The following is a 288,358-nucleotide window of genomic DNA, read 5'->3' as shown; positions in this document are numbered from 1 at the left end:
CTGAGTTAGGGCCAGAGCTGACAACGTCTGTACTGGGGAACGTTCTTTTGCTATGTTCTGAACAGTGCCTCCCACCGCCACCCATTAGATTTTACAGCACCCTCTCAGCCCCACTGTGAAAGATCAATGATATGCTAATGACTCTGCAGACACCCCCCTGCTCTGATGAGCTCACGCTGTGTCCTGGTGACGAGCTCCTGTGATTGATTCCGTGCAGTGCTTGTTAAAGGTGCTGCCTTGGTATCAGTTAAGGGATGAAGGAGCGCTGCCTCGGTTAAAGTCAGGTCCCCATGAGTATCGGTACTTTTTTCGTTCTAGAAAATGTGCCGGTACTCAAGGGGAGAAAATGAAAAGGTGCCGGTACTCAGTACCGGCCCATTTAAAGCACTGCTATCAGGTGCTTCACTACGGCACTGCTCATTACTGTGCGCACGCTTGTCTGCGTCTCCTGAGGCCTTCGCCGCTCCCCTGGTTGCTGCCGCGAAGCCTTCCCTGATCGGGCCCAAAAGCTTTTTTCTTGAAATAAAGAGCCTGATGTGCATAGCTTAATTGGGCTACGTTTGGGCTCCTTTTGGGCTATGCGACATCTTCCTTCGAATTCTTCATGGGCTACTTTTGAAGAGGATGAGTATGACTACCATGAGGAGCAGCAAGGGCCTTATTTAGAAGACAAATTAGTGGATGCCCTAGATGCATCTGTCCAACAATCGGTTAACAGGTACATTTAGAAGACCGTCCCCAACACTGTTAACCAGGCTTTGGCGGCGGCTCTGAAACCGATTACAGCACAGATGGAGAGCGTAACCAAGTGCAATGGTTTTCAAATTCCAGAAGGTTCAGGGTCTTTACCAGGCCCTTCAGAAATGGTGGCAAAAGCCAAGCCATCTACATGGCCTCACGCACAGGCATTAGCTAATCTCCCTCCAGCTCCTATAGGGGACCAGGAATATTCAGCCCCTTCTGCTTCAAGTGAGCCAGCAAAGCGCAATGTGGTCCGAGACACCGACACAAATACTGATACCGATTCTTCAGACCGTAATTCTCCTCCTAAGAAGAAGAAATCCAAAATATCACCCATAGTCAAGCTTCCTTCACAAATTTTCAAATGACTACCTCATTTGATTTCAACCTCCAAGACATCGTCCATCCTCGATCCTTCGACTGAGCTACCACTACTGAAGTTGCAGAGTATCTCCATGAAAACCTGCATAAACGTTTTGATAAATGAGGGCTGAATGTTCCCATTCTGAGATTCCCAACAAAGTGCCTGAAACCCCAGACATTAATCCTACCATGTTGGCCTTCCTGAAGAAATTTGCCAAAGACCCGAAGAAGGTATCAACCACGCATGGCGAGGTTGTGAGGATAAACTATTGGATCTAGCTCGACCTCTTGCAAAACTCCTCGAGATGGCCATCGTAGCTAAGGACACAGGTTCACCTGTGGATTCTGCCACTTTAGCAGGCAGTATACAGAGTGCTATGTGTTTTCTAGAAAACACCAACAGCGCTGTCTCAACTGAAAGGCGCAAATCCTAACTTATAAGAATGGATTTCATCCTAAGGGAACTCACTGCCGCAGGAGCAGGCCCATTAGCTGAAGGTCTCCTGTTCGTAGACAGGTTCGTTAAGAATGTGTCCAAATATGTGGACACCTTTACGTCCCTTGACAAGGCTCAAACCAAAATTAAAAAAGTTTTTCAAGCTGCCCTTTTTGACCGGGCCAGGCGAGTCAGAGGCCACTCGCCATTTTCTACACAATGGAGGACTATTACACAAGATGCGTGGATCCTACAGACAGTTCAGGGTTTCCACATAGATTATTATCAGACTCCACATCAAGAGTTCCTTCCCCATCAGTTAAATGTTTCCCAACAAGACTGCGTTTATAGACGCAGATATAGGAGACTTGCTGCAGAAAAACGGCATATTGTGACAACAGCTCTGCAGGTTTCTGCAAAAATGTCTTCTTGGTTGAAAAGAGGGGAGGTGGCCACAGATTCCTAAATTTGAGAGACTTCAACCATTTCTTCATATACAAACAATTCAAGATGAAAGGTATCCATCTGTTGACAGACCTACTACGGGAAGGGGACTGGATGGTCTGATTGGACCTCAAGGATGCATATTTAAACCATCCCAATCTCTCCTCCGCATCACTGCTTTCTGTAATTCTGGTGGAAAGGCAGGTGGCTGGAATATTTGGTCTTTCCTTTCGGGCTTTTTTTCGGCTCCATGGTGCTTCACCAAGCTGATGAAGCCAGTTGTGGCCCATCTCAGGGAGCAGGGAATACGCTTTATAAATTATCTAGACAACATCCTTATCATGGCTCCGTCACCATCCCTGGTCTCCCTTTGTCCGCAGATGATGATTTCCCTGCTGCAGGAGCTGAGGTTTGTCATCAACGAATCCAAGTCAGTTCCCTCTTCTTCCCAGTCGATAGAATTTCTGGGGTTCGACATCAACTCTCAGGCGGCACAGTTGCAACTTTCCAAATCCAAGTTGTGCGACTTGAAGAAGGAGCTGAAGTTGACTCTTTCCAAGCAGGTGGCGCCATGGCGGATTATCGCTCGCCTGGTCGGTCTTCTGGCTTCCTCGATACAGGCTATTTTTCTGGGCACCCTTCATTGTCAGGCCCTACAATGCCTAAAGATACGCCATCTTCAGAGGGGCTTGTCATACACAGATCGGGTTCCCTTAACAGAGGAAGTCAGAGAGGAGCTCTAACAGTGGCTGGGCTATGTGGATACCTGTAACAGCAGAGCTATCTTCAGATCTCTTCAGGAAATGGTGATAGAATCCGATGCCAGCTATTGGGGTTGGGGGGCTCATTGCAGAGAGGTATCCACAGAGGGTAGATGATCCGTTCGGGAATTGTCCCTTTACATCAACTGCCTGGAACTTTTGGCAGGATCCTTTGCGATTCGTACCCTCTCTTCCAAGTCAGTATCCTGTTGCATCCTTCTTTGTATGGACAACATATTGGCAGTGTGCTACATCAACAAGCTGGGGGGCACAAGGTCCCCACTGTTGGTGGAAATTGCAAAGGATTTCTGGCACTATTGTCTCACTCACCATTTTTCAGTGATAGCGGAGTACATTCTGGGTCAGTCCAACACTGTAGCAGACTGGAACTCCCAACACTTGAAAGATTACAGTGATTGGCAGCTACATCCATCACTGTTCTAGATGATTCACTTGATTTACGGTCCATATATAATAGATCTGTTCGCTTTCAGACTGAACAACCAACTAGACATTTTCTTCAGTTGGAGGCCGGATGCTCAAGCGAGAGCCATGGATGTTTTTTCGCAGGATTGGTCTGTGATTCTGAACTACTTGTTTCCTTTTTCTCAGGGTGGTGACTGAGGTCTCCCACCAATCGGTGGAGGTGATCATGGTCACCCTCTGTGGAAAACACAACCTTGGTTCCTGATGCTGTTGGAGCTGGCGTGCGACTGCCCTCTCCTTCTTCCTTAGTCACAAACGATGCTCCAGGGCCCTCAGGGGGATTTACATCCACTAATACTGTTGGGCAGCTGTCCCTGATGACCTGGAGGCTTTCAGGCAACAGTGGACACTGCCAGGAATTTCAAAAACAGCATCAGGTTTAATTCAACAGGCCTGGGCACCTTCCACCAGGAAGCGATACTCGTCTGCATGGTGATGCTGGATTTGTTGGTGCCTGGAACAGCACTTGGATCCCGTGGAGGCAGAGCTATCTCAAGTGATAAACTTTCTTTTGCACAAGCCCATGGAAGGTCTACCTTACAAGCCAGTAAATAATTTTCAATCTGCCATTTCTGCAGGGCATCCCCAGGTTTTTTTGTTTTAAAAAAAAATCTTTTTATTTGCAAACTTAGAAAATGACATAACACAATACAATCATGTGCATCACATCGGATCAGAAATAAGAGATTATAATCCAGTACTGGCATTCCAAACATCGAGCCCTCTCCCTTCCCCCACTGTAAACTTGTATCATATGTGTGGCCTCGTTGGTCCATGTCTCTACTCCGAGGGAGATGTGCAAATATTACCTCTAGACGTATTCCATTTACCCCATATCTTATCCCATTTTTTGGGGCAACCTCTATTCATGTAGACTACTTGTTCCGCCAGCATACACCAGTCAACATCACGTTCCCATTCCACCATTGTTGGTGGGTCTGGGACGCCCCATTTACGGACGATATTACGCTGCGCTATCATAAAACTGTTAGCTGCCCACTGTTGGTCCATGCGGTTAAAGTCAGTAGCTTCCCAGATATTAAGGAGGCAGATCTTAGGGGAGAGCGTTAGGAAAATCCCAGTTACGTTACTTACCACTCGATTGACCTTTACCCAGAACCTCTGTATAGCTGGACATTCCCAGATTGTGTGGTAGAACGTACCCGCTCCCCCGCATCTCCTTCGACAGTCCATAGAATCAATAAGACCCATTGTGACCAGTGTTGTGCATGTGATATATGCTCGGTGTAGCACTTTCAATTGGACCAGTCGCAATTGTGACGGTATGGCCACCTCACGCGGGAAGGACAGTGCAACCCACCAGTCTTCTTCCTCTACGTCACCCAAGTCAGTCTGCCATTGTGTAGGTAGGTGTGTCAGTGGATCGGGTGTGTTGTGGATTATTTTCCGATATGTGAGTGATATTGCCTTATTCTCCATGGCTTCTGCTAATAGTATGTCCTCAAGTGGGGTAAACTCCGGGATCCCCTCCATTGTTTTTGTCACTCCCCGTAATGCATGGTGGATTTGTAAGTATTGAAAAGTTTCTCCTTTGGATAATTTATACTCTTTTTGCAATTCTGTAACCGTCAATATTTTCCCCTTCTTCAATAAGTCGCTAATGTGCGATATTTCGATGGTATCCTATTTATCAAACCCTCTGCGTTTACTCAAATTACCCAGTATGGCAGCATGCCACAGGGGCATAATTTGTGTCAGTTTCCCCCCCAACCAAGTTTTGTAGTGGTTGTGTGCCATATGGTCACTGTGAGCGCAGTGGGCCCGGTAAGCTGTTGTACCCACACTTTTGTGTATAGTGCCTCTCTATAGCCCCCTTGGCCCATCAGCCATTTATCCATCCGGTATGCTGGGTCTTGCTGTCGTCCAAACACCCATCTGTTTATAACAGCCAGATGTGCGGCCCAGTAATAGCTGCAGATGTCAGGTAGAGCAATTCCTCCATCGTACAACCCTCAAACTAGTTTAGGCCCTGCTATATGTGGAAGCTTTCGATCCCAGAGCTAATTTCTAATATCTCCTTCAATTGATTTGAAATATGCATCAGGCACGCCATAGAGGGTATTCTGCAACGCATATAGGAGCCAGGGGAAATCCATAATTTTGCAGAGTGCAGCACGCCCCAATAGCGACACAGGCAGCGTTTGCCAAATGCAGATATCACTCTGCAGATGTGTCTGGGGACCCAGAAGGTTTCGTTCAAATGAAAGCTGAAGATCAGTCGTTGCGTAGACCCTTAGATATCGAAACCCATCTTCAACTATTATGGCTTCACAGGTGGCCGGGAGGGATGGCGCTGGTCCATGAAGTAAATATATAACTGAGTTGGACCAATTTATTATATATCCAGAGTATTTGCCATGATTAGAACACATTTGGAGGATTCTACAGATAGAGGCAGCAGGGGAGGTGACATAAAGTTGAATGTCGTCAGCATAGAGCGAGATTCTGTCCTCCCATTCCTTTGCCCACCTCTGTCTCTGTATCACTGGATCTCCACGTATCCAGCATGCAAGGGGCTCAAGGACCAGAGCAAATATAACAGGGGATAATGGGCAGCCCTATCTTGTCCCATGACCCAGGGCAAATGTGGTGAACACGAGGCAATTCAGACTACACTGGCTGCCCATTAGGAAAAGGGTGCAATTTAAGTCACTTTGTATTGTCTTTACGGCACTACATGGCCAGGGCACTGATTTTCTGACTCACCAGTTGCAATGGTATACTCCCAAAAGAACCTTACGTTCACTAGGAGCTAAATTTGTGAGCGTACCACCCACGAAGCAAGCCTTGTGGGGGGGGGAGATGTTTTATCTACCAGCGCATCGGGTCTCTCCTGAGAGTCAAGCCATGGTATCTTGTCCAGTTTAGGCTGGTGGAATCCACAACTTCCCTTATTGTTAGACATGACGAAGTCCGCAGGGAGTCTGGGTGATGATATGCGGGGGAGGGGGAATCTGATGGCAGGCGTCCCGGGACCTCACCACCGCATGCCCGGGTAGGGTCACCCGTAGGCCTGTTGGCTTAACCCACTAGGACACCCCTCTCCCCACCCTGTGAATGATATGGTGCTGTCTATTGGTGCAGCTTTGCAGCTGCCGGATCTTGTTAGAAAGTGGCACAGTATATATTGCACCAAAGTAAGGTTCAGTGTGCACAGAGTCCACAGTCCACAGAGGTTTGGCAGAGGCTAAAGTTAGATATAACCTTACTCTCTAAAGTGGTCGCTTGGTCGAGCAGTAAGGCAGTATCAGAGGACAGTGTAAAGCATTTGTTGTACACACTCAGTCAGCAAATGGTCTCACACACTCAAGAACTGACCTCTAGGCCAATTGTTTTGTATGTAAAAATATATAGTTGTTTTATTTTAGAACCACAAGTAGGTATCAAAATACTTTCTCAGAATGAGATGCTTTAGTTAAATACTTTCAATAAGCAATAGACTTTTTAAATGCAATAGTTACAGTTGTTGCAATAGGCAACACAAGTTAAACACAATTATAACATTGAGCTCAATGGGGATTTTAAAGTAAACTCAACATCAATTACTTTGCATAGGTTTTTCTTACTCAGGGTTGGATCCTGGATTCAGCCCTGGCGCATCTCCTGTAAACAGTTGAAAGAAATCGTTTTTGTTACACGGGCGATTCTTAAGGAATATTTGTATGTTTCAAAAATCAACAGAAGAATTTATGGCAAAAACCAGGCAATGTTATCCTATGGAGGAAAGTTTTGGTTATCGGAAAATCACAGTTGTAATTGCTTTGTAGGGTCAGTGCTGGCACAAAGATCCAGCACTGGGATCTCTCCTGATAACAGGTGAGTAATTTCGTTTATCGGGTGATTTTTAGTGAATATTTTAAAGTTTCAAAACTCGACACTTAGTAGAATTACCAAGTGAAACCAGTCAATGTTACCCTATGGAGAAAATGTAGGTTATCGGCTTTCAGGTAAGTACTCGACTGGCAGAGTTAAGGTTCTGGGCATAGACTCTGGGGTCTCCCAGGGTCAGGTAGGTACAGTTGTTACACCCTCAGTGGTACAGGGTCAGCCGGGTGCAGAGAGAGTTAGGCCCAATGTTAGCCTATGGCGGGCAGGGGGCCTTTGGTTGGTGGCTGCTAGCAGGCAGGCCACGCGGCTGTGGGAGCTGGGCTCCTGGTCACTTACACAGAGCAAGTGGGGAAGTAGAATAGGACTGATGCTGCACTTCCAGGGGCACTCAGGCGGCTGGGTTCAGGGTGCTTTTGAGGCGTCGGGCGCTCAATGGATTTCAATGGGAAAGCTGCAAGACGCACAAAGGCTGCAAACTCGGGGACGTAGATTCTTCAGGTGCGACCACCACTTCGAGAGGTAAGTTGGGAAGCTGTAGGTTAGGTAGGCACCCAGGAGTTGGGCATAGGGGGCCGTAGTGCACCAGGTGTAGGGGTGTCTTTTGGCGTCGGGAAATTTTACCAGTCGTCAGGAGCGTAGAGGAGGATCCTTGGGTGCCGGATTCTTGGTCACAGTCGCCGGGGGGACGTCCTCGTGGTCTTTGTTCACTCAGACACAGGCCGGGCTCGGTTGGTGCAGAGTGTGCTGGATTTGCGGTTCCTGGCTGGCACCGGGGGTTGTTGCTGTTTGAGCAGAACCACTGCTCGTGGGAGTCCCAGTCTTTAGATGAGCAAGGAAGTCAGGTCCTCCGGGGTTTTCGAGGTTGCTGACCACTGGAGACGCCGGGGTTTAGCAGGAGCAGGTTTGAGGGTCGACAGGCCTGTAGGGCTGGGGCCAAGTCAGTTGGTGTCGTCCTCTTGTTAGCAGCTGCACGGCAGGTCTTCTTTCTTCTAGTTCTTGTTTCGGATTCAGGATCTGAGGAAGGAATGTGCAGGGTGCCCCTAAATACTAAATTTAGGGGCGTTACAGTTAGGTAAAGGTCAGGGACCAATGGGTCCCTTCCCTGGGGTGGGCACACCCCCTATCCTGCCACTCTCCAGTGGGAGGGGGGCAGGAGCCTAGTTCTGATTGGGTAGGGCTCCCCATCCTCAAGATGGCGAGAACCCGGAGTTGTGCTTCACCTCGCCTCCCCCACCTGAGGGGTGGGGTTGGCAGAGGCTGGCACACCCCCTTTCCTTATTTAGGTTTTTCCCGCTGATCTTCCTGCCAGAGTGGGGGTCAGAACCGTTGGGGGCCATTTGTTGAGTACATCAAGTGGCCTGGAGAAGCTCACAAAGGCTGCATGCCTTTGAAGCTTCCCCTGCCCATCCTGGGGGAGGAGACCTAGCACCTCGCCCAGGATGTGCATTGTTACAGACCCACGAGAGCGGATGGCTCTCTACCCAGGGGTCCAGCAACATGTATGCTGGGTGGCAGCCTATGCAGCCTCTCAGTCAGGACACAGCTTGTTGGTTAGTTTCAGGGGGCAACTCTAAGTTGCCCTCTGTCGTGCATTTTACATTAAAGTCCACACTGCCATCAGTGTGGGTTTAATGTGCTGAGAAGTTTGATACAAAACTTCTCAGTCTTCAGTGTAGCCATCATGGTGCTGTGGAGTTTGGGATGATGATTTCCCAGCACCAAATACTCTTACTGGCAGCACTGCACTTACAGTGCCCAGGAATGGGCCTGGGTACTGTAGGGGTACAGGGCTCATGCACCTGTACCCTCACAACTGGCATAGGGCACCCAGCTAGAGGGGTGACTGAGGTATGCCAGGGCAGTGAGTTTGTGGGCATGGCACACAGGGATGAGTATCAAAAACACATGAGCTCCACACTGTGTGGAGGAGGGAACAAGAGGCACGGGGTTTTAGGAGCTAGCAGCCTCCAACTATGAATGTTTAACCACAAAAGAGCTGCTCCTAAAGTGATAACCACTATAAGGTTTGAGTTATATTGTGAGTGGGGACATCTCACAAAAAGTAACGGACTGGTCTCACACACCACCTGGGGTCATGCTTCATCATTGACCAGTCCTCGCCCTCTAAAACCTTGGTTTGATAGAGGGCGGGCATACACCTAACGACAGGGATGCACTTCTAAACTAAGTGGGGGCCCGTGCATGAGTGAGTGAGATTAAAAATCATTATAGTTATCCTCATTGTGTTTTTTTAATGTGAAAGGTAACTATATGATGTTTAAAAGCAGGTGACGGTATGTGGGGGAATTAGTGTCCCCTAACCGTTGTGTTTAGAGGTCGACATGTTTCTGCCGTCTTGGCCCAGGAGGGTTCAGGGCATTCATCAGGACCTAAATATGTAAATGGGGGCTCCGTTCTTACCAAAAGTGGCAAGAGTGTACCACTGTGTGGGCGTGATCACTGTCACACTCCACAATTGGATGGCTCCTAGATTCAAGCCTGTAAAAGAAAATGTAGGGAGAGAAAAAATATATAACAACAGACCGTAATAGTGGCGAATAACTGAACTCAATACATGCACTGATCCAGTTTCTGTGTGAGTGTCTACTCATGTGACATGTGCCACTCAATTTGTGTAAATGATGGGGATGCAAAGGTGAGAGCACGTGTCTCACTGTTCTTACCCTAAAAACCAAAGCTACTGGCCCCATGGGAGGAGGGGAGGGGAAACCCCTGTTTGTCAGAACCTGTGGAAAAAACATATAGATCACAGCTGGCGTAAAAAAAAAAAAAAAAAAAAAAGATCACAGCTGGCGTGAGAATTATGGTTTTTCAAGTTCAAACACACAGAACATTCATCCTCAATTGTGCTAATTGCCCCAAAGTACTTTCATTCAACCCGATCTCATTCACACCCTTACTGCCTCACGGAAAGTTTCCTGCGTGGATCCTAGACGACTGCTCCCATTCCTCCCCGGTGTAGGACTGGGTGGAGAGCCGTTGTGCTTTTATAGTCTGCTCACTTAAGCAAATTGGTTTTAAGTGGTGCTAAGTGAAATCAGGTGCGTGGTTTCCTGTGTCCCTGGAGGGGAAGCCTGATTCATCCATGGCCACACTGTGCACATGCTCAGTGTGAATAAACCCGGAGCACTACTTCCTGTGTCCTAAAGCGCGAGTGCCTGGTTTCAAAATGGTGGAATTACGCACATGCTCAGATTAGAGAAGTTAAGTGCGTGACGGAAATCACTGAGAAAAAGTGCACGGTGGTCCATGCCCTACGCGACAGTGCCTAGTTTTAAATTGGCAAAAGTACACGCATGCTCTTGTGTGCTATTTGTGCGTGACTGCCAAGGCACCCGATGTGGAAACGGGTGGGCGGCCAATTACTGTGATGCAAGGTGAAATTCTACCTAGATTTTTTAGCTGCCCAGAGGGGCTAGATTTTGCAGAAGGGGCAGAAGTACACGTCTGCTCTGTGTGTGACTGGTGCGTGACTGCGAAGCACCCGGTGTGTGAACGGGTGAGCGGCTGATTGCCCAGAACAAAGGGGGGGTATTCTACCCAGAGTCTAGAGCTGCCCAGATGGGCGATGTTGTGCATGTACTAGCGGGCAGTTTTCGGTTGGACTTGCTCTGATGCACTTGTGCAAACAGGTATTCCAAAGGAAGATCATAATAAGGATGATAAGGGTAAGGATGTCAAATGTTGGGTATTAGCGCTGAGTGTCTGCGCTATCATTTCTATTCATGCGTTAAGCCTGGGTGAGAGACTGTTCCAGCTGGGGTAGGATGACTTTGGAGGGAATGTGGCCTATTAGCCTCACGACTTCGGCTTAGTTTAAAAGCTAGATAGGGCACTGCATGTACCGATGGTTTCACAGTGTTGTGTGATAGTATACCAGGTACACTCCGTCTATGTGTTAGTGTGAATTAATCTACTGGTGGTTGTTAGATGTTTCAACGCCCCATTTGGAGCCACGGTATTTCATCGTTGAGCCCTTTGTCTCAGGTTCGTAAACGGAACACCCAGCGTTGTTTTCTGACATGTAGGGCTTTAGTAAGGTCAATCTTTCATTTTTTCATTACTTCCAGAATGGTCCATTTCAGGTCTGTATCTTTATGTTTTTTTTCAGTGAAATGACGAGTCAGTTTGGTGTTGGTCTTTTTACACCGAATCGTGCTCCGATGTTCATTGATACGCACTTTGATTTTCCTGGTGGTCATGCCAACGTAGTTGAGGTTGCATGGGCAGTTCAAGAGGTATACGACGTTCTCCGTGTTGCAATTACTGAATTCTCACAGTTGCCAAGGGATCCCCGTTCCTATGTCTACCTCCTTGGTATTAGAAGTGAGTGCGCAGGATGTACAGTTCCCACAGGAGAAGTGGCCGACGGGCCGTGTTTGGCTCCACAGGGTTTGTTGGTCCTCTTCCCCGGTCGATGGTCTCTTTGCGTGTACTAGTTCGTCGCGCAGACTCCTGGTCCTTCTAAAGGCAAATAAAGGTGGCTGCCACTGGTTTCCAGGGCTATTGAGGATGTGCCAGATTTTTCTCACGATTTTTGGTACTTTGTTTGAGATCGGAGTGTATGTCGTAACGCATAATGGTCTTTTGGTGTCTCCTTTTGTTATATCCTCTAGTAGTGACTCTCTTGGATTGTTCCTGGCATGTTTCCTTGCTCGTCTCACCCTTTTTCTCGGGTAGTGGCATTCTAGAAGTTTATTTTCCAGTTGTTCAGCCTGCTCCTCAAAGATTGTTGTATTCGAGCAGTTCTGTCGGATTCGGAGGAACTGACCTACCGGGAGGTTTTGTCTCAGAGCCCTAGGATGGTAGCTCTCATAGAGAAGTAAACTGTTTTTATCTGTGGTTTTGTTATGAACCTTTGTTGTGAATCCTTCTTGGGTTATGGTAATGTCTAGATCCAGAAAAATTGCGTGGTTCACATCAATCGCGTGTGTGAATCTGAGATGGGTGTCCTTGGAATTGACCCATTGGACAAATTCTGTTGCCTCTTCCTTGGTTCCGTGCCATACAATCAGCACATCATTTTGAAAAAAAAGTAAATCACAAAGTGCATTTAAAGCACAATTGTGGTGTAAATTTGCTAAAATCACTAATGTACTGAAAGGGAATACATGAAATATTCCTGTGCTTTATGTGCCGACTTGGGGAAAGGAGAATGCTGCTGTATATCCTGGTCCCTGTATCTTAGAGGTCAGTCTGAACTTGTGACTTTCTCCCTGTCTAGATCGACCAGATGACCACAAGCGGGGCTTTGTGCTTTTAGGTGAAATACCTACAATAAATCTTTAAAATTGCACATCTGCAGTTCTAGCAATTAGATTGTTGTATTTTTGGTGTCAAATAATGTAATACATTTTACTCTATTGTTCTAAATTGGTGTGGGGTTATTCTTATGTTGTGTTTTCACTTTAATACTGTTTGTGAGAGCTGAATAAATACTTTACACATTGTCTCTATGCCAATCCTGACTGCTTTTGTGCCAAGCTATCCGAGGGTTAAGCACAGATTAATTTAGTAATTTCTAAGGTTCAACCTGACAGGGATTGTGACTGTTGCTTCATAAGGGCTCACACCCTCCCCTTCAATCAACAACCTAATTTTTCACAACAGCCATACAACTTTCATTGTGTACATACACTGCACCAAGATTTGACTGTGACTGTAGTCACTCACCAGGGATAGTGGAACACCCTCTTTAACTAAGTAGAGCAAAACATCAGAGCAATCAGGAGAAGGGACAGGATAGAAAGAAGGCAGTGCGGAGAAGAGAGGGACCAAGGAGAGGGAGGATATAAAAGAAGGGAATACAGAGAACAAAGCAGGTAGGGGTAGGGAGAGTGAGAGAGCAGGCACTGCTGAGGGGAGACAGGGCAAAAGCAGGATACGGGCTGAGAGCAGAAGGTTTGTAGGCAAGAGGTTTGGGAGGAAGAGGGAGAGCAATGATTGCTGAGGAAAGAATGTCCAGGCATGAAGGGATTGAAGAGAGTGAGGTCAAGCCCTTGTGGGAAGAAAGGGACTAGATTGTGGAAGGCAGAGAAAGCAGGCATTGTTGGGCAGAGACTGGAAATCAGTCAGGACCTGGCTCTCACACTGGGACATGCCTCGCGCCTTCCCTGCCTCTAGCCTTCATCCTGAGATATTAAAAAGAGTCATTAAACTATTTAATATTAAACAGGTTTTACCTTGTTTCATTGTTTTTTTGCGTCGATATGTGCAATTGGTACCACCTAAAATATGCATCTTTGATTTTTGCTCCCCAGCCATTAGAGAAAATAGTTTCCATTTACCAAGTTCTCGAGCAGTTCTTTCCTTAGTCTTATAACTAGTTACCTTTTGCCAGCAGTAACTCACTAAAGATACCCAGGTACTGCATGACCTGTCTCCCATCCACCATGAAGTTTGGTTGATAAAAATCACAGGATTGTAGGTTAGAACCTTTTTATATTCGAGCCAAAATAAACCTACCTCTACGGAGAAAAGTATGTAGGTTTGTATGCAAATCATTTTATTCTGAAAACTTATGTCAGAAAGTCAAAGACAAAACGCGTGAGCAAAATACTTGAAATGATGCTCAGACATGAAAAATACCTGGTGCCTCTTAGGGGTCAGAATCACTGAAAAGACAGTTGATGAAAACTATTATTATAACAGACCCACTGAACAACCCCAATAGCCATGGATTTTGGTTCCCTTTCATTTTGCAATTCACTCCTGCTCGAACAAAGCATTACAAATGTAAAAGTAAGGATGTAATACATTGTAGTATAACTGAACTAATTGAGATCTGTGGTGTAAATTGATTGCCACAGGACTTAATACAAAGATGGAAAATAGGCCGCCTATCCCCTGATTGCGTTATAAAAGGACAATATAATTGAGCTTTAGTGGGCCTTACACAGCCCTGGATCCCGGCGCCACTACACCTGCTGCATAAATCATAACCATACCCCTTATTGCGATGCTATTATAAATGGTGCTGGATATTGCCTTCACTTTCCTAAATTGCCTTTATAAATGAATGCACGATTGAAATAGCATTGTCTCTCTGATCAGCTACCATGCCCTTCCTCGTCCATGTGCTTCCAGCCATCCTTTGTATTCCTTGGGTTCCTGCTATCTCTCACTCTGAATTGAAGCCCAGTGCGGAATACACAGAAGTGTTTGCTCGAGTGATTGTTCATCTGTATTGGTGAACAGGTAGAAAGATTAGCACAAGAATGCGAGTGTTACCCGCAGACACCATTCAACACCATCACACACCCATTTTAATTTCAGCAATTATCAGTAAGCGGGGTGCCTGCAGATCAAATCAATGCAGGACAGCCGATGAGTGTTAAAGGGCATTTCACAAAGGGACGCCTACTCACCCCTTGTAGCTTGAGGTAAAGCGGGCTTTTTGTGTGCTTGAATATGTTACACTTGTCCTTCAGCCACAAGATCATATTTGCATACATATAGAGTGTAGGAAAATGGGTACCAAATAGCATAGCAGTCAGATGTGAATGCACCGCTTATCAGCACACAGTGTTTGAAGTTATTTTTTATTTGCCGTTTTATAACATGTAAGATACACACATACCCACCCCATCTCACACAATCAGCAAGCACACATATATTCACACACACAACCCTCCCCCCCCTCCCAGGGCCCATCCACCTCCACTTTTCTGCTCAGTGAGGAGGGTCAGGATAATACGATGATGGCTGGTCACAGCAGGTCACCATCGCGCTCTTCGGTTTGTGATCTAATCAGTGCTGGCCAGGTAGGTTGGTGGCGGTGTCTACAGTTCAACTTAGCTTAATAGCTTGCCATGCATGCTACCCAGCTACTCCCGGTAATGCTGCCCCTGCCAGGTTCACGCAGCACAGCAATAAAGGTGATGGCAGCTTTTATACAGTGGCAGTACAGGGCAGCCGTGCACACCGAGGTTCCACACTGACTATGTCCAACTTCAGCTAGTTTCAGTTCAAGTGTGAGCTGATTAAAATGATGCTACGCACTTTTAATTTTCTCCACAATATCGCATACACAATATCGCATACAGTTTCTCTTGAACTTTCTCAGCCTGCCTCCCCCACTCCAGCTCACCCATCAGTCCCTCCTCAACCACAATTATCCAATGGAATTTATATATTACGATGTTCCATAGGGAAAGGCAGGCATGCACTGCGTCCATCACGCTACCCCCAAAAAACCAGCGTTGGTTTTGGCACGGTCTGTGGCGGAATATTATTGGAATAATCAATGGCATCCCTAGTTAGCTGGCTTTGCTTAGCTACTAGTACTAAAGTTAGTTAGTTTACAATCACTGCTTAAGTGCTTAACTTCTAATCTTACCAGTGCTTAATTTGTGCCACTGCTGCCAGCGCCCTCAAACTAGCGGAAGCAGCTGAACACATGCTAAAAACCAGCGGTCATGCAGTAGATAACATCACAAAACGCAAAACCTGCACTGACGTCATCAAACTTGCATTCTAGAACACCTACTATTGGTTATTGACAGAAAGAAGGAGCGTGGGATTCACAGGACGATCCCCTGTGGCAGCTCAGCTTCATGTGACTGGCCAATAGCTCACTTAATCTCCCCGGCGACCCACAGCACCTTGAAACATTAAGGGCTGATATGCTCACGCTTTACAAATAGGAATTATAATTATAAAGATGCAGGACTCGATAAAGAGAACAGTGTTTTTTCTGTACACTTGACAGTCTCTTTAACACCCTCTTTCGAACGGTGCAGTCCAGCATTTTGCACTAAGCCGCACCTTGAGCTGGACTAAGGTGCTGCACTTTGTAGACCCCTTTAATAACATGTTTTTTCCCCCTTGGTTTCCGGCATTCGTGCTTTGTTTCTCTTCCACCCTGCTTTCCAGCGAGCCTGGCACAGTTAGGCCTCTCTGGCATGGATGTGTAAACTCAGATCCCTAGGGCCGCAGTGGCTGCGAAGTCCCTGGAAACCCCTTTTGTGCAGTCAATCAAAGGGGCCCCTGTCTTGCTGATGGTACCTGCAAATTTGATAATATGGCAGAGGAAGTGCATTAGTGAGTGCCTGTGTGTGTGTGCTTATGTGCCTGTGACCATGAGTGCGTATGTGTGCATCATGCATGCACATGTGTGAAAGCAAGTTTGTGTGTGGGTTTTCATGACTGTGTGCGTGTATGTTTGTGCTTGTGTGCGCATACATGAGTGCTTGTGTGTCTGTATTGTATTGCATTGTAGTATGTACATAGGGCTTCCAACTCCTGGCAAGGTCACGCCGCGCTTGTTAGACATAGGTTGTCATACCAGAGAAGTGTGGGGTGAGGTGTATGAAGTTTGGAGATGTGCTGTAAACCTAGTGCAGCGGCGTTGCTGCACATAATCATGAAGTGCTGCGGAGAGTTCGAGAATGCACACATACACTTATGTAAATAAAGTTTGTAATGAAAACAGTGAGGAATCCACTTACCGTCTCTCGTGGTGGGCCGGCCGGCAGGGACACACACTGGCTGCACTGCACTGCCTTGTGCCTTTTCCTTTAATTAGTTTGATTGATTAGGCGGCGGCGGCCTGGTGCTGCCTACTTGCTACCAGACCGTCAGTACTGTAGTACTACTGGTTGCCAGTTGATCGATGCCTGCACAGGCTGCCCAGCTCTTCCCTTAACGTCGTCGTCGGTCGAGTCAGGTCGGACCGGGACAGGCTGGACTGACAACATCGACGAGGACTCATGGGGAGCTGCAGTGGTTATGCTGGGGCGTGGCAACTGATGGCAAAGTGAAAAAAATCTGCGCATGCTACCGCGCGCACAGCCACTACCCCATCAGAACCTCCAGCATGGCCCGCCCAAATAAATCAGTGTGTGCGTGTGTGTGTTCCGCGGCCCTCCCACTGGCAAGTGGCAAACAGTCAACACTACTCTGACTGAACAAAGAAGGGCCGCGTGGGCCTGCGGCCTCCATGACATATATATATTTATTATTAATTTGACTATTCTCCTGGACTTGGCTAGGGCGGCAGGCTAAGTGATTAAGAAGTGAGTAGCAACAATAAATGCCATGACACTGACTCACACTCGGCGGGATACGTGAAAAACACGCTACTGGCCTGTGGCTGCACCGAGTACAGTAAAGGTACATTTTAAAAAACACCATTGTGGACGTGCGCAGCAGATGCATAGACCCGGCCCTGATAATTAAGTGCCGGTGCTAAGCACAAATTAAGCACTGCTGGTGAGGAACGGGAGCAGTCGCCTAGGATCCACGCAGGAAACTTTCCTTGAGGCAGTAAGGGTGTGAATGAGATCGGGTTGAATGAAAGTACTTTGGGGCAATTAGCACAATTGAGGATGAATGTTCTGTGTGTTTGTACTTGAAAAACGATAATTCTCACGCCAGCTGGGAGCTATATGTTTTTTCCACAGGTTCTGACAAACAGGGGTTTCCCCTCCCCTCTTCCCATGGGGCCAGTAGCTTTGGTTTTTAGGGTAAGAACAGTGAGACACGTGCTCTCACCTTTGCATCCCCATCATGTACACACATTGAGTGGCACATGTCACATGAGTAGTCACTCACACAGAAACTGGATCAGTGCATGTATTGAGTTCAGTTATTCGCCACTACTACGGTCTGTTGTTATATATTTTTTCTCTCCCTACATTTTCTTTTACAGGCTTGAATCTAGGAGCCATCCAATTGTGAAGTGTGACAGTGATCACGCCCACACAGTGGTACACTCTTGCCACTTTTGGTAAGAACGAACCCCCATTTACATATTTAGGTCCTGATGAATGCCCTGGACCCTCCTGGGCCAAGACGGCAGAAACATGTCGACCTCTAAGCACAACGGTTAGGGGACACTAATTCCCCCACATACCGTCACCTGCTTTTAAACATCATATAGTTACCTTTCACATTAAAAAACACAATGAGGATAACTTTAATAATTTTTAAACTCACTCACTCATACACAGGCCCCCACTTAGTTTAGAATTGCATCCCTGTCGTCAGGTGTATGCCCGCCCTCTATCAAACCAAGGTTTTAGAGGGCGAGGACTGGTCAATGATGACGCATGACACCAGGTGGTGTGTGAGACCAGTCCATTACTTTTTGTGAGATGTCCCCATCACAATATAACTCAAACCTTATAGTGGTTGTCACTTTAGGAGCAGCTCTTTTGTGGTTAAACATTCATAGTTGGAGGCTGCTAGCTCCTAAAACCCCGTGCCTCTTGTTCCCTCCTCCACACAGTGTGGAACTCATGTGTTTTTGATTTCGCACATCTGATGGCTGTGGGAACATAAACAGGGGTAAAAACATTCCTAACAATAGGAAAAAGTACTGATTACCCAAGGATCAGACTAATAGGAACTGGCGGATACAGTTAATCCCCAGTCCTTTCCCCACTGATAAAAAGGAACGGATCACAATTTGATCCAGTCCGCCCATCAACTTACTCTATCTCACCTCACTCTACTGTAACCATGGATACGGAACTTTCATTTGGGGATGAGATCTTAGCTGAGATCCTCAGTGCACCATCTTTGCTAGCTGAAACTGTGGTAGCTCAAACAGTTAAAAACTCTGACGAATGGGAAGCACTATCAACAAAGAAGAAAGATCACATACGCACGGCCCTACATGGGGCATTTATGATAGAGTACCTCAGAAAAAACACCGCCCGAGAGGACTCATAGTCACCAACGAACCAAGGTTGTTTCTTAACAACAAAGAGTTCCGTACTAATTGGTCATGCATTGCCTGGAAGTGTACCAAGGATTGGCTCATTTTAATCATCAACACCGCCAGGCTGCTGGCTGATGCCCTCCTTGTTGAAATTCAACAAAGTGAATGCAGATTAAAAACCACGGTACAGTTATCAGTCTTCAAGAAGAAACTTGAAGAAATAACAATGACCACTCCGAGTACAAAGACTACCTCACACAATCGAAGTTAACAAAACTGAGAAAAGATGTGCAGAAGTTTAGTAGAGAAACAGTGTATCCATACATAACGGACGAACACTATGACAAACCTGCACAACAGCAAACAGGCAGAAAACAAAGATTTAGACCTACTCCATTGAATTGGACTTTCAGCTCAGGGGATGAAATGAGTGACACTAGCAGTGATGAAAGCTCAGGACAACAGCAGAATAGACCGCAGGGCTACCGCCAAACAATGGCACCACAACCACCACCCCCTTTGTTTTTTGGCAACAACCTTACTTTCCACCAGGATTTGGCTTCCCACAAGGTCCCCAGCCTTTTTTATACCGGGGCGGGGGCAGAGGCAGAGGCCGACAAAAAAGAAGGAACACAAGGGTGCAGTGGGAGGACCAACCACCCACCACGGTGGTGACCAGGAACAAAGGGAGGGCGAACATGCCCTCAACAAGCAGGGAATAACCAACATTGTTAACCTCAGCAAGCATGTTCTGACTACTGATGAGGAAACAGTCCTATCAAAAGGACTGGGTTTCGTCCCTACACCAAAGAATGACGCCTTTGTACTCCACACAGAACTTGCACAGTTCTTCAGAAAACTTAAGCTACGCGATTACTTTGGTGATAATGAAGACAAGACTGAAGAAGAAAAAACTACAACAGGACTTAGAAAGAAGTCAACATTCCAACCACCAGCCCAGAACACCTCATGTCAAGTACTAGCTTTTGAAGAAGCAGTACTCAACGAAATCAAGGGGATCAACTTCCAGAGTACTAAGGGTTTCCAAAACCTTACGAAAAATGAGCACACAGCACTGCAAAGTCTGAAGAACAACCACGATCTTGTGATAAAACCCGCGGACAAAGGGGGAGCAATTGTGATTATGGACCAGGAGATGTACCAAGAAGAGTGTAAAAGACTCCTCTCAGACACAGTTAGTTACGCCATACACAGAATTGATCTAACCACATCGCTCATGACGAGAATCAAAAATATGGTAGAGGAGGCCCTCACCAATGATTGGATTACTAGACAGGAGGCGGGTTTCCTTATTAATGAGGAACCTAGGATGCCTAGATTCTACACGCTCCCTAAGATCCACATGAACCGGACCCCCCACCCGGAAGACCCATCGTATCTGGGATTGGATCAGTTCTGGAACCTCTTTCGCAGTTTTGCGATTGGTTCCTCAGACCGATTGTGAAAAAATCACATTCCTACCTTAGGGACACCAAGGATGTCCTTTGCCTTCTCCGAGATCTGGAAATAGATCCTACAGAGAACCTTCTCATAACAATGGACATAGAGGCCTTATACACAAGCATACCACAGAGACGAACCTTGGAAATGGTGGAACAAATTATCCTAAACATGGAGTGGAATTTCATCACTCCCCAACATTTTGTGATGGAATGTGCTGAATTAGCACTAACTGAGAATTTTTTCGAATTCGAAAACACCATCTACCACCAGATTACCGGTACTTCGATGGGCAGCACTTTTGCCCCAAGCATGGCATGTCTCTATGTCCAACAATTTGAGGAAGACCACATTTACAATCCTAATAATCCATTCCTGAAACACCTTAAGGTGTGGAAACGCTTTATTGATGATGTGCTGATTGTATGGCACGGAACCAAGGAAGAGGCAACAGAATTTGTCCAATGGGTCAATTCCAAGGACACCCATCTCAGATTCACACACACGATGGATGTGAACCACGCAATTTTTCTGGATCTAGACATTACCATAACCAAAGAAGGATTCACAACAAAGGTTCATAACAAAACCACAGATAAAAACAGTTTACTTCTCTATGAGAGCTACCATCCTAGGGCCCTGAGACAAAACCTCCCGGTAGGTCAGTTCCTCCGAATCCGACGGAACTGCTCGAATACAACAACCTTTGAGGAGCAGGCTGAACAACTGGAAAATAAACTTCTAGAACGCCACTACCCTAGAAAAATGGTGAGACGAGCAAGGAAACGTGCCAGGAACAATCCAAGAGAGTCACTACTAGAGGATATAACAAAAGGAGACACCAAAAGACCAGTATGCGTTATGACATACACTCCGATCTCAAACAAAGTACAAAAAATCGTGAGAAAAAACTGGCACATCCTCAATAGCGCTGGAAACCAGAGGCAGCCACCTTTATTTGCCTTTAGAAGGAACAGGAGTCTGCGCGACGAACTAGTACATGCAAAGAGACCTTCGACCGGAGAAGAGGAACAGCAAACCCTGTGGAGCCAACCACGGCCTGTCAGCCACTTCTCCTGTGGGAACTGTACATCCTGCGCACTCACTTCTAATACCAAGGAGGTAGACATAGGAACGGGGATCCCTTGGCAACTGCGAGAATTCAGTAATTCAAACACGGAGAACGTCGTATACCTCTTGAACTGCCCATGCGACCTCAAATACGTTGGCATGACCACCAGGAAAATCAAAGTGCGTATCAATGAACATCGGAGCACGATTCGGTGTAAAAAGACCAACACAAAACTGACTCGTCATTTCACATAAAAAAAACATAAAGACACAGACCTGAAATGGACCATTCTGGAAGTAATGAAAAAATGAAAGTTTGACCTTACTAAAGCCCTACATGTAAGAGAACAATGCTGGGTGTTCCGTTTACGAACCTGGGACAAAGGGCTCAACGATGAAATACCGTGGCTCCAAATGGGGCGTTGAAACCTCTCAAACAAAAGAGGTAACAGTTCCTATGGCGGGCAGTACCAGTATGGTATATTGCCTGATGGGTGGAGATAGAGTGATAGGGAGAAGGTTCGTGGTAGTCTCTGTAGTGTAGGCCAGATACTCCTGGACGGTGTTCAAAGTGCCCTCACACACCCTTGCGGGTGCAAAGCATCATCATAGGGCGTTGCTCCTCGTGGGGGTGGCGCTGCAGTCCCTCACGGGCCCTTTAAGAGGGCTCTCTGTCGGAGATCTTTTGCTGGAGTAGCCGTAGTTGTGCGTGCGGGTGGGTGGGGATGGTGGGTGAAGTGGTGAAACTAAAAAGACCCTCAGGTACCCCAAACGGTTTATTAGTGAGTCCGTCGGGTCTAGATAAAATCTAACGGGGAGTGGTGCCTAGATAGCACTCTAATGAGTAGGGGAAAGGATAGGTGATCCTACTGCTCTCAACCCGTGTGTGAGGTTTTTAGAGTGAGAGTGAGGATGTGGGGTGGGTGGTCAACATGTTTCGCGCTGCCCTTGGTCCCTAATGGATCCTTAGAGCTTCGTCAGGACCTAAAGTGAAAAAAGTTGAAAAAATCGAGATACAGGAACGAGTGTATCCTATAATCCCATCTTTGAGGGAAGCACGTATTATTCGTGTCCCATACAGCGAACCTAAGGAGAAGAGGGGGAGACAAAAAGAAGCATAATGAGGAGGTCAACGCTATGTCCAGGGTGCGTGGTACAAGTCACCGGTGTGGAGAGCGGACCGGCTCAAAGACATGCTAGGGTTGTGGTTGTACTAAATGCCAGTGAAAGGGGAAGGGAAGGGTACAACCAAGCCCTCATTGGGGCAAGTGCAAGAAAGACTCGTGGCTCTGTGGACTGTCTGGGTATGGTGATCATGCACGTCTGTTGCACTTGGATGGCAGGGGGTGCGAGGCTTTACAGTGCTATGATCATGCATGGTAGCCAAGATGGAATGAGAGCAGCAACTTAATAAATAGTCTAAGCCAACTAACGTCGTAAGAAAGGCTAGGGGTATTAACGTGCCAGGTGTGCGACCGTCAGTGGAGTCCAGATATAAAAGTTACGTGTCTCAGTGGCGTTGATATAGGCAGAGAAAAGTATGACTCAGGCAAAAAAAAATATATATATCAATACTCAGTGACCGTGTGCATAAAACACTATGATGCTACAAAAACGTGGAGATGGTAGAAGACCGAAAACCTACCCGAGATTATGTAGGTCCAGGCTGTGCCGGATAGAGATCAACTGGGGCGAGGGCAACAGCTAGAGAGAGACCATATGTGAAGACAGGTATCGAGCTGTGACTATAACATCTCACACGGGGCAAAAAGGTGGAGAAGAAAACACACGCTTAAATACAAGTAGCAGACAGCTAGCGAGAGACCATATGTAAAGGTAGGTATCGAGCTATGACTGTAACATCTCACATGGTGCAAAAGGGCTAGGAAAGAAAAGCAAACGCTTAAATGCACATAACAGAGCATATGATATCTTAGTCATTGAGCTAAACAAGTAAGTCAGAGGATAGCGGCAGAGGCCTGCCGGTACTTACATCAGCCCCGGGTAAACTGTTCCGAAAACCTAAGGTGCCTCCAGGATCACCGGTAGTAGGGGTGGTGTGGAGGCTCAATATATACCTGAAGTTAATTGAATGTTCGTGTTTCTGGATGTGAGTCAGGTGCGAGTGTGATAGAAACTAAGGAGAGACTGGACTCACAGGTCCCTGAGGGTTGCGGCCATGATGGAAAGGTCTGCATCACACTAATGGAAATATCGGTTAGTTCCCATTCAGTCGTATCTTTGTGTGAATATATCGATGTAAAAAGACTGGGGAGACTAATAAGAAAAAGTCGCTTGGGAGGCTGATGAACAGATACACATATAGCAGTTCTCGGGAGTCAGACGATAGGCGGCAGCCATGATGGAACGGGTCCATGGCAATGTTAAAGTGTGTGTTAAACATGCTTTCTCCTTGTGTCTGGGAGAGTAGTACGATATGGCTGGAAATGAGTCTCAGTGTGCCTGGATGAACACGATCAATCCCTTCCTCAATTTCACGGGTACCCAATCTCACGAGTCGATTCCCTTCCTGGACCTTTCCATATCCCTCAAAGATGGCTGTTTACTTACAACGAACTACAGAAAACCAACCGATAGGAACAGTCTCCTACTCTATCAGAGCCACCATCCTAAAGCATTGAGGGATAACCTCCCTGTGGGACAGTTCCTGCGACTGAGAAGGAATTGTAATACCCTCACCGAGTTCGAAGCCCAAGCGGCCATCCTGAAAAAGAACCTGATTGCCAGGAAATACCCTACCAACATCATCAAAACAGCGCACAAAAGGGCTAGGAACAATCATCGTGATGCTCTGCTGGAAACTAAAGCTAAACCAGAGAACACGGCCCTGACATGCGTGACTTCTTTCACCCCTCTCTCTAACAACATTCAGAGGATAGTGAGAAGACACTGGAAAATACTGAAAACGGGTTCTTTTGACCCTGGCCCACCTCCCCTGTTTGCTTTCAAACGCACCCAGAACTTGAGAGATATTCTAGTACATACCCGTCCTAGAAAGAATGCAAGACCACCAGAGATTCTTTGGGCCTTACCTCCAGTCGTAGGTCATTTCCCATGTGGCTCATGCACCTCCTGTTCCCAAACTAAACCCATGAAAGAACTGGACCTGGGATTACCCAGACCATGGCAGTTTAAACGCCACACTAACTGCAACTCTAAAAACTGCATTTACCTACTCACCTGCCCCTGCGGACTACGATACATAGGCATGACCACCAGACCTGTCAAAACCCGCATCGGAGAACATAAGAGTACGATACGGTGCAAAAAAACCCAGACTAAACTGCAGAACCACTTCCTGGAATACAACCACCCCCCTGACAGTCTTAGGTGGACTGTGATTGACCATAATCCTTCATGGACACCAGCAACTCTGTTCAAAACTGAACAACGTTGGGTCTTCAGACTCCGATCTAATGTCACCGGTCTCAACGACGACATCCCATGGAGCTCCCTTATTCCATGATACTCATCCACCTTCCTACAATCCCTATCCTGCCTCTCGCCATATGCATGACACTGTCCTCTTAGATGACCAGGGTCCTACCCCCTTTCCAGTCTCAGGCACCTATTTCATGGGAACCTCTCACAGAGTGTTTGTAGACAATTGTAGGAAACATTGTGACACATGTCTGTATCTAGGTTACCAAGAGTCACATTTATTGAGCATATTAAGATACATATATATTGAGTAGGATCATGACACCACACCGCCATATGGCACACTGAGACTCATTTCCAGCCATATCGTACTACTCTCCCAGACACAAGGAGAAAGCATGTTTAACACACACTTTAACATTGCCATGGACCCGTTCCATCATGGCTGCCGCCTATCGTCCGACTCCCGAGAACTGCTATATGTGTATCTGTTCATCAGCCTCCCAAGCGACTTTTGCTTATTAGTCTCCCCAGTCTTTTTACATCGATATATTCACACAAAGATACGACCGAATGGGAACTAACCGATATTTCCATTAGTGTGATGCAGACCTTTCCATCATGGCCGCCACCCTCAGGGACCTGTGAGTCCAGTCTCTCCTTAGTTTCTATCACACTCGCACCTGACTCACATCCGGAAACACGAACATTCAATTAACTTCAGGTACATATTGAGCCTCCACACCACCCCTACTACCGGCGATCCTGGAGGCACCTTAGGTTTTCGGAACAGTTTACCCGGGGCTGATGTAAGTACCGGCAGGCCTCTGCCGCTATCCTCTGACTTACTTGTTTAGCTCAATGACTAAGATATCATATGCTCTGTTATGTGCATTTAAGCGTTTGCTTTTCTTTCCTAGCCCTTTTGCACCATGTGAGATGTTACAGTCATAGCTCGATACCTACCTTTACATATGGTCTCTCGCTAGCTGTCTGCTACTTGTATTTAAGCGTGTGTTTTCTTCTCCACCTTTTTGCCCCGTGTGAGATGTTATAGTCACAGCTCGATACCTGTCTTCACATATGGTCTCTCTCTAGCTGTTGCCCCCACCCCAGTTGATCTCTATCCGGCACAGCCTGGACCTACATAATCTCGGGTAGGTTTTCGGTCTTCTACCATCTCCACGTTTTTGTAGCATCATAGTGTTTTATGCACACGGTCACCGAGAATTGATAATTATTTTTTTTGCCTGAGTCATACTTTTCTCTGCCTATATCAACGCCACTGAGACACGTAACTTTTATATCTGGACTCCACTGACGGTCGCACACCTGGCACGTTAATACCCGTAGCCTTTCTTACGACGTTAGTTGGCTTAGACTATTTATTAAGTTGCTGCTCTCACTCCATCTTGGCTACCATGCATGATCATAGCACTGTAAAGCCTCGCACCCCCTGCCATCCAAGTGCAACAGACGTGCATGATCACCATACCCAGACAGTCCACAGAGCCACGAGTCTTTCTTGCACTTGCCCCAATGAGGGCTTGGTTGTACCCTTCCCTTCCCCTTTCACTGGCATTTAGTACAACCACAACCCTAGCATGTCTTTGTGCCGGTCCGCTCTCCACACCGGTGACTTGTACCACGCACCCTGGACATAGCGTTGACCTCCTCATTATGCTTCTTTTTGTCTCCCCCTCTTCTCCTTAGGTTCGCTGTATGGGACACGAATAATACGTGCTTCCCTCAAAGATGGGATTATAGGATACACTCGTTCCTGTATCTCGATTTTTTCTACTTTTTTCACTTTAGGTCCTGACGAAGCGCTAAGGATCCATTAGGGACCAAGGGCAGCGCGAAACATGTTGACCACCCACCCCACATCCTCACTCTCACTCTAAAAACCTCACACACGGGTTGAGAGCAGTAGGATCACCTATCCTTTCCCCTACTCATTAGAGTGCTATCTAGGCACCACTCCCCGTTAGATTTTATCTAGACCCGACGGACTCACTAATAAACCGTTTGGGGTACCTGAGGGTCTTTTTAGTTTCACCACTTCACCCACCATCCACACACACCCGCACGCACAACTACGGCTACTCCAACAAAAGATCTCCGACAGAGAGCCCTCTTGAAGGGCCCGTGAGGGACTGCAGTGCCACCCCCACGAGGAGCAACGCCCTATGATGATGCTTTGCACCCGCAAGGGTGTGTGAGGGCACTTTGAACACCGTCCAGGAGTATCTGGCCTACACTACAAACACTACCACGAACCTTCTCCCTATCACTCTATCTCCACCCATCAGGCAATATACCATACTGGTACTGCCCGCCATAGGAACTGTTACCTCTTTTGTTTGTGTAGTTAACCTAGGAGCTTTGGTACAGGACCTACTTTCTAACCCTTGCTCCTTGTCCCCCCTTAGTGTGTTTACTATTTAGTACGGCAGCTTGCCGTGGGACATCCCCTCTTCAACTTTCCCTCCCTATCTCACCTCCCTCTCCCACCACAAGACTGACTCAGCTCATATATCTTCACCATGGAAGATCCAGGTCTCTGTTTCGACGACGAAACAGTAGCAGAAATTCTAAGGGCACCCTCTTTACTATCAGAGGATGGCAATCTTCCATCAGGGAGTAGAGACGATGATTGGAAATCACTTCAAACCTTGAGAAGATTACAGATCAAAACTGCCCTACACGGTATAATCATGACCGAATATCTCAGAGCTAACATTGCCCCCAATGGCCTCCTCGTTACTCTAGCACCCAGAATATTCCTGGAAGATCTCACCTTCCGGCGAGAATGGTCACCCATCTCCTGGAAATGTACCAGAGACTGGCTGGTACTAATCATCAACACAGCCAAATGTTTGTAAGATGAACTTCTGATTCAGATCACTCTCTCTGAGAACAGATTAAAGACAGGTATTGCCATCACGACATTCAAGTCCCGCCTGTCCGAGATCAACCAAGAGATGAACGAACACAAGGAATATCTTACCAAACAGAAAATACATCAACTTCAGAAGGATGTAAAACGATTTGACAAGGAGAAGATCTACCCTTACACTAAGGAAGATTATGTTTTTCAAACCACTGAAACATCGGACGATGCCAGTAGTAATCATTCATCTCGATCCAACTCTACCAACAGCAATTCGAGCTATGAGAATAGGAAACCAAGGTACCGTGGAGGGTACAGACATCCATCCCAACCTCCCCCTCTTTTTCAAGGCTTCCCAGGGCTTCCATACCAACCACCCATGTATCAAGGACCCTGGATGGGCCCACAACCTTTGTGGAACCCCCACTTAGGATCCAATCCACCGTTGCCTCAATACCACCAATTCCAGAACCCACCTTTTCTGAACAGAGGGAGGGGCAGAGGAAGAGGCAGAAGAAGAACAGGACCAAAAAATGTACAGTGGCAAGACCAAGAACAGATGATCCTCAGGAGCAAAACATCCAAACCCTTGTAGTCAACCTGTCCACCAGAGTATTGACAGTGGACGAACAGAGACTCCTGGATAAAGGCCTCGGTTTCGTCCCCACCCCCAGAGAAGACGATTTCAGACTCCACCAAGAACTCCATCAATTCTTCAGGAAGGTCCGCCTGAAAGCATTCTTCGAAGGGAAACCCGAAATACCCACGGTAGGGACCGGCCTCAAGAACAAATCTAAGTTTACCCCCACCTCGGCTATGACACCCAACGAAGTTCTCACCTTTGAACAGGCGGTCCTGAAAGATGTCTCCGAAACGACCCCCAACCACCACTTTGATAACCTCTCCAAAGAGGAACGACATATCCTCACCAAATTTACAGATGACCAGACCATCATTCTAAAACCTGCTGACAAGGGTGGGGCCATCGTCATCCTTGATAGAGGAATCTACGAAGCAGAATGTGAACGGCAACTCTCAGATAGAAGATATTACCAACCTATCAACGTGGACCCCACGAAACGTCTGACGATCAAAATACAGAACATGACCACCGAAGCCGAAGCAGAAGATTGGATTTCACATGATGAAGCAGTATTCCTGAACCAAACTAATCCACGGACACCATATTTCTACTGCCTTCCCAAAATTCCTAAAGGTATCAATCCTCCCCCAGGCCGGCCCATTGTTTCAGGGATCAACTCCGTATTGGAACCACTCAGCAAATTTTTTGATTTCTTCTTACGACCGCTCGTGATCAAAACTCCAACCTACTTGAGAGACACCATGGAAGTTCTTAATCTGATACAGCAGTTTGAATCCCCCGACACTATCGATCTTCTCGTCACCCTCGATGTAGAAGCATTATATACCAACATACCCCAGGACGCCACTTTGAAGGTCCTGGAAGATGCTCTACACAGTCTAGACCCATGGCCATTTGTTACTCCTATACCTTTCATTTGTGAATGTGCCCAACTTGCACTCAAAGAAAACTTTTTTGAGTTCAATAACAAACTCTACCACCAAACACAGGGCACTTGCATGGGGAGTACATTTGCGCCGAGCCTGGCCTGTCTTTATATGGCCAAGTTGGAGGAAGACAAAATCCAGAATCCATCTAACCCTTTCCAACACAACATCCTTCTGTGGCGCCGGTATATCGACGACATTCTTGTCTTCTGGAGGGGGAGTGCAGATGAATGTGCTGCGTTCTTTGCCTGGATGAACACGATCAATCCCTTCCTCAATTTCACGGGTACCCAATCTCACGAGTCGATTCCCTTCCTGGACCTTTCCATATCCCTCAAAGATGGCTGTTTACTTACAACGAACTACAGAAAACCAACCGATAGGAACAGTCTCCTACTCTATCAGAGCCACCATCCTAAAGCATTGAGGGATAACCTCCCTGTGGGACAGTTCCTGCGACTGAGAAGGAATTGTAATACCCTCACCGAGTTCGAAGCCCAAGCGGCCATCCTGAAAAAGAACCTGATTGCCAGGAAATACCCTACCAACATCATCAAAACAGCGCACAAAAGGGCTAGGAACAATCATCGTGATGCTCTGCTGGAAACTAAAGCTAAACCAGAGAACACGGCCCTGACGTGCGTGACTTCTTTCACCCCTCTCTCTAACAACATTCAGAGGATAGTGAGAAGACACTGGAAAATACTGAAAACGGGTTCTTTTGACCCTGGCCCACCTCCCCTGTTTGCTTTCAAACGCACCCAGAACTTGAGAGATATTCTAGTACATACCCGTCCTAGAAAGAATGCAAGACCACCAGAGATTCTTTGGGCCTTACCTCCAGTCGTAGGTCATTTCCCATGTGGCTCATGCACCTCCTGTTCCCAAACTAAACCCATGAAAGAACTGGACCTGGGATTACCCAGACCATGGCAGTTTAAACGCCACACTAACTGCAACTCTAAAAACTGCATTTACCTACTCACCTGCCCCTGCGGACTACGATACATAGGCATGACCACCAGACCTGTCAAAACCCGCATCGGAGAACATAAGAGTACGATACGGTGCAAAAAAACCCAGACTAAACTGCAGAACCACTTCCTGGAATACAACCACCCCCCTGACAGTCCTAGGTGGACTGTGATTGACCATAATCCTTCATGGACACCAGCAACTCTGTTCAAAACTGAACAACGTTGGGTCTTCAGACTCCGATCTAATGTCACCGGTCTCAACGACGACATCCCATGGAGCTCCCTTATTCCATGATACTCTGGCAGTACATCCCTATCCTGCCTCTCGCCATATGCATGACACTGTCCTCTTAGATGACCAGGGTCCTACCCCCTTTCCAGTCTCAGGCACCTATTTCATGGGAACCTCTCACAGAGTGTTTGTAGACAATTGTAGGAAACATTGTGACACATGTCTGTCTCTAGGTTACCAAGAGTCACATTTATTGAGCATATTAAGATACATATATATTGAGTAGGATCATGACACCACACCGCCATATGGCACACTGAGACTCATTTCCAGCAATATCGTACTACTCTCCCAGACACAAGGAGAAAGCATGTTTATCACACACTTTAACATTGCCATGGACCCGTTCCATCATGGCTGCCGCCTATCGTCCGACTCCCGAGAACTGCTATATGTGTATCTGTTCATCAGCCTCCCAAGCGACTTTTTCTTATTAGTCTCCCCAGTCTTTTTACATCGATATATTCACACAAAGATACGACCGAATGGGAACTAACCGATATTTCCATTAGTGTGATGCAGACCTTTCCATCATGGCCACCACCCTCAGGGACCTGTGAGTCCAGTCTCTCCTTAGTTTCTATCACACTCGCACCTGACTCACATCCGGAAACACGAACATTCAATTAACTTCAGGTACATATTGAGCCTCCACACCACCCCTACTACCGGCGATCCTGGAGGCACCTTAGGTTTTCGGAACAGTTTACCCGGGGCTGATGTAAGTACCGGCAGGCCTCTGCCGCTATCCTCTGACTTACTTGTTTAGCTCAATGACTAAGATATCATATGCTCTGTTATGTGCATTTAAGCGTTTGCTTTTCTTTCCTAGCCCTTTTGCACCATGTGAGATGTTACAGTCATAGCTCGATACCTACCTTTACATATGGTCTCTCGCTAGCTGTCTGCTACTTGTATTTAAGCGTGTGTTTTCTTCTCCACCTTTTTGCCCCGTGTGAGATGTTATAGTCACAGCTCGATACCTGTCTTCACATATGGTCTCTCTCTAGCTGTTGCCCCCGCCCCAGTTGATCTCTATCCGGCACAGCCTGGACCTACATAATCTCGGGTAGGTTTTCGGTCTTCTACCATCTCCACGTTTTTGTAGCATCATAGTGTTTTATGCACACGGTCACCGAGAACTGATAATTTGTTTTTTTTGCCTGAGTCATACTTTTCTCTGCCTATATCAACGCCACTGAGACACGTAACTTTTATATCTGGACTCCACTGACGGTCGCACACCTGGCACGTTAATACCCGTAGCCTTTCTTACGACGTTAGTTGGCTTAGACTATTTATTACGTTGCTGCTCTCACTCCATCTTGGCTACCATGCATGATCATAGCACTGTAAAGCCTCGCACCCCCTGCCATCCAAGTGCAACAGACGTGCATGATCACCATACCCAGACAGTCCACAGAGCCACGAGTCTTTCCTGCACTTGCCCCAATGAGGGCTTGGTTGTACCCTTCCCTTCCCCTTTCACTGGCATTTAGTACAACCACAACCCTAGCATGTCTTTGAGCCGGTCCGCTCTCCACACCGGTGACTTGTACCACGCACCCTGGACATAGCGTTGACCTCCTCATTATGCTTCTTTTTGTCTCTCCCTCTTCTCCTTAGGTTCGCTGTATGGGACACGAATAATACGTGCTTCCCTCAAAGATGGGATTATAGGATACACTCGTTCCTGTATCTCGATTTTTTTCAACTTTTTTCACTTTAGGTCCTGACGAAGCGCTAAGGATCCATTAGGGACCAAGGGCAGCGCGAAACATGTTGACCACCCACCCCACATCCTCACTCTCACTCTAAAAACCTCACGCACGGGTTGAGAGCAGTAGGATCACCTATCCTTTCCCCTACTCATTAGAGTGCTATCTAGGCACCACTCCCCGTTAGATTTTATCTAGACCCGACGGACTCACTAATAAACCGTTTGGGGTACCTGAGGGTCTTTTTAGTTTCACCACTTCACCCACCATCCCCACACACCCGCACGCACAACTACGGCTACTCCAACAAAAGATCTCCGACAGAGAGCCCTCTTGAAGTGCCCGTGAGGGACTGCAGCGCCACCCCCACGAGGAGCAATGCCCTATGATGATGCTTTGCACCCGCAAGGGTGTGTGAGGGCACTTTGAACACCGTCCAGGAGTATCTGGCCTACACTACAGACACTACCACGAACCTTCTCCCTATCACTCTATCTCCACCCATCAGGCAATATACCATACTGGTACTCCCCGCCATAGGAACTGTTACCTCTTTTGTTTGTGTAGTTAACTTCGGAGCTTTGGTACAGGACCTACTTTCTAACCCTTGCTCCTTGTCCCCCCTTAGTGTGTTTGCGTTGAAACCTCTAACAACCACCAATAGATTAATTCACACTAACACATAGACGGAGTGTACCTGGTATACCATCACACGACACTGTGAAACCATCGGTACATGCAGTGCCCTGTCTTAAATGAGTTTACTTAAAATGGGCTGAGTCTACCTGGAATGATCACACTTAGCTGGCTTTTAAACTAAGCCGAAGTCGTGAGGCTAATAGGCCACATGCCCTCCAAAGTCATCCTCCCCAGCTGGAACTGTCTCTCACCCAGGCTTAACGCATGAATAGAAATTATAGCGCAGACACTCAGCGCTAATACCCAACATTTGACATCCTTACTCTTATCACCCTTATTATGATCTTCCTTTGGAAAACATGTTTGCACAAGTGCATCAGAGCAAGTCCAACCGAAAACTGCCCGCTAGTACACGCACAACATCGCCCATCTGGGCAGCTCTAGACTCTGGGTAGAATACCCCCCCTTTGTTCTGGGCAATCAGCCGCTCACCCGTTCACACACCGGGTGCTTCGCAGTCACGCACCAGTCACACCCAGAGCAGACGTGTACTTCTGCCCCTTCTGCAAAATCTCGCCCCTCTGGGCAGCTAAAAAATCTAGGTAGAATTTCACCTTGCATCACAGTAATTGACCACCCACCCGTTTCCACATCGGGTGCCTTGGCAGTCACGCACCAATAGCACACAAGAGCATGCGTGTACTTTTGCCAATTTAAAACTAGGCACTGTTGCGTAGGGCACAGACCACTGCGCACTTTTCCTCAGTGATTTCCGTCACGCGCTTCACTTCTCTAATCTGAACATGTGCGTAACTCCACCATTTTGAAACCAGGCACTCACGCTTCAGGACACAGGAAGTAGTGCTCCGGGTTTATTCACACTGAGCATGTGCACAGTGCGGCCATGGATGAATCAGGCTTCCCCTCCAGGGACACAGGAAACCACGCACCTGATTTCACTTAGCACCACTTAAAACCAATTTGCTTAAGTGAGCAGACTATAAAAGCACAACGGCTCTCCACCCAATCCTACACCGGGGAGGAACGGGAGCAGTTGCCTAGGATCCACACAGGAAACTTTCCCTGAGGCAGTAAGGGTGTGAATGAGATCGGGTTGAATGAAAGTACTTTGGGGCAATTAGCACAATTGAGGATGAATGTTCTGTGTGTTTGTACTTGAAAAACCATAATTCTCATGTCAGCTGTGATCTATATGTTTTTTCCACAGGTTCTGACAAACAGGGGTTTCCCCTCCCCTCCTCCCATGGGGCCAGTAGCTTTGGTTTTTAGGGTAAGAACAGTGAGACACATGCTCTCACCTTTGCATCCCCATCATGTACACAAATTGAGTGGCACATGTCACATGAGTAGTCACTCACACAAAAACTGGATCAGTGCATGTATTGAGTTCAGTTATTCGCCACTACTACGGTCTGTTGTTATATATTTTTTCTCTCCCTACATGTTTTTTTTACAGGCTTGAATTTAGGAGCCATCTAATTGTGGAGTGTGACAGTGATCACGCCCACACAATGGTACACTCTTGCCACTTTTGGTAAGAACGGAGCCCCCATTTACATATTTAGGTCCTGATGAATGCCCTGGACCCTCCTGGGCAAAGTCGGCAGAAACATGTCGACCTCTAAACACAACGGTTAGGGGACACTAATTCTTCCACATACCGTCACCTGATTTTAAACATCATATAGTTACCTTTCACATTAAAAAACACAATGAGGATAACTATAATGATTTTTAATCTCACTCACTCATACACGGGCCCCCACTTAGTTTAGAAGTGCATCCCTGTCGTCAGTTGTATGCCCGCCCTCTATCAAACCAAGGTTTTAGAGGGCGAGGACTGGTCAATGATGAAGCATGACACCAGGTGGTGTGTGAGACCAGTCCATTACTTTTTGTGAGATGTCCCCACTCACAATATAACTCAAACCTTATAGTGGTTATCTTTTTAGGAGCAGCTCTTCTGTGGTTAAACACAGGGATGTGTGCCATGTTGACTCTCTGTTTTGTTCTGCACCAAGACACTCAGCCTGTAAGGGCAGTATGTGTGTGTCAGGGCCCAGGACCTCTAAGGGTGGCACAATAAGTGCTGCAGCCCTTAGGGGCCTTGTCTGGTCACAGGGCCCTGGGTACCTAGGGTACCATTTACCAGGGGCTGACATGTGGCCAGAGATGCCAATTGGGTTTAGGCTTAAATGCAGTTTTAGGGAAGGAACACAGGCCCTGGGCACTTGATTGGCATGAGCCCAGGGCACTCTCAGTCAAAGTACATCAGCAATTCAGCAAAAAGTGGGGGCACTTTCTCACAGGTCTGTCCCCATCCTTCCACTGGGTTATGAACAGCCGGGGCCCAGAAGACCAGGACCGCACAACTGTGCTTGTTCTGGTATGCTGATATGCGTGGGGGGCTCTCAGAGTGGTAGGGCTCCGCCGGGTAGATATGCTTGGCAAGTCTGGGCTCCTTCACCCGCCTATGTCGTCTGTGCCACCATGCGCATGCAGTCTGAAGTCCGTATGGGCGCCTTTCAGCTGTACAGCTTGGTAATACGCGGTCTGTCACGGGACCGGGGACCAACATCAATGTAATCTCTCACACCGCAGCCGGTCCGACACTGTCTGCACACCGCCGCACCAATGCACTTAGCATTGCAATATGGCTGGGGTTGTCTCAGGCATTCCGATATTCAGCCCGGGGCACCATTCTTCTGCACACTCGCTGAGTCACTTGTTACGGGCCCGGCTGCTCCTCCACACACACTCACCCATGCCGTCTTCCACTCACTGGCTTAACTTTTAGCACTCACAGAGAGGCCCGCCGACTGCCGGCTTCTTGCTTCTTAGACCTAGTTAGAGCACTGACTTTTGGTTTCGATGCCAGCCACTGCCCGGCCACAAAATTACGCAATGTCGTGGCTGCGCCGCTTCAGATAGGCCGCGAGTTGCAGCAAGGTAAAGAACACTCGTTGGCCTGTGCTTGATTGCCGGATTGCTGTCGCCGACTCCTTCGCTGCCAATTTCAGTAGAGACGTACCTACTAAGGACTGATAATTATACGGATACTGGGTGTTTTAAGGGGATCGGTGGAGCCGCATTACACTGCGGCCATCTTCTCCTGCAGTTGTCCGAGAGCATGCCCAGGTTGACGGTAGACCATTGGTATGCAAACTCCTTAAAGGTATTAAATTTATTAGAGTGGTAAATCCTCCTAATGCTAAGTATTCCTTTTTGTGGGATGTCTTCAGTTTTAACCTTGTTCAATCGATGGCCAAATAATTCCCAGTTGTCCAGGAAACAGTTGTCAGCCAAATTGGCCATGCTTTTGTGCTTATCTGCATATTGATGCACTTCGGATGTGAGAGTTTTCGGCTTGACAGGTAGAGTATTCACTCCAAGGAGTTTCTTTTACTATTTCTGGCAGAACTAAGACCTTTTCACGTACTGAATATAATGCTTTTCCTTTTTAATGAGAAATTATGCATTGTTCAAAGCTTAAGGGTTTATGACGAATGCACCCGTCTTGTAAGACCTGAGGGTTGTACAAGAGTGTTGATTGCTATACAAAAGCCTGTTAAACCTTTTACATCTGCCACGATTGCTAGATGGCTGAGATCGGTCATGGCAGAGTCTAGAATTGATACGCAGGTGTTTGGTATCATATTTGTTGGGTTCCAGTATTCAGGATATAATGAAATCGTCTGATTGGTCTTCTGAATCTACTTTAAACAGTTTTATTATAAACCTGTGGACGATATTACTTCTGTGGTTTTTGATAGCCGTTACACTAGCATTATTCTGAGACTCCGGTCCTGTAATAGAAGAAAAAAAATTCTAGCATTCGCACCAAGAATTTTCAGTTTTATTAAAGACACGGAGGCAAGGATTATCCTGCCCACTATGTCATTATCATGACTGTTATGATGTGTTTTCCTAACCTTACATGGTGGGCCTTTCTCCATAGATATTACTGGTTCTTTTTTCGTTTCAGGTTCTGAATAGAAGACAGAGTGATCCTGTTTCAGGTCCTGGTTCTACTTTGAGATGCTACTCTGACGTCAAGCTGGCAGTTGAGATTTTATTATTGTTGGTGTTGATGAACCTTTCAATGCAAAGCAAGAGGCTTGCACTGTGTGGTTGGATACACTTATAAGGACGGAGACCCTGTGATTGGTGGTTAAAGAGCATAGCATATGGAAAATGTAGTTTGTATTGTGTTTAAACGTTTTTCATTGGCTACTGACACTTTGCAGTAAAAGAAAGAGGAGCAATAACCCTTGCCTCTGTGTCCTTAATAGAACTGAAAATTCTTGGCGCAAATGCTAGCATATTTTTTATTCTTACTAACTGAAAAACGATTTCAATGTTAATATGGCATGGGCTTTGTTATATTTTATTAGTTGCATGTACCACTGCTTTGTTCAGATCCTACATGTATTCTCTTGGTCTCCTAGTAACGGGGTTCACTGGGGATTCTAGATTGTGGGATCCTCAGTGAAGCTTGGCTGTGGAGCTGAGAGGGTGCGATTGGGGGTCGTTCTCATATACTTCAATAAACTTCTTTCAAGACATGGAAGAGTGTCCTGTGATCTTAAAATTGGCGACGAGGATGGGATGCTGTGATCATCGTCAGTAACCTGTCAGGACATTTATCTTAAAAGTGTAAACTCTTTTTACACGGAAAGGAAGACCCCCAGATTGTGCCGGTTATATGATGCTCACATGAAACTTATGAGGAGGAGCTTCTTTTGGAAGTTTTACATTGCGTTCTTTCCAACTCAACAACCACTATCATCGTGAGTAAACTTTCATTTGAGGTAAAGGGAACGAGAGCGTACAACTCGCTGGGATGAAGAAGCAGTTGATGTGAGCGTTGAAATGTGACATCTGCGTGGCGACATTTCAAGTAACTCCGTTTGGCTGCATTTGTTAGCGGAAAAACTGTGACCTCGCAAAGTGTGGCTAATGTCGGCATTGAATCTGATTAGACGTTTGCGTGACAAAAGTGCTTAAATGTCTAAATATTTGTTGGAGACTTCGAAAAGTGAGATTTATGATTGACGGAAGTGCCATACGAGGGATTTCATATTCAGCATTTGAATAATTACTGGCAGCGAATTGGAGTATACGGATGCATCTTACGAATGCACAACTGTCATTAAGCGCGTGAGTGAGAGTCCTTACCGGTGGAAGTCGGAGCGTGCGAGGACCCTCCATGGATACTATTGAGGCGGGTGCGCACCACGAACTGTCTGTCATCGTTTGAAGCGAGGAACCTCCACGGATACCATTGAGGCGGGTGCACACTACCACGAGCTGTCTGCCATTGTTTGAAGCCTTGCGCGTGTATTCTTTCTGTATTGCATGACGGCCCTATGCAACCCGTATTGACGTGTGTCGTCATTGATAGCAAAGCTGTTCGGATTGGTGGAAGGAAAAGTCGTCACCAACACCACAACAAACGGTTGCCTAGTTACACAGAAACCTCCGTGTGGGAGGATTTTATTGCATAAACGAGTCAAGTCAAGTCAAACACGAATCGTTCGCAGAAGATTGGAACTGTTGATATCTACAGCGTATTGGTGACTAAAAATTGTTTTTAAATGAGTCCAATCAACTTTCACTGTATGAATGACACAATCTAAGTGTATCAGATAATATTTTATGTACAATTCTCTACTTTATCTTTGCTTGTGTTAAAATCACAACCTTGTATTTTGAGGGAGAATAAGTACCAGTTAACGATTGTGGGGTGGCATGCACAATTTTATGGCAAGACCGGAGGCTCCTATTATGCTTTCTTTTCTTGCCTTTATTTCAATAGCAGCAAGATAAGTAAAAGAAAACTACACTCCCCAGAAGGCTGTAGGGGAAAAACTACTGGCCAATGGGGAGAACAGAAACATAAAGCAACCAATCAGGTCAGGCCAACCATAAGGACCTATCTGACCGCAAGCAGTCCTCTTTTCTTGCTGCTCGCAGTCAGATAAGTCGCATTTTCCATTTCTCCTGTCTAAAATTGTGTTGATAGAGTATTTAAGCATATTTTCTGCTGTATATTTTGTTTCTTTAACCCCTTCAGTGCCCGCCCCTTTCCCCGCCCAGTGCCGGCCGTTGCATTAGCGGGCGGGGTCTATGACGAGCTGGACTCGTCATGGGCACAGCGCCACCGCGGCCCATGACGAGTCCAGCTCGTCATGGGCACTGAAGGGGTTAAGCTCCGCTCGCTGCGCGGCATTTCCATGGTGATGTCTTTTTTGCCGTTGGAGCTCTTTCAAGTTTCTCCCCGTCTTTGAATTCAGCGCGTCTGTTCGCGCGCGCCTGCACGCGCGCTTTGTTTATCTTACCGGCTTCGCTCGTTGCCTCAGACAGACTCGCTTCAGTGACCCCTGTCAGTGCTGCATCTTCTCGTGTTCTGTGCCGCCTGTCAGCGCTGTTTGTAGCTTCGTGCTCTCAGCCCCCTCAGCGCTCGTCTGTCTTCCTTGGCCACACCTCCTTTGGAAGCTCATTTTTCACCGGCAAGCTTTTTTCTACACGCCCCCTTTGTTCCTTTGCTCAATTTAACCCATTACTTTCCAGTTTAATGGAAATGGAGGTTCCCAGCTCTCCTGAGCTTGATACTGAGGAAAATATTAATTTAAAATCGGATATGAGCCATTTTATTAATTCTTCTGTGGAGTCTGCAGTTGAACATTCCATGCAGAAGGTGTCTAAAACCATGGAGAATTCTTTACTTCGTATGATGACCAAAGCTTTGGCCCAGTCTGCGGGGGAAAGCAGAAAACGTAAACTGGTTCCTTCCACTATTTTACCCCGTAAAGTGTCACATGTGGTTAGCGAGGTTTCCTCGCGCAAGATTGAGGATGATGTTCCTCCCAGGCCTCAGTCAAAGGAGGGGATTACTTTGACATTTGGCAAAAGTAAAGCCAAACTTAAACATGTGGAGTTTCCTAAGAAGCTGGTCATTAATACCATCCAGGATACGGATGATGATGATTTATGTGACACAGATGACGACCCACTCTTTGATATTTTTGGTGTTGACGAGTCTTCACCCAAGAAGCAAAAGTTATCTCCCTTCGAATCCGAACCCATTCTTGACTCGGAAGGCATGCCCATGTTTGATCCTGCTTTAATTAGACATCCAAATTCGACGGAATGGTTTCCCATTCCCCATGTGGGAGAGTATATATCCTCCAAGCTACGACAACCTCTGGATAAATCTGTCAGAGCAAAATTGAAATCTGAATGCCCCAAACCTTCTTTGGCCTCCAACATTACGGTCACCCCCACTATTGACCAACCGCTCCTCACCTTCTTTTCAAAGTTCGGTAAGGACCCTCGTAAGGGGGTGGATAGAGCATGGTCCTCTTGTCAGGACAAACTTTTGGATATGGTGGGTCCTCTTGCCCGTATTTTAGATCTGGCAGAGTCAGCGCGCTCTGAGGAGTTAGTGCTAGATCCTGAAGAAGTTTCCCTTTGGGCCCAACGTACTTTTTGCTTATTGGGCAATGCCAATGCCGCCATTACGCATGAACGGCGCAAAGGTATCCTAATCAAATTATACCCTAAGTTAGCCAATCTGGCTTCTCAGGACCCTGGTCTCAAAGCGGACGGCCTACTCTTCGGTGATTCCCTGGTCAAAGACCTGTCCAAATTTGTCTCCACTTTTGCCCCACTTGACAAGGCCCAACTTTCTATAAAAAAGGTTTTTGCTCCACGGGTTTTTGGCAGGGCCGGCAGAGGCAGGAACCGCTCTTCCGGCCGTTCTTCCAACTTCCAAGGTTCCAGAGGTGCCTCCAACGCCGGTTTCCAAGAATACAAACCTCAGTTCTATCCCCAGCGTGGCCGTGGCTTCCGGGGTCGTGGACAAAGAGGCCACAGAGGCAACAACAACTCCAACTTTTCCCAACAAGGTAAGCCTGTTTTCTGGCCCTCCCGTGGGAGGACGTTTAGCTCTTTTTCGAAACAAATGGCAATCCCTGACCTCGGACCCTTGGGTCCTCAGTTCCATCCAAGGTTATCTCATAGAGTTTTACGCTCCACCTTTCCAGGTTACTTTACCTCCTCCTCTGGTTTTTTCCAACGACGTGTCGCGCTTGATCTCTCAGGAAATTCTTTCCCTGTTGGCAAAGCGTGCTATCCAAAAACTCCCATTCGATCCCTCGGGTTTTCTCAGCACCTTGTTTCTGGTTCGCAAAAAGAACAAGAAGATGCGTCCCGTCATCAATCTCAAAGTTTTCAATCAGTTTGTTGTTTACAGACATTTCAAGATGGAAACCATTATCCATTTACGCGACACCCTTCGAACCAGCGACTGGTTAGTACGGCTAGATCTTCAGGATGCATATCTGACAGTCCCTATCCATCCCTCGCATTCCAAGTTCCTCCAGTTTCAATGGCTGGACGTCACTTATCGTTTTTGTTCGCTCCCCTTCGGGCTTTCTTCGGCCCCTTGGTGTTTCACCAAACTCATGAAACCTGTGGTGGCCTATCTTTGAGCTTTGGGAATTCGCCTAATTATTTACCTGGACGATATCCTTCTGATGAATGCGAGCAAACCAGGTCTCTTGCGGGACCTTCAGGTGACCCAATCTCTTTTGCTCGATCTTGGTTTTCTAATCAATCCAGACAAATCCATGTTGGTTCCCTCTCAAAGTGTAGAGTTCCTGGGGTTCCGCGTGGACTCTCCCTCGGCGTCTCTCTTTCTCCCTATCGAAAAGATTGCATCTATTCGTTCAGAAATTTCTCAAGTTCTTTCTCTCACATATCCCTTCGCTCCCTCGCAAGAATCGTGGGACTTCTCTCCGCCTCCATTCAAGCCATCTTCCCAGGTCCTCTTCATTATCGGGCTCTTCAGCGCCTAAAAATTCGACATCTTCGTCAGGGGCTGGCTTACTCAGATCTTATCCTCCTAGATCACGATTCGCGTTCCGAGCTGCAATGGTGGATAGACCATTTAGATGCGTGGAACGGAAGGACTATCTTCGCTACGGCCCCAGATCTTGTGTTAGAATCAGATACCAGCCTGGCGGGTTGGGGCGCCCGTTGTGGGCCAATCTCAACTGGAGGTTCATGGTCTCTAGAGGAGTCGTCATTGCACATCAACTGTTTAGAGATGCTTGCCGGCTCCTTTGCAATCCGCAGCCTCGCAAAGAACAAGGTAAGTTGTTCCATTCTTCTCAGGATGGACAATGTTTCTGCGGTCCGTTACATCAACCATCTCGGTGGCACAAGATCCAAACCCCTCGCAGAACTCGCCAAGAGTCTATGGCATTACTGCCTCTCCCACAATCTCTCCCTCCAGGCCGAGTATCTCCCCGGCGATCTCAATTCCGTCGCGGATTGGCACTCTCGGTATCTCCGGGATTCCAGCGACTGGAGATTACTTCCCTCCGTGTTTCTTTCTCTCTCTCTCAAGTGGGGTCCTTTCTTCATCGACCTGTTTGCATCCCGCCTCAATTCTCAGTTACCTTGTTTTTACAGCTGGCGCCCGGATCCGCTGGCTTTAGCGACCGATGCGTTCCTTCAGGATTGGTCACTTCATCTCAATTACGCTTTCCCTCCATTTGTCATGATCAACAGAGTTCTTTCCCAGATTCGACGCCAACAAACGTCCCTGGTCATGGTAGTGCCCTTTTGGCAATCCCAGATTTGGTTCCCTGCTCTCTTGGAACTAGCGGTGGACTTTCCGGTCCTTCTCCCTCATTCCTCGGACCTTCTTCTGGACCCTCAAGGTTCCCCTCACTCCCTCATCCTGGACCGGTCTCTGACTCTTTCGGCCTGGAAGCTCTCCGGTCTCCCTCTTCTAACCAGCTCCTTTCTCAGGAAGCTTCAATCTTTATCAGCCGAGCCTGGGCCCCTGGTACTTCCAGAGCATACAAATCCGCTTGGTCTCTTTGGACAAGCTGGTGTCTGGAACGGTCTATCGATCCCTTTTCAACCTCTGTGACCTTTGTGGTTAATTTTCTGGCTTCGGAGGCCAGCGCTGGCAAGTCCTATCGCACAGTCAATCTGTACAGATCAACTATTTCGCTTAATCATCGTCCCATTGACAACAAACCGGTCGGCTCTCACCCGCTGGTCTGCCGTTTGTTAAGAGGAATCCGGTTTTCCAAACCTCCGTTGGCTAAGTATTCTTCTTTATGGGATGTTAATTTGGTACTCAAATTGTTTATAGATTGGCCTGACAATGCTGCCCTTTCTCTGAAAATGTTGTCTGCAAAACTTACTATGTTGTTGTGTTTAATCTCCATTAAACGTGTTTCTGATGTTAAGGCTTTAGACCTTTCTTTGAGACAGTTTTCTCCAACTGGAGTATTGTTTCAGGTGCAGAGACGTACAAAAACAAATTTACAAACAGTGTTTTATCCTTACTTTCCAGCTCAACCAAAATTATGTGTGGGTCGTTGTTTAAAAGCTTATGAACAGAAATCTGCTGATTTTAGGACTTCCTCTCATTCCCAACTGCTCATTTCTTTCCGCAAACCTCACCTTCCTGTTTCCGCTGCTACTCTGGCCCGTTGGGTCCGTTGGATCATGTCTCTTGCAGGCATTGATGCTTCGGCTTTTGGGGCTCATTCTACCAGGGGTGCCATGGCTTCTAAAGCCTTTTGGTCGGGCTCCCGTCTTGAGGATATCCTTAAGTCAGCAGATTGGTCTAATGACAGTGTTTTCAAAACCTTTTATTGTAAACCTGTAATTACTGCTTCTTCTCTGGTTGTTGATATGCTTTGAACTAGCATAATAGGAGCCTCCGGTCTTGCCATAAAATGTAGATTTTCCTAATAACTTATGACGGAAAGTCTTAATTTTATTAAAGACACGGAGGCGAGTATTATCCCTCCACAACAGCTCTAATTTGTTCTGTTTTTCCCCCCCCTAGGTACTCCAGCTTTGCCACCACCTTCCTCGTGAGTCTGGTCCTGCCTCACCGGAGCCATTGTCGTCGTCTTCCTCCGGGCTACCATCTTGGTTTCCTCAAGATCTTTCGTCCATGGTGTTCATCGCTCAAGAACTGTTTACCTGGCTATTGACTGTTTATCTGTTGTTATTCTTAATTCCTCTGTTTTCATCTTCCTAATTCGCACAAGAAAAGAGGACTGCTTGCAGTCAGATAGGTCCTTATGGTTGGCCTGACCTGATTGGTTGCTTTATGTTTCTGTTCTCCCCATTGGCCAGTAGTTTTTCCCCTACAGCCTTCTGGGGAGTGTAGTTTTCTTTTACTTATCTTGCTGCTATTGAAATAAAGGCAAAGACACTCGCCTCCGTGTCTTTAATAAAATTAAGACTTTCCGTCATAAGTTATTAGGAAAATCTACATTGTTAAATTTTGAGTGAGACTTTGTACAAAGGGTTTAATAATGGCAACACAAAACATCCCTCCACCTCCCACTTTCTTACAAGAACCTGGACCAACTTGTATGGAATGGGAGGACTGGAAAGAAGCTTTTATTACATATCTGGAGGCTATTGGGGGAGATGTGTTTTTGCCCAGAAGGAAATTCGCTATTTTAAAATTGAGTTTGGGTATTGAAGGAAGAAAAGTTCTGAGCACTTTGCCAAGTTTCACAGAGCATGTTGATAACTCAAACTCTGATTCTGATGACGAGCGACATGATGTATACGAAAATGCAATGTCTGCATTAGCGGAGAATTTTGGCAAAAAATTAAGTCTTGTAGTTGAAAGACATAAATTTTTCTCACGTGTTCAAAAACAAGGCGAGAAAATTGAACAATATGTTGCTGCCCTTAGGAGATTAGCTATCACTTGCAGATTCAAAGATTTGAGAGACGAAATTATTAGGGATCAGTTAATCAATAGAACTAGTAATTCTAAGATCCAAGAAAAATTATTAGATTTAAGGGACCCCACACTGGACAAATCTTTGGAAATCGCAAAACGTATTGAAAATACGTCTCAATATGTTAAGGATTTAGCTGATAATAAAACAAAAATAGAGTCCGAACAGAGTAAGGTGTGTGCATTAAACCATCCTAAGAAGGGCTCCAAATTAGATATTGAGGATAAGAAAATCCCTCAAGTGAAACAGTTTGAGACCAATTTAAAAAAAAAATTATGCTATAGGTGTGGCAGTAACAAGCATACGGCAGACGCAAGTCATTGTCCAGCTTTGAAGTCTTGTTGCTATAAATGTAAAAGAATTGGCCATTTTTCTAGAGTTTGCAAAGGGGAAGATTTCCACAATGTGAAGAAATCTGTGAACATGGTGGATGATAACATACCAGCTCGTCAAGCTGTAGGTATGTCAAGTGAGTGTGACTCAGATATTAAGGTAATGGTAGTAGGAGAAGCTGAACGAAATCTTAATACTTCCGATGTTTATGTACCTCCCAGATGCACAATCACCATAAATGATCTGGACGTTTTCATGTGGGCTGATTCTTGTTCACCTTTTTCCATAATTGACAGACAAAAGTGGAAAGAGTTGAATGGTAAAGATTTGATTCCTACCGACGTTGAACCCCAAGGTTATTGTGGGACAAAATTGCCTTTCATAGGGTATTTTAATGCGATATTAGCTTTCAAAGGAAGGAAAACTAAGGCCAAAATTGATGTAGTTGAGGTGGTGAAGTGTCTACTAGGATGGAAAGAGCAAAAGAATTTGGGGATCATTCTTGATCCCAATCATCCATCACAAGTGTTGCTAACGGGACTTGATGATAACAAATGGGTGGAAAAGTTCCCAAGGATGCCTCAAGAAGTTTGAACATCAAATTGTATTAAAAAAGGATGCTATTCCGAAGGTGCATAAAGTTCGGAATGTACCATTGGCTTTGAGGGGTAAATTGAGAGACGAGTTGGAAAGATTGTGTAAGGATGGTATAATTGAACCGATAGAGGCTTCGGAATGGTTAAGTCCGATTGTGATTGTACACAAACCTAATGGAAATATTCGCATGTGTGTGGATTTGAGAGACCTGAATGAGTGTATATGGGTAGACAGACACCCTTTACCTCACATTAACAAGATGTTATCTACTGTCTCTGGAGAAGGATGTTTTACCACTTTAGATTTATCAAGCGCCTACCATCAGGTGCGTCTAAAAAAGGAATCTAAACACTTAACGTCGTTTGTAACACCCGAGGGTGCCTATCAATTTGTGAGAATGCCATTTGGATTGGCGTCGGCATCAGCTGTGTTCCAAAGAGTGATGCAGTCTATATTGAAGGATATTAAAAATGTTTTGGTGTTTCAGGACGATGTATTGATTTGGGGCAAGGACAACAGTGAACATGATGCAACTCTTTTAGAAGTGTTAACCAGATTGGAATCTGCTGGTCTTACCATCAGTCTGCATAAATGTAAATTTGCAGAACAAGCAGTTGATTATTTAGGACACACAGTGTCCTTTGAAGGTATCAAACCAAAATTAAATCTGGTAGCGGATCTGGAAATGGCTCCCTCCCCTCGTGACAAGGATCAGTTAAGGTCGTTCCTCGGTTTGGCTGAATATTATTCCAAGTTTGTTTATCACTTTTCTGAACTGGTGCATCACCTACGTTGCTTAATGAAAAAAGGAGCACCATTTGTATGGTCTTTAGAGTGTCAGACTGTGTTCATGGGTATCAAGAAAGCGGTAGCGAATGCCACAGCTTTGAGTTCTTTTAATCCACATCATGACACAATAGTTGTAACTGATGCTAGTGGGTACGGATTGGGTGCGGTATTGATGCAAAGAAACAACGGTAGGGAAAGGGTTGTAGCTTTTGCGTCACGTACGCTTAAAGGAGCTGAGCCCTCTTACTCCGCCATCGAAAAAGAGGCTCTTGCTTGTTGGTGGGGTGTGCAGCATTTTAGAGTTTATGTATGGGGAACCAAATTCGAATTATATACAGATCACAAGCCCTTACTAGACATTTTTACCACATCTGGAGCAGGGAGAGCTACGCCTCGCATAGCCAAGTGGTTATATCGATTGCAAGAGTTTACTTTTGAGTTAAAATACATGCCGGGTGTAAGGAATGTAAATGCGGATGGTTTATCCCGTTTGCCTGTGACACGTGATGGGAATGATGGTATGGAGGATGAGGAATGGATGGTGGCCAACATTGAGGACGTGTGTAAAGCAATCACTGAGAAGGAATGGAAGGAAGCTATTTCTTCTGACACTATTATGGTAAAAGTTGTCAAAATGTTACCTACTTCCCACGGTAGGAGGTTGGATGATACAGTAATTTGTTACAAAGATGTGTGGGAGGAATTATTAGTGGTAGATGACATTGTAAGGAGGGGTGACAGATTAGTAGTTCCGGAGAAATTGAAAACAAGGTTGATGGAATTATTGCATGAAGGTCATTGGGGAATGTCTGCTGTCAAAAGAAAGGCCAGAATGGACTTTTGGTGGCCTGGCATGGATAGAGACATAGAGAGGTTTGTAAGAGAGTGAATTGCCTGTACATGCAGTAATAAATCTCACATATTGAAGGAGACTCCGATCACTCCTATTAAATTACCTGCAAAACCATGGGAGAGGTTGGGTATTGATATATGTGGTCCGTTTGATTGTTTGAACACATCTGAAAAATATGCCATTGTTATGATGGACTATTATTCAAAATGGCCAGAAGTGGCGTTTGTCAGTGAAATTAAATCTAGCAGTGTGATTGCATTTTGTGATGAAATATTTAGAAGGGAAGGTTGCCCAGCTGAAGTGTTGTCTGACAATGGACCACAATTTACTTCTGAAGAGTTTAGTGAGTTCCTCAGTAGGTTAGGCATAAATCATTTGAGAACTCCAGTTTATCACCCGAGGGGAAATGGTTTAGTGGAACGCTTTAACAGGGTGTTGGGTGATTGCATTCAACTATGTATGTCTACCAACAAAAGTTGGAAAGTAGAAGTAAAAAAATTGTTGTGGAATTATAGAACCACTCCTCACTCGGTTACAGGAGAAACACCATTTAGTTTACTCAAGGGAAGAATACCATGCACTATTTCAGTTCCAGCATGGATGGGGAGAAGTGGCAAGAAAGACATTAAGTTCACAGAGTTGTGTACCAAGGTTGAAAAATATCAAGATGCTTACCAAAGAAGACACAATGACAAGATTGTTAAAACCTCTAAGAATATTGACAGGGGTGATTTTGTAAGGTCATATTCAGGGATTACTTTGAAGAAGGGAAGTTCGAAGTTTTCTGAACCTAAGGAAGTAGTGTGTGTGAATGGTAATTTGATTAAACTATCTGATGGGAAATGGTGGAACACACGAAGAATTGTAATGTGTAATGATGTAGAAGTAAAAGTGTGGTTAGATAAAAGTCCCAAAATCAAGGAAGATGTAGATATTCCAAAAAGGATTGCTAGAGAACGTATCAAATCCAGACCCAAGAAAATGTAAGACTATGATTGCAATTAAAGTTTCTCATGCCTTCATATTTTCTTTTGTGTAGGTCAATGCATAACAGTATGAAATTATTCTTGTAATTTATTTGTAATTTAATTGTTTGTTGTTCTGGTAAAGGAGATGTGTTATATTTTATTAGTTGCATGTACCACTGCTTTGTTCAGATCCTACATGTATTCTCTTGGTCTCCTAGTAACGGGGTTCCCTGGGGATTCTAGATTGTGGGATCCTCAGTGAAGCTTGGCTGTGAAGCTGAGAGGGTGCGATTGGGGGTCGTTCTCATATACTTCAATAAACTTCTTTCAAGACATGGAAGAGTGTCCTGTGATCTTAAAAGGCTTCAGTCAGGTTTTCCAGTATTTCTCGGGTCCTCTTCCATCAATGGTAACAGCAAAGCCAAGATGCGTTTTTACCTAAAAGTTCAGTATGCTCCAAAGGAAAATGCTGCGTGTTCTAACGTCGTTTTGTTCAGCAGCCTGAACTTCATGCCCTGCTGCAATCGGTACCCAAAGTTAGCATTCTAGTTGTTTATTCGAACTCTATGAGTAGGACGCTCTGTTAGTCCTCCATTTCCTTGGTGTGTACGTCGTCGCGTCGTGCTCTGTCCATCGCGGCTTCTCTATGGTCCGGAGACTTTGCTATGCGAAAAGAACCAGCGAGACGCCATCTGCTGCTGTAGCGGTGACGCCGCTCATGCCCTGCAGGGGTCGCTGTCTCGACTCACTGTGCAGTGTCCTACCCGGTGCTGCCCTACCTTTGCGGACAGTGCCACGTCCCACAGCGGAGCCTCGGAGCAGCACCGTCCTCAGCCCAGCCCGGGGAGGGAGTCATGGGAGCCGGGCAGAGCGTGGACATCCCCGGTGGGGGCACCGAGGGATACCATGTCCTGCGGGTACGTGACCGTTCGCGGTTTGTCAAAAATCTTCCCGAGAGTCTTTAGGCCTGGGTTTTGACTGATAGCGGTTGTGAGGAGTGGTGCACAGGCTGACAGCCGGGCCAGTGTGTCCGGGATAGGTTTAACGTGTGCGATGATCCCGCCGGTCTCTGGTGAACAGTCGAGTCCCATCGGGTATAAGAGGTCAGCAGCCGCAGTTGCTCGGCCTTGGCTTGAGCCTCCGACTCTAGCGATGCCAGCGGGTTGGGCCGCTTAGGTGGCTGCGGTGCGTAGTTCAGCAACCTTTCCTCTTCCCTAAAGCCCCAGTGGCCAATGAAATCCCCTTTCTACTCAATTCGGAATAACCTATATCCTGCGTCCAACGGCCACATCACCAGTGCTGCTCAACCCACAGGGCTCTGAATGCGCCAGTCCATGTATGCGGAGTGCTATCATGGTCCAGCCTAACACATGACCGCTCTCCAATGTGATGGCAGCGAGAGAACTACACAGTAGCGGCCCTGTGTGATTTCCTCGTGATTATGGAATGAAAGGAGGAGAGACATTTTTCACTTCCTGATGGTGGCCCTTCAGTGTCAGTACAGTTTAGGCTACATATCCAGAGGAGATCGCTCATAATATTGTAGTAGTTGTAAGAAGGGGCGACAGGCTTATTCTGTTAGCAGTACCAGTATTTCTAGTTCGACGGGTTATGATGTACTTTTGAGTTGTACGCTCTCTTCTTTAACCTTTTCAGCGAGCGACGTTCTGCTCAGAACTCATATGAAGGGTGCGGCGTCCTGCGCCTTCCAGATTATCCCTGCCTTTTTATAATAGCACTTGCTATTTGTTGTGTTTGTGAAAGAGCAGGGTTACATTTGAAAAATTACCCCCCACACAGGATTCTTTGCCAGTAGTTGACAATAAGGGTTGGTAAGCAGCTGCTTTCAAACGGCCTTTGCATGTGGGTTTGTTTAAATATGTCATTTTAGAGCCCGTAGTTTATGTTGAGAATTTTCTGAAGCTCTTTGTGCCTCAAGGCAGCCAGCAACTTCAAAGCCCTCAGTTTAGGTATTACATTATGTATGTGAGGCAGACGACTGAATCTCGTGCATTAAACACAGTATAGTATATCAAAGCTGTTTATACACCACACGAGTAGCATTTGATGACATTTCAGCGTTGGCCTAATGTGGTTGTGCGCTAGTAAATACCCTTGGCCCTATTGCGCCAGCTAAGCTGTTTGTGTTTGTGACTGTGACAGAGAGCAATATCTCGAATGTGATGCATATTGAATTTCAAGGAGCCAGGTATTTCACCCATTTATGAATGATCATTTCTCATGGTAATGAGTAATGTTTCCCCTCTCAAGTCTAACTGTACTTTGGGTGGTGGTTCTCAATGTATAAACGGCTTTACAAGATCTTGCAAAATAAGACACCCCTCCCGTCCACACCTTGGTAACTAACACCTTACATTCTCATTCTGTGCTGTCTCTGGACACTATTTAAGTCACAGAAAACCACAACTGACATTAAAAGGTATCCATCACCACCTTCAGCCCTGGAGTTGGTATGAAGTAGCTGCAACATTGCCACGATTTAATGTTAAAATGACGTAAAATCCTAGCAGTGATGGTAGCCAGAAACTAAGTTGCATCAGCCACAGTACCGGAAACTACTATCTATTTAGAAAAGTCAAAAAGGCCCTATATTGAGACGTGAAGTACCATACCCTTTTGAATTTCACATGTCCATCATCAAACACATTTGTGGGCGTACCCAACTTAGAGATGCTAATATCAAGAAAAAACATTTACAAATACGGTTTGGTCTTAAATCCATTTTAGAGGTCCTTTTCGGAGTTAAGTGAAGATTTCGGTCTTCTGCATTCACTTCCGATATCTTCAGTTTTGCTATGTAATTACCCCATGCCGTTGTCACTGGAAGACCTACCCAAATTCGCTTATCTTGAGGCAAAATTGACCATGTCTCAACTCTATAGCATGGGGGAAATGTACACCTTGTTTAAAACCCTGGTGTTCAACTGCCTGGGCACATTCCTGATCCTACATGAGGCCTGAGAGATGGACATTGTCCGGCTTGACGATGCAAGGCAGCCGTCTCAAATCTATACCAAACGATCCATACTCTAGCATATGCATTGATGTCCGGAGCTAGACTGTCTTCAATGTCACGTGGCGGACTGCGATTTCCTCCATGCTATCTGGCACTACCTTGTTCTTTAACCACTCCATGGCCCTACGTTGCAGCAAGTGCTGGGTCGCCCAGTGGACCTGAGACCAAAGTTGCACTTCTAAACCTATTTTAGGTACATATAAAACCTGCAAAATCCCTAATAAGCCTGGGTCTTATGCTGGGCAAGCGGGGCATTTCCTAGGCCTGGGGAAACTCACATCTCCCAGCCTGACCATTTGGAAAATTGTCATGGACAGATGCAGAATACTTGAAATTCTAATCCTCGAAATTCCACTCTATACATCTCAGGGTTGTCCCAATAAACATAAGAAGATATGGGGAAGTTGCGAGGAATATTGTGAAAAGGAGTCATACCCTTAATATAATGTCCTATACAGTGATTGTGAGTAATGCATGCATAATTGACTCATGTTAGGTTTTTCCACTTATTATTTATATAAAATGTATTAGGCACGATTATTCTTATGGCATGTTATGTTTGCATTTGAGCTCTCTGGAACCATCAGTTTTACTGTATTGCTTATGTTTGGAAAATGGAAAAATGAATGTGTTAAAAAAAAAAAAAATCACACATTTCAAATAGTGGTGCATGTTGTGAGTTAACAATCTAGCAACACGTTAAGTGTAGCATAATGTAAGCTAATTGCAGCATTTATTGAGGGTTTATCACCCGTGGAAAACCTTCTTTGAAGTGGTGGTTAGGTTAGCTTAGGGTTAAGCCATTCACATATGCATAGTTTACAAGTGATTCTTTGAATTTTAGACCTTTCAGCATGATATATGACTGGAGTACACTCTTGGCACTTGTTGCATATTTGGGAGCAGTGTGCAGAACATGTTTGTTGCCTATGCAGAACAATGCCAAGGTAGTTTATTTTGTAACTGTAAGACGAGATGAAAATATGTACATCCTTAGTGCTTTGTGGAGGTTATCCAGTTGTTTAATTAATTGTTTTTGCAGAAACTTTGCAATATCAGTGGAAGAAGTCTTTTCTTGTGCAACTGACTCTTGTCGCATCCTGTTGCAAACTTGCATCTTAAAGAAGTACTGAATTTCGCTGTTTTTGATTGGGCATACGTGTCAGGTTGAACGCAAATGCTATATTTTGTTTAGTAGACTGGAAGGAGACTTACAGTTTTAACTCGTCTTTGTAAGCGTGGCATACAAGGGGCTTAAGCACATTTCTGCTGTTTTTATTGTATGTATTAAGGATGTTTGGAAATTGCACACATTTGATTTTAATGTTATCCGCATTTGTATTGCATGTTTCTACAATTTGTGTGACACCCTAGACAACCAGATTTTGGCATTAATAACGTTTCTGGAGTTTCTTGTTAACAAACAATATGATCAAGCAAAGGGTGGATCAAAGTAAATGTTCTTTATAATAATGATCTATCATGTAAAGGTTACTCTTAGATTTTTGCCAATGTAGTTCTCAGATTTTGTCTCTTCTAGTTTTATCAGTGTACTTGTCAGGTTTTCAGAATACGAACCTTTTTCCTCTACTTCTTTTCTGCTCAATTTTGGATACCGTTCTTCGGTGTACCTTTGCAAATGCCAACAAGTCTGACATTTATCATACAAAAGACTCAGTGTTTTCCATAAGCTTATGCTTTGCCAAAGGGCCAACCCACTCCCCTGTACTCTTTCTCTCCAAAGCCACCTTTAACTCTTTATTCAAAGTCTACAAAGATACTATTCCTAGTGATGCAGCGGAGTTTACCAGCTCTACACATTCATTCACACAACACTCATTTGGGCCCGTATACACACAATGATCTGGCAAATATCCACTGGTCATCAATTTTATTTTACCCTAGGAAACCTTTACACCAGTATTCTTACCATTCCTGTCTCCTGAGTAAATGAACACTCACTAAGATCTAGTAGTAGATTAGAATAGGGAGGAAAGACAATAATGCATTTAACTTTAATTTAAAGAACCACAGACTCGGGGAAAGTTTTAAAGGTTTATCTGAATTAATAATTTTGTAAGTCAAATCAATATACACATGAATAAACCAGAAATCTCCATCAGGAAAAATAGTACAGTTAGCTTATAATCAGTTTGCATTAATAACTCTTTGCAATGACAGCACCTGAGGAGAGAAAGGACAGAAAGCAAGTACGGAGCATTTACCATACAATTATATTTACCTAGAATGGTGTGAGGACCTCGACATCAGAGTGTCAGAGTTTCGGGACAGGAAAGTGACCTCCTCCAATGTAACGCCAGCGTTACACCCCTCTCTGGTGTTACTCTGTCCAGTTCGGGCGCGTCCGGACCCTTCCCTGGATGTGCCTCCTCAGTTGTTCCGCGAATTTCCCTAGTGTCGGATTCTTCAGTCAGATTGCAGCAAAATTGGGCAGACTCTCAGCATAGCATCAGCATCAAGTGGTGGCTAACTAGAACTTACCTCTGTTATACCAAATTCAAGTGTATGATCCACCCCCAAATGTTTCAATTCCATGTTCACCCACAATTTGATTGGGCCAAGTAGTGGGGTGAGGACATCACACCATACCAAGTGCAATATTTTCCTTAAGTCTATTGTCTAATTCCCCGCCCTTTAATTTTAATACCCACACGCTTTATTCCCACAAGCATTTCGTATTATGATCGATAATTTTAAGGTACAATGTTGCTGGGCCTTCCTTATGTAGGGTCAGGAGTTTACTTTCTCATGTCCTTGCTGGGCTTGGGTTTTGGCAGTCCGTCAAATTACTTCATTGACTTGAGAGCAGAGACTTAGGGCTCATGCGTGGTTGCCACAAAGGATGAGGACATCAGTCACCCTCCAAGGCCCAAATACGAACAATTAATAAAGTCAAAGAAGAACATGTTAGAATACAAAATTAAATTAATTCACCGTATACCACTTACTTCTACTCTAACCCCATTTACTTAATAAATCTTTTGCATTAATAGCTTAGTAGAACTTGCATGGGTTAATTTCAGCTCGGCATGCGCATTAGTATGTTACTTTGAAGCGGCCATATTAGAAGTTACTGCGCAGCTGCAAAGATTCCCCCCAAGCGACAGAAGAACGTCACACCGCGTGATGTGGTAGAAGCATGCGCAGAAGTTTTCCCGCATTTTAGCGGCCATTTTTTAGGACACTCGGGTTACTTATTAAGACAGCACAAAGACCAGCTTCCCCTGGATATGGTTATATGAAATGTGGTGCAAAATTAGTACTCATGGACGGATGGGTTATGTTATTACAGGTTATTTGAGAGGATTGCAAACAAGCAAGTTTCTATGGATGTGAAACCTTGCTCCATCAATCCCCTCTCTGATGGCATTTTATGCCATCAGTAAATGCTATTTAAATCAGATGCCAACTTTAGCATTCTACCATTTCAGTGTCTCCAAATCTTTTATTCTTTCCCTTATCTTTCTTAAATTGTGATCCTTTCATTCTTTTGTAGATATTTCCCTTCAATTCTTCAAGTCGTATTTCTTCTAGTTTTCTTTCCCTATTTGCGACAACGCATTATCATTAGAACTAGCAAAGTTATGCCCATGATCGGCAAAAATATTTGACCAAAAATACCTTTACCTATGTTAGAAAACCAACTACTAATAGTGGAAAAACTATTTATTTTCTTCTATACACTGTCAACCTCCAGTGGTTTTCAGTTCTTCTTCCAAATGTGTAATATTTTTAATATATCTTCCAATCTCTACACTTTTGTCAGGTATATATGTGCAACAATGTTGCGCTTTCAACATTTTACAGACTCCACCCTCTTTTGCTAATTAGATATCAAGGGCAAGTCGATTTTGCAAAACCATAGATCTGACCGCAACTAATTCTGTATTGATCAGTAGAAATCCTCCAGCAGTGTCAATTGACAATTTCTGAGAATTTAACAGAAGGCCCACTGAAGGTATCAATGCACCAAATATATCACCTACTATTTCAGAAAAACTAGCTCTTTTATATCTTGTTAGTCCACTATTGTCTTTATTGCTTCCAGTGATTCTTTTGACATGATACATTTTAGGGAATACTATTCCGAAATAGCAACTCCCATACCAGTGATCAGGCAACCTAAAATAGGCTTTGTTTCCACAAATGTAATAAATTCCAGGAAATCCTGGATCAGTTCCTCCTTTTAGTCCCCAACCCACAATTACTAAGAAGTTGGGTTCACATTCACTGGAACCAATAAATACGTTGTTATATTCTGTTTTAAGTCTATGGAGACAGATTTTCCCTTTCTTTTCAAAGTCCAGAGACATATCAGCATGAGTCCTGCCAGTTACTAAAAGGTCTTCCCTTTCAGCCCACTTAGATATCTGAGGTTTCGGTTCAGAGGCTCTTCTTTGGAAATCCTGTCTCCTATTTTCTACTAAATTCAAAAATATCTTTTCTTCTTCGTGCAATTTACAGGTTAAGTTGCGTTTATGTGCATCAGCTATATCTATTACCTTCATTGTTGGGAAATATTCACCCATAAATTGGGAGTCTCTAGTACTAAGGACAGGGTTCATGCTCTTTCGCATGGGAGCTTCTGAAAATATTACAACTGCATTTGAATAATACTGCAGCTTCCCAGTTCTATAGAATAAACTAGCTAGTACACTACATGAAATACCATAGGTCAGTGGTAAATGATAAGTTACACCTTCAGCTACTGAGCTTGGCAATTTCATGCAAACATAGCAATCACTAACTTCCATACTTTCTACATAATGTACAAAGAGGTTTGCAAATACATTTAAATCCGTTTCGTTCTTATCTACAGTGTGGTGTAAATCTAGCTCATCTGGTGTTTCTAAATCTACTCTATAGCCTTTTATGTTTTCAACTTTTGTATGTGTTAGCACTATTTTGTTTGTCAGTAACCATCAGATAGGGAATAGCTATTGCTGATATCACCCATATTATGAGGACTAATATTAAACTACATATACAGATCCTGCAACACTTCTTTATACAGCTTTGTTTTGGTTTTCCAGCAACATTATTATCAGACATCTTTGGCAAGAAGATTATATCTTCTTTAATTCAGAAACTGGTAAGAGATAACACCTTAAGCGTTTTCTCCCTTTCAAGACGGTCTCACTTCTTCCTCGATTTGCTCAACATTCAGCTCTTCATCACTTTCTTCATTTAAATCAAGGTTTTCAAAGTCTTCAAGAATGACATATGTCCATTCAGGTCCCTTGAACTTGATATTCAATGTATTCAATCTTTGACTCCTCCTCTTAGGTATTACTTTGGAAGGTCCTGATTGACTAGTTACTTCATTTACCTGATCAGGTTCTTCATTGATTGTCTTAAGTCGATATCTCAGTCTCTTGATAATTCTTGGCCAATTATCAACCTTTCGACTTTTCTTAAACTTCACTGCACTGCCAGGTTCTTCAAGACTCCTCTTATTTTCTTCAGACTTTGGCACAACTTGATCAGCTTTGTCTTCTGATTTCCTTTATATCTTACCTTGTCCAGGGCTTATTATTTCGGTCTGTTCTGCCTGGATGGGTTCATCCACCTCAATCTGACCCTGTTCAGGATTAGTGATGTCTTGTTTTTGTTCTGTATCCTGAACTTGCGTTTCTATGCCTATCTGGTCCTGTTCAGGTCCTTTTACCTCTTTACCTTCTTCTGCCTGAACGATTTCTCTAATTCCTGACTCTCCCTCCTCAGACTCTGGAACAGTGCTTTGGGTTTCTTCTGTCTGAGTATATTGTTCTCTCCTTTATCTGTTCCTGCTCAGGCTCCCTAATAATCTAATCCTTACTTTCCTGAGCGACTTCTTCTATACCTGTCTGGTCCTCACTCTTTTCCTGTCTAACTGTTTTTGACTTCTAGTTCTTATAAGTACTTCAGGTATGTCCACCACTGGGATCCAGTTGTCCCGATACGTGCTCAGTTGATCTTGTGCAGCTACTTCAGGATCTTCTATTGGAAGTTCTTCAGCTGCATAACCTTCAGCACCACCGATTTCTTTCAATTGTATTTCTTCTTCAGGAGCTGGCACCTTTTTGGTATCGCTTGCATGAATCCAATTAGGCAAACCTGCACACTTTGCAGCTGTTGAGATAGTCAGAATAACTTGATGCGGTTTATCCCACCTTGGTGCTAGGCACGATTCTCAAGTGTGATTCTTCACAACTACCCAATCACCGGGATTCAAATCATGTGAGTGGCTCATCTGTCTGTTGAAAGCGTCTTCCCCAACCTGATGAGAAATAGAACGCACTCGGTCAGCCAACTCTTTGCAATACTCCAAAACCAAATGATCAGTTATATTCAACAGCTCGTGTCCTGGTACACATGCTTGTCTCATTGCTCTTCCCATGAGTATTTCATGGGGACTCAGTCCAGTGTTTCTGTCTGGAATACTTCTGAGTCCCATCAGAACAAGAGGCAAAGCATCAGGTCATTCTAGTGGGGTGGATGCACACACCTTTCTGAGTCTTGACTTGATTGTGCCATTCAGTTGTTCTACCACTCCAGAAGCCTCTGGACGTTAAGCGCAGTGCAATTTCTGTTCGACTTTGAATGCTTCAGAGATTAGTCAAATTATTTTATTATTAAAATGAGACCCTCTATCTGATGCAATTGTTACTGGAAAACCAAATCTTGGGATGAGTTCTCTTAATAAAAGTTTGGCCACTTTCAAACTGTCATTTCTTCGGGTCGGGTATGCCTCCACCCACTTTGAAAATAAACTATGACAAGCACATATTTCAGCCCTCAAGCAGGCAATTGAATGAAATCTAACTGTAGTCTCACAAAAGGACCTTCTGCCTTTCCAATCTTTCCCATGCTGACCACAGTTTTCCTGCCAGGGTTCATTTGTTGACATATTAAACATCTCTGGCAAAAGCTCTCTGCTACGTTCCTGAACTTTGTGTTAAACCAATCTTGTCTAAAGAGTTGAATCATTGCATCCCTGCCCACGTGTGTCGCCATGGTACACTCTAGCAATTGGCGCAAGCATGCTGTCTAGCATGACTGGTCTGCCACCATAAGAAACCCACACACCGTGTTCTGACCTTCTTTGACATCCTATTTTCACCCACTCTTCCTTTTCTCTCATGTCTACTGCATCCTGCAGACCTTTCACCTCCTCCCAGGTTCCCACTTCTGCAAGTAGCATAAGTTGGCAGCTGATTCCACAAGTTTCGATTTTCTTATTTAAGGCAATCTTAATCTTATGCCTTGCACAGTGTTGGGCAACCTGGTCAGTATATCTGTTACTGGCTGTCACATAGTCATTTCCTGATTGGTGAGCAGCACACTTGACTACGGCTACCTCTTTTGGTAATTGGATTGCCTCCAGTAATTCTTTCACAAAAATGCAATTATTAGGTCTTGCGCCTAGCGTTGCAGTGCGCAGCAATGCTCGCGCAGCGCGAGACCTCTTGTAAGGGGGTTCTGAAAGCTGCTCACACGCTTGTGCGTGTGATCAAACTTTCACCGCCCGCCATTGGCTTTAGCGTGTTTTTTTTTTTTTATAAATAAAAAAAAATGACGCGATTGGGCAAAGGCGGGCGCATGTCCCGGCTTTGCAGTGCCCATTCCCGTTGGTGGCCAGCATGCGCAGGAGCGCGCGCTCGCTGCCGCGCTCCCCCCCCCCCCCCCCCCCCCCGCTCCTCCTTTCGATTCCCGGCCCTGCTCTTCTGTGGTGCGCGCGCACCACTCGTTTCACTTAACGGACGTCATCTGTCTGGGCTCTTATAGTAACAGTGAAGGAGCGTGATTTTAGTACAAACGCCATGATGTCAGGGCGAATGAGTTATGCCAGCTCTCTCGTGGTTACTTGCACTGGAATTGCAAAACAATGGTTTGTTTTTCTCCTCTTTGCCTCTCCCCCTCTGCTGCCTGTCAGCAGCTGCTCCAGCCTCTCCATGAATTCTTCGGCAATGCTGTCCCTGCAGCTATTAATGACCGCGCCGGGGGCTCCTGGGGCCGGGAGGGGGAAGGGAGAGGACTGGAGGTTCCGAGCTCTCGAAGCTCCAGGCACCTGGTCTTTATTGATTGATATCTACTACACAGGTTCGAATGTGTCCCTTGCATGTATTGTTTAAAAAATTCAAGTGACCTCTGACCCAGCCGAGGATCGAGTAAGGTGTCACTAAGCACTTACAAAAGCGGGCACTGCACGTACATATGTAAAGGTGACTGAAATCAGTTGTGTGGTTAATGTTAGTGCAGCAGGCGCAGTAGCATAGCGGTCAGGTGTGTGTGTGTGGGCACTGCACCCCGATATATCTGTGTTGTTACTCGTGCAGAGGGTCACTGCCTTGCTAGCATAAAGTCCCAGGTTACCCTGGCTACTCCAGCGCCGCCTTGTGTTTAGGAACGGTCTGCTGCAGCTCTAGGATTCATTTAAATTGAACAACGCTATCAGAGTTATGACATTAATGACCCCCCCCCCTTCCCCCCCCCCAGAACAGAGTGCAGAAGTTGCACTCACACCCCGCCCCCAGGCAAACGAGAGCCGTGCTTTCAAACACGACAGCTCGTACAAGGAGTAAATGCCCTAGCCTCGGAAGCAGTGCCAGCACAACACATCCTTTGTTGCCGGACGTGAGAAAAAACCACCAGCTGCTAAAACATCCCTAGGAAGGAAGTGGAAGAACCTCCACGGCGAGTGGGAGTGTTTAAGGAATGCTGCCCTCTTCTTTTTTTTCTCGCTTTGGAAGATCTCTTGCAGCTCACAGCACATAATGAAAGCTTGGGATTCAAAAGTTTGACATTTTAACGTGTCTCACAGAGACTGCTCGCCGGACTCAATGTGATAGCACAGAACTTTGCAAACACGCAGGCAACAGTTTCCACCTTTTTTGTGCTGCTTGTGACAATGCAACATGTAACACAAATGTGATTTAGTACATATCAGAGACTGGTTTTACACCAGGAATGACGTGAAAAAGGGTGTGAAACCATATGCAGCACAGCTATTGCTTGTGAATTATTTTCAGTGCTTCTTAAAGATGGTTAGGTTTCGCCTACAGACCTTTATAGATACCTGGTGAGAATCTTGACACCCCACAACATACATATTCAAGTGGGGGCTTTTGGACAGTTGCTTTCAGCCATCGGCTATTGTGGTTCTGCTGGTGTCAGGCATTGGGTTACAAAGCTGTCTATAAGCATTGGTATCTGCCTGTGGCATCTTGTGAATGTGAATATGAATGTGAATATCTGAAAAGTAGTCTGACTTCATTTTCACGTGCTCCCCCACCCACCTTTTTAGGTCAAGCCTAGGCAGTGCATGCGCTGCTCTGCAAGGCATGCTGTATTTGAGTGTGAAACTGAAGCTCCGCCCATATTTTTCATTGGCTTGTGCCATTGTCCTTCGAAATGAAACTACTTGGCGCGAATAACTCATGCTTTATTTAGGATTGCACATCTTTCTTTATTGAAATGAAATTTAGTACTCAGTCTATGCCATCGTCGGACCCATGTATTTTACAATATCATCGAAACTCTTTACTTAAAACATGGCTTTAACATTCCGAAGATAATTATGAATGCATTTTATAACTTTGCGACTCCAACCTTCCCCTGCACGACTTGCAAAGCCTGCACACAAGGGGAAGGACCCTTCAGTATTGAATTGATTTATTGCTTTATACCAGCACTTTATTGATTTTATCTGTTTTTAAGCCCCGTTTGTAAAAATTATCTTTGTTAGATTTAGTAGATACAATATATCAAAACTCCCTTGGTACGCATTAATTGTAACAAAGTAAGTGAGATTTTATTTGAATCTTTTGTAAACAATTTTTATTAATTGACACAATAAACACACTTGACTCATTTTGTATTGTCGGGTGTTCGGGTAAACAGCACCTTCTTTCACAGTCTCTTTTACGGGATCTGCATTTGCCATTAATCTTATGTCTTTTCCAGTAAAATCCCATATTTCTGCATTTACAGTCAGTTTGACTTCTGCAGGTAATTCATTTTGTGTCATCATTGAATTTAATTCATTTACTTTTGTTCCCTGTTTAGCTAACATGACCTTGTAAACTCCATCTTCACCTGGGGTTTGTATTGCAACACCATCCGGTGTGCAAAATATAGTGCAATTCATCTTGCACAACAGGTCTCGTCCAAGCTAGTTTACAGGGCTTGAATCAAAGACCACGAACGTATACATTTCTTTAAATTTGCCAATTCGCACCTCCATGGGTTCTGTGATTGGAGTGCTAATCCGTTTATTTGAAACACCTACTACTTGTATTTCTTCTCCCGAGAGGGGCAGGTTAGGAATGTCTGCTGTTCTCACAGTAGACCTGGTAGCACCAGTATCTAACAAGAAGGTAATATCATTTCCCTTTACTTTACCCTCTGTGTAAGGCCCTGGCTGATCTACCGGTAGGGATGCGCCAAGTAAGCACTCACCTTCCTCCCCCCTCGGGCACCGTCATTCTTGATCATAATCATTCAGTGGGTTCTGCAAGAGAAACTGAGATGTTACAAAATGTTTCTTACCACTTCCTTCTGGAAATCCGGCGTCCACACTGTACTTGGCTTGACTCACAAAATTTGATTTAGGGGCAGGTGGCAATTGACTCTGGAGATCTATACCCTGTTGCTGATGACTCATTAACACCTCATTCTGAGTCTGTGGATTTAGATTTTGATTCGGTGCGTTATTCACTTTTATGGCTTTACACTCGTTCTTCCAATGCCCCAACTTCCCGCACTCATGACAAGGGAATTTTTTCTTTGCCTCTTCCCGATTTAATCTTTCCCGTGGCTTTCCCCCATTATTATCATGTTGAACTTGTGCTCTTCCCTGATTTTCTGATTGTTTACTTAATTGGAGCTCTTGCTGTTCGACTAATTTTACTTGCGCCCACATTACTTTTTCTTCTAATGCTTTTTGTTTGCTATCAATTTCATCTCCATAATATTTGCATATTTTAAAATTTCATCAATGGGCTTTGACTGCCAGCACACCATGTGCTGCTTATTCATTTGAAATATATCCAATCTCAGCCCAGACACAAATCGATACACAAAATGAGTCATGTCTTTATTTTCTAAACTTTCAAACCCACTATTCTGTTTGAACACCTGTAAAAGACGTTCATAGTAGGCATGTACAGACTCATCGTTTTCTTGAGTTGTTCTGTCTATCTTTACCCAATCAGTTTCTTTCGGGGGAATTTTACTTTTCAGAAAGTTGATTACCTGATGATATTTTTTCTTTACATCCTCTGATGGGGCACCTGTTCTTGCATCTCTTGGATATTCTTCACTAGGCCAATCTACAGTAATTTTACATTCTGTCCACAAATCTGCATGTACTACTATATCAAATAAAGCATCCAGATCCTTTAATAAAACTTTCGATACTTTCACAAACCTCTCAACTTGTCTGTATCATTCCACTGGTTTCTCTCTCAATTTTGGGAAATCATTCGTAAAAGAAAAATATCCTGTCTAGTCCATGGCACATGTACGTACCCCCCTCCGGTACTTCTCTCATCGGATACAACCTTTCAGCTTTTTCTGTTTCCCTTACGACATACTCAGATGTTGTTCGATTTATCTGTGTTTCTTCCCTTTTCTTTGCCCATCTAACTTTCCATCTTTCAAGCTCTCCCCACTTTTGCAACAGAAATAACTCTCTGAACTGCAACTTTCTTCCCGACACATTCATATTTTCCAAATCTTTATCAGAAAATTCTGCTCCATAGGGTTTCTGCAATACCTTTGATTTCCCTACGTCAATTCCCATTTCCGATGCCAAATTAGTCCGCTTTTCATGGAATGCCTTTGTATTTCGTGTGATAATTCTACAAATAAACCAGTAATTCCTCTTCATCATGTGTTTAGCCTATCCAGACCCACATTTCCAGCAACCATTTCTTCCAATTCTACTCTCAATTTAAATATATCTAATATTTTTGGCTGTGACTTTGGCTTCTCTATTTCTTGAGACCATCTCTCTATATCTTCTGGGGTTACTATAGTGGCACTTCTGGTTCCTGATGATGTTTCTAATCTAACTTCCTTTGAAAAACTGGGCAAATTCCTTTTCGGGGTTTCCAGTATTGGCTCTCTTATAGGCAAATCCATCAATGATATTACTGATTCACATTCACTGGCTTGATCCTCTATTATTACCTTTTCTTTTCTAGGTTCTATGCTTGGAGTAGGCATTACAGGAACTTTAGGACACTTTGATTTTTCTCCATATAATGGAACTACCGGACCTATAGTCACAGGTATGGTCAATGCATCAGGATGTACATTCATCTGCGTTATTTTCTGTATTAGTTCATCTTTATTTTTATTTATTGCTTCCCTTTCCATTTCTTGAAGCACCCTGTCTGCGGTGTCATGTACTATCCGTGGAACCAAAGGTGTTCCTAACATCGGGGCGCTAGGGGTCATTCTATTAAATCCTTCATTATAAGGTGGAGGACTTTTCATCAATACATCCTCTAAATACCCTTCTTCTGTTTCTCCACTATCTATCCTCGTTAAATGCTTGGTCTTCTCTGTAAATTTACTTCCCATCTGCTCTTCTGATGTTAACACAGGATATAAACCTTCTGCCACCATGGCCTGTCTCCATTGTTTCATTTGACTATCTCTAATCTCTTGGGGAAATTTCGGGTAATATTTGCTTAAATGTCTGTTACTTCGGGGCCTGTCACGTTCAAATGCTTCCATTTCCCATTCTTCTAGAGCCTCATATTGAGTCAATCTAGGTCTGGGTTCTAACTCACTCATTCGTGTTCTTAAATTGTACAGAATTCTTCCATTAACTTCCGTACTCAGGAAATGCTAGTATTCCATCATCTTTTGTGTATTCTATCCAATTTTCTAACTACACACAAGGATGATAACCTCTTTCCACCATCATGTATGATGCAGGCGTATTTGGAGGAGGAATGAGAATCCCCTCTCTACTCTTAATGGGTTTGTCCTTTTTGAAATAATTCTTAACCTTTTGCATGAAAGTCATTTTTCTCTTTTCTCTGTACATTGCGTGCTTGTACTCGTTCAGGTACTGCTCGTAAGCAAACCCTACAAATCTTCTATCTGGTCGAGTTCCTGTTAAGGTTGGATCATACATGCAAACTCCACTATCTATTATTATTCTCAGAATCTCTATTTTGATGACCAATCAAATGCTTGCTTTAATTCTAAATATTCTCCAATACCAGCGCGTCTTCTAATCTGCTGACCATTCAACTTTTACTCTGCTCGCTCGCTCAGCCAATGCTTGCGCGGCTTTTCTGTGACGTCAGTATCACTCCTTTCAACTGACCCCTCCTTTACAAAATTTGTATCCACTACACGCCCGCTGTTTCCACCAATCCCAGCGTGGCTCTCCGTGACGTCAGCGCAGTACCCACATCTGATCCCTCCTTTACAAGGTAATGCAAAAACTTATTTTCTCACAAATTCTTCACACAAATTTCATTAATAAACAAGGTATAAACATTCGCTATTGTGTCTGACCCACTAATTCAAAGAATAGTAAGATTTATTTTACTGCGAGTAAAACCCTTCCGCTTACTCTTCACATGCTACGAGTAAAACCTTCCCGCTTACTCTTCACACAAGCATCAGAGAACCTGCTACTCCGTCAGTATTACCCTTTCTAGGTGATATAATACCAAACTTTCACCAGCGAACTCCTCGCGATCAATTATTCTCACTAACACACAAGAAATTTTCCCTAACTTAGTGCTTCCAGTCCTGCGTAACTTTCAGCACTTTCTCGATCCAGACCAATAACCTCAATGCAGTGTGGCTTCCATTCGGTAAACAACGTTTACCACAAAACTTTTTCCCTGCAGGATATCACAACGCGGTCGTTACAACGACCGAGTTGTGATTCCGCATACCATTACTCCGCAAGTCGGAACAACGACTTGCGGAGGGGGGGGGGAGGTGTTGGATTTAAAATCCAACACCTTCCCTAGTGTCCGTACTGACTGGAGTTGGAATAATAAATTATACTATTCCAACATCCAGCGTAACAACCGCGTTGTGATTCCCTGCGGGGAAAAAGACGACAGGATGACAACATAGATTCCTTCCATTCACCACCCGCTATTCAATATTCCCAGGAATTTCCAGACAACGAAGAACAATACATAACAGGTTTTGGTTAAAACATAAATCAATAATTCACAATTTCAAATATACTCCTCACCTACCTAACTATACTAACCATGCCTCTGCTACCAAGTAAAACTGATGCAGCGGAGTTTACCAGCTCTACACATTCATACACACAACACTCATTTGGGCCCATATACATTCATGCACACAATGAGCTGGCAAATATCCACTGGTCATCAATTATTTTTTACCCTAGGAAACCTTTACACCAGTATTCTTACCATCCCTGTCTCCTGAGTAAATGAACATTGACTAAGATCTAGTAGTAGATTAGAATAGGGAGGAAAGACAATGCATTTAACTTTAATTTAAAGAGCCACAGACTCAGGGAAAGTTTTAAATGTTTATCTGAATTAATACATTTGTGAGTCAAATTAATATACACATGAATAAACCAGAAATCCCCATCAGGAAAAATAGTACAGTTTTAATCAGTTTGCATTAATAATTCTTTGCAATGACAGCACCTGAGGAGAGAAAGGACAGAAAGCAAGTACGGAGCATTTACCCTACAATTATATTTACCTAGAATGGTGTGAGGACCTCGACATCGGTGTCAGAGTTTCGGGACAGGAAAGTGACCTCCTCTAATGTAACGCCAGCGTTGCACCCCTCTCTGGTGCTACTCTGTCCGGTTCAGGCGCGTCTGGACCCTTCCCTGGATGTGCCTCCTCGGTTGTTCTGCGAATTTCCCTAGTGTCGGATTCTTCAGTAAGATTGCAGCAAAATCGGGCAGCATCTCAGCATAGCATCAGCAGCTCAGCATCAAGTGGTGGCTAACTAACTAGAACTTACCTCTTTTATACCAAATTCAAGTGTATGATCCACCCCCAAATGTTTCAATTCCATGTTTACCCGCAATTTGATTGGGCCAAGTAGTGGGGTGAGGAAATCACACCATACCAAGTGCAATATTTTCCTTAAGCCTATTGTCTAATTCCCCGCCCTTTAATTTTAATACCCACAAGCTTTATTCCCATAAGCATTTCGTATTATGATCGATAATTTTAAGGTACAATGTTGCTGGGCCTTCCTCTTGTAGGGTCAGGAGTTTACTTTCTCATGTCCTTGCTGGGCTTGGGTTTTGGCAGTCCGTCAAATGACTTAATTGACTTGAGAGCAGAGCCGTAGGGCACATGCGTGGTTGCCTCAAAGGATGAGGACATCAGTCACCCTCCAAGGCCCAAATGCGAACTATTAATAAAGTCAAAGAAGAACATGTTAGAATACAAAATTAAATGACTTCACTGTATACCACTTACTTCTACTCTTACCCCATTTACTTAATAAATCTTTTGCATTTATAGCTTAGTAGAACTTGCATGGGTTAGTTTCAGCTCGGCATGCGCATTAGTATGTTACTTTGAAGCGGCCATATTAGAAGTTACTGCACAGCTTCAAGGTGTCCCCCCAAGCGACAGAAGAACGTCACACCACGTGATGTGGTAGACGCATGCGCAGAAGATTTCCTGCATTTTAGTGGCTGTTTTTAGGACACTGGTTACTTGTTAAGACAGCACATAGACAAGCTTCCCCTGGATATGTTTATATGAAATGTGGTGCAAAATTGGTACTCACGGACGGATTGGTTATGGTATTACAGGTTTTTCGAGAGGATTGCATACAAGCAAGTTTCTATGGATGTGAAACCTTGCTTCATCACTAGTATCTACTGTTAGAATGTTTGACCTTTTAAAAAATATTAACCTATTTGGCAAATCAAAGAACCATGCCCCAGTTTGGCAATTTTATCGCAGTGGTTTAGAATCTTAATGTATGGTCTTCCACAAGACTCACCCCTACTTTCCTTAAAGAAAGATTATTTGTTCCACTGGTGAATAAAGCTAAACTCAACTCTCTGACCCTAGCCTCTTTCTGTGGCATCACCAGCCTCACCATTTTGGCAGAAATCATATAAACAATTGTGAGCAATCGGTTACAGTCTTTCTTGTTTCTTAGTCAATCTCTCTTCCCACTTCAGTTGTGTTTTGGACCTATGTTGAAGTTCCAGGGTGTGCATAAATCTCTCTACAATGGGCCGATTAGAAAACAAATGATTTACTGTATACTTTGTACAAAACACTGAATCAATGTTAAATACTGGTCTTAAGTTGCATGTCCACGTCGGACCAATGTTGTGAGAAGACTGCTGACTGTTAATGTTCTACAGGACCATCTTCGATATTCTATATTTGAATGCACAACTGCCCCATCAAGCAAAACCCAGTCTACCTCTCTGACATAATGCAACTCTGGGTTCGATCTGAGCAACTTGCTTGAGTAGTTAATAGGCTACTGGCACAGGCAATTTGCTACTCCTACTCGTCTTCTTATTGTACTGGTTTTGCTTAGAAATGGATGAAAATGCATCTCTGCACACACAGTCCTCCTGTTCAGAACCCTCGAGTCATGATTCTTTTATGACTAGTTCACACTAGGTGCTTCCTTCCCATATTGGAATAAAGTGCCAACTGTGTAGAGTGCATATTCTTCCTCAGAGGCCATTCAGGCATCTTAAGTTAGGCTCAACAAACCTATTGGTGCAGATCATTCACCTCATGCCCACTCAGACTGCTTCCTCCCTATGTGCTAGGACAGGGTGCACCAGGCAAATGTTAACCCGAGCATATCTGATCTCTTTTTCTTCTGCAAAATGCTGCTTTCATGTATAAAGACCTCTTAGCAAATAAAGCTTAGAGTTCATTTGAGAACAGGTTTTGGCAGCCTATAGCTTAGTTGATCCAAAACAGGTTTGCATCATAATGGACGTGTGTATGGCAAGAGGTCATATGCTCTCTCTTGTAGCAGGTTTTCTCATTGTGAAGCATGGACGTTTTTTGATCCTGAAAGAATGAGAGATTGAGCTGTCCCTGCCAGGTTTCAGACTAGCAGACCCTCTTGAATGCTTGCGGGTCTCCGCAGCAGGAACATTAGTAGTGAATAATCTCACTAACAAAAAAGACGTTATAAAAAGGCAAATCCTTCCTACTCCCCTGTAGAGTGAATCTGTTGCTTCCGTGGGATTGTCCTAGATAAAGAGGACAAGAAATGATGGTGAGGAAGGGCGACTGGAATTGAAGAAAGGGCGAACAGGAAGAAAGATGAGGTAAGTAAACAAGCATTGGGAAAGCCAGTAGTTCTTGCCTATGCGAAAGCTATTGGCTTTGCTAATCAATGTCTTGTAGACATTCGTAGAGAAGCACAGCTGCTGTGCAGCATGGGTAAAAGTTAGAAAACAGCACTATGATGTGCTTTTGTAGTACGGACAATGGGAGGCAGAGAGGGCTGCCAAGGGACAGTAAAGAAAGCAATGCGACGCGTCCAGCGCTGGCCGTGTCATAGCACTTTTTTTCTCTTATGGCCATTGAAGGGGTGGAGCGCAAGACAGGCAGAGGAATGGTGTTGGGGAGGTAAGAATCAACACGGACAACAGGAGGGTGGGAGGTAAGTAGCAACACTGATAACGGGAGGATGGGGGTAGGATGCAAGAAGCAACATGGACAAGGGGATTGTGGAGGATAAGGGGGGAAGGAAAGGAGCAACAACGACAAGGTTGGGAAGAAGCAACACGGACATGGGTTAGGTAGGAGGGGAAGACGCGACAAGGAAGGGAGAGGTGAAGGAGCAACACAGACAAGCGGGGTTGGGAGGGGAGGAAGCAGCACTGGCAAGGTGACAGGGGAGAAGAAGAAGAAAATTGTACCTCAGTCACCAATTTGAGCAGCAGAAGGGCAGTAATCAAAATTAATCAATCCATACTTGGTCCATGCTCCAGACAAAAGAAGATGAAGTGAGGCTGGCACACTCTATTGAGTTATGAGGCAGTAAATAGGAGTGACCATGAATCCAACGAATGGTAAGCAATGGCCGGGCCCCAAGCCTCTTGTACACAATATCTTTCACAGGTGGCAGAGCATGGCACTGTCTTAGGTGAGACCAGGGAAAATCCTACAACTTAGAAAAGGAAGAAAGGTATGAAAACGATTTCAATCAGGGATAAGTTGAAAGGCGGAATAATAATAATAATAAAAAAATAGAGCAAGCTTAATGAAACAAAGCAATTGATATGATGTAAAGGAAATGCTTGAATAAGGCGGTGGTAGTGAACCGTTAAAGTAGTTACATTGATTGCATTTTAATCCTATTTCAGATCCTGAAGTCCCTATTCAAAAATATTTTTGTGGATGTAATTTGTACATGCGCAAAAAAAGGTTTTAAGTATGGAAATTCGAGGATCCAGGTTCACAGATTTAGGATCAGTTGCTGTGTCCACTTGCAGGCCTGACTGTGGTATGAATTGCAGATGCAGTATCGAAAAGAAGAATTGTCCGCAACATTCTTCTTAGAACCAGGTATCTTCCAGAAACTGTAGCAAAATAAAACGTGGTGATTCTCCCACATAAGCTACGTTTGTGGGTTTTCAACTGTTTGGAGGCCACTTCCCTCTTTGAAACACTCATAGAATCTCTGCTAAAAGAAACTGGAGCAAGTGTAGTTATAGGAGAAGGTGGTGTGAGAGAAAAATGCGTTTCCCGTGGAAATCTTCTCTCACATTTGACCCCTGCCTTCTAGGGAATATTCTGTCATGCAGACAATCCACTGGTCTGATGTATGACTGGAAATTGTCCAATTGCATAGACCTTTATGTGTGCTACTATTGATTTTTGTACCTTTACTTGAATGTGTATATCTATGCAATTAATACGAAGACACTAAAAAGAATACTTTTATGCATTGTCTTTTAATTAGACCCTTTATCCAGTTGCCTTTCTCCTCAGCTATGCCTAGTTCATAGCCACTTAGAAATTGATAGCTATGTTAAATATTTACTGGAGAAGAAAAGAGTAAAATTCTGACACCTAAATAATTTTTGGGAAATTATATCTGCCCCTCTAGAATTTAATTTAGCTCGGTGCCGTTGACCTGGACATAGGTTTTATTTCACACATATTAAATGTTTTGGGCACACAAAGTGAGCAGTAATCCTTTTAAAATTACTTTAAAGGAAGGTTCAGTTGTTGACTTGAAGTGGCTTTTTATTCCTGCATTGGTTAAATGGTTAGTTGTAAAGCTAATCGTGGTATGCCGACTGCATCCAGTTTTTACCACAGACCAGAACCCCGATGGTAAAATCAGGCACCACAGTACGTGTATACTTGAAATATTTCTCAAGTAGTCTTATTAACCAACCCACATTTTAGATATCATGGCAGTTAGAGACTATATTAGCTATACAGTTTCAAATACCATGCTGCAACACAACACACTGCAGCCCCAGGTTTCTGGGAAGATGGCTACTTTTAATGGAATGGGGCATTCTCAGCTCTTTTAACCCTACATTTGTCTTCATTAACTTCTTACTTTTGGCATCATAAATTAAACAATCCGAGAGCTATTGGCGTTGTCCATATTATTGTCCTACATAAGTGGATCGCAATTACCAAAAGTCCTAAATAAGCAGACTGCAAATGACCTATAAGGCTACCTCTGCTTTATGAGACTTTTAACTGACGTTACTCACTTAATAATGCTTGTTTCTGTTGTCACTCTCTGTTTGAACACAAATTTACGGCACACACATCATTGTGGTCCCATTTGGCCTCGCATTGCCTGGTTCCAAAAGAGCCAGTAGACCAGACAAAGTTGTGCACAGCTTGCGCTTGGCTAGGTTTGGTAACCAGAGAGGTAGGAAGAGTGTTATTCACACATTCAATCCTATTAATAGGTGAAAAATAAGGGAAGTAATAAATTAGTACCAGCCATACGTTTCCTAAGCATTTTGTTCTAGAAACAATATTCTTTAAAGTGGGACAGAGAGGGAACTCGACCTGGACAACAAAACATACAGTCTGCATTCGATGTTAGTGGTTGAAAGGTAGATTGGAAGCAAGCACCACCATCTGAAAAAAAACATCCAAAGCAAGCTTATCTCCATCTAATGATAGTGCTACGTATATTAACGTCGTTTAGTGTGACCGCTTGTTTTGGACTCATTTCTGTTGGCATTAGCCCTTGTTCTTACACAGTGGTTCCCTTGCAAATTGTTCTCGGTATAACTCCAGCTGCCACAAATTGAAGGCAATGTTATTCCTACAATGTCTTTTCAGCAGCCATCTGTGGTTCGCAACCGTCTGTATTGCTTTGAGACGTTAATTACGAAGTTTCAATCAAGTCTTATTATATTAGGGTATTTTAAGCTTTCTTCAACGTATCCAAGTAATGGTAGTAAAATATTATGAAGCCTCCTGAAAAATGTTGGGTTATGTTTATAACTTTAATTGTCAAGCAACCTTTTGTCAGACGAGTCATTCCAATTGCACTGCTTCTAAAACTTCCTTTATTAAAACATGCGCGCTTGTGTGGAGTATGCAAAAACAAAGAAAAAAGTAGCCCCTAAAATGGGAGCGGTGAAGGGACACAAGTACTTGGTCCATACTTTGGGGGAGGGTTCAACACAAGAAGAGGCATGACACATGCATGCCAGGAACAAAGGATATAGGAAAGACGATGGAGCAAGCAAATTGTACATCTATGGGCGGGCGGAACCCCACTGATTGAACACAACACAACGCTTCGTGACCGCGCATGCGCTGCATAACTGAGACCTAAAAGAACTTTGGCTTGCAATATCTGTCCATTTGTTGCAACTGCTTTCATCACATAATTAAGCTTACCCCCATTGTGCGTCTGCTGACCACCTGAACACTTATCCGTTGGACATAGGGCTTTTATAATATAACTCGATTATGGAAATCTCCTAATTGGGTCTAAAAATATCTGAGCCACAAACTCCTACAGGTTCAGAATGCACTCAGTTTGCGACGTAAAGAATGGAGCCCTGTTTTTGGTATCCGAAAGTCTCTCAACTGGTTGCCTCTTTAATAACCGAATTAAGTTTAACCTGACCTGATGATCTTTACGTTCCTTTAGCTCTTGGCCTCAGATTACTTTGTTTGCCAAAGTACTTACTACCCTGACACCCAAGTAGCACTTTTTGCTGCTCCGATCAAAGATTTATGTTTTCAAAATAGCATCTCTTTTCAAAATAGCATCCAAACGGAATACATATAACAGTGTAATTTAGAGTTCCTGCTAGAGATGAGCTATACACCTACCTACGTGACATCAGATTCCAAGTAATCTTGTTTTTACAAAACCGTTACAAAAATGTTTCCTCAACACTAGGTAATGCTACAGAACAATTACTTCTAAGATGGTTCGTAAGGTGAACACAAGGGCACGCATAATGAATAATTGCCATCTTGAATTTTCACTCTGGCTATTGCATTCTTGTTTTCTTATGAAGTACACAATTGTATTACTTTATGTAATAGTTGGATTGAATCAATCGATTCATTGGTAAGCTACAATGCAATTCCTTGTACCTACCGAATCTTAAAAGTTTGCTGTAATTAAAAAAAAAAAAAAAAAAAAAAAATTATGTCAGTAAAACCCTAAAGCATAATCACTGCCACTGATGACATACCTGATAATTATGTAGTAAAGTTTCTGCGGAAACCCAGTGCTTCCGACAGAAAAAAATTGTCTGAAATATTGAATAATTAAGTGTGAAGATCTTTAACATTTAGGAAGCCAGTCAATACACCAGGTTTCAATAAATAATATCAATTAACAAAATGATTAAAAAAATGATGAACTGATTGCAAAAACATTTTTTTTCACAATTTATTTCAATTTCATATTTTTTTTCTGGACTATACAGTTTTCAATATTTTTTATATTGCAGATCATTATTTCTTATAAAGATTCCACAAGACGGGCACCTCTTAAAGGGGATTAGCTTGTGTTCAAATAATGAATGTAAATCAAACAGTTGGGATTTAGGTGGGTGCAAGTTGCAGAGGAATTCCTCAAGATTGTTTTGAATTTTCAATATGTGAATTAAAACTGTCAGTGCAAACTCATTGGGTTATATAACAGGATAATCGTCACCATCTCCTTTCTTTTCCCTATTCTTAAATAAATATGCACTTGCAAGGGCCTGAAACCCCGATACGGCTTAAAAAGCAAATTTTCAAATGTTATGCATGTAATTTATTTTCTAAACATACTGCATGCTTTTGCAACTAAGAGAACTTCAGGTAGCAGCCTGTTAGTTTTCCCTATGCCAAAAAGGCTGGAGAGCAACTGGTCCATCCTATGATATAAACGTTTATGTATGGTCAGGTGAGTGCTGGTTGTGCTTCAGCTAGCAAATGTTTTCTAGTTAGTCTACTCTGCCTGAAATGGAATAGTGTTCTAAAATTGATAGCAAAGGCATTAAAATGTTTAGGAAATGTTGTTGTAATTGTATTTATATAGCCCTTACTACCTTCTGACGAGGCGTTGAAGTGCTTTTCGGCTAGTAGCGTGGTACTCCGGAACCCAAATAGATTAGTGGTGGATTCGTATAGAGAATTTAGTTAATTTGAGCAGTAGGCGAGCAAGTCTGTTAGTTGGATTAAAAAGATAATGGAGAGATAGAAGATGGAAGGGTCGAGAAAGTTTATTTGGAGATCATAGTAGTGGGAGGTTTGGGGTGAGTGAAGGAGAGATGGAGGAGGCTGCTAAAATAATTTCAGTTTAAATTCTGGATGTGCATTTCACCTATAATTATTTGAAATAACCTAGAATATTTATTTTAAGCCTATGAAGAATCCCCGTTGGTTGCTTCACATGTAACTCGTGAGAGAGGCTTTGCATCAAGTGCGCACCTATGTAGAAAATTAGTCTCAAAAAAGCAACCAGCATTTATATTATGTATTCATGTTTTAAATAACACAGCTCGGCACTTGTTTTATGTAAGTGAATGGCTGTTTGTAGTTGTCTATTGGCTGCTTGAAATCTTTATAATACTGTTCTAGGCCATGCTCCTTAGGTTTCAAGCTAAAAGTTCAATGACTTAGTTTGTTTCTACTTCATATGAAATGAGATGTTCCTGTTACCGGAGGCTAACTTGAAACCTCAGCTTTTAGCATAGAAGAAAAGGCTAATTGAGCTTGGAGCCTACCAGCATGGTGTTACTCATACAAAATGCTGCAGGGAACTGCCAAATGAGATTCTAAATCCAATTATTTGCACTTAACTCCCCTGATTTACCTCAAGTAAGCAGGAGGTAGAAAGTCCAAACTTTCTATATGCTGTTACATGATTCATCTTTAGATTAACAAGCATTGGCATAGCCAATAGGTCTCGCCTTTGGGACCTTATAAGTGTTTAGCCATGCAACACATTATACTGGATACTGTGCCGCCAGGCAGTGAATAGTTATACAAGTTCACACTTTTTTGTAACTACTCCCCAAGCTATGTTTGGACACCACATCGTGTTTTGCAGGAAAATTGTTCCCCAAAAGACACCAGAATTTAAAAAAACAATATTTTTAATTGATCATGAACATTTTTATTAGATGCACATCACCCAAAAAAACTGTACCAACAGGAGTGTATTAACCCACTGTAATTTGGTTCTATGGCCTACTTTGACATTTCAAGCAAAGGGCCTTCAAGTCCCAATCTGCTTCATGTGTTTTAAAAGTGAGAGAGGCTGAAGGGGGTCACATGACAAATGAGCTGCGGGTACTTAAATAGGCCTATAAACCTACACCTGGCAACAAGAGTGGCGAGGTGAGATGCAGTTGTTGCCTGTGCCCTTAAAGTGCGCACAGACTGTACATTACACTGGTAGATGAAAACCCCGTCGGTCCTGGGAGGCTTGCGTTCTGTGGATAAAATTACATATCAGCCACATGCTAGAATAATTACAGTGGGAGTTCTTGGTGAACGGGGGTTTTTGTAGGAGGCTTTCAGGGAAGAATGGCCGTGATCACAAGGGATGGGTCGGGCACAATAGGTATTAAATGCCTCCAGGGGCAGGGCTGACATTGCAGTAAGATCTTGTAATTTGAAAGCACCGAGTTGTGGAGGGTGCGCCCCCCGCAGAATCAGATTAGGATGTGCAGACAGGGGGAGGGGCAGGAAAAGAGGGCTGCTAGGAGCCATCTGCACTGTTGGATGGACCTCATGGAATCTGATAGAAGTGGGCAGGAAAACCAGGCAGCAAATGGATTGAAACTCCAGGTAGGACATGTAGCGGGGGCACCCCTTGATAGGGAGAGGGGCTCTGCCTGCATAAACATGAGTTGGGAAGGGTGCACGTGTGGAGGGCCTCAGCGATGTTGCTGCGTGTATAAATAATGATCAGAAAGCAGGCAGCGTGTATTCACATTATCGGTAAAAAGCTGCGCCTGCTTTGTGTAGATATCGCAAGTCATCCTGTGTATTTCAAATAGAAAAAACTAAACTAATGACAAGCCACTACTGACTGACATAGAATGTGCCTGCCAGCTCTAGTTTGGGGGTGGGGTAGAGGCAAGCAAGGACAGGGTAGGCGGTGGTGCGAAAGGGACAGCACACAGAGAAACGATGGGTGGGAGGGTAAATTCGTAACACTGGTTGCAAACATCAGCTGCTCATGTTTGCTTCGGAAAGCCAACAAACATTCCAAGAATACGATCCGAGGCAACAAAAACAAGCATTGGCCGCTTTCGCGGCTGCGAAAGTGAAAGCGATCGCCCGGGAGTGGGACAGGAACCGAGAGAGAAACAGATGTGCACAAAGAGGCAGCAGACAGAACAAGTATTGTCCGCTTTCGCAGCGATCGCCCGGAAGTGGTTTGTGCGTGTGTGTTCCAAGATAGCCACAGAGTTTAGAGGCAGTGACCATGAGAGAAACAAAATTAAACAAGCAGGAAGTGGGATAAGGGAGGGGGGTAGGGCACATTGCGCGCACTAAGGCGGAGAGAGGCACGCAGGCTGGCAAATGGTGTGCACTTTCGCGGCCGCTTTGATGTTCTCGGTGGCCGCGCGGCTCACTGAGAACATCAAAGCGGCCGCGAAAGTGATCACGCAGGCTGACAAATGGTGCGCGCGCCCGGCGCACATGCACTGTAGCTGGAGGCCTGAAAAAAGACACTAGCTAGCACTTCCAAAACCCGCTTACTAAAACTCTCGCCAGAGCAGCGCTAAAGCGCTGGCTCAGGCGAGACCTAAAAACTGTAACTTTTTCAAACTTAAACTTTTCAGTCACCTCTAGGGCATTGCCTAACAGCGCTATTGTTTGAAAAAATCTTTAGAACCACCATTCCACGACCTCCAATACAAAAATATAAACAACTTAGTTGATCAAAATGTGACTATTTGGTAATAACTAGGTGTATACTACTACTGCAGATTGTGTAACGTCTTCAGAAAGTATATAGTAGGCATACGTAATGGTTAGAATTTAGAATGTCATATTAAGTCTAACTGTAATTTAGCTTATGTTTTGGTTGATTGGTGTGCTTTTTCTCTCCCATTCCCAGAATTATATCCTTACCATATCTCCCATGTCTCTCTACCTTTGGTCTCGTTTTTGTCAAGCTTTTACCAAATAGGGGTTTAATATGATCTGAGGAACGTATTCAGAGTCCTCCAAAAGAATAAATAAATAACCTGTTCTTCATTAATGTTTAATCGCTTAGGTTAGTTGGTATTAAACACTAGAATCTACTTATATTCCAAACATCTTAAACTACCTTCCATGTGTCCTCCTCTAATGTTCTGTTAATTACAAAATTGCAACTGGCATCCCTGTTATTGGTGAAAATGGTTGGGCACTGGTTAGGTGTCACGTTTGTTTCCAATAGACCTACAAAGTTGGAGGATGGATTTGTAGGCCGATAGGATGGTACTTGTAACATTTTCGGCATGATCGTTTTTGAAGGTGAGGCTTTGTTAATGTAGTTTCTGAATGTAATTTTGTTAACACCATGTGTATTGCTATACATTTGATATATCGGAAGCCTGGTTACCCTTTTAACTAGAGCTCCCTATTGTCAGAATCAAAAAATTGTTTACAAGTTCCTTGTAACAATCTAACCTTTGGGAAGATTGAGGGGTTTACTCAGCAAATCTCCACCAATCACTGGATTTGATTTCAGCACCTCCCAGTGTTGCCTCCTAATCCTATGTACATTATCATGTTCTGTACTATACGCTGTTATGAATCTAACATCTTGAGTTTACCCTTTTTTATTCATCCCTTTACCAAATAGCATACAGACACAGTAAAAGGAAGATGTCTTCATGAGTTGAAGTGGAACATTTGACATTTTGATTGAATGATTTGCTTTTGAATGTATGGTGTGCATCAGAGCTGTAATTTTGCGAATTATACCGATTTAAATAGATTTCCAACTGAGATATTTGGAGAAATGGAATTCCTTAGAAGAAAAAGTTACCTTTGGTAATGATTTTTTTGGTAGATACTGTATCTTCCAACAGAATCCGCACCTTATGAGTATCCTCCAAGTTGTATCCAGAAACAGTTTCCTAGCAATATCCCTCCATCGCCGCATGTGTTGTTCGCGACCTCAATCATAGCTTTACCTGCTCTGAACGTAATGTCTTCGTCCAGAGGGTGCAAACTGGTGTCGGTTCTAGAATGATGGTTACCACACACATCGGAATAGGCTTGACCGGAAGCGTACTGATCCTTAATCATTAAAAAAAATCACAATATGTACGTCTGCTTGTCTATTGGAATCAGACAGGCAGATCTCATGTATCCGAGTTGTGTCTTGTATGCTCATTAGTATATATGTGTGATAGAGCTGCCAGGGTAGAGATCCTTTGAGGATAAGAACCCTCACTCACCCGAGGGTGACATGCTTCATCATTGGGTCTCTCCTCACACCCGTACTACAAGGTCCATGGCGTGAGATACAACTCCCCAATGGGGAGGAGCTGAGGTATTTTTCAAAGATGAGCGGAGAAATGGGATACGTGAGGGACTGAGTGCAAAGAAGAGCAAAAGTAGTAATAAATAAAACTATCTCTAGGGGTCCGGGTAAACTTTATTCAGTAGGCCTCTGGGTTAGAGTTAAAAAGAGGACTACAGATTAAACAAAATACCCCAATCATGACCATTGATAGGGGTATATTTGTTAAATCTGTAGTCTTCTTGTGGAACATCTAAATTACTTTATATGTATCCAACCGGATGCATAGCATTGTGTCCTCTTCAATAGTTACCTACTTCAGTGGTGTACGTTCACATCTTGGCTGCTGCCACGGTAAAATGAGTTCTGATGGTCCTAAAACCACAAACCACCTTGCTCTACCTCTGGGAATTCATGCTGTGAATGCCATTCAGGCACCTGATAGATGCACACAATCCCTTCTTTGAGTAGGGATATTAAGGTTGTCAAAATGTAAATACTATTTTGTTTGGCCTAATGCAGACGTGGACTGCAATCTTAGAGCCTTATTATGATGACAGTCGGACGAGCGTCCGACCGACATCGTTTCTGGATTGGAACTGCCCGACAAGTAGTCGGAGGTTCCACTCCCAATATTATGATGTGACCGCCAACACAGCTGTCGTAAACATAGCCTTTTCCATTGTCGCTGGTGCTGCAGCCTGGAAAAGGGCCTCAGCACAAGCTGCAATGGTAAAGGGTATGTTTCTAAACGTCTTTGCACCGTGTGCCAGGGACCATGTGTTGCCTGGCACACGGTGCAAAGATGTTTGGGGGGCGCACCACATGTGCCCCCCAGGCAACACAGCTGAGGCCTAGGGGGGGCGGGAGCCCTGCTAGTGTCCCCCAAAGTCACTTTCCGACAGCCTTTCCATGTCGGAAAGGCCAACATGGAAAGTCTGTTGGAAAGAGACATCCTAATCCCTACGGCTGTGTCTCCGCATGCACCGCCTCTATAGTAGGGATTAGGCCTCCGGCGGGATCCATGATCCTGTCGGAGGTGGCGGTCGGTCCCTCTGATGACATCACTCTGACCGCCGGCATCGTAATCTGGCGGTTGGACCGATGCCTTGGATGTTGGGCGGTCTACCACCGATGGCCTGTCTGTGGTGTTCCGTCCGACATCCTAATATGGCCCTAAGTGTTAAAAGCATACGCTTTTTTCTGTCTTCTATTATTTTAATGTAGACCAGTCATCACAAAGTTGAGAATCAACTCTGTAATTATTTGGTATGGTTGTTGGCGGAGAGAAAAGGCTTGATCTGAAGACAGAAAGACATATTATTAATTCACCAGAGAAATGCGAAACATTAATGTGAGCATGACCTTGGAATTTTTCAAAATGACACGTTGGTGGTCTTTATCGGCTTGCGGTAAGCGTCCAGAAACTACTCAATGGCCTTTGGTGCCCTTTTACTTGCCTACACAGTGTTGCAAAGTGTTGGTTGTCGCAGTTTTCAAATCACTTTGAACATTAACCCGATTGTCCCCGAAACATATCCTCCCATTGGGCATTAGATTATCACTTGAACATCCATTTTACTCCAGCATGATCTACCACTGGCAGGCTTGATTCCTTTTAGTTAACTGGTACTGCAACATGATGTGGGAGAAGCTACAAATCGAGTCGTACCAATATTGGAGTGTGACGAATCTAGAGGTCTGAGTGAATTTGACTAGAACATTTATAGCTGCACTTTACATTCAGGTATGGACTTGTTTCAGGTTCTTACATTTTCCACATTAAGTAAAAGTAGAAGGGACACCGGAGAGTTAAAAAATAAAATAAAAAAAACAACCAAAGACATTTTTCACATTCCAGCAAATCCCTCCTCCAAGAAGCAGATTAGGGGACACATCGGGGTCTCAAGCAGCTCATTTATTTAACGAATGGCATGACACGTTTCGGCAATTGTGCCTTCTTCAAATGCCTTTGACAACGGGGTTCATTTGTTCATGGTTTTAAATGTGCTGCCTCACTCCTTTTGGTGGGAGCACAGCTGACCACTGCTCAATGAAGCGACATACTCCAGCCCCTCCTCATGGACTGCAATTCCCAGTATATATATATATATATATATATATATATATATATATAATTACCTACTGGCGGTCGCCAGTAGGTAGTTATAGTTAGGACCACGTTTCCATAGGAAAACCTCAACATTCTATTTTGAATAACTTTGGCGCCGGTCGACGAATCCTCGCGAATTTCTCAAAATAGGTGGGGCGCTACGCTCCGCTCCTACCCTGAAAGTCTCGGGGGGATCCGTCAAGCGGGGGCTGAGATAAAAGGGGGGTCCCAAAACGCGTTTTTCCCATGCATTTTTCCATAGGACCTTTAGAACGAGCTACAGCCCGAACGGCTGAACAGAATTACTCAAAATTTGGCAGAGAGGTAGTCCCTAGGTCAAGGAAGTGCCTTTTGTAGGTTTGGTGTAAATCTGTTCAGTAGATTCTGAGAAAATAGCCTTTAAATCAATATATATATCTGAGCCCGCTTACGGTACGCTTACCGTACGCTTACGGTAAGCGTACGGTGGCGTGCGCGAGCGCGATTCTGATTGGCTCTTAGATCTTAGTAAACATTCGAATCGGCCGAAACCAGGAAGCGGCGGCCGCCATTTTGTGTATTTCACTCTGAAAAAAAAGAGTGAAAACAAGGAAAGGGGGTAATGAGGAGAGTTACAGACCCCCTAACATTTGTAAGGGGGTCAAAGAAGGACAGAAAAGTACAAAAAAAACATTTATTGATTTTAAAAAAAATCACGGGGTACGCGTACGGTAAGCTTACGGTAAGCGTACGGTAGAAAAAAAAAAAAAAAAAAAATGAAAATCAGATTTAAGTGTTTAGATATTAGGGGGCTCTAAAAAGAGCCGTTGTGTTTATGAAATGATTTTTTAGTGGTACCTACAAGTAAGTACCGATGCAGAGTCTAAGGTTCAAGAGGAAGACTCTGTTCCCTTCATCATTGAAGTGCACACCATCTCCTCTATAAATGTCTTGCATGTCATAACGCAAGTTGTTGTGGTAAATGGCACCCATACCATAGTCACGGAGGAAAGCAGAAACAGATTTGTTGATGTGCTTTCTTGCTTTGTCATCGCACCGCGTGCCCACCGTGCGTGCACGGCACTAACTGCGTAAAGTGGGCGCGCGGTGCGCGAAGCGCACCGCGTGCTCACTGTGCGCGCACGGTGCGCGAAGCGCACCGTGCGCGCACGGAACGAACTGCGTTAAGTGGGCGCGCACGCCACGAATGGCGTAAAGTAACTTAGCATTTAAAAAACCGTACAAATTCACTGAAAAAACCATAGGTTTCACACACGTTATAGTTAGGAATTAGCATTTAAAAAACCTTGCAAATTCACTGAAAAAACCATAGGTTTCACACATGTTATAGTTAGCGGAAATTTTACTGATAAAAAACCAATGAAATTCCCCCGTTATAGTTAGTGCAGGCAACTATAACTCACGCGACCGCAATCTTCTGCTGATGACATATGTGTCTTTATGAAAAAAAAATATTTGTAATATATGTATAGCTAAAAATGTATGGAAGAAGACATGGGCAAATAAGTGTCTAAATACAGTATTAGCATCAGCAGAGGATTGCGGTCGCGTGAGTTATAGTTGCCTGCACTAACTATAACGGGGGAATTTCATTGGTTTTTTTATCAGTAAAATTTCCGCTAACTATAACATGTGTGAAACCTATGGTTTTTTCAGTGAATTTGCAAGGTTTTTTAAATGCTAATTCCTAACTATAACGTGTGTGAAACCTATGGTTTTTTCAGTGAATATATATATATATATATATTTTGGTGGGTGTGCAATATGAAAATGGCGAAGTGTGTTCAGCGTTTCCACACACTGTCTCTGTTCAAGCCTCTGAAGAGAAGCATATGGAGCATCGCAACGCGTCAGGCAATTCCGTTATGGAGTGGCTTCTACAAGCGGATCCTCGTCCCTGCCTATCATAAATAAAGCTGCTGATCAAGTGCTACTCACCTGGTGGACAACCTTTGGAGCAGAATATATATATATATATATATATATATATATATATATATATATATGTATATATATATATGTATATATATATATATATGTATATATGTTTTTTTTCTCAAATGTTTATACTGTGATAGGAACATAGTCTGTGCTGTTGAATTGCATGTAAATGGGTCCCTTTAAAAGTAAATTAATGTGGATCAGAGGCAATTTGCCAATGCACTAAGGAAGTTGGGCGGTGGAGATGGTTGTACGTTTAGCTGGAGGGCCACACACACAGTAGGGGGGGTAAGCAGCAGAGGAATTCTTGTTTTTGCAGGCAGTTCAGTGTAAGTTGGGTGTTTGCCGTGAAGAGCAGGTGTGCGAAAGGAGGCAGAGGTGCTGGAAATGAGTACGGTAATCTGCCAGATAAGTGAACAGAGGGGATAGACCCTGTACAGAGTCAAACCAAGATAAATAAACCGTGCTCATTATGTGTGCCATCAATCTTTTTTACCTCATTATGCCCACTTCATAGGGGCAGAAGACCATATCCTATTTTGTAATACAGCCAGTAGTTGTTTCAGGTTTCCATGATTCACAGTGACCAGTATAGAAAGTGAGTGGTGGTAGAGCTCGTGCATACCCTAATCAACTACTTGATATAAGCAGGTAAACACTGGTGCAGTACCCCAAATAACGGGCCTGTTCTTTAAAAAAGTCAAATAACTCCAGTGGAAATGATTATCATGTAAGGGGGTAAAGCGCACACAGCAGGTACATTTAATAATAAAATATAATTTGTATACCATGGTAGTTTATTGTAAGAATATACCAAGCTTATGAAAATATTACAATGATTTTAATTTAATTTGTCTTGATTCAATGTGACATGTGATGGTACTTGTTTATTGCTGTGGAGAGCTATGTCTGTTTATGTAGAAAAGCATCCAGTCCCAGATTAGGTAGTCACTACGTATATGGTTATCGCCTAAAAGGTGGTAATAAACAAGGTACTGCCAAGTGGCACAACGTACAAACCTTCAGAATCGGTTGAATGGAAGTAAAGAAAGATGCCAGAGCTCAGTAAACGAGTGGTGCGCTCATATTTGACGAATATGTATGGGTGGTGCCAAGTTTTACTGTAATACACTTGGCAGAGCCCGTTGTTATCCAAATGCAAGTTATGGTCCTAAGCCAGTGAATTATTTTTGTTTGTGTTTTGAGCATGGCGCAGTAATGATTTAAATAACCCCCAGGAAAAAATTGTAGTGCTGTACTTGCTCACCTTCTTCCTTTCAAAGAAAACTCCTGCCAATCTCAATGGAACCACTATGATCTATCACTCTCCGCTGATTTGCCCTAGGGGCCTGCATTTCATACTATTAGAACTACATATGTGGCAAGACGCCCTCCAAAGGTAACCAGCCATCCTTGAGGATAGAACCAGTCATCCTTGATGGCCATAGATTATTCATGGAGATATAGATAGTCTCATAGGCATAAGCACACTTTCAACAAGAGGAAGCCTGTCCCTCAATCATTTTCCCGAAGTGACCCCATCTGCGATTTTCGTTCCCTTAGAAATCCCTACTCTTCCAGACAACTCCAATGTCTGTTGTGAGACAGCCAACCACGTGCAGGCTCTCTCGGAGGGTTTCCTGAACCTGGCGAATATCCATTTGCTAACACAGACTGCCAAGCTTTTTGCTGCACACCTCCGTAGGATTCACTGCATCAGATCAATTTCCCCTTCCTTAAAGTTTCTTTCCTGGCAGCTTAAAACTTATAATATTTAATTATGCTGTTATATGCCTGAAACAGACATTGATATGTCTGGCTAAACAAAGATAGAGCAAAATATAGCATGCTTGTAATGTTTGCTGTATTGTCAAAGAATACTTCCTCCTCTCTATCGTGAAGTTGTTGAATAATATCCGTTATTAGTCAGGTGCCACTGTTTTCTACCCCCGTCAGTCAGTACTGATAATGTTTTGTTGTTAATGCAACTCGCCCCCTGGCCCCTCTCCAAATAGCTGGGAAGGTGACATATTTGGCATTATGGGCTAAATGCACTCAAATAGGAAATCGCAAATATGGATTTCCTATGCACATGTACAAAGCATTTCCTAAATGCAAATTGGCCATTTAGGAAATCCTATTACCATCTACTCAGAGTCAATGGTAACCATGTGCAATTAAAAAACACAAAAAAAAACAACACACCACAATGCTTATTTTTCATCTTTTTTTCTTTCAGTGCAGTAAAGAGGAAAAAAAACATGCCCCTAGGGCATCTGTGTGCTTTACATGTGCACCACTTTTTTTGGGGTGCAACAAGGGGGGGCCTTAGGCTGAACGTCACCCTACCTTTAACATTTCCTAATTTGTCATTTCCTAATAGGAAAAGGCAAATTAGGAAATGATAAATTATTCATACCTAGGGGCCTTTATAGTAACAAAGGTTTTGGTATTACCTAAATAATGTTTTGCTTTTAGGAAATCTCGATTTTTGTACATACCATTTTACATTTCCTAAATAGCGATTTCTAAGGAGACTCTATTTAGTAAATGCAAAATAAGTATTTCATACACCTGGCCCTAAATTCTTGTAGTGGTTCAAAGAGTGAGACAGACAGGTCGTTTGAGGAACAGAAAGAATGTAGTACGCGTTTTGTTTGCTTGTCGATTTAAATGGAAGAATCAAGCATATTTTTTTCTCCTCAGGTCCAAGATAACTCGCCAGGACATAGAGCTGGTTTGGAACCGTTCTTTGATTTTATTGTCTCTATTAACTCATCACGATTGGTAAGTAGACTTTGTTTACTGGGATATTGTGCTTTGGATTCTCTTAAAAATGTGCATATTGTTTTGGAGTACCTTTGAACTGAATCAATGTTTACTTGTGTCGTGGTCTCACTTTTTGGAAACCCTGCTGCTAAAGTACATTGTGGCAGGATGAAAGCTGTTCTTAAATCTAGTGCTGGCTAGAGCTTCACATTGTAGAAACGACCCTGATGCTAGTGTTTCTTGGAGCATCAGCCTCCCTTCCCTGTCCCGTTGTGTCTACAGCAGTCTCTCTCCAATTATTATTGCTTAGTGAAATTCTCTTCTCTAGTTATCTTTTCGTTTGTTACCCAGGCAGTTTTAACTAGTTCCATTATTTCTTTTTGTACAGTTTGACCTCTCCAACGAAGTGAAACTAAAATATCCAAGAGCACTTGTATTGACCCCTTAAACATACGCTCTACATCTTTTCCCTAAGCAGGCTCACAGAAGCCTAGAGCATGTGCTGTACCAGCCAGTACATGCAGTAGATGTTTCAATGTCTCGTGTTAAACCTCACAGCCCTCACTTGATTTGCCTTGTTTTCATGTTGTTCCTCACTTTGCAGATTACGAACCACATGCTGCCTTTGCAGTCTGTGTTTCACCCCGCTCTGCATCCCTCGAATATTGTACTGAAATTCATGGTACACGCACTACACTGGTCGGTCCTAAGGCAGCAGATGATGCTTGCACTGCACTACCTTGGGCTCACGCATTACATTCGGACCCTCGTTCCTCCCTATCCAATTGACCCCTATATGAAATCCTCCTGAGGCCTCATATGACATCTCATATGACACCTCATGGTACCTCACTGTGCTTTCTGCAAGGTGGCCCACGGGCCTACTCGGTGCATCCCCTCAGGTTCTGCAATAGGGCCCTCGAGAAACACTGGAATCCTCCGCAATTGCACAGCATTCGATATATCACACGACTATACCTGCAGAAAAACACAGTTGCACAGAGACAGATATTGAGGGGAAAAAGATAGATATCTGTGAAACTGTCATAGTATGCATTTTTTTTATTGCATTTTATTTAAAGGGCCACTTTTCATTATTTTTTAGCTATGTGAGGGATTGTATAAACATGAGAACTTGCATCGAAGGAAACTCAGTGGATCTTATTCACATAGTGAGATGTTTCCCCCAAAATTCCGGCACTGATCCAGTTCTAAAGGATCTAGGCTGGATACACATGGTCTAAGCAGTGGGTGAAGTACTCAAACACTTGTCCATGCATGCTCATGTCCAGGAGGAGTTGCTTTTTAATTTTGTTCACAATCTTTTTCATTGTTTTCCCCTGTGTAATGTGAGCTTAAAGAAATGATGAAAAATGCAGGCTATAAAATGTTAGAAAATGAACATCCCTGTGAATCACCTTGACGTAGGATCTAAAGCCTTTACAGGACTGTGGCTTCTGTTTGCCCCTTAATTCTGAGAAAAATATCCTTTGATAAAGAGCTGTTGGCCTCTATGTAATTTGTGATGATTCTAGGCTTGTTCTTTTTAGTAACCCTTCATTACATCCAACTTTACTGACTGCCAGTGAGTAGATTGGTGTTTGCTGTTAGTAAACATAATACGCGTCTTACAGTCTTAGCTTCTTTCAGAGACCGAGTCCAGTACATTTTTTATTGTAAAATGTTTTGCTTGGTTCTGGGCATTGATTGGGTCAAACAGCAGGTTATTAATGTAAAATGGTATTTTACTGCCACCCATCACTCTCCCAACCCTTTGATTCTGCTTACTAATGCCCAGGAGAGTTTTTCCTATTTCAGTTTTTTTTTTTTTTTTTGTTACGTGGCATTTTGTCTGAAACTTTACTGTGTCCAAGAAATTTTCCAAAAGCTCAGTTTCTTTGTCATTTAGTTACTGACCTAGAGGAACTTATTTGTTTGTAGCATATGTGGCTGTAGATACACATGCTCTGCATAGTCCTGCCATGTAATGTTTGACTTGGATGTGGCAACTAGTTTTTGTTCGAATAACTCGGTCACAAGACCTGTTGTGATTCCTCTCATAGCCAACAGTGGATGGAGCTACATGCTCCACCTCAGACTGTTTGCTTCCGCCATTGGGTTCAGACATTTCGAGCACAAACACCAAGACTGACTTTCTCGCTGTCTTTTCGGGCCCAGCTCTTTGACACCTATGGTTCTGAAGGTAACCAGTGAACCATCTCCACACAACTGCTTTCCTGGCAACTTGTAGTTGACAACTTTTGGCACTCTTGTGACCTAAACTGCAGCACCGACCACTAGTCAACAATCTTCGACAAAGTCAGGTCGTATCAGAGAATGCCAAAGAGAGGATAAGGAAAGTCAACCCTTCCATTTGCGGTTCTAGGTGCAACACCAAATACCTGTGGTCGAATCAGAATGTTGTCTCCAACCTCTGCCTCTAACCCGACCAGGGCGACACCTCCTGCTACTTCTCCACGGATTATGCTTCAAGAAGACACAGGTAGAGAGGGAGTGAGACTGGTCACATTGTAAAATGTAGTAGCAGCCCTCACCCAAGATCCCTGACATCTTCGAGTAACAAAATTTACTTATGGCCAAAGAAGAATAAAAAGCGGGCTTCCATCACCCTCCTTTATGGCTCAGGGTTCTCTCAGCCTCGAGTATCAAAACACACAAAACTTCCTTCACATAAATACTTCAATTGTAGGCGATACGTCCCAAAAATTAGGTACACCCACAGACCAAGCGAAATTAAAAAAAATCTTAATTTATTACATTAATTTATCAAAAATTGTTATTTTTGTACTGATTATAAATCCATTTTTTTCTTTTTTATGTATAATACAAAAAATAGCACAATCGTGATAAACACAACCCAGCACACATCAAACACATTAAATGAGAATACATGAAAGGACCAAATTCTGCAAACGGAAAAGAATAACAACAAAGAAGATCTACAAGACAATAATTAAAATACAATACAACAAAATAATAAAGAGGAAAAAAGCGCCGATGTGCGTTTAGGAGATCCCATGCAACTCAGCAAGCACCTTCTTCAGGGCACAGTATATTGATTTATTTGAGGACAAGTCATGAGTTCAATTTATGACCATATTTTTAGAATAATGCCGGGCATTGTTCACATTAAAAACTGTTGGTTTTCCACAGAATCCAATGCAGGGATAAGGACCCTGAGCAAATGCAGCCAGTAGTTACCTCTTTAGAATAATCACAAGATGAATAATTGTAGTACACTTGTTGACAGATACAGCTAGAATGCCAAAATAGGTTGGTATCATTAAAATGAATTGAGGAAAACCAATCTGGTAGATAGAAGTGGTGACGCAAGTGGGTAGCAAGTTTAAAAAGCACAACCGTAAATGTTTAACCAACGATCAAACCAGCAATTTTTAAACAAGGTAATAGGGACCGGGGGTCATGGCTCCTTAACACTCGGTCTGAAGTGTTGCAATGGGTTAGCTGCCAACCAAAGTTCAAAGATTCTGGGCCTCAAAGGCAACAACTCACGCTGTGGTCTCTCTCAGCCCGAGAACTTGACCTCAAACACCTCCAACAATGAGTGTGACCAAGCAAAGTCTCCGGCTTCTAATCTTTCCTGTCGACACATGAGGACCACATCCAGGTCTGCATCTTTGGCACCGATGTCCAAAGGCCAGGTAACAAAGCTTCATTCCTAAAAACATTCTGAGGCAGAGAACCGCTCTCGTGGTAGCGGGCATGGAACCCCAGACCAAGCCATAAAAGATAATGACCTTCGGTCTGGTTCCTAAGCCCAGTGCTAGTTGACTCAACGGCCAGGGCTCGAGGTTTATCAAGTTGCTGCCGAAAGTGTTGAGCTACATTGTCAGGCAACTCCGCCTCCACCCCAAGGGGACATCTCTTGGAGTCCAAACTCAATGCTGAAAGTTCTACCAAAAACTGCTGTCGGACTAATGTTGAAACCAACTCCAACACTAAGGTTGGACACTAGTGAGGTCTCAATCCTCCTACTTCTGCCTGGGGTCCCCAATGCCAAACACAGGACCAGTGGCGGCTGATCCCTTTTTAAAGTAGTGGGGAAATCCGGCAGGCATTCCAGAATGCCCTTATGCGCAACCCCAAAGCTCTCAATTATGCTCCGTTATAAATAGTGTTTCTAACGGGCCATATTTAAGAGCTCTGAAGTTGAGGCTGAAGGCAGTGTTAGTTTCTCACACTGCCTGGCAGGGTCTAAAAACTAATTAAACAGGATACAAAAAGAAAGAAAAACGTACTTCCCTACTCCAGTCCTCTCCGGTTGTAGTTTTGCAGCAGGGGGTCACTGTGCCACCCCTCCCCCATACACACAACTAATCCAGACTCTCCTCTCATGCTGTTAACCAACATGAGAGAAGCACCAGGATTGGAAGGAGCGGACCGGCTCAGCGCTCCGACAGGCACTGGAGGCCTGTGCTTACTCTCCACTCAGCTGTTTAAGACCACTCTGGTGGAGAGGTTTAAAGTGCGCCTGTCAGGCTGGCCATTGCAAGACAGCCGAACAAAGTGTGCACTTTAAACTTTAGGTGTGCACCATTCCTCTTCCCCTGCTGCCAGTCAGCACTGCTGGCCCTGCCCCAACATTTGACTCTGACTGGTCGTCCGCACAAAAAAAAAACTGTAATATCATTTTATTACCGTTTTATTTTTCATGTTTGTTGCGCTGGCAGCAGGGAGGGCCTTGCTCCTGCACCCTAGTGGACACACCATCGTTGCACAGGAATCTTCTTCCACTCGTATACCAACAAGATCTTACCAAGGTGCCTTCGAGCAAGCCTTCACAAGCGCTCTTACACATACTTCAGAAGTGCAGGTTCACCTTTGGAAAGGATCTGGATTTCAAGGTGCCCAGACCGCTCCAGAAGCACAAATACAGGGGTACAAGCCCCCCACCTCAAAAACAGACTCCATCCTTCACTCCTCTATCACCACTACTCCCACAACCTCCCACACCCTCTCCACCACGATTTCCTGAATCCCCGGACAGGGCAGTCCATACCTCTTCTGACCCATGGAGACCTCTTGAGCTCCTAGAACACTATAACAAAGCCCTAGCTCCTAGGGAGGGCGATGACCCCCGAAAAAACTACATGGTTGACCCTCATAATGAACACAACACATAATCCCTACCCTGCCAAACCATCACCATCTTACAACACTACCTCCTACTACCTGGTGATTGAGAGGGCTGCTCAGCACAACAATTATGGGTATGCACATCCCTCCAGATGGTCAGCTCCTCGTGGAGATACTCTCAAAAACTGAAAGAACTGTGTAGTTCAAGCTCATGCTGAAGGGCATGTCCAAGACTGCCCCAAACCACTTCAGGTCGCTGGTAAATGCGAAAGCTGTCATGCCTAGTGTGACCAAAATAACAAGCCCTCACCGCCTAGCCCTTTTTACATCTACATTCAGGTTTCCTCAGACTACTTTGTTCCAACATTGCTAAAACATGCTTCTTCACTGGAAACAATTGACACCCACCCCTCCCCCACCCCAATATTGATGCAACTGGAAAGTATGTGGTGGTGGGGTCTGTCACTCATTGATGTATTTATTGCCAATTCTTTGGGCCTCCTATCCCATATGAGGGGTATCGTGGAAAGAGATGAAGGAGCTAGTAAAACACCTACCAGTAAGCCATTGAAACACGGGACAATAGCTTGTGGCCAAGGGAAAAGTTATCTCAAATATCAGAGTATGTTGCCCCTTGTCAAAGAAGAATATACCATTTCCTAACGCATCAACACAAGCATGCTCCCACGACTTTGTTTCTGGCTGCGCATCTGAAATTTTAGGCCTGAGGTGCAGGAGCACCTGCTCAATCTCCTATTGAAGGAGAGCATCTCTTCCCCCTCATGTTCGATAAGGTGCTTGAGAAAATTTAGAAGGACAACAAGACAGTTATGTCTATCGGTGCTTTCCAGCCCACTACCCTAAAGACTGTGTTTTAGTGACAACAGTTCAGAAGCGGGGCTCCACTTACCAATGAGCAAGGTTATCCGTGGCAACAGCAGTCCAGCAGGGGTTTATCCACCTCCAAGCAATGATTTTACATCAGTTCCTTCCCCACCACATCTGGCTCTTCCAACACCTTAGGGTGGCACATTATGGGTTATCCTTCCCTGTGGAGAATAGATCACCCCCGACAAGTGGGTCCTCATATTGGTAGGACAAAGTTACTTCCTTGAGTTCATTGCTCCCATGCCCCCAGCATTCCATCCCACCCCACCCCACCTCCATGGCCACAGCAGAGACCACTGCCGGCTTCTCAAAGCAGTAGTAAAGTTACTCCTCACGAAGGGCAACATAGCAGCAGAGCCTCCACAGTAACAAGGACATAGTGTTCTCAATCTACTTCCTAATTACCAAATGGGATGGTTTCCTTTGACCGATCCTGGAACCTAGGCCCTTCTATTGCTAGATTCTGTCAGAGCACATCCACATGAGCACCCTCCTCGATGTCATCCCACTGCTCCAACAAGGGGACTGTATTATGGCACTTGATCTAAAAGACATATATTTATATATCCCCATCCACTCGAACCACAACCACAAACCTCCTCTTGGTGGTAAGTAGTCAACACTACCAGTACAAAGTTCTACCCTTCTAAGTCTCTACCTCCCCAGTGGTGTTTACAAAGTGTTTTGAAGAGGTGCCCCACCTCTGCGCAGGACGCCATCCATGTCTTGCTGTAATTAAATGACTGGCAGCAGTAGACCACAATACCAAGCACCCACTCAGATGGCATTGTCCCAGTTGCGCATTCTACGGTCCAATATCCATGTCAAAAAGTCACACCTCAAACCCAAGCGGATAGTAATTTCTAGGCTCTATATTAAAAACTGTAACAAGGGGAAAACCTATTCCAACAAGCAGAGTATGATGGCATTCTAACAACTGCCCTTTTTTCATACAGAACATCCTCTTCTAGTAAGGACTGTAATGAAACGGTTGGGGATGATCCCTGCATGCATTGTTATTGTCTCACACAGAAGCCTCTCATTCACCCCTTTCAACAATGGTCACAAGCAATGGGCAAGTGAGAAAATCTAGTGTTGATAAAAGATCCTACTCTCCACTCTGTGCAGTTGTGGAACAGCAGCAACCTGGTGCTCTGCAACCTTTTCCTTGATCCTATCCTGCAAAGGACCATTCCCACCAATGCTTCACTAATGGTGGGGATGGGGAAGCACTTCAGTTCCATCACTGTTCAAGGCACGTGGAATAACCAGCAATCACAACAATTACCTCAAACTCCTGGCTGTCTAGCCTTCAAAGCCTTCCTCCAGCTCATCTGGGGAAGGACAGTCCTTTAATAAATGATCGTCATGTACTAGATTCAGAAGCAGAGTGGGACTTACTACCTATAGCCTTCTTGACTGGCTCAAGACATCTGGAGTTAGACAACCCCCATAAGGTCCACCTCTTAGCAGAGCAGTGTCTGGGGTTGAACAATGCAGAGCAGGTCCCAAAATATTTTGGAACCTGCTCTGCAAGATACATCGACAAGCCCACACGTCCTCCAAAGGTACTTTCAAAGGTGAGGCATCCTGATCATCAATCTTTGTCACCCCAGCAAACGTAAAATATCAAAACTTCCCTTCAGGCACCCACACCCACAGACCATGTGTTATTGATGAATTGATCAGGGATATTTGCCTACGTTTTTCTCTTCACCCTCTCCTTCCATACGTGGTAAGGAGGATACGGTAGGTGTCCATAACACTCATCTTGGTGGTCCCTTTCTGTGCCAGAGAACCCTGGATTTTCATGCTCCCAAAGATATCCTTCATGCCCCAGAGAAGCTACTGTTGAGCCCGGAACTTCTTACTTGGCATCAGGGTTAATGCAGCCACCCAGACCCCAAACTGCTCAGCCTTACAATTTGCCACTTTGTCCTAGATTTGGACTATCTCAGCCTCCCACAGGAATATACTCTTATTCTGTGTGAAGCATCTAAACTCTGCATGTGTGCATACTACACAACCAAGTGAAAAAGATTTGTTCATTACTGCGTCTCCTAACAAGTAGACCTTTTTAAGGTTTAAGTACAGGATATCATTTGCTACCTCCCACACCTAGAAAGGACAGTCTTGGCAAAACCCTGCATACTCTTAGCTGCAGTTGGTGCGTACACGCAAAATAAACATTTACCCCTCGTCCAGATTCCTGTAGTGAAGGCCTTCGTGGAGGGACTAGAGTGATTCTCCCTATAACACCTCCTGCCCCCATGTGGAATCTCAACATATTCCTCACACGGCTACAGTTTCTGTAATAGAAGATTGTTTTCCTAATAGCAATAGCCCTCCTAGGGCATACTGGCAAGCTTTAGGCGCTAACAATTCAGGAACCCTTCATTCAGGTCCACAAGGACAGGAACATCCCAGTGTGTCTGCCCAAGGCAGTCTCCCCTTTCCACTTCATCCAGACCATTGAGTTGCCCGTCTTCATTCTACAACCAAACCCTGAAGCCAAAAGGGCCTTACTGGAGCACTCATGTACTATATAGACAGAACCATACTCTTTGTGACCTTTGTCAAACTTTACAGGTGACACCCCATCTCCAAACCCGGTACTGGGAGATGGATTGTTAAGTACATCCAGACTTGCAATGCTAAGGAAAAGCGTGCCTTTCCTGTGCACCCCACGGCCCACACCATGCTTAAAAAGCGTGCCATTATGGCTTTCCTCTATAGCATCCTGATATCCGACATCGGTGAAGCTGCCACTTGGTGAACTCACATACATTTACCAAACATTTCTGATTGTATATTTTAGCCCATCAAGAGGCACTTGTGTGCCAAACTGTAATGGCTTTGTTCCAAACATCTGCATCATCTGCTCACTAGCCACAGCTTTGGGTAAACTGCATTTAAGTCTATGCTGAGCATTTGTATCTACAGATACACAGACTACAAATGGAAAATATTACTGACCCTGTAAGCGTCTGTTCATAGCGTGTTGTACTATAGATCACATGTGCCCACCCTTTTCCTCAGAAGCTGGTGATGTTCACATTTTTGCAGAGTTTTTTTTATATAGCGCGATCTTGACCCGAATCGGGTATCAGAGCGATTTACATAGCACCAGTTGCGTTACATGAGGGCACATTCATTTTTTTGTTAGGCACGGTGAGATTAAGTGATTGGCCCAGAATCACAGGATGTTCAGCGTCGTTGCCGAGACTCGAACCCAGTTCCCCAGATTCGAGGATGACCGCAACAGCCGTTAGGCCAACTCCTCTCCCCACTTATCTTTGACACTACACTCCACTTACACTACTCACCCACTGGACAGAAGGGAATCTAAGGTGGCGCCTGTGTCCCTATGTAGTGTGGACTATGAGGTGTGTCTTGTGAATTTAAGTTCTTAAAATAAAAACATGTTGCGACATCTGAGCCCACCACTAGATGACTGGAGTTGCAGAGCATGTGAATCTACAGCAGTACATGCTAGCACATGTGTTTACAGGGTGTCACATTTAACTTTTTCTGAAGTCATTGCCCTAAATAGCATTTAACTAACAATTACGGTATTGTTGGTGTGTTCTGAGCTACAGTTAGCTTGTTCATTTACTCCCTTAGAATAGAGTACGGTTGACTTGTTTCCAGACCTCATCTCATGTTTGGATCTTAAGCCATATTTTAGCAAGAATGGGTTACACTTCTGCCATGTTGGATCGGGGCTGTACTTTACATGACTGTTGACCTCATTCAAAAGAAGCTAACGCTCCCTGTAAACTTGAAAGTGATTTTTAACCAGGTCTGCCTGTTTTTATAACTTTTTATTTGCCGTTTGTTGTCACTTAACCTTTTCATATTCGTAGCCAGAGCCCTTTTGCCTTTTAATATGAGTTGAAGTTTAAAGAGGGGATTTGGTAATAGTGAGCATTCGACTGCCAGAAATCAGGTTGGGTAGTGGCGAGAGGCTTAATTCCTATAGACCAGTCGTCCAGCTTTTCTCTTAGGCAGTTTTAAGACCTCTTTAAAATACTCGGGGCTCACCCACAGGATGTGCAAAGCTCAAGGATTAACTTCGCCGGGAGTGCTGAAGGAATCGCATGCAAAATTGTTTGCTTTTGGAATATGGTTTGGAATTCAGTTTTTGGTCATGTTTTATTGTTCCTGCTGCCTATGCTTCAAATTGACTGCAGGTAAACGTTTTACTGCCATTGTGGCATCATTTTTGCAATTTAAACTAACACGCATAGAAAACGCAGACAGTAAGCCTCTATTTTGTGCTTCGTGCTGTGAGCACCCAGCAAACAAAATATATTTCCAGGTTTAAAATGTTTCAAGAGCTTTCCCATTTCTGTGGAGTTAATGTGGCTAATAAATGAGTTTTTTTTGTACTTGTTTGACGCACTTTTTTTGGAGGATGTTTGCATTGTAGCTTGCACGTGGTTGCTTGCACCCTTTAAAGAAACATCATAAAACTGAATTTAACCTTTTCTGCTTTACCATGTGCTGGCTGCCAGCCATAGGCATACGAGGGTTGTAATGTCCATACATCCATAAGGGTATGTGTGGGCTTAATATACATACTTCGACACTTCAGCCTATGTCGCAAAGCGTGCAGTCGTGCAAGACCATTTTGGACTGTAGAAAAGGCAGATTAGTCACTCGCATGATTCACGAGGGTAAGAGTAATCAGGATTGATTCTTCTAGATGTTAAAAATAGAATAATAGATAAATAGAACATTTGAATGAAAGATCTTCTTCTACTGTAAATGAATAGCTGGGCGCACAAACTGCAAAATACAGAATTTAGCACCACACATTTGTAGTTCAATGCGCCTCGCTCTTCCAGCTCCTATTTCCTGAAATATATGCTGTCCTTATTAACGCAATTGCTATGTTGATGTGCAGTTTTCATGTTTTCGGTTTGAATATATATTTTTTTCTTTTAGAATAAAGACAATGACACCTTAAAGGACCTTTTAAAAGTGAACGTTGAGAAACCTGTAAAAATGATGGTTTACAGCAGCAAGACACTGGAACTGCGAGAAACGTCCGTCACCCCTAGCAACATGTGGGGTGGGCAGGGCTTGTTGGGTGTCAGTATTCGTTTCTGCAGCTTCGAGGGGGCCAATGAAAATGTCTGGCATGTATTGGTAGGTATATCTATTGCCACGCACAACTACAATGTATTTTCAGATCATGTAAATCTCTTGCCATTTTACCCTTATTTGAGCATTGGCTTTTTCATGCTCGGTGTTGCAGTCGTGGATTTATCTTCCCTCTTTGCTTTTAACCAGTATTTAACAAGCATTGGCATAGCCAATAGGTCTCGCCTTTGGGACCTTATAAGTGTTTAGTCATGCAACGGTTGATGTTGTTGCACCAAGGATATTGTGCTGCATAACTAAATACTTATAAGGTCCCAAAAGCGAGACCTATTGGCTATGCCAATGCTTTTTTTTTTTTTTTTTTTTTTTTTTTTTACTGTAGTTTCAATAAATCATTCCAGCAGCCTCTGCAGTGCTCTGGTATGGTTAGAACAGGTACAATGAGTACTGAGAAGGTATCACTTAAGTATGGGTTAGTTTGCAGAAAGCGTGCTTTCAGATATTTGCCCTTACCTTCCAAAGTGCACCCCTTGGTGGAGAATTCATGGCTGTGACACTACCACTTGGGAGTGGCATCACCTTTTACCAAAACATGTCTAGCCTCATTGCAAAGGAATAACCTGCCCTGGGGCCAGTTGTCACTTTTATTTAGACCAACTAGTATCTCCTGTGTGGCCGCACTTCCAGAATGCGCCTGCCCAATTTTTACTGACACTTCGATCTCTTCTTTGATTCCGATTGTCAAGGAAAAGTCATTTGAAGGCGCTGTGTGTTTTGCAACAAACCAAAGGGCATATTATCGAGACAGGCGATAAAATTATCGCCGCTTTAGTGGCAGAAAACTGCTGCTAAAACGGCGATAATGGCCTTGATAATATGCTCTATAGAATTACAATTGAAGCCCATGTTAGATGTGAAGGACATCTAACCTGAGCTTCAATTGGAATTTCATAGAGCATATTATCAAGACCATTATCGCCGTTTTAGCGGCAGTTTTCTGCCGCTAAAGCGGCAATCATTTTATCGCCTGTCTTGATGATATGCCCCCAAATTTCATTGAACTCCTCTCTGCCACATCCACTTCTTGATCTGTGAATTCCTAAATTAGAGAGCCAATGGTCCAATCCTCAAACCACCTGTTGCTGTATGTGCCTGTGCAAAACAAGGTGCAGGCAATCCAAAGCTCTTTTTTATTTAGGAAATGAAGATTGTTTTAGATATGGAAAGGTTTTGAAAACTGCTATTTCCATTTTGAAGTCATACTACTAGTTGCAATTACTGCTTGACATTGTTGTCTGACAGACTTTGATGCAAAGATGCTACACTCACTGCACGTATGTGGTAAGTGTTCTAACATAAGAAAACCAACATCCCAGTAACAAACAATTTGCTGCAGAGTTACCTGCACAGGCATGGGTCTGAGCAAGCATGGATGCTTGCCCCCAAAAACCTTTTACCGGTGTTTAAAAGGTTTCACAAACTATAAATCCACCCCGTTTAGTATCATCCTTACCATTTTCTCAATCTACCGCTTCAAAGGTTTGAGGGGGGCCTGGCTCCAAAACGTTTTGCTCAAGGGTGGCCCTCTGTAACAAAGTTTGAAGACCACTGACTTAGTGGTTCACCCTTTTCGCCTTGCCCAAGGGAGGAAGACATTTGGTCATTCAATCTGCCATGTTTTATACACCCTGCTTTGGGACGCTGCCAAACCTCCATTCACTAGCTCTTCTTGCAGAACGTTAAGCAAAGATGTCTTCTGGCTCCCCATGAGCATTGATGCTGTCCCGCAGAAGGATGATCTTTATAAAGGCACATTGACATTCTGCTTTAGTTGCAGTGAAATCTGTGGTTCTGGGATTTGAAGCTATTCAACGGCAGGTGCGAGTTTTTTAGCAAATCCTGACTTTTTCGTAGCTTTCTAGTCCTTGTAGTTACAATTACAATACAAACATTTCCCCATTAATAGAGGACTGCAAGCACCACTGTACATAATAAAAAACATAAGAATAAATAACTTGGGTACTCCCACGTTATGAGGAACATCTTGAAATTTCGACTGCCAGCATCCCCTTCTCGATCACATCAGTATAACTTTAAAATCTGGTGCTGGAAACTTTTTGAGGACTACTGTACTGAGTTCAGGGAGACCAGTAGAGTGTACATCATTTAAATGTGTTTAATTTTTAACTTTTTCAATTCTGCTAAATGCACCTCGATAAGGATCAGGATCACCGCTCAAATTAGAACATTAACTTTCCTATTATACTCGTAATGCTACAACTAATGCAACACAAAATGCACGCACTGATGAGCTGTTAAAGAATAGCTATAAATATGCAGGGCCTACATCACAGCACATTTAATGGCCACTCTCTAAAGTTCATTTTATGTACCCTGATGCGTAGGCCTCGAGCGCCGGCCTTGCCTGAAACGGAAAGCTGCCTCAAAACATTCATTTGACAGCAACCGCCGGCCAACTACCCCGCTCGCTAGTCTCAGATTCACTAACATGACATACGTACATTTTCCGTCTCGTAAAAGGTAGCCATTTCGTCCTTTTACGCTGTTAGCGTTAGTACGCAAGAAAAGATGGAGAACGTTTGAAAGGCGCACAAAATAGCCTACGCCGGAGTACTTCCCAGAAGGGGCGCGGGAGGGTAAGTAAGAAAAAACACATTACCGCCAGCTTCTGCTTGTGCTTCACCAGCTCAGCCAGCTCCTGGCGGGTGTCGGGGATTTGCGGGGTGGCCGCCTTGTTGTGCATCGCCATATTGGAAGCTATCGGGAGGCAGGGTGTTGGGGGAAGGAGGCGAGGAGGCGAGCCCGTGCTAGACTGGTAACCGGTCTGCAGAGGGCGCAGGTCGCGCACAACTATCCTGTCATCGAAACACTGGCGGAGTTCCCCTCCATCCATCCCACCGTCTAAAGTCAGCGAAGAAACAAGTGATCTGTCCCTCCGATGACCCGCCCTGCCTCCCGCACAGGCGCCTTTAGAGCCCCCACTGCTCCCCAGAACGCTTTCACTTTAATCCTTTACGAAAGCTTTCTTGTCTTTATGGGGCCATATGTTTGAAACACATGGCCCCATAAAGATAAGAAAAGCTTTTACCACAGACGTAAAGGAACCGAGCCAGTCCAACTGGGACGGCTCTAAAAGAGAAAAGTGTACGTCACTAGGCGCTCTTTTCCAATGGCTGGCCACCGTTTAGCATAAACGGTGACGCCAGCCAATGGAAAAGAGGGGCGGGGCTTAAAGCCCACTAGCGAAATCTCCTCTAACTCATTAAATCTCGCCAGCGAGACTGCGCATGTCTGCGCAGTCTATGCCAGGCGAGACCTAAAAAGCAGTATAGTGTGCAGCATTTGTATGTCTGGTGGCGGCCAAAACCTTTTTGATTTGACTGAAATCACATATGCAATATACTTGCACATACGGGCTTTTATCCAGTTCTCGTCTTCATTGGTTTGGTATATCGTTTACATATTTCTCTAGACCACTACAGCATGGGGCAGCCAGTCGTCGTGCTTCGGCCATTGGCTAACTTCACTGAGAACAACGGCATTCTTTTTTTTTTTTTTTTACAAGGAGCACCTCCGCACAAGGAGTAGTTCCCTTCAGTGCCAGGAACTGCTACCATAATGTATGCTTTTTGAGACAAAACAATTGTATTCCTTTAGCCAATATTTATTTTTGATGTAGTTTTCTGAAATATTAATTTCTTACTTTGAAATACAGAATCCTGTCTCACAGGCAGAGACTGTCCTTGCACAAATTGAACATGTACGGATAATAACAAAATCATTAGTGATTGACATAAAGTTGTCAAAATAACAGGTAGTAATAGTAGGATAGGTAAAAATAGCATAGTAATGTAACTTTATATACTCACATTTGTGCGGATGCAAATATTTAACCATAGGTGTTTAAAATCTGACACTCCTGTCCGGCTAACACTTCACCTATATGGATGTGGTTTCTAAAGTTGCTAAATGAAAAACAAAAGGAGCAGATACCAGATATATATATTTTTAGCATATTATCATTCCACCTTCCCAGTATATATCCTTTTTATGTGCCACAGCTCGTTTCTAGGTCTCGCCTGAGCCAGCGCGCATGCGCTGCTCTGCAAGGCCTTTTAGTAAGTACTTCCAACTTGGACCACACGCCCGTGCGTGTATTTTTTTTTTTTTTTGCTCACACGCAATTAGCCAAAGGCGGGTGCATGTCCCGCCTTCTCTCTCCCCTGGCCTATGAAGCTCGGGAGCGAGCAACAGCGCGGCCGGATGCCAGCTGCATTCCTGACATTCCTTCGCGGCCGCACTTGTCTTTCTGTTTTTCTCTTCTCTCCCCACTGAGCCACGTTGGATGATAAAAATAAATGCTGGTTCCCATGACTTCGATACCAGGAAAACCTAATGGTCTATACTTTGTGTTTGAGGATGCATGACTTTATGATAAGTATGCTAATTGGGGTTGAGGGGGCAGGACGGGAGCTGCTCTCGAGTGTGAGATACTCCGTTGGATTTAAATGCCATGTTCCATTGCGGGTAACGGTGTTACATGTATGAAGTACTTCCTATTACGTGTTAACCAATTCATCTAGAGGGCAGTGGATGCGCACTCTCATCTGTAACAAAAACAAACACCATGTCGCCGTACTAGAACATGATTTTCTACAAGGGAACGTGTTGACGCAGCTGCTAGTCTGGCTTTTATGGGGGGAGAGGTGCCTCGTACTGACGTCCGATTTATAATAAGAGGGTCTCGTTTTTCCACGAAACTCCACGGTGAACTCACCGGGCAGTTTCTCTTTCCAGGATGCATCCGGTGTTTCCGGTTCTTCTTTCGTCAGCGCCTCGTGGCGCACCGTGACACACGGATTGCGAAAGTGCGTGACACTCTGGGCTTGTCCTGGTGGTGACTATCACTGCACAACGTCCGTTATAAATTGAATGGTTAGTAATATTTATCATAATTCTGTATTGTCCACGTCTAGTGGCATGATTGCCGTCTGGTAGAGGGGGGACGTTGTAAAGTATGACATGTCAGAATTAAGCAACTACGACCACATTTGGAAGTTGTTTTTCTATATCCTGGAAAGAGGTTTTGTTTAAGAGGACATTTTCAAGTAATCTGTGTAACGGGAGTGAATAAGTTGATCCAAGGCAAGTGAAGATCATATTTGTAGTTTATTACAAGAAAATACAGGAGACCACGGTGCTGCGTCCCCGCCCCAAGCTCTCCCATCGTCAGACGCCCAGCAGTGGCATTCGGAACAGACAGAGCTCACGGGCCACATCTCACAGCATGTTTAGAACCGGCATTGTAAATACATTTAAACCATAACATACGTGAATATGCACGGCCAGTGAAAGTAGGGAAACCGAGACCTCTAATGTGCACCTACATAATCTATACTACTGGACTAATTACCTACAAGGACCCTACTTCATTTACAAAACACGGTATTACATCTTCTTTTCCCTTATAAAAAAAGAACCTTATCCTGAAAACACTAATAAAGAACAAAATCTTTAAATCTCTGAGGTACTACAACATTGAGTGACTGTCTGGTTTCTGCATGCGATTTACCATGCGGAACACCTGTGACCATTGTCACATGGAATGCGCACCCTGTTTTGAAGGCCTCGATAAAGCTTCTTGTGCAGCTAACCCCCTAGTCGTTTGTGAACCATACAGTGTATGTGAATAAGCATGCTGCAAGTCAACATTACTTTCCTTGGACAACATTTAGTTGGAAGGCCAATGAAAAAATATCACTTGGTGCATCACACTGGAAATGTTTACTAGACAAAATCTTGCTCATGAGAATTTTACTGAACCCTTCTTACTCCATCAAACTCCTTTTTTCCAAAAATAAAGAATCTTTAGTTTCTTTCAAGACGTGAACGGGGGAGAAAAAATAGATGCCTTATCACGCTAGATGTGTTTTATGTTAACAATGCATTTGCTAATCCCTCCTTCACAAAATGACCAAAGACTGTTCCTGAACTTCTTGCATGCATACATGTCCAGCTTATTTTATAGGGGGCCCGGATGTCACTGAAGGTAAGGGGGTGTCATGGCCATGTTGTAAAAATTCACTTATTTGGCTGCAGTGCTTACTTTGTAAAAACAATAGAAGTGCAGGATCCCAAATTATTTCTTTAGCAATCTTCAACTTCCACGACTAGCGCTGCCCCCTTCCGCCACTGGCACTGCCCCCTCTTCCACCACTGCCCTCTGCCTGAAGATACTTCAAGCTGGATTGCCAGGAGAACCACCTATTTTCAGCTGAAGTTTGAGGGGATTCTCCCATGATTTAAAAATCACACCGGCACACTGTCTCATCCAATAAACACATCTACATGACATTTACAAACCCCATGGCCAAATTACATGACCCCATGGACAAATGAAATCAGCATTCTTTAGGTGTACATTTCACCGCCTTAGTAATATGTTTATGCTCCAACCATCCCTTGGAACTGGATGCTTATTTCAAGCACAGCCACGTTATGATGTATGAAGTGGCTGGGATTCTGATATGCCGAGATTCAAAGCAAGAACAAATAGACGGCAGGGGTTCTTAATGTTGAAAGCAACTAGTGCATCTCCTTACAGAAATAATCATGAAATCTGGTTTTCATTTGGGCAGAGATAACCCAACCCTTCATCCTTCTGAGCTTGTTAAATTAGCTTCCATTAAAAGGGTACTAACAGCTTCTGGTCAGTTATTAGAATCATCAAAAAATGCTTGATTAATAGGAGTGTAAAACAAGGTACTATCATTGTCATCCAAGGTTAATCGCACAAACACAACTGTCTTGGAGAGTTCAGGTAGAAGGTGCATAAAGAGGAGAAGGTGTGAAAACATCCCCTGCGGACCAAAAACTCGGCAGCCAGGTGTTTCTTCCGGCCTGCATACACAAGAACGGAATCAGACACCTCTTGTTCAGGGGTCCCACAAGGTGGAATTGGTAGGAAGGCTGTGGTGTAGGACGGGGAAATGGTGGAAGCACAAAGTTTCCTTTGTTGGTCCATGAGAGCAATTTTGCTTAAGTTTCCACACTGATGTTGATCACTAGGAATTTTTAGATCATCGCCATTCTTCCCTGGACCCCTAGATCAGCTCAACCACCAGCTCTTTCCTTTATTCATGCATCATTCGCAGTCTCCAGGGTGCTGTGGACAAGTGTCCCTGTAAATTCTGGTCTCTTTTTGTGGATGTTTTTCTCACTTCTGGCAGCTCTTCCACTCTCAGGCAGGCATCTTGGCCAGAACTCTGTCGAGTGGAGGTAGATGAGTCACAAACAGTTTGACTTCTTGAGGGCAGAACAAATCCTGCTGGAGATCAAGTTGGCGGTCAGATGCACCCCCAGTCGGCAGGTTGGATAGTCAGAAACTGAGCAAATCGCCTTTTGCAGAGGCAGATTGTTTTAAAGTGTTGTGCCTAAAATGGCACATTAAAAATCAGTCTCTACTGGAAATAGAAGTTGACTCCTCCTTCCATACCAAACAGTTGCAGAATAAACAAATCAATTATTCTGTACTTCAGATGATGTTGCGAAAAAGCAAAAGGGTACAATGGCAAAACAACCCTTAATAGTGATCCAACCACTTGAATAACATGCAGCTCTTCCGATACTCCTCAGTCTTGACCTGAAACAGCTCCAGATTTCTTCTTCTCCCACTCATTCAGCCCCCCTCTTTCATTCTGTCTCTCTCCTGTTTTGTACAGACAGCTTTGTTGACAGAAGATGTTGTAGGACTTAGGCTAATGTGCTGCATGGCTAAATACTTATAAGGTCCCAAAGGCGAGACCTATTGGCTATGCCAATGCCTGTTTTCTTCGGAATGGTGTTTATCTCACATCTCATAGCAATCTCAAACCTAGAGCCTCATTCCTAAATTGAATTTGAGCCCGTTGTCCTATCAGTTTATCATACCAGAACTGCAACCTTTTACTTATGCAAGGTCTGCTGAACTGTTGGCATCAAGTCAAGATTTGGGATCACCCTGACATTCTCTTCCACAGACGCTGTTTAAACATTTCACATTGTTATACATATAGGAACGTGCCCTTTGTAATCTGTGTAATTGTTCTTTAGCGGCAGGCGTTGTTCCTTGTGATCTCAAATGTTAAAGAGCTCACCACTGGATAGGGAAGACGCCTCAGTACTTAAGATGGTAAACCTTCTATTTACAGTAATTCAAAGCCGGTACTACCTTTTCTTTGCACAAGTAAGAACCATATTTTCCTGTGATGTACTTAAAACTTAAAAGGATTTTTATTCATGTACATCCTCCTGATCAGAAGCACCTATTCAGTGCTATTATCACTATGTGATGCTTATTATTTTTACAAATTAAAACATGTTATTGCAGGAATGTGGCCAACATGGTCAGACAGCTGTTAGTAGCATATGCTTCCAATAAAATCCTTTAAATGGTACCATGGGACCAGCTTACCAAGGCTAGACTAATTGACTTTACTAATGCTTGGTTACTTATTGTAATAAAAGTTAATCACTTTGTTAAATATTTCAGGTCCATATATACAGCCCTTCAAATCTCAATCTATTTTAATATGTGGAATTTAAAAAATAAGGCGGCGTCCTCCTTGTATAGTGACAATCTAATCATAATGGTACTTTTTCCTATTAATGGCCATAGGCTTTAAATGTAACAGGTGTCCAACGTAGGCCCAGGAGAGGAGTAGGGGAGCACCGTCAACTGTACATTTTATGGTGTCACGATACTTAATTGAGATAGTGTTTGTCTTAAGTACCACCTTGTCGTAGGCTTATAAAATACTTTTGCAGCAGTTAAAATTATCATCTTATTCTTGAAATTTTGCACCTTTTACCTTGCTTCAGGTTCCATCTTAAACACAACTTAAAATGAGCGCCATTTTGATAACCACTAATGTTTCTTCCTCGCTTCTTATTGCAGCACAACTATACATCTACATTGTTATGGTGAATTTACAGCAAGACATATTAACGCAGTCTTTTTTTTTTTTTTTCCTTTCTTTTTTCAATAGGAAGTGGAACCAAATTCCCCGGCAGCACTTGCAGGTCTCAGGCCTCACAGTGACTACATTATTGGGGCAGATACAGTCATGAATGAGGTAATGCATTGTTTAATTTGGCTCAGCGGGTATATTCAAAGCATCTGTTTGTTAGTTATTTGCTATGCTGCTGTGTGAGGAAGCTAGGTCTTCAAGGTGTGTGGCCCCACATAATGATCCTATGTTAGTGAGGTCTCTGTTTCTGCATGTTTTCTGGCCATGTTTCAACCGTTTTTAGTTAAAGCCTGCAACAGCATATGGGCTCTTGTTTGCAAGACTATTGTTTACAATAAAGGGCTTGGTACCTGCCCTTTGCTTACCATTTCTTGGCTTCAGTGTCACTCTTCTTTGCTGCCTCCTAATTGGTCCGCGCAGGCCAAGCATCTCTTATTTGGAGCATGGACCAAGCAGAGATTGATTCAATGTAACTAGTGCCCGTCCGCTGCTCGGCCTGTTATTGTGGTACTATTTCTTCTTTCCCCCCCCCCCCCCCTATCCCGACGCACCCTCTCTCCTCTTCCACGCCTCCACCCTTGTATTGTTTCCCCTGACCCTGCATTTTTTTTCTTTGGACATATTGCACAGCAGCGCAGGCTGTTCCATGACATGAGCTAAAAATAAAACGATGTGACATGGTCAAAGCTGGCCGCATCGCAACTTTTTTTTTCTCCTGGTGTTCAACATCTAAAAAAAAAAAACCTGACTCCACTCTGCCGCTCTGCTCCACTCTGCCGCTCTGCTCCACTCTGCCGCTCTGCTCCACTCTGCCGCTCTGCTCCACTCTGCCGCTCTGCTCCACTCTGCCGCTCTGCTCCACTCTGCCGCTCTGCTCCACTCTGCCGCTCTGCTCCACTCTGCCGCTCTGCTCCACTCTGCCGCTCTGCTCCGCTCTGCCGCTCTGCTCCGCTCTGCCGCTCTGCTCCGCTCTGCCGCTCTGCTCCGCTCTGCCGCTCTGCTCCGCTCTGCCGCTCTGCTCCGCTCTGCCGCTCTGCTCCGCTCTGCCGCTCTGCTCCGCTCTGCCGCTCTGCTCCGCTCTGCCGCTCTGCTCCGCTCTGCTCCGCTCTGCCGCTCTGCCGCTCTGCTCCGCTCTGCCGCTCTGCCCCGCTCTGCTCCGCTCTGCCGCTCTGCCCCGCTCTGCTCCGCTCTGCCCCGCTCTGCCCCGCTCTGCCCCGCTCTGCCGCTCCTCTGCCCCGCTCTGCCGCTCCTCTGCCCCGCTCTGCCGCTCCTCTGCCCCGCTCTGCCGCTCCTCTGCCCCGCTCTGCCGCTCCTCTGCCCCGCTCTGCCGCTCCTCTGCCCCGCTCTGCCGCTCCTCTGCTCCGCTCTGCCGCTCCTCTGCTCCGCTCTGCCGCTCCTCTGCTCCGCTCTGCCGCTCCTCTGCTCCGCTCTGCCGCTCCTCTGCTCCGCTCTGCCGCTCCTCTGCTCCGCTCTGCCGCTCCTCTGCTCCGCTCTGCCGCTCCTCTGCTCCGCTCTGCCGCTCCTCTGCTCCGCTCTGCCGCTCCTCTGCTCCGCTCTGCCGCTCCTCTGCTCCGCTCTGCCGCTCCTCTGCTCCGCTCTGCCGCACCGCTCTGCTGCACCGCTCTGCCGCACCGCTCTGCCGCACCGCTCTGCCACACCGCTCTGCCGCACCGCCGCACCGCTCTGCCGCACCGCCGCACCGCTCTGCCGCACCGCCGCACCGCTCTGCCGCACCGCCGCACCGCTCTGCCGCACCACCGCTCTGCTCTGCCGCACCGCCTCATGGCCTCCTGCATCCTTCTGGTGGATCATTCCAGATGGCATATGCAGGCTCTGCAGTGGGACCTGAAGTTCCAGTGGGCACAGCATCAGGGCAATCTTACAGACTATGTTCAGATCTCCGAGGGAACTGCACAACAATTGCCGTGGTGGATAACAAACCAAGCTTGGGTCCGAGGCAGAGCCCTCTCCCTTCCCCAACCAGATCTAGCAGATCTGTCAGAGGTCCTCTTGTACATGCTTTCTTTTGCCCATTCGGGTTCTGCTCTGGCAGGCACTCTTAAAGGCTATCTTGCTGCTATCTCTGCTTTTCTTCGGCTGCCAGACCAGCCATCCTTATTCAAATCTCCTATTGTAAATGAATTCTTTGAGAGCATTACTCATTTCTTTCCTCCATCGCCTTTCATAATGCCCTAGTAGGACTTGGATTTTGTTCTAACATATCTTATGTGCACTCCCTTTGAGCCTCTTCATAACTGTCCTCTTGGGCCCCTTACTCTGAAAACTGCCTTCCTTGTGTCCCTAACCTCTGCTCGCAGGGTGAGTGAGCTGCAAGCTTGGTCTTCAAAGCCCCCTTTCTTCTCTGTCCATCTGGACAAAGGGGTGCTTAGAACGAGGCCTTTGTTCCTTCCTAAAGTGGTTACACCTTTTTCCCACCTCCACACCCTTTCAAGGAGGAGGAGAGACTCCGTCTGGACCCTAAACATGCACTGTCATTATACTTGACCGCACTAAAGATTTCCGGGTGGATGATCTACTCTTTATTGGATATGTGGGTGCTAAGAAAGGCTGGGCTGTTCAAAGATGTATCAAGTCTCAATGGGTTGTCCTTTGCATAAAGATCTGCTACGCTTTAGCAAAAAATGATCCTCCAGTGGGGCTGCGTGCTCATTCCACTAGGGCTATGGCAGCAACCACTGCACTGGCACATGGAGTCCCACTCCTTGATATCTCCCAGGCGGCAGCGTGGGCATCTCTGCACACGTTCACCAGACATTGCTGCCTGGACAGTCCAGTTTGGAGGAACTATTTTGCCCGTTCGGTCCTCTAGGACTTTTTTAAGTCTGAACTTGGTTCGCAGACCCTCCTTCCGGGATGGTATTGCTGGGGTATCTATTCTAAGGTAAGGAGTCTACAACGAACTGTATCTTTCAGATGAACAAGTTACTTAACTTCGGTAACAATGTATCTGTAAGAGACATAGGTTAGTTGTAGATTCCTCACCGCCCCACCCATCCTCCACGCTCTGCGAACTGACTACTGGGGATCGGGACTCCCTTACAGGGCCTTAGTTGTGGCTCACCAGCAGTCAGTGTCTTTTATGGCTCTGCGCTTCTGGTGTGGAAAGTCATGTCGGAACTGAAGCCAGCGCGCAGGGGCGGTGTCTAAGTAGGCACCGCGACGTCATCCCGGCGACCATGACGGAGTCGACTGACGCGCAGGGGTACTGCTAAGAAAAATCTCCCGATGCAGTCGGATGCCTGGGAGAAATTCTAAAGTAAGGAATCTACAACTAACCTATGTCTCTTACAGATACATCGTTGCCAAAGGTAAGTAACTTATTCATCAGAGCATGGGGCATTAAGTCAGCCCTCTCAGGCTGTGGACTCTCATGCACAGTGAGTGGCAAGGTTTTGCGGGATTACGCACATATTTGCCTAAATGCCATACCAATTCATTTATTTTCTTTCTCTCTCTTTCTTTTTTTTAAATTCTTTTCATTGAACAAATGCTCAGCAACACACTTCAGATATATAGAATCATCTGGCTAGTTCCAGTGAGGGTATCTGGTTTCTCATCCCTGCAATACAGTTAGTCCCCTACAATAGAGTAGCAGTAAGTTCAACCCCAATAACATTCCATTGCAATTATGAAGTTCCATATGACCTTCCCTCTCAAAGCATCATCCACAGGTGTAATATTTCAGATCCCTCTATATTCCATCCACCGGCCCCAAACCTTCCCCTACTTCTTTGGGGACCCATGGCTTTGGTACAAAAACCTTCCTGCTGCGCAGCGCCAATCGAGATCTGCCTTGCACTCTGTAACCTTCGGAGGTTGAGTCGCTCCCCACGTCCTTGCAATATATCTTTTTGCACTATGTCTGCTACCATTAGCCATATCCTTGTGTATTTTGGCCATGGGCCGTACCCTGTCACACATAGTATATGCCGTCGAGCCTCTAACATGACCTCTTGACCCACCACCTCAGACCTGACCTGCGCTCGCTTTTTTCTTGTTCTTTTTGTTTTTAATCCCTCCTTTGTGTTACAATTATGTCTTAAGTTTTTAGCGATTCAGAGCCAATTGTACCTTTTCTTTGCACAAATAAACTTATTTTCATGTTGCGTGCATTAAAACTAAAATGGGGTTATGTACCCTATTTTTTTTTTTAATGTATTGCAAGCACATGATCACCACGTTAAGAGGGTGTAATGTTTCCATTTGACAAATCTTCACAAAACCGTCCACAAATAAAAATCCTCAATTTCGACACCATCCCGCCATTAAGTTAAAAGTTTGGGGCGTGGGGCATAAATGGGCCCTCCTCCCCGGGCCCATTTTGGGCCCCTGAGACCCCTTGTGCCGAAATGTGGTAAAATGGAGTGAGGCTCGTGCATTCCCCCCCCACCCTCCCCCCCCCTTCACAGGTATCAGGGGTCGATTAGCTAAAAAAAAAAAAAAAAACGGTAAGTGGGGCTGCGCCCCTTCTGACCTTTTAAAGACCTCTGGGCATCCCATTCCACTGTGTACTGCAGACCCTCCGTCGGGATACAGTAGTTTCCCTGCCAGCACTGGCGCAACATGCTACTACAACTATTTGCAGACAGTCAAGTTCTCGTGAGAGATGCACCACAGAATATTTAAATTATCTACTAAGAACAATGTTCACTCAATGAAAAACTTTCCCAAAGATATTCACTATTCACTTACCCAAGGTCTAAAGGTGTTAATGTTCATACTACATGCGGCCTTCATACTGTAGTGAAAACTTTACAGATCGCCCATCTTCTGAAGCTGATCAAGCACATGTACATAAGTTCATACCTGGTGCTCACTGTCTTATGTAGAGCTTGTCATGCCGAGACAATTCTGTCAAAATACTCGAGGCTGCCTGCAATTCACACAGAATATTTGCCCTGTTGGAAACTGTTTATTCAGAGCCAAAAACGTGTGTAGAATATACTAGAAGCAAGTAGTCAACTGTCACCTGCATACAGAGTTACTACTGAATATAAAGATTTATAATGTGTTCAATACCTTTACACACTTATGATGCATGTTTTGTAAACACTTAAACCAATTAGCCGGACACAGGCTGTATAAAATTAGGTAGAGAAGTAATATAGTAATTACCCGCCACTATGTAAACTATAAAACAAACTAACACTCATTGGATGATGCCATAAGTGATATCAGTGATGTAATTTGAGAAGTAATCAGTGATGTCATAAATGATGTTATGGAACATGTCATAAAGTATGTAATATGTGAGGTCAGGAGCAGTGTATGGCGGTGATGCAAGGTGTAATTAGCTCTGGCAACTATAACTGGTGTTAATATTTTTGTTTGAGTTCAGAACGTTCTGTTGGCACTGACCTATTCTCCTAACTTAAACGTCACTCCAACATTTGTTTTTTTCCAGTGAACTTCTAAAGTCTATTTTTTTTAATGTCAAGTAAAATATAGTAACCATTCCTACTATAACGCCACTTTAACCTCCTGTATTTTAAGTGAAAAAAAAATATATATATATATATATATATATATATATTTTTTTCTTTAAGACACCACTCACGGGCAACCTATAGTGAGGCATCCACCGTTTTGGCATTACAGAGAGGTAATTAATCTTGTAGAATGGATTTTTACTCCTTGCGGCCTTTGGTAGTTATCGTGTAGAGGAGCCGGCCTAGAGAGGTGTGGTTAGTAGTTTTCCCATCTCTGAACGGTTGATGTCTTCTGCAGTTCACCACAGCTGGCCAGACCAAGGGCCATAATTCTTTACTCAAATGCTAAGGAAACATCTCTTCAGAATGAATCCTTAATGGATTGGGAAAGAAACTGAATGCATCCACATTAAACTACTTTGATGGCACTTTCAGAAATTCAAACAAATCTCCTTTGTGTCAGGAGCATCTTGGGCTTCCTTAATCCGCCTAAAGCTGGCTAAAGGCACAATAGTCTTAGTACCTTAAGCGACAGCCAGGTGTTGTGTGATGTTATTCAGAGAGAGGGTGAAAGCAAAACATGGGAAAGAACGGACCAGGGTTTGTTTGGAGGTGGGAAGGGGAAGCAGTACTAGGATAGCTATCTTCACTAATTCTCTGAAACGGACATAGCATTTTATTGTACTATGTTCTAGCTATGGAAACCGAAACAGTAATTTAACAAACATGTGGCACGTGTTGGTACTTGGGAAGTTAGTGCTTAACTGTCTTCACCCTCCTTTTTTTTTTATACATTAATGCATTCTTCAACATATGATCATTCTCATTTTTATCAGCTTGGAATAATGTTTTGTTTGGAGATTTGTAGGGCAGGAGCGGAGGTTGCCGAAGAACACATATTTTCTTTAGGAAGTCTTCCTATGAGCCCAGCTTAATGATGTATTCTCAACATTTTTGTGAGGAAAAATCCAATAATTCTATAGAAGTCCTCTGTTTTTTCTTCTCTTCGGGTGGCTGAGCACCATAATTGTGACATCTTGTGGATTTTTCAACTCTAGACAAGCAAGCCCTTTTACCTGATTCCAGGTTGTTTTTAGTTCTCTTTTTACATTATTTCTGTTTTTTCCACTTTAGAATAGCTGATTTAGATTTTGTTTTCATTTCCTGGGCGTAAATCTCCTCAGGCTGTGATAAGTTCCTGGGCTAACTGGGTTTTGCCCATTCACTATGAATTTTCTGTTAAAAAAAAAAAAAAGTGAAATGGCTGAGAGAAATAGTAGCTTGAATGGATTTTGTTTGACCACTCCACAGATAAATGCGGACGCTGTGAGTACCCAAAGATCAAGAGTGCAAGGTGAACGCATAATCCGAGCAAGCTCATCCACAACCCGATCATCACTAAGCATAGATTCATTATTCTCTTTGTTGCAGGAATTTATTGAGAAAAAGCAGAAAGCTCCTGTAGATACCACTTCCCAGATAAGCCAAGTATTTTTTTTTTATTTGATTTTCCTGGAGGTATCTATAAGCCCCCCCTCGTAAGCCTGCTCCCGCATTTCGGTCAAGAGATTTCTCTTGATATGTAGATGTTTACCTTGTCCATATGGGTTTCTCATTATAATAGGTGTTTTTAAACAAAAGTGGTGTAAAAGAAAGAACGTTTTGTAAGCAGATTCCCCTTCTGCAGGAAAGGTTTCAGAAAGGTTATGAATCTGGGAAAGAATGCCAAAGCGCGAGAAATCGGTATTGTAGGTAAGTAACCTTTAATGTTTAACGTCCTTGCAATGAAGTGGATACTTTGATGCGCCCATTGAGGCATTCACTTATATCTGGAGGAGGGGGCAGAAAGAACTTTGGCCCAGGTTCATTACAGACAAAAAAAATTTGCTGGAACTTTCTGGCAAGTCTGTAATTTTATCGAAATTGAGTGAACCTCCATATCTTTTCCTTCAGCTAAACACAGTCATACATTATGTATTTTGTGTTTGTTTAATGATAGTTTTAATGCTACTTCCCAGCACCAAAGGAGGAAGTTGTTGCAAGTTGTTCTGTGAAATCATATACATGCTTCTGTATTGATTTCACACATCCGAAGACTGACAACCTCCAAATATCTTTTATCCCTAATCTTCAAAAGATGCAGGATCCTACCTTTCTAGATGCATGTGGGAAGAAAAATACCGAAGTCAATCATTGGTTTTTCAGAAGAATTTTCAAAAATTTGTCTTGATGTTATCATCCTCACATGAATAGAGAGGGCTAGCGTCTGCATGGAAGTTCCTTCGGCTGTGCTGAATTTGAATTTATTTTATGCTTGATTACTTGTCTGAAGCTATTTGCTGTAATATGTATAAAGGAATCTGCGCCACATTTGCTATCTTTGAATGTCACATGCCCTTATGCAGAATCTTAAAAATGTGATTTACAAGACACCTTTGGTAAAAAAAAAAAAAAAAAACAGTTTATGCCACTTCATTAAGTTGGCTCAGTGTGAAGTGCTTACAGCTAACATGTGTCACCAGCAGCTTGAGTCTCAGCAGGACATACCTAGCCTCTTATCCTTTACAGGTTGTTGAAGTGATTATGATAAAATTAGGTAACATTAATAGCTGGTATTTAGTCGTATAAAACAACTGTAATAAAACAATTTTAGTATGAAACTGATGAAAATGGCTGTGTATTGCACAAATACAGTATACAGCAGCAGAAAGAGGTGAATCAAGCTTGTACCTTTTTCATTTGAAAAAAGTCCTCATTGTAAAATTAGTCCCTGAATATGTTACGTTTTCGCTACTGACCCATAACATCATAGTTGTGGAAACAATAATTTATTTGAAATGCTTTATTTTTATATTGTACGTAAACATAACAAACTTTTAAAAAACTTGTTAACTTTATCTCGTTTTTCTTTCCTTGTGCTTCATACCCTAGTCTGAAGATCTCTTTTCCCTCATTGAATCACATGAGGGCAAACCATTGAAGCTTTATGTGTACAATACTGACACCGATAACTGCAGAGAAGTGATTATTACACCAAATTCTGCCTGGGGTGGTGATGGCAGGTAAGATAAATCTCCAGTATTTCCTAATATAGATATGTGACTTCTTTAGAATTGCTCCATTGTGGATTTTCTGTTTGTTCTCCTAAAAGTCTAGGATGTGGCATCGGTTATGGCTACTTGCATCGAATACCCACGCGTCCATTCGAAGAAGGAAAAAACATAATTCTTCCTGGGCAAACCCCCCCAGCACCAATTTCGCCTATCAAAGATGGTTTTACAGAAGTAAGGTGTTTTTTTTTTTTTTTTTTTGTATGATTCTATTTTCTAGTTGTTTTATGGTAAATATTGTGGTCTAGATGCTGTAGATGGAAAAACGTATAGCACATATATACTAACAGGTATGAGTTTGCGTACTGGAGCTGATCAACATTGATTTCTAAACTCGTATCAGTGGAACTTGTTCCCAATTCTCCATTGTGGCTTTTTTTAATCTTCAAAATTGCTCTAGAATGGGATATACCTTCGAGTCAGAAACTTGTTAAATACTGCCCACTGTAGGACGAAAAATGTGTTGAAGTAGAACATTTCAGATAATCCAAGTGAATAGGTTCACTCTATGTTGAAGGTGAAAAGATTACTTTGTAAATCATGGGTTCTCTCTACATGCGACTTCTGATTTAAATGTACTTTTCATTTGATATTTCCAGACTCTGTACATAGAACAGAGGTGTAAAATTGTAAATTAATTCATGGGACATTTCTTATAGCTCTTCACTTCTGTGTATGCAGCAGTGTTACGCTGAAAGGTATCCAAACTCGGATGTCCTTGTTTTTTCTATGCATTGTAATGTAAAGGCAGGATGTGTCCTATCAATGGGGTCTTAATAATTTGCTATTGATTATTTTCTCATAAGAGACAGCTGAGCACTACTAAAAGTGTTATGTATTAAAAACCTTTAGCATAGTAAATGCAAATTTCATGTAACCCATCAGATTCTAAGAAAAATGTATCACAGGGAGGTTATTGCCTCCCACACTACAAGGGTGTATTTCCCATCTTTGCACCACACCCACTCTCCCTCCCAGGCTGCATGCATTTGTGTGCTGCTTGCTACCATTCTCCCTAACGTTTTCTGCTAGTCCCCAATAATAGCCAGACTAGGCAGGCTGCACAGTAATGGAGATGGACTACATCTCTGAAACCGAGGCTGAATTGTCTCTACAGCGAGTCTCCATGGTGATGTCTATCTTATTTTTAAGGTATATTGTATTTGTGTTAACGTGTGTTTACAGGGCCCACTTACCATCCATTATTTACTTAATAGTGTGAATGTGAAAGTGTTTTTTTTTTTTTTTGGCACCACACTTGAATTTGTTTTCTGTAAACATCCATCTGTACCACACGACATAATGCGTGAGGCTAGCAGTGCGCCCGCTCCAAGCTTTAACCAATAGAAAACAGTCAGGGTTGTCTGGAATTGACCACACCCATCTTGTTGTGTTTGTATTAATTTGCAAGCTACATTTGATGTCCTTTATGCTGTTCATGATCGATCTATTTACATTCTTGGTTGTTAAAACATTACAGACTTTGGAAAGATTAGCATCTTTAGACAGGCTTTTCTCAAGTCATAACTACACATTGATGGCTATCACACACACAAGCTTACGTTACCACTTTTTGAAATACATTTTTCCAAACACTGTGTAGCAAAGGCTGGTTTTCACTCTAGATATTCTAAAAGAGCAAAAAGGCTTTAGTTTGAAAACACATCCTTCCAAAAGAGCCAGACTTTGTTTAAAGCTTTGGACATGTTTTTTCTGTAATGAGACTCCCTGTATAAAAAAAACTGCTGCTCCAGCCATCATCACCATTTTTTGATTGTTTTGTTCCACCATTTCCTTTGGTTTTCACAGGAAAAACAGTGTTTTTTTTGTCAAATACTGACACGAATCAGATCTCACAATTCTAGCAGACCTTTTCCTGGGTCACATTTGGAGCAAAAGATATCTAAATGCTCTGATCATTTAGAGATTTCCACAACATCTGGTGAGTTTTGCACTTGATGCATTAACCTGTGCCTGGTGATTGACGAACACCAAGTTTGTAAATGGGTGTGGGCCCCATTTAGGATGCCAAAGTGCAGGCAGGAGCTGCTGGTCAGGGGTCAGTGTGGGAGGACTGCATATTGGGCTTTCACTGTAGGAAGTTATAGAGGCAGACGCTGGTTACTGTCGGATTATCACTCATGGCTGTTGTCTCCATGCTGCAGCTGCAGCCTCCAGTCAATGAGGTGTAAGTCTTTGGCACTGGTGGCCTCCAGGCTAATCAGCGAGTCTGGGTAGGCTCTAACAAGGTATCTTCAGCGCTGATGTCAGGCAGCGACAGCACCATTCTGTCCGACACATATAGGATGGCAGGCGCCAAGTTGATGCTTTGCTCTTGATAGTCTTGGTGCAGTGTACAACAGGAACCACCCAGGAGACCTTCACGACAAACACAAGGTTCGAGGCATGTGGGCTGCTGAATTCATATCTGTGCATAGATCGCCGCCTAGTGTTGGGTCCGGATGTTTGCACGTTGTTGTCCTGGAAGAGTCTTCGAAGTATCCTGAGATAGGTGACTCCTCCCCTGGACCACAGTGCGCATGGGCATCCTCTCCATCCTCAGATTGTTTTTTTCCGCCATTGGGTTCGGATGTGCTTATCTTGACTCAAGTTAGGAAAATTTAGTTTTCAGGCCAAAAGTCCTTTAGTTTTCGACGGTACTGTTCCCGATCGGTATCGACAGTTTACAGGCTAGTTTTCACGGCTTTAACAACTTTTCGGATCCATTAAATCCGACTATCGACCGAAGTTCGACGATGGAATCGAGGACCCCATTCAAGCGGTGTCCTGTTTGCCACGCCAAATACCCCCATATCGACGTCCACCCGGTGTGTAACAAATGCCTCTCACCGGATCATGACGAATCGAAATGCATGGCCTGTGCCCGATTCCGATCCAAGAAGACTCTCCGGAATCGATGCGCCGCGCGAATGGAAGCGCAGCAAGCGGCACCGGACCCGACCAACATCTTCAGCACCGAGGACGAAGATGTGGAAAGCGTGGAAAATATACCCTCCAGCCCCACTTCCGAACACGGTTCCCGATCGGAAGATGTCGATGAAGAGCTTTTTCACAGGGAAGAAGCCGCCGACGAGGTAGGAGACTACGATGAGGCCTTAGGGGCCGAAGAAGGTAGCTCCGGTGAGGAGCAAGGCCTACCCGTCCAAATTGAGGCTATCCCAGTGTGTCAGTCGACGGCTCCGGTCGAGGGATCGCCTTCGGGCCTTACCCAAGACCAATCCCGCAGTTCTTCGGCCCTGCCCTCTGGCCACGGACATACAGCAAGAGCCATTGTTACCTAAAAAGACTGGTTTCCCTACCACGAAACCGAAACCAATCATCGCACCGGTTAAACAGAAACCGAAAGTGAAACTGACACTGGTCGGCTCGAGGACCACCACACCTTCGACGCCAGCCAAACCCGTCGGCTCCGACCGCACCAAAAGGGACTTCGGTGCCGAACTCGCTGCAGCCGATGTCGGCGCCGACCCAAAAAGAAAAGCCGTCGGTACCGTCAAAGCGCCTCGGCCCCCGGCACCGAAGCAATCGGCACCGGCCACCAAGGTGAAAATAGCCACTGCATCGCTATCCACCTCGAAGGCAGCGACTACGGTACACTCATCGACGCCGTCGACGGCTCCTACCCCTCCTCGACTCGATGATCCGGTCACTTCGAAGAAGTCCACACCTGCCTCTACGGAACCACTCGGCGCCAAAGAACCGTCGGCGTTCCAGGTGCGACAAGTGGCAGCGTCCTTGCAACGCATCAGGGAAAAGGCAGCCCTAAAGACCTCGTCGGGCTCCGAACCGACACCGGCACAGAAGGCACCTTCGGCACCGGCCAACATCACCTTTGGTTTGCCGCCATCCACGGCGCCGAAAATGTTCGAAATCAGAACCCGCGTTACCCAGACAAGGTCCCCATCTACCGAACACTCGACTACTGGGACATCGCCGTCCCACTTCATAGACGCCGACACCAGCAGGCTCATGCTCCGAAAGCGGAAGATCACTTCAGGGCAAGCTTTGGACTCTTATAGGATCCCGCTAAAACAAAAAATGCCAGCGGAATCGGAGCCAGTTCTTTATGAACGCATCCACATCTCTTACACAGATCCATCATTCTCTCCAACGCACTCCGACACGGATGCAGTGGAGGACTACATGGGTGACGACACCACCTACCCCGAAGACTTAGACCCTGAGGGACAGCAAGACCCTGATCAAGTCTGGGATGACCCTGTAGACCCAGGTGCCGCTCTGGATACACAGGACACGCAACTTTATGGCGCAAAAACGTCCCCCACAGAGGACACTGCTGCATTCAACGCCCTCATTGAACGTGCCGCAGCCAATCATGGAGTGCAACTCCACTCAGACACTATCGAGGATGATTTCTTGGTGGACACTTTCGCATCCTCCGAGAGGACTGTAAAGACTCTGCCCATGTTAAAAGGTGTCCTCAAGCCAGCAAAGGACATTTTCAAGGAAACCACCAGGGCACGGGTAATAAACCCCAGGATCGAGAAAAAGTACAAACCCGCACCTGGAGACCCCACATACATTAGAAGCCAGTTGCCTCTGGACTCCATTTTAGTTGCCAATGCTCGCAAACGGGCACACTCGCAGACAACTGGTGATGCTCCTCCCCCGGACAAAGAGTCCAAGGTTCTAGAGACCTCCGGCAAACGGATTGCAGCCCAGGCAGCAAACATATGGCGCATCGCCAATACACAGGCCCTCCTAGCTCGCTACGACCGCTCACACTATGACACGTTAGAGACCCTACTCCAACACCTGCCAGACGAGTACAAAGAGGCAGCGGAGCTCCTCATCAGGGAGGGACAACTGCTCACAAACGCATCCATCAAGTGTGCACTGGATGCCGCAGACACTGCTGCAAGGGCAATAAACACCAGCGTCATGCTACGACGACACGCCTGGTTACGAATCTCCGGATTCAAACCTGAGGTCCAAAATAACATCCTCAATCAGCCGGTCAACCCCGACTACTTATTTGGACCGGAGGTTGACACCACCTTAGAAAAGATAAAAAAAAGACACGGACACTGCGAAGTCAATGGGGGCTCTGCAAACGCAGACATTTCGTAGTGGCTCCTTTCGTCGCCCCGGAAATAGAGGTGCAGGTAGAGGACAAGGGGCACAGCAAACCTACAATAAAGGGGGCACACAGAGTTCCTACGATAAAAACACCCGAGGTGGATATCGTGGCTCCAGCACCAAGGGCAGAGGACGTGGTTACGGCAATACTAGGTCCTCCCCCAAGAACAAACAGTGACGCCCTCTCCCTTCCCCCCGCCCACATAACACCTGTCGGGTGAAGGCTCCAGCGGTTCCTGTCCACGTGGGATTCCATCACCACGGACAGGTGGGTCAAAGATGTTATCCAACACGGTTACTGTCTCGAATTAACCTCCACTGCACCCACCATACCGCCAAGGCACCGTCCTATGTCCTCAGAGCACTTAGCGTTATTACAGCAGGTGGTGCTAAGTATGCTGCAAAAAGGCGCAATAGAGGTCGTGCCCGTACACCAGCAGGGAACAGGGGTGTACTCTCTGTACTTCTTAATACCAAAAAAGGACAGGTCACTCAGACCTATCCTAGACCTGAGACCCCTCAACCACTACATTCTCTCAGAGCATTTTCACATGCTCACCCTACAGCAGGTTCTCCCGCTCCTCAGACAGGGAGATTTCCTAGCCACGCTAGACCTCAAAGATGCGTATTTCCACATACCCATACACCCGTCACACAGAAAATATCTCCGGTTCACCATTCAGGGGCAGCACTATCAATTCAAAGTCCTCCCCTTCGGAGTGACAACAGCACCCAGAGTTTTCACAAAGTGCCTAGCTACCGTGGCTGCACATCTACGGAGGCAACACATTCACGTCTACCCTTACCTGGACGACTGGCTTGTTCAGGCAAAGTCAGCCCAGCAGTGTGCCAGCCACATGTCCCGCACCATTCACCTTCTTCACAGTCTGGGATTCTCACTAAATTACCCAAAGTCACATCTCCAACCCGCACACGTACAACAGTACCTAGGTGCGACCATATACACTCTGGCAGCCACAGCTCAGCCAAATTTAGTGAGGATCAACAGCATGCAAATGCTGATTTCCAAGTTCAAACCCCAACACTCCCTTCCTGCGCGAGTGTTCATGCAGTTGATAGGCATGATGGCCTCCTGCATTTTCATAGTCCCACACGCGAGACTACATATGCGCCCGCTTCAGGAGTGCTTAGCACGTCAATGGAATCAGGCTCACGGGCAATTAAAAGACCTAGTGTTGGTGAGCGGTCGGGCATACAACTCTCTGCATTGGTGGAATCCACAAAACCTTTGCAAGGGCTGACCGTTCCAAGAGCCTGTCCCACAAATAATACTGACAGTGGACGCATCTCTCCAGGGATGGGGAGCCCATGTACTCAATTACACAGTGCAGGGACTATGGACTACACAACAAAAGAAGATGCACATCAACCTTCTGGAACTGATGGCAATCTTCCTAGCTATGAAAGCATTCAAAGTACACCTGTGCAACAAGGTCGTGTTGATCCGGACGGACAACATGACTGCCATGTACTACATACAGAAGCAGGGAAGAGCACACTCTCCACAATTGTCTCATCTGGCTCAGAGCATGTGGAAGTGGGCCATTCAGAGGAACATATTCCTCATAGCGGAACACCTCCCAGGCAAGGACAACCAGATGGCGGATCTGCTCAGCAGACACAGCCACCAGATGCACGAGTGGGAGTTACACCCATCAGTACTCCAACCATACTTCCAGCAGTGGGGTCATCCAGAGATAGACCTATTCGCCACAAGGGAAAACGCAAAATGCCAAAGCTTTGCCGCCAGGTTCCCACATCCACAGTCGCAGGGCAATGCGATATGGATGAACTGGTCCGGCAGATTTGCGTACGCTTTTCCCCCAGCGCCGTTGATACCGCTAGTGGCACGCAAACTGCGACAGCACTCACTGACTCATCCTGGTTGCTCCAACATGGGCACGCCAGCCATGGTACACCACCTTTCTGGAACTTTCCGTGGTGCCGCATCAAAGGCTGCGGATCAAACCCGCGCTTTTGACGCAGAACCATGGAGAAATTCAGCACCCAGATCCGCAACAGCTGAACCTGGCAATCTGGCTCCTGAAGTCCTAGAGTTTGGCTACCTAAACCTGCCACCTGACTGTATGGAGATCATTAAGGAAGCTAGGAGACCCACTACCAGAGCTTGCTATGCAACCAAATGGAAAAGGCTTGTCATTTATTGCAATAACAATGGCATTAACCCGCTAGACGCATCCATTCAAAACATAATCTGTTACCTCTTACACCTATACCGATGCAATTTGGCATACACCTCAATACGTATCCATTTAACCGCAATAGCAGCCTATCTCCAAAACAGGCAGCACCTCTCTTTATTCAGAGTGCCTGCCATCAAAGCCTTCTTGGAGGGACTTAAACGAGTAATTCCCCCAAGACACCCACCAGCACCAGTGTGGAACCTCAACTTGGTCCTCACCCGACTGATGGGTCCACCCTTCGAACCTCTCCACTCATGTGAGATTCAATTCCTCACCTGGAAAGTAGCTTTCCTAGTAGCAATCACTTCGTTGAGAAGAGTTAGTGAACTCCAGGCACTAACCATTCAAGAGCCATTCATACAGGTTCACGCAAACAGGGTCGTACTACGTACCAACCCCAAATTCATGCCTAAAGTAATATCGCAGTTCCACATGAATCAAACGATTGAACTGCCTGTTTTCTTTCAGAATCCACAAAATGTCGCTGAAAGAATGCTCCATACACTAGACGTCAAAAGAGCCCTCATGTACTATATAGACAGAACTAAAAACTTTAGGAAGACAAAACAACTTTTCGTCGCCTTTTCCCCACAACACAAAGGCAACGCAATCTCCAAAGCAGGTATAGCCAGATGGATCGTTAAATGTATTCAAATTTGCTATCAAAAGGCTAAACTCACATTAACGATTCCCCCACGGGCCCACTCAACACGTAAGTTAGGGGCCTCCATGGCTTTCCTGGGAAATATTCCTTTACATGATATATGTAGAGCAGCCACATGGTCCACTATACATACATTTACCAAACACTATTGTGTAGATGTACACTCAAAACAGCAGGCAGCTGTAGGACAGGCTGTTCTCAAAACTCTTTTTCAGACCGCTGCAGCTGGCACTGGTGGCCGCCGCTAATGGGAGGTACTGCTATGTATTCTATGCACAGATATGAATTCAGCAGCCCACATGCCTCGAACTGAATATGCTACTTACCAGTATGCATCTGTTCTTGGCATGTAGGGCTGCTGACATTCATATCGCCCACCCTTCTCCCCGGCGCCTGTTGCAGCTGCAGCTCTCAGAATTACTGTATAGCATGGTCATCACTTTCTATATCTACTCCATCACTGCCACAATGGCGAAAAACAATCTGAGGATGGAGAGGACGCCCATGCGCACTGTGGTCCAGGGGAGGAGTCACCTATCTCAGGATACTTCGAAGACTCTTCCAGGACAACAACGTGCAAACATCCGGACCCAACACTAGGCGGCGATCTATGCACAGATATGAATGTCAGCAGCCCTACATGCCAAGAACAGATGCATACTGGTAAGTAGCATATTCATTACTCCTTGTTTAGCTCCCTCTCAGTCTATTTCTCTAGTATATTCCTCAAGCGGAATCCTACTCAGTTTCTCCTCTGGGGCAGTCCTTAACAGTGAAGTGTGCAGTCTCTGTATCTGACTGTCATGAGGCTTTCTTAAGTGGTAAAGAGGGCAGGCCCAGCCTAGAAACTTTCTGTACCTTGAACAGACATTGCAGTTCCCCTCCTTATCTCTGCCATCCACCGAATTACAATGCACAGGGAGAACTAAACAGAAAACCTCTGCTACAAAGGACTTCATTCCAGTTCTAAAGGTAGCTCTACCTCAATACTCACTTCAGTGTCTGGGTCTCCACCCTTCAGCTACTAGACTGTAAGCAATTCACTGTTAACGACTTGGGAAACTGTATCCACCTTTGTTGATTTGACAGTCTAAATCAAAGGTTCCTAATAGTTTGGGAGTAGGACTCTGCATTAAGCGAGTCTGAGTAATGGAACTAATTCTTCACATCCACTTTGCATACCCAGGGACCGTCAGCGTAAAGAACTGGGATTCACATAACAGCGGAGCATTATACGAAAGTTGTCTGTAAACCACACTCTCCTTTAACACAGGTCAGGGCATGTGAACTTACTAATGATTCACAAAAGCTTGGTCAACTGCTACCACCATTGTATAGGACTATCCAGGGATACGGACAGCAGTCCCATGTCATTATGAGGGCATGCTTGGTGCACCTCTCCAGGACATAGATTTTGCACCTTCGTTACCATGGGCAGGCCTTGGCCTCTGTGCCAGCACCAGATTGACTTGATGGGCCTAACAAAGTCAGGATTCCAATTCACATGCAGTCATTAACTTAGGGCAGTGGTACAAGCCCATTTATCATGCAGGGGACATTCCTGTTGTAACACTGGGGTTTATTGCGGGACAACAGCAATATACACTGTTTGTGTGAGATTAAAACCCAAAACACTCATATTACGCAGGCAAAAATATCAGACCATCTATGAAATGTTATTTGCTAGACGATTACTGTACAGAGCATGAACACATAGAAACCAGGATATAACAATTACCTTAGGACATTGTTTAAAAAATATACTGGTGAGAGACCAGAGGGTACCTACTAGGGATGTCTCCAGAAACTGGATGCTCAGGCACCTAAAACAGGGGAGGGTACTTGGGAGAAAGCAGACACAAAGTCGTCATCCAGTACAAACATCGGAAGCGCTTTGAATCTGATGTTGAAGGTGACACTGCAACTAACCATAACACTGGATCAAGCACTCCTAAAAGGAATTTTATAATGCCAAAGAATTTGGAACACTGGCGTAGAAATGTCAAAAGACACAACGTTCAAGCTCGTCAGCATATATTATATTTATCTTATTCACCAATGTGACACTGGGAATGCCCTTCCTCGTGTGCCCGGGCTTGTGTGCGGGCGTCACCGCAGTGTTTATTCTAAGAGAATACACTTCCAGCATCCAAAAGCATAGAAACAAGCCACACCATCCGGTAATCTGATACCGATATTTTAGTTAAGCAGGCAGTTTGTCATGACTCGTTTCGACCCAATCAAGGTCTTGATCACATGACTTTAGGAGTGGTCAGTTGCTTTAAACCGCATATGAACAGTGAGAACGACTACAAGTCAATATAGTTCCTTGTGTCAAACCAAAAGGGGATAATGATTGCACCAGATGACATGCAATTGATTACAGATAAGCCAGTGACACATGAAATACTTTGATCTCAATATCATTAGAAGTTCTCACACTCCGATATTATCAATGTCCCGAACTCTGTTCTTAGTACTTTACAGTAATGCAAAAGCACTAAGAATAGAGTTCGAGACATAGTGGACGCTATGAGGCCCATTGGTGCAGTGGATTATGGGCATTGTCATTTTTCAAACCAAATGGAGAAGTAAATATTGTGTATAATGAATTTAATTTATGAAGTCAGTATGTTTATTGATTATATCGGAGTGTGAACTTCTGATGATATTGAGATCAAAGTCTTTTGTGCGCGGTGCTGGTTATATTGCGTGCGTGCTAAAAAAAAAAACAGACATTCACTGGGAAAAAAACAAGGGTTACAGGGACGTTATAGTTCAGGTCGTAATTTACTCGCACAAAACCATAGAAATTCAGCATTTAAAGTTATACTTGTAGTTAAACTGATCTGAAGAGACTATAACTTGTGCAATGAAGTAACTTAAGGCAACTAGTGATAGTTTCTTAGCATAGGTTTGACTATAATTAGAACTAGAACTGCTGAATTTCTATGGTTTTGTGCGAGTAAATTCATAACCTAACTAGAACGTCCCTGTAACCCACTCCATGCACTGCTGATTACCCCACATATTGCATCAGTTATGACATCTTCTATAACATTGAACAAATCACTGCAACATTTGCTGGAAAATATTGATGAGAAAACACTTCGTATGGGGGTGTGAGCTATAGGTACCCTAGGGCACGAATCTTCCAATGCTTTGTTTTGTTAGCACAGTTACAGTCCACATCTTAATGTTGGGTATCTTAAGTTTTTATAACCGTCCCTCACAGCCTTCACCATAATAAAGATATATGGGGTCTCTTCAGAATCTAGAAGCAAAACATATGTGATAGTGACTGCTACAGCGATAGAAGCCTTCATAGGGCAGCTGTTAATTCCCTATGGAGCTCGTAATTGTCATTTTTTCAAAAGACAACAAATGCATTTTTTAACGTGACTATATTTTTAAATATTGGTTAAAAAGAGTATTAGAGAATCTACCTAGACCTGCAGAAATTATTATAGTGATTGCTAATGATGAAGATGGGTGTGTGGTTTAATAATATTGCAAGTAAGAAACCTTTCCGTCATACATATGTGGATGGCAACCGAAGCACGTGTTTGAGTTTCTTCAATGATTGCCTTTAAAAAGCAGGCTTGCTTAATGAATGACAAAAATGTAGCTTGTACATTAATACAAGTCTTAGGTTGGTAATTTCAAAAAGATTTTTTTTTGCTTTATAAGGTTCAACTTTCTTCATCAAATTCTCTACCCTCATTACCTCCCCCGACTGGAATTGAATCAAGTCTTTCAGGACTTTCTATTGCTTCAAACCCTTGCATGGTTGGAAATGTTCCAAGTACAGGTTTGTGACTTCTGCCAGATTCTTCTCCTTTATTATTTTTTTAAATTGGAAATGAATATAGCAGATATATACAATAGTCAAATTGTAACAAAAGATGACTGAGCTAAATTGATTTTGACCATTTCATCAATATGCATATGTAATGTTTGGTTTCAAAAACAAAGAATTCATCATGCCCATAGGATATAAAAAGTGTTGGCAAAACAAATTCATTATATCCCTATCATACCTAAAGAGCATAACCAGGTGAGAGATCAGATAGGCCCTGTCTAATTAGTTCCCAAATTTTCCTTAATTTGTTATGCTGAGGAAACAATTCATTGATTGCCAGTTCCAGTCCACAGATAAACACAAATTCCTGCCACCAGGCCATAATCTCTGGAGCCTCACTTGTGAGCCAAACTCTAGCAATCGCCAATCTTGCCGTAGTTACGGCAAAGAAGACCACCACAACCTTTTCCCATGGCCCAGTAATACAATACAGTCGTACCTGATGTGTAGCTTTAACAGTCTGATCATCATACCAAATACCCTGTTCCAAAATGGTACGCGGTGAAGATATGAATCATGTCTCGTTGGAAGAAATATGTGAGAAGAATTTTCTTACTTGCTGGCAACAAAATGGACCAAATCTTGGAAGTTGATAAGCCTTACTTATTTATGAAAAGTTGAAAAGGCCCTATTACTATAAAGCTGGCCACGGGTCATTCTGGAGTCACACTAGTTTTTAGGTCTCGCCTACGCAGCACGCATGCGTAGCTTAGAAGACCTTTAGCCGTCGTTCAGCTCTTTTTCGAAGCACATACTCGTGCCTGTGGCGGCATACACCTTGCGGGAGTGCGCAAGGGCGCGCCACAAGCACGAGTATTTGCTTCGAAAAAGAGCAGACCGCGCATGCACACACGCACGCACCACTCCCGGGCTTGATCAGATAAGAGTTTAACGTGTTTTCTCAGGTGCGTTGTAATCCTTACCGGATGTGCTGTCTCTCTCTCTCTCTTAATTGAATTACTTTAAAATGAAATCGATTAATATAAATTAGCAATGACGAGCACAAGCACGAGTGCTTTAAAAGAGCTGCTGCTTGTGCTGTTTTGAAAGATGGGAAATTAAAGGTTTTCAGAACCTGCGGATTCAAGTCTTCACTATAATTGTTTCTTTTATTTGTTCTGCATGTATTTATTTGCATATAATAATGTAGTATCCTCGGAGCATTAGGAATAGCCACACATCGTTAAAATCACTCTCCCACTCACCCTCACTGACTTCCCCCCTCTCACTGACTGACTCTCACTCTCACTGACTGACTCTTACTGACAGACTCTCCCACTCACTCTCACTGACTCTCCAACCTCTCTCACTGACTCTCTCTCACTCATGCTCCCACTAACTGACTCACGCTCCCACTAACTGGCTCGCAAAACTCTCATTCACTTACTCACCCACTCTCACTGACAGACACTCACTGACTGACTCTCCCACTCACTCACTGACTGACTCTCCCACTCACTCTCACTGACCGACTCTCCCACTCACTCTCACTGACTGACTGACTCACCCTCCCTCCCACTCACTCCCAGACTCTCAGTCACAGGACAGACTCTCAGTCACAGGACAGACTCTCAGTCACAGGACAGACTCTCAGTCACAGGACAGACTCTCAGTCACAGGACAGACTCTCAGTCACAGGACAGACTCTGTCACAGGACAGACTCTCAGTCACAGGACAGACTCTCAGTCACAGGACAGACTCTCTGTCACAGGACAGACTCTCTGTCACAGGACAGACTCTCTGTCACAGACTGACCGACTCACTCACCCTCACTGACTCACCCTCACTGACTCACCCTCACTGACTCACCCTCACTGACTCACCCTCACTGACTCACCCTCACTGACTCACCCTCACTGACTCACCCTCACTGACTCACCCTCACTGACTCACCCTCACTGACTCACCCTCACTGACTCACCCTCACTGACTCACCCTCACTGACTCACCCTCACTGACTCACCCTCACTGACTCACCCTCACTGACTCACCCTCACTGACTCACCCTCACTGACTCACCCTCACTGACTCACCCTCTCTCTCACTGACTCACCCTCTCTCACCCTCTCTCTCACTGACTCACCCTCTCTCACCCTCTCTCTCACTGACTCACCCTCTCTCACCCTCTCTCTCACTGACTCACCCTCTCTCACCCTCTCTCTCACTGACTCACCCTCTCTCACCCCCTCTCTCACCCTCTCTCTCACTGATTCACCCTCTCTCTCACTCACTGACTCTCCCTCTCTCTCACTGACTCTCCCTCTCACTGACTCTCCCTCTCTCTGACTCTCACTCTCTCTGACTCCCACTCTCTCTGACTCCCACTCTCTCTGACTCCCACTCTCTCTGACTCCCACTCTCTCTGACTCCCACTCTCTCTGACTCCCACTCTCTCTGACTCCCACTCTCTCTGACTCCCACTCTCTCTGACTCCCACTCTCTCTGACTCCCACTCTCTCTGACTCCCACTCTCTCTGACTCCCACTCTCTCTGACTCCCACTCTCTCTGACTCCCACTCTCTCTGACTCCCACTCTCTCTGACGGACTGACTCCCACTCTCTCTGACGGACTGACTCCCACTCTGACGGACTGACTCCCACTCTGACGGACTGACTCCCACTCTGACGGACTGACTCCCACTCTGACGGACTGACTCCCACTCTGACTGACTGACTCCCACTCTGACTGACTCCCACTCTGACTGACTCCCACTCTGACTGACTCCCACTCTGACTGACTCCCACTCTGACTGACTCCCACTCTGACTGACTCCCACTCTGACTGACTCCCACTCTGACTGACTCCCACTCTGACTGACTCCCACTCTGACTGACTCCCACTCTGACTGACTCCCACTCTGACTGACTCCCACTCTGACTGACTCCCACTCTGACTGACTCCCACTCTGACTGACTCCCACTCTGACTGACTCCCACTCTGACTGACTCCCACTCTGACTGACTGACTCCCACTCCCACTCTGACTGACTGACTGACTCCCACTCCCACTCTGACTGACTGACTGACTCCCACTCCCACTCTGACTGACTGACTCCCACTCCCACTCTGACTGACTGACTGACTCCCACTCCCACTCTGACTGACTGACTCCCACTCCCACTCTGACTGACTGACTGACTCCCACTCCCACTCTGACTGACTGACTCCCACTCCCACTCTGACTGACTGACTCCCACTCCCACTCCCACTCTGACTGACTGACTCCCACTCCCACTCCCACTCTGACTGACTGACTCCCACTCCCACTCCCACTCTGACTGACTGACTCCCACTCTGACTGACTGACTCCCACTCTGACTGACTGACTCCCACTCCCACTCTGACTGACTGACTCCCACTCCCACTCTGACTGACTGACTCCCACTCCCACTCTGACTGACTGACTCCCACTCCCACTCTGACTGACTGACTCCCACTCCGACTGACTGACTCCCACTCTCACTCTGACTGACTGACTCCCACTCCCACTCTGACTGACTGACTCCCACTCTGACTGACTGACTCCCACTCCCACTCTGACTGACTGACTCCCACTCCCACTCTGACTGACTGACTCCCACTCCCACTCTGACTGACTGACTCCCACTCCCACTCTGACTGACTCCCACTCCCACTCTGACTGACTCCCACTCTGACTGACTGACTCCCACTCTGACTGACTGACTCCCACTCCCACTCTGACTGATTGACTGACTCCCACTCCCACTCTGACGGACTCCCACTCCCACTCTGACGGACTGACTCCCACTCCCACTCTGACGGACTGACTCCCACTCCCACTCTGACTGACTCCCACTCTGACTGACTCCCACTCTGACTGACTCCCACTCTGACTGACTCCCACTCTGACTGACTCCCACTCTGACTGACTCCCACTCTGACTGACTCCCACTCCCACTCTGACTGACTGACTCCCACTCCCACTCCCACTCTGACTGACTGACTCCCACTCCCACTCTGACTGACTGACTCCCACTCCCACTCCCACTCTGACTGACTGACTGACTCCCACTCCCACTCTGACTGACTCCCACTCCCACTCTGACTGACTCCCACTCCCACTCTGACTGACTCCCACTCCCACTCTGACTGACTGACTGACTGACTCCCACTCCCACTCTGACGGACTCCCACTCCCACTCTGACGGACTGACTCCCACTCCCACTCTGACGGACTGACTCCCACTCCCACTCTGACGGACTGACTCCCACTCCCACTCTGACGGACTGACTCCCACTCCCACTCTGACGGACTGACTCCCACTCTGACGGACTGACTCCCACTCCCACTCTGACTGACTCCCACTCCCACTCTGACTGACTCCCACTCCGACTGACTCCCACTCTGACTGACTCCCACTCTGACTGACTCCCACTCTGACTGACTCCCACTCTGACTGACTCCCACTCTGACTGACTCCCACTCTGACTGACTCCCACTCTGACTGACTCCCACTCTGACTGACTCCCACTCTGACTGACTCCCACTCTGACTGACTCCCACTCTGACTGACTCCCACTCTGACTGACTCCCACTCTGACTGACTCCCACTCCCACTCTGACTGACTGACTCCCACTCCCACTCTGACTGACTGACTCCCACTCCCACTCTGACTGACTGACTCCCACTCCCACTCTGACTGACTGACTCCCACTCTGACTGACTGACTCCCACTCCCACTCTGACTGACTGACTGACTCCCACTCTGACTGACTGACTGACTCCCACTCCCACTCTGACTGACTGACTGACTCCCACTCCCACTCTGACTGACTGACTGACTCCCACTCCCACTCTGACTGACTGACTGACTCCCACTCCCACTCTGACTGACTGACTCCCACTCCCACTCCCACTCTGACTGACTGACTCCCACTCCCACTCTGACTGACTGACTGACTCCCACTCCCACTCTGACTGACTGACTCCCACTCTGACTGACTGACTGACTCCCACTCCCACTCTGACTGACTGACTCCCACTCCCACTCTGACTGACTGACTCCCACTCCCACTCTGACTGACTCCCACTCCCACTCTGACTCCCACTCCCACTCTGACTGACTCCCACTCCCACTCTGACTGACTGACTCCCACTCTGACTGACTGACTCCCACTCTGACTGACTGACTCCCACTCCCACTCTGACTGACTGACTGACTCCCACTCTGACTGACTGACTGACTCCCACTCTGACTGACTGACTGACTCCCACTCTGACTGACTGACTGACTCCCACTCTGACTGACTGACTCCCACTCCTACTCTGACTGACTGACTCCCACTCCCACTCTGACTGACTGACTCCCACTCCCACTCTGACTGACTCCCACTCCCACTCCCACTCTGATTGACTGACTCCCACTCCCACTCTGATTGACTGACTCCCACTCCCACTCTGACTGACTCCCACTCCCACTCTGACTGACTCCCACTCTGACTGACTCCCACTCCCACTCTGACTGACTGACTGACTCCCACTCCGACTGACTGACTGACTCCCACTCCCACTCTGACTGACTGACTGACTCCCACTCCCACTCTGACTGACTGACTCCCACTCTGACTGACTGACTCCCACTCTGACTGACTGACTCCTACTCCCACTCTGACTGACTGACTCCCACTCCCACTCTGACTGACTGACTCCCACTCCCACTCTGACTGACTGACTCCCACTCCCACTCTGACTGACTGACTCCCACTCTGACTGACTGACTCCCACTCCCACTCTGACTGACTGACTCCCACTCCCACTCTGACTGACTGACTCCCACTCCCACTCTGACTGACTGACTCCCACTCCCACTCTGACTGACTGACTCTCACTCCCACTCCCACTCTGACTGACTGACTGACTCCCACTCTGACTGACTCCCACTCCCACTCTGACTGACTCCCACTCCCACTCTGACTGACTCCCACTCCCACTCTGACTGACTGACTCCCACTCTGACTGACTGACTCCCACTCCCACTCCGACTCCCACTCCCACTCTGACTGACTGACTGACTCCCACTCTGACGGACTCCCACTCCCACTCTGACGGACTCCCACTTGACGGACTCCCACTCTGACGGACTCCCACTCTGACGGACTCCCACTCTGACGGACTCCCACTCTGACGGACTCCCACTCTGACGGACTCCCACTCTGACGGACTCCCACTCTGACGGACTCCCACTCTGACGGACTCCCACTCTGACGGACTCCCACTCTGACGGACTCCCACTCTGACGGACTCCCACTCTGACGGACTCCCACTCTGACGGACTCCCACTCTGACGGACTCCCACTCTGACGGACTCCCACTCTGACGGACTCCCACTCTGACTGACTCCCACTCTGACTGACTCCCACTCTGACTGACTCCCACTCTGACTGACTCCCACTCTGACTGACTCCCACTCTGACTGACTCCCACTCTGACTGACTCCCACTCTGACTGACTCCCACTCTGACTGACTGACTCCCACTCTGACTGACTGACTCCCACTCTGACTGACTGACTCCCACTCTGACTGACTGACTCCCACTCCCACTCTGACTGACTGACTCCCACTCCCACACTGACTGACTGACTCCCACTCTGACTGACTGACTCCCACTCCCACTCTGACTGACTGACTCCCACTCTGACTGACTGACTGACTCCCACTCTGACTGACTGACTGACTCCCACTCTGACTGACTGACTCCCACTCTGACTGACTGACTCCCATTCCCACTCCCACTCTGACTGACTCCCACTCCCACTCTGACTGACTGACTCCCACTCCCACTCTGACTGACTGACTCCCATTCCCACTCCCTGACTGACTGACTCCCACTCCCACTCTGACTGACTCCCACTCCCACTCTGACTGACTGACTCCCACTCTGACTGACTGACTCCCACTCCCACTCTGACTGACTCCCACTCCCACTCTGACTGACTGACTCCCACTCTGACTGACTGACTCCCACTCCCACTCTGACTGACTGACTCCCACTCCCACTCTGACTGACTGACTGACTCCCACTCCCACTGACTGACTCCCACTCTGACTGACTGACTCCCACTCCCACTCTGACTGACTGACTGACTGACTCCCACTCCCACTCCCACTCTGACTGACTGACTCCCACTCTCACTCTGACTGACTGACTCCCACTCCCACTCTGATTGACTGACTCCCACTCTGACTGACTGACTCCCACTCTGACTGACTGACTCCCACTCCCACTCCCACTCTGACTGACTGACTCCCACTCCCACTCTGACTGACTGACTCCCACTCTGACTGACTGACTCCCACTCCCACTCCCACTCTGACTGACTGACTCCCACTCTGACTGACTCCCACTCCCACTCTGACTGACTCCCACTCCCACTCTGACTGACTGACTGACTGACTCCCACTCCCACTCTGACTGACTGACTCCCACTCCCACTCTGACTGACTGACTGACTCCCACTCCCACTGACTGACTCCCACTCTGACTGACTGACTGACTGACTCCCACTCCCACTCTGACTGACTGACTGACTCCCACTCCCACTCTGACTGACTGACTCCCACTCCCACTCTGACTGACTGACTCCCACTCTGACTGACTGACTCCCACTCCCACTCTGACTGACTCCCACTCCCACTCTGACTGACTGACTCCCACTCCCACTCTGACTGACTGACTCCCACTCTCACTCTGACTGACTGACTCCCACTCCCACTCTGACTGACTCCCACTCCCACTCTGACTGACTCCCACTCTGACTGACTGACTCCCACTCCCACTCTGACTGACTGACTCCCACTCCCACTCTGACGGACTCCCACTCCCACTCTGACGGACTCCCACTCCCACTCTGACGGACTCCCACTCCCACTCTGACTGACTGACTCCCACTCCCACTCTGACGGACTCCCACTCCCACTCTGACGGACTCCCACTCCCACTCTGACGGACTCCCACTCCCACTCTGACGGACTCCCACTCCCACTCTGACGGACTGACTCCCACTCCCACTCTGACTGACTGACTCCCACTCCCACTCCCACACTGACTGACTGACTCCCACTCCCACTCCCACTCTGACTGACTCCCACTCCCACTCTGACTGACTCCCACTCTGACTGACTGACTCCCACTCTGACTGACTGACTCCCACTCCCACTCTGACTGACTCCCACTCCCACTCTGACTGACTGACTCCCACTCCTACTCTGACTGACTGACTCCCACTCCCACTCTGACTGACTGACTGACTGACTCCCACTCCCACTCTGACTGACTGACTGACTCCCACTCCCACTCTGACTGACTGACTGACTCCCACTCTGACTGACTAACTGACTGACTGACTCCCACTCTGACTGACTGACTGACTGACTCCCACTCCCACTCTGACTGACTGACTCCCACTCCCACTCCCACTCTGACTGACTGACTCCCACTCCCACTCTGACTGACTGACTCCCACTCTGACTGACTGACTCCCACTCCCACTCTGACTGACTCCCACTCTGACTGACTGACTCCCACTCCCACTCCCACTCTGACTGACTGACTCCCACTCCCACTCTGACTGACTGACTCCCACTCTGACTGACTGACTCCCACTCCCACTCCCACTCCGACTGACTGACTCCCACTCTGACTGACTGACTCCCACTCTGACTGACTGACTCCCACTCTGACTGACTGACTCCCACTCTGACTGACTGACTGACTCCCACTCTGACTGACTGACTGACTCCCACTCTGACTGACTGACTCCCACTCTGACTGACTGACTCCCACTCTGACTGACTGACTCCCACTCCCACTCTGACTGACTGACTGACTGACTCCCACTCCCACTCCCACTCTGACTGACTGACTCCCACTCCCACTCCCACTCTGACTGACTGACTCCCACTCTCACTCTGACTGACTGACTCCCACTCCCACTCTGATTGACTGACTCCCACTCTGACTGACTGACTCCCACTCTGACTGACTGACTCCCACTCCCACTCCCACTCTGACTGACTGACTCCCACTCCCACTCTGACTGACTGACTCCCACTCTGACTGACTGACTCCCACTCCCACTCCCACTCTGACTGACTGACTCCCACTCTGACTGACTCCCACTCCCACTCTGACTGACTCCCACTCCCACTCTGACTGACTCCCACTCCCACTCTGACTGACTGACTCCCACTCTGACTGACTGACTCCCACTCCCACTCTGACTGACTGACTCCCACTCCCACTCTGACTGACTGACTCCCACTCCCACACTGACTGACTGACTCCCACTCCCACTCTGACTGACTCCCACTCCCACTCTGACTGACTGACTCCCACTCTGACTGACTGACTCCCACTCTGACTGACTGACTCCCACTCCCACTCTGACTGACTGACTCCCACTCCCACTCTGACTGACTGACTCCCACTCCCACTCTGACTGACTGACTGACTCCCACTCCCACTCTGACTGACTGACTGACTCCCACTCCCACTGACTGACTCCCACTCTGACTGACTGACTGACTGACTGACTCCCACTCCCACTCTGACTGACTGACTGACTGACTGACTCCCACTCCCACTCTGACTGACTGACTGACTCCCACTCCCACTCCCACTCTGACTGACTGACTCCCACTCCCACTCTGACTGACTGACTCCCACTCTGACTGACTGACTCCCACTCCCACTCTGACTGACTGACTCCCACTCCCACTCCCACTCTGACTGACTCCCACTCCCACTCTGACTGATTGACTCCCACTCTGACTGACTGACTCCCACTCCCACTCTGACTGACTCCCACTCCCACTCCCACTCTGACTGACTCCCACTCCCACTCTGACTGACTGACTCCCACTCTGACTGACTGACTCCCACTCTGACTGACTGACTGACTCCCACTCTGACTGACTGACTCCCACTCTGACTGACTGACTCCCACTCCCACTCTGACTGACTGACTGACTCCCACTCTGACTGACTGACTGACTCCCACTCTGACTGACTGACTGACTGACTCCCACTCTGACTGACTGACTGACTCCCACTCCCACTCTGACTGACTGACTGACTCCCACTCTGACTGACTGACTGACTGATTGACTCCCACTCTGACTGACTGACTGACTCCCACTCCCACTCTGACTGACTGACTCCCACTCTGACTGACTGACTCCCACTCTGACTGACTGATTCCCACTCTGACTGACTGATTCCCACTCTGACTGACTGACTCCCACTCTGACTGACTGACTCCCACTCTGACTGACTGACTCCCACTCTGACTGACTGACTCCCACTCTGACTGACTGACTCCCACTCTGACTGACTGACTGACTCCCACTCTGACTGACTGACTGACTCCCACTCTGACTGACTGACTCCCACTCTGACTGACTGACTCCCACTCCCACTCTGACTGACTGACTCCCACTCTGACTGACTGACTCCCACTCCCACTCCCACTCTGACTGACTGACTGACTCCCACTCCCACTCTGACTGACTGACTCCCACTCCCACTCTGACTGACTGACTCCCACTCCCACTCCCACTCTGATTGACTGACTCCCACTCCCACTCTGACTGACTCCCACTCCCACTCTGACTGACTGACTGACTCCCACTCTGACTGACTGACTGACTCCCACTCCCACTCTGACTGACTGACTCCCACTCTGACTGACTGACTCCCACTCTGACTGACTGACTCCCACTCTGACTGACTGACTCCCACTCTGACTGACTGACTCCCACTCTGACTGACTGACTCCCACTCTGACTGACTGACTCCCACTCTGACTGACTGACTCCCACTCTGACTGACTGACTGACTCCCACTCTGACTGACTGACTGACTCCCACTCTGACTGACTGACTGACTCCCACTCTGACTGACTGACTCCCACTCCCACTCTGACTGACTGACTCCCACTCTGACTGACTGACTCCCACTCCCACTCTGACTGACTGACTGACTCCCACTCCCACACTGACTGACTGACTCCCACTCCCACTCTGACTGACTCCCACTCCCACTCTGACTGACTCCCACTCCCACTCTGACTGACTGACTCCCACTCTGACTGACTGACTCCCACTCCCACTCTGACTGACTGACTCCCACTCCCACTCTGACTGACTGACTGACTCCCACTCTGACTGACTGACTGACTCCCACTCCCACTCTGACTGACTGACTGACTCCCACTCTGACTGACTGACTGACTGACTGACTCCCACTCTGACTGACTGACTGACTGACTGACTCCCACTCCCACTCTGACTGACTGACTCCCACTCCCACTCCCACTCTGACTGACTGACTCCCACTCCCACTCTGACTGACTGACTCCCACTCTGACTGACTGACTCCCACTCCCACTCTGACTGACTCCCACTCTGACTGACTGACTCCCACTCTGACTGACTGACTCCCACTCTGACTGACTGACTCCCACTCTGACTGACTGACTCCCACTCTGACTGACTGACTCCCACTCTGACTGACTGACTGACTGACTGACTCCCACTCTGACTGACTGACTCCCACTCCCACTCTGACTGACTGACTCCCACTCTGACTGACTGACTCCCACTCCCACTCTGACTGACTGACTGACTCCCACTCCCACTCTGACTGACTGACTCCCACTCTCACTCTGACTGACTGACTCCCACTCCCACTCTGACTGACTGACTCCCACTCCCTCCCACTCCCACTCTGACTGACTGATTGACTCCCACTCTGACTGACTGACTCCCACTCTGACTGACTGACTCCCACTCCCACTCTGACTGACTGACTCCCACTCCCACTCTGACTGACTGACTCCCACTCCCACTCCCACTCTGATTGACTGACTCCCACTCTGACTGACTGACTCCCACTCTGACTGACTGACTCCCACTCTGACTGACTGACTCCCACTCCCACTCCCACTCTGACTGACTGACTCCCACTCCCACTCTGACTGACTGACTCCCACTCTGACTGACTGACTCCCACTCCCACTCCCACTCTGACTGACTCCCACTCCCACTCTGACTGACTCCCACTCCCACTCTGACTGACTCCCACTCCCACTCTGACTGACTGACTCCCACACTGACTGACTCCCACTCCCACTCTGACTGACTGACTCCCACTCCCACTCTGACTGACTGACTCCCACTCTGACTGACTGACTCCCACTCCCACTCTGACTGACTAACTCCCACTCCCACTCTGACTGACTGACTCCCACTCCCACTCTGACTGACTCCCACTCCCACTCTGACTGACTGACTCCCACTCCCACTCTGACTGACTCCCACTCCCACTCCCACACTGACTGACTGACTCCCACTCCCACTCTGAATGACTCCCACTCCCACTCTGACTGACTGACTCCCACTCTGACTGACTGACTCCCACTCCCACTCTGACTGACTGACTGACTCCCACTCCCACTGACTGACTCCCACTCTGACTGACTGACTGACTCCCACTCCCACTCTGACTGACTGACTCCCACTCCCACTCTGACTGACTGACTCCCACTCTGACTGACTGACTCCCACTCCCACTCTGACTGACTGACTCCCACTCCCACTCTGACTGACTGACTCCCACTCTGACTGACTGACTGACTCCCACTCCCACTCTGACTGACTGACTGACTCCCACTCCCACTCTGACTGACTGACTGACTCCCACTCTGACTGACTGACTGACTGACTGACTCCCACTCTGACTGACTGACTGACTGACTGACTCCCACTCTGACTGACTGACTGACTCCCACTCCCACTCTGACTGACTGACTCCCACTCCCACTCTGACTGACTGACTCCCACTCCCACTCTGACTGACTGACTCCCACTCTGACTGACTGACTCCCACTCTGACTGACTGACTCCCACTCTGACTGACTGACTCCCACTCTGACTGACTGACTCCCACTCCCACTCTGACTGACTGACTCCCACTCTGACTGACTGACTCCCACTCCCACTCTGACTGACTGACTGACTCCCACTCCGACTGACTGACTCCCACTCCCACTCTGACTGACTGACTCCCATTCCCACTCCCACTCTGATTGACTGACTCCCACTCCCACTCTGACTGACTCCCACTCTGACTGACTCCCACTGACTGACTGACTGACTGACTCCCACTCTGACTGACTGACTGACTGACTGACTCCCACTGACTGACTGACTGACTGACTCCCACTCCCACTCTGACTGACTGACTCCCACTCCCACTCTGACTGACTGACTCCCACTCTGACTGACTGACTCCCACTCTGACTGACTGACTCCCACTCTGACTGACTGACTCCCACTCCCACTCTGACTGACTGACTCCCACTCTGACTGACTGACTCCCACTCCCACTCCCACTCTGACTGACTGACTGACTCCCACTCCGACTGACTGACTCCCACTCCCACTCTGACTGACTGACTCCCATTCCCACTCCCACTCTGATTGACTGACTCCCACTCCCACTCTGACTGACTCCCACTCCCACTCTGACTGACTCCCACTCCCACTCTGACTGACTGACTGACTGACTCCCACTCTGACTGACTGACTGACTCCCACTCCCACTGACTGACTCCCACTCCCACTGACTGACTCCCACTCCCACTGACTGACTCCCACTCTGACTGACTGACTCCCACTCTGACTGACTGACTGACTCCCACTCCCACTGACTGACTCCCACTCTGACTGACTCCCACTCTGACTGACTGACTCCCACTCTGACTGACTGACTCCCACTCTGATTGACTGACTGACTCCCACTCTGATTGACTGACTGACTCCCACTCTGACTGACTGACTCCCACTCCCACTCTGACTGACTGACTCCCACTCTGACTGACTGACTCCCACTCCCACTCTGACTGACTGACTCCCACTCCCACTCTGACTGACTCCCACTCCCACTCTGACTGACTGACTCCCACTCCCACTCTGACTGACTGACTGACTCCCACTCCCACTCTGACTGACTCCCACTCCCACTCTGACTGACTGACTCCCACTCCGACTGACTCCCACTCCCACTCTGACTGACTGACTCCCACTCCCACTCCCACTCTGATTGACTGACTCCCACTCCCACTCTGACTGACTCCCACTCCCACTCTGACTGACTCCCACTCCCACTCTGACTGACTGACTCCCACTCTGACTGACTGACTCCCACTCTGACTGACTGACTCCCACTCTGACTGACTGACTGACTCCCACTCTGACTGACTGACTCCCACTCCTACTCTGACTGACTGACTCCCACTCTGACTGACTGACTCCCACTCTGACTGACTGACTGACTCCCACTCCCACTCTGATTGACTGACTCCCACTCCGATTGACTGACTCCCACTCTGACTGACTGACTCCCACTCTGACTGACTGACTCCCATTCCCACTCCCACTCTGACTGACTGACTCCCACTCCCACTCTGACTGACTGACTCCCACTCCCACTCCCACTCTGACTGACTGACTCCCACTCCCACTCTGACTGACTGACTCCCACTCTCACTCTGACTGACTGACTCCCACTCTGACTGACTGACTCCCACTCTGACTGACTGACTCCCACTCTGACTGACTGACTCCCACTCCCACTCTGACTGACTGACTCCCACTCCCACTCTGACTGACTGACTCCCACTCCCACACTGACTGACTGACTCCCACTCCCACTCTGACTGACTCCCACTCCGACTGACTCCCACTCCCACTCTGACTGACTGACTCCCACTCTGACTGACTGACTCCCACTCCCACTCTGACTGACTGACTCCCACTCCCACTCTGACTGACTGACTCCCACTCCCACTCTGACTGACTGATTCCCACTCCCACTCTGACTGACTGACTCCCACTCCCACTCTGACTGACTGACTGACTCCCACTCCCACTGACTGACTCCCACTCCCACTCTGACTGACTGACTCCCACTCCCACTCTGACTGACTGACTCCCACTCTGACTGACTGACTCCCACTCCCACTCTGACTGACTAACTCCCACTCCCACTCTGACTGACTGACTCCCACTCTGACTGACTGACTCCCACTCCCACTCTGACTGACTGACTCCCACTCCCACTCTGACTGACTGACTCCCACTCCCACTCTGACTGACTGACTCCCACTCCCACTCTGACTGACTGACTGACTGACTCCCACTCTGACTGACTGACTGACTGACTCCCACTCCCACTCTGACTGACTGACTGACTCCCACTCCCACTCTGACTGACTGACTGACTGACTCCCACTCTGACTGACTGACTGACTGACTCCCACTCCCACTCTGACTGACTGACTCCCACTCCCACTCCCATTCTGACTGACTGACTCCCACTCCCACTCTGACTGACTCCCACTCTGACTGACTGACTCCCACTCTGACTGACTGACTCCCACTCTGACTGACTGACTCCCACTCTGACTGACTGACTCCCACTCTGACTGACTGACTCCCACTCTGACGGACTGACTCCCACTCTGACGGACTGACTCCCACTCTGACGGACTGACTCCCACTCTGACGGACTGACTCCCACTCTGACGGACTGACTCCCACTCTGACTGACTGACTCCCACTCTGACCCACTCTGACTGACTGACTCCCACTCTGACTGACTGACTCCCACTCTGACTGACTGACTCCCACTCTGACTGACTGACTCCCACTCTGACTGACTGACTCCCACTCTGACTGACTGACTCCCACTCTGACTGACTGACTGACTCCCACTCTGACTGACTGACTCCCACTCTGACTGACTGACTGACTCCCACTCCCACTCTGACTGACTGACTGACTCCCACTCCCACTCTGACTGACTGACTCCCACTCCCACTCTGACTGACTGACTGACTGACTGACTCCCACTCCCACTCCGACTGACTCCCACTCCCACTCTGACTGACTGACTCCCACTCCCACTCCCACTCTGATTGACTGACTCCCACTCCCACTCTGACTGACTCCCACTCCCACTCTGACTGACTCCCACTCCCACTCTGACTGACTGACTCCCACTCTGACTGACTGACTCCCACTCTGACTGACTGACTCCCACTCTGACTGACTGACTGACTCCCACTCTGACTGACTGACTCCCACTCTGACTGACTGACTCCCACTCTGACTGACTGACTCCCACTCCCACTCTGACTGACTGACTGACTCCCACTCCCACTCTGACTGACTGACTCCCACTCCCACTCTGACTGACTGACTGACTGACTGACTCCCACTCCCACTCCGACTGACTCCCACTCCCACTCCCACTCTGATTGACTGACTCCCACTCTGACTGACTCCCACTCCCACTCTGACTGACTCCCACTCCCACTCTGACTGACTCCCACTCCCACTCTGACTGACTGACTCCCACTCTGACTGACTGACTCCCACTCCCACTCTGACTGACTGACTGACTCCCACTCCCACTCTGACTGACTGACTCCCACTCCCACTCTGACTGACTGACTCCCACTCCCACTCTGACTAACTGACTCCCACTCCCACTCTGACTGACTGACTGACTCCCACTCTGACTGACTGACTCCCACTCTGACTGACTGACTCCCACTCTGACTGACTGACTCCCACTCTGACTGACTGACTGACTCCCACTCTGACTGACTGACTCCCACTCCCACTCTGACTGACTGACTGACTCCCACTCCCACTCTGACTGACTGACTCCCACTCTGACTGACTGACTCCCACTCTGACTGACTGACTCCCACTCCCACTCCCACTCTGACTGACTGACTCCCACTCCCACTCCCACTCTGACTGACTGACTCCCACTCCCACTCTGACTGACTGACTCCCACTCTGACTGACTGACTCCCACTCCCACTCTGACTGACTGACTCCCACTCCCACTCTGACTGACTCCCACTCCCACTCTGACTGACTGACTCCCACTCCCACTCTGACTGACTGACTGACTCCCACTCCCACTCTGACTGACTGACTCCCACTCCCACTCTGACTGACTGACTCCCACTCTGACTGACTGACTCCCACTCCCACTCTGACTGACTGACTCCCACTCCCACTCTGACTGACTGATTCCCACTCTGACTGACTGACTCCCACTCCCACTCTGACTGACTGACTGACTCCCACTCCCACTCTGACTGACTGACTCCCACTCTGACTGACTGACTCCCACTCTGACTGACTGACTCCCACTCCCACTCTGACTGACTGACTCCCACTCCCACTCCCACTCTGACTGACTGACTCCCACTCCCACTCTGACTGACTGACTCCCACTCTGACTGACTGACTCCCACTCCCACTCTGACTGACTGACTCCCACTCTGACTGACTGACTCCCACTCCCACTGACTAACTCCCACTCCCACTCTGACTGACTGACTCCCACTCTGACTGACTGACTCCCACTCCCACTCTGACTGACTGACTCCCACTCCCACTCTGACTGACTGACTCCCACTCCCACTCTGACTGACTGACTCCCACTCCCACTCCCACACTGACTGACTGACTCCCACTCCCACTCCCACTCTGACTGACTCCCACTCCCACTCTGACTGACTGACTCCCACTCTGACTGACTGACTCCCACTCCCACTCTGACTGACTGACTCCCACTCCCACTCTGACTGATTGACTCCCACTCTGACTGACTGACTGACTCCCACTCCCACTCTGACTGACTGACTGACTCCCACTCTGACTGACTGACTGACTGACTCCCACTCCCACTCTGACTGACTGACTCCCACTCTGACTGACTGACTCCCACTCTGACTGACTGACTCCCACTCTGACTGACTGACTCCCACTCTGACTGACTGACTCCCACTCCCACTCTGACTGACTCCCACTCCCACTCTGACTGACTGACTCCCACTCTGACTGACTGACTCCCACTCTGACTGACTGACTCCCACTCCCACTCTGACTGACTGACTCCCACTCTGACTGACTGACTCTCACTCTGACTGACTGACTCTCACTCTGACTGACTGACTCCCACTCTGACTGACTGACTCCCACTCTGACTGACTGACTCCCACTCCCACTCTGACTGACTGACTGACTCCCACTCTGACTGACTGACTGACTCCCACTCTGACTGACTGACTGACTCCCACTCCCACTCTGACTGACTGACTGACTGACTGACTGACTCCCACTCCCACTCTGACTGACTGACTGACTCCCACTCCCACTGACTGACTGACTCCCACTCCCACTCTGACGGACTGACTCCCACTCTGACGGACTGACTCCCACTCTGACGGACTGACTCCCACTCTGACGGACTGACTCCCACTCTGACGGACTGACTCCCACTCTGACGGACTGACTCCCACTCTGACGGACTGACTCCCACTCTGACGGACTGACTCCCACTCTGACTGACTGACTCCCACTCTGACTGACTGACTCCCACTCTGACTGACTGACTCCCACTCTGACTGACTGACTCCCACTCTGACTGACTGACTCCCACTCTGACTGACTGACTCCCACTCCCACTCTGACTGACTGGCTGACTGACTCCCACTCCCACTCCCACTCTGACTGACTCCCACTCCTACTCCCACTCTGACTGACTCCCACTCCCACTCTGACTGACTGACTCCCACTCTGACTGACTGACTCCCACTCCCACTCTGACTGACTGACTCCCACTCTGACTGACTGACTCCCACTCCCACTCTGACTGACTGACTGACTCCCACTCTGACTGACTGACTGACTCCCACTCTGACTGACTGACTGACTCCCACTCCCACTCTGACTGACTGACTGACTCCCACTCCCACTCTGACTGACTCCCACTCCCACTCCCACTCTGACTGACTGACTCCCACTCCCACTCTGACTGACTGACTCCCACTCCCACTCTGACTGACTGACTCCCACTCCCACTCTGACTGACTCACTCCCACTCCCACTCCCACTCTGACTGACTGACTCCCACTCCCACTCCCACTCTTACTGACTCCCACTCCCACTCTGACTGACTGACTCCCACTCTGACTGACTCCCACTCCCACTCTGACTGACTAACTCCCACTCCCACTCTGACTGACTGACTCCCACTCTGACTGACTGACTCCCACTCCCACTCCCACTCTGACTGACTGACTCCCACTCCCACTCTGACTGACTGACTCCCACTCCCACTCTGACTGACTCCCACTCCCACTCTGACTGACTGACTCCCACTCTGACTGACTGACTCCCACTCCCACTCTGACTGACTGACTCCCACTCTGACTGACTGACTCCCACTCTGACTGACTGACTCCCACTCTGACTGACTGACTCCCACTCTGACTGACTGACTCCCACTCCCACTCTGACTGACTGACTCCCACTCCCACTCTGACTGACTGACTCCCACTCCCACTCTGACTGACTGACTGACTGACTGACTCCCACTCCCACTCTGACTGACTGACTCCCACTCCCACTCTGACTGACTGACTCCCACTCCCACTCTGACTGACTCCCCACTCTGACTCACTCCCACTCCCACTCTGACTGACTCCCACTCCCACTCTGACTGACTCCCACTCCCACTCTGACTGACTGACTCCCACTCCCACTCCCACTCTGACTGACTGACTGACTCCCACTCCCACTCTGACTGACTCCCCTCCCACTCTGACTGACTGACTCCCACTCTGACTGACTGACTCCCACTCCCACTCTGACTGACTGACTCCCACTCCCACTCTGACTGACTCCCACTCTGACTGACTGACTGACTCCCACTCTGACTGACTGACTGACTCCCACTCCCACTCTGACTGACTGACTGACTCCCACTCTGACTGACTGACTGACTGACTCCCACTCTGACTGACTGACTGACTGACTGACTGACTCCCACTCCCACTCTGACTGACTGATTGACTCCCACTCCCACTCTGACTGACTGACTGACTCCCACTCCCACTCTGACTGACTGACTCCCACTCTGACTGACTGACTCCCACTCTGACTGACTGACTCCCACTCTGACTGACTGACTCCCACTCTGACTGACTGACTCCCACTCTGACTGACTGACTCCCACTCTGACTGACTGACTCCCACTCTGACTGACTGACTCCCACTCTGACTGACTGACTCCCACTCTGACTGACTGACTCCCACTCTGACTGACTGACTCCCACTCTGACTGACTGACTGACTCCCACTCTGACTGACTGACTGACTCCCACTCTGACTGACTGACTGTGAGAAGTTGGCCTGGCATATGCTGGTCACTAGTTATAGTGGCCACCTTGCACCAGTCCAATTCGACTCTTATGGTAGATATGTTTAAGACAACCTTTTGAAGAAAGCTATCCTAGTGGTAGCTGTTGAGAGCAGCATTCAGGCTAAGTCTCAGAGAAATGTAAAGCAGCTTGTTTTACCTTCTAATCTCTTGAATTACCAAATGAAAGGACACCACACAGGTATATATATCCAATATATATGTATTTATTTCTAGACACACTCTACTAATCTCTTTATGAGATTAGAAGCCAGGAACACATTCAAATATCAACGTTTCACAATAAGTGAAGCACAAATATGGCTGGGGCCCTAGGGGCGTACCAGACCATATACTAAAAAAGAGGTTTAGAAAAGTCGACTTGCAGAATCACAAGGCCTAGGGCCTGTAGAATTACTGGGGCTTCACTACTGCAGTGAAAGCAGGTAAGTAACAGACCCACGGGAGACGCATGCAGTGTGTGAACACAGCCGCAGGTTCCCTATTGATTACAATGGAGCAAGTCGCGGTTTGAATTGTAAAGTTTTAGGGTACTTCGAGGAAGTCTACAAACAAGCCACTTACAAGGTAAGTAATTCGAGGGCTAACGCACACTAGGGCACCGGAGTGCAAGAGTTACCTCACCCAGGGAAGCCGGGTGCAACGGTGTCTTTTGGTTTCGGGTCGAGTCGCTGTTTTCTATGGAGACCAAAGAAGACTTGCTGCTTGCAGCGATTGAAGAAGTGTCCGGTGGAATCCAAGGGTGGATTCGAGATGCAGATGACCTGAAAATTGAAGGGACAGTGTTCACAGTCACTTGCCAGTGACTGGGGGCCAGGAAGCTGGTTGCCCACGGAAGTCTGGTGATTTCAGGTGATCAAGGGTGTTTTGACTCTTCGCTCACGAGGTCCAGGAAGGATTGACTATGACCAGCAGCTGGATTCGGAGTGTCCCATGATGTCTGCAGCTGACTGCGGTGTCGGCAACCGGATTGGAGCCAACAAGCCTTGGCAACAGCAAGTCTCCTGTAGAATGAAGTCGCTGGTGCAGACCAGCAAGGTCGGAGGGACTCACCCAGCGAGGGTTAGTGAGGGCAGGCCTGGAGCAACCAGGGGAGCCCTTTGAGTCAATAAGAAAGTCTTCGGGGGACCCACAAGCCAACGGGCAAGGGATCGCGAACACGCCTCTTGAGGAAATGCTTCACAGGAGCCCACGGTCACTTGGGACGGGGTAGGCCTCTGATTTTCGCTGCAAAACCTGCTGGAGGCTTGGGCCACAAATGGTCCAAAGCACAAGTTCGTAGAACGTCGTGAAGGGGTTGCACTCGACAATAGTGCACGGTACCTGGGTATTGCTGTTCCTAGTCACTCGTGGGGTCCACTCGCCTCCGCTTTGCTGGGGATTTACAATGGTCGTCGAAGTCGGGAAATCCACTTCCGGGGGTGCAGGGACTTCGAACTCTGGCGGGAGCTGGAAAGTTTGTGACCGTTGGTTAGAGTTTCTGGTGCCTGCCAAGCAGGGGAGTCGCTCCTTGACTCCAAGGGAGATTCTTCTGTCTTCCAAAGGTAGTGGAACGTCGAAGGGCCAGGATTCTTCTTTGCAGAGCGTCGTCCAGAGTTATCTGTGTTGCAATGGCAAAGTTTGCTATCTTATACTGAAGATAGGGGAGGGACTAGCTCTATGACCACTCCTCTGGGAGGGTCAGGGTAGGGGGTGGTTACACCCACTTCCCTTTGTCCAGTTTCACGCCAGAGCAGGGACAGGTAGCCCCTGAACCGGTTTGAGCTGGCATATGCACAGAGGAGCCAACTGCTCCCCCAGTGCAGGACTTCAAAGCACTCTAGAAGTGCACCCACCCAGCTCCAATACACTAAATCCTGTCTGGAAGGTGGTGACACCTCCCTGTGACAGGATGCCTATTGTTGGGCCTCCTCCACTGCGAGTTTGAGTCAGCAGCAGGAGGGCAGCCCAGTGTCTGTGCTGGTGGCATCCATTTTGTGATGCCAGGGCTCTTTCAGATTTCTACCGTGTTACCACAGTAGGCACATGTCGTCCCCTCTGGAAGGGTGGGATCATGCTCCCGCATCATGGACTGATGTGGGGGTATGATTCCAAGTTGTTTGACACCAAACACATGTTTTGATGCAGTCATTCCAAAGTTAGCATTATAATGCACTTAAGAGTATATGGTTTAACCGCATACACAAACAGCCACAGAGAATAGACTCTGCCAGCTGCAGAGGGGCCCTGCTCATGTAGAGGCACCCCCCTCACATTGTAAACCAAGCACCCTGCCCTCCGGATTGATGGGACCTGCCATAGGGGTGGCTGATAGGTTTATATGTGTGTGTATAGTGAGATATAGAAACCTATACCTCAGTGAGGAGTGCTAATACTACCTCACCCAGGCTGCAGTAGCAGGCCTGTGGTGTCAGATTGAGTCTGCTTCCCAGGGGTGGCATAATACATGCTGCAGGCCCTGGTAGACCTGTGAAGTGCCTATGCCCTAGGTACCTAAGGTACCATATACTAGGGGCTCATAAGGTACCACAGTATCCAATCACTAGTGCATCTAATATGCACACCAAGTCGTTTAGAGAGAACAGAGAGACTGGGGCCCTGATTAGCAGGGACCCAGCCAGACTATAGCCAGAAACCATTGTATACATCGTAAAAAAGTAACATAAGTGCAGATCCTACTGTCCTACACTGACTGACTCACACACTCTGGCTGACTCGCTCTCACTGGCTTACTCGCTCTCACTGGCTGACTCGCTCTCACTGGCTGACTCGCTCTCACTGGCTGACTCGCTCTCACTGGCTGACTCGCTCTCACTGGCTGACTCGCTCTCACTGGCTGACTCGCTCTCACTGGCTGACTCGCTCTCACTGGCTGACTCACTCTCACTGGCTGACACTCTCACTGGCTGACTCACTCACTCTCACTGGCTGACTCACTCACTCTCACTGGCTGACTCACTCACTCACTCTCACTGACTGACTCACTCACTCACTCTCACTGACTGACTCACTCACTCACTCTCACTGACTGACTCACTCACTCTCACTGACTCACTCACTCTCACTGACTCACTCACTCACTCACTCTCACTGACTGACTGACTGACTCACTCACTCTCACTGACTGACTCACTCTCACTGACTGACTCACTCTCACTGACTGACTCACTCACTCACTGACTGACTGACTCACTCTCACTGACTGACTCACTCACTCTCACTGACTGACTCACTCACTCTCACTGACTCACTCACTCTCACTGACTCACTCACTCTCACTGACTCCCTCACTCTCACTGACTCCCTCACTCTCACTGACTCCCTCACTCTCACTGACTCCCTCACTCTCACTGACTCCCTCACTCTCACTGACTCCCTCACTCTCACTGACTCCCTCACTCTCACTGACTCCCTCACTCTCACTGACTCCCTCACTCTCACTGACTCCCTCACTCTCACTGACTCCCTCACTCTCACTGACTCCCTCACTCTCACTGACTCCCTCACTCTCACTGACTCCCTCACTCTCACTGACTCACTCACTCTCACTGACTCACTCACTCACTCACTCTCACTGACTGACTCACTCTCACTGGCTGACTCACTCTCACTGGCTGACTCACTCTCACTGGCTGACACTCTCACTGGCTGACACTCTCACTGGCTGACTCACTCACTCTCACTGACTGACTACTCACTCACTCACTCTCACTGACTGACTCACTCTCACTGACTGACTGACTCACTCACTCTCACTGACTGACTCACTCTCACTGACTGACTCACTCTCACTGACTCCCTCACTCTCACTGACTCCCTCACTCTCACTGACTCCCTCACTCTCACTGACTCCCTCACTCTCACTGACTCCCTCACTCTCACTGACTCCCTCACTCTCACTGACTCCCTCACTCTCACTGACTCCCTCACTCTCACTGACTCCCTCACTCTCACTGACTCCCTCACTCTCACTGACTCCCTCACTCTCACTGACTCCCTCACTCTCACTGACTCCCTCACTCTCACTGACTCACTCACTCTCACTGACTCACTCACTCTCACTGACTCACTCACTCTCACTGACTGACTCACTCACTCACTCTCACTGACTCACTCACTCACTCTCACTGACTGACTCACTCACTCACTCTGACTGACTCACTCACTCTCACTGACTGACTCACTCACTCTCACCGACTGACTCACTCACACCGACTGACTCCCTCACTCTCACCGACTGACTCCCTCACTCTCACTGACTGACTCCCTCACTCTCACTGACTCCCTCACTCTCACTGACTCCCTCACTCTCACTGACTCCCTCACTCTCACTGACTCCCGCACTCTCACTGACTCCCTCACTCTCACTGACTCCCTCACTCTCACTGACTCCCTCACTCTCACTGACTCCCTCACTCTCACTGACTCACTCACTCTCACTGACTGACTCACTCACTCACTCTCACTGACTGACTCACTCACTCACTCTCACTGACTGACTCACTCACTCACTCTCACTGACTGACTCACTCACTCACTCTCACTGACTGACTCACTCACTCTCACTGACTGACTCACTCACACCGACTGACTCCCTCACTCTCCCCGACTGACTCCCTCACTCTCACCGACTGACTCCCTCACTCTCACCGACTGACTCCCTCACTCTCACCGACTGACTCCCTCACTCTCACCGACTGACTCCCTCACTCTCACCGACTGACTCCCTCACTCTCACCGACTGACTCCCTCACTCTCACCGACTGACTCCCTCACTCTCACCGACTGACTCCCTCACTCTCACCGACTGACTCCCTCACTCTCACCGACTGACTCACTCACTCTCACCGACTGACTCACTCACTCTCACTGACTGACTCACTCACTCTCACTGACTGACTCACTCTCACTGACTGACTCACTCTCACTCTCACTGACTGACTCCCTCATTCTCACTGACTGACTCCCTCACTCTCACCGACTGACTCCCTCACTCTCACCGACTGACTCCCTCACTCTCACTGACTGACTCCCTCTCTCTCACTGACTGACTCCCTCTCTCTCACTGACTGACTCCCTCTCTCTCACTGACTGACTCCCTCTCTCTCACTGACTGACTCCCTCTCTCTCACTGACTGACTCCCTCTCTCTCACTGACTGACTCCCTCTCTCTCACTGACTCACTCACTCACTCTCACTGACTCACTCACTCACTCTCACTGACTCACTCACTCTCACTGACTCACTCACTCACTCACTCTCACTGGCTGACTCACTCTCACTGGCTGACTCACTCTCACTGGCTGACTCACTCTCACTGGCTGACACTCTCACTGGCTGACACTCTCACTGGCTGACTCACTCACTCTCACTGACTGACTACTCACTCACTCACTCTCACTGACTGACTCACTCTCACTGACTGACTCACTCTCACTGACTGACTCACTCACTCTCACTGACTGACTCACTCTCACTGACTCCCTCACTCTCACTGACTCCCTCACTCTCACTGACTCCCTCACTCTCACTGACTCCCTCACTCTCACTGACTCCCTCACTCTCACTGACTCCCTCACTCTCACTGACTCCCTCACTCTCACTGACTCCCTCACTCTCACTGACTCCCTCACTCTCACTGACTCCCTCACTCTCACTGACTCACTCACTCTCACTGACTCACTCACTCTCACTGACTCACTCACTCTCACTGACTGACTCACTCACTCACTCTCACTGACTCACTCACTCACTCACTCTCACTGACTGACTCACTCACTCTGACTGACTCACTCACTCTCACTGACTGACTCACTCACTCTCACCGACTCACTCACTCTCACCGACTGACTCACTCACACCGACTGACTCCCTCACTCTCACCGACTGACTCCCTCACTCTCACTGACTCCCTCACTCTCACTGACTCCCTCACTCTCACTGACTCCCTCACTCTCACTGACTCCCTCACTCTCACTGACTCCCTCACTCTCACTGACTCCCTCACTCTCACTGACTCACTCACTCTCACTGACTCACTCACTCTCACTGACTGACTCACTCACTCACTCTCACTGACTCACTCACTCACTCTCACTGACTGACTCACTCACTCACTCTGACTGACTCACTCACTCTCACTGACTGACTCACTCACTCTCACCGACTGACTCACTCTCACCGACTGACTCCCTCACTCTCACCGACTGACTCCCTCACTCTCACTGACTGACTCCCTCACTCTCACTGACTCCCTCACTCTCACTGACTCCCTCACTCTCACTGACTCCCTCACTCTCACTGACTCCCTCACTCTCACTGACTCCCTCACTCTCACTGACTCCCTCACTCTCACTGACTCCCTCACTCTCACTGACTCCCTCACTCTCACTGACTCCCTCACTCTCACTGACTCCCTCACTCTCACTGACTCCCTCACTCTCACTGACTCCCTCACTCTCACTGACTGACTCACTCACTCACTCTCACTGACTGACTCACTCACTCACTCTCACTGACTGACTCACTCACTCACTCTCACTGACTGACTCACTCACTCTCACTGACTGACTCACTCACTCTCACCGACTCCCTCACTCTCACCGACTGACTCCCTCACTCTCCCCGACTGACTCCCTCACTCTCCCCGACTGACTCCCTCACTCTCCCCGACTGACTCCCTCACTCTCACCGACTGACTCCCTCACTCTCACCGACTGACTCCCTCACTCTCACCGACTGACTCCCTCACTCTCACCGACTGACTCCCTCACTCTCACCGACTGACTCCCTCACTCTCACCGACTGACTCCCTCACTCTCACCGACTGACTCCCTCACTCTCACCGACTGACTCCCTCACTCTCACCGACTGACTCCCTCACTCTCACCGACTGACTCCCTCACTCTCACCGACTGACTCCCTCACTCTCACCGACTGACTCCCTCACTCTCACCGACTGACTCCCTCACTCTCACCGACTGACTCACTCACTCTCACCGACTGACTCACTCACTCTCACCGACTGACTCACTCACTCTCACTGACTGACTCACTCACTCTCACTCTCACTGACTGACTCACTCTCACTGACTGACTCACTCTCACTCTCACTCTCACTGACTGACTGACTCCCTCATTCTCACCGACTGACTGACTCATTCTCACCGACTGACTCCCTCACTCTCACCGACTGACTCCCTCACTCTCACCGACTGACTCCCTCACTCTCACCGACTGACTCCCTCACTCTCACCGACTGACTCCCTCACTCTCACCGACTGACTCACTCACTCTCACCGACTGACTCACTCACTCTCACCGACTGACTCACTCACTCTCACCGACTGACTCACTCACTCTCACTCTCACTGACTGACTCACTCTCACTGACTGACTCACTCTCACTCTCACTGACTGACTCCCTCATTCTCACTGACTGACTGACTCATTCTCACCGACTGACTCCCTCACTCTCACCGACTGACTCCCTCACTCTCACTGACTGACTCCCTCACTCTCACTGACTGACTCCCTCTCTCTCACTGACTGACTCCCTCTCTCTCACTGACTGACTCCCTCTCTCTCACTGACTGACTCCCTCTCTCTCACTGACTGACTCCCTCTCTCTCACTGACTGACTCCCTCACTCTCACTGACTCACTCACTCACTCTCACTGACTCACTCACTCACTCTCACTGACTCACTCACTCTCACTGACTCACTCACTCTCACTGACTCACTCACTCTCACTGACTCACTCACTCTCACTGACTCACTCACTCTCACTGACTCACTCACTCTCACTGACTCACTCACTCTCACTGACTCACTCACTCTCACTGACTCACTCACTCTCACTGACTCACTCACTCTCACTGACTCACTCACTCTCACTGACTCACTCACTCTCACTGACTCACTCACTCTCACTGACTCACTCACTCTGACTCACTCACTCACTCTGACTCACTCACTCACTCTCACTCACTCACTCACTCTCACTGACTCACTCACTCTCACTGACTCACTTACTCTCACTGACTCACTCACTCTCACTGACTCACTCACTCTCACTGACTCACTCACTCTCACTGACTCACTCACTCTCACTGACTCACTCACTCTCACTGACTCCCTCACTCTCACTGACTCCCTCACTCTCACTGACTCCCTCACTCTCACTGACTCCCTCACTCTCACTGACTCCCTCACTCTCACTGACTCCCTCACTCTCACTGACTCACTCACTCTCACTGACTCACTCACTCTCACTTTCACTGACTCACTCTCACTTTCACTGACTCACTCACTCTCACTTTCACTGACTCACTCACTCTCACTTTCACTGACTCACTCACTCTCACTTTCACTGACTCACTGACTGACTCACTTTCACTGACTCACTTTCACTGACTCACTGACTGACTCACTCTCACTGACTCACTGACTGACTCACTCTCACTGACGCACTCACTCTCACTGACGCACTCACTCTCACTGATGCACTCACTCTCACTGATGCACTCACTCTCACTGACGCACTCACTCTCACTGACGCACTCACTCTCACTGACGCACTCACTCTCACTGACGCACTCACTCTCACTGACGCACTCACTCTCACTGACGCACTCACTCTCACTGACTCACTCACTCTCACTGACTCACTCACTCTCACTGACTCACTCACTCTCACTCACTCACTCACTCTGACTCACTCACTCACTCTCACTCACTCACTCACTCACTCTCACTGACTCACTCACTCTCACTGACTCACTTACTCTCACTGACTCACTCACTCTCACTGACTCACTCACTCTCACTGACTCACTCACTCTCACTGACTCACTCACTCTCACTGACTCACTCACTCTCACTGACTCCCTCACTCTCACTGACTCCCTCACTCTCACTGACTCCCTCACTCTCACTGACTCCCTCACTCTCACTGACTCCCTCACTCTCACTGACTCCCTCACTCTCACTGACTCACTCACTCTCACTGACTCACTCACTCTCACTTTCACTGACTCACTCTCACTTTCACTGACTCACTCACTCTCACTTTCACTGACTCACTCACTCTCACTTTCACTGACTCACTCACTCTCACTTTCACTGACTCACTGACTGACTCACTTTCACTGACTCACTTTCACTGACTCACTGACTGACTCACTCTCACTGACTCACTGACTGACTCACTCTCACTGACGCACTCACTCTCACTGACGCACTCACTCTCACTGATGCACTCACTCTCACTGACGCACTCACTCTCACTGACGCACTCACTCTCACTGACGCACTCACTCTCACTGACGCACTCACTCTCACTGACGCACTCACTCTCACTGACGCACTCACTCTCACTGACGCACTCACTCTCACTGACGCACTCACTCTCACTGACGCACTCACTCTCACTGACGCACTCACTCTCACTGACGCACTCACTCTCACTGACGCACTCACTCTCACTGACGCACTCACTCTCACTGACGCACTCACTCTCACTGACGCACTCACTCTCACTCACTGACTCACTCTCACTTTCACTCACTGACTGACTGACTGACTGACTGACTCACTCTCACTGACTGACTGACTCACTCTCACTCACTCACTCACACTCACTGACTCCCTCACTCTCACTGACTCCCTCACTCTCACTGACTCCCTCACTCTCACTGACTCCCTCACTCTCACTGACTCCCTCACTCTCACTGACTCCCTCACTCTCACTGACTCCCTCACTCTCACTGACTCCCTCACTCTCACTGACTCTCTCACTGACTCCCTCACTCTCACTGACTCCCTCACTCTCACTGACTCCCTCACTCTCACTGACTCCCTCACTCTCACTGACTCCCTCACTCTCACTGACTCCCTCACTCTCACTGACTCCCTCACTCTCACTGACTCCCTCACTCTCACTGACTCCCTCACTCTCACTGACTCCCTCACTCTCACTGACTCCCTCACTCTCACTGACTCCCTCACTCTCACTGACTCCCTCACTCTCACTGACTCACTCACTCTCACTGACTCACTCACTCACTCACTCTCACTGACTGACTCACTCTCACTGGCTGACTCACTCTCACTGGCTGACTCACTCTCACTGGCTGACTCACTCTCACTGGCTGACTCACTCTCACTGGCTGACACTCTCACTGGCTGACACTCTCACTGGCTGACTCACTCACTCTCACTGACTGACTACTCACTCACTCACTCTCACTGACTGACTCACTCTCACTGACTGACTGACTCACTCACTCTCACTGACTGACTCACTCTCACTGACTGACTCACTCTCACTGACTGACTCACTCTCACTGACTGACTCACTCTCACTGACTCCCTCACTCTCACTGACTCCCTCACTCTCACTGACTCCCTCACTCTCACTGACTCCCTCACTCTCACTGACTCCCTCACTCTCACTGACTCCCTCACTCTCACTGACTCCCTCACTCTCACTGACTCCCTCACTCTCACTGACTCCCTCACTCTCACTGACTCCCTCACTCTCACTGACTCCCTCACTCTCACTGACTCACTCACTCTCACTGACTCACTCACTCTCACTGACTCACTCACTCTCACTGACTCACTCACTCTCACTGACTCACTCACTCTCACTGACTGACTCACTCACTCACTCTCACTGACTCACTCACTCTCACTGACTCACTCACTCACTCTCACTGACTGACTCACTCACTCACTCTGACTGACTCACTCACTCTCACTGACTGACTCACTCACTCTCACCGACTGACTCACTCACACCGACTGACTCCCTCACTCTCACCGACTGACTCCCTCACTCTCACTGACTGACTCCCTCACTCTCACTGACTCCCTCACTCTCACTGACTCCCTCACTCTCACTGACTCCCGCACTCTCACTGACTCCCTCACTCTCACTGACTCCCTCACTCTCACTGACTCCCTCACTCTCACTGACTCCCTCACTCTCACTGACTCACTCACTCTCACTGACTCACTCACTCTCACTGACTGACTCACTCACTCACTCTCACTGACTGACTCACTCACTCACTCTCACTGACTGACTCACTCACTCACTCTCACTGACTGACTCACTCACTCACTCTCACTGACTGACTCACTCACTCTCACTGACTGACTCACTCACTCTCACCGACTGACTCACTCACACCGACTGACTCCCTCACTCTCCCCGACTGACTCCCTCACTCTCACCGACTGACTCCCTCACTCTCACCGACTGACTCCCTCACTCTCACCGACTGACTCCCTCACTCTCACCGACTGACTCCCTCACTCTCACCGACTGACTCCCTCACTCTCACCGACTGACTCCCTCACTCTCACCGACTGACTCACTCACTCTCACCGACTGACTCACTCACTCTCACTGACTGACTCACTCACTCTCACTGACTGACTCACTCACTCTCACTGACTGACTCACTCTCACTGACTGACTCACTCTCACTCTCACTGACTGACTCCCTCATTCTCACCGACTGACTCCCTCACTCTCACCGACTGACTCCCTCACTCTCACCGACTGACTCCCTCACTCTCACTGACTGACTCCCTCTCTCTCACTGACTGACTCCCTCTCTCTCACTGACTGACTCCCTCTCTCTCACTGACTGACTCCCTCTCTCTCACTGACTGACTCCCTCTCTCTCACTGACTGACTCCCTCTCTCTCACTGACTGACTCCCTCTCTCTCACTGACTGACTCCCTCTCTCTCACTGACTGACTCCCTCTCTCTCACTGACTGACTCCCTCTCTCTCACTCACTCACTCACTCACTCTCACTGACTCACTCACTCACTCTCACTGACTCACTCACTCTCACTGACTCACTCACTCACTCACTCTCACTGACTGACTCACTCTCACTGGCTGACTCACTCTCACTGGCTGACTCACTCTCACTGGCTGACACTCTCACTGGCTGACACTCTCACTGGCTGACTCACTCACTCTCACTGACTGACTACTCACTCACTCACTCTCACTGACTGACTCACTCTCACTGACTGACTCACTCACTCTCACTGACTGACTCACTCTCACTGACTCCCTCACTCTCACTGACTCCCTCACTCTCACTGACTCCCTCACTCTCACTGACTCCCTCACTCTCACTGACTCCCTCACTCTCACTGACTCCCTCACTCTCACTGACTCCCTCACTCTCACTGACTCCCTCACTCTCACTGACTCCCTCACTCTCACTGACTCCCTCACTCTCACTGACTCACTCACTCTCACTGACTCACTCACTCTCACTGACTCACTCACTCTCACTGACTGACTCACTCACTCACTCTCACTGACTCACTCACTCACTCTCACTGACTGACTCACTCACTCTGACTGACTCACTCACTCTCACTGACTGACTCACTCACTCTCACCGACTCACTCACTCTCACCGACTGACTCCCTCACTCACACCGACTGACTCCCTCACTCTCACCGACTGACTCCCTCACTCTCACTGACTCCCTCACTCTCACTGACTCCCTCACTCTCACTGACTCCCTCACTCTCACTGACTCCCTCACTCTCACTGACTCCCTCACTCTCACTGACTCCCTCACTCTCACTGACTCACTCACTCTCACTGACTCACTCACTCTCACTGACTCACTCACTCTCACTGACTGACTCACTCACTCACTCTCACTGACTCACTCACTCACTCTCACTGACTGACTCACTCACTCACTCTGACTGACTCACTCACTCTCACTGACTGACTCACTCACTCTCACCGACTGACTCACTCTCACCGACTGACTCACTCACACCGACTGACTCCCTCACTCTCACCGACTGACTCCCTCACTCTCACCGACTGACTCCCTCACTCTCACCGACTGACTCCCTCACTCTCACCGACTGACTCCCTCACTCTCACTGACTCCCTCACTCTCACTGACTCCCTCACTCTCACTGACTCCCTCACTCTCACTGACTCCCTCACTCTCACTGACTCCCTCACTCTCACTGACTCCCTCACTCTCACTGACTCCCTCACTCTCACTGACTCCCTCACTCTCACTGACTCCCTCACTCTCACTGACTCCCTCACTCTCACTGACTGACTCACTCACTCACTCTCACTGACTGACTCACTCACTCACTCTCACTGACTGACTCACTCACTCTCACTGACTGACTCACTCACTCACTCTCACTGACTGACTCACTCACTCTCACCGACTGACTCACTCACTCTCACCGACTGACTCACTCACACCGACTGACTCACTCACACCGACTGACTCCCTCACTCTCACCGACTGACTCCCTCACTCTCCCCGACTGACTCCCTCACTCTCACTGACTCCCTCACTCTCACTGACTCCCTCACTCTCACTGACTCCCTCACTCTCACTGACTCCCTCACTCTCACTGACTCCCTCACTCTCACTGACTCCCTCACTCTCACTGATTCCCTCACTCTCACTGACTCACTCACTCTCACTGACTCACTCACTCTCACTGACTCACTCACTCTCACTGACTGACTCACTCACTCACTCTCACTGACTCACTCACTCTCACTGACTGACTCACTCACTCTCACTGACTGACTCACTCACTCTCACCGACTGACTCACTCACACCGACTGACTCCCTCACTCTCACCGACTGACTCCCTCACTCTCACCGACTGACTCCCTCACTCTCACCGACTGACTCCCTCACTCTCACTGACTCCCTCACTCTCACTGACTCCCTCACTCTCACTGACTCCCTCACTCTCACTGACTCCCTCACTCTCACTGACTCCCTCACTCTCACTGACTCCCTCACTCTCACTGACTCCCTCACTCTCACTGACTCCCTCACTCTCACTGACTCCCTCACTCTCACTGACTCCCTCACTCTCACTGACTCCCTCACTCTCACTGACTGACTCACTCACTCACTCTCACTGACTGACTCACTCACTCACTCTCACTGACTGACTCACTCACTCACTCTCACTGACTGACTCACTCACTCACTCTCACTGACTGACTCACTCACTCTCACCGACTGACTCACTCACACCGACTGACTCACTCACACCGACTGACTCCCTCACTCTCACCGACTGACTCCCTCACTCTCCCCGACTGACTCCCTCACTCTCACCGACTGACTCCCTCACTCTCACCGACTGACTCCCTCACTCTCACCGACTGACTCCCTCACTCTCACCGACTGACTCCCTCACTCTCACCGACTGACTCCCTCACTCTCACCGACTGACTCCCTCACTCTCACCGACTGACTCCCTCACTCTCACCGACTGACTCCCTCACTCTCACCGACTGACTCCCTCACTCTCACCGACTGACTCCCTCACTCTCACCGACTGACTCCCTCACTCTCACCGACTGACTCCCTCACTCTCACCGACTGACTCCCTCACTCTCACCGACTGACTCCCTCACTCTCACCGACTGACTCCCTCACTCTCACCGACTGACTCCCTCACTCTCACCGACTGACTCCCTCACTCTCACCGACTGACTCACTCACTCTCACCGACTGACTCACTCACTCTCACTGACTGACTCACTCACTCTCACTCTCACTGACTGACTCACTCTCACTGACTGACTCACTCTCACTCTCACTGACTGACTGACTCCCTCATTCTCACCGACTGACTGACTCATTCTCACCGACTGACTCCCTCACTCTCACCGACTGACTCCCTCACTCTCACCGACTGACTCCCTCACTCTCACCGACTGACTCCCTCACTCTCACCGACTGACTCCCTCACTCTCACCGACTGACTCCCTCACTCTCACCGACTGACTCACTCACTCTCACCGACTGACTCACTCACTCTCACCGACTGACTCACTCACTCTCACCGACTGACTCACTCACTCTCACCGACTGACTCACTCACTCTCACCGACTGACTCACTCACTCTCACTCTCACTGACTGACTCACTCTCACTGACTGACTCACTCTCACTCTCACTGACTGACTCCCTCATTCTCACTGACTGACTGACTCATTCTCACCGACTGACTCCCTCACTCTCACCGACTGACTCCCTCACTCTCACCGACTGACTCCCTCACTCTCACCGACTGACTCCCTCACTCTCACTGACTGACTCCCTCACTCTCACTGACTGACTCCCTCACTCTCACTGACTGACTCCCTCTCTCTCACTGACTGACTCCCTCTCTCTCACTGACTGACTCCCTCTCTCTCACTGACTGACTCCCTCTCTCTCACTGACTGACTCCCTCTCTCTCACTGACTGACTCACTCACTCTCACTGACTCACTCACTCACTCTCACTGACTCACTCACTCTCACTGACTCACTCACTCTCACTGACTCACTCACTCTCACTGACTCACTCACTCTCACTGACTCACTCACTCTCACTGACTCACTCACTCTCACTGACTCACTCACTCTCACTGACTCACTCACTCTCACTGACTCACTCACTCTCACTGACTCACTCACTCTCACTGACTCACTCACTCTCACTGACTCACTCACTCTCACTGACTCACTCACTCTGACTCACTCACTCACTCTGACTCACTCACTCACTCTCACTGACTCACTCACTCTCACTGACTCACTCACTCTCACTGACTCACTCACTCTCACTGACTCACTCACTCTCACTGACTCACTCACTCTCACTGACTCACTCACTCTCACTGACTCCCTCACTCTCACTGACTCCCTCACTCTCACTGACTCCCTCACTCTCACTGACTCCCTCACTCTCACTGACTCCCTCACTCTCACTGACTCCCTCACTCTCACTGACTCACTCACTCTCACTTTCACTGACTCACTCTCACTTTCACTGACTCACTCTCACTTTCACTGACTCACTCACTCTCACTTTCACTGACTCACTCACTCTCACTTTCACTGACTCACTGACTGACTCACTTTCACTGACTCACTTTCACTGACTCACTGACTGACTCACTCTCACTGACTCACTGACTGACTCACTCTCACTGACGCACTCACTCTCACTGACGCACTCACTCTCACTGACGCACTCACTCTCACTGACGCACTCACTCTCACTGACGCACTCACTCTCACTGACGCACTCACTCTCACTGACGCACTCACTCTCACTGACGCACTCACTCTCACTGACGCACTCACTCTCACTGACGCACTCACTCTCACTGACGCACTCACTCTCACTGACGCACTCACTCTCACTGACGCACTCACTCTCACTGACGCACTCACTCTCACTGACGCACTCACTCTCACTGACGCACTCACTCTCACTGACGCACTCACTCTCACTCACTGACTCACTCTCACTTTCACTCACTGACTGACTGACTGACTGACTGACTCACTCTCACTGACTGACTCACTCACTCTCACTCACTCACTCACACTCACTGACTCTCTCACTGACTCCCTCACTCTCACTGACTCCCTCACTCTCACTGACTCCCTCACTCTCACTGACTCCCTCACTCTCACTGACTCCCTCACTCTCACTGACTCCCTCACTCTCACTGACTCCCTCACTCTCACTGACTCTCTCACTGACTCTCTCACTGACTCCCTCACTCTCACTGACTCCCTCACTCTCACTGACTCCCTCACTCTCACTGACTCCCTCACTCTCACTGACTCCCTCACTCTCACTGACTCCCTCACTCTCACTGACTCCCTCACTCTCACTGACTCCCTCACTCTCACTGACTCCCTCACTCTCACTGACTCCCTCACTCTCACTCACTCCCTCACTCTCACTGACTCCCTCACTCTCACTGACTCCCTCACTCTCACTCACTCCCTCACTCACTCTCACTCACTCACTCACTCTCACTTTCACTGACTCACTCACTCTCACTTTCACTGACTCACTCACTCTCACTTTCACTGACTCACTCACTCTCACTTTCACTGACTCACTCACTCTCACTGACTCACTGACTGACTCACTTTCACTGACTGACTCACTTTCACTGACTGACTCACTTTCACTGACTGACTCACTCTCACTGACTGACTCACTCTCACTGACTGACTCACTCTCACTGACGCACTCACTCTCACTGACGCACTCACTCTCACTGACGCACTCACTCTCACTGACGCACTCACTCTCACTGACGCACTCACTCTCACTGACGCACTCACTCTCACTGACTGACTCACTCTCACTGACTGACTCACTCTCACTGACTGACTCACTCTCACTGACTGACTGACTCACTCTCACTGACTGACTCACTCTCACTGACTGACTCACTCTCACTGACTCACTCACTCTCACTGACTCACTCACTCTCACTGACTCACTCACTCTCACTGACTCACTCACTCTCACTGACTCACTCACTCTCACTGACTCACTCACTCTCACTGACTCACTCACTCTCACTGACTCACTCACTCTCACTGACTCACTCACTCTCACTGACTCACTCACTCTCACTGACTCACTCACTCTCACTGACTCACTCACTCTCACTGACTCACTCACTCTCACTGACTCACTCACTCTCACTGACTCACTCACTCTCACTGACTCACTCACTCTCACTGACTGACTCACTCTCACTGATGCACTCACTCTCACTGACTGACTCACTCTCACTGATGCACTCACTCTCACTGATGCACTCACTCTCACTGATGCACTCACTCTCACTGATGCACTCACTCTCACTGACGCACTCACTCTCACTGACGCACTCCCTCCCTCACTCTCACTGACTCACTCCCTCCCTCACTCTCACTGACTCACTCCCTCCCTCTCACTGACTCACTCCCTCACTCTCACTGACTCACTCCCTCCCTCACTCTCACTGACTCACTCCCTCCCTCACTCTCACTGACTCACTCCCTCCCTCACTCTCACTGACTCACTCCCTCCCTCACTCTCACTGACTCCCTCCCTCACTCTCACTGACTCACTCCCTCACTCTCACTGACTCACTCCCTCACTCTCACTGACTCACTCCCTCACTCTCACTGACTCACTCCCTCACTCTCACTGACTCACTCCCACTGACTCACTCCCTCACTCCCACTGACTCACTCCCTCACTCTCACTGACTCACTCCCTCACTCTCACTGACTCACTCCCTCACTCTCACTCACTCCCTCACTCTCACTCACTCCCTCACTCTCACTCACTCCCTCACTCTCACTCACTCCCTCACTCTCACTCACTCCCTCACTCTCACTGACTCACTCCCTCACTCTCACTGACTCACTCCCTCACTCTCACTGACTCACTCCCTCACTCTCACTGACTCACTCCCTCACTCTCACTGACTCACTCCCACTGACTCACTCCCTCACTCCCACTGACTCACTCCCTCACTCTCACTGACTCACTCCCTCACTCTCACTGACTCACTCCCTCACTCTCACTCACTCCCTCACTCTCACTCACTCCCTCACTCTCACTCACTCCCTCACTCTCACTCACTCCCTCACTCTCACTCACTCCCTCACTCTCACTGACTCCCTCACTCTCACTGACTCCCTCACTCTCACTGACTCCCTCACTCTCACTGACTCCCTCACTCTCACCGACTCCCTCACTCTCACCGACTGACTCCCTCACTCTCACTGACTCACTCACTCTCACTGACTCACTCACTCTCACTGACTCACTCACTCTCACTGACTCACTCACTCTCACTGACTCACTCACTCTCACTGACTCACTCACTCTCACTGACTCACTCACTCTCACTGACTCACTCACTCTCACTGACTCACTCACTCTCACTGACTCACTCACTCTCACTGACTCACTCACTCTCACTGACTCACTCACTCTCACTGACTCACTCACTCTCACTGACTCACTCACTCTCACTGACTCACTCACTCTCACTGACTGACTCACTCTCACTGATGCACTCACTCTCACTGACTGACTCACTCTCACTGATGCACTCACTCTCACTGATGCACTCACTCTCACTGATGCACTCACTCTCACTGATGCACTCACTCTCACTGACGCACTCACTCTCACTGACGCACTCCCTCCCTCACTCTCACTGACTCACTCCCTCCCTCACTCTCACTGACTCACTCCCTCCCTCTCACTGACTCACTCCCTCACTCTCACTGACTCACTCCCTCCCTCACTCTCACTGACTCACTCCCTCCCTCACTCTCACTGACTCACTCCCTCCCTCACTCTCACTGACTCCCTCCCTCACTCTCACTGACTCACTCCCTCACTCTCACTGACTCACTCCCTCACTCTCACTGACTCACTCCCTCACTCTCACTGACTCACTCCCTCACTCTCACTGACTCACTCCCACTGACTCACTCCCTCACTCCCACTGACTCACTCCCTCACTCTCACTGACTCACTCCCTCACTCTCACTGACTCACTCCCTCACTCTCACTGACTCACTCCCTCACTCTCACTCACTCCCTCACTCTCACTCACTCCCTCACTCTCACTCACTCCCTCACTCTCACTCACTCCCTCACTCTCACTGACTCCCTCACTCTCACTGACTCCCTCACTCTCACTGACTCCCTCACTCTCACCGACTCCCTCACTCTCACCGACTGACTCCCTCACTCTCACTGACTCACTCACTCTCACTGACTCACTCACTCTCACTGACTCACTCACTCTCACTGACTCACTCACTCTCACTGACTCACTCACTCTCACTGACTCTCACTGACTGACGCTCTCACTCTCACTGACTCACTCTCACTGACTGACTCACTCACTCTCACTCTCACTGACTGACTCACTCTCACTGACTGACTCACTCTCACTGACTGACTCACTCTCACTGACTGACTCACTCTCACTGACTGACTCACTCTCACTGACTGACTCACTCTCACTGACGCACTCACTCTCACTGACTCCCTCACTCTCACTGACTCCCTCACTCTCACTGACTCTCTCACTCTCACTGACTCTCTCACTCTCACTGACTCTCTCACTGACTCCCTCACTCTCACTGACTCCCTCACTCTCACTGACTCTCTCACTGACTCCCTCACTCTCACTGACTCTCTCACCGACTCCCTCACTCTCACTGACTCTCTCACCGACTCCCTCACTCTCACCGACTCCCTCACTCTCACCGACTCCCTCACTCTCACTGACTCCCTCACTCTCACCGACTCCCTCACTCTCACTGACTCCCTCACTCTCACCGACTCCCTCACTCTCACCGACTCCCTCACTCTCACCGACTCCCTCACTCTCACCGACTCCCTCACTCTCACCGACTCCCTCACTCTCACCGACTCCCTCACTCTCACCGACTCCCTCACTCTCACCGACTCCCTCACTCTCACCGACTCCCTCACTCTCACCGACTCCCTCACTCTCACCGACTCCCTCACTCTCACTGACTCACTCACTCTCACTGACTCACTCACTCTCACTGACTCACTCACTCTCACTGACTCACTCACTCTCACTGACTCACTCACTCACTCACTCTCACTGACTGACTCACTCACTCTCACTGACTGACTCACTCACTCTCACTGACTGACTCACTCACTCTCACTGACTGACTCACTCACTCTCACTGACTGACTGACTCACTCTCACTGACTGACTGACTGACTGACTCACTCTCACTGACTGACTCACTCTCACTGACTGACTCACTCTCACTGACTGACTGACTCTCACTGACTGACTGACTCACTCTCACTGACTGACTCACTCTCACTGACTGACTCACTCTCACTGACTGACTCACTCTCACTGACTGACTCACTCTCACTGACTGACTCACTCTCACTGACTGACTCACTCTCACTGACTGACTCACTCTCACTGACTGACTCACTCTCACTGACTGACTCACTCTCACTGACTGACTCACTCTCACTGACTGACTCACTCTCACTGACTGACTCACTCTCACTGACTGACTCACTCTCACTGACTGACTCACTCTCACTGACTGACTCACTCTCACTGACTGACTGACTCACTCTCACTGACTGACTGACTCACTCTCACTGACTGACTGACTCACTCTCACTGACTGACTGACTCACTCTCACTGACTGACTGACTCACTCTCACTGACTGACTGACTCACTCTCACTGACGCACTCACTCTCACTGACGCACTCACTCTCACTGACTCCCTCACTCTCACTGACTCCCTCACTCTCACTGACTCCCTCACTCTCACTGACTCCCTCACTCTCACTGACTCCCTCACTCTCACTGACTCCCTCACTCTCACTGACTCCCTCACTCTCACTGACTCCCTCACTCTCACTGACTCCCTCACTCTCACTGACTCCCTCACTCTCACTGACTCCCTCACTCTCACTGACTCCCTCACTCTCACTGACTCCCTCACTCTCACTGACTCCCTCACTCTCACTGACTCCCTCACTCTCACTGACTCCCTCACTCTCACTGACTCCCTCACTCTCACTGACTCCCTCACTCTCACTGACTCCCTCACTCTCACTGACTCCCTCACTCTCACTGACTCCCTCACTCTCACTGACTCCCTCACTCTCACTGACTCCCTCACTCTCACTGACTCTCTCACTGACTCCCTCACTCTCACTGACTCCCTCACTCTCACTGACTCCCTCACTCTCACTGACTCCCTCACTCTCACTGACTGACTCACTCACTCTCACTGACTGACTCACTCACTCTCACTGACTGACTGACTGACTCACTCTCACTGACTGACTGACTGACTCACTCACTCTCACTGACTCACTCTCACTGACTGACTGACTCTCACTGACTGACTGACTCACTCTCACTGACTGACTCACTCACTCTCACTGACTGACTGACTCTCACTGACTGACTGACTCTCACTGACTGACTGACTCACTCTCACTGACTGACTGACTGACTCACTCTCACTGACTGACTGACTCACTCACTCTCACTGACTGACTGACTGACTCACTCTCACTGACTGACTGACTCACTCTCACTGACTGACTGACTCTCACTGACTGACTGACTCACTCTCACTGACTGACTCACTCTGACTGACTGACTGACTCACTCTGACTGACTGACTGACTGACTCACTCTCACTGACTGACTCACTCTCACTGACTGACTGACTCACTCTCACTGACTGACTGACTCACTCTCACTGACTGACTCACTCTCACTGACTGACTCACTCTCACTGACTGACTCACTCTCACTGACTGACTCACTCTCACTGACTGACTCACTCTCACTGACTGACTCACTCTCACTGACTGACTCACTCTCACTGACTGACTCACTCTCACTGACTGACTGACTCACTCTCACTGACTGACTCACTCTCACTGACTCCCTCACTCTCACTGACTCCCTCACTCTCACTGACTCCCTCACTCTCACTGACTCCCTCACTCTCACTGACTCCCTCACTCTCACTGACTCCCTCACTCTCACTGACTCCCTCACTCTCACTGACTCCCTCACTCTCACTGACTCCCTCACTCTCACTGACTCCCTCACTCTCACTGACTCCCTCACTCTCACTGACTCCCTCACTCTCACTGACTCCCTCACTCTCACTGACTCCCTCACTCTCACTGACTCCCTCACTCTCACTGACTCCCTCACTCTCACTGACTCCCTCACTCTCACTGACTCCCTCACTCTCACTGACTCCCTCACTCTCACTGACTCTCTCACTGACTCCCTCACTCTCACTGACTCCCTCACTCTCACTGACTCTCTCACTCTCACTGACTCTCTCACTCTCACTGACTCTCTCACTGACTCCCTCACTCTCACTGACTCCCTCACCGACTCCCTCACTCTCACCGACTCCCTCACTCTCACCGACTCCCTCACTCTCACCGACTCCCTCACTCTCACCGACTCCCTCACTCTCACCGACTCCCTCACTCTCACCGACTCCCTCACTCTCACCGACTCCCTCACTCTCACCGACTCCCTCACTCTCACCGACTCCCTCACTCTCACCGACTCCCTCACTCTCACCGACTCCCTCACTCTCACCGACTCACCGACTCACTCACTCTCACCGACTCACTCACTCTCACCGACTCACTCACTCTCACCGACTCACTCACTCTCACTGACTCACTCACTCTCACTGACTCACTCACTCTCACTGACTCACTCACTCTCACTGACTGACGCTCTCACTCTCACTGACTCACTCACTCTCACTGACTCTCACTGACAGACGCTCTCACTCTCACTGACTCACTCTCACTGACTCACTCACTCTCACTCTCACTGACTCACTCACTCTCACTCTCACTGACTCACTCTCACTGACTCTCACTGACTCACTCTCACTGACTCACTCACTCTCACTGACTCACTCACTCACTCACTCTCACTCACTGACTCTCACTCACTCTCACTCACTCACTGACTCTCTCACTCTCACTCACTCACTGACTCTCTCACTCACTCACTGACTCTCTCACTCACTCACTGACTCACTCACTCTCACTCACTCACTCACTGACTCACTCACTCACTCTCACTGACTGACTGACTCACTCTCACTGACTGACTGACTCACTCTCACTGACTGACTGACTGACTGACTCACTCTCACTGACTGACTGACTCACTCTCACTGACTGACTGACTCTCACTGACTGACTGACTCTCACTCTCACTGACTGACTCACTCTCACTGACTGACTCACTCTCACTGACTGACTCACTCTCACTGACTGACTCACTCTCACTGACTGACTCACTCTCACTGACTGACTCACTCTCACTGACTGACTCACTCTCACTGACTGACTCACTCTCACTGACTCACTCACTCTCACTGACTCACTCACTCTCACTGACTCACTCACTCTCACTGACTCACTCACTCTCACTGACTCACTCACTCTCACTGACTCACTCACTCTCACTGACTCACTCACTCTCACTGACTCACTCACTCTCACTGACTCACTCACTCTCACTGACTCACTCACTCTCACTGACTCACTCACTCTCACTGACTCACTCACTCTCACTGACTCACTCACTCTCACTGACTGACGCTCTCACTCTCACTGACTCACTCACTCTCACTGACTCTCACTGACAGACGCTCTCACTCTCACTGACTCACTCTCACTGACTCACTCACTCTCACTCTCACTGACTCACTCACTCTCACTCTCACTGACTCACTCTCACTGACTCACTCACTCTCACTCTCACTGACTCACTCACTCTCACTCTCACTGACTCACTCACTCTCACTCTCACTGACTCACTCACTCTCACTCTCACTCTCACTGACTGACTGACTCACTCTCACTGACTGACTGACTCACTCTCACTGACTGACTGACTCACTCTCACTGACTGACTGACTCACTCTCACTGACTGACTGACTGACTCACTCTCACTCACTGACTGACTGACTCACTCTCACTGACTGACTGACTGACTCACTCTCACTCACTGACTGACTGACTCACTCTCACTCACTGACTGACTGACTCACTCTCACTCACTGACTGACTGACTCACTCTCACTCACTGACTGACTGACTCACTCTCACTCACTGACTGACTCACTCTCACTCACTGACTGACTGACTCACTCTCACTCACTGACTGACTGACTCACTCTCACTGACTGACTGACTCACTCTCACTCACTGACTGACTCACTCTCACTCACTGACTGACTCACTCTCACTCACTGACTGACTCACTCTCACTCATTGACTGACTCACTCTCACTCACTGACTGACTCACTCTCACTCACTGACTGACTCACTCTCACTCACTGACTGACTCACTCTCACTCACTGACTGACTCACTCTCACTCACTGACTGACTCACTCTCACTCACTGACTGACTCACTCTCACTCACTGACTGACTCACTCTCACTGACTGACTGACTCACTCTCACTGACTGACTCACTCTCACTGACTGACTCACTCTCACTGACTGACTCACTCTCACTGACTGACTCACTCTCACTCACTGACTCACTCTCACTGACTGACTCACTCTCACTCACTGACTCACTCTCACTCACTGACTCACTCTCACTGACTCACTCTCACTCACTGACTCACTCTCACTCACTGACTCACTCTCACTCACTGACGCACTCTCACTCACTGACGCACTCTCACTCACTGACGCACTCTCACTCACTGACGCACTCACTCTCACTGACTGACTCTCTCACTCTCACTGACTGACTCTCTCACTCTCACTGACTGACTCTCTCACTCTCACTGACTGACTCTCTCACTCTCACTGACTGACTGACTAACTCACTCTCACTGACTGACTGACTAACTCACTCTCACTCACTCACTCTCACTGACTGACTCACTCTCACTGACTGACTTTGAATTTTCTGCTAGACCATATGACAGCCCAAAAGAGTCTTAAACTTAGTGTGTTTGAAATAGGCTGCGTCAATCAGCCCTTTATCAGGTATGACCATTTGTGAGAAGATCTGGTATTCTGTGAAAAAAATTCCCGCCAAGTCCCATAGACCGACCTCAACTACTGTGGAGAGTCTTGAAATAAATGCATATAAAAGATAAAGCCAAAGAAACAGTAGCATTAGTTCATCCTTACTGTGAGGATGCAGGGAGCTCAGTTTTTGTTACGAACCCCCAGTTTACTGGGTTCCTGCTAATCAGGTCCCCAGTACCAATGTTCTTTCCCTAAAAATGTTCAATTATTTCCCCCAATTAGGAATACCTATAGCACCCTCTAAGTCCCTAGGAAAGGGTACCCCTGGCTCCTAGGGCCTGAGGTACTAAAGAGGAGGTGGTTATATAGAGGGTGTAGTCACCCTAAAGGCAAGTAGCCTACTGGCTGCTACCTGTGGCTTCCCTTAGCGCCCCTAAATTGAGTATTCAGGGACACCCCTGATATCAGGAACTCCGATTTGACGATCCAGAAGAAGAGGACAAAGAAAATCAGCGCAACGACGAGAGCTGAAGACTGCTGTGGACATTTGGCGCCAAACCCTGCCTGCCTGCACCAGTCTCGACAATTGTGACCAAGTGACTCGTTCTGCAGCTGAGCAACTACCAAGAACCCTGGTAGATTGTCAGCCCTTTGCAAATTGTCAGAAATCTCCCTTGGAGTAGAGGACAGACTCTGCTGCAGGCACAGGAAAAGCAGAATCTGGTTTCCCGTGTTACCGCTCTGTGGCTGACCTGATGCAGCAGCCCCCCCCTGATGCAGCAGGCCCCCCCCGTGCTCCTGAAAGCCAGATCTGTCCTCCCATCGAATGAGAGGACACCAGGACCTACTGGAGACGTACAAGACCAATACCCGGGGTACAGGACCCCTTGCAACAGCCTAGGCCAGTTTAAGTCCAAATGTGACTCTAACAGCACCAAGCAGCCGTCGAGGAACGTCAACACCATGGCGACCCACTTTCAGAGTGGCCCTACTGTCCTGATTTCTGCATGCAAGACCAACAACCGCAAGGACCTAGGATACACAGAGCCCAGCTGACTTATGCACTCTGTACATGTGCGCCCCAGTATGGGTAACAACGAACCATCTGTGCCTCCTTGTTCCTAGGACACTTGTGCACCAATACCCCCGTTGTGAGCCCCCAGACTTGTCCCCAAGTCCCTCTCTGCATCCTGTTTCTAGGTGGCCCCCCTTCTTTCCACTGGCGTAGTGTGCAAAGCTACCAACCCCACTAGCATCTCTGCACTCAGACACCCCAGGGCAGGTAACCAGTAAAGCCTTTTTTCCCATATGAAAGCATTTCTGCGTAAAGACACATTTAAGTGAGCATTTTACTTACCTGTTAAAATTGATGTTATAAAAAGTACTTACTGAATAATGAAGTCTGGGTATCAAAAGTTATATAAATACCTATTATCTAAATTGGGCTCAGATTTATTCTTTAGTGTCTCTCATTTATTCCCACTGTGAGTATAACAAATGCTTAGCACTACCCTAAACTGCTCACCCCCCACCACTAAAAAGAACATTTATTGTTCTCATTTTTGCCTCTGTAAACTAATAAGGGCTGCCCGGACTCTACGCAGTGTACCTCGTTTTAGTCCACTATGTAAAGAGACAGCTTCCTACATTGATTGAGTGGTGAGATACAAGACTTTGTATTTGCTGACACCCCTTGGTCAATAGGTGACTCCTCAAAGACATTACACAATTAACTATTTTTATTTATTTTTTTCCTCAATTTTTCGATTTCGATTTGCTAATTTGAATGGTTAGGGCCTTGGTTAAGTTACCCAGTCCAATTGCATTGGAATTAAAAAAATATCCTAGACAGTTAGGCCTTTAAAAACATTTGTCTGATAGTTTTTTTTTTTCTTGAATTCTATAAAGGTCCAAACTGATCTGATATGTCTGGGACAGAGGGGACTAGCCAGGCCCTCAACCTGGGTCCTTACAAGAAGCTTAAGTTGGCCCAACTTAAGAACCTCTTTAAAGCATGGAACCTTGCCATGGAGTCTAAACCTAAAAAGGCTCACCTCCAGAACCTGCTTGCTGAGCATGAAAGATCCATAGCAATGGAAGAAAACCCTAATGGGTCGAGGCATGGAGATGTCGGGGAGGATAAGGAATCCTCAGATTCCCTAGCTGACAGCACCCCTACTGGGTGTACTTCTGGTAGCACCCTAAATGAAATAGAAGAAAAATATCCTGATCTTCAAAAGCTAGCTAGGAGACTAGCTATGGAAGCTTAAATCTTAGCCTAAAAAAAAAAGAGAGCTGGGATGGTCTTGGGACCAATCTCTGGTGGCAGCAACATTTTAAATAAGGAGAAAGATGAAGCTTTTGACCCTAAAATCCCCAAAGGGATTTTATCCAAACATGTAGAAGGTGATAATATCACCAAGTAGTTTACAGCCTTTGAGAGGGTTTGTAAGATGAGGAAACCTAGACAGAAGTATGTATTGAGGCTGTCTGCTCTGGGAGCTGTTTTCAGGAAAGTGCAGGGATAGACTCCTGACACTTAATGAGACAGCTGCTGAGTCCGATGACCTCAAGAAGGGTACCCTGATTGAGGGCTTTGGACTCACCACTGAGGAGTACAGAAATAGGTTCTCAGAGACTTACAAATCCTAGAGGCATACATGGGTAGGTTTTGTTTACTTTTCTGTCAAGACACTAGGTGGCTGGTTAAAAGGTAACAAGGTACAAGACTAAAATGAGCTTTATAATCTTATCATGAAAGAGTATCTGTTAAATAACTGTGTTTCTGAAAAATAACATCGGTACTTGGTGGACCTAGGTCATGTCTATCCCCAAGAATTGGGAAAGAAGGCTGTCCATTGGGTCAAGAATAGGGTGTCCACAAAGTCTCCTGAAGGAGGTGACCAAAAGATTCAATGTTTGCCCCGTCCCATTGTTTCAACAAATCTTGTACCTTTCCCGGGTTTTGACAGTGAATTGTCTGGCCTTTCCAAGAGATCTTTAAATTTGCTGGTTCCAATAAGGAGGCAATAGAATCCAATGTTTTAAAAGCAGAAATCATTTCCCGCAGGCGCTATCTCTGTTCAACAGCCAAAAGTCAGATCTCACAAATAATTGACCCCACATGCCTTAACTGGTCTGGGTGAACCAGTTGGAATATTTTCTGCCTAAACATAAAATTTAGAATGAAGATCAGGATGGCATGGGGGTACTGCGCTGCATGCCCTTTATTAGGTTTGCGAAAAGGAAATCTGTGCGCTCTTTGTATCTGACAGTCACTGTCCCAGTTGCTAAGTTGAAGGAATGACTGCTGAAACAAATGGACAATATATCCCCTGGGATCATCACTCTCATTCCCTTTGTGATCCCCAAGACATGTAGATTGTTCCTACTCATCCGATTCTCAACATCTTCGAGTTTCTGAGACATAAGCTGCAGCCTGGATGCATGCTGGCTTACACATTCCTTAGTGATTTTTGTTGATTCTGTGAGCCCAACTGTTTGAGATTCAATGTGCTTAAAGCAACTTTGCAGTATATCCATGTTTTTGAATTTTTGCGCAGTACCACCTGTGTTTTTAAATAAGAAGCCTTTAAAGACCTGGAATCCTCTTGCCTTCTGCCCCTGCATGTGACACATTTTGCACCTGTACTGGCGGAATATCATGTAGGTCAGAGCTTGCACTCTGGGAGAGGCTTCCCTAGTCTCGGGTTGAACCATCTGATCATCTAGAAGAATTGCAAGGGTTGCATCCTGGATGGTCACATTGTTTGGCGTCAGTTCAACAATTTCAGGGTCCCATTGTAGGTCATCATCGTTCAAGTGCGCCAAAATGACCTCATTAGGAGAACTTCCAAAAGCTTCTATTCGGCCTTTATGGCCCCCTTTGATGGAGACCTCGACCCCCCCCTCTTCCCCATTAGGGTCACAATCAGCTCAGAGTCCAAGCCTGAGGTGACCAAACTTCCAGTGTCTGAGGGGTCGGACAAGGAGAAAAAGCTTCTAGTGCATCCTGATTTTCAAGCAACCTAATTTAATTGTTTTCATTCTTGACCAAGTCCAGGACTATATTATGCTGCCCTTTTCTGTAGCAGCAGTGCATTACCACTAGTGGAACCCCCATGGATTAAATGGACCCCTGTGGCCACAAGTCAATATGGTCTTCAATTGCTGCAACCTTTTTGATCCCAGGGAACCAGAATGCCCAAACCAGCTTCTGGAATAGTGACAGAGATTTGGAGCCCAGAGCCCATGCCCCTACTGTTGGGACCAAAAACTTCAGCATGGTTTTATTTTTGTAGCATGTGACACACTCAATGAGGTAACATTAAATATGGTATCTTCCAAAGGGCCCAATGTGGTGCATGCCTGACTTGTCTGCACAGACATTAAACTTGATCCAGCCTGTTCACCAGCATCAACTCCTGCCACCTGTTATCACACGAGAGTCCGCTTCTGTTGCCCCCCAGCGTTATTCTGGTTTGCAGAGTTTAGTGAACCCATCACAAGTGTATTCTTAAAGCGTATCTACTTTTCCAGTGTGCTTAGCCATTATATCCTGTTCCCTGGGCTCCTTGGATTCTTTAGGCTGTTTACTGAGTATTCTTTTGAGCGCTAATGTACTAGTTGCCGTGCTTCTCCTCCTCTCAACCAAATTGGTTTGCAGCTCCAGACTTATCCCTCCATGAAGTTCTCCATGAGGGGCAGGCATAGCACTGTAGAGTTCAAGCACAGCTACGCCAAATGCACCTGAAAGTGATGAAGAACGACCGCCTAAGCAACACTGGCCGTTTGATGTGTGCAATCGAGGTTGCTGCAGTGGTAATCATTTAACTCTTACAGATGGGAGCAACAACTTCACCTCCTTTGGAGCGAAGCTGACAACTGGAAATTTAACGGGGGGGGAAAAATAGTGATGGTAGTGGCAATAGCCTGGGAGTGTCTCCGTACACACACTGGCTTCCATCCATGCTTCTGGCCTCCGGGGCCGCAAGCGAAATCAGCCATTAGACACGTGCCGCCATCGTAGCCCCAGGCCAGATTGTTCGCATTTAGGAATTGTTTATGCCTGAAAGACATCCTGTGTTTCTCAAAGGCAATTGTAGCACAAATAAATTTGAAAAATGTTTGTCAACTTTTGGTTCTTCGTTATTGTGCATAACAGCCATTTTGGGGTCCAGAGATTTATGTAAAGACACTCGTATCGAATCTGCACAGGAAAATTTAGCTTTGCCTCTTTAAGACCCATCAGTCCATTAATCCCTTTAAATTGCTGCATCAGATGAGTCCCCTAAGTTGTTTTCTGAATGATCAGGCAAGATTTCAGACCTTGGACATTATTAATTTTGCGCAGTTTATGTCAAAATGCAACAGCTGTGGAAAGTGTGGTAGGAAAATCATGATGATATGCACAGTTTCAAACATTGCAAGGAGATGAAGTTCAAAACTTTAAACGAGAGAGGTTGGCTCCTTAGAGAAAGAACATGGCTCTATTTTTCCTGGTGTCGGCTGTTTTAAACAAGCACAGATGGTCCATTTACTGCTGGGAAAAAGCGAAATGGTCTGATACTTTTAAAAAAAACAACAAAAACTTCAGGGTGGTCTCATGTTTACCCTCTGTTTCTACTGATACTCCCTCGGATACCCAGGAGGAACCCTTTGCCATCACTGTTGTCTTCCCTGCAGTACCTCTTTGACACTGATACCACCTTCAATTTTGAGAGCACCTTGACCAATAAGACTATAGTCACCGGCATCCTCAACGCTAAGCCAGTGTTTTTCTCCTAATAGGATAATCTGTAGTGGTACAGCTCTTGCTACTGAGGCACTAGCTATCAGGGCACTGTTTATAGGTGAGCCCCTTTTCAGGCTATTGGGGCACTGATTTTCAAGATGAGGGCCTGGTCAAGCGCATGTTCTGTGTCAAAGACTGCAGTGTTCCTTCTCTCCAACTACTTCTGACCCGCCAGCGAATTGTGTAGATTCCAAAACGTGATCAGCAAACCGACAATAGCCCAGAAAGGTCTTTGTGCCTTAATCTTTGCCTTTTTTGTCCAGTGTACCCATTGAAGCAATCCTTTTCTCTGCCTATACTGTGTTGACATGTCTTGATGTGTTAGTGTAATTGGAATGACCTGAAATCTGTCTCTTCCTCTGAAGATGTGCATAGACCTTGAAAAACATCAAACTGCAGATGAAGTTGCCTTCTTTGCTGACATCCCATGAAAGCAACAGAGCTGATAAATAATTTACCCAAGTAAAAATGTCTAGTATCTAGTATGTCTAGATATTGGCTTTTAGCTCTCCACTTTGGGAGGTAGAATCAGCGGGAAAACCAAGATAGGAGGAGAGGTGTGCCCACCTTTGCCAACCCCACCCCTCAGGTTGGGGAGGTGAGGCAAAACACAACCCTCAGACTTCGCCATCTTGAAGATGGGGCGACCTAGCCAACCAGAGTGAGGCTTCTGCCCCCCCTCCCATAAGAGGGCGGCATAATAGGTTTGTACCTACCCCAAGGGAGGGACCCATTGGTTCGGTCCTGTACCTACTTGAAACGCCCATAAATTTAGTATTTAGGGTCAACCTCGAACCTTACCTCCTCAGACAAGCAAGAAGGACCGAAGAGCCGTGCTGAAGGCAGAAGAGGTGTACATCAGCTGCCTTAGCCCTACCAGCCTGTCCTGACCTCAACATGCTCCAGCGGAATCCCGGTGAGTCCTGCGGTACGCAGCCCCACAGAACACGGAGGCCCTGCCCTGCTCTGCCTTTCCTTTCCTCCAAAGACTTTGTCTTCCTTGAGCACCGGATGTGCTCAAGAACTAGACTCCGGAGTCGGGTGCCTGGCCGAATCAGTGAGTCTACACCCGACGCCCACGGCCCAAGTTCAAGTGGCCCAAAACTCGAGGAGGTACCCCCCAGCGTTCCTGACCTGGGCCCTGGTGATTCCTGACCTACCTCAAGCCTCCAGATGACACCTGCGGCCTCTATCTGGAAGGTTACCGCAACCCGAGCTGGTAAGGAAACCCGACGCCTCAAGGCACCCCTGCACCTGATGCCCCATGGCCTTGGGTGGCCCAACCGACGATATCCAGGCAATCCCCTGCATCCCAACTTAACTCTCCAACTGGTGGTCGGCTCCAGTAACCCTCCTTGCCCGAACCTGCGATGTTTGTCCCGCCTGGAGATCTCCCATTGAAAACAACGGGGCACCCGGATGCGATCCAGCACCCTACCGCCCTTAGTGCCTCTGTGGGTGCACCTTGTGTGCTAACTTGGATCCCCCTTTCACCTGAGCTTAACCCTAGGAGCTCTGCTCCCTCAACCCTGTGGCTGGCCCGAGAGCAGCCACCAACCGACAGCCCCCCTAACCCCATAGGCTTAGTTGGGCCTCAGCACTCTGCACCCGTCCGCCCTAGTGCTGCTGAGGGTGCTTTTTGAGTGCATCCTTGAGCCTGGGGTAACCCTTGTTCTAACCCCAGAAACTCAACCTTCAAGACGTTTACTTACCTACAAACCGATCACCTCATTTTTCTCCATAGGACTGCATTGACTGTTTTCCCTTGAAAAACATTTTAAGTGTTGAGGGTTTTTGTATGGAAACCTAACTAATAATGTTTTATTGCAAAAGTGTTTTACTTGCCTTTTATCTAGGAAATGTCCCAGTGTGATAGCTAGACATGTAACACTAAGTAGAAAAAGTAATCAAAAATGTACTCTGAAAAGTAGTCGCAAGGAAATTACAAATACTTACTTTTTAAAATATCCTACAAACCTGTAACAAAAGTCATTGTCATTCAGATTGCTTGTTTTGATCAATCCATCTTGAAAAGTTCAATTCTATTTACCTGTACTAAGTCCTGCTTGGTTCTAAAAATAAAATACAGCCAACGAATTATTTAATACAAACAATTGGTCTGAGTTCAGTTTTTGAGTGTGTGACATCATTTCTTGCCTGAGTGCATACAATAAATGCTTAACGCTACCCTCTGATAAAGCCATACTGCTCGCATCACTACCACAAATGTAGAGTAAGGTATTATCTACTTTAACCTCTGTAAGCCTTTGGGGATCCACTGGACTCTGTTCATACTATACCTTACTTTGGTATAGTATTTTCAGAGCCAGCTTCCTACACCCAGTCAATCTGAAGGAAGAATCCTATAATTTGCCATATTGCATTTGAGGAGCGGGAAAAAAAAAACTAGCAGTTACTAATTTGGAAAGCCTGTCATTTGGGCAAAGAACCAGGGACACTTGGACAGGGAGACATGGATAGTGGAGCACACAACATGTGCAAAAGGGGAACAGTGAGGTACACAGACATGGGGAACAGGAGAAATGTACACAGACCTGGGACAATAAGAAACGTTACTCCAGTATTCCTGCACCCTTTCCAGTTAAATGTCCTCACTGTTGCTCTCCAGGTCATTTAGGATTTCTAGTAGTAATTCAGGTCAGATTTTCCTTCTTTATACACATACAAAACAGAGTCATAAGTTGTGCATCCTGTTGCCCCCACTCTTATTTAAAAGATCGTAAAGGATCACACTATTCAAAATGGTTGCCCGCCCCAGAATTCTGTTTTTCAACATTTCCCTCTGACCATCCAACAAAAGTTGAAGGCCACACTCTGGGTATCTGTTGGCCCTAAGCCACACATCATTAGCTTCCCTGTGTCACAAGAGCTTTGGGATGGAGCTGCATGGGCTGATGTCTTTGTGTGTAGTTGCGCATATGAAAAGGTTGAGACCAGTGCTTGCCAATGTGTTAAAGTTAAACAATGAGATCTATACTGTGTATCCTCATACACTAGAATCTTACTGTATTGTCTGCTGCATGTGTTTATAAACGCAATCATGGAGGTTTTGTTCAAAATAAGAAAAAAATAGATGGTACAGGAACATGTACTACAGTTCCCATGAGCTGGTGACAGAAGAGAATCTGTGGATTGAGCAGAGGCCTATAGATCAGTTTTGAGAACAAAGTACATGCCTGTATAGTGACAGACCTAGGTACGGCACCTCTGGAATGAGTTTACAATACAATACATTACCTTTGTTTTTATTACAGCCATGTTGACATGCCATCAGTATGACAAAACTTTGTACGATCAACAATTGCAATGGCATTAGATCGCCATCTGGTGTTGGGCTCGGATGCTTGCACCTTGTTGTTGTCTTGGAAGAAGTCTTTGTAGTCACGAGATAGGTTACTCCTCCCTTTGACAAAAATGCCCATGGGCATCGACTCCATCCTTAGTGTTTTTTCCGCCATTGGGTTCGGATGCAACTTTTGTGCTCCGGTTCGAAATCTTCATTTCAAACTTTTTTGCCGCGCATAACTTCCAGAAACTCTACGGATTCACATCGAACATCTTCATCTTCGACGCGCCCTTTCATCGGCTCGATTCCGGTTGACGAGGGCCGCTGGGCCTATCCACCCCTAAGGCCTACGGCTCATGGAAAGGACGCCATTCAAGAAATGCCCCCAGTGTGGAGCAAAGTTCCCACACAGTGACCATCGCAAAGTTTGCAACCTGTGCCTATCACCTGAACACGTCGAGTCCAGCTGTCCAGCCTGCGCATTCTTTCGATCGAAGAAGACTGTTCGAGATCGAAGGGCTTGCGTCACCTCATGGCGCAGAAATCCGCTCCGGAACCAGAGGACATCTTCGACGAAAGCCTGGATGTCCCTGAAGAATCCGAAGATCTCAATCGTGTCAGGCAGACGACTCAGACGACCCCATCACTCCTGGTCTACGAGTGAGTACTACTGCCCCAACCCCACCACCAAACCGAAGGCACTGGTCAAGACTTCGCCTGTTGGCCCCAGTCGCGATCGAAAACACACTTCAGAAGCCCCGCCTCCGGGCCATGCTCCGAAGAAAAAAGACAAGCCTTCTGGTAGCTAAGGAGCGAGCAAACCTCATGTAATCGCCCGGCGCCTTCGGCACCGAAGCCAAAGGAACACTCTGCTCTGAAATCGGTTCCCGACGCCTTCCACCTCCAAAGACAAATCGGCCCCGAAAACCTCGAGGTCCGTGGATAAGCCGGCTTCCAACACTTCCAAGCCTAAAGATCCAGCTTCGGCTCCGAAACCAAGATCCTCGGAACCGAAAGACAAGCCTAAGGACTCTACCACGCTTCCTAAGGCCAAAGACCATAAAACACAACACCAACCCCGCTCGGAACCGAAAAAATCGGCACCGAAGACGGTTCCCGAGGAAAAGGAACTTTTTCATCTGGATCCTGTTGATCCTATACAGAAAAAGATTTATATTAACCCTGAAACAGGACATGTCACAGCTGTGCCATGTAAGAAGAGGAAGTTACACGCAGCACCTGCCCCTTCAGTGCCTGTGAAGAAGGACTCTGCTACATCACCTATGCCTCCTTCTCCTCTACTTCCTTCTAACCCACCTCCTCTCCCTAAATCTATTACACCACCTCTGCCTGTAACTTCTCCACCACATACACCTCCTCCAGATGATGATGGTGATGACCTAGGGGTGGGGGGGTAACCCAAATGACCCGTTCACAGATCCAGACGATCCACCACAAGATGATTGGGAGTGCCCTGTCCCAACATATCTACCAGACCTCCCAAGCCCCCAGCCATACCCCTCAAAACCATCTCCCCCAGACGATAATCTTGGTTTTGGACAATTACTTAATAGGGCTGCCGTTTACCACGGCGTCACAATGCACTCACACACAGCAATAGCACAGCTAATAACACTCGCACCTCCCCCTCTACAAAACAGTAACTTCCTTCCGCTTCCCCCAGACCATTCCACTCCAGTCGGGGGAAAATGATCACAGTTCCTACCTGTCTGGAATTCCATCACAACAGACAAGTGGATAAGACAGATTATCCAGTATGGTTACTGCCTGGAACTTACAGCTACCCCCCTCCCCCACACATACCACCCAAGCAGCGTCCAATGTCCACAGAGCATCTCACGCTCCTAAAACAAAAGGTTCTCTCACTGCTTCAAAAGCTTGCAATAGAACCTGTTTCCTTACGACATCAAGCAACAGGGGTTTACTCGCTGTACTTCCTAATCCCCAAAAAGGACAGGACTCTAAGACCGTTACTCGACCTCAGACCCCTTCAACCTATATATACACGCAGATCATTTTCATATGATCACTCTCCAACAAGTGCTCCCGCTGCTACAACAAGGCGATTTCCTTGCCACACTAGATCTCAATAACGCTTACTTCCACATTCCCATACATCCTGCTCACAGGAAGTATCTAAGGTTTGTAGTGGACGGTCAACACTATCAGTTCAAAGTCCTTCCCTTCGGAGTCACCACCGCAACCAGGGTATTCACAAAATGTCTTGCCGTAGTAGCAGCACACCTGAGAAGACAACACATCCATGTCTTCCCATATCTGGACGACTGGCTAATAAAAGCCAAGTCCTTCAACCAATGTTTTCAACACTCACCAAACCATCCAAACAATACACAACTTGGGGTTAGCGGTCAACTACACCAAGTCGCATCTCCAGCCCTCTCATATACACCAATATCTGGGGACCACAATAAACACCTCCACAGCTCTAGCATATCCCAGTCCAACCAGGATAGCCAGCATACAAACTCTCATCACAAAATTTCGAGCCCAACACTCTCTCCCAGCCAGAGTGTTTATGCAACTCATAGGCATGATGGCATCTTGCATTTTTATTGTACCTTATGCAAGACTTCAAATACGACCCTTACAGGAATGTCTAGCACATCAGTGGAATCGGGCTCAAGGACAAGTTACAGATCTGGTGTTGGTAGACAGCCGCACACATCGCTCTCTGCAGTGGTGGACCACAAAAAACTTGTCCAAAGGGCGGCCGTTGCTCGCACCTATTCCACAGATAGTACTCACAACAGATGCATCACTCACAGGATAGGGAGCCCATCTCCTTGGACATACAACCCAAGGCAAGTGGTCCACTCAACAAAAAATGCTCCACATCAATCACCTGGAACTACTAGCAATATTTGGAGCTTTAAAAACATTCCAAATACATGTACAAAACAAAACTGTCCTGATCCGTACGGACAACATGACAGCCATGTACTACATACAAAAACAAGGAGGCACACTCTCTGCAGCTGTCCCAGCTCGCACAGAACATTTGGAGATGGGCCATCCCTCAAAATATATGTCTGCTTTCCGAACACCTTCCAGGAGTTCACAATCAGATCGCGGATCTGTTAAGTTGACAGACACAACAGATTCACGAATGGAAACTACATCCCCAAGTTCTTCTACCATTTTTCCACATGTGGGGCCAACCAGACAGAGATCTGTTAGCCACACACGAAAACGCAAAATGCCCAACCTTCGCCGCCAGGTTACCACACCCATTGTCCAAGGGCAATGCGATATGGATGAACTGGTCAGGCAGATTTGTGTACGTGTTTCCGCCACTCCCACTGATTCCACTAGTGGTACACAAGCTCCGACAACAGTCTCTCAAACTAATCTTAGTAGCTCCCACATGGGCATGCCAACCGTGGTTCACAATACTGTTGGAACTCTCACTAGTTCTGCACCAAAAACTACGCCTGTCCCCATCCCTGCTAACGCAGAACCATGGAGAGATCAGACAGCCAGACCCAGGTCAGCTGAATCTGGCGATCTGGCTCCTGAAGTCCTAGAGTTCGGTTACCTTAACCTACCACGGATTGTATGAACATCATTAAAGAAGCCAGACGCCCTAGTACTAGAGCTTGCTATGCTGCAAAATGGAAAAGATTTGCCATTTACTGCACCAACAACCATATTGATCCAGTGGATGCCTCCATCCAGAATATCATTTACTACCTACTGCACTTGCAAAGATGTAACCTAGCATATTCATCCATACGTTTATATCTTGCAGCACTCGCTGCTTATCTGCAAAACAGACAACACTTGTCACTATTTAGAGTCCCTGCAATTAAGGCCTTCATGGAGGGCCTCAAAAGAATCATTCCTCCTAGGTTACCACCCTCTCCAGTGTGGAATCTAAATATTGTTCTTACTAGGCTCATGGAACCCCCATTTGAACCTTTACATAAATGCGAACTGCAGTTCCTCACATAGAAAGTGGCTTTTCTTATTGCCATCACCTCTCTTACAAGAGTAAGTGAGATCCAGGCTTTAACAATACCAGAACCATTCTTAAAATTACATCGTAACAAGGTGATTCTCAGGACAAACCCCAAATTCCTTCCTAAAGTCATCTCTCCAATTCATCTTAACCAATCAGTGGAGTTACCAGTGTTTTTTCCAAACCCGGACTCCGTAGCGGAGAGAGCTCTACACACCCTAGATGTAAAAAGAGCCCTGCTTTATTACATTGACAGACTCAAATCCTTTTGCAAAACAAAACTACTGTTTGTAGCTTTCTGCCCGCCGCATAAGGGTAATCTCATCTCCAAGGCTGGGATTGCAAGGTGGATCATTAAATGTATCCAAATATGCTACCAAAAAGCGAAACGCACATGAACAATTCCCCCTAGGGCGCATTCCACACATAAACTAGGGGCCTCTATGGCATTCTTATAGAACATTCCCCTAGAAGATATTTGGAAGGCAGCAACATGGTCTACAACACACACCTCCCCGGGTGCTACTTACCAGTATGCATCTGTTCTTGGCATTTAGAGCTGCAGATCCTCACACGCCCACCCACCTCCCCGGGACCTGTATCTGTTCCAGTTCTATCTTACTTGGATATACACACATTCGCATCTTTTTCTTTCTACTAACTCCATCATTTCTCATCATGGCGAAAAACAATCTAAAGATGGAGTCTTTGCCCATGCGCACTGTCTTCCAAGGGAGGACTCGCCTATCTCGTGACTACAAAGACTTCTTCCAAGACAACAACAATGTGCAAGCGTCCGAGCCCAACACCAGATGGCGATCTAATGCAAATGTGAGCATCTGCAGCTCTACATGCCAAGACCATATGCATACTGGTAGCATTTTCCTTTTGGCATGATTGCAACAGTTATTAGGTTTTTCCTCAGCAAAGAATATGATGTTTTCTTACATACTTGAATTTTGTTTTAGGTGTCCCAACTGTACCATTATTACCATCTCCGCTTAATCCAGCAACCACTCTGACCGGTAAGATATTGCTTTGTTAGTTTTTCATAAATTCCTGTTGCCTGACAATTACTGTTGCCAACCACCACATAGGAGACTGTATGAAGTGTATTTTGTTAATTTTCCCGAATGTCAGAATCTAAATAGCCTTTAGATATTTTGGAAGGAAAATCCATAGACTTGTCAATAACTTGATGCTTTGCCTTTACAGATCTAGGAAGGCAGCCATAGCAGGAGACCAGCTGCTCCAGAAACCCACTTATTCATTTTCTTTTAGCACTTGGTGTGACGCATCTTGGACACTTACTTTAACCTTTTCAGTTTTAGTTTTGCTTTTTAAAATGTTCTACTCTCCCGCAACCATTTCCTCCAAATTATTTGGTAATGTCATACTGAATGTGTTTTCCGATGCGAGGGCTCTTTAGACCTTTTTTTTTTTTTAGACTGTTCTCCCACATGCAGTTTTCATTAATATTTAGAAGCAACCAATATCTGCCTATGTTGGGGCTGAAGCTTTTTCTTTAGCAGATTCAAATCTCTTCAGTTATAAAAAATGGTTTTATATAGAGAAGTAGTAACCTATTTTATCTTTCCTGTAAAAAAGAAAGGAAACTGTTCCAGGCATATCCCACACATGAAGAAAAATCCCTTCGCTTTAATGCAACCGTGGAACTTCACCGCCTTCAAGTGCAGTGCAATAAAACTAGGTTCCTTATTCACCTTTCCCATTTCTGTGCAAGAGCATTGTTTTTCTATCTACTTGCCATTTGTGCCTTTTACATTGTACCAAGACTTTTTTCTTACTGGTAATTTTTGGATTTCTCATCAGCGTAGTCTCTTTTTCATAAGAATTTGGCCAGAGAGAGGCCAGGCTGGACTTTCATTTATAGATGTTTTTCTGCTGTTTTTCTTGCATTAGGCATTTTTCTGTGTTGGACAAAGCTTTTCCCTCCAGTGTAGAACCACTTTGATGGCTAAATGTAAAAGACTTTTCTGCAAAGTATTATTTTCATTTCATAATGGTATTCTAGAGGCACCTCGACGGTCTCAACACGATCATAACTTTGTCCCTTGAAATCTTTAGTATGTTTGGTCCATATTATTTGATATCTAACAGTGGTATTTCAGACCTATAAGGCTAGGATGGGCAGCTGCCCACAAGTTCATAACTTGAAATGTGTCAACAGTAAAAATGACCTTGACGTGGGAATTCTGCCAGAACCCCCGATAGTGTAAAACACTACAGGGCTGGAATGAAACATGATTGTACTGCCACACAGTTTTGCCATTTGTGGGCTGTGGTGTCATGCTAACAGAGGACCATCGGAAGACCAAATTGCCAGAAAGGATTGTGTAACCTGTTTGACCCTGAGCATCATATTAAATAGATGGCTCATCGTCATGGGGTATTAGTCTTATTAATGAGCATGAAGTCTTAAAGGCCCTGAAGATCAAGTTGTGCTGGGTCACTAGAAAGTAAAAAACAAAATAGTCATGGATGGAGTGTTTCAACTAATGTTCACCATTGGTAATTACTCAGAGCAGTATTCCAGTCAATGTTTTTTGCCCATGTAGCTGCCCAAGGCTGGCAATATACTGGTCCAACGTGTTTACTGTGATACACCAAATACCTGGGATAGTCAGGGATCCTGACCCTGTACAGGGACTGTTGGGTTATGTCAAAGATACACCTGTTAAGGTCCGAAAGCTGCATGCCCTTTTACTCCTATTTGCTAAGCGCCAGGTTGCCATACACTGGGGACGTAAGAGGGTTCCCTCTAAAAATGATTGGTTAAGGGACGTCACCTTTGGCCACTCACAATTGACCACGTTTTGGGAGTTAATGCCTGCAGCATCTCGACCCAAGGACATTTGGGAACCTTTTGTTGTGTGGGCCTGTGAACACCAGGAGGCAACTGTAGACACAACGGCATAGGGTGGCCTTTGGGGGGGGGGATGGGGGTATGGAACGACTCGGGAGGGGAGGGAAATATGGAGGTGTCTGCTGCTGTGCTTAATCCACTACGAACCCTGAAAGATGTTGCAGGGAACATTTCAGCAAAGGTCCCTTGAGAGATGGCAGCTGTTTTTTTTTTTTAATGATACGATGTATTCACCTTCTTTCAGATATGATGCGGGGGAGCGAACATGTACGCAAGAATAATTGTACTTAACATGATGGTTTTATGTAAAGATGATTCTGTATCGAATAGCAACTGGCTGTTTGTTTATGCAGTTTGTAGCATTGTTTTTGAATACCAATAAATACATTTTTTTTAAATCATGTTTTTTGCCCACTACACCACTCTAGACAAAGATCAGCCATATACAATGCAGTCTAGGTCCTGCTTCAATATGAATAGTCCAGCCCGAACTGCCTGACCAGGTCATTTCCAGACAGGAACGCAAGCAACCCCAGACTAATTTTGTACTTTTGGGCCTCCAAAGGGGCCTCCAGAAAGCACCATAGTGTCAGCATCCTGTATAACATGACATCTAAGATTGCTATGACATCAGGTACATATAGCGTGGTCATAGTTGTGGGCATTTAGAGATGCAAAAGGGATACCATGAGATCCACACCATCACATTCGCTCAACTTTGCATCTCACATGAGAGCATAGCAGATTGAACAGTAGGTCCACCCAGTTCTTGGACGAAGAGGATAGGCTATGACTTAATCGCCTGGCCACTTCTGCTACCTCTTGACTCTTCACTTATTTCTATAGAGACATTTTTTAGTCTTATATTAAATATCTCAACTTAAAATTAAAAATTACTGGTGAGGTAGTTTTGAGAGTAATTTATGCACATGTCTTCAAAGCATTAATGTTGAAGGTTAAGCCACACAGTGAAGTTTACTGCACAGTTGGAGAACAGTGTCTTCTCACAGAAATCTATGATTACCGGTACAGTCTACATCAGTAGGCATGGGCAAAATTAAATATTTCACTATTGATTTCTACGCTCTATGGGGAGGAGGGGATTCCTCTACCGTATACATATTGCGGTAATATTCAGCAAACTTTTTTCTAATTTGGATAGGATCTGCCAAGTTGTGTCCGCAAACGTGCAGATACATGTACATTTGTAGATCCATTACTGTATTTGTTAACCAATAGAGTAATTTCCCCTCCTTATTACTCAGTTTGTAGATTCTGTAGTGGATTGCTGTGCAAGCATGGGCAGCTGAGTTAAGTACCTTTTGCTTGAGCATTAAACGCATCACTTCCAATTGGCAATGCACCTCCTCATCATAGGCCATGGCCAATTCTTTTTCAAGGGTCTGGTCTAGTTTTTTGTCTTTTTTTTATTATTTTATTTTTTAGCCTCTACCTGGTAGGACATTATCTGCCCCCCCCCCCCGCAGGACCATCTGAAAGGCCTCCCTGGTCGTGGTCGCCGAAGCGACTGAGCAGTATTCACGTCCTAATAATCCACCACTCGTTGAAGATGTTACCCGAAATTTGCATTCTCAAGTCAACGTATTCTAACTCGCTAGGACCCCCCCTTTGTACTTTTACAGGGTATCTCATCAAGATTTCTACTGCAGCATAATCTGTCAAAGCCTGGGCTAGGATGCGGCCCCCTGCAATGCATTTAAATTTGGCAGTGGGAATGAAGATGTGGTCAAGTATAGATGAGAAGTCGTGTGGGGATGAATGCTATGTGTATTCCCTGTTGTCTGGATGTAGTCTTCACCAGGAGTCGGACAGGCCAAGCAGTCTGGACCCAAGTAGCAATGTCTTGAGGTCTGCGAGACACTGACTTCTCGTATCTTTGAAGGTTTACATTACAGCATGGAAGTCACCCCCACCTCCATTGCACCCAGGAATGATGTGAGCAGCCAGTCTGTCAAAACTATCTAATAGAGAATTTTAGCCACAGATTCCTCACCTTAGAATAGTTTTTGGGGGTCAGATTGGATCCGGACCTTTTTGAGCAGTACCCCCGCACTCCTGTAGGTGATGTTGTTCGGCTCCACGTTGGCCACGCCGTAAGTGACGTGCGCGGTACATATAGAGGCACCAGCCCAGTGCGCTCACATCCATTCTTTCCTTTATGCACCAGATGGTGCTGATACAGTTAGAGCTACCCTCAGTCCTTGTTTGACTAGCTTTTTTCTCGAGTTTTTGTTGACACTTTTTGAGAGATTTTTCTCCTGGTGTGACAGGCTGTCTCTTAACCCCTTCGCTGCTGTGGACATTCCGCTGCAGCGCTGGGGGGGGCAGGGGGGCAGCGCGGCGGGCCTGTGCTCATGACGGAGCCGCTCCGTCATGAGCCACAGTTGAGCTGTGCTCATGACGGAACGGTTCCGTCATGATTCCGCCCATTTGCGTTGTCGCCCCGCACAGGCGGGGAAACAGCGCCGCGCAGGCGGAGCGGCCGCCGACAGGATTGTCATGACGGAACCGTTCCGTCATGAGCACACGGCAACCGTGGCTCATGACGGAACGGTTCCATCATGAGCAGGGAAGGGGTTAAGAAACCAGATGGTTTCAGACCGTGTGGTGTCCGTCACAGGCAGAGGTCTATGACAGACCTACACTTTGTGTGCTTATGGTGCTTGAAGAGGGAGCACGACCCCAAGGCCTCTGAGGACTGCCCTGCCATGCATCCACAGGCTCTGAGGGAGTGATTCCTCAAGCTCCTCACCGCCTGACCACGGTCAACTCTGTAACGCTCAAAATATCGGTCGCGTGGACTGTTCGCGGACCTGCACCTGGCGATCGTCGTCCCATTCAAAGTCATCGGGTAACTCCAACGAGCACAAAAAATCAAAGACGTCAAAGTGGTCTTTGACTTCTCAGCGCCCATCAAAGTCTTCTGACGAGGTGCGGGAGTGTCGGCACTCCAGACCTCGCACTTCGGCTGACCCTGAATCAGGGTCCATTCTGCACTTCCCTGACATTCCCGGCACTGGAGCGACTCCTGCCCAGCTTAAAGAATTTTATGAAGCCATGCACCTAATATTTGGATGGCCTCATATTTGGGCACTCTGGAGTGCCTTTGGGCCTCACAGGCTCGGGAGGGGCCCCCACTGAATCTAATGTAGGCCGTTTTCAACTATTTAAGGTATGCACTTGAACCTCTTATTAGCTGACAAGCTTGAAGTTTATTACATAATCTTTAAACATCGTTGTACTACTATTTCACATTTTATACATGAGTGAAGTGGTAAGACTTTTATTTAATGTGAACATGTCACATGTTAATGTTTAAAAGACTCCAACTTGTCACTTTTGATATTTTAGTTAAGAGAAGACTTCCTTTTAAGTTTCTCTCTTTATATAATAGGCTCTAATGCTCTGGTACACTACTCAAGCAACTTGTAGCATACGGATAATTTGCTAAACTTATTTTATTTTTCTTCCCTGATTTGTGAAGTTAACGTGGAGAAACCTATTTTACAGTTGCTCAAAGTGTGTGATTAGTTCATAATTAATGCCTTATTGTGTTTTTGTTTCATCCACTGCAAGTGTTCACTCCTTTTCCCATAATATTGATTTAATGGAATTTAAAGTTTGGGGCTCTGAGTGGAACCAAAGCTACAGTTTTATAATACTTTCTAATAACCTTTGGCTCAAGAATGTATCTGTTCTTGCCTTAGATTGTATTGAGTTTGTTTCATTAGATTAATATGATTTGAAAATAAGAGTAAAGTGAATGTCAGGTGTGTTTACATTTGCCTATTTATGCATTCTTGTAAGCAATGTTAGGCAGTGCCATCATACATTAATATGGTACATTAAAGTGAATTTGGCTGCTAAATACGTGCTTTACTATACTTGGATTCAATCCTGGAATATTCCTTTGTTTTAGGTGTTCCTGCAGTACCATTTTTACCTCCACAGGTATATCCATCCCTCACCTCTCTGACACCTCTTAACCCAGCAACTACACTACCAGGTAAATGTGCAGGTGGTTGTGATTTATGATTTATTGAAAGAATCTCTTTTTGGTAAGAGTGGCTGACTGTAGGTCTGAGGGGAAGTTCAGAAATGATGGTGGGAATTAATTGAGCAATATGATTTTTTGATGTGACATCAGAATTTAAAGATGTGCTTCTGGATATTAAGCAATAGATGAAATTCACATTGTTTTGCTGTACTTGCTCCTTTTGGACAGTCTGCACACACAAAGAACTTGTATGCAGAACTGCAGATATGTAATTTCTGTTGGTGAATTATTCCACTCTGTATGCACCTTTGTAACATTTAGGCCAAGGACTACTCCATAAAGAAATATTTGTGGTATTTGCAGAAAGTGTTCAATACTTTGAACACCTCCTGCAATAATCTTACTGGAGGGACAAAATATGTTATTTATTCCTTTGAAATAATCGAAAGCACAAAAGGTCTCTCTTTGAAGTCTTTTTATTGCCATTTTAAAACTTCCAGTTGCAAATGTTCTGAGTCTCAAGTAGTTGTAGTGTTCTTAACATCTACGTCATTTGCATGAAATTTGTGGCTTCACTGGCTAACAAAACCAGGATCACATTCAAAGCCATCCACCTGACTGAACCATTTTATATATATACATGGTTAATCTTCTCAGTGAACTAGAGGAAACTGCAGAGCACAAACTCTTGTTGGAAACTCCAAAATTCAAACCTCACAAGCGCCAAACCAGAATTTTGCAGACCTGATTCACAATTTAGAATGCAATCCACCTTTTGGCTTTCAGAAAACTGCAAAAAATATTCCTCTCTCTTGAACTATACTGGAATCTGCAGTCTGTAGTCACATACAGGTTTCAAGCATTCCTGTATTGAGGTTCTTCCCACAACTATCTTGCACTGTATGCAATCAACGGAACAACCTTCATCGTGTACGAATAGAGTAATTAAAGAGTTCATCAGAGGACTTATGAGGGCTTTTCATTCCACCAGTGTTATGGCACATAAATAATGTTGTACCACAGTTAAGTCCGTTCTGACCTATCCAGAAAGCGGAACTGAAATAACTTCCTTGAAAAATTGTTTTTCTTTTAGCACTTACCTCAGCCAGAAGAGTCGGCTGAATTCAGGCTTTCACAATACAGGACATTTTTTATAATCCCAGAAAGGCAGTTATTTTGAGAACAAATCTTTGTTTTATCCCTAAAGTAACCACAGATTTCCAGCTCCATGATCTCCATCTCAGTAATCTTAAAAACCTTTTTTCAAAACCCACCCAGCACAGCCAAAAGGGGGCTACATAGCTTGGATGTCACAAGATGCATTCAGTTTTACATATACAGAACAAAGGACTTTCATAAGTTCAATCAATAGTTCATAGCTTTGAGGACTCCCCAGAAAGGACAGCCATTATCGAAGCTGGGGATAGCTTGTTGGGTGGAAGCAGGTATATCGTTATGTCACTCCAAGACAGGTTCCCCACGCTTAGGTCCATTTTGTACACATTCAAAGACTCACATCTTCAAGTCGGCAGCCCTATTTGCAAGAGTCCTGGTACTAGATATTTCCAAAACATCAATCTGGAAAATATAGATATACCTTTCTTCAGCACAACTGCCTGAAAGGGGCAAAGAAATGCAGTAGTGGGACAATTTTTTCAATATAAAGTTTGCCATGGAAAAAAGTTCTTAGGCATGAACATGATTACATGACTTTATACCTATAGACATATATAGTTTCTAAATGTATATATAATTATATGTGCACATTTGGTATTAACTGCTTGTTCTGATTAAAGCATGAGAATCTATGAAAGATCCAATCCTGTAGAGAAGAATGTTACGTATCTGTAAGTTCTTCAGTGTTATATTTCATAAATTCACAAGCGGCCGATCCTCATCCCCTTTAGAGTCTCACCTACCTATCATTTCACACATAGCTATCAAATCTGTAGTCTTGTGGTGTCTAGGGTGAGTTGTGGAGGTTCAGATCCTCACTTGTTGGAGTTAGACTTTTTCAGTGAGGTGAGTAGACTACTAAAAGGGCAGTATTATAATAATTCTTATTCAGATTTGTACAGTGCATAGCTACCCAACCAAGGTTTTCCCAACGGTAGGCCATAGAAAAGGTAAGCAGAGACCCCACAGAGGCGACTTCCGATATCAAAGTTTTAAACAACCAGGTTTTAAGCTTCCTGCAGAAGACTCCTAGTGAGCAGCAGGCTCTCAAGTCAAGGGGAAGAGTGTTCCATAACATTGGGCCTAAAAAGGGAAAGGCTCGGCCTCCTTGTCTGTATCTCATAATTCTAGGAACTACAGTGAGATCCAAATTACTTTGGTGTAGAGACCGGCTAGGTGTGTATGGCAACACCAAGGATCTGAGGTAGAAGGGGCATGAGTTTGAGAGACATTTGTGCATATAGCAAAGTGCCTTGAATTGAATGCAACGTTCAACTGGGAGCCAGTGCAGTTCACGCAGCAGGCTGGCAGAAAGAGTCTTGCTGCTGCTTTCTGCACGATCTGGGGATGCCTGAGTAGGTACTTCGTGACCACTAGATCCTAAAGCGTGGGCAGCCACTTCAGTGATTTGTGACTTACAGAAAGGTTTTCATCCAGCCAGATTCTTAAATTCTGGACTACTGGCTCAAGGGTAGCTAAAGTACCCATCACGTCAGGCCACAGATGTGGGCCCCATAGGTGGAGGAGGTTGCCCAACAATAAGACCTCAATCTTTCCTCCATTTAACTTCAAGGAGTTTGTGTTCATCCAGGAACAGACTTGTAGGAGGCAGTTATTCAGTGCCTTCTGGCTGTTGATCGCCTGAGAAGACAAGAAAAACAACGATCTGTGTATTGTCGTCATAAGATAGAAAGGTGAGACATTAACTTTTCTACAATGTCCACAATTTGCCTTACAGATAGGTTAAAGAGGGTTGGGCTAAGAGTGGAGCCCCGAGGGACCCCAGAAGGTAGGGGGTACAACTAAGAACAATGATGATAGATGTGGAATTGGAAGACACAATCCTGAAGGAAGGAGTTAAACCAGGACTGAGCAGTGTCCTGCAACCACACTGTCTCAAACCTGTGGAGTGTTGTGGTTCATTGTGTCAAAAATTACTTGAAGCCTTGTTCGGTTATGATTTGCATTGCAGTGCTTCAAAATGTTACGTAGACCGCCGCCACCCCTCCCCTGCTTGAAGATGGATGATTCAAGCATTTGAATCGATGAAAGATATCAACGCTGGTGAACTGTCATTAATAGTAAGTAACCTTTATCCCCAGTGTAGAGAACTGGGCCTTTGTTGCAGTTACGCCTCATTTTTTGTCCTTTTTAGCTACTGAATTCTGATTTTCGACTCTTGACAGTGCACTGACGGCTGCAGACCTCAGTGCCAGTGCCAGTGCCAGTGCTCATTCCCTAAAACAAGGTAAAGTCTAATTGCTCTACAATTGGCTAAGGACTTTTGCACCCCTGTAAGTCACAGGTAAATGCTACCCCAGGTACCTAGGACAGGGGTACTAAAGAGGGTCCTAAGGGCTGCAGTATATATTATCCCACCCTAAGAGACCCACATACAAATTCCACACAGACTGCCATTGCAGGCTGCGTGATATGGTGCAAACTAAGTGTGAAAACATGACCTGACGCACTCCTGTGTCATGCCACAGTCACTGCATCCAATATATGTAAGTCACACCTACAGCAGGCCTATGAGACCTAAGGCAGGGTGCATTATATTTTATGCGAGGACATACCTGCATGAGCAGATATGCCCCTGTGATGTCTAGTTCAACTGCTAGGCATTGCAAGTGAGCAGGGTAGCCATCTTAAGGTATGTACTGGACACTGGCCAAAACGAGTTCCCCAGCTACATCCTGACTTCACTGAAACATATTAATAAACCCACACTGATTCCAGTGTCGAATTTGTTAATACATTCACCCAGAGGGCACCTTAGAGGTGCCCTCTGAAAAACCTGCAGCCTCTGGTGTGTTGGCTGGCTAGTTTCTGCCAGCCTGCCACACGAGACAAGTTTCTTACTCCTAGGGTGGAAGCCTTTTGCTCTCAGGTGTTCAGGAATAAAGTCTGTCCAGGAAGAGGATGTTACACTCCCTCGCACAGGATGACTTGCTGGTTAGCCTTCATAGGCCAGCAAGCTTCAAAGAAGTTGCCGCCTTCGAAATGCAAAATCTGGCTCCCCTCACGGAAGAGGAAGCCCCCCCCCCCCCCCCCTTCCTTCCTTTGTCCAGAGCCCTTTGGCACCTGGACAGGCAGGAAAATTAGTTAGTCAGGCTGGTGTGCTCACCGGCAGGCTAATACCACCCCTAAGATGGCCTAACCTGATGGGACTTTTAAGAAGTGGCTATCTTTGTTCTTGCACACTTAGGAACTCTGGGACAGGGTTAGGCCCTTTTCCCTTTTGAAATGATCATATATGGGCCATAGTGACCCCAAGGGTAAGTAGCCTATTGGCCACTACCCCTCACTCCTCTTAACACCCCTAAATTGTGTATTTTGGGGACCCCCGATACTAGATCTTCAGATTTCTTTGGATACAAAAGGAGTTTAAGAAGACTGCTGACCCGAGGAGCACAACTGACTTGGCGCCAACTCTGCTGGCCTGTCTGCTGCACCCAACCTTGGTAGGGCAACTGATTTATCCTGCCACTGTGCAGACCTCAAGAAACCATGAGGGCTGCCAGTGTTTCGCAAATTGCCAAAGGTGCTCTTAGAGTAGAAGAGCTACTCCCCTGTAGCTGCAGGCCCCCAAAGAGGCAAGACTCTGTACATCGCCCTGCCACCTACGGTGTCTACCGACATAGCCACCCAGTAAGAGGTAGCAATGCTCCCACAGGTAAGATCCATCCTCCCATCAAGTGTGGGGACACCAGGACTGACCGGAGCAGCACAGTACCAATCCCTGGGGTACTGGAGCCCTTGCAGTAGCCATGGCTTGTGCCCAGACCAGACACCAATGCAGAGGAAGACCGACTTGCACATTGAGGGACTTTGGGGACAGTGAGGCCTACTTTGTGAGTGGCCCAGCTATCCTGGTTGCCCCTCTGTAGCAGAAACCAAGACAAAGCATAAGTCTGAGACTGGCGCCTCAAAGCACCTATGCACCTGCACTCTCAAGCCAGTCCAAGGGAGGTCACAGTGCCAACAGGGTCCCCATACCCGCAAGAGCCAAGCCCATGCTTGGGTTTGCCCAGACTAGACTTCCAGTCCGTGCCTGCAGCCTCTTTCACCAGACCCCCTCCAACCGCGAGAAACTTCTGCACTGGAATCCGACCCCAAAAGACACTACTGCACCCAAGTCTCACAGCCCGAGAAGTGGACCAAAGGTGTCCCTGTATGCCCGAGGATCTCAAGGGTCGAACCAGTCTGTGGTTTCCCCTTGAGCTGGTGCTCCAGACCTTGCTTGCAGCCTCTTTCAGACAGGACAGTTCTCCCATTGATGTGAATGGGACACCCGACGCTCCAGAGCCTCCCGAGTTGACCCGTTGGTGTGGCCTTGCACCTAGCCTCATACTCCTCTTAGGCCCTACAGAACAGTCCTGTAAGTCGCTGGCAAGTGTCAGAATGCAAATCATGTTTTTCCTCAATAGGATAACTTTGCCGGTCCAGAAAATGCACTAAGTGTTCGTTTCTGAAAACTTCATAACGTGAAAAGTACTTACCAATTTCAATAAACTTGGTATCTAAATTTATATAAAAGTACATGTTATTTTTATAAATTTGTGTTCGATTTCTTTGAGTGTCTCGCTTTAGTGTGTGTGTGTGTGTGTGTGTTTGTCTGTGTGTCTCTCTGTCTGTCTGTCTCTGGCTGTCTGTCTGTCTTCGCACTACCCTCTGATATGTCTAACTGCTTGTCCACTAACTACAAAATAGAGCCTTTGGGATGTCATTGTGCCTCTGTAATTCCTCTAGGATTTGCTTAAACTCTTTATACAGTGTACCTCTTTTTGGTCCACTACATATAAATCCAGCTTCCTACACCCTGTTCATAGTAAAGCACGCTAATGTCTTTGATTGCAGTTGTACCATGGAATACTGTAAAATAAAAAGGAGTTTGACCCATACATTTTATCTATTTGTGATATTAGAAAAGGTCTTCATGTGAATCTTGTAATCATAGTGATAAGGTTACCTACCTTAATTTTTCTGTAACTGCTTTAAAAGTCTATAAAAATCGTAGTGCTTAGGATCCTCCCAGACATACTGATTTTTTACAACAAAGTATCAGAAGATATAGTTTTTTCCTTGGGAATATCGTATTGAGAAAGGAGGAACTCTCCTTTTTCATACATTATGACCTACCTTCAGTTTTAATATGAATGAAAATCTTTTTTTCAATAAGAAGAAAAACGTTTCTAGTTGAATTTATGTTGTGATATGTCTTCATAGATCTGGTGGTCATCTATTGATATGCAGAAGTGTGCGAATGTTTTTTCTCATTTGTTGCAGTTTGCAGAGCAATAAAAAAATAGAAGCCTTCATTGGAGTTTGGTGGACGGGATACTCTGTCAAACATTATGGGGAATATCCCATGTGCTAAACTCTCATTTACCCCTCTTTTATTTAGAGAAAGCTGAATGGCCATGTTTACGAAGGTGGAGCTCACGCTTGCTCCACTGAGGGATGTCAGACAAGCAGCCTGTCTAGTATTAGCCTGTTGTTCAAAGTTCCTCAGATCGTTCGCTCTAATAGCGCAGCTGTTGAGCCTACTTTTTTCATATTTGTGACCTCCAGTGAAAGCCTCACTGTCTCAAACAGGAAACCAAAGAAGTGATCCCCACTTCCTAGGAGAAAACTACCAGCATGTTAGAGACATTTTATTTTTGTTTTACAATAACAAGCTCCTGCTTTGGGAGTTTGTTTTTGAAGTCCAAAAACTTTGCTGAGTGGGTGGATTTAACATGGCAGCCATGCAGCAAAGTTTCAGTGATCCCAATGGATCTGCTGGAATGGTGGCACTGCTGAAGGAATAGAGTCCTGCTGCCTGGCAGGGATCTTGAAGTATGGTGGTTGATTTTAATACTCTACTGCTCTGACAGACTGGCTGTTGTACTCTTAATTCAGGTCTACAGTTGTCTTTTATGAGGATGCTCTCCCTTAGACCAGTGTTAAAAGTGGTATGATCTGATGAAAAATTAAACAAGTCAGTGTATCAATTGGATGTCAGTTCGAACAATCAAGTGTTTTTCTTTACTTTTCTTTCTTTCTGCATGGCTTTGGGGCTCATCGTGTGCATCATTTGTAGGTTTAGGAGTATTTCATAAGGGTCAAAGTTCTTATTTCCTTGATCAGAGTCTTGAGCCAATTAAGCGGATTATACTTTCCTAAAATGGCTTCTTTGTCTTCTCTTATACCTTGAAGTCGTTAAAAAGCAGTCCTTATTAAATTTTATCCATGTCTAAAGGTAATCTCTTGTCTCCTGTTAGGTGTGTAGCATAATTAAAATTCAAATGTTCATGACTTGTCCAGTTCTCTTGATCTTCGTACAGACTTATCATGCTGCATCTTTTTGAAAATATTTCACTAGTAAGGAAACAATTTTATAAGCTGAAGTAAGTATTCAAACATAGCAGTCACCCATTTGCTCTTACTAATATCCTTCAAATCCAACAAAAAGATCAACCCAGACCTCGTCTCTAAGCTATGTTTGGCTACTTACTGTCTCTGCTATTGTAAAACTTCTAGGCTTCCTAATCCACAGCACCCTCTCACTAGGACCACACATTTACACGATAGCTTAGGCTGCAAATCTGCACTTGCATCATTTACAAAATAATGAAGCATCTTCTCTTCACTGACCAGTTGAAAGCTGCAGCTCATGTACTTGTGATTTCCAGAATTTGTGACTAACACCTTCCTGACTGGCCTCCCAGCCTGTGCCCTGTCACCCCTAAAAATAGCTCTACACTCCACCATACAATTGATCACAGGGAAAGGAAAATGTGATCACATCTCCCCTGGCTCCACCTAGTGGCTTGGATAAAATTCAAAATGTGCTACCTCAAGTACAAAGCTCTTCCAACAGGAAGACCGAGCTACTTAGACCTAACATATTCAGGTGGCGCAAGAACACCCCCTCCCACCACTAAGGATTCTCACTTTCAAATCACTGAAATTGAGGACAGAACAAGAACAAAGACAAACTTTTCCTAAATCTATGCATGTAAACGACTTTTACCTGTTACACCAAAAGCCCACTCCACTATAAAAATTGGAGCTTCTATGGCTTTTTAAGGAAACATTCCTATTGCTGATATTTGCAAAGCAGCAACATGGTCTACTCCACACACCTTCACAAAACATAATTGTATGGATGTATTTGCATGCCAACGAGCGTACTTATGACTCTTTTTCAGACAACTGTAACCCCCACAAGTTAACTACTACCTACGGAGAGGGACTGTTTTACAGTCTATGCAAAGCATTTGTATCTACAGCACACATGCCTTGAACAGATTATGTTAATTTACCTTGAAGCATCTGTTCTTGGCATTTAGTGCCGTAGATTCACATGTGCCATCCCTCCTCCCCAAATTCTTGTGTAGGTTGCAGATTATATACTTTATCTCATACCAACGCATGGCCATCTCAATGCTTGCATACACCGTATTCTTTACATTCTCACCTACCCATGGAAAACCAATCTGAAAATGGCGATGACCATGCGCAGTATTCCCAAGAGGAGGAGTCACACAGCCTCGTGACTCAAAGAAAACTTCTTAGAACAAAAACAAGTTGTAATCATCCGAGCCCAACACTAGATGGTGAACTTTATGCAAAGCATGTGAATCTACTGCACTACATACCAAAAACAGATGCTTACAGGGTAAGTAGCAATCTTTTCTTACACAGTTCTGTTAGCATGGTAAAAAAGAAAATAGAAAATTAATGTTAGGTTTACGGATGTGGCATTTTTGCTTTATTGGAGAGTTATATTCTCTCCGTTTTAATACTGTTCTGTGATCTTGCATGTCTGTGGGTCTATCCTGCCATCCACATGTGGGCAGTATTATTGTTTATATATGTAAGGAATATACCCTTGATAGAGATTGTTGTTAGAGATAAGTTACCTTTTCGTTGATGCTTTTTGTAGTACCAAAATATTTTAAGTTATGGTACTTTTTCATTAGACCAAAAATATAATATACATAGTTTGGAGGGTCTTTTAGTCAAAAAGCCTAATTGTTCAGGCCAAATACAGAAGATGTAACTTATGAATTCACTGACCAGGTGTCAACATTTAAAGCCAGAAAAAAATCAAATTGACTTTCAACGAAGATGGTAACAATGAACTTCTCTTTCAACCATAAAAATATTGGGGAAAGGGAAGGTCAACAACCACAAAATCTACTTAAAAGGCCAGTTACTCCAGAGCTTTGCCTGCCTACAGTACTATATAATCACAGAGTTGGATTATTAGTATTTTCCAGATAAGGGCATGGTGCAGGGGATGATGATTTTAAGAGTGTGGCGAGCACTACAAAGTTGGTTCTTCATGGGAAGAAAGCATAGATTATTCTCCAGTTAAGCAATTCTGTAACCCTAGACATTTAAGCCTGGTCATGTTTTAAGATTAAAAATAGAGATTAATCTGATGCCTATTGTAACATGAGAAAGCAAAATACGTTTTATGGTTTGAAAGGTTAGTATTCGTCTGCCAGAAAGGGAGTGAATTTTGGAGAAGATGCATAATATGGTTCATGTTCCCAAACACTTACCTTTTTATTCTTTTTTTTAAGGGTTTATGCCATTATCTAGTGGAGTGCCAGATGTAACCAAGTTGCATAATCTTAACATGCCTCCACCAAATTTCATCCCAAGTTCTGGCTTGCAAGATTTTGTACATCCTGGTAAGCTATTTCTTAATAAAGATGTAGTACAGATAATGTGATAATCACTTGTTGCATGGCTCATTGGACTATAAATCCACAACAGACTTCTGTTTAACCTCATGGTCTCTGGTTTGACTCCCAGTGGGCATACATAGCCTTTTATTCTCCTAACTTCACTAAAATTAAATGAGTACAATTAAGTTGACTGTCAATAAACATCTGTTTATTCAGTGCCCAGATACCCACTGGCGAGTGTTCACTTTACAAAGGCTCCTTGTCGTGCACTTACATCTTCGTACTTCATCCATTGATAATCAATTCAGCGGCGTAGAGCCATTGATAATGGGCCAGACATGAAAATATCAAGAGAGTCTAAAAGGAAGATGTGGCTTAATATGTATTTTTGTTGTTCACCATCTCAAATCGAATCGCTTGTTATTAAGCATGGGTTCAATTCTTGTAATCTTAACATCTGTAAGGAAATGGTTAAAAGAAAAACTAGCTCAATGCATACTGTTAAATATTTATATGACCACAACTTCGTATCAAGGAATAAGATTGAAAGGGACCCAGTGTGAACCATGATTTTAGCTACATCTGCAGTCCATTAAGCGGCTAGTAGTATTCCTCAATGCTTTTAATTATTGGCTTACCCCCATCACAGTCCATGCTCTTCCAGTTCTAATATAATCATGTAAAAGGTGGGATGTTTTCCCTCCAGTGTCAAGTGCAAGACAGCTGAATCAACAAGCTGCCAGGATCCAGACAAGAATGTTATGTACTGTGACAGTTAAAAATCTCTTCTGGGCTCCATATCTTTCCGATTCTCCCTCTTCCCCCTTATTTTGGAGTGCTGTCTCCACAGAATCACAATAGAGTAGCAGCTAATGCTGCATTGTTGGATAGCTCTATATTTGTGATTCTAGGATGACCACCGGCACATAGACCAGGGTGTGAGAAAAGATAGACCTGAGCTCTACCATACTACAAATACACCGCAGTTGGACTTGCTCTCGGATCCTTTTTGACTGGATGACAGACAGTGTGACTTCATGGAAAAAAAGGGAGGAAGAAAATCAAATCAATTATCCTCTACAATGAAGCACAGACCCTGTGGCATTGTAGCTTGTGAAATAGACTCTTCGCAAAAAGTCTATTGCCTGCCGGATCTGACTGACGACCATGCAGGCTTCTTCAGAGCAGAGACTGTGTCCTGTCAAAAATGGGAGCACGAAAACATAGGGCTAAACGTTATCTTTTACTGGGCCTTTCTTTAATTGAAGGTGAACTCCAAATGTTTTTTCCCTCTCATCTGAGAGTTGCAACTGGGGACTCCAAGGATGTGGGATATTTTCTTAGTGTTCAAAAGCAGCTTCTCATAGTGCCAGTGTTAATACATTATTGGTAGATTGACCACCTGAGGATGTCGGCAGCGGCACAGCTCACCCTCAAAGTGCATCCCTGCCACCTCGCAGAGGACTACCGCAATCGATTTGCCACCATTCTGCATCACTGCATTTGACATCCCTGGTGCCTAACTTGGCGTGTGTGGTGGGTCATTCAGAACTGCAGGTGCTGCTACTGTTGCAGACTGTCACTTTGACAAAAGAGATGGCACTGCAAATAAGTCAACACCCACAACAGGAAACAGCCTTTAGATGGCATACTTTACATTGCATTCCATTACAACTCTGTTCTTTCGACTACCGCGTTGTTACAACACAAACCATTACATTGCAAGTCGTTACAACGACTTGCTGTAGGGGACAAAGGTGTTGGATTTACAATCCAACACCTTCCCTGCTGTTGCACAAACTGGAGGAGGAATAGTAAATTATGCTATTCCTAAGTCCAGTGTGCCCCCTGCAGCAAGTCGTTGAGACGGCTTGTGATGTAATGGTTCGCATTGTAACAACGCGGTCATTGTAACAAACGCGTTGTAATGGCTTGCGATGTAAAGTATGCGTACTACACGTATATATTCACCACAACACCATGTTCAAAGGACTAGGCACTAAAACACATCCATGTCGGAATACGGGCTGTAAAGGTTGGAACGCGGGTACCGCAAGGCTTCAACCAAGCTGTGTGCTAGCGTCACTGTAGGAAAGTGCCCCTTTTTGTTAAGGTCACCCCCACTTTTTGCCTGATGTTTGATATGATTTTGACTGGAAGTGCACGGGGTTTCTTCTAACCAGGTCCCCGGTGCCAGATCTCTTTACCAAAACTGTACAGTTGTTTGTCCAATTGCAATACCTTTACCACTCTTTAAGTCCCTAGTAACTGGTACCCCTGGTACCTACGGCATGAGGCACTAAAGAAGGGTGGCTCAGGGCTGCAGCATGAATTGTGCCACCCTAAGAGACCCCTCACCAAACACATGCAAGACTGCCATTGCAGGCTGCGTGATTTGGAGCAGGCCAAAGTGAAAACATGACATGACACAAATCTCTGTGTGCCATGTGCCCTAACAATGCATGTAGCATTTGTAAGCCCCTCCCCCTCCCCCCCCCCCCTCCCCCCCACACACACACAGCAGGCCTTACAGCCCTAAGGCAGCGTGCTTTATATTACATGTGGGCGCATACCTGCATGAGCAGATATGCCCCTGTGCTGGTCAGTTCAATTACTGCCAGTGCAACAGGGAAGCTATTTTAAAACATGTGCTAGACATTGGTGAAAACGAGTTCCCCAGCTACATGATGACTTCACTGAAAATAGGGATGTTTGGTATCAAACATCTTATTAATAAACCCACACTGATTACAGCAGTGGATTTATTAATACATGCACCCAGAGGACACCTTAGTGGTGCCCCCTAAAAACCTACCAGCCCCTGGTGCGTTGCCTGCAGGGTTTCTGCCAGCCTGCCACCGGAGACAAGTGTTTGACCCCCAAGGGTGAGAGCCAGTGCTCTCAGGAGGTTAGAAACAAAGCCTGCTCGGGAAGATGAATCAATATGTCACATTCATGAAGTCTTTTCAGGCTGAAAAGATTTCATGAATATGTGACCTATAGATTCATCTGCAACAATTTTGGAATAAAAATTGGAATATTTTATCGGAACTGGGCATGCTGACTGAAGAAATACAATAATTGTTTATATGGACATTACTATACAACGTTTCTTTCTATATTTGTAAGTTCGAGGCATGTGGGCTGCTGAATTCATATCTGTGCATAGATCGCCGCCTAGTGTTGGGTCCGGATGTTTGCACGTTGTTGTCCTGGAAGAGTCTTCGAAGTATCCTTGGATAGGTGACTCCTCCCCTGGACTACAGTGCGCATGGGCATCCTCTCCGTCCTCAGATTGTTTTTTTCCGCCATTGGGTTCGGATGTGCTATCTTAGCTCAAGTTAGGAAAATATTTGGTCGAGGCCAAAAGGCCTTTAGTTCGCGTCGGTACTGTTTATCGATCGGGTTTCGATAGAATTTTGTTAGTTTACTAACTTTCAGCACCGACTTCTTTCGCATTTACCAGTCCATCGACTACTTCGACGATGGAATCCAGGACGCCATTCAAAAGGTGTCCGGTATGCAATGCGAAGTACCCACACATCGACGTCCATCCGGTGTGCAACAAATGCCTTTCGCCGGACCACGACGAATCGACATGCATGGCCTGTGCCCGGTTCCGTTCCAAGAAGACTCTAAGGAACCGAAGAGCGGCGAGACTCGAGGCGCGGCACGCGGCACCGGCCCCAACAGACATCTTCGACGAAGCGACGTCGAAGAATTAGAAGTCATACCCTCCAGTCCCGTTTCCGAACACAACCCCGGATCGGACGAGGGCGACGAGTCACTCTTCCACAGAGGTGAAGACGACACCGAGGTAGGAGACGACGAGGAGGCCTTAGGGGCCGAAGAGAGTAGCTCCAATGATGAACAAGGCCTACCTGTTCAAACCGAAGAAACACCAGCGCCACAGCCTTTGGCTCCGGTCGAGGGATCGCCTTCGGGCCTTACCCGAGACCCATCCCGTAGTTCTTCGGCCCCGCCCTCGGGCCCGGCCTCGGACGTTCAGCGGCAGCCATTGCTGCATAAGCCAGCTGGTTTCCCTACCCCGAAACCGAAAGCTGCTCCGGTTCATCCGAAACCGAAACTGAAAGTGGCGCTGGTCGGATCGAGGCCTTCCACGCCTTCGACGCCAGCGCAACGCGTCGGCACCGACTGCACCAAGAGGGACTTCGGTGCCGAACTGGAGTCGGGCGACATCGGAGTCGACAAACGGAAAAAGGCCATCGGCACCGAGAAACCTACTCGGCTACCGACGCCAACGACACCGAGGGCAATACCGCCTGCTTCGCCTCGCGTCGCTCCCTCGACGACGCCGAAGCCTCACGTATCGCGGACGTCGACGGTGATCTCCACACCTCGACTCGAGGACCCGCCGGCACCGAAAAAATCCACGCCCGGCTCTACGAACCTGCCCGGTGCCAAAGCCTCAAAGACGCCCCAAGTGCGGCCTGCTGCGACGCAAAGCAACAAAACCACGGCGGCCCTCAAAGACCCGTCGGGTTCCGGCCCGATCGGAGCTCCAGCAACCTCTACGGGGCCAGCCAACATTACCTTCGGCTTGCCCCCGTCAACAATCCCGAAGATGTTCCAACTCAGGACACGGGTTACCCAGACTCCGGTTCCACCGGACGAGACGTCTCCGTCACGTGTCATCGACGCCGACACTGGCAGGATGATTCTCCACGACCGAAGAATAACTTCGGAACCGCCATTGGACCCTTTCAGGGTCCCACTAAAAAGGAAGCTGCCTGTGGAATCAGAACCTCTCCTTTACGAACCGTTCCATTCCTCCTACCAGGATCCACACCGGTTCTCCCCCACACGCTCCGACACGGATGCATTGGAGGACTACATGGATGACCAAGCACCCTACCATCTAGACACAGACCCTGATGACCAGCAGGACCCTGATCAAACTTGGAGCGACCCTGCAGACCCCAGTGCACCTCTCGATACACAGGACCCACAACTCTATGGGGCAAAAACATCTCCCACGGAGGATACTGCGGCGTTCAACGCTCTTATTGAACGTGCTGCAAATAACCATGGGGTACAGCTTCACTCAGATACCATCGAGGATGACTTTCTAATGGACACTTTTGCATCCTCAGAAAGACATGTAAAAACTCTGCCAATGCTGAAGGGGGTCCTCAAACCAGCTAAGGACATTTTCAAGGAACCCACCAGGGCACGAGTGATAAACCCCAGGATTGATAAAAAATACAGATCAGCACCTGGGGATCCTACTTACATCAAAGGACAATTACCACTCGACTCCATCGTCGTAGCGAATGCTCGCAAGAGGGCACACTCGCAAACGACAGGTGACGCTCCTCCCCCGGACAAAGAGTCCAAGGTGCTAGAGACCTCCGGCAAGCGAGTTGCCGCCCAGGCTGCCAACATATGGCGCATAGCCAACACTCAAGCGCTCCTCGCTCGCTACGATAGAGCGCACTATGACACATTGGAGCAACTACTCCAACATCTCCCTGACCAGTTCAAAGAAGGTGCAGAAATTCTTATCAGAGAGGGACAGCTACTCACAAATGCTTCCATCAAATGTGCCCTAGATGCTGCAGACACGGCTGCCAGGGCCATAAACACAAGCGTCATGCTGCGACGACATGCCTGGCTACGAATCTCAGGATTCAAGCCTGAGGTACAGAACAACATACTGAACCAGCCCGTCAACCCCGACTATTTATTCGGCCCAGAGGTTGACACCACCCTCGAAAAGATAAAAAAGGACACGGACACTGCAAAGTCCATGGGCGCCCTCCAAACTCAGTCCTTTCGGAGCGGCTCCTTTCGTCGCCCCGGAAACAAGGGGGCAGGTAGAGGACAGGGGTCACAACAAACGTATAACAAAGGCAATACACAGACCACCTACGATAAAAACACCCGAGGTGGATATCGTGGCTCCAGTACAAAGAGCAGAGGATGTGGCTACGGCAACACCAGGTCCTCCCCCAAGAACAAGCAGTGACGCCCTCTCCCTTCCTCCCGACCACATAACACCTGTCGGGGGAAGACTACAAAGGTTCCTGTCCACGTGGAACTCCATCACCACGGACAGGTGGGTCAAAGATATTGTAAAATACGGTTACTGTCTGGAGTTAACCGCCACTCCACCCACAATACCACCAAGAAACCGTCCTATGTCCTCAGAGCACTTAACGCTCTTACAGCAAGAGGTGCAAAGTATGCTTCTAAAAGGCGCTATAGAGGTCGTACCCATCCACGAGCAGGGTACGGGGGTTTACTCCCTCTACTTTTTAATTCCAAAGAAGGACGGGTCGCTCAGGCCTATATTAGACCTGAGACCCCTGAACCAGTACATTCTTTCAGAGCACTTTCACATGCTCACCCTACAGCAAGTCCTTCCGCTTCTCAAGCAGGGAGACTTCCTAGCCTCACTGGACCTCAAGGATGCGTACTTTCACATACCCATCCACCCCTCACACAAAAAATACCTCAGGTTCACTGTTCAGGGGCAGCACTATCAGTTCAAAGTCCTTCCCTTCGGCGTGACAACAGCGCCCAGGGTTTTCACGAAGTGCCTAGCTACTGTGGCAGCACATTTACGGAGGCAGCATATACACGTCTACCCCTACCTAGACGACTGGCTCGTTCAAGCGAAGTCAGCCCAGCAATGTGCAAGCCACATGTCCCGCACCATTCACCTTCTTCACAGTCTGGGATTCTCACTAAATTACCCAAAGTCCCATCTCCAGCCCGCACACGTACAACAGTACCTAGGTGCGACTATAGACACTCTGGCGGCCACAGCTCAGCCAAATTTAGTGAGGATCAACAGCATACAACTGCTGATCTCCAAGTTCAAACCCAATCACTCGCTTCCAGCGCGAGTGTTTATGCAGTTGATAGGCATGATGGCCTCCTGCATCTTCATAGTCCCGCACGCGAGGTTACATATGCGCCCACTTCAGGAGTGCCTAGCACGTCAGTGGAATCCGGCTCAAGGACAGTTGAAAGACCTAGTGTTGGTGAGCGGTCGGGCATACAACTCTCTGCATTGGTGGAATCCACAAAACCTTTACAAGGGCCGACCGTTCCAAGAGCCTGTTCCACAAATAGTACTGACAGCGGACGCGTCTCTCCAGGGATGGGGAGCTCATGTACTCCACTACACAGTGCAGGGACTATGGACGACACAACAGAAGAAGATGCACATCAACCTTCTGGAACTGATGGCAATCTTCCTGGCCATGAAGGCATTCAAAGTACATCTGTGCAACAAAGTCGTATTGATCCGGACGGACAACATGACTGCCATGTACTACATACAGAAGCAGGGAGGAACACACTCTCCACGGTTGTCTCATCTGGCTCAGAGCATGTGGAAGTGGGCCATTCAAAGGAACATGTTCCTCATGGCGGAACACCTCCCTGGCAAGGACAACCAGATGGCGGATCTGCTCAGCAGACACAGCCACCAGATGCACGAGTGGGAGTTACACCCATCAGTGCTCCAACCGTACTTCCAGCAGTGGGGTCATCCAGAGATAGACCTATTCGCGACAAGCGAAAACGCAAAATGCCAAAGCTTCGCCGCCAGATTCCCACATCCGCAGTCGCAGGGCAATGCGATATGGATGAACTGGTCCGGCAGATTTGCGTACGCTTTTCCCCCAGCGCCGTTGATACCGCTGGTGGCTCGCAAACTACGACAACACTCCCTGACACTCGTCCTAGTTGCTCCCACGTGGGCACGCCAGCCGTGGTACACCACCTTCCTCGAACTTTCCGTGGTGCCGCATCAAAGGCTGCGGATCAAACCCGCGCATTTGACGCAGAACCATGGAGAGGTTCAGCACCCAGATCCGCAACAGCTGAACCTGGCGATCTGGCTCCTGAAGTCCTAGAGTTTGGCTATCTCAACCTGCCACCTGACTGTATGGACATCATCAAGGAGGCCAGGAGGCCCACTACCAGGGCTTGCTATGCAGCCAAATGGAAAAGGTTCGTCATTTATTGCGGTAATAATGACATCAACCCGCTGGACGCATCCATCCACAACATCATCTGTTACCTCTTACACCTATACCGATGCAATCTGGCGTACACCTCTATACGTGTCCATTTGACCGCAATATCAGCCTATCTGCAAACCCGGCAGCACCTCTCTCTGTTCAGAGTGCCTGCCATCAAAGCATTCTTGGAAGGGCTCAAACGAGTCATTCCACCTAGTCACCCACCGGCTCCAATGTGGAACCTCAACTTGGTCCTCACACGCCTGATGGGTCCACCCTTTGAACCTCTACACTCATGCGAGATTCAATTCCTTACCTGGAAAGTGGCCTTCCTAGTAGCGATCACTTCCCTAAGAAGAGTTACTGAACTCCAGGCACTAACCGTTCAAGAGCCATTTATTCAGGTTCACGCCAACAGGGTCGTACTACGTACCAACCCCAAATTCATGCCCAAGGTAATATCGCAGTTCCACATGAATCAGACTATTGAACTGCCCGTTTTCTTCCAAAACCCACAAACTGTTGCAGAAAGGGCACTACATACACTAGATGTACGGAGGGCCCTCATGTACTACATCGACAGGACTAAACCATTCAGGAAGACAAAACAACTGTTCGTTGCCTTTGCCCCACACCACAAAGGTAACGCCATCTCCAAAGCAGGGATAGCCAGATGGATAGTTAAGTGTATTCAAATCTGTTATCAAAAGGCAAAACGCACATTAACTATTCCACCACGAGCCCACTCAACACGTAAGTTGGGGGCTTCCATGGCCTTCCTAGGAAATATTCCCCTGCATGATATATGCAGAGCAGCCACATGGTCCACTACACACACATTTACAAAACACTATTGTGTAGATGTGCAGTCAAAACAGCAGGCAGCTGTAGGACAGGCTGTTCTCAAGACACTTTTTCAGACCGCTGCAGCTGGCACGGGTAGCCGCCGCTAATAGAGGGCACTGCTATGTATTCTATGCACAGATATGAATTCAGCAGCCCACATGCCTCGAACTGAATATGCTACTTACCAGTATGCATCTGTTCTTGGCATGTAGGGCTGCTGACATTCATATCGCCCTCCCTCCTCCCCGGCGCCTGTCGCAGCTGCAGCTCTCAGAATTACTGCAAGCATGGTCATCACTTTCTGTATCTACTCCATCACTGCCACAATGGCAAAAAACAATCTGAGGATGGAGAGGATGCCCATGCGCACTGTAGTCCAGGGGAGGAGTCACCTATCCAAGGATACTTCGAAGACTCTTCCAGGACAACAACGTGCAAACATCCGGACCCAACACTAGGCGGCGATCTATGCACAGATATGAATGTCAGCAGCCCTACATGCCAAGAACAGATGCATACTGGTAAGTAGCATATTCATAATCTTTGTTAAAAAAAAAAGGTACAAATGCATCGAAGAACCATAAAACCCCGTCACATCCTGTTCCCTGGACATAAGACCTCATGAAATAGATAGGGCATTCAATTGATAAATAAGTCATCCCAGATTTAAATATGAAGATAAACATGAGGTACACTTATGTAAGTGGACGACCTGCACCAGTCCAGACAACCTTTATGGTGATTTAGGAGGTCTTAGACAACCTTACAAAGCTCTCTAAGTGGTAGCTGTGGAGAGCAGCCTTCAGGCTTAGTCCAGCAGCTTTTTTTTACAGAATGCAATCTTATAGGTATAGATTAAGTGAAAAAGAACCACACAATGTAATCATAAAAATATGTATTTATTATATAACACTCACTAACGCATACAGATATCTCCTACCCGGAGATATGCACAATGCACACAATACTTGAAATCACGTAAATAGCACAGAATACTCAGTGGACCCCAGGGGGGGACCAAACCATATACTTAGAAAGTGGTATAAGAACCAAGACTCGTGTCAAGACAGTGTCGAGAGGAAGTAGAAGTGCCAGGGACCCAAGGAACCTCCAAAGGTGAATGACTAGGAACCCCATGGAGATCGTGTGCAGTGTGGAAACATGACCGCATTCTCCGTACAAATCAACGTGTAAGTCGCTGTTGCAATTTTAAAGATTAAGGACCCTTCCCAGTAGACCCTGAACAAACCCAGTGGAAGACAGAAGGTTGGAGAGCCACCCTACCCGTAGATACCCTAGTACCCATGTTACCTACACCAGGGAAGCCGGGTGCATAGGCGTGAAGTGGTGTCGGAAACCGCCGTCGAACCCAATGGAGGACTTCAGGAAAATGCAGCTGTTGGAGAAGGAGAAAGTGTCCGGTGGAATCCGTATTTGGATTCAAGTTGAAGAGTACCTGCAAGCATAGGGGACAGAGTCTGTCACTCAGGAGTGACCCGAAGACCTGGTAGATGAATGCCCACCGATATCGGGAGTTGCGGTAGTGTTGACTGTGACCTTGACTCTGCAGCTGTGAGGACCAGGCGACGCCGAGGAAGACCAGGAGCCATGCACGAGCTGTCCCACGTCAGATGTTGAGAGCTGAGGGGTTGGTGTCCGTCGGGAGCACCAACAACACTTGGCAACTTCAAACAACGTAGAAGTCAAAGAAGGTGCAATGTCGGGACCAGCAAGGTCCAGGGGACTTGCCACAAGCAGGGAAGTCAGGGCAGGCCGAGCAATCTTGGGAAAGTAAAAGAAACAAAGGTGACCCTCAACAGAACCCACAGGCCGGAGGCTCTGGAGTCGCAAGAGGACCTCGAGCGGCTCACCAAAAGATGCAGGCCACGGTGCAAATAAGGAGTGGAGGAAGATTCTGGTCACTGGAGATGCTTGAGGTTGGGGCTACTTGGATCCCGAAGATCTTGGTGGAAGGAAATCAACAAGCCTTTGCAAAGGCAAGTCGATGCGGTGCACAGGGGTTTGATTCCTGCGGCTCCTACGAGGGATACTGGCCACAAACTTGGTGCGAGGGCAGGCCTTGAGAGATGTGCCTTTGCAACTGCAAGTTGACTTGATGCACAGGGGTTTGGTTATTGCAGCCCCACGAGGGATTCTGGTCTCAAACTTAGTAAGAGGACAGGGCATGCCTCAGGAACTTTGGAAAACCACCACCTGTGTTGCAGAGCCTTTTGGAGTCTGTGGGAGCACAGGATCAGCAGACCGCTCAGCTTAGTTGCAGTGCCTACAGATGCAGGGAAGTGACTCCTTAACTCCAAGGGAGATTCCTTCAGGTGTCTTGGATGCCCACAGGCCTTGGAAGGTTTCTGTTTGGTGCACAGACGATGCAGCAGACTGGGAGGGAAACTAAGTCGAGCCCAATCGAAGTCCAGAGTGCCCAGACGGTAGAAGTTGAAGTGGTGTCTGAATTGAATTGTGTACCATGACGAATCTAGGGACCTACACCCAGGTAATCCCTTAAGTACCCTAAGGAAAGGGTTAGGACGATTCAGGGGACCCTCCCAGGGGAGGTTTTGGACAGGGGGGAGGTTACTCCCAAGTCCTTGGTCCAGTTTCGTGCCAGAGCGAGAGTCAACAGCTCCCAGAGCTTTGAACCAAATGTGCCCCTCATGCAGTCTGAGTGGCGCTGGCAAGCGCACCCACCCGGCCCCAATACACTAAATCCTCTCTGGGAGGTGGTCACCCCTCCCTGTGACAGGATACCTATTGTTCTGCCTTCCCGTGCTCGAGCTTGGCTCAGCAGCAGGAGGGCAGAATCATGTCTGGTCGGCAGCAGCCATGTTGTGCTGTCTGGGTCTAGAAGACTGGTACAAGGAGCACTGAGAGCTTCACGATTGATGGACCAAATGGAAATATATATCTAACTAACGATACATAAATATTAGCCCTGATGAAGTTCAAGACCGCTTGAAGGAAACTCGTTGGCTGGATGGTTTTATTCTTTGGATTTTACGACTTTGAAAATTGGATTTTAATAAAGCGGGAATTTGTCAAATGGACTTATTTAATGTGTTTACGTGCGCACCATTCCACTCTTTGTTCTGTCAAGGTTCTGTCTGCTTTTGCAGTAGTACCATACAACGGCTGGTATTGGAAGAGGAGCGCACCGTGATATACTATTTTGAACTATAAGTGAGGTGCAGTGGAGAGGTCCGCCGTTGATTTCTACCTTTTCTCTGGGAGTGACCAATCATTCTTTGTGGTATTCTCAATATTTTTCCTAGCTTCCCTTTGTCTTGTGCGTAAAGCTAAAACCGACTCCCCATATTCATAACTTTCATATCTGAAAGAAACACGTTCGTTAGATTCCTCACCTTTTTCGTCAGCAATACCCCTTGCGCATCGCTAGTCGTCGTCTGCGGCTCCGCGTCCGTCGTTGGCGTCGTGCGCCGGAATGACGTCGTCTGAGTACTTAGGCGCCGCCCTCGCGCGCTGACGTCAGTTCTTCTTTTTTCCGCGCCAGTAAGCGCCGATCCGGGAGAGCTACCCCTTTAGTCAATTTTTGACTAACTTTTTTCGACTCTTTTTGGTCACTTTCGACCGGTAGGATGCCTGTGGTTTCAAGGCCTGCGACGACTGTCACCGACTGATGTCGGTGACCGATCATCACAGCCGGTACTGCTTGGGCCTCGACCACGACGCGGAGTCGTGCCCCGATTTGTATGGCCCTGACCTCGAAAGCTAGGCGGGAGCGGTCCCGCAAGCTTCTCGAGCTTCGCCACTCGGCTCCGCGCCCCTCTCGATCCCGGTCCAGGAGGAGGTCCAAGGATCGGTCGCGGAGCCGCACTCGACATCGTCGCTCGTCTGGCTCGAAGTGTTCGGGTAAGTCGAAGCACTCCAAGAAGTCCAAGAGGCGACACCGCTCTTTGGACTCCTGTTGGAAGGCGGACCCCGAGAAGTCGGCGAGACCACTCAGGGGGGGCCCCCACACTGTACGAAGTAGCCGAGCGCTGCAGAGAAGCCTCCTGGGAGATCCTTCTCCTATTATGTACTAGCACAGTAACACCACCACACAGGACCACCACACAGGACTCAAGGAGGTTGTCTCAAGACGAGCAATTCTTTATCAGCACTTAAAGGTTACGGGATCAATATTTACACGAAAAGGGATCAAGGGATCCACAAAAGTCTCAGTGTCTCTTTAGAAGGGAAGGGGTAGCGGGACAGTCTTTGGCAGGAGCTTGGTACGAGGGTACCTGGGGCCCAGTTCTTTTCCTCAAGCTGGAGGGCCTCCGGAACTCGGAGGGGTCGAGCCGCGACGGCGTCAGCAGGGCTCTGGCGTTCAGTTCGTGGAGAGCCGCGACCAGGTCAGCGGGGCTCTCAAGATGGTTTCTGCTCAGCTCGAGCCGCGACGTCGTCAGCAGGGCTCCGAGGGAGGTTCCAGCGAGGTTGTGCCGCGACAGCGTCAGCAGGGCCCCGATGTTCCGGGGGGCTTCAAGGTTTCAGCAAGAAGGAGCCGCGACGCAGTCTGCAGGGCTCGTGGTGGTTTCAAGCAAGAGTTCTTCTCCGTAGGGTCGGCCGCGATTCAATCAGCAGGGCTCTCGACTCCGGGATACAACTGCCGGTCTGTTGCGGGGTCGCCCGGGATATAGGCCTGGAGCCCTTTGAAGTCCGGACCCTTGCGCCCGGAGGGGCGGAGAGGCCGGGTTGGGAGCGGCCAGACGCCCAGCAGGAGAGGCGCCGGGCCCAGGAGAGATGGAGGCCGATCGCACCTCGGTGTGTGGGGACGGTTGGGGGTCCCATCGATACCGCCCTCCGCCAGGGCGATGAGGTGTTCACGTGATACCCCCTGGCCAGTTCTTGGTGCCTCAATGTCTGGGCCTCGCTGGGGCCGAGGCCGGGTTGAGCGGAGTCAGGTGGACTGGTGTGCTGGGTCACGTGGCAGGCAACAAAATGGTGGATCCCCGAGGTGTATGCGACCTCGTGCGGCTCGGACGGGTGGCCCGTGGAGGCCAGGGCGGGGAACGGGCCCAACCCCAGGGAAGTCAGGACCACGCCACGAGGCCGGGTCCAACAGGCGTCCCCCCCCCCCCAGCCGAAGGCAGGGAGAGTCACCCATCTTCTTGGGGATTCTCCTCGTCAAGGCGGAAGAAGCGGGACAGGCCGTCAGCGTTGGCGTGGTCATTGCCGGGTCAGTGCTCAACCGAAAAGTCCATCCCTTGCAGGGCAATGGACCATCACAGCAGCTTGGGATTCTCGCCTCATTTGTATTAACCACCGCAAAGGCCGGTGGTCGGTCTGGACCCGAAAGTGGGTACCGAAGAGATAGGGCCGGAGCTTCTTAAGGGCCCACACTACAGCGAAGGCCTCGCGCTCGATGGTGCTCCATCGTTGCTCCCGGGGCAGCAGCCGTCGGCTGATGAAGGCCACTGGGCGGTCGAGTCCCTTCTCATCAACCTGAGACAGGACGGCCCCGATCCCATTTTCGGAGGCGTCTGTCTGTACGATAAACTCTTTACTGTAGTCAGGGGCCTGGAGCACAGGGGCAGTGCACATCGCGGCCTTGAGAGTCTCGAAAGCTGATTGGCAGCGGGGAGTCCAGTGCACCTTCTTGGGCTGCTTCTTCGAGGTGAGCTCCGTGAGAGGCCCCACAATGCTCCCATAGTCCCGGATGAACCGCCGGTAGTATCCGGTGACGCCAAGGAAGGCCCGCACAGCGGTCTGGGTAGTGGGAGGCTCCCATGCCTGGATGGCATCGACTTCTGGCTGGAGGGGGGCCACCTGACCGCTTCCCACCTGATGGCCCAGGTAGGTCACCGATCCTTGGCCGACCTGGCATTTGCTGGCCTTAATCGTGAGCCCAGCCCTTTGGAGGGCGGCCAGGACGGCCTTGAGGTGAACTAGGTGCTCAGCCCAGTGGTTGCTGTACAGGGCGATGTCATCCAAATAGGCCGCGCTGAAGGCCTCGAGCCCGGCCAGGACCTTCTTTACGAGTCTCTGAAAAGTGGCCGGGGCATTCTTCATGCCGAAGGGCATCACCCGAAAGTGGTAATGCCCATCAGGGGTAGAAAAGGCGGATCTTTCTCGGGCGCCGGGGGTAAGCTGAATCTGCCAGTACCCGGCGATGAGGTCCAGCGTGCTCAGGTAGCGGGCGGACCCCAAGCGATCGATGAGTTCGTCGGCCCGGGGTATAGGATGGGCGTCCGTCTTGGTCACAGCATTCAGGGCCCAGTAGTCTACACAAAATCGCAGCTCCGGGGGATGGCCGGGGGCTGCGGCCTTTGGTACTAGGACGACAGGGCTAGCCCACGGGCTGTCAGAGGGCTCGATGACCCCGAGGGCCAACATCTTCGCTACTTCGGCCTGGATGCATGCCCGTACTCGGTCGGGTACCCTGTAGGCTCGGTGTCGCACGGGGGGGCTGTCCCCGGTGTCGACGTCGTGGACGCACCAGTGGGTCACCCCCGGGGTGAGGGAGAAGAGGGCTGCGTAGTCCTGCAGCAGTTGTTGACAGTCGATGCGCTGTTCCGGGGTCAGGGAGGAGGCGAGCTGGACACCTTTGATGGATCCGTCGTGGACGTCGTTCTGCAAGAGGTCAGGTAGGGGCTCGGAGTCGTCCTCGCCCCCCTCGTCGGTCGCCAGCAGCAGGCTCCGTTCGGTCCGGGCGAAGTAGGGTTTGAGCCTGTTAGCATGTAGAACCCGGAGGGGGTTCCGGGGGGACTCTAGGTCAACTAGGTAGGTGACGGGGCTCTTCTTTTCCACCACCTTGAAGGGCCCAGTCCACTTGTCCTGGAGGGCGCAGGGCTCAACAGGGGCCATGACCCAGACTCGCTGGCCTGGCTCGAACTCGATGGTAGAGGTGTTCCGATCGTACCACCGCTTCATGTCCTCCTGGCTGGCCTCGAGGTTGGCTTCGGCCATGGCTCGGAACTTGCGGGTCTGGTTTCGTAGGGTCAGGAGGTATCGGTAGACGTCAGGAGGGGTGCCTTGGAGCTTCGTCTCCCAGCCCTCCTTGACCAGGCTGAGCGGTCCGCGGACCGGATGTCCGTACAATAGTTCAAACGGGCTGAACCCCAGGGACTTCTGCGGGACCTCCCGATAGGCGAACAGGAGGCATGGTAGTAGGACATCCCATCTCCGCCGGAGGGGCTCTTCCAAGCCCTGAATCATCCCCTTCAGGGTTCTGTTAAAGCGCTCGACCAGCCCGTTCCCCTGAGGGTGATAGGGGGTTGTGAATTTGTACGTGACCCCGCATTGCTGCCACAGGGACCGCATGTACTTGGAGATGAAGTTTGTGCCCCTGTCGCTCACCACTTCGCGGGGGAATCCCACTCGGGAGAAGATCCCCATCAAGGCCCGGCCTACCACGGGGGCCGTTACAGTTCTTAGCGGGACCGCCTCCGGGTACCTGGTGGCGTGGTCCACGAGGACCAGGATGAAGCGGTGGCCCAGGGCGGTCCGGGGGTCCAGGGGCCCCACGATGTCGATCCCGACCCGTTCGAACGGGGTGCTGACGGCTGGAAAGGGCTGGAGGGGGGCCTTGACCCGACCCCCCGTCTTCCCGCTGGCTTGGCAGGTCCGGCAGGACCGGCAGTGGTTGTCCACGTCTCTCCGCATCCGGGGCCAGTAGAAGTGGGTCACCAGACGGCTGTAAGTTTTGTCTTTCCCCAGGTGTCCGGCGAGGGGCACGTCATGTGCCAGGTTGAGAAGGAACTCCCGGAAGCGGAGGGGGACCACCAACACGCGGCTGGCCCCGAGTTCTGCCACTTTCTGTTCACTGTGCAACAGGCCCTCGGCCCAGTAGACCCAGTGGGTGCCGGTCTGGTCCCCGTTGGCTTGTGCGGACGCTTGTTGTCGGACCCCTTCGAGAGAGGGACAGGACAGCTGTTCTTGCTGGAACTGCTCACGGGTGGGGCCCCCTTCGTGGCGCCATTGTGCAAGTTCTGGTAGGGCGCCGAGGGAAGCAATCTCTTCGGGGGAGGGTTCAGTAGGTCCAGTGTCGGTGTCCGCCTCCCCCTCGCTGCAGGCGGAGGGTGGTGCGAGCCCTTCGGGCTGGGCGGCACCGGGGGCCAAGGACGAGCGGGGGGCCTGGGCGGTCATGGACCGGGTGATGGCGCAGGCCCATTCGGATAGTCCCAGCATTCGGAGGTGCTCTCGTCGCTCCACTTGAGCCCAGGGGGAACTCTCCAGGTCGTTCCCCAGGAGGCAGTCTACTGGTGCATCATCGCGGACAGTCACTTTTAGTAGGCCTGTCACCCCTCCCCACTCGAAGGGGACCAGGGCCATCTGGCACAGGCTTTCGCTGTTGTCGGCCGTCCGGACGGGGCACAGCACATTGGGTAGGATCTGTTCGGGGGTCACCAGATGGCAGCGGACAGCGGTGACACTGGCGCCGGTGTCACGAAGGGCTTCGGCCCGTTGTCCATTGACGGTGACCTGCTGCCGGTACTTCTGGGTGTTGCTTGGGATGGGGGTGCGGGGCACCATTTCTCGGCTGCCCAGGCAGACCAGGGACATGGCCGCCGGTTCCCATTCGGTGGTTTCCTCGGTCGAGGGTTTCTTCTTCTTCTTCTCCTTCCCCCAGGGCAGCGGCCGCCAGCTGTCGGGGCGGGGGCCCGCCGGCCCCGCTTCTTCGGTTCAGGGGGCAGACCGGATCGCTGGCATAGTGTCCGGTTTGTTGGCAGCCGTAGCTTGTTACTGGGGGCCGTGGTCCGGTTCTGGCTGGGGTCGCCCCTCTTCGGGCTATGCTCGGGGAGAGGGGTTGCTGCAGCGGCCCTCGAGGTGGGCTCCTGGGGGCCCCGGCGGGGGGGTCCCGGTTCCTGTTCTGCCCTCCCCCTCCACCGCGTTGGCGGGGAGGTCCAGTGGGGTTCCTCTGGTACTCCCCCATCGAGTTCCGGGGGACTCGGGTGTTGACCCATCGATCGGCCTCGACGGCGAGTGTTCGTGGGTCGGTCATCTTGCGGTCGAGGAGGTGTTGCCTTAGCTCCACGAAGCAATTGTTGGAGAGATGTTCCCAAACAATGAGGTCGACCAGCTGCCCGTAGGTGGTGACTTTGCTACCCTTGATCCATCCTTCTAGGGCCTGGCTGAAAAAGTCCACATATTCCACCCAGGTAGTACCCGGGATCTTCTTGCAGTCTCTGAACCGCTGGCGGTACATTTCCGCGGTTAGCCCGTAGCGGGTGAGCAGGGCCTCCTTCATGTGGTCGTAGGAGTTCATCACCTCCTCTGGCAGCTGGAGCAGTGTGTCTCGACCTTCACTCAGGAACCGACCCCACAGGCCGGCGCCCCAGTCCTTTCGGGGCACCCGATGGGAGGTCATGGCCACCTCGTATGCCTTGAACCATTGTTGGATGTCGTCATTCTTATAGTACTCCCTGACGACATCTTTCGGGATATGTACCTTGGCCTCGGCAGGCGGTAGGGTGTCTCTATTACTGGGGGTGTCGGTCCCCCCGTTCTTTGCCTTGATTTCGAGCTCTTTGAGACTTCGCTCGTGCTCAAGGGTCAGTCTTTTTTCCTCCAACTCTCGGTGCCGTCTCTTCTCTTCTATCTCCTCTTGTAGCCGTAGCTGCTCTAGGGCCAGTTTCTTTTCCGCCAGCTGGAGTTCGCCGTCCAGCCGCAGTCGTGCGAGCTCTAGTTCGTGGTTCCGGACCTTCTCCCGCTCTCGTATCTCCTCTTTGGAGAGGCCGGTTTCTAGGCTCTTTCCTCCTCCGGTTGCCGGAGTCGGTGCGGTTGATGTGGCCACCGTCAGGGGCAGGGGACCTTCTTCCTGGGAGTGGCCTGCCTCGGCCTCCAGCCAGGTCCTCGGGGCTTTCTGCATCTCCTCTTTGGTACCTAGGCCGGTGGTTGCAAGGCCTTTGTCCTTGCAGAACTGTTTCAATTCTTTGTGCGTGTATTCCTCCAACCGTTCGGGCTGGAACTCCGTGGTCGCGTTGTTTTCTTGGTTGCTCATGACTTCTGTTTGTCTGGATGGGTAGCTAGTGGGTTACTGGCTGGTACGTACTGCGTTCGGCTCGGATCCCGTCGCTGGCCACCAAATGTTGGAAGGCGGACCCCGAGAAGTCGGCGAGACCACTCAGGGAGGGCCCCCACACTGTACGAAGTAGCCGAGCGCTGCAGAGAAGCCTCCTGGGAGATCCTTCTCCTATTATGTACTAGCACAGTAACACCACCACACAGGACTCAAGGAGGTTGTCTCAAGACGAGCAATTCTTTATCAGCACTTAAAGGTTACGGGATCAATATTTACACGAAAAGGGATCAAGGGATCCACAAAAGTCTCAGTGTCTCTTTAGAAGGGAAGGGGTAGCGGGACAGTCTTTGGCAGGAGCTTGGTACGAGGGTACCTGGGGCCCAGTTCTTATCCTCAAGCTGGAGGGCCTCCGGAACTCGGAGGGGTCGAGCCGCAACGGCGTCAGCAGGGCTCTGGCGTTCAGTTCGTGGAGAGCCGCGACCAGGTCAGCGGGGCTCTCAAGATGGTTTCTGCTCAGCTCGAGCCGCGACGTCGTCAGCAGGGCTCCGAGGGAGGTTCCAGCGAGGTTGTGCCGCGACAGCGTCAGCAGGGCCCCGATGTTCCGGGGGGCTTCAAGGTTTCAGCAAGAAGGAGCCGCGACGCAGTCTACAGGGCTCGTGGTGGTTTCAAGCAAGAGTTCTTCTCCGTAGGGTCGGCCGCGATTCAATCAGCAGGGCTCTCGACTCTGGGATACAACTGCCGGTCTGTTGCGGGGTCGCCCCAGATATAGGCCTGGAGCCCTTTGAAGTCAGGACCCTTGCGCCCGGAGGGGCGGAGAGGCCGGGTTGGGAGCGGCCAGACGCCCAGCAGGAGAGGCGCCGGGCCCAGGAGAGATGGAGGCCGATCGCACCTCGGTGTGTGGGGACGGTTGGGGGTCCCATCGATACCGCCCTCCGCCAGGGCGATGAGGTGTTCACGTGATACCCCCTGGCCAGTTCTTGGTGCCTCAATGTCTGGGCCTCGCTGGGGCCGAGGCCGGGTTGAGCGGAGTCAGGTGGACTGGTGTGCAGGGTCACGTGGCAGACAACAAAATGGTGGAGCCCCGAGGTGTATGCGACCTCGTGCGGCTCGGACGGGTGGCCCGTGGAGGCCAGGGCGGGGAACGGGCCCAACCCCAGGGAAGTCAGGACCACGCCACGAGGCCGGGTCCAACAACTCCCCTCGCCGGTCGCGTGACTCCGCCGAGGGTCCGGGCGGTTCCACCCCCGCGGGAGCCGCAGGCGCCGCGCAAGTCCCCATACCCGCCGGTCCCTGGGACTGACGAGATGCCGGCGGAGGTCAGTGCCTTCCTCTCGGCCATGAGGAGCCTGGCCCCGCCGTCGACGCCCGCTGGCACGCCTTCGGGCCCCGCGGACTCGACTGGGCGACCTCGCGTGCCGGCGGCTCCGGCCCCGGCGCCGCTGGAGGCTCTGACCCCGATGCCGCAGGTTACGCCTCCTCCGCCGGCGCCGACTCCGGTCAACGTCGATCCCCGGTTCAGCCCCTGTCCGGTCCCGACGCCGCATCCGACGCCGCTAGAGACGCATATTGTCTATCGACCGGCTCCGATCATTCCTCCTGTTTACCAGGAATCGGATGACGGGGGCGACTGGGAGGGGTCTGAGGACCCTATGGCCCTTCAGGGGCAACTTTCTTAGGACTGGGCAAATGAACTGGGGGAGGCCAGTGGATTGGATACCTCACCGGACACTGGATTCATCTCTCCTCCGACTGTGGCTTCGGAGGAGGGTGCAGCTTTTTCTGTGGTGCTGCGCAAGGCGGCGGCGGCAGGCTTGAGCTGCCTGCCGTGGCTGTGAGGACTAACATCCTCACTGAGGTGCTTCAGTCTGCCGCATGCTCCACTGAGCCTCTGCTGCAATTCAATGAGGCCCTCACTGACGTTCTGCAGGGCACCTTGTCCACGCCCTCCACAGTCCCTCCTGTGGATAGGAACGTTGCCAGGCGCCACCGCCCTGCTCCGGGCAACCCCAGTTTTCTGTCCCAACACCCCACCCCCGAGAGTCTGGTTATCCAGGTCTCTACCTCTCAATACTCCTTCCCGTCCGCTCCTCCGGACCGGGATTCCAAGAGACTGGAACAGTTCGGTAAGAAGCTGTTCTCCTCGCTCAGTTTGGGCCTGCGGTCTTTGAACACCGCCTGTCTCTTAGACCGTTATTCCCACTCCCTGTGGGATACGGTGGAGGACATGCTGCCACTGTGCCCGGAGGAGGCCCGGGCGCGGCTTTCCTCGGCTCTGGCCGATGGGAGAGATGCAGCGCGCCATGCAATCCGATGTGGACTCGACACTACGGACTCGCTGGGTAGGGCGATTTCTACCACGGTGGCGCTTCGACGTCACGCCTGGCTGCGGTCCACGTCCTTTTCAGGGGATGTCCAGAGCACACTCATGGACATGCCTTTTGATGGTGCTCGCCTTTTTGGTGAGAAAGCGGACAGTGCGCTGGTTCGCTTCAAGGACTCCCGGGCTACGGCCACGTCCTTGGGCCTCTCGGCCCTGCGGCCGCATACTTCTGCTTTTCGCTCTTTTCGTGGCCAAGGAAGGGGCACCTCCTCACGTCCGCCTAGCCACCGGCCGCAGAACCAGCCTGGTCGCGGACGTGGTTTCCGCCGAGGCGGTAATGGAGGACGACGCGGTCAGTCCACATCCACCCCGGCAGCATCCGCCTGAAAGCCTTCCTAGTCCGAGCTTTCAGGCCCATTCCTCGCCAGTGGAAGGCCAGGTTCGCCATCACCTGCTCCACTGGCGTACCATTACTTCGGACAGGTGGGTGCTGCAAATCGTCCGAAGGGGCTACTCCCTCCCCTTCGAGACGACCCCTCCAGCCATGCCACCGCAGCACCACCGTATCTCGGAGGATCATTTGCATCTTCTGCAAGAGGAAGTTTCGGCCCTCTTGGCCAAAGAGGCCGTCGAGCGCGTTCCGAGCCCAGAAGTAGGTCGTGGTTGTTATTCCCACTACTTTCTGGTTCCCAAGAAGGGCAAAGGAGGCCTACGGCCCTATCTTGGACCTCCGGAACGTCAATGCCTTCCTCCGGAAGGAACAGTTCAAAATGTTGACTTTGGCTCAGGTTCTAGCTGCCCTAGACCCTGGAGACTGGATGGTAGCGTTGTACTTGCAGGACGCATATTTCCATATCCCCGTCCTGCCTGCCCACCAGCGTTACCTGCGGTTCACGGTGGGTCAGGAGCACTTTCAGTTCACCGTGCTCCCCTTCGGCCTTACCAGTGCCCCTCGGGTGTTCACGAAAGTGATGGCGGTGGTCGCATCTCATCTGCGCAGATCAGGGGTCCGGTCTTCCCCTATTTCGACGACTGGTTGTTGAAGGCGGGCTCGCCCCAGACAGTCGTCTCCCACCTCCAGACTATGGCGGATCTCCTGCATTTGCTAGGGTTTTCCATCAACGTGCCGAAGTCACACCTGAGCCCCTCTCAGAAGCTCCTCTTCATCGGAGCGGTTCTCGATTCGGCGCAGTTCCGGGTTCATCCACCGGAACAGCGGGTCCGGGATATACAGGCCCTGATTCCCATCTTTCGGCCTCTATCCTGGGTTTCGGTCAGGCTAGTGTTGCGGCTTCTGGGGCTGATGGCCTCCTGCATCCTACTAGTGCATCACGCCAGGCGGCGCATGCGGGTTCCGCAGTGGGACCTGAAGTTTCAGTGGGCCCAGCATCACGGTAACCTGTCCGACCATGTCTTGATCTCGGAGGGCACTGCACAGCAGTTGCAGTGGTGGCTCACGGATCGCGATTGGGTCATGGGCAAGAGCCTCTCCCTACCGGAGCATGTCGTAGTGACGGATGCGTCCCTCCTGGGATGGGGTGGCCATATGGGAGAGGCGGAGATCAGAGGCCTCTGGTCTTCCGGCGGAGTCTCGCCTCCACATCAACTTGTTGGAGCTGAAAGCGATCCGACTTGCACTGAAAGCCTTCCTTCCCTCTGTCCGGGGAAGTGTTGTGCAGGTGTTCACGGACAACACCACCGCCATGTGGTATTGAAACAAACAGGGCGGGGTGGGGTCGTGGACCCTTTGTCAGGAGGCTCTGCGTCTCTGGACATGGCTGGAACACCAGGGCATCACCCTGGTGGTTCAACATCTGGCAGGCTCTCTGAACGCCAGAGCAGACGAACTCAGCCGCCGGTGCATGATGGATCACGAATGGCGTCTGAACTCCGAGGTGGCGCAAGGTCTCTTTCAGCAGTGGGGAGAGCCTTGGTTAGATCTATTCGCCACCGACGAGAACGCGCAATGTCAGCAGTTCTGCGCGTTGGAATTTCCAAGGCGGCACTCGCTCGGCGACGCTTTTCGTCGCGAGTGGAGTTGCGGTCTGTTGTACGCCTTTCCGCCTATACCACTTCTGCCCAGAGTGCTGAAGAAGATCAGGCGCGACCGGGCCCAAGTCATCTTGGTGGCTCCGGATTGGGCACGAAGATACTGGTATCCCGAGCTACTCAGTATGTTGACCGATCCTCCGATACGTCTGCCCCTTCGGGAGGATCTTCTTTCGTAGCAGCAGGGGACGGTCCTCCACCCGAACCTGTCCAGCCTCCACCTCCATGCGTGGAGATTGAGCGGCGGCAGTTGATGCCATTTGGCTAGACGGGTGAGTGAGCTCCAGGCTCTATCGTCCAAGCCTCCTTTTCTATCTGTTCATCCGGACAAGGTAGTCCTTCGGCCTCGTCCTTCCTTTCTACCGAAAGTGGTGACCCCCTTTCATCTGGGGCAATCTGTCACCTTGCCCACCTTCTTTCCGCCTCCGCATCCTTCCAAAGAGGAAGAGCAGCTCCACCGTCTGGACCCAAAACGTGCGCTCTCCTTTTATTTGGACCGCACAAAACAGTTCCGAGTGGACGACCAGCTTTTCGTTGGCTACGTGGGTGCAAAGAAGGGAAAAGCTGTGCACAAACGGACCATCTCCCGGTGAGTCGTTTTGTGTATAAAAATCTGTTATTCCTTGGCAAAAAAGGACCCTCCTGTTGGGCTGCGAGCCCATTCTACTCGGGCCACGGCGGCTACTACTGCTTTGGGACGGGGAGTCCCTTTGCAGGACATCTGTCAGGCGGCGACGTGGGCTTCGCTGCACACGTTTGCCAGGCATTATTGCCTAGACAGCCAAGTCCGGAGGGATGGCTTCTTTGGCCGTTCTGTCCTCCAGGACTTTCTGGTGTGATCTTGGTTCGCAGACCCACCACCGGGGTTGGTATTGCTTCGGTATCTATTCTAAGGTGAGGAATCTAACTAACGTGTTTCTTTCAGATGAACAAGTTACTTACCTTCGGTAACGATGTATCTGTAAGAAACATTAGTTAGTTAGATTCCTCACCGACCCACCCATCCTCCCCGTTCTGCGAACTGACATCTAGGGTTAAGGCTATCCCTTTCAGGGCCCTAGATTTTTTGGCACCAGTGTCGGTCTCTTGCATGGCTCTGCGTTCCTGGCACGGAAAGCTATGTACAAGAACTGACGTCCGCGCGCGAGGGCGGCGTCTAAGTACTCCGACGTCATTCCGGCGCACGACGCCAACGACGGACGTGGAGCCGCAGACGACACCTAGCGACGCGCAAGGGGTATTGCTGACGAAAAATCTTCCGGATTCAGTCTGACGCCTGGGGATATTCTAAGGTGAGGAATCTAACTAACTAATGTTTCTTACAGATACATTGTTACTGAAGGTAAGTAACTTGTTCTTTTATGTGCCTGAAATCTTTCTGCTGCCCCTTAGTATAGTAACTATTGATCTCCGCTTTTACCATTGTGATTTCTAATTGGATTTGCGCGTCCTCCTGCCACTGCATGAACCTCTCCAAAAGGGGCTTTTCTAGCATAGCTGGTTTTCATACAGCCCCATAATTCTGGCCTGCTTGTTTGATCTGAAAGAGACTACTAGCCGCAGATTCCTTCACGTAGAATTATCCGCAGGCGTGAGACTGGATCCGGAAACTTTTTGCCACAGCATTCCTGCGTGCCGGGGGTGGGGCGACACCACGTGACTCTGCCCAGGCGTTGTCCGCGTACGTGACGTCAGCGAGGTCACACAAGACCCGCCCCGGCGCGCCACATCAGTTTTTTCCTTTTCCATGTGCAACGCGTATCCGTTCCTTGCTGCGGGCCTGTTTAAGGTCCCCTTCCATTCTTTTTTGGTGGAACAGTGTGCGAATGCCTTCGGACTTTAAAACGTGCACGTTTTGTGGGCGTCTTATGTCGGCAACTGACCCTCACCTCATTTGCATGTGGTGTTTGGGGGAGGATCACGGCACCTCAGATTGTGCGGCGTGCCAAAAGTTGAAGCCGAAGTCGCTGCGGGAGTGCCGAATGAAACGTCTCTCGGTGCGTCTCTCCAGGTCTACGTCCCGCCCTCGGTCTGCTTCGGCGGACGGCTTCAGGTCCGGCCGTGGTAGTCGTCCTCGCCTTTCTCCAATGTCACGTGAGCGTCGCTCCCTGGTGGGTAAGTGTCACAGTTCGTCCCCGGGGGCTGGTTTCCAGTCTACCGGGGGCGTGGACTCTCCACGAGTGATGAGGCCCCGCGTGTCGTCCTATCCACCGTTTCCCGGTGTTAGGGCATCGAGAGTCCAGATGGAGACTTACGTGGCGGCTTTGCAGGCCTCTCCTCCTCCTTCCCCTCCTGGGGCGTCGGCGGATCCCTCGCCTTGCGCAGGGCCCTCCGCGGTGGCTCCGGCGCCGACTGGGTCGGATCCAGGCTTGGAGGATGTGGTGCTGTTGGGGTGCGGCTCCTCTGAGGCACCTCCTTCAGGCACCTCCTTCAGGCCATGGCGTCTCTGCCTTGCCACAAAGCCCCGCGGGGGTCCCTATGGTATCGTGGGAGGTCGCTGGGGCTCAGGTCGCATCCCCGAGCCCCTCACGGTCCCTTGGCAGAGTGGTCCTGTCTAAGGCCGAGGTGACGCCACTACGGCGCCGGCAGCAGCTGGCCCTTTTGGAGCCACCGGGGTCGGTGGATTCTTCTCGTCCCGCTCCGGGTCGAGGGCGGACCCCTCTTCCCTCTCTGGGCCCCTCTCGTACCTCCGGGCCCCTCTCGTACCTCCTCACAGGCGGCTGCCTCGTTGGAGGGCAAGTCGGAGGTTGTATCGTCCCTGGCACCGCCACAGGGGTTGCCGGGCGACCTTCGCTTCCTTCTGGGCCGCGGAGGGCTTCGGGCCCCTCTCCGGGCCCATCCCGTTCCCCCACGCAGGTGGTTGCCTCGGCGGGGGGCGGGCCGGGACTCTACAGCTCCGCGCAGGGGTCGTACCGCGTATTCGTCTTCGGGCGCTCCTTCTCCGGAGGCAGGCTGCATATTGGTATCGTCCTTCCCGGAGACTGGTCACCGTGTGGTGTCCTTTCAACCGGCATCGAAGAGTGGCTCCCCGCCCTTCCTGAGGCAGGGGTGTTTGTCGGAAGAGCGGCAGGTCCCTCATTCTTCGGCTCCTCCTGACTTCCAGGTCTGGCCCTTGCCCACCCCGCTTGGCCTCTGGGACGGCCGCCTTAGTTTGCAGACGTCGCCCACAGAGGAGCTGCTTTCTCCACCGCGAGGCCCTGCGGGTGCGGCCTTCACTCACGCGGTGTCCACGGCTGTGGGCATCCTACGCATGGGTGACCCGGTGGCTCATTTTCAGGTGGACTATCAGTTGGAGGTCCTCCACCAGGGCTCTGGTGGGAGGGAAATCTTGCTTCCCTTTGAAGGTTCGCTCCTTTCTGCCTTGACGGGGGCTTGGAGGCGTCCTGCCTCCGGGGACCCGGTGCCTCCGCATCTTCTGCATCAACACCTTCCGACTCTGCGTGACCCGGCGTGCCTGTCCATTCACCCCTTAGCCGCCTGCCCCCTTTTGCGGACTGCTTTTCCCTCCCTGCTGCTCCGGTTGGCTCCGCCATCCAGAGAGGCCCGCTGGCTGGACACTTGGGGACGCAACTGTTCTGCTTTGGGTAGTGGGGTCCTTCGCAGACCCTCCTTCCCAGGGGGTATTGCTAGGGTATCTATTCTACGTGAAGGAATCTGCGGCTAGTACTATCAGATGTACGAGTTACTTACCTTCGGTAACAATGTATCTGGTAGAGACGATACTAGCCGCAGATTCCTTCACGGCCCGCCCTTCCTCCCCTATTCTGCGAGGACCCTTGGGTTGGTCTTCCCGTACTCGCCTCCCGGTGGGGGGCTGTGTCTCCTGTGAATGCCTTCCTTGTTCTTGATGGGTGGCTCCGTCTGGGGCCGTTCATTGTTCACTTGGTTCTTTGGAGGATGGGGTTTCGGTGCGCTGGTGCCCTGCTGCTCTGGCTACTCCAGGTTTGGGGGGGATTGCTTCTATCCTTGTCCTCCTTCCTCTCCTTCCATTGCTATCCTCTGGTTTGAGGGTCCTCTTGCCATGTCTTGCCCTTGTCTGCCCTCTAGGTTGGGGTGGCTTGGTGGTTTATTGTCCCGGTCTGTCTTGAGACTGGTCCCATTCCTTGCTCAGGATGAGGGGGGTTGGCTTCCTACGTCACGTACATGGACGATGCCTGGGCGAAGTCGCATGGTGTCGCCCCGCCCCCGGCGCACAGGGATGCTGTGAAAAAAAGTTTCCGGATCCAGTCTCACGCCTGGGGATAATTCTACGTGAAGGAATCTGCGGCTAGAATCGTCTCTACCAGATACTTCGTTACCGAAGGTAAGTAACTCGTACTTATGTGCGCAACAAAACTAATGGTCTACCCTCTTAGTACTGCTTTGAAAGCATCCCAGACCATCCCCTGTGAAGCACTATATCTGTTCATATAAAAAAAACTTGACCACCCATGTCCTCAACAAATGGGTTATTTAAAAGCAATTTCCTATCGAATGTCCACTTAGTCTGAGACTTAAGGCTGCCCTGGCCCGATATTTTCAAAACTAATGGACTATGATCTGACAAAAGCCTTTTGATAGTTTCTTAATTTTAGCCTTGCCCACTAGTCCGGCAGAGGCCAGAAAATAATCTAATCTGACATACTTTATCTGTGAAATGGAAAAATACGTAAATCTAGGATCAGGTGCTTTCTTGACATTCCTAGTCTCAGCAAGCCCATGACTGTTCATAGGTGATACCAAGGCCCTGTGAACTTGAGGTTTTCTCCCATGATAATTAGTCATTTGATTCCTTCCCACCTCAAGGTGCAACATTTAAACCCCCTCAGATTATCTGTGGGACTGCCCAGGATACTAGCTCTACTTCTAACTCTTCAAGCACTTTAGGATCATCCTGGTTAGAAGAAAACCTTTGAATGTCGGTGTTGGCACTGATTATTTTGAACCGGTCATTGCAGAATGAAAGTCTCCTGTCTCTTTTAAGGTATTACCATGTGATCCTTGTGGTGGTGTAGGTGAGCGGTCTGGTGGAGAGGCACAGGTCTGGTTTACTGGAGTCAGGAGTTCAGTAGTTACTGCACAGCTAGTGTGACAATACACATTAGATGACTCTTACTTAGCAACTTAGGGGTAGGCACTTATATGTTGGAAACTGCAGTTCGCAATCAAGATTTTATGATAGATGGGGTCAATCCCCCATACTATGGACATCCAAGAGTCGAGTCACTACTGGCCTGGCCGCCAAATGGACTCTTTATCTGAGACTCAACCCATAATATTTCCAGAACCAAAGCAGCTACAAAAGTGGATGGCAGTGGTTCCAAAATTAGTCAATCGCGCTCCACCAAACAAGAAGAGTCCTGAGATCCCTGATTAGGAGTCAAAGTCCAGATTTCTATAGACCTCTAAGGATGGCTCAGGAGGTAAGATGCCAGCAGCTTGGTTAGCCAGGGAGACTGCAGCTTTTTAACATCCAGATGAGCATCAAATGCAGAGGGAGCATTCTTCTTGCTCTTGCAGTTTTGCATTCTATCTGCCCTGCTTTCCCCTCTCAAAACGGGTAAAGGCTGTTGTGTACGAGGGGGAATGGACATTTTACAGACAGTTGTTGGAACGTTGGTCACAAGCAAGAAAGGGGAAGACCATCTGTTTCAAAGGTGACAGAGTAGCGATCTGGAGTTTTATATAGTGTGAACATGACCCTTTGGGGTATCGGAGTGCTGTACAGACAACAGGTATTATACATAAATGGAAGAAATGCAAAAGGAATAGGCAGTCTTCAAAACGTATATTTTAAGGCAGTTTTCGAGCATGTTTTTCTTTTCCCTGCTTGCGACTTTAGACATAATCCCAAGATATTTATTTCAACACTAACAACGCCTTTCGGGCTTGGGGAAGAATTTTCCAGCATTATGTGAATCAATCTTTGATTATTTTCTGTGTTATTACCAATTACTCTGTGACATAAATATGATTTCAAAATATTTTTTATTTTATTGATATAAATGGGGTGCTTGCAATTTGTATATAGTTTATACATCTTAGTGTCACCTTTTAGAGCATTTCAGAAATTGATACTTTGAAATGTGCTTTTTTAAATTTGTTTTTGATCATGCTTAATTACAGGTTTGCCATCAACTATGGCAGGGAACGTGAGTGTACCAGGGACATCACCGTTGACCCTGCCGCCTGAATTTACTACAACTTTTCCTATCATCCCAGGGGTTTCTACAGTGCCTGCTGATTTGCTGTCATCTGAATTGCCCAAAGCGTTTCCTATCCTCCCAAATATTCCTACTTCTCAACCTGATATATCTTTTTATCTTTCACAATCGCGTTCCCTTGCTGATGAGTTTGGCACTGCTGCTGTATCAGATAATGGGAAGGCAGATATGCCTGCTGCTTCAATACTAACTGCTGCAGAAGAGCGAGAAAATTATCCCCCTGCACTCAATGAAAAATCAGTCTCTGGAATATCAGCCGTACATGTTTCGGAGTCTTCATAACTTCAGACATTTCCGATGGATTTAATTGTTTGGCTTGGTATATTTATTTAGCCTTTGGGGATATGTTTTTCAAATACAAATGATCATTAATTTCATACTAGTTTTTACTTATTTGAAGGAGTCTTGTAAATAATCCTAAAAGTTGAAATAAACCAGAGGAACAGGGACTTGTAGGTTTTTTCAAACCAATGAATAGGACTTAATAACCAAGCAAAACATGTACGTATTGTGGTTATGTTGCCACAGCCAAACTTTATCAAATGGGATATAACTTATTTTACTATAAAACTGTCCAAGAAAATAAGCCTTCATATAAGTTACAGAACATGCGCTGATAATTGAGCATCTTTTTGTTTGTTCTGGTGAACGGTTTTCCTCTCCGCAGATAAATAAATATCCTAACATTTTTGTAACTTCTGCTTTACTTTGCAGTCTTAGTATATGATGGCATTGAGGCAGTAATGCACAATTAGTGTTGAATATTTCATTTTGTAGCACTGGGGTAAGCCTCACTGACTGTGGGAGAATAGTGAAATATTTGAGGGAAAACATATGGACAGCAATAAATTAATTGAATTTTACAAAGCCTTGTGTTATGAAACCCTAAGCTTACTTTTCAGAAATGTCAGAGTGCTCACTGAAGCCACAGCATCAGCGTTGTGTAATATCTTTATCTGTTTCATATATAGCTATACATTTTTCCTCCAAAAAGACCCTGGGCACTCAAGGCTTAACAATTCATTTTGTTAATTTATTTTCTATGTGCAACCTCAAGCTGTGTCAGCTTTGGGGTTGCACGTAAAATTGAAAATAAATTAACAAAATGACTTGTTAAGCCTTGAGTGCCCAGCGTCTTTTTGGAGGAAAAAAGGTTTTCGCGAGTCTGTCCTCGCGAGCTGGGAGCACCCGCTGTGTGGAGAGCGGCAACGTTTGACGGAAATGGTGTACGAGAAATATATACAAATATTATTACAGAGGCAGTACTAGCGCCTTTAGTTAAGGTTGAGTAAGTGTTTCCATTGAAAAGTCGTTTTTTTTTTTTTGTTATAACTGTGGCTCCTTTCGATATAGTTGCATGAAACTTTCCAAAAAAAGTACATCTAATTTGGGGTTTTCATGGCAAATTTCATACAGATATGTCAAGTGGGGGCTAACAAAAGGGGGGGGGGGGGGGGGGTGCTCCCAAAAGAGCAATTTCCTTTTTTAATTCCATAGGATTCTGTGGTCCTCTGTGCAGGAAATAAGTGCTGAATGGAATTGCATCTAATTCGGCACGAAGGTAGAATGTACTCAAGGAAGTGCCTTTGCTTGGTTTTGGTGTAAATCCCATCAATGGTTTTCATGAAATAAGTGTTTTAAAAGGTGCTCAGGTCAGGCATGAAGAGGTTACATTTTAGAGATATCTGGGGCCGTATTACAGATGACTGCGCCGGTGCTAATTGTCGCTGTGCGCCAGAGTATGCGCCCGATGGCATTACAGAGGATCGGTCTGTAATGCGCTGTGATGTTGGAGCAGTCTTTGAACTCTGTTTATGGCGGTTTGCTTCTGTGCGCATATTGTATTAGTGCACAGACGCAAACGCGCATAAACACAAACATACTCTGGCACACAGCGAAAATTAGCGCCGGCGCAGTCATCTGTAATACGGCCCCTGGACCTTTAATTAGTTGAACTTCCTCTGATTTGCAAATCCAATTGGAACAAAAAAGTACCATTGGACTAGAGTATTTTTCCCACCATCCATTGCAGAGTTGCAAATCTGCAGAGCTTTTATTGGCTGCCCAGCACAGAAAGAAATCTGTTGACTCCCATTATCCAACATAGTGCACCGAACAAGATGTTGGTTAAAAAAAAAAATGGATAAACAGGCATGAAAATACCCTAACCCTCCCCCTGCAGGGTTCACAGATCCAGAGTTGGATTTGCGAACCCCTGGACCTCAGGATTCAAGAATCCAGCAAAGATTTCACTAATCCTCTAAATACAAGAGAAAGAAAACGACTGTCACTATGTCGTTGGCCACGTGGGGGTTGGCAGCACACAATGGGGTGAGAGCAAATGTTGGCTTCATTACATGCCCTGTGGACAACCTGCTGCTACAACTAGTGTTCCTTGCATGAGAAACTCGCTATGTCGCCATAAGTTTAAAATGATGAGCTCTGGCAGAGACAATAGGCCTGGCTTGTTTGTTTTTTTTAGTCCAGACTGAAGTATTTAATAAAAAAAGCCTGCTGTAGTGGGAAAAAACTAAAATAAAGTGGTTGTTTCCTATATACAGTGCATTTATTGGATAACGAATTTATCATGTGATGAGTCGGTGTACTTTTTTTTAATGTAAAATAGTTTCTCATGTATTCCAATCAAGCGTTCCTGTGGAGTTGGAATGATACACCAAACAGCCTATAGCTTGAAGTCCGAGAGAAATACACATCTGGGTGAAGCCAACACCCATTCTATGGATATTTTAAAGAAATGGTAACTCGAATAGCTGCACTGGCAAACGACCTAAAAACAAGGCCCTTACCTGTCCAAAACCATACATATGTCTGTTTTATAATGCACCGGAATGCTGCTTCTCTCAAGGTTGATATACCATGCATTAAAACATAATGCATGAAAATACCTAAGCAATTTTGTGCAGCCCTCTTGTCTCGCCTTCCTATTAAAACTTGAACGCATTAAAACTGTCACACTTATCTTTCTCGCCACACATAGTTGTGAAACAGAATCAGACTGGTCTGCAGAGTAAGAAACATTTGGAAAGTCATACCCCAGACTACCAAAATGAGCTGTGATGCCATAATATTTGACGATTGTGCTAATCCAATGACAGCTAATTGACACACGCACACACACATATTATTTGTGTTTAGTGCAAACACTGCTTGCAGAATGCTTCAGTGTACTTCTCATAAGCGAGGCAACACAGAGCATTCTGGAGGTGAGATTATCAGTCAACATCTTCATCTTCAGTAGCTTAATCCACTGGTTGTTCACTGCTATGACATGAAAATGCTGGTCTGTACAGGTGCATTCTTTATTGATTTCTGGGAGCGCAGAGAGATGCATTTATTGTGATGGTATAAATGGAGCCTATTCAAGAGGAAGGCCCAGGTCCATGCATTGCGTAAGTGTGACCCAAAATATGTTTATCACAGATCAACAGGGAGTCTGTTTTGAGGGGACATCATCCTTGGGCATATGGTTGACCAGTAAGGTACCATCACGTTGTAGATTCCGTAAGATGCTTCTGTGAGAAAGGACATGGGTGCAAGCTCTTGATTTTAAAGTATTCTATAGTTGAGTGACAATGGGGGAGAGAGGATAGCCCGAAGCAGACCTGGTTTTCCGCTAAAGTTCAGTTTTCGCCTTTGCAACTGCATCTATACTTGCTCATCAGCAGTCCTCAATCCTGGCAAAGGCAGCAGCTAGCACAAGTGAAATACTAAATAGGAGAAGCAAAGGCATGGTTCCACATAGGTCGCAATGGTGGGCAGAAGCGTTTTTAGTGACGTTCAATTGTGCTATCAGTGGGAGGTTGGCATCTAAGGTGACCTCGTTTTCAGAGTTAAAGATTAAAAAAGAATCCAGCAGAACACTTGAGCTCACTACCAGGACCTCAGTCTTAATGACATTGAATCTGTGTAAATTGATATCCACGTAGTGCAATGATCAGTTTGGTCACTGTACCTTTTTAGCCAGCTAGGGTGCTCAGCTGCAAGTTCTTTGGGGGGTGCATAGTCATTAGAGGAGTGGGTCTGTGGGTGGAGAAGTTGAGATTATATGGAGCTAAAGTTTCATAAGGTGGTCAATAGTTCGACTCCAGCCATCCAACTTAACTCAGTGCTGTGTCGGGGTCTATGTTTAGTTTTCCTGTCACACTTAATGGGAGAGCATTTAAGATGGTGAAGGTATACATGACATTGTTAAAATTAACTTTCAGTAAAGTGGGGGATTTAATATTTGTAGTTTTCCCAACATCCTCAAATCTGAGCATTGACATGTCCCATTGCCAGGTAATCATCCCCTAATAGTGTCCTCCAGCAACTCTGTTGTGACCAACTTTGGGTAACTGAAGGCCTCTACCACTTCGAGTTTGCTGAAGCCTATTTTCAGCTTCTTATAGTTTGATCATGATCTGTTTTTATGGTTTAAATCTCTTCACCTGAAAGCAGTTAGTTATAGATTCCTTACCTTAGAATTGCCCCCAGGCGTCAGACTGGATCCGGAAAGTTTTTCGTCAGAAGCACTCCTGCACGTCGGAAGGTTGCGTCGGTCTAGTCCGTCATTAGCATCGTGGTTGCCGGGATGGCGTCACGGTAGCAACACCGACGCCACCCTCGCGCGCTGACGTCAGTTCTTTCTTTTTCCGTGCCATCAATCGCAGATCCGGAGAGAGCGGTACCCCCAGACATTTTTTGGACTGACTTTTTTGTGACTTTTGTCGACTTCGTTTTTTAGTCTCTACCGACTCCTGGTGCACGAGGGATGCCTGGCTTCAAGGCATGCGGTTCCTGTAACCGACTAATGTCGGTGACTGATCCGCATCGCATGTGCCTCTACTGCCTGGAGCGCGACCATGACCCCAAGTCGTGCTCCGACTGGCGAAGCATGGTCCCGAAGTCTTTGCGGAAGCGGTTCCGAAACTCCTTGAGGCCCGACAGTCGGCTCCATGTCGCTCAAGGTCCCGGTTGCGTGGGAGGTTGAGGAACTGATTGCGGAGTCATCATCACTCCTCTTCTGAGTCTTCGCACTCGGGATCAGGTAAGTCGAAGCACAAGAAGAAGTCGAAGAAGCATCGTTGCTCTTCGACTTACCCTCGTCCGTTGGCCGACGCAACGAAGGGTGTGGGTGGTGTCCCTCCCGTGCCTCCCCATGCAGAGCCTTCAGGGTCGACTCCAGCCTTCCCAGGACCGGGAGCGACCCCTGCCCAGCTGCGCCAATTTTACGAAGCGATGCACGCCATCTTTGGGAAGCCCGACTTCGCCGCCGTGCCTCTGGGCCCTGCGGCCTCGGCTGGGGGCCCTAGGCGTTTTCCGGCGGCTTCAGCCCTGGCACCGCAGGGCCTCCTTGGATCCAGGCCTGGATCCGGATCGGTGCCGGTCGACCTAGTTACACCTCCACTGGCGCCGATTTCACCGGCACCACGTCTGCAGCCGACGCCGGCTTCTACCCCGATGTGGACACGTAGCCGGACCGGCGTCGACTGATGCCGGATCTGACGACGATGGGTACGTTTGTCACTGTGTTCCACTCTGGCCATTTTCAGCCAGATTGGCAGACCAGAGGAGGGTGAGGAAGAATGGGAGGGGTCTGGTGACACTTTAACAGACCAGTTAAATTATGATCCAGACTGGAGAGAGGAACTGGGGGATGCCAGTGGTCTGGATACTTCCCCAGAACTAGGCATGTTGTATCCTCCTACCATTGCTACGGAGGAGGGAACCTCATGCGTAGTGGTGTTGCATAGGGCGGCAGAGGCTCTCCACCTCGAGCGACCTACGATGGCAGTCAGGACTAACCTCCTGACAGAGGTCCTTCAACCACAGCGAGCTCTTCGGAGCCCCTGCTGCTGGTTAATGAAGCCCTCACGGACATCCTTTTGGGAACATGGTCCAGGCCCAACACAGGGGCTCCTGTGGACAGGATGATTGCCCGACGCCACCGCCTGGCCCCGGGCGACCTCACTTTCCTCTCCCAACACCCCACCCCTGAGAACTTGGTGGTCCAAGCCGCCACTTCTGAAGGCGCCTTCCCTACTGCACCACCGGATAGGGAATCCAAAAATCTGGACCATCTTGGGAAGAAAATGTTTTCTTCTGCCAGCTTGGGACTGCGGTTGGTAAACACTGCATGTCTGTTGGGCCGTTACACCCACTCTGTGTGGGATACGGTGGCGCAGGTGCTGCCTCAGTGCCCAGAGGAGGCCAGGGGCTGTACTCTCCGGTGCAGTTGCTGAGGGGAGAGATGCAGCAAAGTTTACCATCCACTGTGGGCTGGATACCGCCAACGCACTTGGCGGGGCGATTTCCACGTCTGTTGCCCTTCGACGCTACGCCTGGTTGCGTTCGACTCGTTTTTCTGGGGATGTCCAATCCACCCTTATGGACATGCCCTTTGATGGCACACAGCGCACTAGAGCGCTTTAAGGACTCTTGGGCTACGACCAGGTCCTTGGGCCTCTCCACCACCCTCCCTACGCAGTCTGCGTTTTGCTCCTTTTGTGGCTATGGAAGGGTTGCCCCACTATGTCCCGCCCAGAGCCACAGGCCGGCACAAGCTGCTTAGCCCCTGGACTTGCAGGACGCTTACTTTTACATCCCTGTTCTGCCGGCCCACCGGCGTTAACTACGGTTCACGGTAGGCCACAAGCACTTTCAGTTTACTGTGCTCCCCTTTGGCCTTACCAGCACCCCTTGGGTGTTCACGAATATGATGGCAGTGGTCGCAGCTCATCTGCACAGATCAGGGCTTCCCGTCTTCCCCTATCTCGACGACTGGCTGTTGATGGCGCGCTTGCCCCAGGCAGTCGTCTCCCACCTCCAGATATGGCAGACCTCCTGCACTTGCTGGGGTTCTCTATAAACGTGCCGAAGTCACACCTGACTCCCTCTCAGAAGCTCTCTTCATCAGAGCAGTTCTGGACACAATGTTTCGGGTTTATCCTCCGGAGCAGCTGATATGCACAGAAGAGGTCTTCCAGTCTTCCCCCTATCTCGACGACTGGCTGTTAAAGGCGGGCTCGCCCCAGGCTGTCGTCTCCCACCTCCAGACTACGGCCGACCTCTTGCATTCGCTGGGGTTCTCCATCAATGTGTCTTAGTCACACCTGGCCCCCTCTCAGAAGCTCCCCTTCATCGGAGCGGTTCTGGACACGACGCAGTTTTGGGTTTATCCTCCCAAACAGCGAGTCCGGGATATTCGGGCTAGGATTCCGATCTTTCAGCCTCTATCCTGTGTTTCGGTCAGAATTTCCAAGGCCGCACTCACTAGGCAATGCTTTTCGAGTTGCGGTCTTCTATACGCCTTTCTGCCTATACCACTTATTCCCAGAGTGCTGAAGAAGATCAAGCGCGACCGGGCCCAAGTCATTCTTGTGGCTCCAGATTAGGCACGAAGAGTCTGGTATCCCGAGCTGCTCAACGTGGTCATCGGTCCTCCGATCCGACTTCCTCTTCGGGAGAATCTCCTGTCGTAGCAGCGGGGGACCATCCTCCACCCGAACCTGTCCAGCCTCCACCTCCTTGCGTGGAGATTGAGCGGCGGCAGGTGACGTAGTTTGACCTGCCTCCCAAGGTCTGTGATGTAATCTTGGCAGCCAGGCGTCCTTCCACTAAGACAGTATATGCCTGCAGATGGAATACATTTGTGGCATGGTGCACAGCAAAGGCTGTGGATCCCCTTTCTGCCCCTCTGAGGTTCTCTTGTTCCTTCTATCTCTGGCCCAGCAGGGCACTGCTCTGGGCACTCTTAAGGGCTACCTCTTGGCCATTTCAGCCTTCCTCGGGCTTCCTGATCAGCCTTCTCTATTCAAGTCCCCTGTTGTAAATCACTTCCTCAATGGCATTACTCATCTTTTTCCTCTTGTTCCCTCCGTAATGCCCCAGTGGGACTTGAACTTGGTTCCGACATATCTTATGTGCCCCTTATTAGCGCCACTGCATAACTGTCCTCTCAGACGCCTCCCTTTAAAAACTGCTTTTCTGGTGGCCATCACCTCTACACGCAGGGTGAGTGAGCTACAAGCTCTGTCTTCCAAGTCTCCCTTTCTGGCTGTCCATCCGGACAAAGTCGTCCTTGGAACTAGACCTTCCTTTCTTACCAGGGTGGTTACTTCTTTCCAATTTGGCCAAACCATCACTTTGCCCACCTTCTTTCCGCCTCCTTCAAAAGAGGAAGAAAGGCTCCATCGGCTGGATCCAAAACGTGTGCTTTCTTTTTACTTGGATCACACCAAACAATCCCGGGTGGACGACCAGCTCTTTGTTGGTTAAGTGGGCGCTAAGAAAGGTCAGGCTGTGCACAAACGGACCATCACTAGGGGGGTCGTTCTGTGCATCAAAGCCTACTATTCGAAGGTAAGAAATCTATAACTAACTGTTTCTTTCAGATGAACAAGTTACTTACCTTACGTAACGATATATCTGTAAGAAACATAGATTAGTTATATAGATTCCTTAGCACCCCGCCCATCCTCCCCGTCCTGCGAACTGACTTTTAGGGTTAAGGACATACTTTCAGGGCCCTAGTTTTGTGCACCAGTGGTCAGTGTCTTGCATGGCTCTGCGCTTCTGGCGTGGAAAGTAGTGTACAGAACTGATGTCAGCACGCGAGGACGGCGTCTATGTAGATACCGCAACGTCATCGTGTCGGCCACGACGACGGACGCGGAGCCGACCAAGGCCACCTTCCAACGCGCAGGGGTACTGCTGACAAAACTTTCCGGATCCAGTCTGACGCCTCGGGGTAATTCTAAGGTAATGAATCTATAACTAACCTATGTTTCTTACAGATATCTCGTTACCGAAGGTAAGTAACTTGTTCATTGAGTTTTACAAATATAAAGCAATTAGTGGGCAGTGGCCCAATAGCTATGGCAGTCTTCAAACTGTCAAACAAACTCTCCCACACCCCCGGGACCATACATATTACTCAAGAGAGCATCTAATCTCATAAGAACGTGTGGACAGTGTCCGTATCACCCTTCCGTAGAACCCCAGGAAGTCTCAATGAGACATAGAAGGCGTAGATGTTTGGAGCAAGTGAGTTTATGAAACTCCAAAGTCAGAAGCAAGAGAAATGTACGCCAGAGATCTAGGAAGGACGTCCCTAGATTTAACTAGGAGAAGGATATGCGTTCCATGCCAAGAACATACCACAATCGATGTAACCATCCCTGATAGGTAGGAATATGCCCTGTGCCTAACTGCGATAATGTTTTCTGTAGAGCTGCACCCAGTTTAAGACCAATCTACCTGCCTCTGTGCTACTTTATTGGGAAAGTGAGGGCTTTGGGTAGTCCCAAGATAATGGAAGCTGGGAAGTGGGGAAGTTGTGCGTTGAAGTGAGTGTCAATATCATTGAGCACCTGTGTCCAATAATTGGTTAGTGTAGGGCAGTCCCATAACAGGTGAGATAGCGTGCCCAGTGAGCCACAATTGCGGCTGCACTCCGGCCCCCAAGCTGGGTTGCCTTTGTACAACCTGAGAGGTGTGAGATGCCAATAGGTAACCAGTTTGGTCGCTGTTTCAATGCCGGTGACATTTCGGGCCGTGTGTCTTGCAGAATGATAGATATCCCCCCCCCCCCCCCTCCTTTCCCGTTGTGTTAAAGTGTGGCCTATTTCAGATTCCCAGCGTCTGACTGGGAGACTTATGTTGGGAAGCAACAGGGTGAAGAAGGCCATAGAACTCAGTGATGAGACAGGCGTTTGACGTTAAAGAAAGTATCCGTTTCTCGTGGGGGGTGCCATTGTGCCTTAGGATATACCGTAGGGTGCAACACCTAGTGTCGTATTTGACTGTAGCGGAAGCGTTCAGTTTCAGGCACGGCTAGGTCAGAACGAAGATCCTCAAATTAGCAAATTCCCTCTTCGTCTAATAAGTGGCCAATGGACTTGCAGCCATCCTGATTCCAGTGTTGGAAAGCTAGAGCGGGGCAAATTCTGGTTTGCATACAATAGGTTTTAGAGGGGAGGGGAGGGGAAGGGGGCACGTCAGCTCTTTTCCGCCAACAAGTCCCAAACGGTTACTATGGGTCTTGGGATGAGAGATAGATAAAAGTTTGGGGGGGCACGGGTTTATGAAGAAAAGGGATTGTCCACAGAGATTGGCCCGCAACCGCTCGGTCCATGATTAGCTAATGCTTTTCAGATTCGGGGCGGGATCATTCCAAGAGGGCCCTCTACTGCGTGGCTTGGTAGTATCGTTGCAAGTTGATATGCCTACACCTCCCTCCCAGGGGGTCTATGGCTTAGATCTCTACTCATTCGTGGCTGTTTATCCACCCAAACAAAGCGGTTGATCTCCTGTTGGAGAGTACGGAGCACCCAATGTAGGGGCTTCTTGGGAAGCACCTGGAAAAGAAACAATATTTTCGGCAGTATGGTCATTTTCAGGGCTGCAACACGGCCAAGCAAGGAGAGCCCGTATGACCATCAGCTTTGCAAGTCCAATCTGATCTGGCGGAGTGCATTTTTATAATTAAGAGACACTGTTTCCTGGGTTTTAGCAGCAAGCTGAAGCCCTGAGTAGGGGATTGATGTTGGTGAACATTGTACCTTGCAGGAGTATTGTAGAGCATCCTGAGTAGCGGGCCGGATCTCTAGATTAAGGGTTTGGGATTTGTGTACATTCTCTTTGAAGCCCACTGCCTGGGCAAATGATTCCATCTTATCAAGGAAGGCTTGCAGGGAAATCAAGGGTTTCTCTAAGGTAGCTATGATGTCCTCTTCATACAAGCTTATGACCTGGCTCTCCTTCAAACTGGACACCAGTGATGAAGGGCTTGTCCCCGACTCTTTGAACCATAGGTTCCATATATAGATCGAACAATAGGGGAGAGAGGGGGGGGCACATTTGCCTCGTGCCCTTCAGATCGGAAATGGGGCTGAGGAGTGCCCATTCACTCTGACTGCAGCCTCTGGCCGTATGCAGCCATTGAGAATTCATTTGCGAAAATGGTCTCTAAAACCAAAGTGCTGGAGAGTGGCTTTTAAGTCTGGCCAGTGGACTCTAACACTTTTTCAGCGTCAATTGCCAGTAAAGTGTTCTGTGTCGAATTGTTGAGGTTTGTCAATAAGGTGGAGCAGCCTCTTTGTATTGTCGCTGCATTGTCGGTTCTGTAAGAAACCCAGTTGGTCGGGGTCTATGAGCCCTGGTATTATTGGACTAATTCGGGATGAAATTATCCCAGTGAAAAGTTTATGGTCAACATTAAGAAGGGATATCGGTCTGTATGATGCGCAGAGCCGTTTATCTTTGCCTGATTTTGGAAGAACCACGATGGAGGCTGATAACATCGAAGAGGGAACTGCGGAAACATCGCCAAAGGTATTAAACAAACGAGTGAGGATAGGAGCAATGAGTGGGCAGAATGTTTTATGGAAAATTGCAGGGAACCCATCGTGGCCGTGAAATTTAAGCAGTTTTAGGCAGGCAATCTCAGAAATGACCTCCTCGATACAGATAAGGCGGTCCAGGTCAGTGACCTGTTCCAGTGTTCGTTTCGGAGTGAGCCCTCCTTGAAGATATCGGTATGGTGCCTCGTCAGATAGTTGAGCTGTGTAGAACTCTTTATAAAAACTGTGAAACGCTCCTACTATATGGGAGTGTAATCTGCACTCCCCCGCCAGGTTCAGCATCACCTGGACCTCTCCAGCCTGCTGCCGTGCAATCTATTGACCAGGAGGCACCTGCATCTGTCACCCTGACATAATATGTCTGCCACAGGTAAAGAGCTGCATACTCCCTCTGCCCAAGTCAATGCTCTCCAAGTGGGAGCGTGCCACTTCCAGTTGACATCAAACCCGGGAAATCCCAGTTTGTTTATGTATGGTCTCCAATTCAAGGACTTGGCGTGAAAGCCAATCCCATTTGTCTTTGCGAATCTTTTTATCTGCCGAGGAGATCGCAATGAATGCACCCCTAACAATGGCCTTTAGAGTTTTCCAAAGGGTAGCAACAGATATCTGGGGTGTTGTTGAATGCTAGACATTCTTCCAGCGTTTTAGTGATTTGTTGCACAACATCAGTACAGGGCAAGAGGGTTTTGCGCAGGCGACATGTTTTTGGGGGTGGATTAGTCGGTGGGATGGCCAATGTGAGTGTCTCTGCTGCATGGTCTGATAGTGAACGAAGTTCTATTTCAGTGACAGTGGTCTAAGAAGCAACCCCTGTGAACCCAGAAAGTAATCAATCCTGGCATACGTTTTGTGGGCATGGGAGTAAAAGGTGAAGTCTCTAGTGTGGGGGTGGAGTCCGCCAGATAATTGCCATACCCATCTCTTGTATCCAGCGTGTCCCATCACGGGAGAGGGCCCTGACTGTCCATGGCATTGGGTCGATCCATCTAATTCGGTGTCAAAGGCCAGATTAAGTTCTCCACCCAGTAAGACGCAACGATCTGCTGACCCTGACAGTTCAGTCACAGCGTGGCATATGAAATGGTCCTGCCCATCATTAGGGGCACATATCGTACCGAGAGCCCAGCTGTGGGATCCTATCGTAACTGAGTGTGCCAGCAACCTCCTCTTTATTTCGGCCTGCATAGGACCAACCTTGCCACTAAAGGTGTTTGAGACGAGAATGGCTATCCCTGAGGTTTTGAAAGAGATGAAAAGTATTGTTGTGGGCGATGCCGAGGAGCAAAGCCTATGAATGTTGCTAGGGAGGAGATGCGTTTCTTGTATGAGACCTATGTGGGCCCCAGAATGTTCCAAATAGGAGAGGATGGCATGCCGTTTACTAAAGTTATTGAGGCCCTGCACGTTGAGTGTGAGGATCTTTAGTTCTGTTGTCATCTGGATGTGGTTGGGGTAAGATAAGCCATAAGATAACCCAATTGCCTGCATATAAAACCCAGAGCTGAGGACATGTCTGCACCTCTAAGGTGAGACACTCGTGATAAAGATCAAGAGAATGGGGTCCCAGGAGGAAGAAGAAAACTAACAACACTGTGAGAAACAAACTACCAAATACAAAAACATTACACACAATATCAGTACAGCTTTATTCTGTGTTGTGTTCCCTCAATAAAAGTCCTCAGATACTTCTTTCCAATGCTGTTCTATGCCTATATATTGTACATCTTCATTTGTTTCTCTTCTTTCTTACTACCCTCTGTTATAGATTTTTGATTTTGTTTCTTTTTGTTTAAAGCTTGTTGATTTGTCAGCACTTTTGAAGTCTCTTTTGGAAATTCTTTCGACCATAACCATTTTCTTTTTACATTTGGTTGCATCCTCACCATCTTTATTGAAAATGTCCTCATTTGTGACAGCATTTATCTTAATCATCTCTTTTTTCACATGGCTTCCTTTATATGTAAATGTTCTTATAGTTCGTCCTCACTGTTTGTCTTCTCTAAACCTGTTTGTTTCCCAAACTTCATTTGAAGGTATAATGTCTTCTACAATGTCCATTTTTGCTGTCTTTGCCTTGTTTTTACCTGTAAGGGACATGAATTTCCGTAATCTGAACTCAGATTGCTACTTGTCTTTTTACAGACTTGAAATTATGAGCACAATGTTTGAGCAAATTGTTTTCCTATTTCATTGAGCTTGATTCTTGTTTTCCACCCCAGCCCAATACACGAAGTCCTGTTTTGTGGCGGTCACGCCTCCCTGTGAGAGAGAACCTATTGTTCTACCTTCCCCTGATCGAGCTTAGGTCAGCAGCAGGAGGGCAGAATCGTGTCTGAGTTTGGCAGCAGCACTAGTTTGCTGGCAGACCCTGGAAGGCTGTTACGGGGATTAGTGGGGGCTTCATGGAGGAGCCCCCCAATCCATGGAATCATACCTCCAACACCGGTAACGGTGTTAGAGGTATGATTCCAACATGTTTGATACCAAACATGCCCAGGTTTGGCACAGCCAATATATAGTTGGCCACCGCGTAATGATGCATACCCACTATATGTATCAAAATAGCTGCATGCATTTAAAAAGCCTGAAGAATCAACTCCGGGGCACAATTCTAACTCAGCACTCTGCCTTCAGGATTGAAAGGCCTGCCTTAGGGGTGACTAATAGGTTTTAAGTGTAGTGACTTTAGATATAAGAAAAATTATATCTATCGTAAGTGGTGCTAGCGCCAGCTTACACAGGCTGCAATGGCAGGCCTATAGTCATAGTTTGAGTGGTCTCTCATGGGTGACATAATACATGCTGGTGTACCTAAGCCCTGGGTACCTTAGTATATCAACCTAAGTATGCAGTTCCTTTAGACAAAATATAGAGGTAGAGGCCTGGTTGGTATATCAGAATATCTCTTAAGTGGAGAGGGGGTGTCCCCCACAGTGAATTAGGGCCCTCACACACCCGTCTGGTTGTCCTGCTTCATCATAGGGCATGCTCCCCGTCAGGCCGGCACTGCAATGCCTAACGGGCACCCTATGAGGGGCTCTTTATCGAAGATCTTTTATTCCCAAGCCGTAAGGTACGGAGAGAGTATGGGGCCTCGTAGTGTAGATGTATATAGGAAATGTGAGGGGTCTGTGATGAGGAATCTAAAATGAAGCGCAGTGGTTCTCCAAATTATTTTAATCAGTTAGTCGACTGGTCCTAGTTAAAAATGAAGGGTTACCTCTGAAATGTACAGTTGTGGCTGCAATGTATAGGTCAACATGTTTCTTGCCTAGGGTGTCAGAATGATCACGTGGCAGTTCTTCAGGACCAAATGTTAGAAAGGACTATCTACACAGTGATAGGTTCTATTATTAGTATACAGTGTAAACCAAGCACAAAAGCGCCCTAACATTGAGGTACCTTGTTATCAGACCGACCTAAAACACAAAAAAATGACATATATTAGAAACAACATTAAAAACGGCCTCTGGAGAGATATCCTGTAAGAGAATACATGGTCAAGATGTTAGTAGATGTTAGTAAAAAACAGATCTGACAGGCACAGTGTACAGGAAGAAAATATGTGGCACATCTAAGAACTAAAGCAAGCGAGGTGGTTCAACAACCATCATGATTTGTGTGGCAATTACAACTCGCCTAAAAACTTGTAACATCCTGAATTCAAAAAAATTGCAAAGAGAGAATTTTTTTAAATCCGGTAATTCTGGCGTCCGCTTTGAAGCAAGGATGCCAACAGCATTGAAGAGGCAGGGGTGCCGAGTGGCATCCCCGTGAAGAGTGTACTATCAGGTTACTTATTGTTAAGCAGTAGATCAATCGCTGGATGACCTACCCTCTCTCCACCAACTTGGATCGAGTGCGGCGGCCATGTTAAGTACTCGTCTCCACCGGCAAACTTCGAGTAGCCACAGGTATGGAAAACGCTGGCCGTGCTGGGGAAGGGCAGGGCCAGTGGACTGAGGAAGCAAGAAGCAATGCCTCAGGAAGGAAACCAAATAGAATGCTCAGATGTGGGTGCCATATTGGAACTGAAAAGAGACCGGCCCTGGAAGGTTGATTTAGTAATAAAACGAGTGCGGGTGGCAGCCGAAGAGGAGTATGATTCTCTGACCCTCGCAGTGGGATAAGGAATTGATTTATAAGAGGCGGGTTCTCTGGCCAGCAACAAAAAATGGACGCCATAGGGAAATGGAGCAGAGGCGCCATGTAGGGAAAGTGTACAGTTTACACCAAAGAGGGATGCAGATCAGAGTACAGGTGGTAAACCGGTTGGATGAATCAAGGTAAAGTCCCATTGCCAAAGAGGCCAAGACATGGTGAGAGTGTCCTATTACGAAAGTGGCATTTCATCTGGCACACAGTTTGGCGATTGGAATTCACTAAATAAAGAAGGAATGGGTCAAGATCACGCTCCATCGAGCGATCATGACAGAGTATTTAAGAGCCAACATAGCACCGAATGCCCTAATCGTGAGCAACTTTCCTAGCCTTTTTTTTGGAAGATGCCACTTTCAAAAAGGAATGGTCTCTAAGTGCATGGAAATGCACCAGGGACTGACTCATAATAATAATCAACACTGCTCAGCGTCTGGCAGTCGAATTACTGATCAAAATTCAGATAGCAGGGGAGGAGCCTAGCGCGCAACCAAGATGGCCGTGTAGGCTTGTGGCTCCCGGGGGCCTCCGCAACCTCCCACGTCTATCCTGTCATAATCCTGGTTTTCTAGACGGGCTTTTGTCTATGATCTTGCGCTAGGGTGCCACTCGTTTTCCAAATCGAAATCGGACTCCGGGAACCGGACTGGTGGCGATTTGAAGTTTGCGGCCTTCTCCGGCCTTGGTCCCGTACTCGAGTTGGTGAGGTGCCCGGGCGCGAAGTGAACAACAGCGGCATGCCAGTCTGGGCCTGCCCCGGACCCCGTGCTTTCACTTTCGGTTTCGAGTTGATCTGCGGAAACTGACGTCGGGACTTCGGGTAAGCAGCGCCGAGGACTGAGTGCATGGCCTGATTCTCGAACTGTAAACGGGCCTATTTCAGTTGGTGGCCCGGATCTCCTGCATTGGTCGCCTGGCCTTCCTCCGGGTGCTGGAGGGTGCTGACCTTGGTGGTCGCTGATGATGGTGGCGAGAGTGGACGGCGACAAGCTGAAACCAAAGTCTACCCGGAGGGGAGCTTATACCCAGGCCAACAACATGGACCGCTATGCGCAGCCAAAGGGATCCCCTAGTGGATCACATAAATCGCCTGAGCGGCCCAAGGGGGCTTCGGGCGCATCGTCCGAATTGACTCTGCTGGATGTCATGGGGGCCATTGAGGAGATGAAGGCGACTGTGAACCAGCAATTTGATACCCTGGCTAATATATTGGACTCGGTGTTGATTGATGTAAATTTGGTCAGAGCGGACCTGTCCAAAACAAATGACCGGGTCGACTCATTGACTCGAGCCTAACTGTGGATGTGGCCGCTTTGCAGACGGAGGTGCGAAGGTTGCGGCTCGCCAGTGACCTGACTGATCGTCGCCTTGAGGATTCCGAAAGCAGGGCCAGGCGGAATAATTTCCGTATTATTGGGGTGCCCGAACGATCGGAGGAGTCTGCTGTGGATCTTTTTGTGGAGGATCTAGTGGTGACTCATCTAGCACCCAAGGGACTGAGCAAGTTCTTCACTGTGGAACGGGCCCACAGGATTCCGGGTGGTGCGCCCAAGGTGGGTGCTCCCCCGCGGCCTATCATTGCCCGACTTTTTAATTTTCGGGATAGAGATGCTATCCTTCAGGCATCGAGGGTGGCTGTGCCATTAAAGTTTGAGAACTCTAATGTTAGCTTTTACCCAGACTTCACGCAAGCGGTTCAAAAGCAACGGTTGGGATTTTTGGCCATCAAACGGCGCTTGAGGGACATGGAGCTGAAATATGCGATGCTATTCCCGGCTAGGCTGCGGGTTGAGTTAGAGGGTCGCTCGCATTTCTTTGACCAGCCGGAGGCGTTTGGAGAGTGGCTGGATGCCCTACCTAGGGGTTGAGGTCGGGAAGGTCGGATGGCGGAAAACGGAGAGTGCTCGACGGAGTAGGAATAGAACTGGGATCCTGGCTATGGACCGGACTGGTAACGTTTTGCACCTGTGGCTGCACTGGACTCCAGTTTGTAACACTTTGCTCTTTGGTATTTGGAGGTTGCGGGGGGCATGCTGAGGCCCTTTCCTCCTTCTGGGTTTTTTTTTTGTCTTCTTTGTAGTGAGTTTCATATTGGGGCGACAGGCACACTGCACGTTGGGGGGGCTGTTTGGGCTCACGCAGGGGTGCAGGGAGGGGGGAGTTTTGTTGGGGTTGATGGGGTGGGGTTGGGGTTTGTTTGTTTGCATCACAAGGCGGGGTACTGTTTTCTGTTGTGTTATTATGATTGTGCTCTCCGGGAGGGGGATATTTTGTGCTGGGGGGGATGGGGGGGTAAGGGGTTGAGACTTCTTTCATGGAATGTGAATGGGCTGGGGGACAGGATAAAGCGGGGGGTGGTCCTGCAGTTCTTGAAACGTATTTCGCCTGACATTGTGTTTCTGCAGGAGACGCACCTCATAGGGAACTCTTTCCATGCCATGAACAGGCGAGGATACCGCCTTCTGGCCCATTCTGGTTTAACCTCTGGCTCGAGGGGAGTGGGCATTTTAGTTAGGACCTCTCTCCCGTTGGAGGTGGGTGAGGTGCTCCACGACGACAGAGGGCGCTACACTGCGCTGGTGGGGAGATGGGAGGGTAAGTTGATTTCGCTGGTTACTGTCTACGTGCCGCCGGGCCTGCAGACGGCCACCTTTGCTGATTTGGGGCGCCTGCTACTTGGGCTTCTGGGGGGGGGGGGTTTGGTCTTGGGGGGGGGGGGGATTTTAACGCAGTGGTTTCCGGAGTTGAAGATCGACACCCCCCTAGGGACCTCCCTCGGGCCCAGAACTGGCTGGGGGGCTTTCTGGATACCCTGGGACTGATAGATTGTTGGGGGTTGAAACACCCTGGACAAGCACAATATACCTTCCACTCCGGGGCCCACGGTAGTCTTTCGAGGCTTGACTATATGCTAGTGCCTGCGGCCCAAGCTGGGATGATTGGGGAGGTGCGACACTTGGCCCGCGGTATTTCTGATCACTCCCCTCTTTTGCTACACTTAGATATCGCCATGGGGGCGGTGGGGAGGGTGGCGCCGATCAACCCCTGGTACCTACGAAACCCCACGATCCGTGCAGACCTGGTTAGGTCCCTGGAACACTATTTTAACAACAACGTGGGGTCGGTGTCTTCCGCCGTCTCCCTTTGGGAGGCCTTTAAGACGGTGCTCCGGGGCCAGGCCCTGTCTCTGAACTCCCATACCAAAAAATGCGAGGCGAAAGAGGTGGTTCGACTAGAAAATGAGATCACCGAGTTAGAGATCGATTTGGAGCAAGGTGTTACGGATGACAGACTGCATGTGCTGGGGCTTAAACAGGCCGACTACAAGGCGCTGGTTACTGAATCTGCCAAGAGTATGAGCAGGGAGCAACAGGGGCGTTTGTACGATATGGGTGATAAGGCGGGGAAGTTGATTGCCTGGTTGGATAAGAAGGAGAGAGCGAGTCGAGTGGTGCCGGTTGTTGAGAGGGTGGATGATGTGTGTGTGACGGACCCCGGTGATATTGTTGATTGCTTTGCGGAGTATTTTCACGGGGTTTACTCTCCGGTCTCTGAGCGATCGGAGGAAGACTCTCGCCTGCTGCTTAAAGACATTGCTTTGCCATCTCTATCTGATGAGGATAAATTATTGATGGACGCGGCCCCGTCGCCGGATGAGATTGCTTTGGCCATTCGCTCTATTGCTTCTGGCAAGGCCATGGGTCCTAATGGCCTTCCTATCGAATTATATAAGTTGCGCCCAGATAAGATTGCGCCGTATCTCCGGGACATGTTCCTCGAGGCACAGGCGGCGGGCTCCCTCCCCCCTGACCAACGTCTTGCTACTATTGTTGTTATCCATAAGGAAGGGAAGCCGCGGGATCGGTGTACTTCTTACAGGCCTATCTCTTTGTTGAACGCAGAGCCCAAAATCCTTGCCAAGGTACTGGCCAATCGCCTGATCCGGGTCGTGGGCGACCTGATCCATCAGGATCAATCCGGTTTTATACCCCACCGCAATACCGCTTTGAACCTGCGGCGACTGCATGGCGTCCTCGCTAGAGCGCCATTCATGCGTGAGCCGGCCATTTTGGCGTCCCTGGACGCTACCATGGCGTTTGACACCTTGGAATGGCCGTATATTTGGGTAGCATTGGCGAAGTTTGGGTTCGGCCCGGGGTTCATCGGTTGGGTGAAATTGCTTTATGATAACCCACTGGCACAGGTGGTGGTCAACGGACGGGTGTCGGCTCCTTTTGCTTTGGGTAGGGGCACGCGACAGGGATGTCCGTTGTCGCCTCTTCTCTTTGCGCTTTGTTTGGAGCCCCTTGCGGAGTGGCTGCGGTGGCACCCTTCGATGCGTGGCCTTAGATGGACGCCGGAGTACGAGGATCGTGTCTCCCTATATGCGGACGATATCCTCTTGTATCTTGCATCTCCGCGCAAATCGCTCATTGTATTGGTGGATGTGTTGAGCTCCTTTGGTCGCAACTCCGGATTGGTCATTAACTGGGCTAAGTCTTGTGTGTACGTTCTCTCCGGGGAGGCCCCCACCCTTCCGCGGGGGTGTCCTATCCAGGTTGCGCAGTCGGGGTTTAAGTATTTGGGAATCTTTATAACCCCAGACCCGGTGGCCCGGTATGAGCGGAATCTTCCCCCCCCCCCCCCCCTTCAGCGCCTAAGGGCGGATGTGGCGGGTTGGCGGCGGCTGCCGCTCGGCCGGGCGGCGTTGTTCAAAATGATGTCGCTGCCACGCTTTTTGTACGCCCTACAGAACACTGTGGACGTAGTGCCGGCCCGCTATTTTCGGGAGGTGGAGTGTCTTCAGCGTCGATTGTTTTGGGATGGGCGGCCGCGGATCGCTCTCGCCAAACTAACCCTACCGTGGTACGATGGGGGGGGTCGCTCTCCCTGATATTAAACGATATTATTGGGCCTCCCAGTTGGCTGCTGTCAATCACGGGATGTATGGGCCTGCTTTGAACCCGGCTTTTGAGATGGACAAATTGTTATTGCCAAGCGGGGATTATAGTCGAGCACTATACTCTGGGTCCCTTGATGCGCGATTGACAGGCCCGACGCGGGTCGCGGTGCAGGTGTGGCATGCAGCCAATGCGGCGATGGGGTGGAGGGATCGCTTGACTCTGGCAACGCCATTGTACGCTTCCCGGCGTTTGGGTTATCTGTGTACTACGAAAGGCTTTGAGAAATGGGATATGATTGGTATCAGCAAGGTAGGGGATCTCTGGACGAAAGGGAAATTTAAGACGTTCGACATGCTGAAAACCGAATATCAGTTGAACGATAGGGAATACTTTCGGTACGCTCAGGTTCATCACGCTTTGTGTTCCGTATTCCCGGACGTTGCGGCTATTCCGGAGTCCTCCCCGCTAGAAGATAGAGTATTGGACGGCTATGTGCCGGATAGCACCATTTCGCTGATTTATAAGAAGCTTATCAATGATCGAATGGGTTTGCTGACCTCATTGCGAGAGACATGGACTGCCGACGGTTTGGAACTTGACGACGAGGATTGGGTGTCAGCGGTGGCCTCCCCGAAAGAGGTGGCTATCCCGGCCCGCTTGCGTTTCGTCCAGCTTAAGATACTTCATAGAGTGTACGTCACGGGGCCTGGTTTGATGCGTATGGGGTATTCGGTGGATGGTCTGTGTAAGCGAGGCTGTGGACTACTGGGGACTTTCCTCCATATCCTGTGGGAGTGTCCGGAAGTGACTCGGTTTTGGTGTAGAGTGCATGCGGTGTTAGAAGAAGTCACGCATGTTGCCTTGTTGCCGGAGGCACGGAGATGTTTGCTGAATGTCTGGGAGCCGACTGATTACAATGTGATGCAGACGCAGTGGGTGACTCTGGGCTATATGGTAGCGAAGCGTGACATTGCACAACTGTGGGGCTCCCAGAGGCCACCAACGGTCTCAGCGTGGAAGGAACACATGGACTGGTGTATGTTCAGAGAGAAAACGGTGTATGTGGCGAGAGGCAAGCCTGGGAAGTGGATTAAAGTGTGGGGTCCCTGGAACTCCTATCGTGGAGGTATTTGCGCCCCGCCCCAGACACGAGAGATGGATGCTGCTCTGTCTCCCTAGCCCGCGCATTCCTCTATGCTCCTGCGACATGTGCATTTGGTTTCTTCTGCCTGCCCCCCCCCCTTTTCTCCCTGGGTTTGTTTACCCCTTCGATACGGGGAGCACATGTTACTACTATTGACCTTCTCTGCCTTGTGTGTGTGATGTTTTTCGTTTTCTTTAAAAATATGAAACCTTTCTTTGCTTGTCTATGGACTGCGGCTGCGGCTGGCTGAGTTGATTAGCACTCCAGTAGCTCTCTTATTGCTTTACCGATGTGGCTGTTAAGATGTGTCTATGCTTATAGTGTGCATTAGCGGCCGGCCTGTTGTAGGCCCATACTTGTATGTCTCTGAAACTGTAATAAAGGTTTTTCAAAAAAAAATAATAATAATAAAAAAAAAAAAAATTCAGATAGCAGAAGGAGCCCTAAAGACTGGCATCTTGATAACTGTCTATAAAACCAAGCTAGCCGAAATAAACAGTGATATCTCTGAACACAAAGACTACCTTATGAAACAGAAAATTACAAACTTACAAAAAGATCAGAAAATTTGATAAGGAGAAGGTGTACTCTTATCTGAAAGAGGACTACATGCCATTGGGAGGCAAAAACTCATCAGATGAAAGCTAGAATTCACACAGGAGAAATTCATCCTCCAATAGTAACTCTAGCAATGACAGCTGGGGCAGCAATGGTACCAGAAGGGGCCCATGACCGCCTTTCTTTGGATACGAGGGACCTCCATTTCAAGGAACTGCCTTTTGGCACTACCCTTTGGGGTATAGTCACAAGAACGTGTGATAACTACCGCAAGAGCAGCTTAACGCAACTCTCAACATCGAAGCCTATCACAGGAAAATAACCCTGTGTCAACGTGGAATTCACAAGGCGGCCCCATACGATAGTTTGCCGAAACCGCGGCCTATGCCCGTGATACAACCACCTCGACGGAGATAAAAACACAAACCCCAATGCTAAAAAAACAGCGATGGGCCAAAGAGCGATAAGAAAACAGTGACAACCAGCGCGAGGGCAGCAATACTCCTGCGTAATGCGGGAAAAAGCACAAGAACAGCATACGAAAATGCCACAGAAAAAAATACATCAACAGCAGAGTACCACGGATGCATCCTGACCGACTGTCGAGGACAACATGTACACCACAACATCCAAGCACTGTGGAAGAACAGAACTGACAGGCACGCCGCAAGAAAGAGACCAGTGGCAGACAAATCAGAGCCGCAGGAGCGACTCGCCCACCATGCAGCATACACACATAAGCAGAAGTGCACCTCGACATTGAGAACATCCCAGTACAAACAGCAACCCCTCCACAACTGAACACAGGACACAACTGGTTCCGCAAATGTGCACAACATGGCAAATCACATCTGAAACCGCAGGAAAATGTAACATGACAATGTACAAGAACAACATGTAACCTGCAAATATGTTTTAATCACACATGCAGCGCAATTGGACATCTTCTATTGTCCCATGCTTGCCATGGATGGCCACAATGTGACGTGCTCATGAGCAGTGCCAATCATGGAGTGCCTACGGGCCATTCCTGCCGCAGCTGCAGTGGGATGTGGGCCACCTGCCCCATTGACACCATCATCGTCCGGTACCTCTGGAACTGGGATCCATGGGGCATTGGTGCAAACACAGATGTTGTGCAAGACACAACATGCAACCATCATCTTCCACAAGATGTCCGGGCTGTATAGGAGCTTTAAACCTGTGCCGTCCAAGCACCTGAAACGTGACTTCAACACGCCAAATGTGCGTTCAACGATGCCCCTGGTGCGTATGTGGGCCGCATTGTACTGCCTCTGGGCGGGTGTTCCGGGTTTCGGAAGGGTGTCATCATCCAAGGGCAGAGTGCATATCCTTGACCACCTTTGACAGTGCAGGGAGAAAGAAGTCAATACTTGGTTCGGCAGGATGTGATGGCAGGCCCACTGATATGGTGATACCTGTGCTGGCTATGTGTGGGGTGAGTGTAAGCCAGCCCTCAAGGAGTAGCTGGTGCTGGCAACAACTCCAACAGTCATCAGGCACTCAGAAATGCAATGTCAGTACAACAAGGGGGAATGACTCGAGTCGCACAGGGCTAGTGGCTCCGGATGCACAGCGGCCGACACGGGCCCACCGCCACGGGACGCTCACCTGTGGCAGACTGGGGTAGGGTCATGAGGGCAGAGCAGGGCCTCACATGTGTCATGGGTGCCTTCCGCGGAGTGTCACGGGGGTGAATGAGAGGCCTACCCCCAGGGCATTATGCAGAGGGCACATACCAGCTGTGTCCGGCAACATGGCAGATATGAATGCCACAGACCCAGGCCAGACACCAAGTCCGTACCTGTCCGTTGCTGATGACAACCCCCAAGCCACAGGCTCAGACACCAACGATGTTCCGCCAGAGGATGACGGTCACTCATGACGCACAGGGTTAGTGGCACCACGTGTCGCAGCCCTACGATATGGAATTTTGCCTCACTGATCGAAGGGAGTTTTGCCATTGAGGACCCGGGACACTGTTCCTCATGTGGGACCTACTGGGCCGAAGACGACACCGGCGGAGCATGTAAATAAGTAAGGAGTGATGTGGACAAGCGTTGGGGGGGTGGGGGGGGGGGGCAGCGATGGTCTGCGGAGGCTGCAGAGGTCGCGGGACTGGGGCTTGGTGATTGTACCGGCACGTGTTGGGCACTCTTTTACACACAACGGTGTCGGCAGGTGAGCAGTGCGGCACTGGTGCACTGGGGCAGGCAGGCCTGGTCTGTGCATCGGCGTCCTGGGGTGCAGCAGGTGCACAGGGTCCGTTGCTCACGGTGTTGGCCTCGAGGCAGGCGGCGCCGCACTATCAGTGACTTTGGCCTTCCGAGAGTGGATCACGCCCTGCGCAACGGGGTCCCTCCCCACACCCCTGCGTAGCCCTGGCGTACTCTGGGCCAACCCACTATGCTCACGCACACAGGGGGGACGCAGCGTGCAACACTTCTGCTATCAGTCCCACGGCCTCGGGTTACATGGTTGCGTCCACTGCTCACTACTCTCCAGTCACCAGTCACCAGCAGTTGTGGTCTGCATTGACATATCAGATGTTTGCATACCCATGTCTGTCCTGCACATCCACGCCTCACTTCTCGTTGTGTACATTCCCACTCACGGGTCACTTGCATCCTTGCACATGGCTACATTCCGCATCTCCACACGTTCAGCTGTTGTGTTGCTGTGGTGCCATGAAATGTCTGTATTGGGTGCAGGGGTAGCCCAGGATGACCATAGAGTGGTGTTGTCGTGTCTGGTAGGTGGTCGTGTAGTTTGACATGTTGTATGTGGTTTGGTCACTTGTGCATTCCCACAGTTGTGCGTTGTGTGTTAGTGGCTTTGGGGTGTGTGATGTGTTGATTTGGCACTTACCAACGAGCAGTCCCATTCCATATGTTCCATCCTGGAAGCGCTGGTTGATGATGGACTGTTGGAAGATGAAGGAATCATGCAAACTGGGTAGTTGGCGATGATATTGGTGAAGAGTCCCCGGTGGTCCACTACTGCCTGCACATTGATGGAATTCTGATGCTTTCTGTTGCGGTAGTGGTGTGCAATATCTGCAGGGGGCACAAGTGGGACATGTGTGCAGTCGATTGCCCCCAACACAGCCGGGAATCCGGCTATGGCGTAGAAGCCTTGCTTTGTCTCCAGCTGTTCCTGCGCAGTGTTGGGGAAGTGAAGGTACTGGTGTATGAAGCTTAGAATGGCATCCAGGACAGGTGTGATGAACTTTGACAGGGCTGGCTGTGTGACCCCTCCGACTCTGGCAGTTGTTGGTTGGTAGGTACCAGAGGCCAACAGGTGCAGCACAGTCAGCAGCTTTGTCTGCGGAGGGATGTTGGTTCTGCTCTGTGTTGGACCGTCATGCTGTGGGCAATGTGGGTCATGATGCGGAGGATGGTTGCCCTTTTGAGCCTGTAGTGGGCAATGACTTCCTCGGGAGTTAGGTCTGTGAGAGTGGTGCATTTTCAGTAGGTCCGCTGCCTCTGTAGTGGTCTAGGGGGTGGGGGGGCGGGTCCGGGTCCTGGGGGTGGTGGCGGTCCTGGGGGTGGTGGCGGTGGGTGTTGTGGACCTGTTGGGGCTCCGAGCTGCATGATGAGTAGCTCCTTGGCGTTGTATGTTCTTCGGGTGAGGCTGTGTGCGGGGCTCCGTTGCCTACTACAGGTAGTCGTCCGTCTTTACACCTGCTTGAGGCAGGTGTTAAATACCTGCAGCTACCGCTGCTTATAGCCTGTTTTTGGTCCGCTTCGCAGATCTGGCAGTTCATTGTGAAAGTGGTGTGTTTTTTTCGTGTGTTTTTGCACGGAAACGCCTACTCTGCATCTCATTAGGGTTAGTTTGTGTTATCCACCGTGGTAATAAAATTTGGGGCAGTTATCGCGGGAATACTGGCGATGTCTGCAGTTGGCACCTGCTTATGAATGGGGTGTTAGGTTTATCTCCACTTTTGATGCTTTAAGGTGGAGATAAATCGGAGATAAGTCCTTGTGAATATCCCCCTATGTTTCCACAGGGACCACAACATTTCTTCCCACACTCCTTCACACACCCTTTTTTAGACAGAGGCTGGGGGCAGAGGAAGAGGGTGCATGAGAGGAAACCGCAAACAAGTGCAGTTGCAATAACCCCCACAACAATCAATGCAAACTCGGAGCCAGACAGGGAAGAGAAATTGATTGTGAATTTGTCAAAGAGGGTCTTGACTGTAATCGAAACCAGGGTCCTTAAGAAAGGCTAGGTTTTGGTCCCACTCCTAACCAGAATACATTTCGCGACAATTGTGATATCTTCCGTAAGATACGCCTCAAAGCATTCTTTCAAGATAAACTTGACCAAATACAACAAGACACCGGACTACGAAATCCATCAAGGTTCTCTCCCAGTGTTGGCCAGGTCCCGAGTAAAATCCTTACTTTCAAACAGGCAGTCTTAAAAGAGGTCTCTAGAGATGCAACAACTACTGCCTTTCATAACCTCTCTGCCGCAGAAACCACGGCTCCAAATGCTCTAGCCAATGATCACTCTACCATCATTAAGCAAGCAGACAAAGGTCTGTACGGTGGATTATGATGAGTGCAACCGTCCACTGGCAAACCGCCATTACCACACTCCCATTGACAGTGACCCCACTGGCGTCCTGACAACTTGTATTACATTCATGTTTTCTTCCGCTGAAACACAGGGCTGGATTAGCGACAATGAGGCTGATTTTTTGGGGGGTTCAAAGTGAACCCAGGACGCCCTATTTTTATGTTCTCCCTAAAATCCATAAGGGACAGAACCCTCTACCTGGACACCCCATAGTCTCAGGGATTGACTCCCTTCTTGAACCTCTTTCCTGCTTCTGTGACCACTTTCTACAACCTGTAGTACAGAAGACACCCTCGTTCCTAGAAGACACTAGGGATGTACTTTTCCTCATTGAAAACATTGACACCACCCAGTACATTGATTTGCTTGTCACGTTAGATGTGGAGGCTCTCTACACGAACATTCCTCAGGCTGCAACACTCGAGGTAGTAGAGGCTGCGCTCCTAGCTGAGGACTGGGATTCCCCCACCCCAGTTAATTTCATAATGGAATGTGCCACCCTAGCCTTAACTAGGTTCTAGTCCTTTCGCACTACTTAGAGGAAGACAGGCTTCTTTTCACATGTGTCCAGCCTGGATGAAGAAATGGGGTATGTTATCTAAAACTTGTGAGACAAAAGATATAAGGAACTTGCAATCCTGTCCAGGTCAAAGTGAGTGTAGTGCACCTCCCCGGCACAATGGAAGATTGTTTTAAATCTAAAATTAAAGTAGGGGATTGGGTGAGGATTTAGTCTCCTCATAATGTCCCTAAGGGATTGTCAAAGTTTGGTCCACCTGTTAGGGTGGATGCCTCTTCACGTTTTGCCATAAGAATCAATGGCAAAAATTGGTGGAATCTTTCTAGAGTTTATAAAATCCATTTGAAAGTGGTGATGCAGTTGGGTCTCGATTCGGAAAATACTGTTCAACCCAAACTTGGTTTGAAAAAATCTTCAGTTAAAGAGAAGGAATTGAGACTTCCCAGGGTTGAAACTTCTTTGAAATATGTCCCTCCACGTAGAACTAGTAGAACCAGTGTCCCGCCAGATCGTTTAAATTTGTAGTTTGTATTATGTAGTCACTTTTATCCATTATAATGTATATTTCTCACTGTTTGTTTTTCTTTTTCTTCTTTTATTTTCTTGTTCTTTTCATCTTGTATTAGATGCATTTATTGTTGTATTTTCATTTCTTTGTTATTTTGTGAATTATTCAAAAGATAGATGTTGTAGTAGTCTCTCCTTTAGTTCTATGTCTATGCCCTTGGCTACTATTACCTATGATGTCAGTGTCATGGAAATAGAACATTATGGTTTGAGTCCCAGGAGGAGTTTATCAGTTCCTGGAAGCTGTGGAGACGAACAGTCAATAAAGCTTGTGCTCCTACACTTACCTGTGTAGTGTAATCACTTCAAGATCCCATGAGACAGACACAACACACTACATCAGGCAGCCTTTTTTTTGTCATTGATCAAATTACACCAGTAGTTAGGGCTGCGGCAATCTTTATGTACCTTTTGCCACCACCCCCAGCGACTCAAGCTGCTGCATGCGGCTGTTACACATATTTCTACTAGTTATAGGGGTCATTGGGAATAGGACACTCTCACCATGTCTTTGTCCATGCCCCCCTTTGGCAATGGAACTTTACCTTGATACATCCAACCTGTTTACCACCTTTGGCAATGGGACGTTACCTTGATTCATCCAACCTGTTTACCACCTGTACCCTGATCTACATCCCTTTTTGGTGTAAACTGTACACTTTCCCTACATGGTGTCTCTGCTCCATGTCTCTATGGCGCCCGTTTTTTGTTGCTGGCCAGAGATCCCGCTTCTTATAAATCAATCCCTTATCCCACCGCGACAGTCAGAGAATTATACTCCTCTTCGGGTGCCACCCGCACTCGTTTTATTACTAAATCAACCTTTCAGGGCCGGTCCCGTTTCAGTTCCAATATGGCACCCACCTCTGGCCATTCTACTTGGTTCCCTTCCCAAGGCATTATTTCTTGCTTCCTCAGTCTACTAGCCCCGCCCTTCCCTAGCGCGGCCAGCGTTTTCCACACCTGCGGTTGCTCGACGTTTGCGGGCATAGACGAGTACTTAACACGGCCCCCCCACTCTCTCCGCACTCTACCGAGCTGGTGGAGAGAGGGTAGGTGGTCCGGCGATCAAGCCGCTGCTTAACTGTAAGTAACCCGATAGTGCACTCTTCACGGGAACGCCACTCTGCCTCTTCAATGCTGCTGGCATGCTGGCTCCAACGCTAACGCCAGCATTTCCTGGTTTTTAGGTTGAGCATTCGAGACCTCTTGTATATACTTTAGTATATACTTATATGTGTATGTACTTTGTGGGCTCTAGAGATCAGTCCTAGGACTTGTCTACTTCCACTTAGGGACTATTTTTTCTATTCAACTGCCTCTATTTAACTGTCTCGATAGTAAATGACCAGCAGAGGTCAGTGAAATACCAGAATTGCTCTCTGCTTAGGGACTATCTTTTTTTATACATTTCTTTTAACTGCCTCTATTTAGCTTTCTTGATAGAAAACGACCAGCAGAGGTCAGTAAAATACCATAATCACTTTAGCATTCTCTAGATTCCAATCCACAGAAATTGTCTTCCATGAGCACCCGTAGACCATAATCTTTTTTTCAAATCTTGTATTTTCAGTGATATGACCACTGAAGGCACTGATTTTATATTGCAAACAGAGCTTTGTACTATACCATTTCCCCTGAAAGGCAATATTTCTCTCCAAGTGTTCCCATACCTGGCGTGTCACGCAGTTTGGTGCTTATTTTTCCTCCATGTTAAAGAACAGTAGATGTTTCAGCACCCAGGCTAATGTGCTGCATAGCTAAATACATATATTGTCCCACAGGCGAGGCCGATTGCAAATGCTTGTTGAAAATTCTATCTGCAATTTTTTGTCAATTCAGGACGTTAAAAGTTCTTAATGTACCCTCCACCAGTTATTCGAAGGAGCTGGTGAGCCACCCAAGATGGGTGAGTTGCAATTGCCACACATATCATGATGGTTGTTGAACCACCTCGCTTGCTTTTAGTTCTTAGATGTGCCACATGCCTGATCAAATTGAGAGCCCGGTTGTGTGTGTGAAACTCTGTTCCTTGCTTTTTAAAAAACGAAATTTTTACTTGCTGGTTGTGTGTGTGAAACTCTGTTCATTGCCTTTTAAAAAACAAAATTTTCACTTACTGATCTTATTTTTTGCTATTTGCACTACTTTGGGGGGACTGCTGCTGGGAATCGTTTTTCTATGCTGCTTTTAAAATCTACCTGCCATTGTCTTGAGTGTGCTCGATCCCTGTAGACGCTCTAGCCGGTGTGTCTTCTTTCCCTCACTTCCTGTTGAGACACCGGGTGAGCGCCATTTTGGTTGGCGCTCTAGCATTCTAGCGCAATAACGATCCTTCCCTCTTTAAAAGGGTGACCCATGCAAGCGCGCAGCGCGCGCGCCGATGGCATGCCGGAGGCGTGCCAGTGGCAAGCCCGTCTGCGCCCGTCCACGCACTGACCATGCACAGTGCCAGTCATGCTGGCGGATCGCTCTCGCAGCCCCCACGCCCTGCTAGTGTTTGCTATTCCAAGGAGCAACTTATAGGCTTGGTGGGCAGAAGTCCGAGGTAGGGGTTAAGGCTGGGCGGGAGGGGGACCAGGCCTCGCGTACTGATTGCTCGCTGATTGAGGTAATGTGCGGTCTTGTGAATGCCAGGTCTCTAATTAAACACTTTCAGGAAATAAACATCCTACTGGAATGTCACGACCTGGACGTACTTTTTATCTCAGAAACCTGGACCCGCACTGATTCTTTAGTTGAACTAGGACTTGCTTGCCCCCCTGGGTATGTTTTTCACAAACCCCGTATATCAGGGAGAGGAGGAGGGTTGGACGTAATCTTCAAAGTTAAATGGAACTTCACCCCTCTTGAATTAGATGAGGCCGAAGGGTTCGAACTCCTGGGGTTTTCCTTAAGGGAAGCTCACGGTCATCTATTAACCGGTATGCTTTGCTACAGACCCCCAGGAGGACCTAACTCTAAGTGCTCTGCCCTGATTGATGTGGTGTGTAACCTGCCCATGACACACTCTAAACTGATCATACTGGCTGATTTCAACTTGTGGGCTGATGGCCCGCTGGACACGGCACTTAAGGAATTGTCGGTAGCTTGCTCAAGTTTCGATATGCTCCAGCTGGTGTTGCAACCTACGCACCAGGGTGGACATATATTAGCTCTACTGTTTGCTAATTCCAACATGGATACAATTACATATGTTCTACCACTGTGCTGGACTGATCATAGTCTGGTAAATTTTAGACTTACTCTGCCTAATGTGTGTTGTAAAATCTATCATCAGAGACAATATCGGCTGGGCAGAGAATGGGCCACATTGAGTAAGCTTAAAAATTCCTTGCATTGGAATGACTTAGACAGCCTGGACCCCAGTAGGTCGGTGGACTGGAATTACCAATTCCACTGTGTGCAGATCCGAGACAGGCTTGATAAGCATATTCCTGCAAAGAAGCTAAAAAGGAGAGAGAAACCCTCAGCCCCCTGGTTTAACAAGGAATTTCGAGCACTCAGGATGGGTTGTTAAGTGGCTGAAAAAGCCTGGAGAAAAGGATATAGTGATTCAGACAAAAATACTTTTAAGAATCAACTTAAGCTGTACAAAAACACTACAGCGAAAACTAAAGCTGAGTATTTTGCTAATACCATTCTTCTAGCAGCTAATAGCACCAAAGCTATATTCAGCTTAGTAAAGAGTCTGTCTAAACCTGACTGAGCTAATAACAAAATTCCTGTTACTCAAGCTTTATGCGATGAGTTAGCTTCCTATCTGGACGATAAAATCGACAAGATAGTTAGGGATTTTGATCCACCAACAGCGGTGGAAGAACCTGATCCTCAGTTAGCCAATGCTGAGCAGTGTTTTCTGCCATCACCAGACTCTAAGCCCAGCAACCCTACCATATTAAAACACTGCCAGCATACTCTGGCTTGCTTTCGCATTCCGGATGAGGAAACATTTGATACCTTAGCCAGGGCTGTCTCCTCTGGGTCCCCCCTAGACCCCCCTCCCCACAGAATCTGGAAGGAATACGGGGCCGAGCTCTTTCCCTATTTACGACAGATCTGTGGTCTATCCTGGAGTACGGGGGAGGTCCCTAAAAACTGGAAGGAAGCAAATGTGATCCCTCTCATAAAAAAAAAACACGCTTGACCCCGGGTGTGTGGCCAACTATCGGCAAATTTCTTTATTGCCATATCCTGTTAAAATTCTGGAACGCATCGTCTGTAAGTCTCTATCCCAGTATCTTCAGGAGTATTCGCTCCTTGACGAGATGCAATTTGGCTTTCGGCCCAAGCACGGTACTGAAACAGCACTTGTTACCGTGCTTGATGACATGAGGATGCGGGCAGACAGTGGCCAGTCAGTGATCTTGGTGCTGTTGGACATGTCAGCGGCTTTTGACACTGTAAACCACGGTATACTGTTGGAGAGACTTGTGACCGGTCGCGCCCTTGACTGGCTTTGTTCTTATCTAACAGACAGGACACAGACAGTGTTCCTTCAGCCGTTCTCCGCTAACAAGTCTTCCTTTCGACAGGGGGTCCCGCAGGGCTCAGGGATTAGTCCTGTGCTCTTTAACATCTATTTGCAGCCTCTCATTCCGCTTATTAGATCTTTTGGAGTGGAGGTGGTGAATTACGCGGATGATACCCAGCTCGTGTTTTCCTTGAAAGGGAATGATTCCATTTCCTTGGATAGATTTCACGAGTGTATGACTAGCACCACAAAGTGGCTTAAGAAGAACTGGTTACAATTTAACAGCTCTAAAACAGAAGTTGTCCTGTGTTCTTCCAGAAGATCTGATCAGCCTGTTTTACCCATCTTTCAGCTGTCCCCTACTGGCGCACCTATTACCCCTTCTAGCACAGTACGCAATATGGGGGTGATGGTGGATCAGGATCTCCAACTGAATTCTCAGGTTAACAAAACGGTTGGCACTTGCTTCTCGCTAATCTGAGTGCTGAGAAAGATCCTCCCTTTCTTGCCTAACTCTGCTAGAACGCAGGTTGCGAGATGCGTAATTCTCAGCAGACTTGATTATTGCAACTCTCTATATAACAGAATACAGGCCATTGCAGCGAAACTCGCTTTAAATAGGCAGCGAGGGACCTCAACCACATTAGCCTTGCGAGATTTGCATTGACTGCCGATCCACCAGCTAATTCAATTCAAAGCTCTATGCACTGTCTTTAGGGCAGCTCGTGGAATGGGCCCTAAGAACCTGCAAAGAAAATTCAGCTGGTATTCTCCAACTAGAAACCTTCGTTCTGCTTCTGCATTTCTGATGAATATAGTCAGGTTCAGGCGGTCCAGAACAGGTGGCAGATCCTTCTCTGCCGCTGCTTCTCGGATATGGAACACTCTCCCTTTGGATCTACGTCAGGTCCAAAGTCTTATGGATTTCAGGAAAAAGTAGAATACGTTTTTATTCCCTAGGCTGGAGTAATTTTTCCCTCTGATATTCTCTCTCTTTCCTCCCTTCCTATGTCACACCTCGGCTGCCCCTATTAACTTCTGGTGGGAACTCTCCTTTTAAGCGCCAGGATACCCGTCGGGTGATAGAGCGCTATATAAGCACCTCATTACATTACATGCCTGCCACATATTTTCTTCCTGTATGCTGTGCCCGTCACATCTGTTTTTTTACTAACATCTTGATTGTGTAATCTCTTGCGTGATTTCTCTCCAGAGGCTGTTTTTAATGTTGTTTCCAATGATATGTCATTATTTGTTTGTGATTTTAGGTCTGATAACAAGGTACCTCTGTTAGGGCGCTTTTGTGCTTGGTTTACACTATATACTAATAATAGAACCATTTACTGTGTAGATAGTCATTTCTAAATTTTGGTCCTGAAGAATTGCCACATGATCATTCTGACACCCTAGGCAAGAAACATGTTGGCCTATACATTGAAGACACCACTGTACATTATCTCAGCGGTGACACACCTTTTATTTTTAGGTCTCGCCTGAGCCAGCACATGCGTTGCTCTGCGAGACATTTAGTAAGTGGGTTTCAAAGTGCTACCCACCAGGTTTTGCTGGCCTCAAGCGTGCATGTCCGCGCGCGTGCACAGCTTTCAGCGCCCGAGGCGCCATCTGGAGCGTGATTACTTTCACTTTTGGTGCTGCTGCGCGCGCACCACTCGTGGGTTTGCTGGCGCGCGCGCACCCCTGCTTTCACTTTTGCCGTCTTGTTTCCTTAGTTACCTATGTTTCACCAATTTCTTTACCTTTTCTTCTCGATTCCGCCCACAACTCTTTGCATACACATTTTTCCACTTCCCTCGTTATTTCACTCCCGTTTTACGTGCACTTTCCCTCTATCCACTTCTCTTTATAGATATTTCTGAAGGCTAGTAGAGAAGGTTTGAATTTCAGTTCTGTATTCTTGGTGTGAGAAAACAGAACGCCTGATTCCCTGTTTAGGCATTTCCAGTAGAAGGCGTTGCTTTTCCTATGGTTCATCTTACTTTTGAGCTGTGGAGTTTTTTGCTCTGATATGTAACAGTCCCGAGTGAAGGGCTCTCAGCTTGCCCACGATATTTCGCATTTTAGCTGGGCCTCCAGGGGAAGTCGGTGCATATCTCTCCGAATGAGGCTGGTGTGACTGAATTGCCTGAATGCTCGTTTGTGCTTCGAATTGTAGCATGTCAACAAACATGTGGGGTCATCGGCTGATAACGGAAACAGTCGGTGAGACCTACATTGCAGCGGCCATTTCATGGCGCTAATCTGTTGTTTTGCCAGCGGTTTGAAAATGTTGAATACAGTTCACATAGCGCTCAGTGGAACGCTCATTCTGCACATCTGGAGAGTTTCACGCTCGGCTGCGTGTTTAGCTTTAATGACAAGGGTGTGTTCTTCGTACATATTACGTGGTGCGATGTAGGGACTTTGGGACGTGTACAGAGTCCAGGCCTACGAATCTTATCAAAGCCCCGGCCTTTCCCATCGCCCGCAGTACGTGGCTTAAGCCTCTCGGGGAAGGGCGACTGAGAAGCTTAACCCTTGCAAATATGCACGCACTTGGATGAACCGCTTTCCTTAAGCCTGCATTGACCATCCACGCAATTCAAATTTAGCCCGGCCTTTTCGCCAGTCTCTCGCAGTTCTTACCCTCTCCATCTCCTGTCTGCTCGAGCCCTTCCCGCCTCCCTCAGCAGAGTATCACTGGGCAAAGGAGGGGTTTCTCCATAATTGTGCGGCCGTCAGATCCATTCCAGGACGCAGCTTTCTCTAGCCCTGCGCTACAATTGACATACTCATTGATACGCTCCCACACAAACACACAATTATAGATAGTAACACGAGAATAAACTCCCATGGATTCGTAAATAATGTGTCAGTGGCCCTTATCCGTATAAAGCAGGGACTGTTATCATATTCTATTCTTCCCTAAAAGATTTGTGTCAGCATAAAAAACAAGCAATGGCATAGCCAATAGGTCTAGCTTTTGGGACCTTTATAAGTATTTAATTATGCAGCACAATATCCTTAGTGCAACAACATCAACTGTTGCATAGCTGAACACTTATAAGGTCCCAAAGGCGAGACCTACTGGCTATGCCAATGCTTGTTAGCTGGAGCCAGTAGACTCGCTGATTAAATTAATTTGGAGCACCACTGTGCCTCATTTTAGATTCCCCTTCACAGTCCCCTCACGTTTCCTACATACATCTACACTACGAAGCCCCATACTCACACCGCACCTTACGGCTTGGGAATAAAAGATCTCCGCTAAAGAGCCCCTCATAGGGAGCCCATCAAGCATTGCACTGCCGGCCTGACAAGGAGCATGCCCTAGGATGAAGCATGACACCCAGCCGGGTGTGAGAGGGCCCTAATTCCCAAAGTGGGAGACACCCCGTCTCCACTCTTTGGATATTTTGATATACCGACCAGGCCTCTACCTCTATATTTTCTCCAAAGGCACTGCATACTTAGGTTGATATATCTCCCTGGGGCGTGTATACTGGACCTGTAAGGGCCCCTAGTCCCTTCTTTTTTATTTTATTTATATAACTGGGTACCTTAGTACCATATACTAGGGACTTACAAGGGTACACTAGTAGCCAATTGTGGAGGTACCAAAGTACTTAGCATGTCAAATTTAGGGAGGAAGCACAGTGTATGGGGTCCTGATTAGCAGGATCCCATTCAGACCAGTCAAAAAACATACTGACACCAGCAAAAAGTGGGGGTAACCATGAAAGCAAATCCTACTTTCCTACAGCGACTGAATACATTTGCCAAACGCCATCCTGATGGTCAGTTTAGCACACACAAAAAAAAAAAAGAGCAGATTTTGGCAGATACTTTTTAGAACCAGCCCCGGGGTATCAGCAGTAGGGAGTTTTGAATGGTGTATGGTATGCGTGGAAGAAAGATCACGTTGAATAACGCAACTCAGCAAGCATGTTCAGAGTGACTTTTGGCCAATGGTGTAAGGGCGGCTGTCGGTTTTATTGTTAAGGGGACTAGATTTAAATTCTATGCAAGATTGGGTTCCAAGACAACAGGCACTCAAAGATATTGAAAGCTCAGTCTGCGGACTGGCAGCTGTGTCCGCCAATCCACAGTGCTCATGTCACCATTTAAGGGTACCAAGAGGTATTTGGGCCAATTAATCCGCAGAATGGACGTTTCCCCTTAGAGCATCAGTATCTGGAGCAAGCGAAGGTCAATGAGGGAGGGCCGCACAAGGAACAGTAGAGTATAGTTTGCGTCAAGTGCTATGCAGTCTTCCACTGCTACCCCATAGTCGAAAACGCAGACCTGGGTGTCACACCTCACTAATGTCGCTGAGGATGGAGTGCATCCATCACAGATGCCCGTCTAATTGGTAAGATGTCTGAAAGAGTACCATTGACTCGGACCTGCACTGGTGGGTGTGATTACACGACCCAAACATATGATCGAATTTTCAGCCACATGCCCAATTTCATAAGTACTTCCTCGATTTAAAAAAAAGTCCACTGAGTCAAAGGCCTTTTCGAAGTCTATTAGCATCAAAGCGGTGGAATTGCGCAAGTCAGGTGAGCCAGCACCTTCTGGACCACGTAAATGCAGTGTCTAGTGCTGGGGTGAGAGATGAACCCACATTAATCAGAGTGCACTAGGTATGACAACAAAGGGAGAAGCCTATTAGGCGGGACTTTGGTGTAAATCTTGAGTTCTGCGTTGCAGTGGGTGGAGTGTAGGGTGAGGTGGGGTTGATGATTTGCTTTATGTAATAGCAGGATGGTGGTGGCTAAGTTCGGTTGTGGAGGGAAGTGTCACTTGGAGATTGTCTTTTGGTACATATTGAGAAGAGGGGAATCGGGAGCATCACAAACCGTCGATAACATTCTTCTGAGTAGCTGTCGGGGCCTGACGTTCCGACCTTGGACAGCAAGCCAGATTTCGTCTGGCCGTATGGATGCTCGACAGTCACTCGAGTGCAGGCAAGGAAGGGGGAGGTCTTCAATAAGTGGCATGGAGGTTTCCTGTGGGGGACTTCACGTGCCACATACAGTGGGCAATAGCATGGTGCATCACCAATTATTCCCCCTTAGTACCTGGAAGAAATTCAACCAATTAAGAGCAGGGTCTTTTGTTGCCAGCCAATGCATTAGTTTACTATACTAACTATCCCAGTCATACACCCTTCTCACTGATGCCATCCAGCATTGATTGGCCTCATCGAGGGTCAGTTGTCGAAGGGATGCCATGGCAATAGCCAAGCGGCATTGTACTTGCTCAGTGGGACAACCTCGGTTGGTGCATTCTAAATTCAGAATGTCAGTCTCTAAGTCAGTTATGTGTTGGTACTTCTCCCTCTCTTGATCACTCAGATAGGATCTCCCTGTTTTCAGTGTCCTCCACTTGATCTTTCAGAGTGTTCGACATGGCTGAAAGGTGGGATACCATTGATGTAAGCTCCTTCACCATGTCCTCCTCCAAGATGTAGCTTTCCACCTCAGTGACACAATCAGTTACCCTGAGAGCTGCGGCAAGGTGCAGAGGCGAGGCGGGCCTGATGGGTCCTATCAAGACGCTTGGCACCAAAGGCCCCGGGGACTGGTCATCACCCCCACTCACAGGGGCTATGTAGTGCCACTCCGTTTTCAGGGCAGCAGTCAAGCGGCTCTTCGTTGCAAGAGAAGAACCAGTCTCGGCTGCATCGGTGACCTCAGCAAGCCGTGCCAACCATCTTGCTGCTCTGTCACCAGCGGTGGCCGTCGGTTTTAGCTCAGTGCACTAGTCTGGACCAGCAGGCACTACAATGCGGTGCCCATCAGCACCTCAATCATCGTTAGGCCCATATAGATAGGAAGCTCAAGCCAGATTGTCTACCATCTTGGACTGCTTGGCGTCACCCCCAGAGCAAGAAGAATCTTTAAGAAACATTTGAAATTATCCAAAGTCAAAAAATGGGGAGATAACAGGTCCTAATAGGCTACCTGAAGAAATATAAATAAATGTTAAAAAAAAAAAGAAACTTGATCTGAAGAAATAAATTTGATCTTGAAAAACAACTGTGCAGACTATTGTCCATCATACCATCTGATCTCTATTATCCTGGACTAGAAATGAAGTTCAAAAGTTCTGAGTAATTGCATCAATGGAACTGAGTTACTGGAACAATTAGTTACTGTGATCAATGCAATACTCTCGACTAAGCACTCTCTGCTGTTAAAGATAATGGATGCAGAAAAAGTGCTTGACAGGGTGAGATGGTGATTCATTTGCAACTTCTTAACCCCATTTTGATTTGGTTTCTAATTAATCAGGCTTTTTAAAATTTTTAAATATCTAGGGGCTTATATACATTCCCCTTGCTCTACCAGTGCGTCACTTTTAATATGGGAAAAAGTGACGTATCGGCGGTGCCAGGGGCTTGTAAATAAGCCCACTAGAGTTTAGTTAGATACAGTGTCCGTATTTGTGCGCAAGTGGAAGGAGTAGCCCTGATTTATGATATTTGACTTGTATATGAAGCACTTTGTGAACATTCATAAACAGAAAAAGAAAAAACATTTAAACTGTGACTTAAATCAAGGTAAGGCCTCCAGAGCGACAGAGGGATCAAGATCACGCCCTCAAAAAAGTTTGGTACCTGAAAACATTGGTTACTAGCAAGGCAGAACTCTTACCGAGAAGGCGCTGGCACAGAGTAATCTTTCAACTCAACGATGACTTTAAAAAATAGAGCATCGTCCATCTCCTCTGATAGACCAGATCAATACTGTGCAGGAACCACCGAGAGCAGGGGCTGCAAACCCAAACAAATAAAAGGTGAAGAAATGGAGGCTTGCAATTTGTATAACCACTGGCAATCGCTCGAGTAGCATTCCAACCCATACTTGGTTTGCCCAAGATGTAGGGTGACCAGATGTTCCGGATTTGCCAGGACAGGCCCGGTGTTTCACCAGCTGTCCTAGCAGATTTTGGTAAATTTAGGTCTTGTCCAGGTTTTTAGAGGGTTTCAAGTGAAAACGGAGGGAGGGGTATTTTTATGTTTTTCAAAGCCAGGACCAGGACTGGAGCTAGGCATGGTCCGTATGGGCAGCTGCCCAGGGCCTCGCACTCAGCCCACTAGCATGGGGCCCGCACCAGTGCAACACACCACCAAACCTCTTGTTTGGTGGTGTGTTGCCGATCCCATTGAAGAAAGGTGTCTGTTTGTAATTCGCCTTACAGCAGGGCACCCCCCCCCACCACCCTGGGCCTCATGGATTGTGTGGGAAGGCCCAGGGGAGGATGACACTTCATCTTGTGCCAGTTGCAAGGAGATGCCTTTTGCAGGTGTGTACTGCAATTAGGCCTCCTGCCCGGCTTCCCATTGAGAGACACTGCCGGAGACCCATTGTCAGCACTTTACCGTCTGCACCGTTTTAACTCTCCGCCCCCAAGCTGCTCTCACATTTTCAGCCCGGTATGAGCTGTGAAAGAGGTGCTTGTAGGTGGCAGAGAGGGAGGGGAGCTGCAGACCAGGAGGAGTCTTCACAAAGCAGCTTCTGAGCCATGCAGGTGTCTTCTATGTAAATTAGAGGGGCCTCGCACATTCCACTTCACCTGGGGCTCCCAAAATCCTAGAGCCAGCCCTGGCAGGGACAGTTATCAACTGTTATAATCAAGCAACTTAATTAACAGACATGATACTGGCTGTAAAAATTGAATTTCATTTATGCTCTTACTGCCTTTACTGTCATTCCATGGTGATTAGCGCGGTCATTCTGTGTGCTCGGTTGAAGTAAAATTGTAGTCCTTCTATTATTGTGAAATGTCCCGTTTTTTTTGCTTTAAAATTTTGGTCACCCTACTGTAGCGGTCTAGTGTTTATTTAGGCCGGTGACCCCGGCCCGAAGGAACCCCACACACTGTATCACTCTCTGGCCAGGCGTGGCCAGAGAGCTTAAATAAAGGAGCCGGGGTCGCACGGGACTCCGGCTCGCACCCAATACTGTTGCCTGGTCTGTATCTGTAACACGGTAATCACACATACATACGTGGTCCCTAGCGTCCACTATAACACTGGCGACGAGGGTGGGTCCCCGCAACGTGGCCCGCATTCACATCTCGGCTGACCCGCGCTACTCCGGAATCCAGCGCTGCTGTTCTGAGCGCTGCATCGAGCGCGTGCACCGCAGCGCCCCGGAGGTGAGGAGGCGCCTCCATTGCTGTGCAGCCTTCATGTGCGCCTGACGCGCCCTGTACCGCCGATGCTCCCGGTGGAGCTCGCGCAGGATACGAGTAGACATGGGTGCGAGGCCCCGCCCCTTTTTCATGGAAGTCGGCACCAGGAGTAGAATGACAAACGCGTACACGCTGACGCCCTCCTAGCATCCAGAACTTACAGAGCCCATCTGGGCCTGCACCCTGAAGTGTCAGATTTCCTTACAGTGTCTCCTGGGTGTTTCAAGCTGATCATCCAGCACCACTACATGCCCCACAGACACAGACTGCTGCACAGGTCTGGAACACAGGAAAACACCAGCAGAGGGGCAAAACAGTGTCACAGAGACAAGCTATCAGCGCAGAAGTCCCACACCCTGCCAGGAACATGTCCAACCCAGCCGCATCGTCAGCTCAGAAGGTAGCTCCACAGACGGCGGCCCCGGTGGTGCTACCAGTCCTTCAACACTCTCAGATCAGTGCGCTTCCCCCGTTCAGCGAGCTGATGGACCCAGCTACGGCGTCCCCCAGATGGACTGTCTGGATTGGTCGATTGGACAGCTACTTTATCGCCACAAGGGAAACTGATGGAGCGGTGAAACGCTCACTGCTTCTCCACTTTGCAGGGGATGAGATATACAATTTATTTGCGCACCTCCCTAACACAGGACCACCTACAGACTACGACGCAGCGATGAGGGCCCTGAATGCCCCCTTTGAGCCTCAGCTAAACCCCGATTACGAACGCTTCAAGCTCCGCCAGGCATGGCAAAGAGAAGGAGAGTCGATGGACGCATTTCACGCAAGACTGCGGGAATTAGCTAGTACATGCACCGAAGACGACCAAATCAAAGAGGTACGAGCACAGGTGATCCAGGGGTGCCGCAACAAAACCCTGCGGACCCTCATACCCCGGCAGCCGTGCATATTGTTGGAAGACATCTTGGTGCTAGCACGGTCACACGACTTATAGGAAGTCAGGGTGACAGCCATGGACGCCGCCCTGATCAAACCAGGAGAGCAGCCGGCGACAGTGAAGACGGAAAAGGTGGACGCGATACGCATGCAACAGAAAGGAGCCCGAGGCCGGTGGCCACCCAGAAGCGCGCGGAAATCGCAGTGCGGATACTGTGGAAGAGAGGAACACCCGCCGGAAGAATGCCCAGCACGAGGCAAAGTATGCTCAAAATGCAATATCCCCAACCACTTCGCAAGCGTATGCCGTGGAGGCATGAAGAACAGAGGAGCCCCCGGCCGAAGACCACTATCAAAAGCAGTCAGGCACCTGACATTAGAAGAACCGGAACCGTGAAAGGGAGTAGGCCAGCAATGAAACGCAGGCAGTATCTCGAAGACTCGTCAACAGATGAAGAAGGGGAATGTCACATGATCTCGTTTGCCAGTGACCTCAAGCGAAGACGACCACAGCCAACATGCGCTATTGAGATCGCTGGATACCCCGTGACTCCGCTCATCGACACAGCGGCGTCCGTAAACGTCATGGGGTGCCAACAATACAGACGGCTGAACCCAAGGCCAGTACTACTACCATCACAAGTGAAGATCTTCACTTACGGCAGCCAAACGCCGCTGCCCCTGAAAGGCAAGATGACGGTCCAGGTGAAAGCTGAAGATCATGAAATTACCACGATGTTCCACGTGGTTGACTGGGAGTCAGACATCTTAGTATGGAGCCACACCGCTGAAGGTTTAGATCTCGTAACTTTTGCGGTAAGAACACTACAGACTGAAGAGATCCTGGAGCTGTTCCCTCAGCTGTTCAAAGGCCTCGGGAGTATAAAAAGACCGCCCGTGAAGCTCCATATTGACAGAGCAGTGACGCCCGTAGCACTACGGCACCGATGAATACCTTTCCACCTCCGGCCGCTCGTAGAACAAGAACTAGAAGAACTAGAGCGACAAGGCGTCATAGAAAAAGTAACCGGACCAACCCCGTGGGTGTCACCAATGGTGATAGCGGAAAAGCCGAAGCAACCAGGGAGGACCCAGCTCTGCGTTGATATGCGCATGCCCAACCAAGCCATCAAGCGGGAGAGACATATCACACCCACCGTAGATGACATTCTAGCAGACCTCAATGGTTCCCGATGGTTTTTCAAGTTGGATCTTAACACTGGCTACCACCAACTGAAGTTAGCTAAAGAAAGTCGGTACATCACAACTTTCTCGACTCATCTAGGACTCCGACGATTAAATTTTGGCATCTCCTCAGCGGCGGAAATCTTCCAAAACACAGTGAAGGAAATACTGTCTGGCCTTCAAGGAGTTCTAAATGTCAGTGACGACATTCTGATCCACTCTGCAACAATCGAGGAACATCATCGGCACCTGCGAGCCACTCTCCAGCGACTTGCTGAGTATGGAGTAACCCTCCACAAAGACAAGTGTCAGTTCTTCAAGAACTCCATCGAATTTTTTTTTTTTTTTTTTTTTTTTTTTGTCGTCTACGTGTTCAGCCAGGAAGGAGTGAAGGTGGACCACCAGAAATTTCAGGCAATCCAACGTGCCCCGGCCCCTATGACGACATCGGAAGTGTGGAGCTTCCTTGGTATGGCAACATACTGTGGACGATTCATTCCCGATCTTGCCACCATCTCCAAGCCCCTGTGGGTACTGACGAAGAAAGATGCCATGTGGATATGGGGCCAAAAGGAGGAAGACGCATTTCATAAAGTGAAGGCAGCGTTGCAAGAGAAGATGACCATGGCATATTTTGACACCGCCAAGCCAACTGAACCGATAGTCGATGCCAGCCCCGTCGGCCTAGGCGCACTGTTAACGCAAGAGGCAGAGCCTGGGAAATGGGTCCCACTAGCTTTCGCGAGCAAAGAGCTTACACCCACTGAAACCAGGTACTCAAAAATCGAGCAAGAAGCACTCGCCATCAAGTGGGCTTGTAATCATTTTCATCTTTACCTCAGCGGACATCCGTTCCGTGTCGTGACAGACCACCAACCGTTACTGTCACTGTTCAAAGGTACCTCACTACATCCACCACCCCGAATTGAACGCTGGGCCATACAGCTACAGCACTACCAATTAGACCTAGTGTACAGACCGGGTGCTAAGAACCCAGCCGATTTTCTCTTGCGACATCCTTCAAGCCCAGCTGACAGTAACTCCCAACAGGAGCAGCACATAGAAGACTACATAAACATGATCTCCCAGTGGGCCTGTCCCAAAGCCCTTACCATCGAAGGAGTCAAGAGACACACAGAGACCGACATAGTCCTTCAGAGGGTGGTAGATGCCCTGCAGAAAGGGTCATGGGAACACTTCCTACACGATGTCAGCTGATGGACCGAGACCGATCGAAATCGGTTGGGTAAAATCTGGAAGATCCGAGACGTACTAAGCAGAGCCGACAACGGAGTAATACTGAGGGGATCACAAATTGTAGCGCCAGCAGACCTCCAGGAACAGACGACTATCCTGGCACACGAAGGCCATCAAGGGACCAACAGAATGAAGTCCCGAATGAGGGAGAAAGTGTGGTTCCCTGGGCTTGAAGATGCAGTCGAGAGGGTTGTCAGGAACTGCTGAGCACATCAGCTCACCAGCAATCAGGAAGCGCCAGGACCAATAATAACGGAAGGACCGTCCCCATGGTCATGAGTGAATTTAGACTTTGGAAGCTTTCCAGACGGAAGAGTGACAGCTACACCAAGTACCCCATTGTAGAAATACTCCCATCCACGGCGTTCAACCACCCTGCAGCCAGTTTTAGAAAAAGCATTCGCACTATTTGGACTGCCACAAGTCGTCAAAACGGACAACGGACCCCCGTTCCAAGGGGGAAAGTTCAAGGAATTTCTAGCGCAGCTAGGGATAAAGCACCACCGTATAACTCCTCAATGGCCCCAAGCGAACGGCGAAGTAGAACGCTTTATGCAAACCCTAAACATGGTGTTCCGCATCGCCCTGGCCGACCAAACAAATCCCGAAGCAGCACTTCAGAAGTTCCTGCGCGAATACAGAAGCACCCTGCATTGCACCACCCAGAAGGCACCGTGGTCGCTGATGCTGGCAGGACCCCGGAGAGACACTTTGCCCATGGCTGATAACTGGACACCAAAACCCTATGACCCAGAAGGCACGCAAGACCGCAGATCAGCAACCAATGATAAAGCCAGTAGAAGGAGGAGGGCCTGTCCCCGAGTAATCCTACAAGGACACACGGTGCTGGTGAGAAACCGCCGGAGCGGAGGCAAATTCCGCACAGCGTATGAACCGGGTCTACGAACTGTAACAAAGATCCGAGGAACCGCGGTCACAGCAGAGAAGGGAGGAGAGACCATCACCCGGAATGTATTATGGTTCAAAAGGGTCTAAGCTCCAGAGGTTGATGTGCCGGCCGGCCACCAACTAGCAAGTAGCGACACCTGCCAAGAAGAGCTTCACCTCCACCCGACAGAAGGAAGCGGAAGAAACCCCGCGCCACCTCATCTGGAACCCGAAGATGAACCAGCACCCAGCTCAGGATGCCCTGAGGCAAGCAGCCCAGCCGCTAGCCAACGAGTAAGACCACGGAGGTATGATCTCCGGCCTAATCCCAGGCCGAAGCAGAGACTTGCAGAATTTGCATGTTAAACTATAATGAACGTTTTGTTAAAATCCGATTTGGCATGTAGCGGTCTAGTGTTTATTTAGGCCGGTGACCCCGGCTGGAAGGAACCCCACACACTGTATCACTCTCTGGCCAGGCGTGGCCAGAGAGCTTAAATAAAGGAGCCGGGGTCGCACGGGACTTCCAGCTCGCACCCAATACTGTTGCCTGGTCTGTATCTGTCACGCGGTAATCACACATATATACGTGGTCCCTAGCATCCACCATAACACCTACCAAGATGCCACCTCAGTTTGGACCCAGCTTTATGCAAATCATTTTTGACCTTCCTCCAATAGGAACCGTCCAGTACGAACAGCTGGGCCAGGTCCTCCCTGATTGGGGCTCTTCATTACGGTGGAGCTTGGTGGAGCTTGGTTCAAGTGGCGAAGACCATATCTGGGCTTACACTGGGCATTATAGTTACTTTCTTTACACAGACAGTTTGCTCAAACTGTGATTCTAAATTATTTTAAAATGATTGCTATTTGTTCTGCCTGCACTTCGGGTACCCAGTTAGATGGTGCTTAATTTGCTGTCTGATTTTTTGAAGTTGCTATTAATTATAATGAGACCAGTGCATTTGTAGCATTAAAGTTGACTGCAATTTGAGTGCACGGTTGGGTGGTAAATTATTATTTTCGCCTTCCCAAAATGCATGGGGCAATTGGAAGGTTTCTTATTTGAAAAGAAAAAAAACCGACATTATTAGTAGAACAGCCACATCAGTGAATGCCTTTTAAACTATTAATTTGTATTGTAAGGCTACGATTGCCCCATTTATGTGGCAGCAAACTTGGTTTTATTTTCATATCACGCAACGTTACCAAAAAAGTGTACCAGCATGACATTGTCTTCGCCAGTGCTTGTTTAATAACCTTTAATTTTGGGGAACTGCTCCTTTGTAGCAGTTAGACCGTGCATTAACCTTTCTTCCAACACATAAGACGTCTGCCTTTGCAATATATTATAGAATGTCCGTTCGCACTCTTCATTGTATTCAATGTCCGATTAATTTGCAGTCAATTCTACTCATTTCTGATGTTGAAATCGGTATGTAACGAAAGAAATGAACTGCGTATGTTTTCGCTGGCTTCCAGTCAACTCTGGATAAGGAAGGTCAGGTGTCAGTTCAAACTTATCCTATGCTGCCATCATGCGGCTATATCAAGCAAGTCCTACAGTGAAGGATAGTTCAGGAATTAGATTCATCTGTATCCCTCCATAGATGGAGGATCAAACTCAGGGCAAAAAAAACACTAGGAATACCCTCTTGAAAAGGATGCAACCGTGCCGGCATGGAGAGGGTGGTGTTAGCAAAAATACTTGAACAATTACTTCATTTAGAATTTATCCGATTACGCCGACCCACAATTTTAAAATTTACGACTATTTCCGTAGCTCCACTAATTGTTTCATAGTATTTACGTCAAAAGTGCAGCATGCATTGTTGTATTGAAATCTTTTTTTCCCGTTCTTCAACGCATAACATCAAGACAGTTGGCCGGGTAGTACAATGACATAAAAAAAAGGTGCCACACATTGAAATCATGAAAAATTGAGAAATATCACGATAGCTCACAAAATGCAGAATGATCCGCATTGGACACCCACCCTCTTTATTCACTTTCTTTATCTTTCTTATTGTTGCCAGTTTAGAATTGGAAACGTTGGTTTTATCTAGCTTGTCCATGCTAGCTTTCGTTATTCTCAAACCTCTAATCTCGTTTTATTGAGAAGACAAAACTGTGACTAAAAATAGAGGCCAATCGCTAGCCTGGGGATCTTGTAGACTGGTACACAGGTAAAAAGGCAACAAAGATCGGGGCATATTATTGAGGAAGAGCGGTAAGCATCGCTAAGCACACTTAGCGCATTTCTGGTTATCGTCGTCTATCGCTGAATTACATCGCCGTGTTAGAGGCGCATTATCAACGCTTTGCGAACTGGCGATGTAATTCCAGCGATAAACGGTGAGAAACAGAAACATCGCCTGAAATCCAGCGATGATTATGGAGATGCTTGCTGATAGGGGAGGGTGGTCTTAACATGGCGATCCACCTCCCATTCACCTCCCATCAGCATACCTAAGTAGAAGAAAAAGCAGACGTTAACTACATGCGATAACCGCGGTTAGCGCGTTTTTTTACATCGCTAGGGCCGCATTGTTAATAGTGCGAAGGTCTGTCTGTCATGCAGACATTGTGAGGAACGCCCATTTTCCATGTCATTAGCGATAATAATCGCTGAGATGCAAAATGGGGAGAAAATGGCTACTGAATCAAGGAAACACGCATTAGCTTGTCCTTGAAAATAGTGAGATGTTTATTTTGCTGCTTTTCGGCCAAAATCGGCCGCTAAAGCTGCGAAAATGGGCTTGTAAATATGCCCCATAGTGTGGTATTGATTCATGTAATTTACCAACAAATTCTGTGCACTTTGGTAATTTAAATTACGGGACTATTCTGTAAAAGGGTTTACAGATTTAAAAAAAAAAAAATCATGGATGGAATATTTGCATTAATCTTCATCACTGGTAAATAATTTGCATTCCAGTCCATCATATTTTGGCCCACTCTGCCATATTTATTTGGCATTGGTGGCAGGTACATCCTTAGATGGTCATTGAAGTGGGAATGAAAGAGAGGGCAAGTATGGAGCTGTGGTATGGAAGATTACAAGATGAGGACAGGATGGTTATAATGACTGAGCCAACTGGGTGTTGAGGGGCTTATTTATAAGCCCCTTGTGCTGCCGGTACATCACTTTTGTGAAGCTCCGATGGCGCAGGCACCTGCTCTATATTTGCCAGGCAGCACTAAGCCACTTTTTTTGGCTTAATGCTACCTTGTAAATATCGTTCCCTTTAATGCAGTTTTCTACATTAAAGGGGCATGCTCTGGGTGTTGCTGGGGGCCTTCCCAGCAACATCCATGGCTTTTTGACACTTCCCAGATTTACAAGAAATCGTAACTCTGAGGCAGCGCCAAAAACTTACGCCTGCCCAGGGTAGGCGTAAGGGAGGCACAACGAAGAGAGATATCTTTATTTCTCCTCGTTTATCCGTTTTCTATGTGTGTTGTATTCTGCAGCACACATAGAAAGAGGAAAAAGACTCTTGTGATTGTTTTTGGGCAGGAAGGTTTTCCTTCCTGCACAAAAATAATCATCCCGCAATGCAGGCAGGTACCCTTGCATGGTGGTGCAAAGGTGCCTGCGTTAGCGCACTGCAGCCCATTGTGGCAAGTGTTCCAATGGGAATGGGTTTTGCTATGGACATTGCACAACGCCCATGTCATATTGCAATGTAGCAGATTTAAGTGTGGCATACATGTGATCCAGCGCCTATATTGGGAACTGTTAACAAATGCTTAGACCCTTGCACAACGGGGATAAACAAGTTCGTTTTTTTTGTCATGTGTGCTCCATTGCTCAGCTCATGTGGGCACTTCATGTACGTTGCGAGTCCTCACACACAAATCTTTAACCACTCTCTTTATTTGCTGCACTGCACAGCACACATTGAAACATGATACAGGGCTTCATGAATTTTTATGTGCAGGAGGGAACACATTCCAACACGAGGTCAATCGTTGTCATCAACACAGGCATACTTGCACAATGGTGATTGTGTTTAAGCTAGGCAGCTTTGCTTAACTAAAGAATGGATGGCATGATCGTGCAGCGTTTATTACATTGTGTCACTGACTACAGGTGTTGACAGAGAAAGCACACTGTGATTTAATGAAACTTTTGTCATGTACTTATCACCTTATCTGTCAACGATGATTCCCAGGTGATCCAAAAGGTCTCCCTCACGTCCCACGCAATCCTGCCTTCTGTGCTTCCATTAGTGGACAGTCCTGTCCACCCCGAAGATCCGAATCATGTGGTTGCGGATGTGCTCCCACCTCACCTTTTAGACCTGACACCATAGCCCTGCAGGACCAGTCCTCCACTCTCCACCATCAGTGGTAGGTAAACCTTTACAAGCCAGAGGAAGCCCCCAATGCCCCCTCTGACATCCTGCCCTCCAAACCCATACCCATCATCTCCAGACACACACCTTACCCCACTATAGAAAACTAAAACTAAAGATAATTACCCAAAAACCTCAAGAAACATAAATATACCCCTTGGACAGATACCTGACAAGATAACCAACCGGATGCAAAATACACGTAAAGACTAAGACACAGGAGTTAATAGAGACACCAGGGACAGTTCACTGGACACAAAACCACTCTCTTCCGCAACACCAGCACACAACTCCAAACACCTCCAACACTCTCCACAGATACTAACAGTTTGGTTAAAAGAGAAAGTGAAAGTGTACAGTACTCCTCCATGACACAGGATGCAGACTGACATCACTTCCTGGGAGCATGCGGCACGATTTTGTACCCAGCGAGAATATTTTGCCCGCTAAGGGCCAAGCAGGAATTTTCATTGTTGTAACTTGTATTTAGCGATTGTTTTCAATGGCGGTTATGAAAAAAATTGTAACGCGGCAAAATTTTTAACACGAAGTTGATCATCAGATGTACCCTATCACATGATATTGCATGACTAATAACACCATATGGCTAACGGATGTGATCTGTGTTGTGTAGGTAACTTCAGTCATTCTGATATGTCATGAGATCAATAATCCAGAGCTGTCAACATGCCCTTGTTCCTCACATTGATGCCTATCCACATCTTGTCATGTGTGATTGTAAATGCATGCATCACTGGTAGTCATAATGGTTAGCATAGGTTGTATGTGTGACTGTCACATTACACATTGTTGTGATGTCTGTACCTGTTTAACAGGCTTACAACACACATAAACATGATCAGGCGTTTTCTACTTGAAATTCAGATTTAAGATGCAGCAAACAATGTGAAGGCGAGACCACAGATTCACATTTGAGTAATTGCTTCGCTGTAATTAAAGATGTGCACATTTACAATGGGCTGTGCAAAATCACTCATGGGCATTATTTAAAGAGGTTGTGGTACGCATTTGAAAGTTTGCAAATCTTAAAATATTTTTAAACGGTGTCTATCAACCAGATCCATTGTCATGTTAGTGACATATGTATGATACGTTGTTACATGGTGTAAGGATCAGCTTGTGTCAGACACAATTGCCCATCAGTCTAGGGCACTGATACTCAAAGTACGGCCCTTGTACCGCTTGGGGCCCTCTTGACCTTTACATGCGGCCCCCCTGGTGAAGCTGCTGGTTAGTTGTTGATCAGTACTATCCAGAAAATAATGTTAAATAAACGGGGAAGCATTTATTAACCTGCAAATAAATGCTTGCCCGTTTATTTAAAATTGTTTTAGACCTCCTGACCCACCCATACCACCTACTGCCACCCTGCTGACATCAGTGTGGCCCTCGGTCACACCACAGACCGTACTTGGTGGCCTCTGGGCAAATGTTTGTGAGTAGCCATGGTCTAGCATGACAGCGATACACAGCTTGGAACTAGGAGAGAAAACTATATAACGACTGGTCCGGTAGAGGACAAAATATTTGATGTGAGTAAGCACTGCATCACTTTTCAGCCTATGTAGGCTACAGGAGCTTATAGACGCACCTCTGATGTTTCTTTCATAAATGTTTGCACCAGAATGCAGAATGGAGCAGCCATGACCAAAATATGCAGAGGTCAATAAGCCACACAAAGCCATGTAAAAACGTGTTGAAGACTCAGGAGTATATTCTCAAGAACATGTGATAACCATCACAAAAGTTACTTAACGCAACCCTCAACATCGCAGGAAATTTACGCCGTGTTAACCAGGTATTCACAACACGGCGGTACCATGCGATAGTCACCAGATAACGCGTCAACTGATCGCGATAAAATCAACGCCACGCCGCAAAAAAAGCTGCAAGGAGTCCAATCGCGATACAAAAATCATCGAAAACCAGCTACAGGCCTGCAATTCACACGCGTCAGGCAGGAAAAATCACCATAAAAGTAGAAAAAAACTAACAAACAAATGCCAAACAACAGCCAAGCACAATGGATGTTGCCGGTGCAAGTACGGAGGAGAACCAGAACCCCACCAGCCCCCCCGGAGGCCCTGCCTGGGACCTTGGGGTCAGGGAAAAGCAAGAAGAAGAAGAGTAGGAAGAAGCACTTCACTTCGCAGGAAACAGGATCCTGATAACGGAGGTGGTCAAACACCATCAACTACTGTTCGTGACCTCCACTGTGTCATTGGCAACAAAAAAATGGACTATGGCAGTCCATCGTGGACAAGGTGAATGCAGTCGAAGTGCTGTAGAGGACAATGGAAGAGGTCAAGAGGCGCTGGAATGGCGACAAGTGCTAAACCAAGCTGAAACTCGCCAACAACCGGAAGGCAGCAACGCAGACTGGAGGTGGCAGTCCTGCGCCACAGGAGGAGCTGGACTAGATGGAGGAAATGGTGTCCACAGTCATCAGTGGGGAGACGGTGGCTGGAGTCGGGGCACCTGACACTGCTCAACAGGACCGGACACAACAGCACCAGGGTGAGTAACGACCAGGGACTGGGGGGACGGGGGAGATGGGCACAATGGCACACATGCGCAATTGAGCTAAGCACATCTGCGGACAAACCATGCCCCAGACCCCAACTCCCACCAAGAGAACAATGTACCCAAGTATGCTACATGTCAGCACTGTACAAGCACAGAAGTCAAAGGCACACCGCATAAAAAAGGGATAAGGGGCAGCCAAACAGAGCAGCAGGGGCCACACCACTCCCAATGCAGCACACACACATAACATGCAGAGCACATCAACACTGACAACAAACTGGCACAAACCGCAACACATCCACAACAGAACACATGACACAACTGGCACCCACTGGGTGTAGACACTGGCCAATCACAAGTGGAATTACAGGGAAATGTGAGTAGACAATGAACAAGTTCAAAAACACATTCGTGATGTTGTCAAAATGTCCACTGTCCTGTAGCAAATAGGCAGCCCCTTCAAAACAGCCACGATGTACACAGTCATGCAGTCTGTATGTGAACATGTACACTCTGACAACACACATGTGAACACATTGTCAAACTGCATCTCCCCTTCACATTCAACACATCCTGCAGAGCAGCCCGAACCTCTCTTCTCTGATGACGAAGAGGACCACCACAGCTTCGACTCCGACGCCCCCAAGAGTTCATTGACAGTCTCCGCAGCCCACCTCCAGGAGCAGGGCAGCCCAGCTGCAATGGGGACACCCCACCCCCTGCACAGACCACACAGCAGGCAGCACCCACCACCACGGCTGCCTCCCAGGACCCCCACGAAAAACGCATGGCCTTCCAACGCCATGTGTTGGGATGCCAGTAGCAGCTGGCTGAACAGGTGCGGGTGGGCTTCGACCGCATGGCAGACACCCACGTATGGCATTTAGTTTGTCTAAGTCCCATCAGAGACCACTCACAGTCCCTAACGGACAACCACAGTCTGCTCCATGCACTCCAATGAACCATGGCTGACATCGCCAGATTCTTGACTCTGAGACAAGAATGACTGTCTAGTCGGAGTGGCTCCAGAGAGTTTGCCCGGGAGTTGGGACTCATGCAGAGGCTCATGGAGAACATGGAGCTGGCCAATGCGGAAAGAGCGGCTGCCATGGCTGCACACCAGCGAGAGGTAGCTGGGTTCCACAATGACCTCAAAACCATCCGCATGGCATTGCTGCCACCAGGCCTGGCGCTGATGCATGCTGCCGCTACCACTACATCCACATCTCCGCCCCCTGAAATGTCAGTGCCACACAGTGCGGGGGAGAGGCCAGCACCACCCACACGTGAGGCACATGAGGCAGAAGAGGACGAAGATGCGGATGAAACTGCCTTACTGGTACGGAGAAACTGTAGCATTCATCTCCGCCACATGGCCGGCTTCAGCTTGATTCTGCCCTCTGCATCATCACCTTCCACTGTCCCCCGATACACTCTGCGATACTCACCTTGTACCTCACAATGAACTGCCATTGTCTATATGATCGCCAATGACACAGCTAGCAGACTGGGGACTGAACTCTTCCTCTTCCGTTGGACTTGTCATTCCCTGAAGGACTCTGGCTGGCCCTCCAAGGGCCAACATCTTAAAGTGGGGTTTGCATGGCCCTGTACTGCTTCAGATGCAACACTCCACTGAACGTGCATTAAACATTCTGAATCACGCAGATGTGTTGTGTCTATGGTCTTTCAAGTGTGGTAGTATGGATGAATGTAGGGTCAGTGATTTCCTCTTACGTCCATGTGACTCATGTCGTTGGACTTGGGTCACAGGGTGACACATTGCCTAATGTTGTCCGGGTGGCACCGACGCAACAACAGCGACACACGCATTTGTTACTTCCTTGTCCAGCCCCGTACGGAACAACGGCCAGAGCCCCGGGGTCATTGTTCAAAACCTTACGCTGGACTGGCATACGCCAGGCCAGCCCACTCCGCTTACGCTCCCGGGGGGGAAGGGGGGGACAACAATGCTACATGTCCCATGTCTTTCCTGTAGGGATCTGCTGGTCACAGGTCTAGTTGTCAGCATGCCACAGCCACTCCCTCATGGCTGGTGTACACCCACACCACACCCATCCAGCACACGCATCACAGCACATGTGACCCTGCCAATAAAAAGGGCCCGGCGCAAGTGCTCAATGCCATTTCCAACTTCTCTCGGGGTGTATCCGTGTGGTGTGCAGGTAGGCATGGGGGCCCAGGGGCCTGCGACATCACATTCCGCAGGCCAGGGAGGTGACATGATGGCGTCCGCACCACAATACCCAATCATAGAGGGTCCATGACTTGCGGGGCACAGACTTGGTGGCACTGGATACACTGCAGCCAGCACAGGCACACCGCCACGGAACAGTGACTTTCGGTGCACTGAGGTAGGGGCACCGTAAGTGCTGAGCGGGTGTGCAGCCTGCGATGATGCCCCGTCCCGACGGTCCGGACTGCTCAGGTTTTGTGTGCCCTGCTGGACCGCAGTATAGGCCTGAGCCAGCGGACTGCAGGGGCCTACCGCCACATGGCGTGGCCTCGCGGGTCACAGAAATAGTGGCACCTCAAGGGCTGAGCGGGTGTGCAGCCTGGGATGAGGCCGGGTGCACTGGTATGTCCTCTGCCATGGAGAAATCAAGACCCAGCACCAAACGTGAGACCTGGTGGCCTGCGGAGCGGGGCTGCACGATTTGGAGGGTGCCATGTCCGTGGGCCCCGGGCTTGTGACTTGCAGTGGCACGTGGTGGGCCCTCATTGCTACACACCAAGGGCGGAAGGTGAGAAGTGAGGCCTGGGTGCGCAGGGGCGGGCCTGCACCGCTAGGCGGCGAAGGGGCTGGGGTGCAGCTGCCTGGGTGTGCAGGTGCGGACAGGTGATGATGTTGTGTGCAATTGTATGTACTGTGCCATTCATGTGTCTGGACTCTGTTACAGATGACGGGTCTGTCTCAGATGTGGGACCTGGTGAACTGCACTACATACCGGCATGTGGTTAGAGACACACCGGTGGTAGCAGGTGAGCAGTGCGGCCTGGGTGCGCAGTGTCGGCACTCTCTCTCCCTGTTCCTCTCTTCTTTTCTCCATCTCTCTCTCCCACCTCTCTGTTTGTATATCTCTTGTCTCCCTCTCTGTCCGTCTATCTCTCTCTCGCCCTCTCTATCTCTCTCTTCCCCCTCTCTGTTTGTATATCGCTCTCTCCCTCTCTGTCTGTCTATCTCTCTCTCCCCCTCTCTGTCCGTCTATCTCGCTCTACCCCTCTCTGTTCGTATATCTCGCTCTCCCTCTCAGTCTATCTCTCTCTCCCTCTCTGTCCGTCTATCTCTTTCGCCCCCTCACTGTCCGTATATCTCTCTCTCCCTCTCTTTCTCTCTGTCCCTTGATGTGCGCAGGACACACCTTCTCATCATGATTCTTGTCTTGCAGGCTGTGACCTACGGAATGTCCCGTGGGGAGTCAGCAGGTGTCTTCATTTCTGTTCTGTGTTTATTATAATACATTTTCATTTGTTGCTTCGAAGGTGAATGTGTGATGCTCATTTTTGTGACGACACATGAATGTCACCAGATGTGATTGTGCAACATCAGGCGGATTATTTGATACATAATTCCGTGTAGTTGATTTGGCCGGGGGGAGGTGGGGGGATCCTGGGTGTGGTGGCGGTGGGTGTTGTGGCCCTCTTGGGTGTCCGGCATGCATGTTCAGTGGCTTCATGGCATCTGTGGTTCTTCAGGTGTGGCTCTGGGCTGTACTCTCTTTTGTGGTGCAGGCTGCCGTCCGACTTTGCACCAGGTCAGAGCAGGTGTTCATTTTCTGCTAACGCGCCTTATCGCATGTTTCGTGGTCTTTTCGCTGAGCTGGCTGGCCGTTGAGAATGTTGTGGAATGGTGTTGTCGCGGCTTTGGAACGCCTACTCTGCATCTCATTAACGATAGTTGCCAGGGTCATCTGTGGCGATGTTTTTTACGGCTGCTATCGCAGGTAAACTGGTGCTAAGGGCTGTTAGCACCTGCTTGTGAATGGGGTGATAAAGTTATCGCTAGTTTGGCTGCGCTAAAGTGCCGTTAACTCGGCGATAGCTCCTTGAGAACATGCCCTCAGAGTCTAAAGCTACCCTTTTATTACAGATAAGTCACCCCTAAGGTCCCCATGGTAAGGTGCCTTTTCATTAAAAGCAGGGACATTATAGAATATGTTGTATATACCCTGGTGAGGGAAGAACTGACCATTCTATTTTTTCCCCATTGTAGTTTTGCTTGCTCTATAGGCTTACACGGGAAGGCTTTATTAAATTTGAATAAAGTCTAACTTTTGACAGGAGTGAGTTAGATCAATAATTTAAAGTATCAAAATAATAGTTACAATAAATCTAACAGCTTGCCAAGGTCGGATTTATTATAACTATTACAAGAAAGTAGTTTTAGAACTTGCTTTGCTGAAGTTACCTAGAGCAAACCTGTAGCAGCCTCTTCTGAGTGGCCAATTCTTTGACAGGCTGAGCCCAGCTGCTCCTGATAACGTGTGAAGTTGCCTCGGCTGAAACAATGCAACCATCTGGTGGGAGGAGATGTGCTGCCTGCAGATGCCAGGAAATGAAAGGGGCTGGGTAGCCAAACTGGTCTTCAAAGGGTGATGTACAGTACCAGGCCCACCCCCACTTCATACACCCACAGCCAAATGGAAGTGTAGGGAAACATTAGGCACACCTATAACCATCAGGGTTAGCCAGACCTGAAGTCCCAAGAGAGATTTTCACAATTTTGATTTGAACTGAGATGTCCATTCTGGAACAAACATATGACCCTCTTCTAAGCAAGTGGTCATCACAGAGGATGGAAGCTTTAACCCCCATTGGTTGGGGATGTCCCCCTCTTACCTGCTCAGAAGTTGGGATAAATATGGGAGACCTGCACAGCACCTCAGATTCCCTTCTTGGAGCATCTGGAGAAGGACTACCCTGCTGGACCTTTGGACTACACAAAGAGAGAATTGCACTCATAATGACTGCACCTGATGCACTCTCAAGACTTCACAAGAGAAGACTTTGCCTGACTTAAATAATCAAGAAGTGGACTACCTGATCAGCAACAGGAAGGAAAGTGCTGGAAGTAGTCACCTGCATCGTTTACGACAAGGACAAGCCCAGCTGACCAGCTTCACCTGGACTACACTTGGTTTGATCAGGTGCATTGTAGTATTTGGAGTCCCAGACCAATAGAGGCATATCAGAGCTTCTGAACCCCTGGGCATGTGTTGTGGGCCCTTTCGAACATCCGAGGAACCTTTCATAAGACGTTCTGAAAGTTTGGGATTGTTTTGACAACTTTTGGTAAAAAGGTCCATAAAAAGATCGATCGATGATGAGAGTCAACCGAACCGTGACTCGGACTGACCGTGCAGGGTTGCCCAGCTGAAAGCTCTGGAACTCTTCGACATCAAAAGACAAAGTCCTCATGGGATTCACGAGGCATTGTGCTGCAGCAGACTGCCATCGTCGAACTGAACTCCGGATTGACTAAACCGATCGCTGGGAGAAATAGATCCAAAAAAGTGACTACGTGCGAAAATAAAAAGTTGACCAGCACCAACCATTTGATGTATCTGACCCACGCTCCAGCCTGGGTGGCCTGAAACTCTGACTTGGTCCTTGTCCAGCGCAACCAAATAGCCACTGTTGGTGCTTCTTACTTTTAGACACTAGAAAGCACATTTTTGCATTTAATCTTTAAAAATTCATATTTGCGGTTCCCTACATTGGATTTTTGTTGTCATTTTAAAGATAAAAATATTCTCTCTTCTTATAAAATGGTGATGGATTTTTTATTGTGTTTTGTGTCTTATTTATTTACTGTTTTGGTGATAATAAATGTTTTAGACAACTGTCTCCTAAGTTAAGCCTGACTGCTCTTCAACCAAGCTACCAAGGGTTGAGCAAGGATTAATTTATTGAGACTTGACTGGACCTTATTTGTGTTTGTGGTGATTTTACTAGCTGTATGTACTTACCTGCACCTACTAATAAACCACCTTCCAACATCCTGCAAATCTGTAGATAAACTGTTATCATCCTACTGTGGGGGTAAGTCTCCCCATCACTACCATTGTCATCTCGTTTTGGTGGTAAACTATGATCAGAGGCGGGACTAAAAAGGTGCTGGAGCCTCTGAGGA

General features: G+C 47.9%; 1 protein-coding gene across 1 annotated transcript; it reads left to right on the top strand.

Annotated features, from left to right (window-relative positions):
• The first annotated feature begins 48,798 nt into the window (after window positions 1-48,798).
• Window positions 48,799-231,432, top strand: GORASP2 (golgi reassembly stacking protein 2). The gene is made up of 11 exons (XM_085645324.1): window positions 48,799-49,025; window positions 84,876-84,956; window positions 95,895-96,098; window positions 105,101-105,187; window positions 113,464-113,594; window positions 113,684-113,816; window positions 125,343-125,463; window positions 185,375-185,431; window positions 191,234-191,320; window positions 201,067-201,177; window positions 230,468-231,432. The coding sequence occupies exons 1-11, from the start codon at window positions 48,963-48,965 to the stop codon at window positions 230,845-230,847; spliced, it is 1,455 nt and encodes a 484-aa protein (XP_085501450.1). The 5' UTR covers window positions 48,799-48,962; the 3' UTR covers window positions 230,848-231,432.
• Window positions 231,433-288,358: the final 56,926 nt, after the last annotated feature.

The sequence above is a fragment of the Triturus cristatus genome, chromosome 3_1 (assembly GCF_964204655.1).
Source record: "Triturus cristatus chromosome 3_1, aTriCri1.1, whole genome shotgun sequence".
Classification (NCBI taxonomy): Eukaryota; Metazoa; Chordata; class Amphibia; order Caudata; family Salamandridae; genus Triturus; species Triturus cristatus.
This window is presented reverse-complemented; position numbering and strand designations above follow the sequence as displayed.

What these genes read in the sequence shown, in the direction of transcription:
- GORASP2 (XM_085645324.1), top strand. Translation starts at nt 48,963, where the DNA reads ATGGGAGCCGGGCAGAGCGTGGACATCCCCGGTGGGGGCACCGAGGGA. An exon ending in TCAAAGATGGTTTTACAGAA is followed by an intron (nt 113,817 to 125,342) that starts GTAAGGTGTTTT and finishes TTGCTTTATAAG; the next exon opens with GTTCAACTTTCTTCATCAAA. An exon ending in GCAAGATTTTGTACATCCTG is followed by an intron (nt 201,178 to 230,467) that starts GTAAGCTATTTC and finishes GCTTAATTACAG; the next exon opens with GTTTGCCATCAACTATGGCA.